This window comes from Leucopleurus acutus (genome assembly GCF_964270905.1).
Source record: "Leucopleurus acutus genome assembly, chromosome: 17".
Taxonomy (NCBI): Eukaryota; Metazoa; Chordata; class Mammalia; order Artiodactyla; family Delphinidae; genus Leucopleurus; species Leucopleurus acutus.
In genome coordinates, this window is record NC_139159.1 from 7901946 (window position 1) to 8174536 (window position 272591).

The 272591-nt window shown below is 46.5% G+C and overlaps 1 protein-coding gene and 1 long non-coding RNA gene across 6 annotated transcripts; both read left to right on the top strand.

Moving 5' to 3' along the window:
- Positions 1-1218: 1218 nt before the first annotated feature.
- On the top strand, positions 1219-121318 carry CHD7 (chromodomain helicase DNA binding protein 7). Of its 4 annotated transcripts, none has more exons than XM_082859060.1 (37): positions 1219-3022; positions 40217-40647; positions 54110-54251; positions 59248-59385; positions 60659-60724; positions 66807-66862; positions 73127-73241; positions 76448-76531; positions 77974-78111; positions 78194-78315; positions 78668-78911; positions 80120-80296; positions 84459-84602; positions 85808-86063; positions 91800-92010; positions 92667-92862; positions 93149-93316; positions 93529-93708; positions 96616-96726; positions 96813-97018; positions 99371-99570; positions 99746-99905; positions 104153-104242; positions 104709-104812; positions 106147-106276; positions 106729-106801; positions 106961-107018; positions 107711-107939; positions 108163-108371; positions 108450-109115; positions 109874-110034; positions 112194-112421; positions 112650-113093; positions 116117-116338; positions 117616-117756; positions 117975-118079; positions 119378-121316. In XM_082859060.1, exons 1-37 carry the CDS (start codon positions 1328-1330, stop codon positions 120320-120322), a joined length of 9045 nt encoding a protein of 3014 aa, XP_082715186.1. In that variant the 5' UTR covers positions 1219-1327; the 3' UTR covers positions 120323-121316. The 4 variants fall into 4 exon arrangements, with proteins under 4 accessions (XP_082715186.1, XP_082715187.1, XP_082715185.1 ...); XM_082859061.1 differs by having other exon boundaries at positions 109877-110034; XM_082859059.1 differs by having other exon boundaries at positions 108163-109115.
- Positions 121319-142715: 21397 nt separating this feature from the next.
- On the top strand, positions 142716-256061 carry LOC309974131. 2 transcript variants are annotated; one of them, XR_014326859.1, is made up of 4 exons: positions 142716-143333; positions 230229-230342; positions 254264-254342; positions 255204-256061. It is a non-coding gene; the product is annotated as an uncharacterized lncRNA (long non-coding RNA). The 2 variants fall into 2 exon arrangements; XR_014326860.1 differs by lacking the exon at positions 142716-143333 and adding an exon at positions 211292-211470.
- Positions 256062-272591: the final 16530 nt, after the last annotated feature.

Below are 272591 nucleotides of genomic sequence, written 5' to 3' on the forward strand. Positions count from 1 at the left end.
GAAACATTCTTTAAGTTGGTTATTTTCATCTGACACGGAAGCTGTTAGCAAGTGTTTGCATAAAGCGCAGAGCAGTAGTTAGTCTACACGGTGTGCTGTAAACAGGGGATGCCTACGGGCAGGCCTGCCCACCTTTCCGCCTACCTGCTCCGGTCTGCCTTGTCCCAGAAGAGGTCAAGGCGAGGGTGAGGGCTGCATGGACATTTTGAACTTCATTCTGTTAAAAGTTTCAGTTTTGACCAGTTTGGGGGAAATGTTTCTGTCTCTGCTGATGAGAATGGTCATCGTCTAGAAACTGTGCATCCAGCTAGAGTTTGTCCGCGTGGTCGCATGGCTCCTGGTCCATCCCCAGAGCCCAGGGCCCTCGGGTGGATGAGGGACCCGTGATGGGACTTGCTCTGGCAGGGGGGAGGGGGGGCGGGCGGGCGGGCGTGTGTTGCTGGAGAACGAAAGCCTGGCGTGTTCCTGCCGTCAGATGGACGTAAGGAAATGATGAGTTACCGCTCTGCTCGCCAGCGTGCCTGCCAGCATCCTTGCCTCCGCCGCTTTCTCCTTCGACGCCTCTGTTTGCCGTTCTGTAGTTGGTTGTATGTGGGCCGTAAATATCCAATTTGTACGAAATGACTGATTTTGGTATTTGTATAATCCTCTAGTCAATTTAACTAAGTTGAGCTTTTCACAGCCCTCGGTGCTCTGGCTGCTCATCTGATTACACCGCTCAGGGGAATAAGGTTAAGGGCGGGCTGTTGGTAACCAGAGCATTTCCAGGGCTTTCGTGCAGCAGATGGGCTGCTTGGCGACATTCATACATCTGCTGGCCTGCTGTGGCAGCTGCTGCCGCTTCATGTTGTGTTCTTTTGTTCTGTTCCATCCAAGAATGGAACGTGAGGAAGTGGAGTGAATGGATTAATTTAAGGTTAAGGTTAGTGTTTTGCTTGCTTTCTAAGTAACCGATCATAATAATGCTTCTGGTAGAAGCTAATGAGTTTCTCTTAAAGTGAACTAGATTTATAAAATACAGCTCAGTGAGGGGGCTAGATCAGTATTGTCGATGGAGACCAAATTCACATGCGTACAATGCCGGCAGTTTTTATCATTTGTTCCTAATTCTTTGTTTTCTTCCTCCCTCTTTCCCACCTCCCGCTCCCCTTCTAGGACCTCTATCCAGATTTGCCTGACACTGCAGGGTCCAAGAGAATTAGAGAAATATGGAGTGACATGAAGAAGATTAGTCAAGGATTATAGGCTCTGAGGACAAACCCTCAGTGAAGTGAAGCACAGACAAGCTCCCGAGCGCTGGTCTGGAGGAGCCGTGTGTTGGGAGAAGATGGCGGATCCAGGAATGATGAGTCTTTTCGGCGAGGACGGGAATATTTTCAGCGAAGGCCTCGAAAGCCTGGGAGAATGTGGTTACCCTGAAAATCCCGTGAATCCCATGGGTCAACAGATGCCGATAGACCAAGGCTTTGCCTCCTTACAGCCGTCCCTCCACCATCCCTCCGCGAATCAGAATCAAACCAAGTTGACCCACTTCGATCACTATAATCAGTACGAGCAGCAAAAGATGCATCTGATGGACCAGCCGAACAGAATGATGAGCAATGCCCCTGGGAACGGACTGGCGTCTCCCCACTCGCAGTACCACACCCCGCCCGTCCCCCAGGTCCCCCACGGGGCTGGTGGTGGCGGTGGTGGCGGCGGCGGCGGTGGCAGCGGCGGCGGCGGCGGCGGCCAGATGGGTGTCTACCCCGGCCTGCCGAACGAGCGGCACGGGGGGCAGTCTTTCGTGGACGGCGGCTCCATGTGGGCTCCCCGGGCCGTGCAGGTGCCGGACCAGATCCGAGCCCCCTACCAGCCGCCACCGCCACAGCCCCAGGCGGCCCCGTCGGGGCCCCCCGCGCAGGGTCACCCTCCGCACCTGCAGCAGCTGGGCGGCTACCTGGCGCGCGGGGACTTCTCCATGCAGCAGCACGGGCAGCCGCAGCCGAGGATGGGCCAGTTTCCCCCGGGCCAGGAGGGCCTCGGTCAGGGAAGCCCCTTCATCGCCGGCCCCGGCCACCTGTCGCACGTGCCCCCGCAGAGCCCTGGGGTGGCGCCGAGCCTGCGCCACGCGGTGCAGCCCTTCCACCACCATCCCCCCGCCGCTCTCCACGGGGAGCCCGTAGCCCACAGCCCCCGGTTCTCCCCCAACCCTCCCCCGCAAGGGGCCGTGAGGCCGCAGACCCTCACCTTTAGTTCTCGGAGCCAGACCGTCCCCTCACCTACTATAAACAACTCAGGGCAGTATTCTCGCTATCCTTACAGTAACCTAAATCAGGGATTAGTTAACAATACAGGGATGAATCAGAATCTAGGCCTTACAAATAATACTCCAATGAACCAGTCCGTCCCAAGATACCCCAACGCTGTAGGATTCCCATCGAACAGTGGCCAAGGACTCATGCACCAGCAGCCTATCCACCCCAGCGGCTCCCTTAACCAAATGAACACGCAAACTATGCACCCTTCGCAGCCTCAGGGAACTTACGCCTCTCCGCCTCCCATGTCACCCATGAAAGCAATGAGTAACCCGGCGGGCACCCCTCCTCCGCAAGTCCGGCCCGGAAGTGCCGGGATCCCGATGGAAGTCGGCAGTTACCCAAATATGCCTCACCCGCAGCCGTCTCACCAGCCCCCTGGCGCCATGGGGATCGGACAGAGGAACATGGGCCCCAGGAACATGCAACCGTCCCGTCCGTTTATGGGCATGTCCCCGGCGCCGAGGGAGCTGGCCGGGCACCTGAGAGCCAACGGTTGTCCCGGCGTCGGCCTCACAGACCCGCAGGCGATCCAGGACCGGCTGCTCCCTGGCCAGCAGCACCCCGGGCAGCCGCCGGCCTTCCAGCAGTTGCCAAGCTGCCCTCCGCTGCAGCCCCATCCGGGCCTGCACCACCAGGCTTCGCCCCCGCCCTCGCACCACCAGCCTTGGGCACAGCTCCACCCCTCGCCCCAGAGCGCCCCGCAGAAAGTGCCTGTGCCGCAGGTAAGGGGGCGTGGCCCTGCCCGCCCTGCCGCGTGGGGCGCACGCGCAGGGCTCCCTCTCAGCCTCGCCAGACGTTGCTTCGTCCCGAGGTCCTTGAGTTCTGCCGTGTAAGCTGCTCAGCATCTCACTTGTTTTCTGTTTCTCTCTCTCCCTCTCTCTCTCTCTTATTTTATTTTATTTATTTTTTTTACTCTCTCACTGTTGGCTTGTGTATTTATTCACGTTTTCAAAAAGTCGTGACTCCTCCCGTCCCAGGGGTTGTGCTGGAGCTGAGGGTGCGTAGAAAACAGCCTGGGTCCTGCCTGCAAGGAGCTCTGTTCTCACTGCCAGCAGTGAGACGGACATTGGATCTAAACTGTTTTTTCCTTCCCTTTATTCTTCTATGCTGTGCTCGCTCTCTCCCTCCCTCCCGCTCTCTCTTTCTCTCTCTTTGATTTAAAAACACACAGAAACTTGGTTTCTAGCAACGTTTTATATTTTTGTGATGGTTCCTCCCACCTCTTTTAGAAAATGATTATTTTTCCCTTGGGAAGCTACAAAATATGTTCTTCTGTAATACTTATTGGACCAGTTGTTGAATGTTAGTGTTAACTTGCACACTGTAGAAAATCACAGTAAATGATAGGCCACACAAAGCGGTCTCGAGAGATCTGGATACCTAGTACTAAAAGCAGAAGTCTTCCTTTTCGTATGCTGGGATTTTATCCGACAGAATTTATAAGCAGACAGATTTAGGTTTTAAGCTCTAGTACTCCCGTACACATCTTTCCATTATAAATGTTGGCGTTTGTGCTCTAGCTCTAGGAAAAATAATGTCTGTCTAGATTATTCAGAGTGCTATTCAGAAATATGCACTGATCTTCCACTACGATTGCAACCCTGTACGTGGATGGCACAGTGTGATCTTTAGAGCTGTAAGGCACAATGCTTGTTCTTAATGAACCTGTAATCAATTTGGGGAAACATGACCAATACGTGAAAGTATAAAGTATAGTAAAAGACCATACATGGTTATGTGACAGGTGTTCAGAGAGAGGCAGCACCTGGGGTACTTGGAATCTGGCTAGGACGTAGCCAGGGATGTGAACCGAGGATGGCATTTCAGGTTAGGGGATGGTTCCTTAGAGGGGGCACGGGACGATGAATTCGCTGCAGGGCAGGGCCAGGTGGTAGAGGTCTGATCTTCTGTTGTAAAGGATTTGGACTTCATTGGGGAGCCAGTGATATCAAACTAGACAGTGCGCGGGTATAGCCAGGGAACCAGAAGACGAACTGTGAGCCTGTGGTCCAGGCCTGTGAGGACAGTTTGGTCCGGGGACCAGGGATTGGGGAATGGGAACAGAAGGGAATGAAACTATGTGCAAGTAAAAGGGTCGGGTCAGGAAACAAAGCCCTCTGGGGCATCCCGGGTGGAGAGGCATTTAGATTGGAGATCAGAAGCTTCAGGCCTGGTGGGACTGGGGAAGTGGAGGCCAGGAAAGTCTCCTGGGGACCTCAGGACACAGGACTCGTTGGGGTTTCGGGAAGGCTGCCCTCACAGGTCCGGCAGACTTGGAGATTCTCAGGAGGAGCCCCGAGGTCAGCGGGGACCACGTGGGCCTTAGCCACCGGGCCTGCGCTGCCCGGGAGAGAGCCGCTTCCCTCCTGGGGAGCCTCATCTGCAGTGATGGGAGCGGGCTCCTGAGACTGTGGACAGCGTGGAGGGGGATGGGAAAGGGCGTCTTACCAGCTGCTGGGGCCTCGGCCCACCTGGATGGCTCCTAGGGCAGAAATGAACATGACTTAGTTTCCAGGGATTATTCTTTTCTTGCTCCTTGGGAGTTTCTTACTAAACATGGGATCTTTTCAGAGCAGTGGTCCTCAGACTTCTGCTGGTCCCAGCATCTTCTCTCCTCCCTGGAGGACAAGCACAGTTTGAAGGAGACCCCCTGTGACTATAATCCCATCCTTGGTTGGAAATCGTTGGTCTCCTCCAGCGTTTCTTAGTTTTAAGAGCACAGATTTCTCAACGGGTGTTTCAGAGGACGAGTGTGAGTAGGCGGACTCTGGGTCCTTGAGCGCTGGGGGACACCAAGTGTATTTCCCTTTTTCTCCAGCTCCATTTTCTCGAGCGTGCCATCATAGGCACACGTGGAATGGTTTAAGGGGTGCAAACAAGTACACTTGAGGTATCTTTATAAGTTCAGTTGCATGTTTTAAACGTTTCTCACGGTATTTGCTTTCTTATTTCTGCTCACCTTTGCATCCGCTTCAGCTTTTGAAGCACTCAGTTCTGCACATCATACTAGGGAGGTATAAAGTCTTGAGAAGAGCACAGACTTTGAAATCAGCAAAGTGTTTGAAGTCCAGGTCTGCTGCTTACTAGCTTGGTGGCTTCAGGCAGCTTGACCTCTCTGAACCTCAGATTCGTCATCAGTACAACAGGAAAAATAGTACCCATCTCAAAAGGGGTTGAGATTAATTAGGGTAATATACTCACATCAAGTGAGTGTGATCTCTAGCCGGTGGTGCATACTTAAGTGTGAATTCTCCTCTAGGTTTTGGTTTCTGATCTCCTGCAATGCGAACCTTACTTTATAATTCATGTCATTTCAGATGTACTAAATACAATGTAAAATTACTTTTATTTTTAAGGAACAGGTTGCATATTATGAAATATAGCCTTAGTTGTGACACATGAAATTTGACTTGTGGAAATATTACCCGCCTTTTTGCCCATGTTGCTGGGTGTGGTGAGGATAATGAGGTAGGTTCAAAATGCTGTTACAGAATCCTAAACACCTCGCTCTCCCTGGGACTGACTCACGTTCTACTCTAGCAAATAATCTATTATTATTGTTTTGCTTTAGAACTACTAAAATTATTTTGCATTTCATGTATGACCGGATGGTGGTTTGAAACCATGCTGTGCAGCAGGGAAATCACCAGATTAAGTTGAAATATTGATGTAATTTGCTGAATTATCACATTCAGAGAGGCTTATTGACTCTTTTGGTTTTGGTTTTGTTTTTTTGTTTTTTTTTTTTTTTGCGGTACGTGGGCCTCTCACTGTTGTGGCCTCTCCCGTTGCGGAGCGCAGGCTCAGCGGCCATGGCTCAGGGGCCCAGCCGCTCCGCGGCATGTGGGATCTTCCCGGACTGGGGCATGAACCCGTATCCCCTGCATCGGCAGGCAGACTCTCAACCACTGCGCCACCAGGGAAGCCCGCTTGTTGACTTTTTTATCTTGAGTTATTACTTTGAAAAAAAATAGAAGTTATGCTTTTTAGATGTTTCATGGGTAACGAACAGATATTTTCTAAATTCTATCGCATGTTAAAGTATCTTTGAAGATAAGTTTAACTTTATATTAAAGAGTCAGCAAAGAAAAATATTAGAACTGAGGCCAGAGTTCATCAGGCCACATGTTCATTGTCTGGACACAGTCTTTAATGGAAGCTCCAGACGAGCCTGATGATTTGATAAAAATTTACAAGGAAGGAGAAAACCTAGCTTCTGTGTCAACAGCCGATTAGGATAGTGGTTCTCCTTTTCATTTTCAGACCTGTTTTTCTATCTATCTATCCATCCATCCATCATTAAATAATTTATTATATTTTAATTTTTTCTTCCAGTTTTCCTGAGATACAGTCGACGTATAGCCCTGTATAAAGTGTATAAGGGCCACAGCATAATGATTTGATTTACCTACATCATGAAGTGATTGTCACAATAACTTTAGTGAACACCCATCATCTAAGCACAAAAGGAAAGAAATAGAAAAAAACATTGCTTGTGATGAGGACTTTTAGGATCTCCTCTCTTAACAGCTTCTGTCTGTAACATACAGCAGTGTTCCTTATACTTACGACGCTGCATGCTCCACCCCTGGTACTTACTTATCTTACAACTGGAAGTCTGTCCCTTTTGACCACCTTCCTCCAGTTCGCCCTCCGCCAGCCCCTGCCTCTGGTAATCACAGATCTCATCTCTTTTTCTGTGAATTTTTTGTTTGTATTTGAAGTATAATGGACCTACAACACTGTGTTAGTTCCTGTTACACAACACAGTGCTTTGATATTTCTATACCTTTTAAACTGGTCACCACAGTGAGTCTAGTTACGATATGTCACCATACAAAGATATTACATAATTGTGGACTCTATTCCCCACACTGTACATTTCACACCTGTGACTCATTTGTCTCGTAACTGAAAGTTTGTACCTCTTAACCTCCCTCACCTATTTCTCTTCCCCTCAACCCCCTCCCCTCCAGCAGACACCTGTTTGTTTTCTGTATCTGTGACCCTGTTTCTGTTTAGTTATGTTTGTTCACTTGTTTTGCTTTTCCAGGTCCCACATGTAAGTGGAGTCATACAGCGTTTGTCTTTCTCTGCATCTCAGACCCTTTTATGCTCCTAAAAATTACTGGTGACTCCAAAGATCCTTTGTTTATGTGGACTTTATGTGTTGGTATTTGTTGTCTTAGAAATTTAAACTGAGGACAGTTTGAAATATTTGTTACTCATTTTTAAAATCAGTAAAAATAATAAACCATTATGCGTTAACGTACATCACATTTTTAACCGAAAAGCAGCTGTTTTCTAAGACAACAGAACATTAACGGCGTTGTTTTACGTTTTCCGAAGTGTTGGATTCTAATAGCCACTTCTGCGTGCAGTCTGCAGGAGCCTCTGGCCAAGCCCGTGCACGCCTGGAGAGAAGGCGAGTGAGAGGCGGAGAACATCTCAGGGTCCTTATGAAAAGCGGTCCTGACCTCGCAGGTCCCGCACCCTGAGAGCCACCGGTGTGGGGGCAGGAGCGTAGGTCTCAGAGCCTGCAGTTCCTGAGCCAGAGAATCAGCAGCTGATTTCTCACCCCACGACCTCGGGCAGGTTCCTTAACCTGAGGGCCCTGGCTGCATTCTCTCCAAAATGAGGGAAGATACACCTTCCTGGTTAGAGCCATAGAGAGATTAGCAATGACGTCTCTCAGAATTTAACATGGTGACAGACACGCGGTGGGCACTCACAAATGATCCGTTATTATCGGGCAGATGTTTACAGTTGCTTGTCGCAGAGTTTAGGAAATAATCTCAAGCACTTGTTCCAGTGTTAAGTATGGTCAGAGTTGTTGCACTTCCTTCCCTTGGCTTCTGGGAGCAGTTAGCAGACCTTGAGGCTTCACCTTCTGCTCCCTGGGAGAGAGGAAGGGCCGGTCGGGGCGGAGGTGGTGCAGGAAGCCCCTGGAAGGCGCAACACGGAGGTGAGCTCGCGTGCTTGGGGGCAGCGCCTGGTCCAGCGTGGGCGGGCGTGCCGGGGCAGGCGACAGCTCTGCTGAGCTGTGGAGCGTCAGTTGAGCTGAGAGGAGGACGCACAAGGGTGGAGGAGGAGAGAGTTTAAGGCTTGGCAACCGTGAGGGTGAAGAGAGTGCGCCTGTGTCCCTGGCACGTGGGGCTGGGGCCTCGGGGACCCCTCTGCAGGATGCTCCTACCAGGCCCCGGGTCCACGGGTGCACTGGGAGGACGTGGCGGGAGCTGGCACCGTCCTCGGCAGCAGGAAGCGAGCAGAGAACGGAGCCAGGTGGACGCCAGCAAGGACCACCTGGAAGGAGAGCTCAGCACATCGTTTTGTTTGTTTGAAGAGCTTGTCTGAGGAAGACTGGTTACGTGGGTTGTCCTTCGAGTTTCCAAGGGAGTTTCTGAGTTTCTGAATAACTCATCCTGCTTTTAGGTCTACACAGGTGTAGGCAGATTCACAGATTACGCTCACAGACGGGCAGATCCTGGTGGGATTTTTAGGATCTGCAATATGTGTCCTTGGATTAAGTGTATGTTGGGTGTATTTATGTGTGCTCCCCTCATTAATTTGGTCCTGACATACAGTCATGGTGAAGCAGGACAGAGCAGAAAGCATTTTCAAAGGACCACTAAGACTGAGGTGGTGGATAGTAATTTCTGTGCCCTAATTTTCCCCTGGAGATTAAAATAAAACAGAACCAGAAGAATCAGTGGTGCAGCTTCTCCAGTCCTCTGTCTTTCCGTGATGTGTTACGAATATCGTAAAAAAATAGCCTTTCTGGGAAACCTTTTCCCGGTAAACCTCAAGTAGAGAAATCCTCTCGGTTCACCCGGTAAATACAGAATTGCAGATACGAGCAGAGTAACTGCAACTACTAAATACACTTTTATGGAAAAAATAGGCACGCATCTTATGCCTCATTTATGCAAACTGTGCTCAGAAGTAGAGGAAAGGGCCTTTTGAATCGTATCTCTCTGAATACTACTCTGGACAGACTTATACTTTCACACCCCTAAAGACGTCTGGTGGAGATGGGGAAACGGATCATCTCTGAAGAAAACCCAGTTTGGACCTAAGTGGCTCCCAGGGGCTGTGGTGAGTGTGCCCACGTTCAGGGACAGGCACCCATGGTTAGACCTGCTTGGAGCAGCTGCCCTGCAGCACTGTTAGAGGGAACCCTGCTCTCCCACGTGCCGGCCTTCAGGACATCGTGGGTTAAGGCCGCCTGCCCCTGCCCGATTGCTCTCGACTTCCCTGGTCCATGAGGCGCTCCCAGAGCCTCCTGTTGTTCACGAAGACTGAAGATGTCTCTTCTGACCACCTCTGTTCGTATATATTACCGCTCAGTGAGCACTGCCCGGCATTTCCCTCGAGCATAGCTGGCTTATCCAGAGGGCAGCGTTTCGGTGGGTTAAAATGGAAAACGCCAAGTGTAGACTTAGAGCAGAGAAAAGCAGTCTACTCCATCTGTCCTTTCACCCCACAGTCTGAAGGCATGAAATGAGCCGAATACTAAATGTTAGCGTCGCGTCTTAGTGGCTTTTATTTTGTAAAAGGGTATTGCTTCCTGTGACTGTCAAAAAATGTTGTAGGTAATGAGAAGTTCGTCTTTAAATTTACTTTCAAAGCCTGCATGTTAACCATCTGCTAGGTGTCCCAAGTAGCCAGTGGGTTTTCTTAACTTTTAAGAAGCCACTTTTAGATACTGCTTTTTAATCTTGTAACTTGTTTGCCTTCATTCAGCTCCATTAAAGAAACATTTATCGAGTGCCTGTTATGTGCTGTGCACTGTGTTAAGGACAGAGATTGGCGGTGTGCTGGAAGCTGGGGAGGAGGTCAAGGCCTTCACTGAGATGGACAGGGAATTTTGTTATTTAGGTATGACCTGACCTTCATTTCTTTGTCTACCTACTATGTTGTAGACCAGTGCTGTCCAACTGAAATGTAATGGGAGCAGTGAATGCAAGGCACATGTGTTGCTTTAAATTTTCTAGTAGCCACATTAAAAAAAAAAGAAACCACGCATTAGTATCGTATATTTAATTAACCAAATATATCCAGGATATTCCACCACATAATCAGAATAAAAAGACATTTTACACAGCTGTTTGAGATCCGGTGTGTACTTACAGGCAGAGCCCTTCTGCATTTGTATCTGCATAAGGCAAGCCAGTAGCCCCATGCGGCTGGTGGCTGCCATATTGGACAGTGCAGAGCTACACTCTTTCCATGGCCGTTGCTTCTCATTCTTTTGGAAAACAAGTCAGAGTGTAAGCAAGACTAATGCACATATAAATAAATTTAAAATTGTTTAATGACAACAGTCAACCTCCAGCACAGGTGTTAGCACCCTCATTGTAAGGTTGGAAACTTAGTAGCATTTTTTAATATATGAACAATACATGTATTGTTGGAGGGGTGTGTGTGTGTGTGTGTGTGTGTGTGTATAGTGTCAGTATCAGTTCCTGAAAAGATAGATTATCAAAGTGAAATTTCATTTGTTTAGATTTCAAAGAAGGCTGTCTTTCTATTTTCTTGTGGGGAAAAAAATAACATTTTTCTCAGAAAGGTGGATTATAGCCATTTAGTTTCAAGTGGTTTTTGGATACTTTTAGTAGTTATTCACACACACACACACACACACACACACACACACACACACACACACACACACACACACACACACACACACCCCAGCTCAACCTTTCTTTGCCCCTCTGTCTCTGATGCTTGTTTCTTTATGAGACTGGTCCTCCAAGGATGAGGGAGAAAGCCTTTATTTTCACTTACACATGCACTGCTACGTGCCCCTGCCGGCCCCCTCCACTCTTTTTCCTTTCACCTGTTTATTCTCTGCTGCCTTTTCTTCTTCGTTTTATCAGTTGTTCAGAAAGGCAGTCTCTGGCACTGCAGAGCGATAATTGGCCGGGAGAGGAGAATTGGGAAAAGGCTCAGGGGGACAGTTAAGGGAAAAGCATCGCTGGACCTAACTTGGAGAATTTATCTTAATCTTGCTATCTAATAGTAGTCTCCATTCTCTGTAGTTACAGCTGTCAGTCTGTAGATAATCTCTAAGTAACCACGGGGAGATGGCCTTCATTCTTCCTTTGTTACTGAATACAGCTCTTTATCAGCGAAGGAAGTCAGTAGCAAACTTCTACTTGTGCTTTTTTTTTTCTTTTCTTTTTTTTTTTTTTTTTTTGCAGTACGCGGGCCTCTCACCGTTGTGGCCTCTCCCGTTGCGGAGCACAGGCTCCGGACGCGCAGGCTCAGCGGCCATGGCTCAGGGGCCCAGCCGCTCCGCGGCATGTGGGATCTTCCCGGACCGGGGCACGAACCCGTATCCCCTGCATCGGCAGGCGGACTCTCAATCACTGCGCCACCAGGGAAGCCCTACTTGTGCTTTTGCCTTGCAAAACCTTCGTAGGTGATGATGTGTCACCACGAGTGAGGTTTCAATTTTTCTTCACTTAGTGTAAAAAACATAGACCTTCTAGGGGCTGGGCCATGACACTGGGTCAGGGTACTAGTGGAGAACTTAAACGAAGTTGGGAAAAGGCCAAGAAATTGGCACCATTTTAAAAAGTCAACATAGATACAGAGGCGCTTGTGATTCTGCTTGCTTGTGTCCTGGTCTGGATTGAATGATGAGAGCGATGGTCTGGGAAGACTGGGTGGGATTTCCTTAATTCTTCATTTAATGATTGAATCAAAATCAGCACCCAGGAAGTTATTTGAAGGAAACACGCCATTTTGATGCCCATTCGTGAAGAGCATGGTATTTCTCATCTGCTTTATAGCGTTTCTGGTCTGTTCTCTGCTGCCTTCTGTGTTTAGTTTAACTCCAGATAATTCTGTACCACAGATCTCAGGAGAATTCTTAGACTTGAACGCTAACTGGGTGAAAGTAAAAACAGTTGTTTTAAGTTGTGAGTAAAGAGGTCTTAATCTCAAGAGCATTTTTGCTTTGTTTGTTTGCTTTGGCTGTGGGCGTAAAGAGTTGGAGAATGTCGAAGGCAGTGCAAGTGGTGATGTTGGAAAAACCTGGTTAAGAGTTTCTCCAATGATGTTAACTTGTGCTCTCCTGCCTTGTCATGGGCTGGCTGGACAGGTGTGCAGCCTTAGCATAAGAATCCCACCCTCGCCCTTTGGTGGGCTGTGAAGTCCCTGCCTCTTGTTTATCGTAGGGGGTCAGGAGCATCTCAGGGTGGACTTCCCTGAGATGCTAGTGAATAGGCAAGGACTTTCAGATCATCCTTTTTCCAAAACTTTAATAAAGTTAAATTTCTGGATGTACTTTTAAATGAAGGGACATGGGAACCCTCTTGCACTGTTGGTGGGAATGTAAATTGATACAGCCACTATGGAGAACAGTATGGAGGTTACTTAAAAAACGAAAAATAGAATTACCATCTGACTCAGCAGTCCCACCACTGGGCATATACCCAGAGAAAACCATAATTCAAAAAGACACATGCACCCTAATGTTCATTGCAGCACTATTTACAATAGCCAGGTCATGGAAGCAACCTAAATGCCCATCGACAGACAAATGGATAAAGAAGATGTGGTACATATATACAATGGAATATTACTCAGCCATAAAAAGGAACGAAATTGGGTCATTTGTAGAGATGTGGTTGGATCTAAAGACTGTTGTACAGAGTGAAGTAACTCAGAAAGAGAAAAACAAATACCGTATATTAACGCATATATGTGGAATCCAGACAAATGGTACAGATGCACTGGTTTGCAGGGCAGAAATAGAGACACAGATGTAGAGAACAAACATATGGACACTAAGGCGGGAGAGCTGGGGGGGGCAGGGTGGTGGTGGGATGAATTGGGAGATTGGGATTGACATATGGACACTAATATGTATAAAGTAGATGACTAATAAGAACCTGCTATATAAATAAATAAAATAAATGAAGGGGCAGTATATAAACTTAAAGTTCTCTTTTTTTTAATATTTATTTTATTTTACTTATTTATTTGGTTGCAACGGATCTTAATTGCGGCAGGTGGGCTCCTTAGTTGTGGCATGTGAACTCTTAGTTGCGGCATGCATGTGAGACCTAGTTCCCTGACCAGGGATTGAACCCAGGCCCCCTGCATTGGGAGTGTGGAGTCTTAGCCACTGTGCCACCAGGGAAGTCCTAGACTTAGAGTTCTTACTGAATATGGTAATACTTGAAATTAGGGTTCAATTTTTAGGTTACGCCTCTAGATAGACTCTTATAGTCTGAACATTCTCTTTAACTTAGAAAAACATCATATACAATTGTGGGATTATTCAGAGTTGTGATGTGTTTGTTTTCACTGTTAATGTTGGAAACACCTCAAAATGTCAGCATGAAGCGATGGTCGAACTTTAATACCACCATGGAAGTGGCTAGAAATAGACAGTGGGAACTTATGGAGAATTTACCTTAACCTTGGCATTTCGCTGTTACTCTCCCTTCTCTGGAGTTGCAGCTGTAAATCTCCAGGTGACCTGTGAGTAGCCATGGAACGCCGTGGCACTGGGGCAGTGACCTAGCGTGATGCGCTAGCGTTGCTTTAACTCGGCCCACTCACTACTAAGCTAACTCCGCTTCTGGCGGCTCTAACACTGCAAGGACATTTTCACAAAGGAAAGCTGATGAAACACATGGAGGCACACCATGGATTAAAGGAGATAAGTGAGAGTTCTTCAGGGAAAAAGTTGATGATTTGGTGAAAAGTTAGGTAGTATTTTATTTTTACAGTTCTCTGAATATCTGATATCCTTTTCACTTCAACCTTCGTCCCCCAAACTCTGGGGATGTTAACGGAGCATCCCCATCCTTCACGCTGGGGTCAGAGGCCACAGTGGCTCGTGTGCTCAGTGCCTTCAATCACTCAACTTCTGACTCAGCCAGGCGTCCCTCTTACTTTGAAACGATGGTAGAAGACTTAGCTAAAGGCAGGAAATATTCCAGGGTCTGATTTTGGAAAAGGTCTAGTCCTTAGAGTCGAGTTTAAAGCTCACAGCTTTAGTTTTTGCAAGGAAGTTAAAAAATCAATATTTTCATATAAGTAAGGTCTCTAAGCTAGGGTGTCATTGGTGAAGGGAAAAAAAAAGGAAGAAACTAGTCACCTATAGAGTAAAAATGAGCCAGATTATAAGATCGGTTTTGACGTTTCCCTCGTTGCAGACTTGAGTGGAAATCCTTTCAATGCTGTGCTGCGTTAGATGCTAGCATAATAATTCATATTAAATATAAATATAGTTCCAAGAATAAGGGAATGGGAAGAGGTGTCCATTTACTTGTTTCATTTAGAGTTTCTCTCCTCATAGTTTAGACGCCTCACGCCTGCTCTTGGGTCCAGTGGCCTCACTGGGCTCTGTGTGTCCCTGCTGGCAGGAGGTAGCTGAGGGGACACAGGCGCGTGCAGAGCCGTGGAGACCATGGGTTTTAGGGCACAGGAACTGCATTGGAGTCTCGCTCTTCCAGTGTTTTGCTTGGCAAAAATTTTGACTTGGTAAAAAAATTGGATACGTCCCTAAACCTTAGTTTGCTGAGGATAATAATTGTACCAATTGCACAAGATTCTTACAAGGATTAAAGGAGGTGAAGTTTGGCTGTGAAGTTTTAGCACAGTGCAGGACACTCAGTGAGTCCTCAGGGAGTCTTAACTGTTTTATTATAACTTTTGTAAATGTGGTTGTTGAAATGAGCTCTTGGAATTTTTCTCCCCTTTTCTATTCTTCATCATAAAATAGAAAAACTTGCCCTTGTTGTGTAAAATAGAACATCATTACCTCAGCGCCCTAAAAACTGATGTATCAGATTCTCCATTGGGCAAACAAATTCATAATAGTTTTAAGGGGCGGGGGCAAAAATTGCTATCATGCTGCTGTATTCCTTTTTAATTGAATCTCTAGGAAATGGGGTACTATAGATAAAATACTAATTTCTTTCTCAGTGTTTAATTTCTTCCCAATTTTGACCAAGGTGAAAACCATCTCTTCAGCGTTTAGCAACTTGAGGCTGCAGGGGTGAAGCCAGCATCCTGTTTTGTATTGCGAGGGAAGTTGGCTGGCGTTCCCTCCAGCATCCAAGAGGTTAACCCGCGAACTCTGTTTACACCTATATATAGTCAGTCTTGACTTGGTTAAATATAAATCTAAAGTTACAGCTGTTAACCACAAATGCAGCGATCCACTTCATCCGGTCGTCCTGGCTGGCATCGTGCTGTGTCTTCACCGTGGGTTCTCACACACCTTGAGCTGAAACTGCAGTGTTGGATTTGTTTGGTGAGCAGGTTCCTGGGGAAGTAGCACTGCCCGCAGTTCTGAACTCACTTGGTGTGTGAGGGTCGTACCACTTTATTGTTTCCGTTCCTAATCTTTTTTTTTTTTTTCTTTAAAAAGTGACTTCACGTTTTAAAGTGAGACAGTCAAAAAAGAAAATAGTTTGTTGTAGTTGGATTTAGTAGCTAAATTTTAAAACCATTGCCAAAGAAGAGGTGATTGACATTTTTGAGTATGTGAGGTCTACAGCTTTGGAAACGATTTTTATGCAACTCATAACACTGTTGCCCCTCTTTGAAGTTTGCTGCTTGGAGCTCTGGCGCTTTAGAGCTGGCAGAGGCTGGAGCCTGAGTGTTGTTCTGTAGGAAAGGTCACAGTTGCGTCTTTGCTCCTGTTTGCAGATGAGGGACGGGGCCCGTTGGCTTATCCTCTTCAAACTTTATGTACCGTGGGTTTTTGCGTTTTATAACAATATTGGTTGAAAAGCGAGATCAGAAAGAAGTAAGTGGAAAACCTCTTGTTGTCTAATGTCCAGATATAATGTGTTTCTCAAATACCATGTGTGGGGTTTGTACATACTACTTTTTTGAACCGCAGTCTACAATCTGTGTGTAAAATGAAGCGCTCCCTTCACATTATGGAAATACTAGAGAGTGGCTACAATCCAGGCCTGTCATATACTTTCATTTAATTCAATGTTTAGGGGGGAAAAAAACGCCTCTAAATATACTTAGCTGTGTACTGAAGTTTGTCAGAAAGTATCTAGTGTTTTCCAAATTATTTTTTTAAAGAAAGTTTGCCATGTTTTTGGATGTCACACAGTAATGTGCTTGTAGGAAGTGTATAGCCTAGTGCTGTCTGTGAACTTGCTGTGATGGTGAGAATGGTCCTTGTTTGCTCTGTCTGGTATGGAAGCCACCAGCCACATGGGGCTCCTGAGCATCTGAAATGAGGCGAGTGAGACTGAGGAATTGAAATTTTAATTTAATTTAATTGTAGTTAATTTAAGTTTAAATAGCCATATGTGGCTAGTGACATGCATGTTGGACAGCTCAGTGTGTATAACCAAATAAGACAAATTATTTAAATCACAGGAATATAAGATGTAACAAGTAGACCTAGAAAAAGACAGTGTTTTGTTGAGTGCGTAGCCAGTGTAAGCTTTGTATTTCTACCGTTATTCTCTCACCTCTTAACCGCGTGGGCCCTGCTAGATAGTGAGAGGATATAGTGAATCATCCACACGTGGTAGAGAGGATATAGTGACTGATCCACACGTGGTAATGCCGACACAGTTCACCTCATTATTTCTGGAGTAAATCTTTGCTGGGTACCAGCCAATTGTCGCTTAACACAGCGCACTCTCTTTAGTAATGTGAAGAGAGTGTCTTGTTTGAAAATATAAGTGATCTTTCAGAAAGTCGTTGTTTAAGTTTCTTTCCCAAAGTCATCCCGGTCACAAATACTTCATATAAAACGTTTGATAGTACTCGGTTTCGTAAGTTGAAAAGCTGTTATTACAGGTGATAAAATCAATTTTTTTCTCCTCGAAAAAGATTTTTCACAATTTGATATTAAATTCGGTCTCCTCATTCCTGGAAGAAAAAATTTCAAAACGCTTTCTTCAGTGGGTGCCAACCGTTTCCTGCCCATTGGCCTCCCAGGCTGTACTTTGCACATCTCCAGGTCGGCGTGGGTACCTGTGTGGATCTCTCGATCAGAAGGTGCTTGGCCTTCATTTGGCATTAAAGACAAGCAGAGAAACTTTAGTTGTTATAAGATGTTATTTTAGGGTGAATTAGTCCTATATTAAGATTGATATTGTTGTTCCCAAATTTTCTAATGTATGATTAGTGGCAGAGGGTAAATGGAATTAATAGAAATTTAGGTTATAGTCCTTAGCCGATATTTTTCCAAAAAGGATTTGAGACATTTTGACAAAAGTGTGCGTGTGCATGCGTGCGTGTGTGTGTGAGTGAAATAGAAACAGGAAATCGGGTTCTGAAATGGAGAGCGAGGAAATATGCTAATTGCGGCCCTGGCTGCTGGGCTGAGTGCCCTGGTGAGTTTGCAGAGGGAAGCAGGGAGGATGTATCTTTCTCTTCATCAGAAAGAAGGAAACTTTTTTTCCCCCCCTCAGGGATATTTTTTTTTTCCTGGCATGAAATCCTAAGAGAAATTGTGCTTGGTGTATTTTATATGTAGGAGGTGTCGACAGGCATCACAAATACTTTTCTTGACAAGAGTAGTTTTACAACACATGTAGAAATAGTTTTGGGTTTTTTGTTTGTTTTTCATCTGCTAGTTCCTTCCTTGACCCTGGATGATACTGTCCAAGGGAGTGTAGCACTCAGGGCTACGAGGCGAAAGCTGTCCTGTGCGGGCTGCCTTGACCTGGCCCAGGTGATGTATCCCAGAGAGCCTGCTCGGTGAAGTCTGTGGGCTGAGGACGTCCGAGGTGACGGGTTGCACGTCGTAGGCAATCTCCCCGAGACTTCTGGTCTATTAATTAGGTCATGGATAGGCTCTTGACAGAAGATAATTTGACAGTTCCTTAGGTCATCAAGAGTCTAAATTATTGTGAGTATATTTAATGCCACTGAATTATTCACTTTAAAATGGTTAATTTTATATCTGTGAATCTCAACTCAATTAAAAAAAAAAGAGTCTAAAATACTAATTTTGTATATTACTGGTGGAGAGCCAGAACCCTGTTCTTTGGAAACTAGATTATCGGGTTATCGGGTGAACGTTCCGTTTTGAAAGTTGGGTTCCCAGTAGGCATGGTCACGTGGATGGAAATCTCTCACCTGCTGTTGGCATTTGGGGCCGTAAAAATGCTTGTGGGTAAAATCCAGGATTTCCTCTAGAAACAAAGTCAGTCCTTTATTAAGCAGTTGATCAAGACCCCAGAGCGGCTCTGCCTTGTGAATTTTCTGGAGGATGGAAGTGTCTTCTGCACTGTCCATTCCGGTAGCCTGTAGCCACGTGTGGTTATGAACATTTGAACTGTGGCTGGTGAGACTGAGCAACTAAATTTTAAATTTTATTTAATTTTAAGCAATTTAAATGCCACCTGTGGCTGGTGACTCCTGTATCCAACAGCACAATTCTAGAGTCATAATCGATAGAGCAGAGGTATTCAGTGTTTTTTGGTCCCCTAAAAGAATTTTGAAACAAAAAAACTTAAAAAATTTTATTTTTCAGTTCAAACAAATACGTTAATTTGTGTCGGTCTGCATGACCGTCACCACTAAACAGGCATTTGCCCCCTGGCACTGCCCCCTTTTGATATTTCTCACTTAAACTCTTTGCTGCTGAGGAGACTTCTCCTTGGGAGCTGACACTGAGCAGAAAACCTGAATAAAGTAAAGGGAGCAAGTCTTGTAAACATCTGGCGGAAGAGGGTATAGCCTGTGCAAAGGCCCTGAGGCAAGAATGTGCTTGGGATGTTTGAGGGGCACAAAGAGACCAGTGTGTTTGGAGTGGAGGGAGGGAGAGGGTGAGGGAGTGATAGGCGCTTCGGTTAGGAGAGTGAAAGGGGGTCAGATCAGGTAGGGTGTTGTGGGCTATGGTAAGGAGTTTGAATTTTACTGTGAGTGAGATGGAAAGCTATCGCAGGGTTTTGAGCCTGAGAGTGGCACCATGTGTTGTGTATTTTAGCAGGCTCACTCTGCTCTATGAGGACTAGATAGGAGGGCATATGTGGTCCCACAAGGGCACTGTTGATCGGGCAGGATGCAGTGGTGGCCTGGACTAGGGGCTGGTAGTAGAAAGTGACAGTTTTGCTGACAGATTGGAAATGGGGTTTGAGAGAGAGCCCTCGAGCTTTTGACTCGAGCAGTCGGGAGATCTGGAGATGGCTTTGGTTTGGACATGTTAATTTGGAGATGCTTCTAGACTCCAGTGGAGGTTTCAGATAGGTAGTCGGATATGGAAATTTGGGGAGGAGTTTAAGAGTGACCATTGCATAGGTGGTATATGCTGCCAGGCCTCGACGAGGTCATTTAGAGCAGATGGTTAGAAGAGAAGAGTGAGGCTAGGGCTCTTGTGCAGCCCATTGTTAATACTCTAGACTAGAGCAGGGGATCCGGGAAGGTACAATGAGAAGGAGAGACCACCGCCAGGTGCACGTCCTGGATTCCAGGCGGGGAGAGGGTTGCCAGGAGGGAGCCACGCATGGTGTCAAATGCTCTTCACTGTGAGGTCCAGTGAGACGAGGACTGAATCTTACCAGTTTTCAGTCTGAAAGGTCAACCCTTGTCATTATCCTTATATACTTCTCGCCAACATTGCTCTTGTTTTTAGTTGTTAAATTTTAGCAGAATTCTGCATTTGAGGTAGCGGTTCACCTGGAGATGGTTGTAACAGCACTTGGCAGCTACCACGTACCAGGCTGCGTTGGCTCCTGAGGTACAAAGGTGAATAAGAGAGGCCCTTGTGAACTTCCCAGACTTGTCATCTTAAGAGAGAAGGTATGTAAAAATTTTAGTTCAACACTTGCCATGATAAATAGGCGGAGATCGATGGAGCGCCGCAGAGGAGCTAACGATAGGTGACTCACAGGGAGGTGGTGCTGAGAGCGGCATCAGAACCAGGACTCACCTGACATTCAGTCGCTACTCACCTTCCTCCAGCCGGTGCCAGCTTTACACTGTAAAAAATAACCAGTCTTAACGTTTATGAAGATATTTACGGGAGGATGTCCACTTGAAAAACAAAATCACTGTACTTCCCAGGTGCCAGTAGGAATCTTTGCGTATTGCTTGTCCCACTTTCCTACCATGTGCTGTCACTAAAATAAAAAGAAGAATGAACCCGTGTGTGTGTGTGTGTGTGTGTGTGTGTGTGTGTGTGTGTGTGTGTTGGGGGCTAGGGGGTGTCCTTGTGGTGTTGCTTGAATTGACTGACAAGATAAGCATTTCTTCTAAATCTCACGTTTCATCTTTACAATGAAAGTGAAGTTTGCAGTCCACTCAGATGTGTCATGTTTGCTTAGCTATTTGATCATTTAACTCCCCCTTCACCCCAAGCCCTTAAGCAAAAATTCTGATGCTTAAGGAAGATGTGCTTTGGGGGTTACTTTGAATCCCTGTTGGCTGCTTTGGGGAAATGCTTAAGCTGGTGGTTTTGTAACATTTCTACTCCATAACCTTGTAATCAGAAATTTCCTTAACGTCTAGGTGTATGTCTCCGTTGGATAAAATTAGTACAATCTTCAGAAGCCCTTAGGCAGGGCCACTAGAATTCCTCACGAGGACTGGGTTTCCTACTGGTCAAGACGGGAGGTTCTGGCTGGCGCACCGGACAGGGAGTGAGCGCTGCAGGGCCCCCTCCTCTTACATCAGGGAGCCATGCGAGGGGCCCATCTCCCCGGTTTTTGGTTTGTCCTTCGCCAGGCTTCTGGGTCGGCCTGTCTCATGGCTTCACAGACCCTGCCGGCTCTTTAGAAAAGCTCCTTCTGCAACCACAGATGAGCAAAGCCCTGTCTTCCTCTACCTACTGCCCTTTCTCTCCCCCTCAGGCACAGTGAACTGATTCTAGTTCCTCCAGACGTTGTCACCCCAGAACTCCTGGTTCAGAACATTCGCCTGTAGTGTAGAGATCACTTGCTCTGTAATGTCTTTTCTCACCCCACCTATTGTGGGGTCCGGGCTGCCCCTCTGTGTCCATAGCAGCTGTGCGATCACTCATCTTGGGAGTGGGCGCAGCGTGGAAGAGCAGTGTCCTGGTTCCATCACTTACGAGCTGTGTGACCTCGGGCGAACTGCATAGCTTCTCTGGGCCTCAGTTTTCTCATCTCTACAGTAGGAATCATACTAGTACCTGTCTGATACTGTCGTTAGGAGGATTAAGCGGGATCATACACGTGGTTTGCTTAGAATTGTGCCCGGCGCATGGTTTGCTGTCTGTAAGTGACTACTGCTGTTAATGCCTCATTATTATATCATAACTACTCCTGTGACTCTATTTTTGCTAGAGTATTTGACAGGGTATTTTCTCTGTCGCCCCCCGCTGTGTTCTAAGTTAGGTGAGGGCTCCTGTCCATCACCTTCTGTGTCGTATTCCCAGTGCAGGGCACGTCCAATGTGCGACACCGCACGGCAGAGCCTGGGAGAGAGGAGGCCCTGTAGGGGGGAAGGGGGTGTGGGGAGAATGGTATTGAGGGACCCCCCCCCTGCTGGAGGAGGTGCCTTCTGGGCTGAGTTGCCCCTGCTGGTGGAAGGCAGCCAGATCGGAGGGTCACGGGGCCAGCCGCCTGGAGGACTCTGGGGAGGGTGGGCGGGGAAGACAGACGACAGGGGGAGGCCAGCAAAGAAACTGAGGGCTGCCCTGGGCAGTGCTGTCCCCTGGGAACCGGATGTGAGCCCCAGGTGTGGAGTAAAATCGCCTCGTTGTCACATTAAAAAAGCAAAAAGAAGCAGTGGAGTTCATTTAGATATATTTAATGTAATGTACTATATCCAAAGTATGGTTTCAGCATATAATAATTGAATATCCTTTCAACAAACAGTATCTAATACAAAAATATTAACGGGATAGTTCACACGTTTTCCCCTAATTCTTTGAGCTCTGGTGTGATTTACACTTGGAGCCCCTCTTAGGTCAGGCCTGCCACATTTCCAGTGCCCTGAGGCCACGCGTGTCTGGTGGCCGCCGCCTTGGACGTCACAGGCCTTGGGAAAAGGTGGGCGGGAGGTATCGGGTCTGGAACGAAGACAGCGGCAGTGTGTGTAGGGGTCGGGGAGGGAGAATCGGGCCACCACGTTGCTCGCTTGCTTAACCAGGCAAGTGGTGGCCTCACAGGTAGGTGGACGACATCAGCAAAAAGAGCACAAGGTCTTTGGGTGTTTGTTTCAGCAGTAGAGGGGCAGGAGGTAAGATGGTGAGTGAGGTTCTGGAGTTTGAGGTCCACGTAGGTCATCAGGCTTCATGGTGACGGAGCCTAGTCTAGGGTCTTTATGACCTTGGGGCCTGGGAACCGGGACTAGAGCTCCTTAAACCCAGCGCAGACCCCTGGGCCATCCATCCCTCCAGCAGGCTCCAGGCCTCTCTTCTTGGGCTTCAGCGGAAGACAGATGATCTTCCCCCCACCCTCTTGAGAGATGGGCTGTGGTCAGAGCAAAAAAGAGAAGCAAGCGGGGCTTCCCTGGTGGCGCAGTGGTTGAGAGTCCGCCTGCCGATGCAGGGGACACGGGTTCGTGCCCCGGTCCGGGAGGATCCCACATGCCGCGGAGCGGCTGGGCCCATGAGCCATGGCCGCTGAGCCTGTGCGTCCGGAGCCTGTGCCCCGCAACGGGAGAGGCCACAACAGTGAGAGGCCCGCGTACCGCAAAAAAAAAAAAAAAAAAAAAAAAAAAAAAATTTACATACAGGGAAATTAAAAGCCATCTTAGATAAAAATGTATGATCATTGTAGTTGGGAAACTGCAGGAAAATGTCCGTACCTTTTTATTTTTGGAGGTCAGGTTCTGAGAACTCTTCCTAGATGTCTTCCCCAGGAGCGCTTTTGTTGGGAATGAGATAAGGGATGGTAATCAGTTCATAGCAGAGGGACAACGTTTGGTGCCTGTCAGGCCTTATTTAAGGATATTTAAAGATGAGGTGAGAACCTCACCCATCTGTCCACCCATCCGTTCATTCTCCATTTATTCATCGGTCGGCAGTTTTGAGCATTTATAACGTGCCAGTCGCTATGTGAGGTCGTGGAGATATATAAAAGAAGCTATTCTCCCCTTTAAAAAATTCCAGTTAAACAGTGATGTAACTGCAATGAAAAGAGAGAAGTGCAGACTTGTATGGGAGTAGATACACAGCTTAGCTATTTGCAGGGCCAGGAAGAAAGATGATACGTGAGTCAGGGAAAGAGGAATAATGAAGAAGTTTGTGCAGACAAAAGGCAGAATATGGTTCTTTCAATGGACAGCAAATGTTTCAACATTGCCTTGGACCGGTCAGTAAAATGTGTGCCCACTTACGTATGCATTTATTAGTTCCACAACGGCTTAAGGCACCCTTCTGGGCACCTTGGGGGTACAGCTGCTGCAAGGATGCAAGGAGCTCCCAAAGGGTGTGCACGTGATCAGGACAGAGGCTGGAGGTGTGACATCTGTTTTAACGTTTGGAGGAGACTTGGGGAGGGTTTGCTATTCAGTCGGTAAATACTAGGCCTACGGTATGCATCAGCTCTTGCTTTAGGTGTTGGAGAGAGAGAAGACAGACAGACACATATTCTTGTATCTGTATGCTCCTGTATGCAGTTGACCCTTGAACAACTCTGCACAGTCGAAAATCGGAGTATGAGTTACAGTTGGTCCTCCATGTGTCCATGGTTCATCTGTATCCACAGTCCTGCACCTGCAGGTTCAGCCAGCCTCGACTGTAGTATCATCGCATTTGCTGTTGGAAAAAAGTCCTTGTTCAAGGGTCACCTGTACCTATGAAAACAGTCTTTCAGAGGCTTATAGTCCCGGGGTCTAGAAGGATCTAATGGTAAAGAGCCAAGTGCTGTGGTGTTACTAGCCTGGCGAGACTGTTTGACTGTACCTGGAGGGATCAGGGAAGGCCTCAGGAAGAGGTTACGTCTGGGTTGAGTTTTGAGGATGGAGTAGGATTTAACTGGGAGGAGAGAGTAGCAACAGGCATTCCAGGCCGGGGAGTGACTTGTCCACAGGCACAAGCTGGGAAAGAGCAAAGTACCTGGGTGTGACCGCAGCTGTTGGCCTGGGGGGGGCGGTGTGTGTGGTGGGGAGAGGTGGACCCAGGGCTGGGAGGGGGCGGGGGGAGGGCCCTGACCAGCCATCCCCAGCGGCTCCATTTTAGATGTAATTGATGGGGAATCACCGACAAATGGTCCAAAGAAAAGCAGCAGAGGCGCTTTGTGTTTTAGAATGGTCTCCACTATGATTCAGGTAGTCCAGTGAAGAAGGCGAGCCTAGCGGGAGAAGGATGGGCACGGAGAGGAGAATGGGGCCGGAGGAGAGGCAGGTCTTAGCCACCGGTGGGCTGTGGCTAGTGAGGGTGAGGGGGAAACAAGAGTGGGTGACCGGGAATCATGGCGACTTTAACCAAGGTGGGAGAGCAAGGCTGTTGGCAGAGGAGAGTGATTCTGGTTTTCGGCTGACCCTGTGGTGCTGGGGCAACATCCAGGCTCAGCGCACTGAGCATCCGGGCCTGCTGGACTGTGTCACGTGGAGACTGGAGTCCTGGGGACGCCCAGACCTGGGGGAAACCACAGAGGAAGGAGGAGGGTCAGGAAAGTGCAGATGAGGGAAGAATGGTCAGAAACAAGGTACAAGAGGGAGTGATTATGTGGAAGCAAGGAGGTTTCCCCCCTTCAAGTTTGAGTTTTGAAAATTTTTGAATCTACAGAAAACTTCAAGGATTAACGCAATGAATACTTGTTTATCCTTTACCTGAAATCACCAGTTAACATTTTGTTATATTTGCGTTAATCTGTTGCCACCCCGGCCCTTTTGACGGAAGCAAGGGAGGTAGCCATGGAGAAACTTGGGTGAAGAGCTCTGAGGACAGAGACAGCCTGTGCAAAGGTCCTGAGGTGGAAGGGCTTTTGGCCTTTGTTGTTTGACAATAAGCAAGTGGTCAAAACAGTTGGAGTGGAAGGCCTCAATTTTTTGTTTTTGGTAGGATAATGCTGTTTATTAAAAATATTTTCAGGGAGAAGGAAGTCAGTGCATTTATGCAATGTTACATACACATCTGTAGTTTGAGGCCAGGGTGGGGCTGGGGGAGGATTGTAAGAGATGAGGTTAGGCAGGTGGCCAGAATCCATGTCATTTGAGGCCTTGTAGGCCATGCTGAGGACTTTTTTTTTTTTTTTTGCAGTACGCGGGCCTCTCACTGTTGTGGCCTCTCTCGTTGTTGTGGCCTCTCCGGACGCGCAGGCTCAGGACTTTTGATTTTACCGTGAATGAAATGAGAAGGTACTAGAGGTTTTGAATAGAGGTGTGACAGGGTCTGATTTACATGTTTGAAGGATCACTCGGCCTGTGTAGCACACAGACTGGGGCCGAGGGCAGACCTGGGAATCAGGGGTCAGCTATCGAGGCTGTGGCAGCGGTCCAGGCAGGCCTCCCGGTGTGTGGAGAGGGCATCAGAGGCCATTTCCTGTCTGCTGAAGGCGGAGCCAACAGGACTCCCATAGTGGATTGAAAGCGTTAGGTGAGACCAAGTGGAGAGTGGGGGTGACTCCACGCATCTGGCTACTGCTGCTGGCGGAGTGACAGTTCATGGGGCTGGAGTTTGGTAGAGAAATCAAGAGTTTGGTTTGGAATTCATTACGTGTGAGATGCCTCTTGGGGCGTGCAGGTTGCCGTGTCAGGTAGACAGTCGCATAGGGAAGCATGGAGCTCAGGGGAGGGGTCTGGGCTCTGGGAGGGACCCTGGGAGCCATCAGCCGTGGGTGGGCGGTATTTAGAGCAGTGGCACCCCGGAGGGAGGAAGCGTAGATCTGAGATCCAAATGTGAAGGCGCAGAGCACCTCAGGGGAGGTAGCGGAGAGGTTGAGGTCGGAGCGGGCAGGGCTGTGTCAGCTCCTGCGGACGGAGGGGCCAGGAGCAGCGAGGGAGGGAGGGGCCTGGGGTCCCCGCAAGGGGGAGGGCCGGCCGCCCTGGTGGAGTGTGAGTGTGAACTCTGTCTACCGGGAGGAAGGCAGCAAACGCTCACTCTGTGGAGGATTCTGTTCTAAAGGAGTGCAGAGACAGGTGACCGGCTGCAGGAGGATGTGGGCTCAGGAAAGGCCCCGTTGGTCGCTGAGAATCCGAGCGAGGGGCGGAGGGGGTCGAAGGTGGAGAGAAATGAGGTACCTTGGGAGGCTGTCGCTGTTTACATCATCCCGAGGCCGACTTCTGTAAATGACCGTTCTTAAAGCCTGTTGCTACCAGGCTGTCCCGTGGGGAGCCCACGCACGGCGGCGGGGCTGGTGTTGCGTGGCCCCCGGGTGACGGGCATCTGTGCTGCTGCGGCCCACACTGAGCTGTGTCGTGAGGAATTTGGGGTCCCCAGGAATTCCCGGTGCCTGCCTGCCTGCCTGAAGTCAACCGTGCCTCGCTCCAAAAGTCTCAGCGCACCTTTCAGGGCTGGGAGACGGTCCCTGTGCAGTGGCCCTCGTGTGCGCCTTCTCGGGGCCCCGGGGCTCCTGTGAGCGACGCTGCTTCCTGTCCCTCCTGCCCCACCTTTGTCCTTCCCCTTCCCTGTCACCTCCCCATGGTTTATGTGGTGTGGATCCATGACTTCAGGGGTTCACAAACATGAACGGATTTTTATACCTAAGTAGTCGTATTCGGCGCGTCCTGCGATGTTTAATAAATATTGTGACACATTATATTGAGCAGAGACTAAACTTACTGGGAGAAAACCTTGTAGAGGTTAGGTATCGATGAAATGAGATTATGGATTATTGCAATGCAGTTATAAAAGTTCTCCTTTTTAGAAATGGGAAAAGTAAATTGTATATTTTAAGATTTATATTTCTAATTCTGGTGTATCTCATTTAATTTGGGCTTTCTTTTGTAGATTTTCAAATCAGTTTTATTTATTTTTTTTGTGTTTAAGAAACTTCCTTAATAGTTCCCTCTGAAATTATCTTCGCTTCCCATTTCACTTCACAAATGCTCATTTCTTTTTGGACGTGTGGGCCGGTTATTTAAGCAGGGCTGAAGCCAGATCTATCTATCTATCTATCTGTTTTTGGCTGTGTTGGGTCTTCGTTGCTGCGCGCGGGCTTTCTCTAGTTGCGGCGAGCGGGGGGCTACTCTTCGTTGCGGTGCGCGGGCTTCTCATTGCAGTGGCTTCTCTTGTTGCGGAGCACGGGGTCTAGGCGTGCGGGCTTCAGTAGTTGAGGCTCGCAGGGGGCTCAGTAGTTGTGGCTCGCGGGCTCTAGAGCACAGGCTCAGTAGTTGTGGCGCACGGGCTTAGTTGCTCCGCGGCATGTGGGATCTTCCCAGACCAGGGCTCGAACCCGTGTCCCCTGCATCGGCAGACGGATTCTTAACCACTGCGCCACCAGGGAAGCCCTAAAGCCAGATCTTAGCAGTAGAGAATATCCAACTGTAGAGTCTTAGAGTTAGAAGGCTTTACAGATCAGCTCATCCACTTCATCTTTCAGACAGGAAGTTGAGGCATCCTGAGAAGAGCGTCTTCACACTTGATTGTTAAAGCCCCCCAGAGAAAATCCCCAAAGCCAGACCTAATAGCGAATCCTCTAGTCCATCCTCCTGTTCTTCCTTCAGCTGACTTACATCACAAGAGCTGCCAGGGGCTTCCCTGGTGGCGCAGTGGTTGAGAGTCCGCCTGCCGATGCAGGGGACACGGGTTTGTGCCCCGGTCCGGGAGGATCCCACATGCCGCGGAGCGGCTGGGCCCGTGGGCCATGGCCGCTGAGCCTGCGCATCCGGAACTTGTGCTCCGCAACGGGAGAGGCCGGGGAGAGGCCGCAGCAGTGAGAGGCCCGCGTACCGCAAAAAAAAAAAAAAAAAAAGAGCTGCCAGCACACAGAGGAACGTGCCCAGGTGAGTGCCCGGCTGACGCTGGCGTGCTGGGTGTGGGTGCAGACCCACTGCAGCCGCGAGAGGTCTCGACTGCCGTCAGGCGCCCTGGGCCAAGGCCGCTCCGTGCCTGGCCTCATCCCTGTTGGCTGGGTCCTTCCTGGTTGGAGGTAAATCCTTTCTGCATGTTGTTTCCTGTTTGTCAGCTCTTCCTGGGGTCGGGATGGTAACAGATAGAAACAGTTGTGAGATTGTCCCCAAGATAATTTCTGTTTCTAGTTCTGATTTGCTGTAATAGAAGCAAAAGAGAAAACCTTTAGGGTTCCTGAATTAGAGAAGTGTTTAATGTTGGACTGGATGTTAGATGATTATTAAATTTTGCAACTGGAGAGTTGATCATCCTAATACTTTTGAATAACAATGTTAAACCGCCATTGAAAACCTCCGCTCCTTTGTTTGCTGATGTCCGTACGTAAATATGGCTCAAACACACCATCTCATTGTGAATAAATACATTCTTATTCATCCCCCTAAATTACATTTTAAAAGGGAATATCAAAATACAAATATTTGGGCTTCCCTGGTGGCGCAGTGGTTGAGAGTCCGGCTGCTGATGCAGGGGACGCGGGTTCGTGCCCCGGTCTGGGAGGATCCCACATGCTGCGGAGCGGCTGGGCCCCTGAGCCATGGCCGCTGAGCCTGCGCGTCAGGAGCCTGTGCTCAGCAACGGGAGAGGCCACAACAGTGAGAGGCCCGCGTACGGCAAAAAACAAAACCAAAACCAAAAAATACAAATATTTATTATTTTAGGCATAAGTGATATTTTGTCAGAAGTCATCTGAAGTTACACATTTTCAAAAAAGTGATGAATTTTAAATATAAATAAGTTAAAATAGAAACAGATTACTCAAAATATACATCATTACATAACAGCGTCTTCAAATTGTTCAAATAGTTTCAGATAGACACAGGTATCTGAGGACCACGAAGAAGGCTGCTTGAATGGAGGGTGACATTAGGCGCGGGGTAAGTCACGCAGCGGTTTAAACTGAAACAGCTTAGTTCAGAGGGCACTGCTGTTTTATCACCATATTTAAAAATCTGTTCCTCCTTTACTCCCTCAGACTGAGCTCAGGGATATAATGGATCCCATTATAGGTAAAAGGTCTGTGACTCAGCCATCGAGCTACTCAAACTCTTGGCTGTTTTAATTGCCACCATTAAAGCTTTAGTACTTCTATCTCATAAAAATAGATATCATTGATGTAAAATGTGTGCCTGTCGAAGATACATGGGTACTTCTGCCCTGATGGTTAGCTAATCATCCTTTCGTGTTTGAAGTTAGGTTTTAGGCAGACGGGAACTTGACATAGATCACAAATTTGTTCGGATTTAGTCACTTAATTAAGAAGAGAATTCATGGAGTACGAAGGATAATATCCAGCTAGAATATCATATGAAAAGAAACTTGTTTTGGTTTGTATTTTAACTACATTTAATTGATGGAAGGACGGTGGATTTTTACCAAGCTCGTTCTTGAACCCCAGAGAATAATGATGTTTCTCTGATTCTAATGCTGCAACTTCAGCAATTCAAGGGAAATATACTAGTCACTCTTTCGTCCCTGTTAGGCACATCTGTGTAAACTTAAATGTGGTAATTGGCGGTGTTTCTCTGCCTATCTTCTGCAAAGGGGAAAATATCAAGGTGGGAAGGAAACTCCAAGAACAGAGTGGGAGCTGAATGTTAAAATGTGAAAAGCAACTTTGTTCTGGGCTTTCCCTCCAGTATGTGCCCCAGTCATGGTCATTCATTATTCATATCACCGTGCACAAACAAGATAAAATGTCTCTGGAAGAGATCTGAAATGAGTGCATCGCAAGGAAGTTTCACCTCCTTGCCGCTCTGTACACACTTATTCCTCCGTAGTACAAATAATAGCAAATAATTGGTGGGGCAGTTCATTAAGTTTTCTCTTCTGCAGTTGTAATTGTGGAATTGTATTCGGTTGAGAGAAAAAAAATCTGACTGGTAAAGGGTCTCAAATCTGAACCAGTTCTAAAACTAAAACCTACCCACACAAAGCATTTGTGAGCTGATATACATAACCAGGCTTCTATTCTTGCCCAGCTGTGTAGATTCAATTATAATAATTTTCTCAGTTGCATAACATTGCTGTTTGTTTATTACTGCATTATTAGTCAGTGAATGAACCTCCCTCTTTTTGACCCCTCAGCAGTGTTTATAAAATACTTAATTGCTTTGGTATCTTCTGTTTCATGTGTAATTCCAGCTGGAAGGAGTCATGGGGACACAATCCCCTTTAAGTGTTAAACTGACTGTTTCTAAGGTGCAATAAATTTTCTGTTAAAATACATTATCAGGGACCTTTGATGTCGCTTGTAGCGCAGTTTCTTTTCCTTTTCTTCTTTGTCCCTTCCTTCCTTCCTTCCTCCCTTCCTTCCTTCCTTCCTTTCTTTCCTTTTTACTGGAAGGAAGTGATTTTCTTTTAAAATCTTCTGCCTGTGATGGTTTCAATGCTAGTTAACTGTCTCACAGTGTCAGGCTCCAGCCTGCCTGTAACAGCTACACCCTTTATGTCATCCGGGTTCTTCCTGTCGGAGAGGGTCCCACCTCTGTCCAGCTGTTGCCTTGCACCCAGCTCTCAGTGTCATCACGTCTTCCTCCTCTTTGAAGACACTGCGGCAGGAATGGGTGAGCCGTGTAACAGCTGAGATGTGGGCTCTGCAGACAGGTGGCCTGGGTTGAGTCCTGACTCTTACAACCAGCTTTTTGTGACTTTGGACAAATGCGTAACCTCTTTGTGAGCCTGGAACAGTGCCTGGCACAGAAGGGCTCAGTGTGACCCTCAGCAGAGCAGCATCGCAAAGGGATAAGGAAGTCCTGCTGTGCTGTCCGTCCTCCTGCGGACAGAGACATGTCTAGCATGGAAGGGGGATCCTGGATGGAAAGAAAAGACTGGAAAAAATTCCTTTTTGAGTGGCAGAGGATTTTAAGATATGCACTGTTTATTGCTGCATAACGAATTGCCACAGATTTCGTGGCTTGAAACAACATTGCCTTCTTATCCCTCACATCCGGGAGTCAGGATTTGAGCGCAGCTTAGCTGGCCCCTCCGCTTGGGGTCTCTCCAGGCTACAGTCAGGTGTCAGCACTGCGTTCACATCCGGAGCCCTGGCTGGGCAGCGATCAGCTTCCGGGTCCACTGAGGTTGTGGGCAGAATTTATCCCGGGCGGCTGTGAGACTTGGGGGCTCAGCCTGCGCTGCCTGTTGCCTGGGGCTGCCCTTGACCCCTGGAGGCTGCCCTTGGCTCCTGACCATGGGGGCTGCCTCCTAGCAGGCAACAGGGAGTGTCTGGCCCTCAAGGGGGGCCCACACCCTCTTCACAAGCCCCCTGATTAAGTCAGGCCCACCGACGGTAGTCTCCCCTTTGAGTAACTCAGAACCAACTGACTTGGGCCCCTTAACCACACCTGCGAGACCCTCTCAGCTTTGCCATGTTCTGCTGGCTTGCAGCACAGGTGCCTCCACAGCCAGGATGTGGAGGTCATGGGGTCGCCTTAGAATTTGGCCTCCTACAAGATGTGAATGAGTTTTTTTTATAGGACCAAAGTAGTCCATCATTAAGCATTTATTGCCAACTAGATTTGCTATACTCAAAGGCTCTGAATCCTGGAGAACTTGCCGAGTGTAAATTAGCTTTATCGCCAAGCTCTTTATAAATGGATTTTTTTTTCCCCTGAAAGATTGTTCTATTCCCATTTCTACACAAACCCTTGGGATTGTTCAGTGTTAGGTAAAAAGGCACATTTTCCTTTCAGTCTATTGAGGTTTGACTTTCTAAATTCATAGGAATAGCATCCGTAAGTTACCTTTATTTTTATTTATTTATTTTTAACATCTTTATTGGCGTATAATTGCTTTACAATGGTGTGTTAGTTTCTGCTTTATAGTAAGTTACCTTTAACGTTGACCTTTTTTAGGCCAGTGCAAACTTGGAATAAATTGCTTCTCCAGAGCCAAACTCCATACAGTTCACCTTTCTTTTTTTTTTTTGCTGTACGCGGCCTCTCACTGTTGTGGCCTCTCCCGTTGCGGAGCACAGGCTCCGGACGCGCAGGCCCAGCGGCCATGGCTCACGGGCCCAGCCGCTCCGCGGCACGTGGGATCCTCCCAGACCGGGGCACGAACCCGCGTCCCCTGCATCGGCAGGCGGACTCTCAACCACTGCGCCACCAGGGAAGCCCCAGTTCACCTTTCTGACTTGAGGATCAAACTTACAATTTAGGTACACCAGTGATAGCTAAAAACAATGGAAGTGTACGGTTTAAAAGAAAAAGATTGAATTGAACGAAATGATTTTTAGTACGTAAATTTGGTCTTTGTCCTTAGTGCCTTGAATAGGATTTATTTATGTTAAAACACGTCGACCAGCCCAGAAGCCCTGCTGTCTTGTGTTTTTGCCGAGTTTTATCCCTGGTAAGCTGGGTGGCTTCACCTCTGGGTATCTGCTGCTAAAGTCCAGCCTCCAGACACTCCTTTGAGGACAGTATGGACCTTAGAGAGAACCTGAAATAAGGAAGAGAAACGCCCGCGAACTGGGATTGGTTCTCTAGACCCTCATTCCCTGCTATTTGTGGAGTGGAGCCTATTAAGGGTAGGGCACCATATGCACCATGGTGATGGAAGAAAAAATGAGGGACGGGAGAGCCAATACCGTTGACTCTGCTGAGGACCCTGAGCACGTACGTTTATCTTTTCTGTTTTTACTTCTAGCAGGCAATGTCTGGTAAAAGACAACACTAGATGATTTACCGCCTTTAGGAACCAAGACATTCAGAGCAAGAGGGTGAAAGTATGACTGTCTCGGATTCCCCTAGCGGGCTCAGAGTTTTGGTTTGCTTATTGTAAGTCAGAGGCACCATGATGCCACAGTTGCAGGCCCTGTTTCTTCTTGGGGGGCTGCTGTTGGAGGAGAATGGGTGGGTGGCCCTGCTGCCTGCAGGGCCTGCTCCCCTGTGTGCGGTCCAGGACGCCTAGGAAGTTACTCATCGTCCCAGCGAGTGGCTTTGAATTGTGTCGAGTTTCTGCTGGTTTGTTTCTCCCCGGCCCAGCGGAGTGATGCTCCTCTCGGCCCCTCTGCGTTTCCCTTTCTTCTATTAAAAGTACTGTGGGATGGGAGACTCTCAAGGTCAGGGGCTTGGTCTGATGACTCGCATACACTTTCTGGAAAACTAACACATGTTAAAACGACATTCAACTCTTGTCCAAACAATTAAGCTACTTTTCCCAGGCCCTTGTGGAGAAACATCAAAAAGACCAAAACAAAAAACAAATTTCAGAACTTTAACATCACTTCAATTCTGTGCCCTTGGGGTGTGTGTGTGTGTGTGTGTGTGTGTGTGTGTGTGTGTGTGTATGTGTGTGTGTGTATGTGTGTGGCAGACAAACGTTATTTCACTGCATGGTTTTTAAGTGCAAGCCTGTTACTTGGCCTGGTGCTTTTTCTGAGAAGTAGAATTGACCTGTTACCCAACTGGAATGGTGGCCACAGAGCCGCACCCTTGGGCCAGCACCTCCTGAGCCTGGTGGCACAGACACAGTGGGCGGCGGCGAGAGTGAGGGGCGGCGGCCAGGCGCCCTCTTCTCCTCCACTGAGAGGGAGTCCGCGCCACTTAGAGCTTCTCAGACACCTAGGAAGGAGGTTTGCATTGCTGGAGCCTCACCGCTGGGCTGTTCTGGTCCAGCTGACCATAGAAACACCTCAGCATGGTGTGTCACACGTTACAGAGGCCATGGGACCCTTCCTGTGGCGTAGTTCCACCCTGAAGACTGGAAGGTGGTCAGTATTCAATATGTGATGGGAAGCCATTTAACATTAAATTTAACGTGACCAGTTGGTTCAGTATTCTCATTATTTTGGACTCCAGTGATTCAAAATGCATTTATAACGTAGATGCTGTCACAGTGGCTCACGTTAATTTGTAGCTGTTAAAGATTCTGTGCATGTGGCAGATCTGTTCTAAGGACAGAATGTAAGCAGAAAACCAAAGGTTCAGAAATGCCTTCAGATGATTTTTAGACGAGATACTTCACAGTAATTAAAAATTTTTTTTTCAATTCTAAAATTTAATGATTCTTCTGAGGGACCCACTAAGATAAGTTATATTTCAAAGTTCATTTTATTTAACTTAGTAATTATCATCACTGCATATATATTATAATGGAAACTGTACAAGTCAGAAGATTACATGATTATCCTAATATTCCTGTTTTATTCCTACATCTGAGCATAATTGAGTGAGCTGTTTCAGTGCCTTTATATAAAATTGTATTTATTCGTAGAGTCATATACTATCTTTTGAACCGTTTGATAACCGCTGCTTTGAGGCCGGCGCGTGCCGTCTCTCTTGTTCTCTCTCACACTCTCATGTCCCTGCCACGGAGGTGACGGATTAACTGTATCAGTGTAATCCAGAGTGTATTTTTTTTTTTTTTTTTTTGCGGTACACGGGCCTCTTCCGTTGCGGAGCACAGGCTCCAGACGCGCAGGCTCAGCGGCCATGGCTCACGGGCCCAGCCGCTCCGCGGCACGTGGGATCTTCCCGGACCCGTGTCCCCTGCATCGGCAGGCAGACTCTCAGCCACTGTGCCACCAGGGAAGCCCCAGAGTGTATTTTGAAGAGCATTTTTATTCAAGATATTCTTGGAGAAAGAATGTCTTTTTCCTGTATGGCACACTGTGTCCTGTTCCCCCTCAGAGCGTAGTAAGGGCTTGGAGAGCTTTACAGTAAAGAAAAATGCTTAACTTTGTTTAACCCAGAATTCTCAACACTCCCGTGACCCGAGTCTTCTTTTCTTGGAACGCGTCTTAAAATCCTAAACTTAGAAAATGTTGTTCTATACTTTCTGCCTTCTCAAATCATATGACCAACAAGCGTGATGTTGTTCATCTTTGTGTCTGTGTCCGTAAAAGTATTCACTCAATATTTTTTTTCCTAGAAATTGTCTTTAAAAACGAGCTGAATAAAACTAACTGATAGATGAAAGGCTTGAACTTGAAGGCCCTGACTCTGATACCAAATTTAGTCAAGCAGAAAATATTCTAATCCTTGATTCTTTTCTTAAGATTATTTCTGTACATATTATTTTGTATCAAAGAATCAAAATTAAAAGTTATTTCAGTTGACCATTCAAACTAATATCTGTTCTTCTTGATCTCCTCCCCACAAAGAAGGTTTTAAAAGCCGCTTGTGATGCATTTTTGTGCCTTCTGTCACCCCATCCTGGACGTGGTCTGTTGCTTGGGCTGGTCCCTTGGGGAAGGAGCCCCTGGCCAGCATGTGTCTCCCCTTCAGTCCCAGCCTGGCTGCCTTTTTCCCAAGAACCCTCCTTGGCATCAGCCTGGGTTAGGCGCTCTGTTCTCCCCCGGCAGGTACCAGGGCTGCTTGGTTTACTGGTACGTCCTCAGCTGTCTGTTGGATGAATAAATGAATTGGGCACCGAGTATGACCGAGTGCTCTTCTTTTTATCAGTGTCACTGACAAGAAAAAGCTGTGAAAATCTCAGTGGGACTTGCTGAACATGGGCCGAATGATCTTTTGAACCTGGTTTGGCTGGAGATTGAGCTTCAGGGCTCATATTGGAATTCCTTTTGAGAAGAGCGCGGAGGGACTGAGAACCTGTGGGATACTGGAAGAGTAAATAGAAGTGAAGAAGGCCGGTAGTAGGAATGTGTCTCCAAAGCGATTTAAAAAAAAAAAAAAACCCAAAAACTGAATTGTACTTTTCAGTCTTAAATGCCTACTTAATATTTGTATTTTTACAAGCCACTTAAATCCTAGTGTAGCGTTTTAAGATTGTACTCGTTGTCCCGTGGGTCGTAGTTGGCCTGCCGCGTCTCCCCCAGAACCTGCGTTTCTCTGAGCTCGCAAGTGCCTGTCTCCCTTCGGCCTGATTTGTGGGGCGGGGCGTGCGTGTCTCCTGGAAGGGCCATGTTGCTCTCCTCCAGTTGGTAGTATCTTCTCCTTATTATAAAGTAGTGTTTTGATTTTAGACGTGTTCGTGTCACCCAGTAAGTAGAATGTTTGCCCAGAGACGTCCTATATTACAGAATGGTGCAGCTTTGCAGAGATTGTCCATACTGGAGACGTTGCACACTGTTTGCTCATTCATGGTGCTTGACGCTGAAAGCACGTTGAGGCTTCAAGCCTATAATTAAGACAAAATATGGTTAAATAAGATAGCCTTTAAAGTCAGAAAATGCTGGGTAATGTTGGAGGGAAAACACAGTGGAGATGGATGAAAAGTGTCTTCTTACCCATTGTATTTATGTTGTTCTGATGAAGGCTCCCGAGCGTTTTGGGTCATGTTTGCTTAAAGGTAACAGAGGGGTTGGCCTCGCCTCCCCGGCCCCTCTCCTTTGGTTAAATTTACATCCTGTCTACTCTGCTGTTTTATGTGAGGGAACTTGTTTATGTGTTTGTCTAATTTATATGTTACGAAAAGTGAAGTTAAGGCTAAAAACGACTATCTTTAGTTTATGGTAATTTTTTGGACAACACGCACCTTGGATCGTTTTAATTTATTGTTCAACTGTCCGTCATTCTGTTTCAGTTTCAGAAGTCCACGTGTAGTCCTTGTATATTCCATAATGCTCCAAAAGGCATATGGAATTATGATAGCAAATATGTCAAGCAGGAAGTTCTAAAGGGTGTATTTAAAAATACCTTTGGTATCTAACATTCTCTGCTTTGGCCCTAGTAAATGAGAGGTTTGAGGAATGCCCTATACGGTGATATCAGATGTTAATGGCATTGATTACCTGTCAGGCAGTGGGAATTGATGGGAAAATGTCCGCTGTAAAATTAAATAGCATTAGAGAAGACTGTACCATGCGCGGGGCGTTGGGAGGGGAACGGCGGGCCTGGGAGACTTTGTCAGGGTATTACTGTGAGCTCCAGGTTTTTTCCCCACATGATTAAGGCAGGCCATCTGTTCTTTGTTAAATGTTTACAAAAACAGCTTTTCTCTAAAAGATTTAAGGAGATGTGGGCCTGGTAAACACTATAATATTTCCGAGCACCTTTCCACCCTATTTCAAACAGTACCAAAACATAATTCTGCCGCGTATCAAACAGGACGACTATCTTTTTTGTATTTGGTCTTTACATTTTTTTCCTTCTTATGGAAGATTAAATTTTTAAGGGATACTAATTTATGGCTTCATGTATTACTGAAAGGAGCGTCCAGAATGATTTGTGTGCTCACGTGCAGATAAATTTTCAGTCGTCTGGTATCACGTGTTACACGCTTTTTCTGATTCACAAATGTGGACCAGGTATCTCTCATCAGAGGCTGGCGTTTGGTTACCGGAGTTAATGCCATGCAGATTAAAGAAAGGTACACATGCAGGAAAATGGTACAGATGAACTGGTTTGCAGGGCAGAAGTAGAGACACAGATGTAGAGAACAAACGTATGGACACCAAGGGGGGAAAATGGCGGGTGGTGGTGGTGGTGGTGGTGGGATGAATTGGGAGATTGGGATTGACATGTATACACTGATGTATATAAAATAGATAACTACTGAGAACCTGCTGTATAAAAAAATAAATAAAATAAAATTCAAAAATTAAAACAAGAAAAGGAAAGGTACACATACCTGGAATTAATTCACCATTCTAAGCTGTAAGCATTGTTTACTGGTAGACTTTCCTCTTTCCTTCCCTTTCCAGGAAAATGTTTTTTCTTCCATCTCCTGAGAAATAGCTTGTCCCGAATAAGTTTGACCTCTGTGTCTCTTATGAAAAGAATTGGCTTTTTCCTTTTTCCTTACATTAGGAGATAATATGTAACAATTAATTCTACTTCAGTAACTTAGGTATAGTAAAACCGTTAAATCAGATCCCATTATTTCTCAGCGAGTATAATTTGGAGAGCTCCTTGGTTGATGTTTGTTAAGCGTGTTTGTGAGGGAAAAACTGGGGGCAGGTGAGTGGCTTTTTTCAGGATCTGGTCGGTTGTGTTACCGCTGGATGGACACTGCATCCACGTGTTCATTCTCACTCCTCTGCCCTGGCTTCTCTCCCCTCCTGTCTGTCCTTACTCTCCTTCAGCATCTTTCTCTCTCAGCTCTGACCAAGAAAGGGCAATGTGTATTTTAAGATTTTCTCATACCGTAGGATTTTGGAAGAGACTTTGGAAATCATCTAAACCAAACGCTTCATTCTGCAGATGAAGAAGAAGTGAAACGATTTTCCCCAGGTTACAAAGCTCATGGCAGGGCCCGGGCTAGAATTTTCTCTCTCAGCTCACGGTTCTGGGCTCATTCCCTTACACTGGTGCAGATGGAGAACTGAACGTAGGTTTCTTCAGTAACCATAGTAGGTTTTATTGGGAACAGGAAAACCAGTTTCTTTTCTGGCAGTGATTTCTTTTTTTAAACGTTTCTTTGGGTCACTGAGCACTTTGGAAATAAAGTGAAGCCTGCGGCACCTTTCCTAGGAGGACGCCCGTGTGTGAGGTTTTAGGAGCCGGACAGAGTCAGAAGAGCACTGGATTTAGGAAACCTAGATTCAGATGTCACCTCTGTCCCCCATGGTGTGGCCTTGGGTAGCCACGTGGCCTCCTCAAATTTTACTTCTTTTCTGAAAAATGGGGGTAAATTATCACATTTTGGTGTGGGGTTCGGGTGCACAAACTCCTGCAAGCACCTTGCTTAGTGTGTAACATGAAGTAGATGCTCAGTGGATGTGAGTTGTACCGGAATCTGATTTGTATCCCTTTGTGGGTGGTGAGTAGCAACTCCTGGGCGCCTCAGCAGACCTGGGCCTGGGCTTTCCTGTGGCTCCTCTTTCGGGGGTCATGTGTGAGGGGCCCGGTTCTCAGTTCTGTCACTTGCATCCGTAACTCCTTGGGTGCGTTCTTCATCTTAGCAAGTCTGTGTCTGCATGGAGCTCTCCGGGCTGGCGTGGGGATCGGATGGGGTCCGGGCGTAAAGTGCTTGCTGAGCACATGCCCAGCACATGGTGAGACTGTTGCGTACACGCTCGTGGCTGTTGCTGTTTATATTACAGTTACTATTTCGTGTCTGGAGAAGCATATGAAAAAGGCAGATACAACGTTTTCAAGTATTGCGTTGAAATGTAAAGGCTCATTAGATGTCATAGTTTACAGTGGAGACATATGGTCCCCTACCCCTGCCCTGATTTGTATCATGACCACTCAGCGTCCCATCCCAGGTGTTGGTATTCTCCACCATATTTAAGACCATTTCTGGGTATGGTCTTAGTGGATGCTGAAAATCTCCTGCAAGGCATGTCAAATTGACTATGTGGGGGCGCTCTCTCGCTCTCTCGCTCTCTCTCGCTCTCTCTCGCTCTCTCTCGCTCTCTCTCGCTCTCTCTCGCTCTCTCGCTCTCTCTCGCTCTCTCTCGCTCTCTCTCTCAGTGAGATTTGGAAATGTAAAGCCTTAATAACTTAAAAAAAACATTGTCTGCATTTTCTATCAGTATGAGAAATCTAACCAACCCAGAGTCGTTAAGCTTGTATATGTGCTTTTAATTTGACATTTGAATGTCATTTAAATCAGAAATGACCTGTACTGTGTAAGATTTATGTGTTTACGCTCGGATTTCAAACTTTCATGGTATCTGATTCTTACAATGCCCAGTACACTTGTTCTTTTTAAAAGTGACTTGATTATATATCTTTAATTGGAGCTCCCGTTCCTGCATGGGGAAAATTCCGCTTGAATTCCATCTGTGTGTCTTAGCTTTTGCTGCTGTTTTGTTCTTCACCATTTCCTACATGGGTGCTGAGAACATGGAAAGTGTCTTCAGCTGAATGAGAAATTTTCTTCCACCTGAACAGAAGTTTTTACTGTATTACTAAATTGCCCTCTTTATTTATTTAAAAGCTTTCCTGTTGAAGAAACCTATTTTTTTTCTGGATGAGAGAAAATGATAGGTTTCACAAATGCGTAGTTGGTTAAGTTTGCTACCTTGAGTGTAGTGTAAGTTTCAGAGGCATCAGCCACTTAACTTTCAGTTCCTTTCTTCACTACGAAGAACGATAAACTAACTTCAATTCCTATTTGTGTCTCTTAGCATTCTCCATCGGAGCCCTTTCTAGAGAAACCAGTGCCGGATATGACTCAGGTTAGTGGACCGAACGCTCAGCTAGTGAACAGTGATGATTACCTGCTGTCCGTAGAACAGCAGCCGCAGCAGAAGAAGAAGAAAAAGAAAAACAACCACATTGTTGCAGAGGATCCCAGTAAAAGTTTCGGTAAAGATGACTTCCCTGGTGGGGTTGATAACCAAGAACTAAACAGGAACTCACTGGATGGGTCCCAAGAAGAGAAAAAGAAAAAGAAAAGGCCGAAGGCAAAAAAAGATCCCAAGGAACCGAAAGAACCCAAGGAGAAGAAAGAGCCCAAGGAACCCAAGACCCCGAAAGCCCCTAAGATTCCCAAAGAGCCAAAGGAAAAGAAAGCAAAAACTGCCACGCCAAAACCCAAATCCAGCAAAAAGTCAAGGTAGGCCGTGGGCAGAAACCACCACCACCACACACAGTAGAGACACGAGCACAGCAGTCACAGCCTGTGGAACGGGGGTGGGGACACGGGGTGGGCGCGGGACGCTCTGACACGTGTCCTCATGGCTGAGCTGCTTTTTCTCGTACCCGAACTGAAAAGTTAAGGTGTTTATGCGTTCTGAGATTTAGGACTCAGTCATTATGAACCGTTGATGTGGTTGGTAGATTCTTTAGAAACGTTACTGGATAAAAACTGTTTATTATTTTAAAATCACTTTCTTGTCGTTTTGTGAAAGCCTGTCATTTAACAAACAGAACCAAGTTACCAGCAGAATCATTTGTGAGCTTAGACCACCAGCCTCATTTTCAGCGACAGTGCCAAACTGGGTAAGAAGGATTATAGAAGGCAAGGCGAGTCACTGCATTTCGCTAGGCTTTTCAGTCCTGCTTCCCAGAAGTTGAAACGGGAGATTGCATTCTCTCCACTTGGCAGGCGGAGTAAGCCTTCCAGGGGCAGCGTTGGAATCCTAGTGGGCAACGTGGGAGAAATCAAATAGCAGTTACCCATTAGATATGCACTGGAGAGTAGCATGAATTTTAGGTCCTAGGAAGTAGCCGCCTCCACATCGTGCTTCCCCTCTGGTACTTCCCCACCAGCTCTCTGACCCCCCAGGAGGCATATTTATTCAGTAAGAAAAGCTGAGAGGAGAAGACATTGAAGACTAATTTTTTTCATTTGTACCGAACATTTCTTACAACTGTTCTGAACCAGTTCCAAACATCTGAATCTGTTTTTCAGAATGTGGCTCATGTTAGAAAATATAGTTTCCAGATGGAAGTATGGTCAGACTTGGTTACTCTGAACCTGTTTGCGGACGCAGGAGAAAACACGCTCCACCGCTTCCCGCCACGAGCGAATGCCCGCTTGTGCAGGGCGCGTGGCATTCCACCCCGAGACTGACATGCTCCACGCGGGCTTTGCGAGCTCGCCGGCCTGGCAGCCCTGGGCTTGTGAGCTTGCTTGTGTGTCAGGAGCGGGTACACAAAGAAGGGTGGTTTCTGTAACTAGAAAGATGCCGCAAAGTGAGAGAACAAACTTGGATTTTCAGCTTCCTGCTAAAAATATCTAAACAACCCAATACATTATTCTGTAGTGTTCTGCAAGTTTGAATCATAGACATTAACAAAACTTTTGTCACCAGTACTTTTTATGGTACCCAGATAACTGAATTACAGTTGGCCCTCCACAAAGGCCTTGAGCATCTGCAGATTTGGGTATCCGCCGGGGTCCTAGAACCGATTCCTTGCAGGTACTGAGGGACCACCGTATATTCAGTAACTCAGTCTTATAGGTAACTTAATATTTGCATTCACTTATAGTGTCCTTTGATGCCTCAGTATGTGGTCTCTTAATTGAAAGCCATTATGTTTTTCTCCCTATGAACACTCCTCTAACCTCAGAGTTTATTATAAATTCTATTTTCATTTACTTAAGCAATACTTTATTAAGGACTTACTGTTTGTAGGTACTGTGTTAAGTCTTAGGGATGTGAGGCCAGAGGACAGTGAGACTTTCAGTCTGATTTATGAGGGGGTTTTAAAAAATACATAGTTGCTTAAGTCTGAATATTGCGCTTTTAGTAGGAGGAAGCATGTGCTTTATTTCTCCTAAGGAGAAAGAAATCAAAGCAAAATCTTAAAAGAATGTATTTTTTCTAAAACAAACTTACAATGTAAGAGTGTGTGTTCTAAAGAAGGTTTCTGGAACTCAGAACATATATCAGCAAAACTAACTGTAGCCTCAAAATACATCTGTCTTAAGTTTTTATCTTAAGTTTTTGAATTTATTACCAAATGGTAAAAATTGATATAAAAAACCCCACTGTATCTTGGATACTTGTCGTAAATTTCCAAATATATTCTTTCAAGCTCTGGGTCTACCTCAGACTGACCCTATCTTTATTTTTTTCTTTTCTTTTTTTATAAATTTATTTACTTTTTAATTTTTGGCTGCGTTGGGTCTTCGTTGCTGCGCATGGGCTTTTCTCTAGTTGCGGCGAGCGGGGGCTACTCTTCGTTGTGGTGTGCCGGCCTCTCATTGCGGTGGCTTCTCTTGCTGCAGAGCACGGGCTCTAGGCACGCGGGCTTCACTAGTTGTGGCACGCGGGCTTCAGTAGTTGTGGCTTATGGGCTCTGGAGCACAGGCTCAGTAGTTGTGGCGCACGGGCTCAGTTGCTCCGCGGCATGTGGGATCTTCCCGGACCGGGGCTCAAACCCATGTCCCCTGCGTCGGCAGGCGGACTCGCAACCACTGCGCCACCAGGGAAGCCCGTCTAGTACTTTTTTTCTCTTTATTTTTGCTTTTGACTAGTAGTCTCAGTTGATGGCTGCTGTAGGTGACAGTCATTTTTCCCCGAGTGGTGTGAAAGTAATTGAGGGGAACCCTTCTTTAGAGCTTGGAGAAGTGCAAGTGGGAAGGGGGTGCGTCCAGGAGGGTCACTGAGGGCATTTGCAGCACCTCTGCTGGCCCTGGCGACTTGCCCTTGGAGGGCCACTTGCTGATTTAGGATGAAGTGGGGTGAGGACGATGCCTGAGAGGTTTTCCTGTCGTTGATGTTCAGATGGGGGTGGCTGTCCAAGAATATGGTAACTGAATAGAGATTGTCATTGAATTAACCAGCCAACCCATTATTGTGTTGAGCTACAGTGTTTCAGGTGGTCAGGGGAATGGAGTATCTCAAGTTGTGGTCTCGTTGTTCCTCTAAGTCTGGAAGGAAAAAGCATCCCTGAAGCAAGGATAAGTAGATTGCACACAGCTACATGTAAATTCTGAATAGCATAGCAGAATAATTATGTAAATTGAATATGCAGTCATGAAGGTAATAGGAGGTTTGGGTTATGTCAGTGCTGGGGCTGAATTGCCGGAGCAGGTTGCTTTAGGCGCTGGAATACTGCAGTGGCAATTTTGTTTTGCAAAACGTTATGTGATACCAGTTATTTCCATCCTTGAATAAGTTAACTTGATGAATTTGTTTATACAGAAAATAATTCTCCTACAGAGGGCTGAAGCAGAGGGGATAAACAGAAATGGAAGGAAACATTTACTGTAGAACTACTCCCATCTTTCTTGTTTGGCCCTCTATGCCTTATCACTGGTGAGATTCTCCTAACAAACGTGCTGCCCTTTGAGCGGCTGGTGACGGCAGTGACCCGCTGGGGGTCTGCATGATGTCCACACAGGAGAGAGCTGGTTTTGCGTCATTCACATACTGTCATAAATGACATGAGAAAGGTGGCTGTCATTGGTGGGGCTGAGTTTCTTTGTGTGCCTTCACCGTGTCCTTCTCACTACCTGTCATCCCTGAAAGCCACTGAGGCTTGAATTTGTGGCCATTCCCAGCACACTGGCCCTTTGGGCAACCAAGATATAATTGGGTCTGTCTTGCCTCTGCAGGAGAACCTAAAAGAATCTGCCCAGAAGCTGTTATATAGAATGGTAGTGAAACAGAAAAAGGTGTCAGCATTTCAGAAAGAGACATTTATTTATTTGTTTGTTTGTTTATTTTTGGCTGCCTTGGGTCTTGGTTGCTGCGCGCGGGCTTTCTCTAGTTGTGGTGAGCAGGGGCTACTCTTCGTTGCGGTGCGCAGGCTCAGTAGTTGTGGCGCACGGGTTTAGCTGCTCCGCGGCCATGTGGGATCTTCCTGGACCAGGGCTCGAACCCGTGTCCCTTGCGTTGGCAGGCAGATTCTTAACCACTGCACCACCAGGGAAGTCCCCAAAAAGAGACATTTAAAATCTTGGTGAAAAAAATGGACCACATGCCTCTTTTCTAATTAGGACCATATCTTTCTTCCCCTCTTCCCATTTTACATTAAGTATATATTTTTCTACCTGTCTAGTGCTTTCCCCAGGTGTCTTTATAGCTTTTAAATATTGACGGTTAATATTGAAAATAAAGGCTAAGACAGTTGTGGCCTGGAGAGGATGCCATTTTGCATATGGAAGGATTCACGGAGCTGGAATATGAGGACTCGTGGTCTTCTCTTCAATGCGTTTTCTGTTGTGTATGCTTGGGCCTTGTGAAATGAGAGAGAATTTGGAGGAAGTGCTTCCTTTGAATGACTCTTGGAGGATTTAGTGGTCCATTTAGCTATATAAAGATTCTTTGAATGTACATAAAGAAGGGAACTTAGCCAAAGGTTGTGACTTGACTACTGAAGCTTCATTTAAATGAAGCCGTGGAGATTTGCTTCTAATGCAGTTTCTAGGAACTCATCTGGTCCTTGCCCCCCTCTCCACCCCCAGTATTAAAGTTAATAAGAAGCTAAAATGCTACTTCTCAATTAAGAGTGAAGATATATATTTTTTAAACTGTGAAACACCACTCTTACTTCAAAAGACATATAAAGTACCCAAAACACGTTAAGTGTATTCTTTGCATACCACACTGTCCTTAATATTTATGTTGCTACTTTCTTCTGAGGAACTTAGTTAACTTTTCAGATATTGTTTTCTCAATCAGGATCTAAAAGAGTAGCAGCATTTACCTGAGAAATATTTTTATTCAGCCAGCAAGCCCAATAGTGGTGTATTTTAAGTAACTAATACATATTTTCTAATGTGCTCTTATATATGTAAAATTTCTTGGACACACAAGCAAACCGTTAAACTTGTTTTGCTAATGAGTACAGAAAACCTAGATAGTCAGGTATCTCCCCATCAGGTAATAAAGTAAATGAAACCAGCAGCTTTTCTTCTTCTATTTTCTTGTTCTTTCTTTTATTCACGTGCCGTGACTTAGCTTTGACCCAAGACATTGGATAGTTGAACAGACTGAATTAGGTATTTTGGATACTGTACCAGCAGAAGAGAGTGTAGGTTTCTTTGGCATGTGGTTACAAAGGACTTTTGAGCCCTTTAGGTGTTGGCGAGGAACAAGGAAGACGTGTCCGTGAGCCTCAGGCGTCTGCCCACCGGCCTGCCCTGTCCGCTCCTGGTCACTACGTCCAAGCTCCGGGCCAGGGGTGCAACCAGGTGCCCCCTTCCCCTTCCTAAGATTGCTTTCTCTTTGACAAAGGCGCCGGGCCGTGAGGTCTTCTTAATCCCCGTGGGGATTCCTTTCCTTCGAGAAAGGAAGGATAACCATCTCAGAGACTTCCTTGTACATGTAAAAGGCCAGTGACAGGCCACCTTGTGACCCTTCCTCTATCTGATTTGTCTTAAATCAGGATGAGCAGTGAGGGAGCTGTCAGCCGCCTTCAGTTCAGACCCTGCCGTCTCTGATAGCCCGTGATTCCCTTTACGCTCCCTGGCGGGGACGGATGCCCAACGTCACTGACCCTAAACAGCAAGTTCTGCTGACTCATGCTCTGTGCCGGATGCAGGAATGGGCCACAGTGGGCCTGGTGGGAATTTGTTCCTGCCCGTCCAGGGAGCTGCAGTGGACTTCAGAGCGGTGGCCTGCTGGCCTTGTGGTTGTGTGGGAGAGGTGAGGTAGGTCCCACTGCACCCGTCGGAGGAGAGGTGAGAAGTGAGGAGGCCCTGGGCAGCAGGAGGATGTTAAAGGGGCATTTTTCTGGAGACACCTTCCTTTGAAGTCTTCTTAAGTGGAATTTTAGGGTGTCACACGTGTTGCCGTAGGAGATGTGTTGGGGGTGTCAGAGTCGGAAGATAAAGAGCAGAAGGCGTCACAGGCTGATTTTTTAAATTATCGTTAAAAATGTCTGTGGATATGAATGTGCTTTTGAAAAGTATGAAGTTCTGTGCGGATGCAAAGCTTGTCACGTGGTACATAAAGATCTTTTTGCTAGTTGTCTTCTGCCCAGACAGAGCCCCCTGTGGGGTGTTGGATGCAAAGCCACTGTGAGAGCATCAGTCACGTGAGAGGCCGGCCTTTGCTTCACCCACCTTTCCGTGGATGTCCGTGTGAGTGAGCTCTAAAATGTTAAACAGGGAGCTGGAGCGTTCAAATTAAGAAAAAAGACACTGTGAGACTTCCCTGGCGGTCCAGCGGTTAAGACTCCGCGCTTCCACTGTAGGGGGCACAGGTTCGATCCCTAGTCGGGGAACTAAGATCCCACAAGCCGAGTGCTGTGGCGAAAGAAAGAAAAAAGACACTGTTCTCTCTCTCTCGCTCTCTCTTAATTTTAGAAAGGCAACACCCTTGAACTTCCATTAGATTACTAATTTTATGTGTAGCCCGATTCCTGTAGGAATGATGTAACTTCATGCTTCTTCTGTTGGGGTAGGTGGTGAGGTTTTCTCCTCGTAGGCCTTGCCATTTGCTCTGCCTAATTCTCCTCCTACATACCTCATACCTCACCTGATTAAACCGAGGGTGGGCTGCACGTCTCACCGGTTGTCATAGCCACCTTGGCGGATCAGAGAAGATACTTATGAATCCAGGAAGTGGGCTTCTGGCTGCTAACGCTGTCCTCACTCTCCCCGTCCTGGGTCTTGGGAACGCTGGGCGTGAGTAAGGCTGGCGTCTTAGGACTTGGCACAGACAGCCAAGTATTGGCCCTTGGAAGAATATCCCATAGTAGAAGGGCACTGAAAGGCATGCTTTCTGCACAGGTCGTGTGATGTCTGATTTGCCCGATCCTTTCTGCCGTGTTGCAGTGCCAGGTGGTGCTGCAGAGCTGGGGGGCTAATGTTGATGTTTGTTGAGCTTCTGGGATCGGATAACACATCAGCTCACCAGACTTTGCTTCCATCTTACTTCTGGTGGATCTTAATTCGTCCATAAAACTCAATAACCTTTAGATTTTCAATGATAATTCGTGACTTTGTGATTTCTTTTTCCCCCATCTACAGTATATTCAACATTAAAAATGCGTTTAGCTCTTTCAGGAGAACTTTCTACTGTACTTTCTCTTTCAATTTTTTAAAACATTCCTCTTTATAAAATGGTCAACTGGAGCTTTCCTCAGGACAGGGTTCTGATGTTATTGGAAGGCCACCCAGGGATGAGCTGGAGTAACAGAGGCGTTCACCAGGGAAGGTTTCCAAGGCCTGGAGGGTCCCCCAAAAGGCCAGGCCAGTGCTGGACGCATAGTACTTCTCCACGAGGAGGTGAGACCTTCAGGCCGGTCCCAGGACGGAGACAGGGGCTCTGGAGCCGGGCAGGTTCTGGCCCAGTCCTGGGACGGCTGCTTCCTGGGCCGAGTGTGTAACCTCTTTGTCCCTGTTTCCTTATCCTTGCACAGTTTGATTGTAAGATGTGAAGGCGAGGCCTGTTGAGTTTGAAATACACATTTTAAATGAAAGCAAGTTGGGTTTCTGTATCTTTCCTAACTTTGCTATTCCCTTCCTAGAAATTTAGCACAATTAATGTACTTCAGGAGTACTTGATCATGTAAGAGCTACCTAAGGTAACAATTTAAATTATTTGTCTTCGAGGCAGAGAACTTAAAAACTTGATTGATAATTTGTCTTTGCAGCTTGTTGTTCAGAAGTAAAATAGAGCCCCCTCCCCTAACCCCCTCTCTCCTCCACTTCCCAGCTCTCCTTCTTTCTCTTTCTCAAGCAGAAGCGTAGGGTGAAGAATTTGTGGGTGGCAGTTAGGAGTCGGGGGCCGGCTCAGCACCCGAGGGCTGACTGCCTGGGCGGACGGGGGCTCCTGTCCCCCGATCCTGCCCAGATGCTCTCTGCCTTGCGTGGCCTTGTAGGGAGTCTCAAGCATTCGGACCGTCTGCTGACCGCTGCTGGGCCCTTGGCCTAGGGAGCTCCAAGGGCCTTCGTGTGAAGGTGCTGTTGACTTCTGCGTTTCTTGTCTGTCGTGCAGAATTTGTCTTGACTCTTATTTCATTAGTTTATTCTGTCACCTGCATTTTATCACATCCCAGTTTAGCTGTTCAATAAAACTGTCTTAGGACTTTTAACATTTTTATTTTATTTTGTTGGGTTATTTTACTCCATGATGTATCACATTTTATATAGCCTTCATTGATCCTTTTAAACTTTTAGTTCTTGATCTTGTCGCTTTTTTAGTTTGCCTCTTTATCTTTTAATTTTCTTTTTCCTTGTTTAAAAACTTAGAGGAAAATCTGAAGTTGAGAGGCCAGACGCTTTTCTCCTACCAGCCTTGAGACCTCGACCCTAGCGGCTCATGTATTTTATCATACGTGATCTTTCTGAATCACGACAAGCCATACACTTCCTGTGCCACAGACATCCCTCACTTCTCATCCATGACATTCAGTTTTTTATTAAAAGGCCTTTATGTATGTAAAATATAAGGCTATGTTTCAATACTCTCTGCTCTTCTAAAAGATGGTGTGTGACACGTCGGCTTGATTTCCTGAAAACGGACCTGTTTGATCTTCACGAGCCTCCAGGTTGATCTTCCCCGGTGTGAGGGGGCCCGTCACTGACGTGTCCTGTCTCGAGGGTCTGTGTGGTGGAGAATCCTCGCTGCCCCCGCTCCGCCCAACCCCGCCACTGTCCACACAGCTTCACCCGCTGACTCCACTCCTCTCCTTATGTTTGGCTCCACGATACGGTTCCTCTTCAAACTGTCTTTCCTTCGAGGACTTAGACCCTTAGGCTGGTGCTTACCCATGTTTCCCTGCGCGCTGTAATAAATCAGGGCAGCTAGCTGGCTTTCCAGTAAGTTCTAGCCCTTCGCATAGAGTCGTGTTTAAAAAACCTGTACTCGTTTCTCACCGAAAAGACTTCATTATTTACATGCTCTATCTTAGCTTGGATTTATGTGTCCAGCCCCACTTCAGGTGCTGTCACTGGGCCCACCGTCGTGGACTCGTACAGCCATACACTGAATATGTCCTTCCAGAGGGATGACTCCCTCCATGTGGATTCCTCCTCTCTGAACCCAGCATTTGTTTCTTGGAGTTTTCATCAGGGTGGTGTAGGTTTTGATCACTTGGGGTTGGGGGAGGCAACCACAGAACTTTAGAGCTCGGTCTGGCAGGGTGACCTAAGTGTCACTTAGCCATGGGCCCTGAGAATATCCCGCTGCCCGCCACTGGGACCTCCCTCTCATGGTGAAACGTGACATGTAAGTAAAGCTGGTGGAGGGATGGTGGCCCTACGGTGGCCAGCAGCATCCCCAGAAAGATATAACCCTTTCCAAGAGTACAACGGCCTGCCTAGCTTCACGAGGGGGTGGCCCTGCATCTTGGCCTCACCAGTAATGGTGGGCGATAGGGTCAGTAATGGTGGGCGATAAGGGTCAGGAGATGAAAGAACTCTGTGAGTCCGGAGGGGAGGTATACAGATGTACGGGGTTTGAAAACTTGCTAGGTTTCACTCTACTTTGGTAGTAGTTTAGCCCCATTTTACTGAGCTTCGTAAAGGTAGAATCTGCGTGGGGTTTTCGTAAATGAGTTAAGGAGAAGAGCGCTGTAGCTGCACGTAGTCAGGGCTGTGTATGTGTTTGTTGATTTCACGGTTACTTGTACTGTTTAATTGGTCAGCTGAAGTTTATAAGTAGCCCACCTGACCAGGTACAAGGAATACAGAGATAAATAAGACACATTTCCTTCTTGAGCTAACAGGATAGTTGGAGAAAGACATATACACACACACAGCTGGCGCTTTGGTTTTACTGCATTGCGGTAATGTTACCACCCAGTACTGTGTGTTTTAAACATCCCTTGTGTGGGGGTACATCACGTGGCATGCAGAGAGTGTGCGATCTTACTAATCCAGACTTCGGTGGCCAGAAAATGGTTCTCTGACTGAGTGATGTCCAGCTGAGCCTTGCAGATGAGTGCGCGAGGGGCAGTGGAGGGAGGAGAGATGCGCGTACGCTTCTGGGAGCGGTCCTGTATATCTGCAGGGTGGAGGGTGGAGAGTTTGGGGTGTGGGAAAAGTAGAAAAATAAAGTTCATGTTGCCGATGATTAAAAACCGCGCACTGAGAATCAGACGTCAGTACACGTGGGGCTGCGGCTTTGGGCGGAATGATTCGGTCGGGTCTGTGTGTGAGCGGGGCCGCTCTGCTGGTGCCTGGAGCTGGGTTCGCAGGGCATGTTCGGGCGTCAGGACTGAGCCACAGAGCTCGGGGACGCGGCGGGCAGGGCCGGTCCAGGGGGCGCGTGGAGGCAGCCGGGGCTTCTCCGGGCCACGGCCAGTCGGGGCTGGACCCCGCACAGCTGGCTCTTCTGGCCGTCCTGGCTGGCGGGGCGTCGGGCCGGGGCCAGCCCTGCAGCTGTTGGCCGCGCCCTGAGGTTCTGGATTCGCGCCAGGCAGTCCGTGGCCTCGTCCCGGACCTCGTAGTGTCGGGTTGAGGGGTGGTCCTTGTGAATAAGTACCGCTTCCTTCTCCCCAACCGGAAGAGCTGCCCTCTTCGTGCGTTCAGGCTTCCCAGATTCTAGCTGGGGAGAGGAATGTGTACGGCCGTGTTTTGGCTCAGACATTGCGAAAGACCAGCCTTGAACCTTACAGATTTGGGTCGCGGCTGTGGCCGTGGGATTACGTGTCCTCTCGCCAGCAGTCTGATGGCGGGTGGCCCTGCCCCTGGCTGGTGACGGGGACGAGGCGGGGAGGCCGTTGTGACGGTCGGGGTGGGACATGATACGCGTCTGAACTAAAGCAGGGGCCAGGGGTATAGAGGCGAGTGGCCTCTGGGCGGGTGTTGAGACTGTTGATAAAGGCTGTTCCTTCTCTTCACGTGGCCTAGGTGATGTGGTCACGACGCAGAGGGTCCCGTCCCTAAGTCTCCGCAGTTGATTCCGCCCGTGGGTCTGAGCCGCAGTCAGAGAACAGCTCCCGGTCGAGTGTGCCAGGTGCTTGGAAAGGTCGAATCTTGGAGCAAAATGTAATTACTCACCTCATTTTATGGATGAGAAAACTGAGACTCAGGGAAAAGAAATGACGTATCCAGAGTCACGGACAGACAGGTTATAAATGACAGAGTTGGAGCTTGAACTGAGGGCTGTCTGAAATCAGTGCTCCTCGTTGGCTAAAAAAAGAAAAAAATTCTGTCTTTAGCTCTTTTGGGGCAAAGCAGTTTTAATATAACAGTTGAAAATCCAAATGAGCTTATTGCAAAATAGTGGCAAAGGCAATCTGATGTAAATAACTTCATCTTGTCTGTGATTGTAATGTTTTGGGGTGAACAATGAAGACTTTGTAGCTTTTTTGACCACTTGGTGTGTTTTTGATTTGTACGTTGATGTCACGAGAAGATGTTAGCAAGGAAATGCTTAGATGTCTCGGGGCAGCATGAATAGCTCAAGGTCCACTGAGTTTAGAAATCCTCCAGTCATCAGAACTGGGGTGGTTGCTTCCCTTGGCTACAGGCATTTTGTCCGGGCATTTGGAGAGGTCCTGTCTGACTTTGCACGTTCTTGGAGGTTCCACAGAGTGCATCCTTGGGACAGACGGAACATCATTAGCACGTCTCTCCTCCAGCAGATTGACGTCTCCTCAGACCTGGGCTCTGGCGGGCTCCGAGGTAGTAAGCCTTTTTCTCCCGTAGGACAGTTTACCCCTGGTGCAGGAACCCCACTAAATTAAATTGTGTCCTTCACTGTGGCGTGGAGAGGGCACTGGGGAAGGACCTGCTGCCAGCTTTCTTTACCTGGCAGTGGTTCAGCTCCGTGACAGGCCTACCTCTGATTTAAACAAATTTGAGAAATATGTAAAGTTTTGGAAGCAGTTTTGCACTGATTTGATAAAAGAAACCACAAAACACTGCAGCGCAGGTGTTGAGAATGTTTGAAAGCTGATTGAGGGAAGCAGATGGCTTTAGTCAGTGGCATCCAGCCAAAAGAGCAGGTGCTGGTCATGTGACCGCTGGTTACCAGGGTAATCTGATTGCTCTTGGCGTGCAGATGAAAGGAAAGGGGCCCAGCGTTCAGCTGTAGTATTGTATAATTTGTGGCAGTTAGAGCGGAAATAAATGCTGGAAATGGAGCCTCATAGTAGGGGAGACTTCTGTCCATGTGTAGCGTAAACACTAGGACAGTTGGATGAAGAACTGTTGTATGGATTTTTTTTTTTAATTTAAAAAATATTATGCTTTCCGTGGATCTTTTGGGGGCTTAAAGTTTTTAGGACACTCCTTTTATTTATTTATTTATTTTTTTGTAAATTACAAAGAACTCTTTAAACCTAACTGCTGCTTTGCTGTAATCTGAATTGTCGTAAGTTTTTTCCTTATGTGGCCATTTACTAGGCTCAGATATTAACAGAACAAAATAAAAACAAGCTCTGAGTATTTGAAAATGACTAGTTTATCAAATATTGTATTTATTCATTACAAAAATGCCTTTTAGGTGTGTAATTATACTAAGTACTTTTGAAACATTTTACATGACATGCTTTACTTAAATAAAAGCATATTGGTATCTTGGCCTCTTTTCCTTTTGTAGTTGTTGGGATTGAAAAAAAATACTGTTTAGTGCATTCTGACAGCATACTTTTCTAGGAATTTACAAACTTAAATAAACTTTTCAAAGCTTTTCGAAATGTATCTTTTCAAAATTCATTAGAATTTTAGGCTTTCTTGAAATAGTAAAAATAATTATTACTGAGGTTGGATTATTTGAAATGTTGGATAGTAAATGGTAATAATCAATATTAGAAAACCCTTGGGGCTGGGTTTTGGAAATTGGTATGGAAGGCAGCACCAAGTGTGCATTCTAAAAGAATGGCAAATAAAGGTTCTAAAGGTGATAGTACACTTAAATTAAAAAAATTTTTTCTTACAGTTCATTCTTGTCTTTTGACTTATGTAACATTCAAATCCTATTAACATTTGATGGAAATATACTATGGAACGCGCACTTGAATTGCTGGGGTCACTTTGCTATATTTCTGTGTTTTGGAGACCCAGCTTTTGAAAAAAAGGCCATCGTGACTACCTCAAAAAAAAGAAGTCTAGCACCAAAATCAAGCTGATTTTTACTTAAGGATACAGCGTTAAATAAATTTATGTAGAAGAGGAAGTGCTATGTATCTTGTTATGTTTTAAAAGGTTATAAATTGGATAAAAATGTATCTGAATGTTATAAAAGAGGACACCTAGTAGTACTGGTCAAGAAAAGGACTTAAACAGGAGTATTTAAAACTATCTGCAAGAGACACAGAAGAAATGATCATTATGTTCTAGTTTTCCCTGACAGTTTTAAAAACCATCTTCTGGTACCTTAAAAAGTTGATAGCAAAATGATTTCTTAATCCAGTTTTTCATTATGGCTTGGTGTATTGGCAGGGATCGTGCATTGTCTAGATGAACAAATGTATTCTGTGTGGTTTTAGGAGTTTTTGCATGCAGTTTTTCATTAGGTCAGATATCTTCTGAAGGTCATCAGTATGGGGTTTTGCTGTAAAAACTTAATTGAGAGTACTATTTAACTCTCGATGGCCCACGTGAATTGATTTATCAATTGTTATCGATACTTTAGGGATATTGATGTGGGAAATATAAGGCATGGGGCGTACGAAAAACCTTGTTAAAAAGTGAACACTAAGTGATCCACTTTGAATTCTAGTAATAAGAAACCTGATTCAGAAGCAAGTGCTTTGAAGAAAAAGGCCAACAAGGGGAAAACAGAAGGTTCTGAGAATTCAGACTTAGACAAAACACCCCCATCATCTCCTCCTCCTGAAGAAGACGAGGACCCAGGTGTTCAGGTAATACCATTATTCCGATCCCGAGCTGTGGTTGTTTAGCGTGGGTAACTTTAGCTGCATATCGAGTGCACTGGACCTCCCTGGCTTTGTTACGGAGCTGCCGTAGAGATGGCTTTATTGTCGCCTGGAACATTATATCCATCGTGATGAGAGCTGGGGGGCCGACCCAGAGTTAAACTCCTGACTTCTTGGTTTTGCCATCTTTGACTTTGTGATAAATAAAACTGAGACTCTTCATTTATTTCTGTACATGTATCTTTTGATGTTTATGTTAGTGTTAAAATAGTCTTAATATGTTGGTTCATTTAAAGCTTCACCCACATTTCTGATTTTCTGCTAAGTTTGGTTCCTTGTCAATTCTTTTATTTTGCAGAACAGAAAGTCCCAGTGTAATCTGTAGCTCGTCTTCAGGTTTCTGACATCTGACGGTCAGAGTCGAGATGTATTTGTGTAACACTAAAGTTTCTGAACAAGTTAGTGACTTTCTGGACAGCAGCCCCACACAATTTTCCAGTGTTAGAGTCTCCTGGCTTTCGGAGACTTTTATAGGAATCAGTCAAAAAAAACTGGCCCTGAAATAAACATCAGGAACTTAGGTTCTTGTGCGTAAAGTACACTGCCTTCGCTGATTGGACAGTAAGTAAGGGACCCCTACACGTGACCGTTAAACATTATTTCCTTGTTACGTTCCCTGGAAGCATGCCAGCTTGGTCCTCTGGGATGGCTGGGAATGTGGCTTCTGTGAATGACATCTAAGTTACCAAGGAGCAGTTACTGAGGATCCTGCTAGAAAAGCAAGCAGCCCCTGGAAGCGGGTTTGACCTTTTCTTATGGTTTGGTGCACTCTCAGTACTTCTCCCTGTACCTACTGATTTGCTTAAAAGTTAGAAACAAAGTGCTTGCAATATACAGCTCTGTGCTAAAGAATTTCAGATAGATTTTGTGTGTGTGGGTTTAACTAGAACTCCCTGATATCTATAACTTCACAGAACGACGTAACCTTAGAGGACCTGAAAGGGCGGGGGTGGGGGGTGGGTGGGGGGAGAGAGAGAGTGTGTGTGTGTGTGTAAATGAATGTGTTTCAGTTTGGTTTGGTTCTATAACTAACATAGTGATAAACTCTGGCAGTTAGAGTTAATCTTGTAATTTCCTCTAACTTTCCATATCAGTGAAAAGATATTGGGAAGGTAAGTAGCTATCTTTTAAAAAATTGTTTAGGGGGTTTTAAACTAAAGTATTTTTAATTATTTTGAATTTATTCCTTATGCCCACAGGTGTTTTTTTTTCCCCCTGAATTGCTTTTGCTTAAACTAAGACCTTTGTGCAGTAGTATTTGGACAATACTAAGAAGACTGTCACACAAGTCGAGAAAATTCTATTGTTCTTTCACAAACACTGCTGTTTTTTACAAGTCTGTTTGCATTAACACAGACTCAAATGGACTTTATGAAATACTAGTGGTGTTTTTTTTTCCTTCTGCATTTCAGTTATAGAAAAATGCTAATCAATGCAAATGGACATCCGTGCGTCCTTTCTGATTGGCTGGTGCTGAACTGTCACGGGTCAGACAGCTAATATCAGTAAACACACAGGTCCATGTTTCTCAGTGTCTCTTCTGTATCACAGCAACACAGGAAGTGACGCTGACTGCTTGTTTGTTGTATTTCTTCCTGTAGCACACGCGTAAAGGGCTTAAAGTTCCTGAGTTTTATGATCAACTTGTTTAAACTTTACTAAATGCCATGTCTTTTTTTTTCTTTTTCTTTTAACAAACTGAAAAGTTTGTGTCACAAAGTACTACAACAGTGAGATTGTGGTAACACATTTAAATTTGTTCTTCAGCATACCTGTTTTAACTATATGAAACTTTTCTAAAACAATCCAAGTTTAACAAGTTGACCTGTTATTGTAGTGTTAATTCAAAAGTTTTGAGCTTTCAATGCAGTTGGTTTAAATGCAGTTCTTATATTTTATTTTGATTTCCCCAAATGTTTCAAATAACAATAGTTTTAACAGACCATAAAAAGCCTATTATGTGATAAATAATTTTATTTTATGTTTGGAAATTGGGAAAGGAACCTTGATATCCAAAATAAATGAACTTAAGATCAATTATTATTTAGAAGGCAGAGAAGCCATATAACATTTAAAACTTTCAGAAGGTTGAGTTCTAATTGTATTTTGGGGTTTCTTTTACTCTTTTGAAGTGACCTTGTATCCACTATTACTAACCCTATCACTGTTGCATAGATTTATAACACAAAGTTGATATGAGGGGAAACTTCCGTTATAAACATTATATTCACCAATATGCACATTTCTATTAGAAAAATAAACAGAAGTCTCTGTTTTTATCGTACTGGAACATTTCTTTAATATCAGAGTGGGATTTAGTGTAAAGTAGGTTTGTCTTAGCCTCTGTCCAAGCTTAGACTCTGTCCAAGGATGTTTAGTTACTTGTGCTGGAAGAATACTAGGGCAGTGTGGCCCCAACCATGGAAACCTGATGAAACATCACAGTTGTGTCATTAGTAGCCCATTCTCCTTACAGTAATGACAGAAAGGTGAAACTGTAGATTCATCCATTTCCATTTAGCTAAATTGATAATATCAAAAGAAATACAGATACTATACTAAATTTCACCAAATTAAAATGTTGTTCCTGATAATAGGCTTTTATATCTTAAAGAAACTGACAGCCAGAAGCAGGCAATGCTGAAGTGAGCAGAAGAGGCGGAGCTATTCCAGATCAGCTTTGGGAAAAGAGGAGGGAAGCCACATGACGTAGCCCGGCTTCGGAGCCTCATTGCTTTCTGATTTTCCCTTGGAAAGGTGGAGCTAGTTACTGATGACTGTAATCCTACTAATTGCGTTTGGCATTAACATGTCCCTTTAAGTGCGCTATTTTAAGTGCTTTCAATGAATTCTCGTAGGAGATCTTCACAGTATACTGATGAGGCAGCTACTATCATTACCCCTAGTCTACAGACCAGGAAGCTGAGGTCCCTAAAGGAACTCGTCCAGGGTCACGCAGTGAGAGCCTGGCCTCATTCTAACGTGGGCACTCAGCTCCTGGACCCCCGAGGTCAAACTGCCCCTGGTGACGTGGGGCAAGATGGACGGTGGTAGGACCCCCTCTGGCCTGGGTGTCACCTCCACGTGGAACTGGTTATTCTGTGCGGGGCTGGAGAGGAGAGAAGGGTCAGAGGTGGAGCCTTTGGCCCACATCACCGCTCCCTCTCGTCTGAGCCGCTAGGAAGTCTGTTAATAAGATGTCCCCTCCCAGCTCCCAGATACCTCCCGGCAGAGGGGTACATCGTGCCTCTGCAGCCCTGGCTGTAGGGCTGAGTTCACAGCCTCGAATGACCCATCTGACGGTCCTGTTATACACAGTCGTAATGTGAGCTGTCTCACATCCCCTTTGAGAGCAGGGCGAACACAAACTTCATACAGTAAAATTGAGTGGTTCCCATTCTTTGAGACATGGCACGGGGGCTTGTTGGTCCTGACTTGTGCCCCGTAGGTGCCATGCCCGTCCCTCCTGAGGTCTGCACGGCAGGGTGATTTGCCTCTCTCTGCCCTACTATCCCAACTTTAAAATTCGAAAGGCTCTTCAGAAGAGTTTGTTTCATAATTCTTAGAGAACAGTTAGTATCAGTGTCACTTTTCTCAGTCTTCTTTTTATTTCTTCCATGTGCTTTGCCAGCTCACCCATGAGTTGTAATTGAACAGGGTTTTAAAATTTACACGTGTCATTTTAGAGTTATCTGAGATGTCATCACATACACATATTAATGAGAAGGTTATTTCTGTCTGTTTTTAATTAACTGACAAAACTATTTCTATATCGAAAAGGTCAAGCCATCTAGAATTGTTTTGAACAAAAAGTACAAAATCCTTTTTTCTGCTCCATTCATTTCACTCTCCAGAATTAATAGCTATTAACAGTTTGTTGTGTCTTTTCAGATTTTTTCTGTTATTGAAAACATACCCGTATACATTCATTTTTTAGCAAATATTCACTGAGTGTAGGGAAGTAAACAGGATTTACAGTATGTTTCTCTGGAGGAGTTTATATATTTATCGCCCACGCATACAAATAGATACACAAGGTTTTTTTGTAATCTTAGAATTATAAGCTAGCTATTGTTACTTGACTTGCTTTTCTTTTTACTTAACCATTTATCTGCTAGATGTTACCCAGATGCGTCATGTAGCTTAGTAGACGTGCGCTTGCTGGGAAGGGGGATGGGCGTGTTTTACGTTTTGACCACACTGTCCTGCAAAGGTGTACTGCGTTCTCTTTTGACCACTGGGTGGGAGAGGGCCCATTTTGCCGATAATCCTATTAATACTAGCTAGTAACAGTCCTTCACATTTTCATCAGTGCAGTAAAAAAATTTTTTTTAATTCCTTTTCCTAGTCACTCATTATAAATTCAGCTCTTTAAAAATGTTCAGACTCTTTCTTTCAGGACCAAGATGAAAATACAAACTTTCTATTTAACTGGGTCTCTGAGAGAGTTTTAGAACCTTGGATACTACTGTAACAATAGTTATCTAGAACTTTATTATTCACAAATTATCTTCTCATGCCTTCACTTTTTTTGACTTTTTCTTGTGGGGAAAATTTTTAAAACATACAAAACTAGAATAGTATAACGAACCCCTACATATCCATCACCCAGCTTCAGTATTGCCTTCACGTTTGAGCACCTCACCGGCTGAACGAGGAGGAAGATGTATCGTTACTTCCATGTCCCAGTTAAAGGTCACGTACCCGGGAGTGGCAGGGCCATCGCTGGCCGAGGCGCCTGGCTTCAGATTGCCCCCATTTCCATTATATTTGTTGCCACTGTGATATCTTCTGTGATTTGCAGGGTTAAAGTCACCAGCTTTTCTTTACGATTATTATTATTTTATAAATGTACCGTGCCATTCTGAGAAGGGGGAGAGCAGCAGCTTTCTAAACCCAGGCTGTTGGGTTTTCGTTTTAGAAGAGACGGTCCAGCAGGCAGGTGAAGAGAAAGCGGTACACCGAGGACTTGGAGTTCAAGATCTCCGACGAGGAGGCCGATGACGCAGACGCTGCTGGGAGAGACTCGCCCTCCACAACCTCGCAGTCGGAGCCGCAGGTGAGTGGCCTGTGCAGTTCTCGTGTGCATTTCAAAAGGTGGGCTGGAGGGCTTCCCTGGTGGCGCAGTGGTTGAGAGTCCGCCTGCCGATACGGGGGACGCGGGTTCGTGCCCCGGTCCGGGAAGATCCCACATGCCGCGGAGTGGCTGGGCCCGTGAGCCATGGCCGCTGAGCCTGCGCGTCCGGAGCGTGTGCTCCGCAACGGGAGAGACCACCACAGTGAGAGGCCCGCGTACCACCAAAAAAAAAAAAAAAAAAAAATCAAAAGATGGGCTGGAAATTTTATAGCTGGAATCTGAGAAGTTCAGTAGAAGCGTCGGACTTTGAGCTGGGAACATTCATCTCGTGTTGATGAACACGCTATGGGAAATTAGTCCTTTAGGAGTGTCTTTTAAAAAGCCCCGTTCACTGGGATTTATTTTTGTACAAGCCTGTGATATGTAATTTGACACAATTTTGGAGAATTAATGGTCTTTGTTGAGGATGAGGCAGACCTAGGATGCAAGGAGGCTGAATTTACCTCTGAGAGTTCAGTGCCGTAGCTTCTGGGACTTTAATACACCACTCAAGCTTGTCTCCTGCTGCTTGGCACTGTAAGAGCCCCTTTATGAAATTATTGCCTTGTAGTACCCAGCAGGGCCTACTTTATTCTCTGTGCCATGTAAGTGATGGATAAAAGAGTTTGTATAAAGTATGGGTAGTAATGGAGGATTGATTATTGTGAAGATCTTCCCCCCACACACACAAAAGCCCTCTTCTTACTGTTACTGTGCTTTAGTTAACGAACTGGTAACCCATTGAAAAATATATTAAATACAGTTTTGTATTTTATTTGGTAATTTGCGCTCTGTTGTTATATAGCGTTTTATGTGACCTCCATAGATAAAAAGCTGCCTACAATAACAGAATGATGAGTATATTAACCCCATGGGTCCAGACGAGGAAAAGTTATGTTTTTGCTGTCACGCAGAGATCATTTTCTCTTAGCAGCTGGAATTTCTGAACGCTCCTTGGCTTTAGGGACCCATGCTAGTCCACACAATTAAACCACATAATCATGAAGTAATAAACACAGCTCTTCCTTTTGCCTTTCTGCGAGGGAGATTTTTGTTCTTTTCAGTCATATTCCCCACTGGTGATCGTACCCAGTGATTTAAAGGGTATGAACTTAAAGGGTATGGAAGGAGGTGCAAAAGGGAATGATTTCTTGCTTTTACAGCTTAGAATGAAATACTTTCTGTTTGGATTCATTCATTCCACTTTATGTTTTAGGAATCTGTTGATGCAGACGGTCCAGTGGTAGAAAAAATTATGAGTAGTCGTTCAGTAAAAAAACAGGTAAGCACCGTGTAGAGCTATCAAAACCTGTGGTGTGTGTGTGACTCTTAAATTATTTTTTGCTTTATAATTTCCTTTAAAAATTTCACTGTTGGGCTTCCCTGGTGGTGCAGTGGTTGAGAGTCTGCCTGCCGATGCAGGGTTCGTGCCCCGGTCTGGGAAGATCCCACATGCCGTGGAGCGGCTGGGCCCGTGAGCCATGGCCACTGAGCCTGCGTGTCCGGAGCCTGTGCTCTGCAACGGGAGAGGCCACAATAGTGAGAGGCCCGCGTACCACCAAAAAAAAAAAAAAAAAAAAAATTCACTGTTGAAAATGAAACTTCTGGTGATGTTTCTAATCCTGTCTGATTTATTAGTCCAATATCAATCTTTGGGATGTTCAGCCCAAAATGAAATTACAATGTAGCAAACAATCAGTGCTTTATTACCCCATTTAGAGTAGGCAAGAACTCAAACGTCTCAAAAGAAATATATTAGGACTCCTAGAGTTGTAGGCTGCCTTTTTCATAAATATTATTTCCGAAAAATCATGACCATGAATCTATCTCTCATCTCTCTTAGGGAGGTCCCTACCCCAGCCCCCCACCCCCCGGAAGATCTCTTTATCATGTTAGCAAGTAGGTGTTTTCTCATACTTTTCATATGCAATTGAAATATTAGTATTCTTTTGTTAGTGCAGAAGTGAAATACAGAACTATTTTCAGTGTAATTTTTGAAGATAATGTGACTTATCCTTCCAAATTATTCGGAATTGGCATGCTGATCCGCGAAGCTAAGCCCTAAGTACCTGTCACTAGCCTGGTGCCCATGTCACTGAGGGGCACATACACGCTGTGACAACAAATTCCAGGAACACTGCATCTTCTTTTACTGATGGAGACTCCCCATTTCATCCCACCCTTCTTGCCCAGTTTGAGAAAACACTTTACTTTGAAGAAGCACATAGGCATCCAGATGCATTTACATATTCCAGCAAACCGTGTTTGGTGTCTCTAGAAAATGGTCTCCTTTAGACATAGGTGTCTGTCTTCTAGCTTGAATCATTGTCAAAGGCAGAGTTGTTACTTTTTATTGCTTTCAAGGTGTGTGGAAGACAACCTCATTGTTTTGACATGTAAAATAAGCTTTTTTTTTTTTTTTAAAGATGTAAAGTGTATACAAAGTGTAATTTCCAGGGAGAGAGATGAGGAATGTAGGAATTATGAGATTTAAAGTGAGCTTCTGGGTTTATCAAACAGGAAACGTTTACTATTCAGATACTATCTAGAGATCCTTGAAAATGGTATTGCACCAGCCGTAAACTTCTCTTTACCTTTGCTCCAATACTCTCTGCTTTTGTATTGTTTTATTCAAAGTATAGATTTTTATCAGAAGATAAAACTCTGGTTCAAACAAAAATAATCAAGAACAACATGTCAAGATATTTTCATAATGAGTGTAGGTAGTGGGAGTGTATGGGGTGTCTATCTGGTAGCTCTTTGAACCTGAGGATTTCCTCTCTGATGAACATAAAATCTCAACCAAATTTCCCACCCGTTAAAGCAGAAATGAGCACTGTTTAACTAATTGGAAAGGTTGCATTTTTGTCCTTCTAGTGACTCTAGAACTGTTAACTTGTGATTTGTAGGTATATGGCAAAATTTGAATGCTTGGTGTACTTTAAAGAACAATCCCCTTCAGCGAATTGAAGTGGCTTGTTTGAATAAATAGCACGTGGTTTGGATGGGATATAATAATTTTCATTCAACCGATAGTGCTTCAGCAGGCATACCCAGCAGGTTTGGGGGTTGCAAATTATAATTAGCTCTGTTATTCAGAGCTGCTTAGACTACGCATGATGTAGGGCATCACTTTTTCTTTCTGTTTTGCCCACTGGAGGGCATTTTTTGTTTTTTCTTTCCAACCCTTTAAAGATAGGTACCCACAGTTGAGGAGTAGGTACTGCTGCCACTTACAGATGACCAGGCTTATCTTAACACAGGAGATTAAAAATCACTGTAACTGTACTTGAGGGTGGAGTATTTGTTGAGTAGGTGAATTTTAGGATGGAGAAAATTAATGGGAAATTTCCTCTGGTAGGAGAGAGATGCCTTGAGGTATGATTTAAAATAAGAAGGAGGTGTGGAGCCCATTGAGTCGCTTGTAGATTAGTGGCATTTCATAAAGGGCCATAGAAAACCATTAGAAGGTTGTAAACATTAGCAGGTGCTAACTTTTTAAACTGCTCAGGTTCTCCAAATAGTTACTTTAGTTATCAGCTTCAGTAATATTGGAGGAAAGTGTAGCAGATAGAAGCAAAAGGAAATTTGAGATTTTCCCCCGGATTCTAGCTATGCCTGCTGGTCTGTTTCCTATTACCATGAATAATGGAAGACATGGCTGTGAGAAGGTGCCTTTGTCTCCCACTGGCAGCACTGTGGAAACTGGTTAAGGGCTCAGAGCCTCCCCAACATGGTGCCGACACATAGTGGGGACAGTTAACGGGTTTTGCAATCAGCTGACCTCATCACTGTAGCCTGAGAATCATCAGCCTTTATGGTGGAGTCGTGCAAACTCACAGAACTCATCCGGCAGAACCTCCCTAACTCCGCACCTCGTGTTACATAGGGATGGCTCAGGCACTTATGTTGTTCTAAACCCAAATCAGTGTGCGTGAGACCCAGTGCAAGGGACATAGGTGGTACTTGTATTTGAATTTCGAGGTAGATTTAAGAATGGACTTTTGGATTGTATAAAGGTTAATTTTCTTCTTTTCCACATTTGGTCATCATGTAGCCCCTTCTGCTTTGAGCCATCTGTCTTTGGGGGAAAACAGTTCAAATCCTTTTTGCACCAGAAGGTCAAAAATAGTTTTGAAAGTGGATTCTGTAGTATTATGTCCTATTTTCTTCCTGAATGAACTATGATTTGGCATCTCTGGTAGAATATACAGCAGGTTGGGCCAGAAGTAGGAATGGATTCATACCTTTGCTTTATTGTTACCTTTATCAAGGCGCTTTCTCATTCTTTTGTGCATTGTTTAACAAAATTTCTGCCTTTTCACACTACAGTTTAGCTTTGTTTCCCCAGTGTGACTGCTTAATTTAGTAATAGGATGCTTGGGAAAGGTCATTCATTCTTTCAGGCCAACAGGATTATCATTTGCTGAACGGCTGTTTTAGAATCCGGGTGACCAGAAGAGTTGATTTAGTGCCTGGTCAAGGTTTCTGTTTCATGTGAACAGTGGAACAAGTATGGTTCAATATGTTTGGAACTTTCAATTTCATGTGAATAGTAAGGATTTTGACAGACTGCTTTAGGAGTCTAATGAATGAAAAGATACACACGTTTCTCAAAACTAGTCTATCGAGCACATAAAATTACTTTAGAGGACTCTCAAATTTAACGGTAACTGTCCTAGAAATAAATTTGAGTGGTGTGTGTGTGTGTGTGTGTGTGTGTGTGTGCGCGCGCGCGTGCACGCGCGCACACACACACCTGCAGAAATAGTGCCTTGACTCAGTTATGCATCGGATATGCCCATTATGGAAAGGCTTCGGAACACTGGGGCATGGGAGGAAGAGGCTGGGGCTGTTTTCAACTGTCAAGAGAGTCTGGTCAGACCGACTGCCGTTTAGTGCGTAATTAGAATGATGCCCCTGAGAGCTTGTGAATGCACACACTTTTGTTAATTGTTTTGCCCTAAGTAAAGCAGAAGAGGCCAGCGTGATAATATTTATAAGGGGATGAAATGAAGGGCAAAACAGCTCTATTACAGCTCTCTACTTACAGCTCTGGGGTCAAGAAGCTGATCCAGTATGTGTGGTCAGTTAAACAAAGCGCAGGGTTCTAATTTGGGACATCCAGGAGAAATAGGTCCTGGGACAGTTCTCTACAAGCTCCAGGTGCTGCTAAATGAGGTCTCAGAACCTGATCACCTCCTCCCAGACAGCCTGAGGCTCTCTTGTTGAGATCTCCGCAGCACACCCCCGGAGGCATAGCTGATCGTGATGAGAAAATGGGTGTTCACGAGAGTCAGGGACAGACAGCTGATGGCGTTAAGAGTCGGAACTTTCTGGAGCAGAATCGAGACAGAATGAAAACTGCCCCTTTGTTCAAGAGTTGATCTGTGTGCTTTGAGGCCCACTTAGAAGTTACAGACAGTGAGGCCACTTAGAACGAGATGGAAAGGGGACAGTACGGGAGGAAAGATCCGGAAGAAGGAAATCAGGAGATAACAGAACATAGAAAGGATAAAGCGTGTCTTTTTACTACCTCAAAGGTAAGTAATTTTGAAAAACTCTTTCAGAACTGAAAGAAATATAGTTAACATCAAAAAAGCAAAACCAGTAGACCAGACGTTTGAATTCCACTCGAGGTTTGAATTTCCTGATATGCTATGAGAAGCATCGCGAGATCTAGGCTCACCCTGGTTCCCCATTCTCCTCGGCTGACCACAGTCTTATCTCTGCCTTTCTACTGTGATCTCCAGTTCTGTGCAGAGATAATGTGTCTTGAAATTGTTGCTGAAATGCGGGAGTGGGACGGGGTAATGTTAAGGGCTAGAAAAATGTCAGGCGAGTTCGGGGTGGATTGTTGCTTGAATCGACCAGAATTTACCTCTACAGTGATTGCAGGTTTATATCCCTGCTCTTGAGGGTACCCAGCAAACATTTCTTTTCAGCTTGGACACCTGAAAGTCTGGGACATGCCACAACACTGTAAAGCAACTATACTCCAATAAAAAATAATGAAAAAAAAGAAAATCTGGGGATACAGATGGTTTTCTGAACACGTGGATTTAAGAAGCTGCTTTAGGGTGATGACCGTTTATAGATCCATGAGGGCAGGATCAGATATCAATGGGTTTCGACCCCTCTCCTGAATATCCTGTCTTCTTACTGGTGATCTCCAGGCAGATGGAAAAACTGCTTAAAATTTAGGTTTAACTGATACGTGGGAGAGTTTTGAAGAAAAGTCTTAAGTTCACAGTCTTCGACAGTAGTTCGAAGATTGGGGATGGAGGCTGATCCTAGGCTCTTTGAGCAGATCTGGTGCCAGGCTGTCACCCAGTGAGAAGTCTCTGCTCCTTTGTTCGCCCTCTGCTGTGTTCTGACTTGCCTTAATTTTCTTTGCGGCACCTCTGAGGCAGTTTAGCAGCCAAATGTGACCCTCAAGGCAGGTACTCTTGTAAGAGTGTAAAAGCAATCTCTAGACATCTGTAAGTGGTGTTGATTTTTTTACATCCCTGATTTATCTGATCAAATGTTCCAAAAGAACATTACATATTACAACTTGTTTAACAGCCTACAACCAAGAGGAAAAAAAATATTGAAAGAGATGCTTAAAATATTATATGTGCAGTATCCTCTGCAGACATTACAATAGGCAGGATCAGGGGAGACGTTCGAGATAATCTCGCCACTGCACCCTTGACTTGCTGATGGGTCACGATTTTAACCTCACCTCGGTGTCGTAGTTGGAGTGTTAATTTTATTTGGCTTGCTATGCGTATGTGACATCTTGTCTGAGAGATTTTAATTGTACCATTGAGTCAAACTGAAACTGTGAATAGCGATGCCCTGAATTTACAGCCTCGGAACAAGGTTTAGTTTTAGATGGTTTCTTGTTTAGCGTTATTAACTATATGGAGGAATAAATGTCTTTTAAATATTTTAAAACATTACAAAACCCACCATGTAAAGTTGCCATGAGGCGGCCAAAAATAATCCATATGGCATTCAGGAGAGCAGTGGCTAATTGGCTGCTGCCTGAGAAAATGGTACACTTGACGTCTACTTAGCACTGTGGGTTTGGCAGAAAGCCATGTTTGGGGTCAGGCTGTTGTGAATGAAGCTGCATGTGGTTAGGGACGAGCTAAAGCCATGCACGTCTGAGGAGCCGGAGCCCATCGGGTAGCGCGCATGGTCCGCCCTCATCCCTCTGGCCTCCCAGCAGCTCACCACATGCTCATCCTTCCAGGAGCGAGCGCCCTGTGCCGCTTCCGCGATGCCTGTTTGTGCCCACACGGGAGTAAATCATTACTTTGGAACATTCTAGTAGATGGTTTCAAGTGCATGCCTGAAATTTTCCTCTGTTGCAGAAGGAATCTGGAGAAGAGGTAGAAGTTGAGGAGTTCTACGTGAAATACAAAAACTTGTAAGTACATTGTGATTTCTTTTCTTTTCCATGGAGGAATATATTTTCAATGTACCAAATTTTAAAAGGTAATCAGGAAGTTTTTTAAAAAAAAATTGGCACCGGGGAAATTCTGGTGTGGTTTATTCAGTGCCATCTAGGCCGTTGCCCACTAACTTTTCCATCTTTGATAGTTTATGAACTTTATTTTTCTGCAAAATGTGTAATTGGTGTACAGGCTGACTAGCTTTTGTGTATAACCAAGAAGTTCTTTTTAGAGGGGATGAAAGCTCATAGAGTAACAGAAAAGTGAGGAAAGTATTGTCATACCTGCCTGACTCTGAGAATGAATTTTGCTCCGCGGGGCTCCCTGCCTTCACATTTCATTGGGATGCTTGGCACCCGAGATGAGAACTCTGCTCTCAGGCAGAGGCTCTAGGAAATCGTGACATCACTCATGTTCTGAAATGCAGTGAGCTATGATTTTGTTGCTCCGTTTTCATTTCTGATTTTTGTCTAGTGAATTTGAATTGCACAACTCTTAAGAAAGCTGCATGAGAAACCACCGTGAGTTGTTCTGGTTGTAGATGGAAGCTGGATACTAGGGCCAGGCACGCTCTGACGAGGCAACCTCATTGGAAGCATCAATAGTCATCCTGCTGAGGAGGACAAATAACAATCACAGAACAAGGACACAAATATTTATCGATAACATAAAAGTTAAATGTACTGTAAACTTTTTAAAGGTACTTTAAGCTTTTTGAGGCAAGGAACTCAAGTACCATATTAATAAATTCTAGGGTTAAAGAGAGGCTTTGGGGAGCTGTCAGAACAGCTTAAGAAAATTTACCCTACCCTCGAAAATAAAAGCATCAGGCCTCGTGGTTTCTGTCATTCCCCCCTGTTGCAGTTGGCACTGTGTTAATTAACAGATGCATTTCTGACGTTTGCGGGCAAAACCTTTTACCAGGTAAAAAGATGAAGGAGCCTCTTACCAGTGTTATTGTAAGAATTCAGTGAAATGAAAAATGCTCAGCAAACATTAGATGCTGTCATCGTTCTGTACTCAGAGCACTATGAGTTTACACATGTGCAAGTTATGCACATGGCATGGTTTCAGACAGTCTTATAAGGAGAGTGGAAAGACCAGATAAGGAGGAGAAAACAAAGTAAGCCGGAGAGACAGAGAGTTCTCTGGCCGGATGATCAAATCACACTCAAAGCACAGAAGTTTAAGTATCGATTGCCAGGAAGTGGCACCACGAGACAGGCACCCGTCCCGGTCAGCGTGTGGCTGTGGGAGGTGAGGCGCTCGGTCTGTGGGAACCATCTCAAGTCGCCTGCGCACAGCCCCAGAGCTGGGCCCGGGCTCCCTGCCCAGGTGCCACTGCCGCCAGCCAGGGGAGGCGAGCCACCTGTCTGCCATCGGTCACGTGAGATGAGGCAAAGCAGTGCTCAGAAGTAGCTTTCCTCTCTGATGTTATCGAGATCTAAGGGAAGTTAACGCTTCCATAAAATTAAAAGTTTTTCTTAACCTTTCATTTTGACATGATTTGAGATTTACAGAAAAATTGCAAAAACAGTGCAAAGAATTCCTGGTTTTCTTCTTATAATAAAAAAGTATCTTGTGGAAAGATGCTTTGAGACTATTACGCATGACAGTCGCTAAGTGGTGATTTAACGATTCCACTGTTCCTCTGAATTTACTGGTCGGGCTTCTGCTGTTAGGAAGAGCTTTACCTTCTTACCTATCTGCTTATTTATAGCTGTGTGGACTTGCGGAGTCTTCTTTCATTCAGTGCGTCATAGTTCCTTACCGTCGTACCGTTACTTACTTTGCTCACATTATCCCAGATCTGGCCGATGGGAGCCCCTGCAGGCTGTCTCCTCCCTTCCTTTTGTCTTGTCCCCATCCTTCTTTGAGCTCTTCCTTACTTTCTGGCACCAGAGGATGTTCCTAACCCATTTGCAACTTCCCTATTTAAGTCCTGGAACCGATCGTTTCTCTAAGGAGCCTTGGTTGTTTTTTACTGGAGAAGGGCATTTAGAAACCAAGATTTGGGTACTAGGTGTGCTCATTGCTGCTGGGGGGTCATTGCTTCCAGACCTCTCAGTGGATGGGGCTAGGAAGGGCATGCACGTGCACGTGTATATATGATATGTATGTATGTATGACATATATACCTACATATGTTTCACACACATATATGTTTGTTATATATACACACATGCACGTCTGTCTACCTACCTCCCTACCAACAAGGAAAACCAGTGCCTTTATAGTGATACTTCCAGTTTTATTTCAGTACCACAGGGTTCATTCTGTTCTTTCCCCTTCCAATATCAATAACTCCATTCTTTCGACTATGAGAAACCTGGCTCCTGTTTTCCATAATATATTTTCTTATTTGTTAACCCTAGGGTGTATAGGAAGTGCTTTCAGAATTACTAGACCATATTTCTGTGAAAAAGAAGCCTGCTAACTAGCGTTCACTCAGTATTTGTTAGGAGTTCTTCTGTCTTTAGCCTGATGCTGTAGAGGCTGAATGCTTTTTCCAGTGTTTCCTCAGGTTAGTTCTCCTCCCCGACCCCCTTCAGTGCAATGGTATTGGCTACTCAGTTCGGTTCATTAGCTTCTGTGTTTGGATTCCATTGTAGGCCGCCCCCACCCCCATCCTTGTTGATTTTCTTTTCTTTTTGCTTTTTTCCAAGTTCATGAAATATTAACACGGTTCAGTAGTCAGAACTGTACGCAAAATGATGCCCAAAGAGGAGACGCCGTCCTCCCTTCCTTTCCACCTCATTCCTAACTTACCTTTTCATTAATCCCAGATTTATCCTTCCTATAAGTTTTGGCATGAATGTGCAGATAGATACTATTATTTCCCCTTCTTCCTTAAACACAAAGGAATAGCATCAGTACACATTTGCACTTTGCTGTTTTCACAATACTACGTATGCTAAGTTATTCAACATCAGTTCATAGCGTCTTCCTCATTCTTTGTTACGACTGCCTAGTACTCCTTTGCATGGCTGTGTCATAACTTATCCAGCCAGTCTCCTGGGTATGCCGGCATGTAAATGGCTTCTCATATTTCACAGTCACAGATAATGCTGCAATATATATTCTCATGCCTGTGTATTTGCGAATTGTTGGAGGCATAGCTTCAGGGTGAATTTTTAGAATAGGGATTGCTAGATCAAAAGGCATACATAAATGTAGTTCTGTTAGACATTGCAGAATTCCCTTCCAGAAGTGTTGTGTCAGTTTGCATTCCTACCAGCAATGTAGGAGAGCACCTGTTTCCCCACAACCTTTCCAGTGTGGTGTGGTGTGTTTTTTTGTTGTTCTGTTTTTTGTTATTTTTACTTTTTGTGGGAAGTCGTATTTCAGTGTGGTTTTAATTAGCATTTTCTTTTATTGTGAGTGATTTAGAACATCTTTTCATAAAGGTAACGACCACTTTTGTATCTTGTTCTGTCAATTATGTGTTCCTATCTCTTGCCCATTTTTCTATTGTGCTTCCCTCCGTTTTTAACAGTTCTTTATATATGTGGGATATTAGTCCTTAATCTGCGTTATATGTTGCAGCTATCTTCTCCCAGTTTCCGTTGTCATTTGGCTTTATTTATTGTTGGTTATAGCATTGTAAGTTTTAAAAAGTGTTTTGTATATTGAGATTTATTAATCTTTCCTTTTATAGGATCTGACTTTTGAATCATAGTTTGAAAGCCTTTTCCTACCCCCTGGTTAAAGAGGAATTTGCCATGTTTTCCTCTAGTACTTGAATGGTTTCATTTTCTCTGTTTATTAGGTGCTTGATCCTGGTGTTTACTCTTGTATATGGGGTAAAGCATGACTCTCATTTTTTTACTGTTTTCCAAATATTGTTGTTCCAGCACCATTATTAAAAAGCCCATCTTTGCCCGGGTGATTTGAGATGCAATCTTTATCATGAACTGAAGATACATATTTATTGTGTCCATATCTGTTACTTATTCTCATCCTTTGCTCTGTCTCTTCACGAGTCAGTAGCACACTATTTTACTTGTAGAGGATTTATAGTGTATTTTAATATCGGATTTATCTAGTTTCTCCTAAGATGTTTCCTTTTTAGTGTTTTCCTGGATGTTTTGCGTGTCTATTTTTATATAGAAATCTAGCATTCACTTGTCTAACTCCATTAAAATGGTTGTTTATATTTTTATTTACATTGTGTTAAATCACAAATTTATGATGTTGAGTCATGCTATCTAAAAACAAGGATGTCTTTCCAGTTGGTTCAACTTGATTTTCGTATCTTTTAGGAGGGTTTTAAATGCTTCCTCATGCAAGTTGCACACACTTCTTGTTAAATATATTACTAAGGATTTTGTCTTTGTTGATACCGTAAAAGAGGTTTTTCCCTAATGCGATTTCCTCTAAGTGGCTGTTATTTGTGTGAATGGAGACATTTGACTTCTGTCTGTTAATTTTATATCCTGCTGCATAACGGAATTATTTTATTTTATTATTCGAATTAGTTTCCTAATTGATTCTCTAGGGTTTTCCAGTTATGCAGTCATGGCATCTGCAAATAAAGATAGTTTTACTTCTTGTTTTCCAATTATCACTCCTCTTGTTGTCTTCTCTCATGTAATAGCATTGGCTAATGCCTGGAATATGATATTGAATAGTAGTGGAGATACGGGCACCCTTGCCTTGTTTCTGATCCTAGAGCAAAAAGCCTGTGGTTTTTCTCCATTGAGTTAAAGCAGAGCCACTGCCAGAAAGTTTCAGCCCAGTTTACAAGAGGGAGAGCAGGGCTGGACCCAGCTGCTCAAGTGCCTGTGTCTCCCTTGTGGTCACCCTGGCAGTGCTTTACGGCAGGTTCACCTCAGCCGAGACGAGGGTGCTGACTGCACACATGCCTTTTTCTGTCCAATAATTAGGAGACTAGACTAGGTGATTTTTATAATATTTGGTTTCGGTTATAGCAGTATTGCAAATTATTTATTGAAAATTTGGAAATTACAAGTTGAAAGTAGAAGACAGAATACTTGCAGTCTTACCACCCACAATGATCATTACTAACATTTTGATGCATTTTCGTCTAGTCTGTTTTCTCTCTCTCTCTCTCTCCCTCTGTGCGCAGGGTTTCTATCAATTCATATCTGTACAAGGTATATGTATTTTAAAGTCCTTATCTCCCTTGGTCAATTGTAGAAGGACTAAATCAATCCTACCTATGGAAATGCATATTAGACGTTACATAAATACAAATGATGTGATATTTACTGTCAGAAGCCTTTTCCATATCGTTAATTATTTTTTGAGAGATTTTATAGTGGCTGCATAATTTCTAAGTGTAGTGGTACCTTGATTGTGAAAGCACCTCATTTCTTTTTAATGTCATCACCAGAAAGAGAAAACAAGAGACAGTCGAGGCCATGGAGGGGGGTGGGGGGGTGGCAGAGAGAGGATGATAGTACAGAAGAATATTGAAATACCAAACGAAAGAATGTCAGAGGTACCATAAAACAGTAACTATATACCAGTGAGTCTTGGGGATGGACAAGGAAGGGTGGGGAGTATTCAAGTTCAGGTCAGAGAAGACACAGCAAATGCTCAGCACAGGCCTGTGGCAGGTCTGAACGGGAGGAGACTAGCCAGTGCACGGAAGAGGGTAGACAGTAGGGAGTGAAAGATTCACAAGGGACCCCAAGGGGCATCAGTCCTCTCAGAGCTGGGAGACTGGAACTGACCGGGAGCTGGTTGGGGACAAGGGAGTTCCGGAGCTGGTGGTGGCCCTTTGCTGCCCAGCAGCTGTAGAAGGAGGGAGTTAGGTTTACCTTTGCTCTTTTAAATTTGAATTCTTTTACCTTGACAAAAACCTTTTATTTCTCAATTAATGATAAAAGGCTCAAAACAAATTCATAATTAAGGCCACCCTGTAGTGCTAATTGTTTTGTATTGAAGTGTAATCCATTCACTTATGAAAACAGCTTGTTACTAGGTCATTTCCTTTTCTTTTCTTTTCTTTTTTTTTTTTAATGGGAAGTGGGTAAGAGAACTGCAGGCCCAGGACAGAAGGGAAATTTTAGGCATTATTATTGATTTTCTTTTCTTATTCTCAAACATTAGTAGTTATATTGAATGTGGCTTGGCAACCTCTGTGAGTAATTAAACAGGTTATTATGTTAATTATCTGTTTAGTTCATTTTGGGGGGGAATGATAATGAATATGTATAATAAAAGATTAATTATCTTCTACCTGTTTCAAGGATATTATTTTGTTCTTCTAGCTCTTATCTTCATTGTCAATGGGCATCTGTAGAAGATCTGGAAAAAGATAAGAGAATCCAGCAAAAGATTAAACGATTTAAGGCAAAGCAGGGCCAGAACAAATTCCTTTCAGAGGTATGGAAAACCTGGTTAATTTTCTAAAGTATTTACATTTTTAAAGTGTTCTGCATTTTGAATTTTAGGTCAGTATATTATTAAGAAAAACTAGTTTGCCTCATTTGGTGCTGTTACTTGCATATTGGTAACTGGTTATTGCTAAAATAATTTGTAAACAGGAAATTTCTCATTCTTCCTGTTGCTTAGTTCTAGAAGATACTGGTCCTTATGATATTATGTGGAAATATGATGGTACGATTAAGTCTTGTAATGAAAATACAGTTAGTAGACAGTGAAAAAAGTAAGTAGACTAAAGTCCTATTAAGATTTTAGCAGGGTAAAAACGCTACAGTGAGTATTAAGTATAAGTTCTAGGATATAAAAGTTTCTTTCTGTTGGGGGAGGTGTGTGACAAATTTCTTCTGTTCAAGTCAGTGCCTAATTACAGAGAGTTTTCACTGAACTCCTTTTCACAGGTTACGCGCTGTGGTACAGGAGTTGATATAATATTCTGATACCTTTGCCTGCCCCCCTTTATCCTAGGTTATCAATCATGATGAGAAGGTACCCATACCTAGGGCAGGGAAGAAGTCCTGCATGTTTTACGAAGTGCCGGGTTCCCCTCCAGTGTAGTCAATTACATGGACAAAATGCCCTCACAGAGCGCTTCCTGGGGTCCCTGGGCTTGCGACCACCAATTTGCTTTCACTTTACAGCCTGAAGCAGATAAAAGAGAAACCTTCACATTGAAAGACTAAATTGGCTGATTTATTAGTTTTCCTCTCCATAAGGGAATTAACAGAATGCAAACTGTAAAGAAGTGTGAAATTTGATGGAAAATAATACCTGCTTCACGACCAACTTCACACACACCGACCCCTTGTTGGAGATGGGGGAACGGGGGACCGAAGAAAGTTCCGTAGTTTTATGTCATAGAGTCAATCCTTATACCCTCAGGTGACAGGTCTGGGTTCTCCACGCCCCCAAAGGCGTTATTGTAAGATCTGCACTGGATGGGAAATGAGGTGGAGGGGATTCCGCTAGACAGATGTGCCCGTGTCACCGAGCACCAGCCTCCTTGCCTGCAGTGGTCAGCACCAAGGGGTGCAGGTGCTTGGATGAGACTCACTCCCTCGTGTCCTGGGGAGTATGTAGGTGATTCTTTCTTTGAAAGGACAGGTTCTGAGAAAATACTAGGAAGTTCTGTTTTTCATGCCCCTTAATGAAACTAAAGTTAAATGTTCGTGATATTGGGCAAGTTGAAATCCTTAGCTTCCTCCTAGAAAGAGACACTGTACGTTCTACTGATGTTTTTGTGCATCCGTGTTAGGAAAAGGAAAGAGTACCGTGGTTACCCCCACCCTGCTCCTTAAATCATGGTTCTGCTCATTAAATTTATTTGTGCTTCTTGGAGTCGGATGCCCTTCAGGGACGTGGGCCCGGCCCGAGGTGTGTAGTCTACCTTTTTGAGTCTGTCTCTGGGAATCACCTGTACCAAGGCTGAAATACATTAGCTTGCTGGTAACTTGGCAACTAGAGATCTCAAGTTTTGTCCTGAATGGAAGTAGCATAAACTTGAGTCTGAAAAGGTGATCTGAAGGTTAACAGAGAAGGATACCGATTCTCTTCCCCTCTTTCTTTCTTACATACACACACGCACCCCCCGACCCCCACCCTCTGCTCACCACACACACTGTTTGTCATGTCCCGTAGATGGTCCTGGCTTCAGGTACCCCAGGGTTCTGCTTCTTTGGGATTTTTAGTTATGACCACCTTTGCATTCTCTGTTTCACCTTAGGCTTCCTTTTAAGTCACTGCAACTAAAATCTCTACTCAAAAAGATTATCAGAACTGGACATTATGTCACACGCATGGTGGCATAGATGGCTCGCTTGAAGGATAAACGTGTTTAGGAGTCAAGTTAAGGATTTTATGTCAGTAATGAAAGATTCTGTTTAAGAGCAAGTTGTCTTAGAGCGTTTATCAGAAGAGCCTAGTTTATGGGAAGTTCTAGTGCTTATACTTTATATGAATAATACATAGATATTGTGTACCTAAGTCTAGAAGCTTTGACAAAGCCAGTGCATTTAATATATGAACATTTTAAATTAACGGAACATTTCAAAGGTTTTTTTGCCTTCGTCGTGAACTCTGTGTAAAGGCCTGAGGCAGTTGAAACACATTCTGGTATTTCTGGCTTTTGTTTTATAATTCACAGTTCAAAGCATCCAGACTGGGTGCTGTAAGTGGGCCCAGTGGCCCAGGGAATGTTTGTTATCCTCAAGCCAACTGTGACCAAACGGCCCTTCAACCTGCAACTCAGGGGATACAAAGAGTATCTAAGTGGCTTGTAATATGTCTTTGCCAAGCATTTGAATGAAGTTATATTACTGATAAATTAATCTCTAGAAACACATAATAATGTGTCCTTTCTAACTTGTCTGACTCTGAGTATGGCTTAGTCTGTAACTTCCTTTTGAGCCGCGTTCTGTTCTTTTACATGAGATAACTTTGCAGGCACGCAGCCTTACTTTAGTTTTGTAAAGATTGTTAATATATTGGCTAAAGAACCCAAGTTTTTCAGCCTCATTTCTTTATCCTTAAGAGTTTTAGCCAAATGCTCTATGTTCAGTACAAATAAATCATTAGAACACTTAGATGAACGCCAAGACTGTGTTCAAATGAGGTACTAATACTGATTGGCAAAGACGACCAACCATCATAAGCTCTGTTCACACCAAAATATGGAATTCACTGGTCTCAGCGTTTTTAGCTTTTGAATAACTTTCTGCAAATGATGCTCTGAGGCATCAGACAACTCCAATACTTATGAGACTCCAACAGCACTGACTGTGCATGGCTCTGAGTCTTCATTGCAAGCTGTGGTTTCAAGAATGTCAAATGCATTGTGTGCCACAAGCCTTTTGGATGGCTCATTAGTGAATTATAATTTCACACTTCATTTAAAATATTCTTAAACATTTTCTCACAGTGAAAAGGTTTCACACAGTAATTAAAAGACCCAGTTAACAAAGTCTGAGAAGTCTGATTTCCTCATGGGGAGTGATTTTGCTAAATTGTAGCATTTCAATTAATATAATAGAACTTGCCGAATATAAATTTTGTATTGCCGTGACCCAAAATATTATTGCCTGATGAAGAGTGAAATAGTGCCTACTCTGAGGAGTTAAATAAACATTCTAACTTTTTTTCCTTTGGTGTAGATTGAAGATGAGCTTTTTAATCCAGATTACGTGGAGGTTGACCGGATAATGGACTTTGCACGTAGCACAGATGACCGGGGAGAGGTAACAGAAGATCATTTGTATTAGAAGCCAGTGACTCAGAGAGCTTATGTGTACTTATGGAGAATGATGGTGGACTCCTAGATCTGGTTCTGGTCGGGGCCTTGGGTTATGACACGCTTGCTCTAAACTTAACTGAAATTTATTGACTTACTATTAGTTTTAGGACTTTAATAATCACTGTAAATGTGTTGTTTTGTTTAGTCTGAGAGCTTTTTAAAAGAAATCAGTTTTCAGTGTGAAGCAAATAGACTTTTTGCATGGTTCCAGATACGATCAATAAAGGATTCAATGTATTTTGGTATAAATCTATTACGTAGCATGAATTTCCCTTATAAACTAAGAGTGCTCTTATAGCAGAATGCAGTGCAAAGATATTTAACATTGGACGTCCTTAGTGAAGCTGACGGACCTCATTTAATGTGGTGCACAGAAGATACTATAAAATCTTTCTCTTTATGAGATCCCAGTCTAGGCATGCCCAGGTTGCTTTGCAGAACCCTACGAGGCTGTTAAGGACAGTCGGTAGGGCATAAGAGTAAAGACAAGTCTAGTGACTTCTGAGCATTGTGTCTTAGTAAGTCTATGCCCACCCGCCATGAGGTATGTCATTCCTAGCTTCTTCCTGTAAATTAAACTTTGTAAAGGTTTGTATCTTGCTTGTCTAGTGAGTCTGCAGTGAACTCCCATTTTACTCCAAACTCTGTATCACGAGGTCCACGATGTTTCAGAGATCGTGTCTGTGACATGATGTTTACCTTTCTCGTTTTGCTAAGTTGTACTTTAAAAAAATTTTTTTTTTCCCATCGTATATTTACCTAGTACAGCAAATGTCTGTAACATCACAACCAGGTCAGTGTACCTCGGTCCTGAGATGAAGATCAACAAACCAAAATATTTTCAAGAAGAAAGACAAAGGAAGTCCTATTGATCTGCGTTATCCAAACTGTTTTGCTCTGCAGTCTTTCTAGAGCTCAAACACATTATTTTAAAGTGATAGCGTGCAAATAGTATCTCTTTAAGAAGAAGGCAGAAATCCTAATAAATTGAAGTCTGTTTCTCCTTCCTTAAGAAAGTAGCCAGTTAGGCAAATATGTAAACACACCAAGATGGGTTACCGCGTAAGTCTGAATCAGACGCCCGATGATTTGCACAGATAAGAATAAGGCTCAGGTTCGGCTTTGTTATTTGCTAGCTGTGTCTGTGTACTTTTTTGGCTTTTGAACATGACTTACCAGTGGCTTAGATAAAAGTCAGTTTGTTCTGATAATATTCAGTAATATTCCTTCCGGTTTAGACTTGAGACTCTGTAACTAAGGACTCCTCGTTCAGTGGTCATAGCTCTAAAACTTCTCCCAGCTCCATCTCACTGTGTCTGGGGTAGTGTCTGTCGGTAAGTGCAGTAGAGCATGAACCCAACTGTGCTGTGTTTAAACCCGGCCCAGCCCGTGACTCACTACCTGGTGAAGTGGTGCTCACTGCCTTATGAAGACAGCACGTGGGAGCTGAGGCAGGACATAGACCAAGCCAAGATTGAAGAGTTTGAGAAGCTGCTGTCCCGGGAGCCGGAAACAGAGCGCGTGGTAAGGAGGGCGAGTGGCGGTGGCTTTAATGTATGCGGTCTCTGAGAAACCACTAATGGGACTTTTACTATATTTGAAACAGGAGCGACCTCCTGCTGATGACTGGAAGAAATCGGAGAGTTCCAGGGAGTATAAAAACAATAACAAACTCAGGGAATACCAGTTGGAGGGAGTAAACTGGCTACTTTTCAATTGGTACAACATGTACGTAAAATGTGGGGTTTTTTCACTTAAAAAAAAAAAAAGCCTACAGTAGCTCTTTTGTCGTTATCTAAAGTATTGATCAAATATAGCTTAACATTTTAACTCGCTAATAGAAATTATTTTTAAAAAAAAGCAAACACTGGAAGTATGCTTAATATCTGTTTACTTAACACATATTAATATAGAGATTGCTGGACGTGTGTAGCAATAATTTTTATGTCTTAGAGCATTTTGTTTGAAACTGTATTTTGTTGTATGTAAGGGAACATCTAAGGCATGCATTTATGAGTATGAAAACACTGTCTTGTATGTATACTTACTAAAGTTTCCTTGTTTTATTTCCCTCCCAAAGGCGAAACTGCATTTTAGCAGATGAAATGGGTTTGGGAAAAACTATCCAGTCCATTACATTTCTCTATGAGATATATTTGAAAGGAATCCATGGCCCTTTTTTAGTAATTGCCCCATTGTCCACAATCCCCAACTGGGAAAGGGAATTCCGGACCTGGACAGAGTTGAACGTGGTTGTGTATCATGGGAGTCAAGCTAGTCGTCGGACCATTCAGTTGTATGAAATGTACTTCAAAGATCCCCAGGTAAAGCATCACAGGCGGGCGGTCCTTGGGCTTATAGACATTTGAAGGCGTTGGATGTTAAAATGGTCTCAGACCTTTGGCAGGGGAGGTCTAGATTTTGCAGACAAGAGAATTTTGCTTTAGATTTCTTACCCAATTTGTGTTTGTCTTATAATTCCACATCTTTTGCTTGCAGCTCTTTATTTTTATAGCCTTGGTCATTCTAATTATTAGAATGAATGAAATTTCGTTTTACCTTGGATGACTGCTAAACATCATTTAATGTGTTGATATGCTAATTTGGTTTATTTTGCAAGCCCTAGAAGAAAGCGAAACAGAAAATGGAGTTTTTTAATGTGAATGGAAAGAATATTGTGTTATTTATTGTTGCTAGAAGTGAAAAATATTAGGTATGTGGTATTAACTGGTACATTGAATGAAATATACCCAAAGGGGAGAATTTATACTTTGGCTCTTAGTAGCAACTGCTATGATTTTTAACTAATTTTAGTTACCTGTCTGCAATTATCCTATGATATTGACAGTGAAGCATTATAAATGACAAAGAAAGAAGAATAAATAGTATATGTGAAAATAGTTTTAAGCAATAGGTAGTAAATGGAAGTCCTATAGCTGGAAATAGGGCAGGGTTTTGTTGTCTGTGTTTGTTTAGCTTGAGTGTCAAATCTGCCCTACAATTAAATACTTAAAGGAGAAAAAACCTAAAATCTATTTTGGTGTTGATCTTTAGATTTGGGAAATTGCTATAAGTTCTGTCCTGAGTTGAGTGTTCTTTTCGTGTTAGCACGTTAAAAGTAAAAAGCAAGTTACAAAAGTTTAGATACATAAATAATTTTAAAAAGTAAAAGCGGTTTAAAAAAGTTGTCTTAGTACATAGTCTCTTTGGCCTTTCACCTTTTGGAGTCTGTAGGATGTAACTAGAATGGGCACACTTAGTGACTCTTCACTGCGTGTGATCTGTAAGGAAATTGGGTTGGAAATTTTACTAACAATTTTCAGACTTCCTTGAAAAAGGTAAGGTTTTAAAACTCTGTTGTACCATAAGAGCTTAAAACCTCCAAAACACCTTGAAAACAAAGTATAAGTGTTACCTGGAATAAAGATGTCCCCAAGGGGATCAATACATATATTTTACTGCTGTTTATTCATCCTTAAAGTTATTAATGTAACCTTTAATGCTAAGTAATAATCCAGAGTTGTTCTTGTAGGGTCGAGTGATAAAGGGGTCCTATAAGTTTCATGCCATCATCACTACGTTTGAGATGATTCTGACCGATTGTCCTGAGCTGCGGAATATTCCCTGGCGCTGCGTGGTCATTGATGAAGCCCACAGGCTGAAGAATCGGAACTGCAAGCTGTTGGAGGGACTCAAGCTGATGGACTTGGTCAGTGGTCATGTTGGCGATTCCCTTGACCCTGGATAGAATTGTCACTGACTCAGTATTCCCGTTGCTCTGAATCTGAATGATACCTTTGAAGGGTGTTTGCAAAACCAGTCAAACGCTGTGATGTATGCTCCTGCGCTTCCAGTGACTTAAAAGTCGCTGCTGTCTTCCTGATTCTCACGCTGTTGGCTGGTGTCTTTGCACGGTTGTATCACAGCAGAGGATAGTCATGGTATTTTTCACTGAAATGAGTTTCCAGTATTTGCTTTTCCCTTTTGTGTTTGTAAATACTGCCATTTCATAAGCTGTTGGGCCAAATGTTAGCTCCGCGATGATCATCCAGTTATATTCCAGGGCTCGTAGGTTTTGGCGTCCAGGGGGCAGGAGGACTTGTAGGTGCAAGTTCTCAGTAAGTTGAACGGATATCTGGAATTGGTTCAGTTCATGCAGACACTTAGAAGTTTGGGGCATTGCAAGACCTTGCGTTTGATCTGGAATTGTAGACATGTCTATCCCATACTCTTCCAGCTTCCTAAGGGGGATAGCCAGGGCTTCTTGATTAGATTTTTCTAGATTTTTTTTCAGTAGGAGTATCATAGGAAAACATATTGTAGAAGTGGTGGAATTTGACTGATTTTCCTTTCCACACTGCTGTATGATTTTCTAGCAGAAATTACTACATGACTCAGTCAGCCTCAGGTTTCTTTTCTCTCTGTAGGTTACAAGGTGGGTTTTGATCACTTGTTTTTATTTTTAATGTACATTTAAGAAGCAAAGATATTGTTATTTAGCATGTCTTGGATGTTTTGATGAACTTTTCAAAAATACAGAAAGATTTTTAAAATCCCTTTAGTGTTGACTTCTATAGATTAATTTGATCTCTTGTCAATCGAGAGTTTGAGATGGAAAGGAATATGCTGTATGTTCACGGCTTGTAAATTTCTTACTGAAGACTGGTACCACCGAAAAGAACACTTAAATGCTTTCTGTTGCAGCTGGTTCTTTGAAGCAGCTTCTTTTATTCCTAAATTAAGGGGATTGGATTAGCCAGCTATTCTTTTAATTAACAACAAACAAAAATCTAGTTTTGTTTAAAGGAAAAGGTCTGACTGAATTATCCTATTTAAGATGGGATTTCCCATCCTTAAGACCCTTCTCAGAGCAGTTTTGTATTATTTGGTGTTCAGTCCACAGAACGAATTAGAACACTTGTAAATGGTGAACAGTCTTGAAGACATGAATAACTATGCATGTGGAAAAGAGAAACTCTGTGGCTGTATTTGGTCTCTCTAGGTGACATTTTAGTCTTACATTGAAGTAAACCTATTAATGTTTAGGTGAACATTGATTCTCATGAAATATCTAACTGCGTCTTCTGAGTAGGGACCCGTCTTCACAGTGGTCCATATAAGACACAGTTATGGCACTGTCTCCTGAAGGCTTAGATAGTCATCTCAGTTTATTTCAGTTGTTTTCTGTTATTAGTGTCTGTGCTCCCAGGTAGTAGGTTCTTAACGGCAAAACAGCCCTTCATTGGTGAGCACAGTTCGTTTAACTGTCAACATCAAACAACCTAATTGTCGCTGGGAGATTTCAAAGGATTTTCTGTTGTTTATAGTAACACTTCATTGATAGATTAGAATTTGCTACCCAGATACTTTTTCTGTTACATATTGCAGTGTTCTCTAACCATTTTCACATAATGGCACATATAGAAAATGATATTTGTATATCATACTGGGGTAAGCTGAGAAGGCTGGCCACTACTGCAGGTGACGGGCCCTGGGGTCCTGACTGTCACAGCCGTGCCGGCTGCCCCAAGGACTTGGCGTACCTGTAACTCATTTATGTCTCACCATGGGAAGCTCTGATTAACAGATGAACAAAATCATTCTTTTTTCTGATGATCAAGAATCTTTACTTTCACAAGAATTGTTTTCTAAATGGAACACATTATTATTGTTCAGAGTTAGAATATAATTATATTTGTCCAGTTCTGAAGAGCTCATTGCCTGGTCTTTAAGTCCTTACTTAAAATATCCATCATGAGAACTTACACACTGGCCACTTTTTGTTCATCTTTTCTGGAATAAGGCACGGTGCAAATAGCAAATAATAACTATATCCAGCTGTGGAGCAGGTCACAGGGAACTGCTGTTACCTGCACTAGACGCAGTTATGATGGAGGTGATTCGGGTTGTCTTTAAGTGCGTTCTGAGAAAGGGAGGACCAGTGAATGTTTTCAGCTCTGCCATCGCAAAGGAAATTCTTGTGAAGATGCTGGGATGAGGGGCATTTACGGTCCCCACTGTCCTCCACGGGAGCCCTGGAAGCAGGGCCATCTCCTTGTCCCTTCTTGACAAGGAGGGGACTCTCTGGAGGTGGCAGTAGTTCTTCGTGGATTCTGTTATCTCATCTTTCATTGTCAGGAGGCCTCACACACATTAAAGACTCTGCTGAAATGAAATCAAATGGACGCCACTCCATCAGAGCTAAAAAGAATGGTAACGTTTTCAAGCCAAAAGCCTAGCTGCTGACATAGTTGAGCTTGGAGATGATAAGCTTGGTAGCCCGTCTCTCACGTGACATTCTGTGACACCTGTATATTAATTGTATGTTACATAATAGTTACTTTCAAAGGGAAACCTGGTTTTTTTGGCTACCCATGCAGCCTTACCAAAGGGTCATATGTGTAATCATTCAGTGAAACTGGGTTTAAACAGCCCTTGAGGGGAAGCAGCATAAAAAAGTTCTTTCCCCCCCCCTCCCCCAATAAGTCAATTTTGAAATTAATAACTTAAAAGGCTTTTTCTGAAGCACTGATATTTGGTTAGCGGCTCAGCATTTCACTTGGTCACAAAGTATATAAAAAAGACCAGGAGGCAATCTATAGTACCCACACAGCTCTCCCACAGCAATAACTGTTTTCCTGACTCTGTGACAATACTTTAAACAATCCTCGGACGAAGTAGTTTGGACTTGACTATGTCAGGGGCCGTGGCCCAGGTTGCTCGCCAGCGCGGTTATGCGCCAGAAGATCCTGAATTGACTTGCAAGCCTCTTACTCTTCATGAATTTAATGAGTTGGAAGATGATGACGGTCTGTGTATCTTCCTGAATCAGAGACCCCTTATTCAGAAGGGAGCAAAGGAAGAATAAAAGCAAATTGAACTGCTTCACCTCGCTTTCAAAGTACTCCATTGACAGATAAGACACGGTAGGTACTGAGAAAAAGAGCATGCCCTTAGGTGTATCACCATCCAGGGTTTACTGAGCACATACTCTCCGCTCGGCAACCAGGCCTCATCGGACTTCCAGTTGAGTCAGAATATTGCTTTTGAACCTCCTAGAAGGTGTAGCCACTTTTGGAAATAGCTTTAGTAACTGGACTGTGTACCAGATGGCCAAAGTAGAAAATAACAAGGCCCTTCAGATTAATAAATTCACCGTCGTTAAGACTGGTCACCATGTCGGATACGTGGAAGTATGAGGACAAGGGTACAAATGCATAAGGAAAGCTGGAGAAAGGGCTCGTAAACAGGAAGAATTGCCTTAAAGAAATACGTACCTTGGTTCAAGGAGACAAAGTTAGAAATAGCATCTATTTTAAAAAAAAACAAAGAAGTGATTGTGGTATTTAAAACCAAGCTGACCTCTTTGCTAGTTTGAAATGTTTGCAGAAAAAAATAGTTTTTCATGTGCTGTTGCCTGTGGAAGACCTTCTTTTGTCTCTGAAGTGAGTCATGCAGGAAGTAGATGGGGAGGGGAGAGCCCTGTTGGTGTGGAGAGCAGAGAGAAGCATGCGAGCTTTGTCTGAGCCTAGGGATTTGAGGAAAAGGCTTAAACTTTGGTGGGGAGAGAAGCCTCAGGATGTAGGGGACCTGCGAAGCCGCAGCACCAGAATGTTTCCTGGGACCTAAAAATCCCAGGAAAAAACAACATGGCAAGACACGTTTACGGGGTCCGGGAGTCTGTCTGAAGCAGAGACCACATTTCTCGCATCTCCGCCTTCGGCTCTAACTCCTGTATTTTATGCAGGGTGGGTGCTGGATTTCAGCGTTCCTGAGTGGAAGTCGGAAAATGCCTGTGTCGAGAGAGGCTCTGGTGTTAAGAGATGCGCTCTGTTATGATTTGCTCAGTTGCTCTCCTCGCACCCCTGTAGGAACACAAAGTGCTGCTGACAGGGACCCCGCTCCAGAACACCGTGGAAGAGCTCTTCAGCTTGCTTCACTTCCTGGAACCAGGTCGATTCCCTTCGGAAACCACCTTTATGCAAGAATTCGGTGATCTGAAAACCGAAGAACAGGTACTCACCAAGCCTCCTTTGTATCTCAGTCACGTAATTGAAGATTAACCCCCGAAAGGGCAGAGCGTTAAGATTCAACCATTTAAAAATGTAAATTATATCCATCCCCCCCGCCCCCAGCCAACCTCAGTAGACCGGTGAGCTTTACACCCCCTTTCCTTGGACATTCTGAGTCTTCGTTAAGGTGATGTTCTGATTGGTTTGTTTGTCCCTTTGCCCTCCGGAAGGGCTGTCGAGATTCATAGAGAGGTTCCGTAACTGTTCGTGTACTTTTCAGCCGCCGTGCTATTGAGTTTGGTGGTTTTGCCATGTATGCTTTTGGGTGTAGTGTCAGAAGCTGCTGAAATTTGTCGAGCCGTTTCCCTCCTGGAGTTCTGAGGTTCTAGTCTTATTTCTTACTTGGTCACATTGCTTACTTTTCTTGAGTCTGCATATGTTCATTTGGAAATATGGGCCCTAACTACCTTGCAGGATTAGAAATAAATATGGTGTTGCATATGAAAAGTGGTCGGTTATTTCATACATCGTGAGAGTTATGTTGGTGTTGGTTATTAGGCTGTATTTGAGATAAACACGGAGATACGCTTGAAATCTTGGTCTTCGTGTGCCCCCTCCCCTAACTTACTGTCTAAAACCTCTTAGCTTAGTTCAAAGTAGAGTCTGTTTTGTTTTGTTTTGCTTTTCTTAAAATAAGAGCTGTCGGGCGTGCAGTATCCTATTGCTAGTCAACAGAAAAGAACAGAGAGGGACGTCCCTGCACGCTCATTGGTGCAGGGACCGGACAGCTCCTTGGCTTCCTCACGCTTTCTATCAGCTCTTTCTAGAAAGGAAGAGAATTGAAGTGTGGCACTCCCATGACATTGTCTCTTCCTTCCTCATCATCACAAAGGCTTAAGACACACAGAAGGGAAAACTAACAGAATAAGTGGGGTTCTTTTCTGCTGTGTTGTACCGTTCAAGTCTCCTGGCTGTTCAGGACTCCTGGGCAAGCGAAGTAGCCCATCGGAAATTGGCCACGCAACCTTTATGCGCTTCTGTTATGACATCTGTAATGTAAGATCAGTGCTTCCATACCCTTCCTGGGCTTTGACAAATGAAAATGAATGGTAAATAAATACGAGAATCGTGGTTTTTCATGTTATTAGTATATGTTATACCATGCAAGCAAGTCATGATACCGGTATTTACTTGAGGTCCTTTTTTAGGTGCAAAAACTCCAGGCTATTCTAAAGCCAATGATGTTGAGACGTCTCAAAGAGGACGTGGAAAAGAACTTGGCCCCCAAGGAAGAAACGATCATCGAAGTCGAGCTAACAAACATTCAGAAGAAATATTACCGAGCCATCCTTGAGAAGAATTTTACGTTTCTTTCCAAAGGCGGTGGTCAAGCTAACGTACCCAACCTTTTAAACACTATGATGGAATTACGGAAGTGCTGCAATCATCCCTACCTTATTAACGGTAAGCTGCCCGCCTGGCACCTTGTTTCAGTAATTGTCCAAACCCCAGAAATCCTTTTCTCCCTCCAGACTGATGATTTTACGGTTCATAATCATCCCAGTGTGGGCTTCATCATCTTCCTATTCTTCACAAAGCCTCCTTGTCTGTAGCCGAGGGTGCAGATCTGTTGTCCCCGCCGATCCCTGAAGCAGGACGTCCACTCACCTTTCCTGTGTCTGCATCTCACCCCTTGAAGGGAGGTGTTGCTGCTTGGTGGCTAGAAGTCATCAAACATGGTAACAGTTAAAGAGAAATTAGCCCCTGATTGAGGTTTCCCTGCTCTGTATGTGTGTGTGTTTAGGTCAGAGAAGTTAAAGAGCAGCTTTGGGGTGAGAGGCAGCTGTCAGCTGTCTCAAGACTTTGATGGGAGAAAAGTTCTTGCAGTCTTGAGGCCTCTAGCATCCTTTCTCTAAGAGTGAGAGGTTATCTCGAGTGTTGATAATAGTTGGTTCCTGGTGCTGACGGATGCTTCATGGTCTTCCTGTTTTCTTAACTAAATTGATAGTGTTATGAACTGATATGAGTAAAAACCTGTATCGTACCCTTCCAAAAATCATTAGAGGAACAAAGCTTTCATGCCTGTGATGTGTAAGATACTCTGGGGAATACAAGAACCTTCAGTTGGTGAGGGATTGAGATTAGGAAAGCTGCTAGAAAGCGATGGCATTGAGACACGGATTTTGCCACTCAGGGTTAGAAAAAGAAAGGGCATTTAGGCTGATGTAATCACATGAACAAAGAGAATGAGGCAAGAGAACAAAGGGGGAACCTGCCCAAAGTATAAAGGACGCATAAGAAACGGTGGGACAGTGAACCTTAGGCACAGGGGGACCTTGTGGGAAGCCCAGATGCTAGCTCGTGGAATTTGGGTGAAGCTTGGAAATGATTAGAGATGTGATGCAGGATGATTGATGTGGCAACACGGTATGAAATGGACGGGAGTAGGGAAAGACATACAAGCAGAGAGCCCCGCTAGGAGGCGACTGCTGTAGTCCAGGCCGGAGTTAATATGGGTTAAAGAAAAGTGATGGCCAGCTAAATCAGGGTGCTTGTGTGCAATTATAATTGGCCAGCAATTCAGTTAGGTTCCTTTCCAGGGGAGAAGGAACAAAGCCAGGTTTGTCATTATCACACTCCATGAGGTTCAAGCACAGCTAAATTCGTCGTCTCTCCCCGTTGCGTAGCTACACACGTACCGACCACCTCACATCCAGAAGTTGCAGTTACTAAACGACAGAGTAGTCCCCACCTGGGACTGTCTCGACGCAGCACACGAGGTCGTGGCTGTGGTGTGACATGAGTGGATGTCTTGTTCAAACTTTGCGCTCGTAGCTTGGTCTTTAAAGAGCGTATCACGTGTGATCATTGCCTCTTTAATGCTGCCAGCCTGCTAATTGCCATGTGTTTAAGAGCCTGTGAGGCCACTGTGGCAAGTGTCACCAGCCTGGTCCTGAGCTGGGGAGATGGAGTTGGGGCTGAAGGTGGTTGATGGTATGAGTAAAACTCTGGTGCATGGACACACGCACGTGAGAGAGACACACACGTTTTCATTTAATGTCTCTAAAAATAAAAATAAAAAAATGAGGCACGGTAGCTTCCAAGGGGAAAGAAAAGGCACTAACAAAAGCTGAAATGCTGTAGCAGGACATGTGGGAAAGGAATGTCTCCCCAGTGGCTGGTAGAAATCCACCCTAGTCCCATCAGTTTACCTTGTCGGTTTACATGCTAATCACGTGCCTTGAGCACTCTGAAGGGGGCAGCCCACCCCAAACCACCGCCCGGAGGTCCCCTCCCTGGCTGACAGCTCTCCAGGGTCGTCCTGTGTCGTTCCCTGTTGGCAGAGGTCTTGAGGACTTCCCAGGTGTGGATCCGTGCCTGTTGTTCTGATTGGTCACACCTCGAGGTCAGCTTTTCTGTCCTGACAGCAAGTTACAAGGTATCTGTTAAGCAGGCATCCTTACATGCCTTCGCGTTGGGAAATTATAGTAAAAAAAAAATACACACATGGACGCACCGGGTGTTACAGCTGCCCAGATGACCTATGTAAAGGTTGTGTTTCAGAGGTTGACCCAGGGCCAGGACTGTCTGTTCTCATCCACAACCTGGAGAAGGAAGGACAGAAGTACTGACCCAATGCCAGCTCCATGCTCATTTATCGAGCAGTTACAGGAGGCTTTCAGTTTTGAAAATTAAACTGACATTTGGGTTGGTTGTGAAAGAGCAAAGTAGCCCCGGTCAAATGAAAGTTCAGTTCAACAAAGCACAACATTTCTGTGATCGTGGACAAGAGAAGCAACTGTTTGTGTAGGTTGAGAGCGATAACATCAGCAAAGCGGAAAAAACATTAGAAGTGATCGTAGAACACAAACTGTACATAAATGAGAAATGTTTCTAATATGTACTGAGACTTTTAAGAGCATCGAACAGTGTTAGGCGACCATAATAAACGCTTGGTAAGTGTTGCTAGTTGTTTGTCTTGCTAAAAGTTGAGCAGGTAACTGTATGTTACCGTATGTGAGAGTGAAAATGATGTTGAAGACTTGGTAGGGGCCCCGATGTTTCAGGGCGACTTACGCATCCTCTGTTGGTGGTGGGGCGAGGGTGGTGGAGAGCCGTGAGCAGAAAGAAGACAAGACTGAGCTCACGTGATGGAATGAATTTCAGAGAGAAAATGGTAATCTGCAAAATAGTTTCTTGGGCTTCCCTGGAGGCTCAGTGGTTAAGAATCCGCCTGCCAATGCAGGGGACACGGGTTCAAGCCCTGGTTCGGGAAGATCCCACATGCCACGGAGCAACTAAGCCCGTGGGCCACAACTACTGAGCCCGCGAGCCACAACTACTGAAGTCCGCGCGCCTAGAGCCCGTGCTCCGCAACAAGAGAAGCCACCGCAATGAGAAGCCCGCGCACCGCAACGAGAGTAGCCCCTGCTCGCTGCTGCTAGAGAAAGCCAGCACGCAGCAATGAAGACCCATAAATAAATAAATTAAATAAATAAGTAAAATTTAAAAAGAAAAGAATTTCTTGTTTGTTTGCGGCTAATATAGCCAGGTGACATTGCAGCTCCTGCCCTCACAGTGACCATCTGTTTAAGGGAACAGACTTCCACACTTCTTCAAGTTACCTCTGACACACACACACACACACACACACACACACACACACACACACTTTTAAATGTAAATGCAGGACTTTAGGGCAGTGCCAACGGTGTATTTGGGCTTATCATAACCTATTTCCAGTTAATTTTCTGATTTGATATTTACAGATCTAGCATCAAGGTAAATCTTTAACTGGTGAACTTGAAAATTCGGCCTTGTAATGACTCAGAAGGGAGGTGCTGCCTTCCTCCCCAGCTCCTTCCCTGCCCTCTTGTCTTCAGCTCTTCTGGGCATCATACAGTGCTACAGGAACCACCTAGGAAATATGTCTGCTGATATGATATTTCTAAATGAAGTGTTCTTAGCGTCCACTGGCTGCCACTCTAAGAACCTAAATTCACAGCAAAGAGCTGAATTGATTAATTCAGGAGGAACTTCTGTCAGATAAGAAAGAGTGTATTTTAATTCTGGCCACTTTTGATGGCATGAGAAATCATTGGTAGTATTGAAAAAGCAGGCAAGTTATTTTTGTCATATAAATAAATTTAAAGTGAAAAAACTAAATTTCTCTACTAATTCGACTGAACTTATATTTTCAAATTTTTTACTAAAGTAACTCAAACATGTTTATTTTGTCAAAACGATTATTTCATTTTTAAAAGCTATTCACCGACCATTAGCTTAAGCTAAAATGCTGTATTTTGATTATGGACTGTAATCCTAATATGAGCAAAAAATAACTGCCCAGACATTATGAGTGAAATCTATTTCTGACTTGCAGAGCTTTTAGTATATTATCCAACAAGAAAAAACTTTTTGAAAAGACCTAATGTAATATATGGATGTAAATCTGTTTCTCCTGTCTCCTGAGGGTCTTCTTGTCCTGAATCCAGAACCTAGATTTCTAAATTTCTTGCCTTGAAAAACATTATTCAACTTGACGCAAGAGTATTTATTCCAGAATATTCTTTATTCCAGAATATTCCTGCCGATTCTCTTAAACAGCATTTTGGTTTTTACCTTTTCCTAGTAAAACTTTTGCCATTTGTTTCACTTAGATTAACATCCTGAACATTAGCGTTTTATTCATGTGGAAGGGGGAGGGAGAGACCACAGTTTGGACCCAGCCGGCATTTTCTGCCAGGCCCTTCCTGAGAAGTAGCGATGCACTTTGCGCGGACCTCAGTGCCCGGTCCAGGCATTAGTGACTTTAATCTGGTCTCAGTAAGATCCTTTGTTGATTAATAATGAACAAGCTGTGTTTCAGTGTGTGACCGTGTCATGACTTAACTTGCCCAAGTGCCCTGAAAACGGGAATGGAGGGCACTTCTGCCCCACCCACTGCTGTGTGCCACCGTTCTGTCCTCACGGCTCTGGTGGCCCACCTCACGTGACCTTTACACCCTGTGAGGGGCCCGTATCCCCATCCTGTGCATAGTTCGTTCACGTTTAAAACCAGTGGTAAGAAGAGTAGTTTAAAGTTCCTGGTACGGTTTAAGGCTGAGGACAAATCCCATTAGATGGTTTTGTTTGTATTTTCCAAAGGATAGGTGACCACCCCTCTGTCTCCAGGGGAGAGGGGCTGGCTGAGCACAGCTGCTGGCCCTGACTGACATCCCCCACCCCCACCCCCGGCCAGTGCGGCCGAACCCCTGCCGCCTAATTCTAGTTAAGCCACCTAAGCGGCTGCAGGCAGCTCAGCCTGCTGCTCCCTGAGCCAGCACGTCTGGGGTCAGGGGAGGAGGTGGAAGGGCTTCCATCCCTGGGAAGGTGCCTCTCTCTCCAGGCTTCTCTCTGATGCACCCAGGTCTTGGAGCAAAGCAGAGGTCTCTTGTGGGGCGATGAGAAAAAGAGGGTTAGGTATAGAAGTCTTTCATGAAACAGAGGTCAGTTTTTATTTTTTTAAAGCTTTGGGTAATTCAGGGTAGAATTTTTGCACCTTAGGAACTCACCAGTTGAGAATGAACGTGGAGGGAGCTGCAGAGACCGCAGTAAAGATAAGCTCAGGCACCCTGAGAAATCCCTAAAATGACCCTGGAAAATGGGCTTCCTGTTGTCGCAGCCCTTTTGGCTGCACTAATGTGCAGTTGGATACACAGACGTCTGCCCTTGCACCGTAACTGTTAGAACCCTGTTCCCTTGTCTCTTCGTTTCAGAACAGATTCTGTTATTTGTGTTTATATTCAGCTAGTAAACAGTTCTTCCCTTCTTTAGCATTTCAGGTTCCAGGTTTTCTGTAGGTATCTGGCCCTTGGCTTGTTTCTGCCACTTCTGGCGTGACAGTCTGTTGTTGAAATTCAGTTTCTACAGAGAGCAAACATTTGTTTGTTGGAAAATGTGGGGGGTTTTTTTCCCCCCACAAACGCCTAAATGTGCTGCGCTTAAAACTTTGATCCCTTCTGTACTTCCACGGTTCTGTGTAGACCCTCCTTGGAGCCCGTGGACGGATGTGTGTTCATAAACACGAGTGAGGCCTCCCGGCCCTTACGGTTCGCAGTGGGTTTCGAAAGCAGGTTCACTGTTCTTACTACTAAAAACAGTATTCCATACCGTAACAGAATATTACAGCGTTCCCATTATGCTCTCCAATCTCTGCAGGTGCTGAAGAGAAGATTTTGGAAGAGTTTAAAGAAACACACAATGCCGACTCTCCAGATTTTCAGCTCCAGGCGATGATCCAGGCTGCTGGGAAGCTCGTGCTGATTGACAAGCTGCTGCCGAAGCTGAAGGCCGGCGGCCACAGGGTGCTCATCTTCTCCCAGATGGTGCGCTGCCTGGACATCCTGGAAGACTACCTCATTCAGAGACGGTGAGGGCCGCGCACCGGGCTGGCGAGCTGGGGTCAGAAGACGGGGCTCCACGCACTTTGCCTCCAAGTGGCGTCGGGGGGGAGTTGGTTTTTTTTTTTATATAATTTTTTTGGCTACACGGCACGGCATGCGGGATCTTAGCCCCCTGACCAGGGATCGAACCTGTGCCTCCTGCAGTGGAAGCTCGGAGTCTTAGCCACTGGACCGCCAGGGAAGTCCCTTGAAGTGGCGTTTGTAGTAAAGGGGATGGAGTAGGGGACATGTGTCACACCTCTTTTTAAAAGCTGTAGATGGGCATGACGGCTATTCCATGCGACACGTGCTTTTGTGGGCAGTTCTGCTTTCCACTTCTTTCCTTTGGCTAGGCGAGAACAGTTCTTACCGAAAATTGAAATTGTTTGTTGTTTCACTGTTGGAGGTGTCAGCCCTTTTCAGACACTGGAGAGGAAGTAGCAGGAACTTTAATCTTTGGGGCATTCGACCAGTTGTATGAAAAACTACAACAACACCTATTTGCTCTGAAATTACTTCTGATAAATGACACCATCCTGTTAATATATATCCCATATTATAGTACTTTCTTTAAAACACCAAAAAAGGAAAAGCGTGTTTTGGCCGTTCATCAGGCCTCCTTGTTAACACTGACATTTTCTAGGTACCCGTACGAAAGGATCGACGGCCGGGTCAGAGGGAACCTCCGCCAGGCAGCTATCGACAGGTTCTCCAAACCTGACTCTGATAGGTTTGTTTTCCTCCTGTGTACAAGGGCAGGAGGTTTAGGCATTAATCTTACTGCTGCTGATACCTGCATCATCTTTGATTCCGACTGGAATCCCCAAAATGATCTCCAGGTAAACATGCAAGAAAATCTCCCCGATGCCTCCCTCTCCCACTTTTGAAAGTCGTTCTGCTATGTCAGACCGATAAATTAAAATCGTGTAGTCGCTCAGGCAGTGTCCCGTGATTGGGGCAAATGAACCAACTAGTAATCAATTTACTAATAATGTGACAGTAATTTCTTAGTGTGTTAACCCTCTTCTGTTAAACTGCACCCCTGTTTATTGGAACAGATGCTCTTATAACTGACAGTCGAGTCTTTTCTTTCTTTGGTAGCCATTCATTTCCTTTTTCTTCCAGGCTCAGGCTAGATGTCACAGAATAGGACAGAGCAAATCTGTGAAAATCTACAGGCTGATTACAAGGAATTCTTACGAGAGGGAGATGTTCGACAAAGCTAGCTTGAAGCTCGGTCTGGATAAAGCTGTCCTGCAGTCCATGAGCGGAAGAGAAAACGCTCCCAACGGGGTAAAGCGCGCTGCCCACACCGTGCATTCACTCTCGCTCCATTATTTAGCTTATACTGAGAAATTTTCCGGCATCTGATTATCTTTTGGCCTCGATATTTTAAGCATATCTTGTCGCACTTTCCTTTCTTGTCATTAGGGTTTACCCTCTTTGAGAAAGGTGAATCATTTGTTCAGTCTACAGACAATTCTAAAAATATTTCTCTAAAACAGGTACAGCAGCTTTCCAAGAAAGAAATAGAGGATCTTCTCCGGAAAGGGGCCTATGGTGCCCTCATGGATGAGGAGGACGAAGGGTCTAAATTCTGCGAAGAAGATATCGACCAGATTCTCCTCCGGCGAACCCACACCATCACCATCGAGTCTGAGGGAAAGGGTTCCACGTTTGCTAAGGTGCGGATCGATCCCGAGCGGCGGGTGTTCTGCGGCAGCGGCACTGAGTTTGTGTCACACGTTCCCAGGAAGCACACATGATGTCTGCTTTATGTTGCACGTTACGAGATTAGTGATTAACTCCCGCTCGATGGAACCCCCGATGCACGAAGCACTCGTCGTGTTTTGGGTTCTCTTCTCTGTAGCGGGTCTCGGGGTCACCCTCACCTTGTCCCGGCCACGCTTCCCGCCTCGCCAGGCTCGTCCTTTACCTGTGTTCCGGCCCCGCCCTCTCTGCTTCTTGAGCCTCTGCTCCGTCACCCTCTCCCCCCTTTCCTGTGATCCTGACCCCTGACAGCCTTCAGACCAGTCAGCTCGCCCCTATCTGAAGAAGACCCCATCTGCTTTCCGCTCTGGCTACAAGCCCGCAGCTCTTCTTCCCCAGCGAAGAGCCACGCACGCGTTATCTACGCAGCTCTCTCCCCTGCCTCCCTCTCTGCTAATTTCCCACCTGCCAGCTTCCACCCCTCCCTCACCTCTCCACTCCATCCCCTCCACCCAGGACCCCTTCTGAGGCTTCCCCCATCCACACCCAGGCCCAATGCCACGCTTTCATTTTTAACAACTCTATTGAAATGGAATTTACTTACCGCAGAATTCCCCTACTTTAAGTGTACCGTTGAGTGCATTTCCCGTATTCACAGACTTGTACAAGTATCCCCACATCTAAGTTTAGAACGTCTCCGTCACCCCAGTAACAATCCCCCCACCCCGCCTCCCGTCCCCTCCCCCTCGGAGTCCTGGCAACCCTTCAACTGCTTTCTGTCTCTCGAGGTTTGCCTGCTCCGGACATCTCATATAAGTGGAATCATACAACGTGTGGTCTTCTGTGCCTGGCCTCGCTCACTCAGCGTGTTTTTGAGGTTCATCCATGTTGCAGCACGTGTCAGACATTCCTTTTTGTTGCTGAACAATATCCCATTCTATGGTTATACCTCGTTTACCACTTGATAATGGACATTGACTGTTGATCCATTCACTAGCGGATAATGAAATTTGGATTGTTTCCGTTCTTTGGTTATTATGAATACTGTTGTTACAGACATCTGTGAACAAGTTTTTTGTGGACATATGTTTTCATTTCTCTTGCATATATACCGGGAATGGCATTACTGGGTCGTATGTTAACTCTGTGTTTAATCCTTTGAGGAACTGCCAGACTGTTCTCTAAAGTGACTGTGCCATTTTCCCTTCCTACTAGCAGTGTTTAGGGTTCGAATCTCTCTGCATCCTCACCAGCGCTTTTCGTTGTCTGACCTTTTGATTACCGTCCTGTTACTGGGTGTGAAGTGGTAGCCCACTCTGGTCCGATCTGCGTTTCTCTGCTGCTGTTTAGCCTCTATTCGTCTTCTTATTGGCTATATATATATATATATAATCTTTGGAGAAATGTCTATTCAAATCTTTTGAACAACTCTGAACTCTTTTGAGGGAGTTGTCTTTTTTATTGAACTTTAAGAATTCCAGATAAAAGTTTCTCATCAGATAATACAATTTGCAAATATTTCCCCTAGTCTTTTCCTAATGGTGTTTAATTTTAAGAAGCCCACCCATTTTCTCTTTTATTGTTTGTGCTTTTGGTTCATTGTTTAACCTTAAGTCACAGAGATTTGCTCCTGTGTTTTCTTCTAAGAGTTTTATAGTTTTCACTCTTAACTTTATGTCTCTGATCCCTGTTGAGTGAATTTTTGTGTGTGATGTGAGACAGAGGTCCAGCTCCCTCCTTTTGCCTGTAGATATCCAGTTACTTCAGCTACTTCAGTTGTCCCAGCTACTCCAGTCTTGAAAGGCTCTCCTCCTCTGGGCTCTGTGACCCAACACCTTCTCGCTCACATCTTTCAGCCTCTTTCAGGTTCTTTCCTCCATCCTCACAGGCACCTCAGATTCAGTAGGTACCAAAGCAGATTAGTCATCCCTGTCCCTCCACCCTCTGTTTGCACGCGTGTGCATGTACACACACACACACACACACGCCCCTGTTTTTTCACCTGAGCCACACCTTTCAGATGCCAGAGTTGGGTGCTGAGGTTTTCCTGGCTTCCTCGTCCTTCAGGCTTCACATCCACTCAGATTCCAACTCCTTTAATTTTACCTCTTAAAGACTGCCTTCTAGACTGTATCCTTTTCTTCATTTCTGCCGGTCTTCACTGTTCCTCCCTAAACTATGGCCGCAGCCTGTCCTCTTTGTTCTGCCCTCCCTGCTCCAGGACACCGCTGTGGTCCCTCTGGCAGGTGACTTTGGATATGGTCGCATACCTCTTGAGATTATTCCCATCTTCAAAGAGTTCCCCACTACCTCAGGATGGAGTTCAGACTCTGTTAACAGGACATGCAAGGCCCTGCTTGACCCGGCTTCTGCCTCCCCACCAGCTTGACCTTGGGCTACACTCCCCTGACCGCCCAAATCCCCAGCCGTACGACGTGATCACCTTTCTTCTCTGTGCCTTTGCACATGCCCCGCCCTGAACGTTTCCACATGCTTTCCTGTTCTGTGGGCTTTTAACACTCTGGTCCAGGCACCGTGTTCTGGAGGGCCTGTTCTCTCCTCCCAGCAGTGCCCTCCCCGTACCCGCACCCAACCTGAGCCTGGTTAGGGCTCCTCTCTGTATATCGGCTACACCTGTACGTACCTTTGTTGCCTGTCATTTACTATGCTGTGCTGTCATCTTTTCTTCTATCATCTTTTATCAACCCCTGGACAGTGAGCTGCCTGAGGGACAGTCCTTCATCCCAGTCCCATGGGCCACAGCCTCTGGCTCACGGTAGAAGGATGGGTCCATGTTCGAGTGAATGAATATGTGAAAACTGCTTTGCATTTTGCCACTGAGAAAAGCATCTCAAAGTAATGCGCGCGTTTTTCCCTTTTAGGCCAGTTTCGTTGCATCTGGAAACAGGACAGATATTTCCTTGGATGATCCAAATTTCTGGCAAAAGTGGGCTAAGAAGGCGGAATTGGATATCGATGCCTTAAATGGGAGGGTGAGTGAGAGGCCCCTTCACAGTCTGCCTGATCTCCCCCAGGGGTTGCTTTTTCAGAAGTTTCCAATGTATCTGCTGTCTTTCAGAACAACCTGGTTATTGACACTCCAAGAGTGAGGAAGCAAACCAGGCTGTACAGTGCAGTGAAGGAGGATGAGCTGATGGAATTTTCAGACCTGGAGAGCGATTCTGAAGAGAAGCCCAGCACGAAGCCACGGCGGCCGCAGGACAGGTCCCAGGGCTATGCCAGGAGCGAGTGCTTCCGAGTAGAGAAGAACCTGCTCGTCTATGGGTGAGTCAGGCTCATGTGAGAGATGGACTTTCATTCGAAAAATAGTTAGAATTCCAGGTGGCGGAGGAAAACCCTATTTGTGTTTGGATTTCTGTGACTCCCCGTAGCAAATGCCTTTGACGCAACCCGGGCAGGCCTGGGGCCTCTTGGTTAAAGAGCTGAAAGCTGTGCAGATCCTCACGGATTCGAAGGGGGTTTGCCCCTTAAGGAATTGTGTCACATCCACATTGACTTGCTAATCATTAATAACTCAGAGCAAAGTCTCAGAATAACAACCTCTTTTCCTAGTGTACCTTCACATAAAGTTTACCACTATGGTAATCTTTCATTATTTTTCCATTATAAAAACTTGTTAAAGGCAATCATCTCAACTTGTATAGCTCTCCCAAGTCATCTGAAACATAAATGGCGGTCATTTCAACTCTCTGAATGGGTCGTGTTTCTCCTGCTGGACCACAAGATCCACATCTGACCCATGTCTGACCCTCCGGCGCCCACACAGGGCTCTGAAAGGCAGGTGCTCGGTGCGCATCTGGATTCGTAAATACGCCTGCTCTGGCACATGGCAGGACTGCCGGCGAATGCCGCTCCAGTGAAAAAGCTGCCGCCAAAACGATATTTCTGTATATCTGGCGACATCTGCTCTGTGATTTTTTTTCTTCCGATGGCTCATCATTAGTTTCCGAAGAAACACAAACATCCTGCCAGCGTGGCAGACAGGGCTCCTACCTGGCCCTTGTCTGTCTCGTGGGTCCTTTCCGCGGGCACCCCGGGCTGCTGAGGCTTCTTCTCCTGCCGTGTGCGCTGCTCCCTCTGTTTCCACATGCAGCCCTGCCCGCCCACCATCTCCTGCCCTTGACCTCTGAGCAGGCATCACCTCAGCACCTGCCCCAGAGGGTCTCCCTGCACTTGCTGTCACACTCGGCATGTCAGGTGATAGCCTCTCCTGCTGGAGCCCTGGTGAAGGGCTCCGCGAGGACCAGGGCTCCCTCTTCGTGTCCTCGGGGCAGAGTGCGGGGCCCGTAGGCACGGTGAGTGCTGGGTCAGTGGCTGCTTATGCAGTAAAGGAGGTTCCGCTGCAGCCGGTCCTGTGTCTCGGCAGCTGGGTCACCTCTCATCGTCATCTCTGCAAGCCGGGCATTCTTTCCTGGCCACCCCTAGCTACCGAGCCCTTTGCTGCTTCCCCTGCTTCCATGTTTCACCCTGATGATCAAAGTTGAGAATGTTGCTGCTCACTTTAGAAACGGGACAGTAGTAACTGCTGAAGCTGAGCAGTATGCTTAGGACATCTGTCTTTCAGTAACGCCCTTCCCGCCTCCCATGGGCATCAGGTGTGTTGGACACCTACCACCTGCAGGGCACTGTGCTAGGACAGGGCCGTGAGCAGGTGGTTACGGCGCCCCCCCCCCCTCCACCCCGGGGGCAGGTGGGCAGGCAGGTGAACCAGCAGAAAGGGCAGTAAACTGGTAAAGCTGCACAGGTGCTCACATGCCAGTGGGGCAGAGGCACGTCCTCTCTAAGATGCAGCTCGGGGCTGTCTGCCCACTGTGGGGGGTGGGGAATCAAAGGAGGCGCGTGAATGGATATCATGAATTAGCTGGGGTAAGAGGGAGTGTGGGACGTCGTCAGGCAGGGAGGAGGAGACAGTTCCCAGCAGAAAGAGCCGTGTGTCCGAAGGCGATTTGAGGAACTGGGGAAACTTCTCTGAAGCTGGGAGGACCAGGCGGGGCAGAGGCGGGGCCGCGGGGTGAACTGTGCCCCTCGCGTGGAGGCTGGTTCCTGCCCTGAGCGCCTGGAACCCGGGGAGGGCACGCTCACGCAGCCCTGTGCACTGCACGCAGCTCACTGTGCACTGCACGCGTAGGTCTGTCCACGGTCCTCTCTCCCCCCGTTTCACACAAGGACCTAGGAGCGCTCTTATACTTGGCACCTGGCACCCCTGTCTCAAAGGGAGACCTTTCATGGCCTCTCATTAATTATCAGGGCGTCCCTTGGAGGTGAATAGATGCAGCTGCACCTTTAGCCGCGTGCATCCCTGATTTGGGGGTAGTCATTCCCGTCACCTTCCATCTCAAACGGTGGGTCAGCTTCGGAAAGTACGAACCATGCCCACGTGAAGTGGAGCAGGGGGTTTCCAGGTCTCAGCTGGGAAGGGCTGTGTCAGCCTCTGCCCGGCGGCGCAGTGAACACGCGGCCGGGTGGTAACGGCACCCTGGATTGCCTCACGATAACCTGATGTCATATGTCGCTAGTTTTGACCCAGGCTCTCCTAACACTGCCACGTGACCATGAAACCAAAGCCGCACGTCTAAACCCAGAGGCACCGTCTGCATGTGAATGTTTGCTTTGCAGCTGGGGGCGCTGGACAGACATCCTTTCCCATGGCCGCTACAAGCGTCCGCTCAGCGAGCAGGACGTGGAAACCATCTGCAGGACTATCCTCGTGTACTGCCTCAACCACTACCGGGGGGACGAGAACATCAAGAGCTTCATCTGGGATCTGATCACGCCCACGGCCGATGGCCAGACGCGAGCCCTGGTCAACCATTCCGGTGGGTCGGCGTCGCGCCTCGTGCGGTGGGGTCCCAGGGAGCTGTCGGGGGCGCTCGGGACGTGTCCCAGACCCCGTGTGTCCCTGCCTTGCACGGAGATTCCTGACCCCGACGCCATAACCAGGGTCGTGGAGAGCTTCTGTTGCTATGGTTATCATGACTGCTCTGCTTATAGGTTTATCAGCCCCGGTGCCCAGGGGGCGGAAGGGCAAAAAGGTGAAAGCCCAGAGCTCGCATCCAGTGGTGCAGGACGCTGACTGGCTGGCCGGCTGCAACCCAGATGCCCTGTTCCAGGAGGACAGCTACAAGAAGCACCTGAAGCACCACTGCAACAAGTACGTCAGGGAGGGCGGTCGTGGGGAGCTGGCGACCCTTCTTCTTCTTAAACATGCATGTGTTTAAGTAGATGTATATGCTAGATATATATCAGTGAGGCTATTATACCATGTTTACTATGTTGGTACAACTTTACTGTTTTTCTTGAAACGTGATGCCAGGTCACGTGGCAGCCTGCCTTCAGGCAACTGGTTTTTGTTTTTTTGGGTGGTAAAAGATGCATGACACCGTGTTACTATTTTAACTGTTTGTAAGTGAACAACTCACTGGGAATGATCATACTCAGATTGCTGTGTCCTCATCACCACTGTCTATACCCAAAATCTTTTTGTTGACCTTAATACGAACTCTGTACCTATTAAATGATTTCTCCCCCCGAAGCCCCTGGCAACCACACCATTCTACCTTCTGTCTCTGTGAATTTGCCTATTCTAGGTACCTCATAAGTGGAATCATACAGTGTTTGCCTTGCCGTCTCTGGTTTACTTACTTAGCCCAGTGTTTTCAGGGTTCATCCGTGTTGTAGCTTGTGCCAGATTTTCGTTCCTTTTCATGGCTGAGCCGTATTCCGTGGTACGTATAGACCGCATTTGTTTATCCGTCCATCCACCCATCAGTGGGCACTTGGGTTGGCTGATACCTTTTGACTGTTGTGAATGATGCTGCTGTGGACGTTGTGGATAACTAAGTTTTCACCGACGTGTATTAGAGGATTATGGTTAACTTTCTGTGATCCCGCCTTCAACTGACTGCTTTCAGTCGAGCAACGGCGGAGCTCACGTGGTATTTTTTGCTTCATGATGCCTCAGTTACTGGGTCCTTTCGTCTTACCTCTGAGCTTAGAATCATATTCCTTATCTTTACTTCCAGAACCTGATTATATATAATTGAAGGACACTAGGTCTGAATTCCTTTCCTCGCTTGGAGCTCTGTGAGCTGCCGACACATTACACCAGCGCCCACATGTGTTGCTTCCTTCCGTCCTCTGAGCGTGCATGTGCGGTATCCGGGCTCAGGCAGCGCTACCGCTGCACAGCTCTCCCCTTCCTGGCTTTGGGCGACCTGGGGCAAGCTCCTTGACCTCTCAAAGACCCACTTTCTGTATTCATCAAATAGAGCTTAAATAAATGTCTATCTCTCTTAGACATCGGAGCAGCAAACGTCTGAGCACCTAATACTGGCAGCACGCCAAGCGCTTCCTAGGGGTTATGTGTTCTGAGTTGTCTAAGATAAGTCGTGCTCTTTCATCCCCATTTACCTGGCAAGGAGACCAAGTCTCGGGTGCTTAAGGTCCCTCAGCTAGTTAAGGGGCAGCGAGCACCTTCGCTTCCGAGCAGCCCTGCCCATCTCGGAACCCTGCCTCCCCTCAGGGTTGTCGAAAACCTCAGTGAAATAATTCCTGGAGAACATCTGCTGCTCCTGGGTCGCACTGACTTGTGGTTCTCGTCCCTTTTTAAATGCAGTGGTGCCTTCAGGGACTCGCTTTGATCATCATTGCTGGATTTTGACCGACAAAATTTTTCCCTTCTGAGTCTTCAAAACCATTACCTCAAACCCTTCTGGCACCTCAGAAACTGCTGTTACTGCCATAGCATGATGGTTCTCCCTAAAGTCCTGCCCTGCCTAGAGCTATTAGAAAACTTCTGTTTCTTTGTGGTTTATGTGAACTTGGGGTCCATAACCTTCCGAACTCTGGATTCAGACAAACTGTAAGTGAAGGGGTTTAGTGTGGGAACAACGACTCCTCTTCCCGGACCCCAGTGTCATGGTGGCGGTTTTTAATTCCCCACTTTGATGTCAGTAACAGACTTCTCTGCAGGGTACGCGGCCCAGTTAGTATGTGAGATGTAACTAGCGTTCTTCACATCTTCCCCTGGGTCTCAGGAGAAGAACCGGCAGTGCCTCTTCCATCTCCTCTCGGGGATGAGCAGTCAGAGAGAAAATGAGACCCAAATTGAGGGACCTCCTGGAAAACAGCTGGCCAGTCCTCTTCAAAAGTTTCAAGAGACAGGGCTTCCCTGCTGGCGCAGTGGTTGAGAGTCCGCCTGCCGATGCAGGGCACACGGGTTCGTGCCCCGGTCCGGGAAGATCCCACATGCCGCGGAGTGGCTGGGCCCGTGAACCATGGCCGCTGAGCCTGTGCATCTGGAGCCTGTGCTCCGCAGCGGGAGAGGCCACAGCGGTGAGAGGCCTGCGTACCGCAAAAAAAAAAAAAAGAAAGTTTCAAGAGACAAAGACAGGAACTGTCTCAAGTTGAAGGAGACAAAAAGGGGGTAGGACAGTTCAGTGCACACGTGCTCCCGGCCTTGATGCTGGTCCAGAAAACGGGCACCAGTGGGATAGCCGCTGAAATGAGAATGAGGTCTGGGGACTTGTTAGGAGTCCTGTCTGTCTGACTCACCACGTGCAGGCTCCTTAGGGTCAGAGGCCACCTCCCATCACCCCGTTATCCTGCCAGGCCACTCAGCTTGCCAGTGCATTGGTTTGAATGTTTTCCTCTAGAAGAAAGGTGACATTCACAGTTCATTCGTAAAAGTCTCCACAAAACTAAAATTCCTCACGCGGTAGAAAACCTTGTCTTCTACCGAAGGGAGAGAAACCGTCAGGATCACTGCTGCCGCACCGAGTTTTGGTGAATAAGAGGATCCAGCTAAAGGTGGAGGGCGTCCCCTTGCCAAGCATCCTCTGTAAGATGTGGTGTGCAGGTCCTTCTTGTGCAGCCGTGGGGACCTGCACTGTCACTTCTCTTCTGCTGGTTCAGTACGGCACAGCCAATGTTTAATCTTATCAAAAGAAAGAAATCTTAAAAAACAAAAACGAATTATCCAGAAAGGCCGCTTACTTTGGAGTGCATTCAGGTATTTACAGCCTCACGCTTTGCCCGCTAAGAACCCAGGTTGGCCAGAAGCAGCCTGTTGGTGGAGAGGAAGGCAGGTCACGGAGTATCTGTGTATGATTGGGAGTGGCCTATCGTGGTGAAGCTGCCCCTAGTTGTCATTTTGATATTTTCAATGACAAATGCCACGTCCCTAGAGACATTAGGAAGTGATGGAGTCAGAAGGCCTAATTCTGAGTGGTCCATGCTCAAGGTGACCCTGTGACCTTGGATATGTCACTTGTCCTCTGTTGGCCTCAGTTTTCATGTTTGTGAAAATGGAAATTGTGACTTGCTCCACTTTGTCATAGAGTTATTGTAAGGATCAAATGAGCTAGTCAGGTTAGTCAGTGTGATACATGGGTTGTAAAGTGTTCTGCTGCAAGTATATGATGGGATTATCCAGCTAGGGCAGTAGCACTTGGTGTTATCTACTCATGGCCAAGGAGGTAGTCTTCAGATATGAGTCCTGAATGCACAGTGGGGGCTGTCCAGCAGGAGATGCTAGACTTGGAGTAGAGAGGCCTTGGGGATTTACCAGGTGGGCATTACTGAAAGAGTTAGGTGTACGCCATTGAGGAAATCCAAGTGAGATCAAAAATCTGGTTCCTAGAATTCCATGAGTTTTTAAAAACTGATTCCTTGAAGATGACTAGGAACTTCAGTGAACTGGACACATTTTAATCTCCTTTGTGATGTTCTAGTATTACTTGTTAAGCTATAACTTAGGCTTCCAGGTAATATAAGCCAGAAGGAATAAAAAACGGTTACTGTTCCTTAAGGGGGAAACGTAAGGACCCACTGCCACCACCATCTTCCTTTCTCGGAAGCAGAGTTGTATAATCTGAAAAACCTGACGTTCCATATTGAGGGTTTATGGTAAGGTAGTAAAACCAGATTTTATATCTCGTTTATTCCTACAACTTCTGATGTGCTTCCAAAAATGGTATTAAGGCAGCAGCTGAGGAAGTTTTACGAGATAATGAAGCAGAACAGTTACTGAAAGCCATCTGCTCCGTTGTTTACAAACTCGCTTCGATACTTCAGAGGCAGCGGTGGGCTACGTGTCTAAACTTCACAAGCTGCACTAGGTAGACTCCACGAAGTGTGCCCGGGCCGGGCTGAGCTCCGGCCCTCTCTGTGCAGGGGGAGCGGTTGCCAGGCAGGCCTGCTGGAAGCTAGCAGAAAGCACCACACAGAGGTGATTATGTGCCACCATCTGTCACGCTTCAAGCCTACCATACAGCATGGCTAATCAGCCTTGGCAGGATGATGGATGAACAGCAGCAGCTGCCAGGAGCCGCTGTTGGCAAACAGTCCCGAAGTTAAGAACTTCTCCCCCCCCGCCCCCGCCCCCGTCTTCCTCTCCAGGGTCCTGCTGCGTGTCCGCATGCTGTACTACCTGAGACAAGAAGTGATAGGAGACCAGGCGGAGAAGATCCTAGAGGGCGCCGACTCAAGGTTGGTGTGAGCCCACGTTCACCCCGTTCCCCTCGGCGATGAGCCGGGCGGTCAGAACAGAGCGCGGGGCGCGCCTCGAACCTCCGTCAGCCGTCAGTGGCGCCTCTCCCTTTTTGCATCTCAAGAGCAGTTGTTTGCCCTACCAGCCTGGGGACGTGATGAGAATCGGGAAAAGCCTGTTCGTATGTATGTGTGGATGTACGAAAAGGTGTGAACTAAACGACCGGTGTTCCGAGCTGACCTTTAAAAAATGGGGCCCTGCGTGGTAAAGTTCACCTCTGGTCCTGCTAGGACGTACGTGGCCGACTTCTGCCCTTTCTTTTAACCTTAGCTCACGCCGCCCCCAGCCCCACCTCACGATGCTCAGGTGCTTGTGGGAAGGGGGCGCGGGTTGCGTTCGTCCCTTGGCGTTCTTTTTTAATACTGGGATTTGTTTTAAATATCACGTAAACGGTTGTCTTTGTAGTGAAGCTGATGTGTGGATACCTGAGCCTTTCCACGCGGAAGTCCCCACAGATTGGTGGGATAAGGAAGCTGATAAGTCCCTCCTGATTGGAGTGTTCAAGCACGGTAAGGGGCGTCTCTGTTGGACCACATCTTGACCGTGTGGCTTTGTCTTTATTTAGAGCTCTTTGCATTCTCTTTCCAAAGTCATAATATTAATGAGGATAGTTCCAGAGGACTCTTGGCGTCTACCATTTCCTGTACTAAAAATCTAATATGAACTGTAAATATCAGATGCTGTTTTTGAATGTTTGTTGAGTATTTGAGAAGAAAACATTTCTTTCTTGGCTGTAAATAAAACCCAAGCCATATTTGTTTTAATAATAGCCAAGTTGTCCTATAGCTGTCCCTAAACTTTGCTTCCAGCATGGCTCCCCTTGCGGGCTCTGCCAGCCCGTGTCAAAGTGGACGGTGGGCTTAACCTCTGCTATTAATCTGTACAAGTGCCTCCTGGGCTTTGTTCCAAGCAATATTTCACAAATGTCAGTGCCGAGAACTCGTGGCTCCCCTGAGTGGGATGCAGCCTTGTTAACTTTGAAAGGCTGGGGATGCAGAACTGGCATGATATATACAGTGAACGATTCCTGATTATAATCCCGAGTCTCTGGAGGTCGTGGAGGTATTCTCAGCAGCCCAGCCTGACTAAAGGGGAGAATGATGGCTTATAAAACCTTTCATGATTACAGTTTGGCTTGCGGCTCTAGAGCAGTTAGGAGCGGGGTGTGGTGGTACACATCCTAATTGAATTGTGCTGTTCTGCCTCTGTACCACAGCCGTGTTTTGTGAGCTCAGCCTAAAAATCATCTTCCCGCAGTGCACTGCTGGGATCTGCCATCTTCCATCTAGTCAACTTGGGCAGTCAAAAAGCAAATTGCAGTCTGAAAACCATAGAGGGAACCGTGTCATCTTACTGACACGCATCATCCTAAACCTAATAAGACAGGTTCGCTGGCCTGACGTAGACAGGGATGTTTCAGCCGGCGGTGCACGTTCCTGCAGGACTGAAGCCGTTCCCGGGAAGGTGGGGTGGACCCCTGCAGAGGTCACAGAAGAACACTACGAAGCCTTTTAATGCCAAGCAAAATTAGATCCTGGGGACGGTCGGGTCAGACACCTTCCCAGGCACCTTGCAGTTATTCTGAACCCGTTTTTCCGTTAGTATTTGCAGTCGTTCTGATAACATCCCTGAAATGTAACCTGGCCCCCTCCTCCCCCTCCAAATCTGCCCGGGGATAAGTGTTTCGTAGAATAGGCTACTGCAGCCTGGTTCGTTTAAAGCCAACATAAAATGATCATCTCAGTCGAGAACCACGGGTGGGGTGGCCGTGCTCGTGATTCTGTGAGTGACGGGCCTTCGTTGTTTCCGTGTGTGTCCTCTGTGGGCCGGTGGGACGGCACAGGGTACGAGAAGTACAATTCCATGCGAGCTGACCCCGCGCTGTGCTTCCTGGAACGAGTTGGTATGCCCGATGCCAAGGCCATCGCTGCCGAGCAGAGAGGAACAGACATGCTAGCAGATGGCGGTGATGGGTAAGAAGGACATTTTAAAATTTTAATAAACTTTATGTCAGTGTCACATCTACTGGCAGGGTTCAGTTCTTACACGGCACTGTGCATTACATTGCATCTGATTTGGACTTAAGTGATGTTTACCAGTGTAGTCTGTTTATATATCATAATGACTATTTAAACACAATATATGATCTAGATAATCTGCAACTTGTCTGTCTTTTCCAAATGATGACAACCCCCCGCCCCCCAACGCGCGCGCGCACACACACACACAACACACACACACACACACAGACACACACACAGACACCCTACCCCTCATGGCTGCACGCTTTGAATACCGACAGAGTCGCTTTGGATGTCAGACTCAGAATTCAAAGTAGCATCAGGCGGGTTGTTACTCTTTCCCAGGCTCCCTTCAGTCTCTTGCTAATCAGTGTGATTTAAACATTTTTTTAAATTTTATATAGGGGAGAATTTGATAGAGAAGATGAAGACCCAGAATATAAACCAACCAGAACGCCGTTCAAGGATGAAATAGATGTAAGAACTTGAGTACATTGACTTTTACGGCACCAGTAAAATATTGTATGCTCATATAAGGCTTGTTAAACTTTATAGATAACGGCCTTTTCTTTAAAAGATAAAAGCAAAATAAAACCCCAAATTAAAATAATTTCTCTTTCTCGCTTTGCTTTTGAGGAATTTGCAAATTCTCCTCCAGAAGATAAGGAAGAACCCATGGAAATACGCGGCCCAGGTATGACTCCCTGAAAGCCGGGGGCAGCAGGGCTGAAGAGTGGGGTGCAGGCCTTGCCTTGCGGCTGGACTGCTGCCGCTTCACCACGGCGGTGTCTTCAAGTGCCGCTTCATCTATGCTGACTCACCTCTTTTGTGAAGAATTCTAATGCCTGTTTATTCTCGGTTTTTCATTCTGTTGAATTGCTTTGATAAAATAACTATTTTTTGGATTAAGATAATTTACATATTTATGTTTCAAATCAGGTGGTGAAAACTTTTAAGCATCTTTAGAAATACAGCTCTTAAAAACAGGGCATTTGTTAAGTATCTGCCAGTTTATTGAGACACTACTACCCTTTATTCCTAATGTAAGATCATTGGCTAACAATCATGTGATTGTTTTTTACGTTCAAGATTATCACATTACAGGAGAGCACCCTTATCACGTAGTCTGTGGCACAAAGTATGTTTCTTTATGTAGGATTGACGTATGACCTTGGTTTTTTCCCCCTAAGGAGCTGAGAAAGAAATGGTTTACAAGTTCCACACTAACATCACTCCTTATTTATATTTTAAAAACGAGAGCACTACGATGCCCTTTCCCATGCTGCCATTTGAATGTTAGCGAGTCATCTCGTTTTGCTGGGGGAAACCTCTGTGTATGGCGAGGTTATGGCTACACATTCAGAAATCTTCTCTTCAATTCCCCAGGCAAGCACAGCGAGGGCAGCGCTGAGTTAGGCCAGCTGTACTGGCCCAATACCTCGACCCTGACCACCCGTCTGCGCAGGCTCATTACCGCCTATCAGCGCAGCTATAAAAGGCAGCAGATGAGGCAGGAGGCCCTGATGAAGACCGACCGGCGGAGACGGCGGCCCCGGGAGGAAGTGCGGGCCCTGGAAGCTGAAAGGGAGGCTATAATATCGGAGAAACGGCAGAAGTGAGTTTCCGAGGGTTTACCAGCGCCTGGTACCTTGCCTACTCCTCTGTTCTGCACCCGCGGGAGGCAGACATCGCAGGCAAGATAACCGCCGTCAAAGCGCCCCCCCCCCCCGAAAGCTACAAGCCCTGTGAATTAAGTTCAGGGCAAACGAGGAAAAGCAGTAATAAACGTGAAGCCTTTTTACGCAGCCCAAGTCCGGCTAACGCCTCCTTTCTGACAGGTGGACGAGACGGGAAGAGGCGGACTTTTACCGCGTGGTGTCCACGTTTGGGGTTATTTTTGACCCGGCGAAACAGCAGTTCGACTGGAACCAATTCCGAGCCTTTGCCAGGCTTGACAAGAAGTCCGATGAGAGTCTGGAGAAGTACTTCAGCTGCTTCGTGGCCATGTGCCGGCGGGTGTGTCGCGTGCCCACCAAGCCAGATGGCGGTAGGTTCGCCGGGCACGGAACAGCGGGGCGGGGGAGGGGCGGGCGCCCTCGGGTGACACGCGCTCCCCCTGCCGCAGAGCCGCCCGACCTGCCCTCGGCGATCGAGCCCATCACGGAGGAGCGCGCCTCGCGCACCCTGTACCGCATCGAGCTGCTGCGGAAGATCCGCGAGCAGGTGCTGCGCCACCCGCAGCTGGCCGAGCGGCTCCGGCTCTGCCAGCCCAGCCTGGACCTGCCCGAGTGGTGGGAGTGCGGCAGGCACGACCGGGACCTGCTGGTGGGCGCCGCCAAGCACGGGGTCAGCCGCACGGACTACCACATCCTCAACGACCCCGAGCTCTCCTTCCTGGACGCGCACAAAACCTTCGCCCAGACCCGAGGGGCGGCCGGCGCCCCGGCCCTGAGCGCGCTGGCCCTGGGCTTTGGCCAGACGCCCGCCTCCGCCGCCACCGCCGTCCCCACCGCTGCCCCGGGCCAGGAGGAGAAGGCGGGAGGGGCGGAGGCCAAGGCCGGGGAGGCGGGGGAGGCCGAGGCAGAGGAGGAGGAGGCCGAGGGCGGCGGGAAGGACCGGAAGCAGGACCGCGAGGCCGAGGCCGAGCCCGGCGCTGGGAAGAGCGATCCGAGAGGGGCGGAGGTCGGTGCGGACATGGGGCCCAAGTCCATTTCAGAAAAGGGTTCCGAGGAGGACGAAGAGGAAAAGCTGGAGGACGATGACAAGTCGGAAGAGTCTTCCCAGCCCGAAGGTAACTCCTGGCCCTTCAGGCCTCTCCTGACTCCATCCCCGCAGGTGTCTTCCTGTCATGTGACCGGTGCTCTTTTTTTTTCCCGGTCGTTTTAAAGGTAATGAGCGTACATTTCTTTCTGTGAAGGAATAGTGTCAGGTTGTGCCTAGATGTACGTTTTGCTCTGATATGATGTGTAAGCATGCTATTTCGAACGACTTAACTTCCCAGGAGGGTTTTACAGATACTAACAATTTTAAAACAAATGATGCTTTATTTTTCATTCCGAAGTAAAGGGTGGGAGTAGAATCTGGGAAGAACCAGTTTTCTTCCTAAGTCCCAGGTAGGTTGCCGTACCTGCCACGAAGGAAAAATGAAGCGCCGCGTTGTACTCTTCTGCCGGAGCTGCGGCTCGGAACTGTGGCCAACGCATTAGTCCTTTTCCTGGTGGAGGAACAGAGGCTCTGCTGGGTCAGAGGCTTGGCTGTCGATTCAGCCGCCTGTGAGACTTGTTCGCAGGATGCCTGACGACTAGTGAGACGTAACGTCCCTAAGCCTCTACTTCCTCATCTGTAAAACAGGAATGACACCAGCTACGTGAAAGGGCCCTTGCAAGCTTTAAGCGACAAGACTTGTAACGTGCCTGATACCATTGTAGCCGCAGTAGGTACTCGATAAAATGGAGCTCATCAGCATTCAGATATTAAATCATGTCTTTTCTACACTCCCTTTTCAGCAATATGCTGGTTGTGAGCGATGCACATTAACTCATTTCTCAGCAGGAACTGTCTCGAGAGGGAAGAATTTTGATGAAGAGAGCAATGCTTCCATGAGCACTGCTAGGGATGAGACCCGAGACGGATTCTACATGGAGGATGGAGATCCGTCCGTAGCTCAGCTCCTTCATGAAAGAACGTTTGCCTTCTCATTTTGGCCTAAGGTCGGTGGGGTTTTGTTGTTGTTGTTTTGGTGACCAAAAAAGAATAGGGTGGAGGAAATCATTCTAGCTTGATTTTTCAACTAATTTTAAGGTAAACTCTGACACAGCGTATGAAGATTGTAGATTTTTCTTGTGTTTTTAAAAGAATGATCTGGGAAAGCCCAAAGAAAAAATTCTGTGGGATAACTTTTTTAATAGGATAGGAAAGGTGCCAGGAAGCAAAGCGAATAAGAAAAAAGAACTGTTCGTAAGGATCTTTGCTTCCTCGCGGTGTGTTAGATTATTTGTCTAGTACCGTCTATGGATTATTGTTTCAAAAGACTGACCCATCTGACGAAATAAAATGTGTGAATCTTTTTTAAAAAGAATTTTTTATTGTGGTAAAAAACACATACCATGAAATTTACAATCTTGACTGTTTTTAAGTGTGTAGTTGGGTAGAGTTAAATATTTTCAGGTTGTTGTAAAAGAGACCCCCAGGACTTTTTTTATCTTGCAGGACTGAAACTCCTTCCCCGTAGATCAACTCCCCTGCCCCACTGCCCCTAGACAACTACTATTCTACTTTCTGTTTCTGTGAACTTGACTACTTCAGCTCAGATACCTCTTATAAGTGGAATCCTACAGTACTAGTTCTTTTATGACTGGTTTATTTCACTTAGTGTAATGTCCTCAAGGTCCATCTGTGTCAAAGCATGTAACAGGATTTCCGTCTGTTTTAAGGCTGAATAATATTCTATCGTGTGTATATACCACGTTTTCTTTATCCATTCATTCACCATTGGGACCTTTGGGTACCTTCCTCCTCTTGGCTTATTATGGTGCTACTGTAAATGTGAATGGACTAATGTCTCTTTGAGACCCTGCTTTCATTTCTTTTGGAAACATACCCATAAGTGGTATTGCTGGATCATGTGATGGTTCTATTTTTAATTTTGGGGGGAACCTCTGTACTGTTTTCCATAGCCATTGTACCATTTTGTAATCCCAACAGCAATGCCCGATGGAACCTGTGTGTACTTTAAAACTGTGTGTTTTGGGTGTTTTTTAAATCCTGAAACAGAACTTTCAGATTTAAGACAACTTCATACATTTGGAACCCTGTAATCTTCTGAACTGGGGAGAGGGTGGGCGTTGACCCATTTGCTCGAATACGTTATGAGTTAATTCCAAATGTAGTTATCTATAACCCAAAAGCAAAGTGGAAATTACTTTTTTGGCTAACTGGCATAATTTTATAATAAATCCCTATGTAATTTGGGCCTGTTTCTCAGCGTGGAGAGATAATCATCCTAATCACCATAACAGGGCTGTCTGGTTTAAAACAAACAACACAGAAAAGGCTTCCTTCGACTCCTCCCCAGGCTGCTCTCCCATAGTATTAACTGTGGAAGAAACAATGTGAAATTTTTAACTGAAGAGTGTACTATCGGAGACATTTTTTTTTTCCTCTGTATGCTCCCTTATTTCCCCTGTTTTGCTAGTCTGCCTTATTGAGTTGAGAAGGCAGCTGCCCAGGTAAGCCGAAAGGTCTACAGTGGCAGGCTTTTAATCTATGGAAACTGGGTCTGAGAGCTGTAATTAGACATTTTTAAAGGACACGCTTCAATGAAACTTGAAGTGATAATAGGTGGGAGATGCAAATTGACGCTCATTAGGTGTTCCTAGGTTGGTGCCCATTCGTAATGCTGAACTTTATTAATAGTGACGCTAATGATGTCCCACTTCCTGGGACAGGCTGCAGTCCAGCCTGGGGACTGAAGCACCAGAGCGTCGAGAAGCTGACTGCAGGCTTCCATTGTCACCTGCTGACGTGCACCAACAATCTTTAGCCTACACAACAGTTACTCGTAAAACATGGGGACATTTTAGAGGTGGTGGTTATGTAACATTCTCTCGTTTGTGTGATTCATTGTTCGTAATTGAAAAATGCTGAGTCTTCTGGGTTGCGGTCACCTTCAGGCCTCACACCAGAGTAAAGTGGTTCTGGTGGGTCTGGTTTATTGCCACGCTTGTTTGCTCTTTGTTTACTTTTGCTTTTCGCTCGCCCGTCTGCTTTGAAGCCTTCTCTGCTCTTCAGTGTCTCAGTGGATGTATTTATCCCGTAATTTTCACCAGGTCTTTGTTACAGTTTCATGTGACTTCTCTTCCCCCTCCAGGATCGAGTAATGATAAACCGATTAGACAACATCTGTGAAGCAGTGTTGAAAGGCAAATGGCCGGTAAATAGGCGCCAGGTGTTTGATTTCCAGGGCCTCATCCCCGGCTACACGCCCCCCACTGCCGACAGCCCCCTACAGAAGAGGAGCCTGGCCGAGCTCTCCATGGTGGGCCAGGCGAGCATCAGTGGCAGCGAGGACCTCACCGCTTCCCCTCAGTTGTCCAAGGTCAGTTAGAGCGCTTTGCTGGTGCCGCTTAAAGATGAGCTCCCTTGACTCCGTTTGGAAGCTCGTGTTCACTGGTCCTGCTGAGAGCTAAGGAGGCGGCTGTTGCCTCAGCTCCGTTCAGCAGCCTGGGATGTTTAATTCCTTAAGCTTCCCGTTCCCGCTTTCCGCGAGCCGGCCCGTGCAGCAGGTGCAGTTTTGGCTCACTCTTGTGTTGGGATTTCTCAACAGGAAGACGCCCTCAACCTCTCCGTCCCTCGCCAGAGGAGGAGGAGGAGGAGGAAGATCGAAATTGAGGCCGAAAGAGCTGCTAAGCGGCGAAACCTCATGGAGATGGTTGCCCAGCTGCGGGGGAATCAGGTGGTCTCGGAAAACGGACAGGAGAAAGTTGTCGATTTATCAAAGGCCTCGAGAGAGGCAGCAAGCTCTACCTCAAATTTTTCATCTCTTACTTCAAAGTTTATCTTGCCTAATGTCTCGGCGCCCATGTCTGATGCCTTTAAGACTCAAATGGAGCTGCTCCAGGCAGGCCTGTCCCGCACGCCCGCCAGGCATCTGCTCAACGGCTCCCTCGTGGACGGAGAGCCTCCCATGAAGAGGAGGCGGGGAAGGAGGAAAAACGTGGAGGGCCTCGACCTGCTGTTCATGAGCCACAAACGGACGTCATTGAGTGCAGTAAGTCCAGGGGCTGGCTTCCCCCGCGTGCCCGCGCCGGCGGCCCGGGTCCCGGCTCTGCTGCCCACTCCGGGGCACGCGCCCCTCGGTGACGCGGCGCGGAAGCCGGCCCCTTCCGCTAAAGAAGCAGTCGCGATGGACAGAGTCGTGGTTCTGAGCCGGAAAGCTGTGTTGAGCGTTGACGCAGATCACTCGGCCTGAACCACGGGTAGCTTGAGGATTTATTCTGCCCAAGATTCTAATATAGTGATCACTCTCGGAAGACTAGCCCAAAACAAAAACACGTTCTTCTGAGCCTGTAATCGTTAGCTCCGAGTCCTCGAGGTGGAAGAAGCTTCTGCTGTTAAAAGCATCCACCTGTTTGGGGCCTGGCGTTCATTAGATTCGTTCAGTTTCAGACTTAAGATTTTTGTTCGCATGCAAAGCTAGTGATTGCAAATTCTCTTGCCTCCAGAAGCAGATATTTTAAAAATCTCAACTGAATTGAGACCTGTGCTAGTTTAGGTTTGCAAGAAATATGTGTGTCAGTGGATTTTGTCATTTTCTTCTTCAATTCAAAGGAAATGAGTGCAGTGTAATCAAAATAACTCTCTTCCTTAATCCGCTTCAACCACTCACCTAAAAAAGTGCCGCCCAACTAACGATGAGGTTTTTTTACCCCAGAGAACCCGATTACACGAAGTCTTTTTAAAGCACTGAAATTGGTACAAGGTACTCTAAGCCTTTGGATTTGAAACCCGAATCAGCACAGAGGTGCTGGAGCTCCTGCCCAAGGAGATGGGATGCCGGCGCCCGGCCCATCCCCTGGGCGGCGGGACACAGTTTGGGAAACACCGAGGGGAGACATTTGTCTCAATATGTTTTTCCTTATTTCATTCCTATTATTAGTTCCCCATTTTTTATTTCTTGAATTTAGAGGAAACTTAGTAAAAGAGTAGGGAAGGCGTGGTCAAGTTAGAGTCTCGAAGTGACAAAATAGCCTTCACTGAAACTTGCCCCCTAGTGGGGTCTGATTAAACCAGAAGCATCCGGGTGGTTAAAAGGTAATTTTCAAAACTCATTACAAATGTACCAGTGGTAGTAATGGTCATTTTTGTCGATCATCTGACTACTTCTAGAATCTTGAAAAATACACCTCACAGTGGATCAGCTGTGATCGTTTTTTCCCTAAGTTAAAACGCCATTTCTAGGTGTGTGGTCCCCAAAGTGGCATCGCCAGCCATTAGCTTCCTGCTGGGAACCACCCTGATGCTTTGATAGGTTTTGTTCACTGAACAAACATCAACAAATCGGGGAGTTTCTGCAGCTCACACACGGGCGGCTTCATTTACTGTCTTTCAATTTGAATCTCACGTTTGTCTGGGGACCCAGCGTCAGGGATTAACAGTCAGCGCGACCAAGTGCTCCTTCCCATTGTAGTTATACACCCTATATTAAACTTACGGCTGACCTTATTCATTCACATATTTTAAGCTGTCCCTAGGAATTTGTTTTTTTCCCTTAGCAGTGTGGCTCAAAACTCCTAACAGATGTTAAGAGAATGTATTTTAATTTCTTTTTTTTAACTCTTAACTGTTGGAATTTGGGGATTCCTCACTTGGTATTATAGAGGGTTATGTGCGTGCACATAAGATACAAGGAGAATGCTGATTGGTCTGTAAATAAACTGAGTAGTGAAGAGGTATAGAGGTCGGCGAGGTTACTTGTGTGGAACGAGACAGATCCCAAAATCTTGTGTTGTGTTAGCATTCAGACTGGAGACCACTGTGCAGCCGTGAAAAGTAAGTAAGTTGTGAGAGCCAACCCCGCCCTGCGCCAGGCGTGGGGATGCGAAGAATAAAGGCCCGATGGGTGCTTGCACCAGAGAACTCAGTGTATAAGATGGGTGACAGATAAATAACAACATATCACTGTTGTGAGAAGTCCCTGGGGTACTTTGAAAACCCAAAGGAAGAATGGGACTGGAGGAGGTGGATGTGGAGAGAAACAGATGGGGAAGTTTCCCTGGAGTTGGTCATACCTTGGTGAAAGTTTGAAGGTTGTATGGGGGTAAGTCATTTGAAAAGAGGGGGCGGGGAGAGCATGTGCAAAGGGACTGAGGCCAGAGAGAGCCTGTCGTGTCTGGTGAACTGAAAGTTACTGGCCAGGGAATTTGGTGAGGAGGCAGCTTTGGCAGAGATGACCTTGGCGACAAGGTAGGCTGCAAATCACGGAGGGCTGTGATCGCTATGCTAAAGAACTTGGATTTTATCCTGAAGGTGATGCGGGTTCACTTATCAAAATAGCTTAAACAGGGGAGTGATGTAACATGATTTTTGAGCAGAGTGGAGGTTGGATTAAAGAAGGGTGGAACTAGAATCAGGTGGACCGTTTAGGAGTAATGCAGTGATACAGGTGGTCAGTGACGGAGACCTGAACCGAAGCGGGAACAGTAGGGATGGACAGATGGGCCTCACTGAAGATGTCTGCAGGTTGAAATAACGGAGTTTGAGGACCAGTGGCTGGGCGATGGTAGAGTCTCAACTCTAACTCAACTCCAGTTAGCATTGATCTTTCCAGTGTTGCCACACACGCTTAATCTGAACTATTGTACTACTGACAAAAGTGTGCTGATCACAGAGTGCCACAAAGCTAGTATAAACTGGCTTTGGGAACATTCCTTTAATTATAATTTCTTTAATGATGCTATCCAGGGATCCCCAGAAGAGATTGAGAGGCTGCCTTTCATACATATCGGGCGCAGGCTCCACTGCCTGTGTCATGCTCCTAGCGGCTTGCTTAAGATCTCAGACATGGAGCGGTGATGGACTGTGAATTTTCTCCCCCATTACTAATGCTACAGTGTGAAGAATGATACACATCTCCTCATTTAATAGCTGTTCCCAAACTGCCGTTGTTTCAAGTAACTTTTTTCCCTTTATGATCAGAGATCCATTATGCTAGGCTGGCGTCTCCTCGGGCTAGGATGTTGTCAGGATCTCTCTCTTCATGTGAGAATTCCGACCATTGTCAACTTTCTGCAGGAGGATGCTGAGGTGACCAAAGCTTTTGAAGAAGATATAGAGACCCCACCTACAAGAAACATTCCTTCTCCTGGACAGCTGGACCCAGACACGCGGATCCCTGTCATAAATCTCGAAGATGGGACTCGGCTGGTGGGGGAAGAAGCTCCTAAAAATAAGGACTTAGTCGAGTGGCTGAAGCTGCATCCCGCCTACACTGTTGATATGCCAAGTTACGTACCAGTGAGTATCACAGAGTGTAGAGTTGGGAGGATTCTTCCTCAGTCAGTCCATTTCCTTCTCCCGTGCGACGGAGAAGCCCCTGGTCCCGCTGCCTTTCACTGGACTGTCTCGTCATCTGGGGCGTTTCCCAGCTTCTGTCATTGTATATTCTACATTAGAGAGACTAGCTTCAGGCCTGTTGTGCGTGAAGGGCAGCCTTGTACTTACTTGAAGATGCCTAGTGTGCGTTTCCTTGCTCTTTCCTTCTCCCACCAAATAGATGTGGGTTTTTTTCTGTTACTCTTCGCATGGCGTGGTTCCCAGGGGGGACTCGTTATTGGGAAGACGCTCCCCAACGTGCTCTAATTGGTCTCTGGACTGGGTCTGCCCAGCACAGAATATTAGGGCGCTGTTACTGCAGAGCTCCGAGCCGCTAACACAGCCCAAGACCTTTCAGCTTCTTTCTCAAACAACTAACACTCACGCCGTTTATTAAACATGGGACAGGACCTCCAGATGATTTCTCACTTAAACTGCTTGCGAGCTAGTTGTGCAGATGTCTTACGTCCTATAACTTACGTGACTGAATTTTTTTTTTTTTTTTTTTTTTTTGCGGTTCGTGGGCCTCTCACTGCTGTGGCCTCTCCCGTTGCGGGGCACGGGCTCCGGACGCGCAGGCTCAGTGGCCATGGCTCACGGGCGCAGCCGCTCCGCGGCACGTGGGATCTTCCCGGACCGGGGCACGAACCCGCGTCCCCTGCATCGGCAGGCGGACTCTCAGCCACTGCGCCGCCAGGGAAGCCCTGAATTTTTGAAAACTTAAGCGTAGGAGTTTACATTTTATCTTGTTGAGTTCCTGCCACTCAGAATGCACCCTCCTGCAAAGGCTCTTTTATCCCTTGGGTTGTTTCTCCTCATGTACAGTCGCGTGTCGTAGATGTGAGATCACCTCTGTATCCACTCAGGTCTCTGAGTAGAGATCAGCAGAGGTACCAGAGAAAGTTTCCTTTTCAAATACCATGACTTGGTTGAACATTTGAAGAAAAGATTTTAAGCAGGTTATTGAGAGATAAAAGGAAAAGCATGTTCTCCGCTTCTAAGTTTGTTCCTTAAGTAAAGGAAAAAGAGAATAGTCTTTCCTTTCAAAGGAAACTATGGTTTCTAATAATTAAAATGATTCTTGAAACTTCCATAGTAATTGAAAATGGCTTGACTGTTCTGTTTGTCATTTATATAGGAAAGAATAAGTACTAAGTACAATTTTACTAAATATGTTTTTTGTTCTTGTTTTTTTGCAGAAGAATGCAGATGTGCTGTTTTCCTCATTTCAGAAACCGAAACAGAAACGACACAGATGTCGAAACCCTAATAAATTGGATATAAACACTTTGACAGGAGAAGAAAGGGTGCCTGTTGTCAATAAACGAAATGGGAAGAAGGTAAACATTGGGAAAGGGAATTGATCTCTATGTGATTTCTTCTCCCAGAAAGAAGTGTTTTATTCTGACATCTTTTATAGGGGAAAAGAATCATGTTTCTTCCAGAATACATGTATATTTATATGATCTGTGTATGTATATGTGTAGATATACAGACGGGAGGGGGAGAGGGAAGACTTTGTCTGTTTCTAAATCATTTTCCAAACGCCTCTCCCTAGATGGGTGGAGCTATGGCGCCTCCGATGAAGGATCTACCCCGGTGGCTGGAAGAAAACCCCGAGTTTGCAGTTGCCCCAGACTGGACCGATATAGTCAAGCAGTCTGTAAGTACAGACTCCACCTTTCTGTCCAGAAAGGTATCTGTACAAAACTGTTTTCCTGAATTTTTCTTTATTTTCTGTGGGCCATTAATTATTCAATGATAACTTATTCTTGGCTTAAAAGAGTTGACATAATGCATCATTTTCATACATCATTAATACATCATCATTCCTTGTATCAATATGTCATTAATCCACCAAGGTGGATTAATTTGACAGCTCTGATTTAAAGGGATTGTATAGAAATATACATTCACAGTCTTAGAGGCAGACTTGCTCCAGGGAGGAATGCCCCAGGTAAACGTGGCTAACAGCACCTGTGGAATGGAATTTATGGTGGTTGAGATCCTTAAGATTAACTGTGATTTCTGATTTTAAAATAAACAAATGAAAAAATACAGCAGTTCTGCCTAAGCATTAATTTCACTGTTTCTTTTTTAAATTAATGTGTTTAAACGTCTTGATTTTTTTTTTTTTTTTTGTCTGTCTGTTTATTTTTCTTTTGGTATACAGTTCTATCAGTCTTCACACATGGATGGTTTCTTGACCGGCCACCATAATCAGAATACAGACAGTTCTGTGACTCGCCCAAATTCCTTTGTATTATTCTCTGTCCCCACCCCTAGCCCAGGGCAACCGCTCGCTGATCTGTTCTCCATCCCTAGAGGTTTTGTCTTTTTGAGGATGTCACCTAAACAGAAGCATAAATTACGTACCCTTTTTGAGACGGCTTCCTTCACTCCTCATACTGAGATTCATCCAAGTGGTTACATGTGTCACAGGTTTCGCTGCTGATCAGGCTCCTGTGTGTGGATGTACCCCTGGGTGTGGTTACCCATCACCCATGGAAGGACATCTGGGCTATTTTCAGACTTTGACAATTATGAGTAGAACTGCTATAAACATTCATGTACAGGTTTTTGTGTGAACATGAGTTTTTGTTTCTCCAGGGTAGATACTAAAATATAACTTTAATTAAATTTTCCATCGTTTTCCACTTCCTTCTGATGTGCTGTTTCTCGAGTTAGCTATGGATGCAGATATCTTGACACTTACCTCACCGATAGAGTAGCCTTTAACATTTTTTTCTGCAATTCAGCATAATTCGGTGAGCTGTGTAATGCTAAAAAAGAGAAGTTTTGCTTTCCGAGGTCTGATCCTTGAGCTTCTAGAATGGAAATAATTGCATGTGTATTTCCATTACGAATGTCAGTGTTCAGTCCATCACAGAGGCCCGCGTGGAAATGAGGTTTTCTTCCGAAGCGTTTGATAGCCCCTGTTTGCCTCTCCCTTCCTTTCAGGGTTTCGTTCCTGAGTCGATGTTTGACCGTCTTCTCACCGGACCCGTGGTGCGGGGAGAAGGGGCGAGCCGGCGGGGACGGAGGCCCAAAAGTGAAATCGCCCGCGCCGCCGCCGCCGCCGCCGTGGCCTCCACGTCGGGCATCAACCCCCTGCTGGTGAACAGCCTGTTCGCTGGGATGGACCTGACGAGCCTGCAGAGCCTCCAGAACCTCCAGTCTCTGCAGCTGGCCGGCCTCATGGGCTTCCCTCCGGGACTGGCCACGGCCACAGCCGCTGCCGCCGCCGCCGGAGGAGACACCAAGAACCCGGCCGCCGTGCTGCCCCTGGTGCTGCCGGGCGTGGCCGGCCTGCCCAGCATGTTCGGGCTGGGCGGGCTGCTCAACACCCCGCTGTCCGCCGCCGCCGCCGCAGCCGCAGCTGCTGCCGCCGGCAACACCGCGGCCGGCCCCGCGGAGCCGGAAGACGGCGCGTGCAAAGCGGAGGAGAAGGGCAACGAGAACGAGGACGAGAACAAGGACTCGGAGAAAAGCACAGACGCCGTTCCGGGCCCGGACTCTGCGAATGGATCTGTTGGTGCTGCTACTGCCCCGGCCGGCCTGCCCTCCAACCCGCTCGCCTTCAACCCCTTCCTCCTGTCCACCATGGCCCCGGGCCTCTTCTACCCGTCCATGTTTCTACCTCCGGGACTGGGGGGATTGACGCTGCCGGGCTTCCCCGCCTTGGCGGGACTGCAGAACGCCGTGGGCTCCGGCGACGACAAGGCTCCCGACAAGGCCGAGGGGGGCGCCTTTCAGGAAGAGGAGACCCTCGAGGGCAGCGACGCCGAGGAGAGCCTGGACAAGACGGCGGAGTCCTCAGTCTTAGAAGACGAGATAGCACAGGGCGAAGAGCTAGACTCACTCGACGGGGGGGACGAAATAGAAAACAATGAAAATGATGGATAACCAGTACCAGTTTTCAGTTAAAGTGTTTAAAACTTTTGACAAGTGGTAGTCCTACTGTTTACACTCACAGTTAATGTTCATACCTAGTTTTATAAGCTGTTCTGTAACATAGTGTAGCAAAAGAAAAAAAAAGTCCAAGTCATGTTATACAGGTGTGTCAAAAGGTATCTTGGTCATTAAGTATTGTGCAGTGCATTATTTATTATCCCTAGGAGAGATGAAATTTGAGAGATGATCGTGTCTTTTTAAGGAAACTTACATAATGCTCTGCTTTTTTTTTTTTCTTTTCCTTTGGTACCATTGGTATTATAATAAAGAGCAATTTGTAACCAAGTGGCACGAATGAAAGGAAGTGCTGCTCAAAGGAAGTATGAAGTTATATATTTAATTTTTTAATTTTAATTTTTTTGCTGTGAAGGTCAAGATGAAATTTACCATACATATCATCCTTGCTCATTTGTTTCCCTTTTTGACTACACGGGGGTTCCCGCACTTGCGCATCACACACATCCACACACTCTGACAATCTCCACCTTAGTGTGAACGTCTCTGTCCCGAGGCGCAGCAATAATAAGGCAGCTGTTGAATGTGAAGGGTCCCTTTGGAAATTAACCTACTGGGAGGGTTCTTGCCAGACAGAACTGCAGTTCCATTGTCTCGTGGTCTTGTAATGCACTGGTATAAACAAAATAAATAGATGAATAAATAAAGAGTGAGAGAAGAGAGAATCAGGTACCTTTTTTAAATTAAAGGACTTCGTTACTTTAGCCACAAGCTAAAACAGCATTACCTCAGCTCTAAACTAGCCTTGAAGTTTACAGACATGACTTTGTAAATGTATTGTTTTTCTTTGTTGTGATGTCCTTTTATTTTTTTTCCTTTGAAAACTGCTATCATGTAAGATAAAATGTAAATTGCTGCCAACTGTAGTAATGATGCTTTTAATAAAAGTGACCCATGATATGCAGAGATGTAAGTATAGAATGTAGTAGCGTAGGGGAACTGGTTTCACTCTATTTTTTGTATTCGCAATAGATGCAAATACAGCATTCTGGCCTTTGTACAGTTTCTTGATATATCCTCCTATACCAGATTAGCTGTTGGTAATACGCTCAACTGATTGTCTTCCGCCTAGACTGGAAGAAAAACCTCACATTACCTTGACATAATTCCACTCCAGATATCTCAACAGAACCACACGCAGAAACCTCCCATTACTCCCTCAAAAGGTCACCCGAGGCCGAGACTACTTAAAAAACGTGTGCAGCGTCTGATAATGTGGTACACCGAGGAACAAAGGGTCAAAAGAAAAATGAGGCTTTAATAGGCACAATATCTGGGTCATTTATCCTCGGTTAATGGGTAGAAAAACACAATGCCGTGGTGTCAGCAAGGGACGCGAAGGCACTCTGGTGTCCTGAGGGCCCGGGCTCGGTGCCAGCGTCACGGAGCCCCACGTAGAACGAGCAGGGACCCGCTGCAGCAAGCGCAGGCGAGCGCGAGGACGCGCACGCACGCACGCAATGCAGGTACGTGCACGCACGCACGCATTGCAGCTACGCGCACGTGCAGCTACGCGCACGTGCAGCTACGCGCACGTGCAGCTACGCGCACGTGCAGCTACGCGCACGTGCAGCTACGCGCACGTGCAGCTACGCGCACGTACGGGCTGGGAGCCGCTGGTTCGGGCACTCCTTCATGACCTCTGATGTTCAAGGTAAGCTAGAATTTGAGATGCTCTGTTTTCACCTTGTAATGTCACCTGACCAAACATAAAGCCCCGTGTCCCTGCAGTTAAAAAGGAGGGGAAGAGACGGTGAGGGTGGTCTGTGGTGGCTCCCTGCGTACCGCCCCCGGGACGCGCCCAGCCCGTCCCCCGCCCGACGTGGCACGAGACAGGCTGTCCGAGTCCCTTTTAGTTAACGAGGTTCCGTGAATTAGCATCGCAAGATGAAAATATACCCATGATGATTCTGGAAAAAGAGCTCCGTGAAGCCTCCACCTTAGACGCCCCGTGGTGGCTTCACCTGTCACGTCACCGTGACTCTTTCTTGAAGAGCGCCTGGGTAGTGCGCGGGCAGGAAAGTGCCTTTTGTAAATCAACTATACTTCAATAAAAACAATAATAAAATTAAATTTAAAAAGAATTTTTTTAAAAGAATAGCTTCGGGAGCAGAATTCTTCAAACGTGGAAAATAAGACTAGACTTCCACAAAGTATAAAGAACTTAAATATTTAAATAACTGAAAGACTTTTTAAGCCTTAAAATAGGACCTTAGGTAGGGAGAATATGTTTCATAAAGTGAGTCTTAAAGGGGCTTCTTCTGAAATTCTTTATAGCGTTGGAAGTTTTCCTATGACACTCTGTAAATAGAGCACACGATGTGACTCTGTCCCTGTTAAAGGAAGATGCTGAGAACAATGACGATCTTCAAAGCAGAGGCATCAATTGCTTGTGGCCAGAAGGAACCCTGACATGATAGGTAGGTCAGCAGCTGGCCCTGAGTCATCTGGGATTTACCTGTGAAGGTGGCCTTGAAGTCATGCAAGTTTCCAAACGCAAAAAATGCGTTTGTTTGGTTTTTTTTTTTCCTAATGGAATTAATTCTCGACGTGAGATCTCGAATTTGCCTAAGTAAGAAATATTTTAAATTCAGTCTGATTCTTCATAACCGGTGTTCGTCACGTGCTTGTATAAATTAAGCACTGAGGTGCTCAGTGCTTTCCATGGCGTTTCTGTTTCACCGTCACTTCTCTTCTGTGAGGGAAGTGCTGCTTTCCAGGAGGAAACGGAGACTTGGAGACTTTAAGTAACTGGCTAGCAGTAAGTACAGGAGCTGGATCTGAACCCAGGCAGTCTAACATTAGAGCTTCCTTACAGTTTCTTGAAATACTGCACTCTGGTCTCTGAAATAAAATAGTTATTTAGTGATGATTTGAAGTGTCTAGGGCTTTTGTATTTTTACGTTTCCCCCCCCGCCCTTACCCCTCCGTAAGGGACCTTAAATCTAAGATTGGGGATTAAGAGGCAGTCTATACGAAGCAGAACCTGGAAGAAGAGTGTGATCTCTGACCAGGCAAACTTGAGTCCCAGTTACCTCATTTAAATTTGGATTTATCTTGCCCCATGAGTGTTTCTATTTTATGAAGAAGTCAAGTCTTTGGAAAGGATTAATTTAAGCCTCAGAGCTAGCAAATAGCAAACCTGGTATTTCAACTCAGATTGATCTAACTTCTGGGGTATTTCAACCCTAGGCACTTAAATCACTGCGCTGGGGTGATTTAACATTCATCAACAAACATTTACTGGGTGCTATGTGCTAGGTACTGTTTTAGCGGCAAGAATATAGCGAAAACCAAAAATAGACTAGGGCCTTGCTGTCATTGGGCTTATATGCTAATAGGAAGAGACAGGTGATACACAGATACAAATACAATTTTTGTAGATGGAGGAATACTATTAAATAAGGTGATGGGGTGCTCAGGTCTGTGGAGGGGACAACTCTGCTTACACCTGAGTGATGAGAAGCAGTGACCAGACAGAGCTGGTTGGAGAATGTTCCAGGCAAATGGAAGAGCCAGTGCAAAGGTCCTGTGTTGACAGTGAGCTTGGAGGAAGCAGGGGCAGGGAGCCTGTTTGCCTAGAAGATTTGGGGGCTAGGGACCAAACCGGTGCTGGTGGAGGATTTGGATTTCTTTTCTAAGTGCCGTAGAAAGTTCCTTGGAAGGTTTTATGCAGAGAAGTGATATCATATTCATGTTTCTAAAAAAATAATCACTATGGCTGCAATGTGAAAAAAATGGCTTGTAAGGAGGAATCAGGAGCCCCATTTAGGAGACTGTTGCAGCAGCCTTGGATCAAGGCAGTAGGTAGCAATGGAGATGAAAGGCAGTAAATGGATTTGGGCTATGTTTTAAAGAAATAGAGCCTCCAATTTACATTAAGTGAATAATTGGAATTAACTTTTCAGGATTAGCCCAAAGGTAAAACCAACAGATGAAGAACATACACTTTTTTTTTTTTAATTCCATGATTAGTGTTAATAGAAAAGGTGGTAGGAACAGAAATCTTTCCATCCATGCCCTGTTACAAAGTTATCTTTCCAGTTCAATGAAAATTATTTGTTAATTATCTTTGGGAAGAGTTTTCAGCAATTATTTCTAACAGGTAGCGGAGGTAAGAAGGTGTGTGCATCGTTGAAGTGATGGCGTGTGCAGTGAACATCAGTGCGCCTCCAGAGCCATCAGTAAATTTAAATTAGGAAGCAAAACAATGTAAATGACCTCTACTAACAAGCATTTAAAAGTTAGAATATACCTTATTCATTCAACTTGGCTCTCTAATGAGCAATTTTATGTATTTTCTTAGCACAGGTAAGATTTACCATCGTTTTATAGACATTTTATAGTAAAGTAAACTACATTTGGCAAAATAGATGTGTAAATTACCATCCGGAATATTTAATCTAACGTAAGACTCCTTCAGTGAAAGTATTTCATCCTTGAATTTTTTGTTGGGAGACTCACCTAATTTGGAGATTTTTTTTCTTGTAGGAGTTAGAATGGTGATTTTCAAAGTAGTTTGAGCTATATAAATCATTTCTATGTCTAAGGTTTTTGCTGAACTTCCCTAATGCTGTAGACCAAAACTAAAAAACTCCCTGTGTATGTGTGTTGGCAACGTAGGTCCACCGTCCTAATGGGCCTGTTGGTCTGTAGATCTTATTTTGGATCTACCAATGTAGAGTTGATTTTTAATTTGCATCTCCTTGATGAATGTTTACCATGTAATTTAAATGAAATTGAAGAATAGGGTAATGACAATTAAAATTTCAAATATTTTTTCATCTGACATCTTTAGCTCCAGAACGGTTGACTCTTATCATTTGTGTAGCTCCTAAACTGGTTGAAATTTTCGTCGATTGAACAAAGATGGCAGAACCCATCTCCAAACACAATACAGACATGTTATTTAAGTGTCGTGCTGTCTCCCAGTATGTTTCTTCCTGTGAACCTTTCTCACTTGCGAGGTCTCTACTGGGCTCCAAGATAAATCTGTCATGGTGAATCTGAGTTACAGCTGAAGGACAGCATAATAGATTTATTTCTAAGGTATAATAAGGAGAAACACTAAGTCAAAATATTGTTTAGGAATCACTTAAGACTCTACTCTGGGTGGTTTCCTCCATCGTCCCTTGCCCGCCTCTGCATTTTGATCTGAAAATTACAGGAATTTTGATTGATTTCAAAATTACAAATGAGAGGAACCTGATTCTTTTCCGTGACTCAAGCCAGGTACTGCAGTAGCTTCACATCCTTTGCAACCCCAAACCATCTCCTAACTGTCAGCTGCAGTTAACGCGACTTCAACTTGGATGTAGGCTGGGTGACTGAAACCTAAGCGGGTTGTAAATGTAATAGTTTGGGGAGCACACATCACGTCTTGGAACGGAAAATTCATCCTGTTCAACATGTTTCACCATGTTTCCTTGGGAGTCAGGAGGCTCTTAACACTTTAGAATTCAGCATTTGTGTTTGGTAATAGGCACTTGTGAGTTAACCCACAGCACAGCCTGGCGAGTTAGCTCAGAGTTCTTGCCACCAGCCGTTTACCTGGTGAGGCAGGATCTCTTGCCCAAGTCTGAGTGCTGAGTGCTGGCGACAACTAGTATTTAGACTCCTCCAGTGTAAGCCGTGTCCAGCAGTGGGCTGTCTGTGTGAAGTATAAACCTGCCATTCTTGTTAATTCAAGTCCGCGAGCTTAAACAAAAACTCCCAACCTAAACTAGAATAAGCTACACACTCTCCTAATAACAGCTTGATCTGGAGAACAAGCCAGAAGGTTGCAGTCTCTCATGCTGCAAGACCAAAGTACCCCAGGACAGGATGACTGAAAGATGTTCAAGTTAAAGAAAAAAAAAAAAAGTGTATACAGTTACGAGCTTGCTTTATTCACATCCATGCTGATTTTATGATAGAACCTGCGCAACTGATAGTCTTAAATGTCTTTGCACATTCTTGAAGCTTATTCCTTAGAATTTTTGGATAGTGAATCGCGTATCTGAATGGCCCTAGCAGGCAGCCCCAGCTAAGTCTGGGACTTGAAGTCCCTGCAGGGATGGGACACGGCCTTGGCAGCCTCCACCCCTACAGAGCTTTTCTGGGCAGTTGTGGCTCTCAGGACGGATTTGCATATCTGTAGCTGCAGAGCTCCTGTTCTCTCACGAGGCTGGAAGCCCTGCGAGGCGCCTCTGGGATCCTTTCCATCTGATTGTAAGTGTCCCTTGAAAATGAGAGCAGCCACCGTGTCTGACTGCGGAGGCATTGTTCTTGCTGGACGAAGCTGGCCTGCTTCTCAGCCGCTGGGTTTCTGCTGCCTCAGCCTGGCCTGCTCTGGGGAGCCGCTGGACTGACTCAGTGGCCTGAAGGGTTACATGAAACCGTTTAAAATTCTCCCTTTCCCCCTCACTCTCCAAAACGTAAAACTTACAAACAAACCCCGAACCCCCTTTTCTTTCGAGCCTCATCTTGTGCAGAGCCTGTGTGTTCTGAGAGGAAACAGAGAGAGTAACACAGCAATGGCAACTCAAGGACAAGGGGCTCAGCTCTGCCCCTCAGCCTCCAGACGGCTCTTGAGAAAAAAAACACCATTGGCCATCAGGACAGCCTGCGGGGGGGAGGGCAGGATGCAATTAAAGCTGAAAGTGTCCCTTTACGTTTCAACCAGAAAGCTGTCCATTGCTAGGAGATTCTCGGGTATCAAATGTTTATTACCATTAAAACCCTCCTGTGGGGGACAGTCACAGCGAAAACCCAAATACCGTTTGTAATGTCAGAGAAACAAAAGATTTTGTGTTTATGTTGTTGTTGTTGTTGTTTTATTTTTGGCTGTGTTGGGTCTTCGTTTCTGTGCGAGGGCTTTCTCCAGTTGTGGTGAGCGGGGGCCACTCTTCATCGCGGTGCGCGGGCCTCTCACTATCGTGGCCTCTCTTGTTGCGGAGCACAGGCTCCAGACGTGCAGGCTCAGTAGTTGTGTCTCACAGGCTCAGTAGTTGTGGTTCACAGGCCTAGTTGCTCCGCGGCATGTGGGATCTTCCCGGACCAGAGCTCGAACCTGTGCCCCCTGCATTGGCAGGCAGATTCTCAACCACTGCACCACCAGGGAAGCCCCTGTTGTTCTCTTTAATGTGGTTTGGGAGCACTACAGCTCTGACCTGTGAAAGGTGAGAGGGGACTGGGCGACCAAGGTGGAAAATAGACGCAGGAAGAAAAGCAGTTTTGCAAATCATCTGGTGTTCCTCCTTGAATTTGGAGCTCAAATGACTAAATGGCCAAAAACTCATCTCCAGTCCACACGTTCCCAACATGCTTGAACTTACTTCTCTGTGTACGTCCGTGTGCATCAGACAGCGCATGATTTTACCTTGCAGGTGGTATATAGCATTAAAGCACTGGGAAGAGGGAGAGCTGGTCGCAGCGCTCCCGTTGTCTAAAATGCTGCTGACGTGGCACATGTATCCTCATGGGTGACGGGAGTCTGGTGCCTCTCCCTGCCCTCAAGGAAACACAGAAATCCACCATAACTGGAGGGTTTAGGCAGACTTAACGGTTTTAATAGCCATTCCAGGTACACAATATCCTGGCCAGTTGATTGTCAGCTGTGTGTAAATGTATTGAATACTTCAGGAGGGCCTGAGCCCACAGATCCTGGAGGAGGGGGGGACAACGATGGGTTGTCCTCGGCTCCAGGTAATTTTAGCTCCCTGCCCCTGACACCCTCATTTCCAGAACACCAGCAGCTTGAACTGATCTCGATTAACTCGAAGGCGAGGCCATCTGGGCTTCTGAATCATTGCCACCACCACCACCACCACCACCCCAAAAAAAAGTTTAGAAATGTCAGTTGCACGGCTCACACGTCAGCCCCTCCTGCGTGAACGTGGTCGTGATGCCTCTTTTCTTGTTGGTGCACCAGCGGTGATCTGACAATGACGGCGGCGGGGCCGAGGACAGGATCCCCGCGGCCCGTGCCCACAGCCGATTTCCTCCTGGACCTGGACGCCCTTGCTTGGTGGATTCAGGCAGCCATTCTGTGCTCCGGGCTTCCTACAAGAAGCCTCTTCTCTCAAGGACAAACGTCATGGAGTCTTTCTGTGTACGAAGGACACTTTTGTTCAAGCTCACTAGGGAGAGGGAATAATAGGCATCATTCCTGTTCTTAAGCAGCCACCATCAGTTGGCAAATATTTAATGTGCAGCTAGAGGGTGTGCCGGGGGGGCGACGCGGGACAAAGGGCGTAGTCAGGCTCCTTGCTCTCTGGGCCCTTCGCGTGTTGCTGACGCAGTGCGTGTAAATAGCATATACCTGCCTGCGATTTCGAGATTTCAGAGCACGAATGCAGGCGTTATCTCAGCTGATAGAACTTTGAAACCGCAAGTTAGTTGTGAGTTTAGAGATGGAAGATATTAAGGCTCAGCCATCCCAGAGTAGCATGCAGGCAGGTGTTTGGACTGTAAACCCAGAGATCCTTCTACCACGTTATGACAGCCGGCAGGCAACTCCACTATGCACAGCGGGGCAGCCCTGCACGGCCAGAGTTCCGTTCTCCTCTGAGCCTCACCGCTGTCATTTGTAAACTTGGAATAAAAATAAAAATAACACCAAACATGCCTTCCTTGTAGTGTTGTGGGAAGATTAGAAATTGTGACTGTGCAAAGTCCTTAGCGCCTGGCACTGAATTGACACGCGGTAAAGGATGACTTTAAAATCATCCTGAAACTAACACAGCATTGTAAGGCGGTTATACTCCAGTAAAAAAAAGTCTTAACAAAAGTAAATGAAACCATCCTCATCTATCGAGTTAGCCAAGCAGCGTAGGAGGTGCAGTTGAAAAGCACTGAGGGAGGGGCTGGGTGACGGCTCTGCAAGGAAGGTCCCACAGAAATGAGGCTGATGCCCGTCCTGAGAACGCTGGCGGGCAAGAGCAATGCAGAGCCTGGAGGAGGGAGTCTGGGCGGCGGCGAGGCTTCCAGGGCGCTGGCTCTCAAACACCAGAGAGAAATACGAGTGGCACTGGGACCTGGTACATATTCACATTTGGATATGAATTTTTTTCAAAACTTCATACGGTATAACATATCCTAACTTCCTCTAATGCACTCTTCTCTGTTGTATCCTATTCCATTAAAAAAACAAATGTTCACGCCCCTCTAAATTGATTTTAGGATACAATAATGGATGGTTATTGGAAAATTATTTGAATAAATTGAAATTTCAATTATTTCAATAAATTGAAATCTATAATTGCCTGCTTTGGGGAAAACTGTGCTTTAAAACAAGGACTTTTAACTTGGGCCCGTGGGTGGGCTTTGTGGGAGGGACGTGAAGGTGACCTCAGATATCCTGGAGTTGGATGCACAATTGTGTGTGTGCATTTTTCTGGGAAGAGTGTCCCTAAGTTTCATCTGGTTTTCAAAGCATCTGACTCCCTCTTTGAGAGGGTGGTGAGAAAGAGAACCAGAAAATTAAGTTTGCGTTGACTGGGAATTGCTTTTAATGCCACTTAGAAATGGAGAACCGATGAAAGACCAGTCCCTGAAGAGGAAAACCCAGTTCACAGTTAAACTGAGCGTCCTCCACGCGTCTCCTGGATAGAGGATGCCTCTCTCCATTGTGTAACAGCCAGCGGTCATGACTGCCCCCCTTTTCAACTGCACCAAGCCGGGATGGAAAGGGCACCCACCGCATAGGCCCGTTTTGAAGACTGGATGAGGTAATGCACATAGAACAGTGAGCAGGACGGGCACAAGGTAAACAGGGCCACAATGCCAGCCATTGTGCACACGGGCCCTGCGCGACGGCGGCGCCACGGGAAGGCTGTCCCATTGTGTCTGCCCCATTCTTGTATGAGTGTGTGTGTTCGTTTTTAGTAGAATGAATTATTTCCCTCATTCATTAGGATCGAGGCTGATAGATAGAAATTCAGGGCAATCAAATATATGTCTGGGCCTGGCCGCACGGTCCTCGTACAAAGCCAGAGGATAGAAACGACTCCTTTCCTCCCTCGCTGGCTTCTGGAAGCTGGCCCCAGGGCCGGAATGGCATGCCTGCCAGGCTACCCCGGGTTCCTGGGCGTCCATGTGCCTTGCTTGCCAGATGGCAGACAACACCCAGGACCTGTACTCGGGCGCCTACTCACCCTTCCATATAAAAATCAAATCAGAAGAAAACAAAACAGAACCGAGAGAGTTGCCCTCCACTTTCCATCCTTATGAAGGAGAATGTGAGTTGAGAAGGAAGATGCCTCTGTGTGTGCGTTGCTTGCCTGTGGGGGAGGCTGGATTTCTGCCTTCTTATCTGCGAAGCCCACCACATTGTCTGCTGTCACGCGACTCAGTCATGACGCCTGGCTCCACACAGCAGCGGCTCTGCTGCACACAGCAGTAGGCAGTGCGGCAGCTCAGGCTGTGCTGGACACAGATGGACCGTGAGGTCAGGTCCTGCTCCCAGGAGGGGCTGAAATGCAGGCAAACAAGTCCTCTGCCAGAACCAGCTCTTCTTTTCTGGAGCTTGGCTTAAAAGGACACAGAGACAAAAGGTTTCTCTGGTTTTAACAGCTCATACCTGGTAACGAATGAAGATGTATATACCTACAAGAATTAGGCCTATTTGTTTTATTTATTTTTTTATAAATTTGTTTATTTTTGGCTGCGTTGCGTCTTCGTTGCTGCGCGCAGGCTTTCTCTAGTTGTGGCGAGCGGGGGCTCCTCTGTTGCGGTGCGCGGGCTTCTCATTGCGCTGGCTTATCTTGTTGCGGAGCACGGGCTCTAGGCACGCGGGCTTCAGTAGTTGTGGCACGTGGGCTCAGTAGTTGTGGCTCATGGGCTCTAGAGGGCAGGCTCAATAGTTGTGGCACGCGGGCTCAGTAGTTGTGGCACACGGGCTTAGTTGCTTCACGGCGTGTGGGATCTTCCTGGACCAGGGCTCGAACCCGTGTTCCCTGCATTGGCAGGCGGACTCTTAACCACTGCACCACCAGGGAAGCCCTAGGCCTATTTGTTTTAAATCAGGTGTTTTCCACTGGGAGAAGGCATGCTGTGCTATAGGCTGACTTGAGTTCCCGCCACACAGTTGATACGCTGAAGCCCTGACCGCCCCCCCTCCCCCGCCAGTGATTCAGCATGTGACTGTATTTGGAGACAGGGTCTTTCAAGAGGTAATTAAGATAAAATAAGGTCCTATCAGTTGGCCCTAATCCAGTGTGGCTGGTATCCTTATAGAAAGGAGAGATCAGGACACAGACCAAGGGAAGACCATGTGAAGACACGGAGAGAAGACGACCGTCCACAAGCCAGGGAGAGAGGCCTCAGAAGGAACTAACACTGCGGACGTCTTGATCTTGGTCTTCTGGCCTCTAGAACAGTGAGAGAATAAATTTGTTGTTTCGGCCACCCCATTCGTGGTACTTTGTTACAGCGGCCCCAGCAAACTGACACCCTGTGTGCTTTACGAATTCATATAGTAACAGGTTACAAGTCTGGCCAGACACATGAGAAAAGGAAAAAATAAGAAACCATCACAGTAAAGAAGTAAAAAGCAGTAAAAAGCAGTGGCGAGGAATACGGACTTGGGTTGGAGTGAGTCTGCTTGAGTCTTACTCAGCCAATTACAAGTCCATGCCCAGGGCAAGCTGCTCTACCTCGCTGGGGCTGTTTGCTTAAATGTGATGGTGATGGTGGTGGTGGTGGTGGTAGTGCCCACTTCACAAGCCTGCCGGAAGGATTCAGCCGTTTGCCATGTGTCCAGCACTTAGCACTGAACCTGTACCTAGACGTACTATCTGAGTGATTATTTTGTTACTATTGCAAACCTGACACTCGGCTCCAGGTCTGGAACCTCCTCCTTCCCAGATGTGTGACCTTGAGGAGGTCACCGCCCCCTGGGGATACTTCATCTACACAGTGAAGGCCCGGGCGACACTTGAGGACTCTTTCAGCACTAATGTTTTATTATTCCAATAAATGTTGATATGAACCGTTCTGCAGGAGCAGTGAAAAAGCTTAGCGAGTTGAGAGAAGCATAACAATTTGGGGGGTTTCTATACTCTGTGTGTTCATGGTTGAGAAACCGAAGTAAATGGGGTGCCTTTAAGGAATGACCTTCCAAATGATTCCCTTAAAAAAAAATCTGTACCCTTGGATTCTGTAGGCATTAACACAGAAAGGAGGGGGGAAAAAAACTTCTACTTTGAAGCAGTGCAAAGTGACTGCAGTAAATCTGTTTGGGTATCATCGTGTTTGACTTTAAGAAAATGGCTGAGCTATGGACAAGGTAATTCAAGAAGATATAAATGGCTGCATTATAATAAGCAGACACCTATTTTAAGCATGATCTATGTTTTTGAGAAAATTCATTACAATGAGTCTTACAATACCAACCTCTTCAATGAATTTTTCATGTCTGCATACCAAGACGTATAAAAAACGATCGTAATCATGTACCTTTGGGGCAATGCTGAGCGCCAGCTGTTTCGGGGATGATTTATAGGTTGCCACGCTCAAGGTTAATAATAAGGCGAAACAGGTTACAGTGTGCAATGTATTTATGTCAGGTTAGAAGTTCAGTTAGTGGAGATAGCATGTTATAAGGAAGCACACACTTTTAATTATTTCTAACCACCCTCCCCCTACCTCATTTCTCTGCAATAAACTAAAAATAAATGATGTTTTACATAGGGAACCCTTTCTGCCAAGTGTATCTTCTGGTTACTGTTGGCCTTATTTAAAGGGAAACGACCACTAGGAGTTATTAGCTGTACATAGGAAAACACAGCCTGAAGGTACTTAAACATCTGTGCAATGGGCCCACGAAAAGGGTATGATGGAGTTTTGTAAACATCAAGGTAATTACGCCCTTTGGAATGGCAGCGTTTTGCTGCTGGCAGGATTTCTAGCAGGATTTTCAGGGATGTGACACATACCAGCCACAAGTCCACATCCAGAAGCACTAAAATGTGACTTGTGTCCCTTTGGACACAAAATTCTTGCATCCGTTTCATAAAAATCTCAAAAATATTCCCATTTTGAATTGAGACAAAAATTTATCTTCGCCTAGGACACTTTTTTTTTATAATAAATACTGAGAAAAAAATTTTTTCTGCAGAGGGTTGAGTTCATTGTGTTCCTCATTAATCGTCATTGGTCTATAAAAGTCTCTCTCTTCTTTCATTTCTTTTTTTATTCTCTTTTACCCCAGTTCTGGTCTCTCAGCTCCCACTCACCTAGGAGACACTTTCTAATGTGTTTATCACAGATATATGCTTTAGTTTTGCTTATATGTTTTTCAAAATGTGTGTTGTTTTGCGTGCACACATATATTTAATTATGTAAATGGTAGTTTGTGTATCTCATTCTACTTTTTAATCTTGTGAGTTTATCTTATTTTTAACAGCTTTATTGAGATATCATTGGCAGACGTTATACTGAACATGTTGAGATAAGTTTGGACACCTGTGAAACCATCACCAAAATCCAGATAACGACAGGTCCAGCATCCCTCAGGTTCCCTCTTGTTTCTTTGTAACCCCTCTATTCCTGCCCCTTCCCACCCGTCATCTCCAGGCAACCACTGATCTGCTTTCTATCACTATAGATTAGCTTGCATTTTCTAGAATTTTCTATAAATGGGATTCTATGGTGTGTACTCTTCTTTTTTTTTGTCTGCCCTCTTTTGCAAAGCATGACTGTTTTTTTGTGTTTTTGCGGTACGCGGGCCTCTCACTGCTGTGGCCTCTCGCGTTGCGGAGCATAGGCTCCGGACGCGCAGGCTCAGCGGCCATGGCTCACGGGCCTAGCCGCTCCGCGGCCTGTGGGATCTTCCCGGACCGGGGCACGAACCCGTATCCCCTGCATCGGCAGGCGGACTCTCAACCACTGCGCCACCAGGGAATCCCAGCATGACTGTTTTTGAGATTCATTCGTGTTGTGTGTATCAGTAGTTCATTTCTTCCTGTGGTAGCGTAAGTAGTATTCCATTATATGGATGTATCAATCTATGTACCTAGTCACCTGCTGATGGCCATTTTGGTTTTTTCCAATTTCTGGCTGTTACAAGTAAAGCTGCTATGAGTTTTTTAATAGAGAGACACTTCTGTTACTTTTGGATAAATGCATAGAAATAGAACACCTGTATTACGTGGTAGGTATAAGTAACTTTTTATAACTGCCAAACTTCTTTCCAGAGCAGTTGCAGTGTTTCATTTTCCGGCCAGAAGTGTTCCAGTTCCTCCACACACTTTGCCAACACTTGGTGTAGACAGTCCTCTTGATTTTAGACATTCTAATAGGTGCATAGTAGTGTATCATGATGGTTTTAATTTGCATTTCCCTAGTGACTAATGATATTAAGGACCATTTATGTGCTTATTTGCCATCTGTGTATTTCCTTTGCAGCGGTGTCTGTTCACATCTTCTGCCCGTTTGTGGAGGAGGTTGTTTGTTTTCTTCTTATTGAGTTTTGAAAGTTATTTTTATAATCTGGATACACTTGTATAATTTGTGAATATGTTCTGGTCTGTGGCTTTTTTTTCATTCTCTTAATAGAGCCTTTGGAAGAGCAGAAATGTTTAGTTTGGACGAAGTTCAGTGTATCAATTTGTTTCCCTTCTGGGTCATGCTTTTGGGGTTGTATATGGACTCTATATTCTGTCCCATTAATCTGTTTGTCTACCTTGATGCCAAAACCACACTGTCTTGATTACTGTAGCTCTATAATAATTCTTGAAGTCAAGTAATCTAAGTCCTCCAACTTAATTCTTCTTTTTCAAAGTTGTTTTAGCTATTCTAGTTCCTTTGTATTTCCATATCAATTTTAGTATTCACTTGTCAATTTTTAGGAAAAAAAAAAAAAAAAGCCTGCTGGGAATTTGATTAGGGTTGCATTGAGTCTACCAACCAATCTGAGCAGAAAGGCATCTAAATGGTATTGAATTTTCCAATCCATGATCATGATATTTTTTAAAAACCCTTTTTTCTTAACATTGAAAATTTAAGCTTAATTTATGTTCCTATGTGTATAGTTACTGCATTGCTTCTAACTCTTGCTTAATTTCAGCAAGAGTATTAGTTTCCTATGACAGCTGTAACAAGTTACGCACACCTAAAGGCTTATAACATCCCCAAGGTATTCTCTTACGGTTCTGGAGGTCAGAAGTCTGAAGTCAGTTTCACTGGGCTAAGGTCAAGGCGTTGGCCACCCTGGTCCCTTCTGGAGCCTGTTTCGCTGCCTTTTTTTCAGATTCTAAGGGCTGCTTGTATCCTCTGGCTGTGGTCCTTCCTCTGTCTTCAGAGTGCATCACTCCAGCCTCTGCTTTGTCCTCGCATCTCTCTCTCTCATTCTGACCCTCCTGCCTTCCTCTTACAAGGATGTTGTGATCACATCAGGCCCACCCAGATAACCCAGAGTAATCTCCTCACCTCGAGATCCTTAACTTCATCACATCTGCAAAGTAATAGTCACAGGTTCCAGGGATTGGGACAGGGACACCTTTGGGAGCATCATCCAGCTTCCACGTGCCACGTGCATCCACCGCATCGTAGGTACACACTCTCCCAGTGACGGACGCCAGGTTGGCCCCTACTCTCCATCACTCCAGAGAACGCTGCAGAGAGCATCTGCATCCATGTCTTCGTGTGGACTTCCATGCAAACTTCCTTACGATGTGCACTCAGAAATGAGGTTGCAGGGTCACCGATGCGTGCCTGCACTCACTGTGCCTGAGCAGTGATGGGCTGCTCCCCAGAAGTGCTGCACCAGTCTACCCTCCACCAGCCCAGAACCAAGGTTGCCCTACCTCCACATCCGCCCCAGCCTGTGCCATTGTCTATCTTTCTAACTGTTGCCAGATGTAAATTTACGTCCTGTGGTTTTATTTTCATTTCTCTATTTACGAATGAGTTTGAGCATCTCTTCGTGTTTATTAGCGTTTTTGGTTTCATTTTGTAAATTGCCTGTTTAGCTTCTTTGCCTATTTTTCTATTGGGATTGCTTTTTTTTCTGGTGAATTTAATTTTACTTAGAAAGTCAGTCTCCAAACCTATATTAGAAAGATCTTATCCTAGGCTTTCTTGACTTGGTAGTTTTACTTTTCACATTGAGAATTTTATCTATCCGGATGTCATCTTTGTAAGTGCTATTATGTAAGAGTGCAGTGGTACGTTTCTCCTTAGAGTGAACCAGTTTCCCCATTACCAGCTACTAAAAATTCTGTACTCTCTCCATTGGTTTATAGTGCCACCATGATCATATATTAACTTCGTGTGTGTGTGTGTGTGTGTGTGTGTGTGTGATATTCCATTAGCCTCTTTGTTCTTGTACCAATATCACATTTTCCCCCCCTGTGGCTTTATAATATACTTTATTATCTAGTGTGGAAAATCCTCTCTCTATTACTTTCAGGATGGATTTAGATGTTTTATTCTTCCATATACATGTTAATATAAGTTTAAGTTCCTCAAAAATTCAATTTCTAGTCATGATCATGATTGCATTGCAATCACGGGTTAATTTTAGAGACACTGACACAAACTATTAAATCATCCAGGAGCGCGGACCGTTTCCCTGTTGTTTTTCAGGTCATCTTCTATGTTCCTCCTCAAATTTAGTTTTCTCCACAAAAGACTTCAGGATTCTTAGACACTTCATAGATTTTGTTGCTATTATGAATGAAGGATTTTATTTTATTTTTCATTAAAATTTCTAGTTGGTTGGTTTCCGCTATTTAGTAGGTTGATCGCACTGACTAAACCTGGCGAAGCTCTTGGTTAGTTCTAACGGTTGGTTGTTGATTCGTTCAGCACCGCCGCCCCAGGTGGGTGATCCTGTTATCTGCAAACAATGCCAACTTATCACTCTAAAAAACATTTCCCTCCAGAATCCTATGAAAGCTTCCTTGCCTAAATCAGGGAGTCCTCTTGCACGACATCTCTCCTTTTCTTATTTAGTCTAATAACATTTGAAGGATACTTAACGACCACTCTCCTACTGTCATTTCAGTGTACCTGTGAGCAACACAAGAATGGAAGAGTTGTCATTTACAAAGACGTAATTACTCAACATTATTAAATATACACTGCCTGCTGGCCTTTCTCTTTAGGATTCTTTGTTTAGTCAACACTTTAAAATTTAGTTAAGAAATAAAACGAGAAGACTAAAATTCAGAAAACTTTCAGAACTAAAGATGAAACACCGTAATGACATCCCATCCCCATTAATTATCCCTCTTTCAACCTTCTGGGGATTACTAAATCTTTTCCTTGCTTTTCAAGTTTTTTGTTTAATATAGTCAGTAGACTACTCAAATCTAACCTGTTCTATAAAGGTTGGGTCAGTTTTTCCGAATCAATTTCACATTCTATTTTTTACAGGGAACAAATAACTTGGAACATTTTTTTACACTCCACACATCTAGGAAGTGTGTGGTATCGTGGTTTATACTTGCATGGTTGTCCCAAAGTTGTTCTAAGTATTTGTTATGTCTTAGCTCATTTGAAAGTTCTGATTCCTTTGACTGAAATATTTGAGGGGAACTTGTCATTAGGTCCGGTGCTGGGAATGAATTTCTATTTTATGCAACACCTATCTAACACTCCATTGCGAGACATACCCCAGAGACAGGAGTTCCAGGAGAAGTGTAGCCTGTGACCCTTCCCCTAACATCCTGAGCTTGCCGAGCTGGATCCAACTGGAGGAAATCATGCCCAAGCCTCTCAAGTTACAGATGAGGAAACTGTCTCCAGTCCCCACAACGAGAGGCGGGTATCTACACCCAGGTGCACGAACTCTCACCCCAGGACTCCTTCCAGCAGCGCCCCAAATGGTCCACCTTGTACCTTATACAAGTGGTTACCGCGGACAACACAGAGGGAGAAGGAAAGGGCAGATATATCCTAAATAATAACTAACACTCTATAATTTTAGGTAATTTTCTTTAAGATTCATATCAATAACAGACACAGATAATGATAGTTAACATCATGACTCCTTGCTATATGCATTTTATGCAAATTATCTCATTTAATCCCTACAAAAGCCCTAAGATACAGGTGCTTTAATTGTCATTTCTTTTTTTTTTTTTTCTTTTTTGCGGTACGCGGGCCTCTCACTGTTGTGGCCTCTCCCGTTGCGGAGCACAGGCTCCGGACGCACAGGCTCAGCGGCCATGGCTTACGGGCCCAGCCGCCCTGCGGCATGTGGGATCTTCCCGGACCGGGGCACAAACCCGCGTCCCCTGCATCGGCAGGCGGACTCACAACCACTGCGCCACCAGGGAAGCCCGTCATTTCTATTTTATAGATGAGAAAACAGGACAGTAACGTCATGTAACTTGCCTAAGATGCCACAACTGGAAAGTGGCAGAGCAAGGACTTGAATTAAGGAATCATAAGTCTGTGTGCTTAACCATTACCCTACAGTGGGCAGTTTTCTTACCTCCACTTTACAGCTATGGACCTGAGGTCCAGCCCACTGTGGCAGAGTTCTTAGTTACAGCTCACAGCAACCGATTTTGGCTCGTTTAAGTAGGAAGAGAAAACTTATCAAAACGCATGACTCCAGGTTCCAAGAACACTGCATCCAGAGGCTCTCCAGGGAGCTTCCTGGAGCCTATCCATTGCCCCCTCTGTCCCACTGTGGAGCAGTAACTCCATTTCCTCTTTATAAGCAGATTGATTACTTCAGCCCCAATCCCTAACACCCCCATCACCCCCCCCCCCCACACACACACACACTTTTTTTTTTTGTCTCTTCATCCAATGGAGGAGGGTCATAAAACGTCCAGGTGTGAGTCTCAGCTTCAAGTACAGTGGAACCAGTGCTGCCCCACCTGGAGGAAGCATGCTCTCCTTGTTTATTAAGACCTCTAAACAAAGCCCAGCGCTGTGGGATCAGAAAACAGAATGGTTCCAAGTGATCATGAGGTCATACCATTCCCACAATCCACCGTATTCACAGGTGGAAGCACCACGTGTTGATTGCTGGCTCAACACATTCTGTGTACCCTAAATCATTAGGTTGAATGGCCTAAACGCACCATTTTTGTAGGTCAAAAATGGTCGTGTAATGGCAAGACCATTTGGTTCAATTTAAGGGCAAGATTTCTTTTTTCTACTTTTCCTGTCACTAGAACTAAGTCTTCAGTAGGTTATTCTGCTGCTCTATAAGGGCATCTGCTTCTGAGAAATGGGCTACAGGGTAAAATCAGTGAGTCTCACGGACACCAGCCCATTGTCTGTCTTCTTTCCCTCAGAAGTAAGTGCTTTGGCGAGACGTAATTGTGTGTGAATGTGAGATACCATCATTAATCATTAATAAGATACCATCATTAATAAGACATCCAGGGCTTCCCTGGTGGCGCAGTGGTTGAGAGTCCGCCTGCCGATGCAGGGGACGCGGGTTCATGCCCCGGTCCGGGAGGATCCCACATGCCGCGGAGCGGCTGGGCCCGTGAGCCATGGCCGCTGAGCCTGCGCGTCCAGAGCCTGTGCTCCGCAACGGGAGAGGCCACAACAGTGAGAGGCCCGCGTACCGCAAAAAAAAAAAAAATAATAAATAAATAAAAAATAAGACACCCATAAGACTGTGCAGGTCATGGAGGAAGAAGCATGGTAGGAAGAAAGGCAGATGCACTCCAAATCCAGAATCAGTGTTTATCCCAGTAAGGATGAATCGCTACCTCTTTAGTTATGGAAAAGATCCAGCGTAATTAACCAGCCACCAGGAAGCTGGCTGCTCCTCCTGGGGATGGTACTGTATTGACACTCAGGGTTAGTCACTGCTGCTGACAAGCTGGGTACTCAGCCAGGTGAGGACATGCCCGTGTTTTTGAGCCCTTGCTTAGCTTCGCTGGCACCCTTAATGGCCACTTACTTCATGAACCTATCGCGTGAGCCCAGATGTTGACTGATAAAATAGGTCATCACATCCACCTTAGTAAAGAAAGCCTCCTCCATCGCAGGGGACTTTTGGTGAGTATTTACATGGCACTCTCTGTGCCTGTTCTTAGAGGCCAGTCCATATTCTTTCCCTAACCTGGTCACCAGCTCTTAAATTTTACTCTTTCCCATTTCCTTACCATATGGCTAAACAATTAACCACTGCCTGTATAGACTGCTCAGCTCCAGTCTCCTTCCAGGTGAGATAGGGGATGAAAAAAAGTCAAAGTTATAGTGACTGGGAAGATTTCTTAGCCATCCTTCAAGGCCACCCCTGAGTCGGTGTAACTCTTCAGCACTCTATCTCTGGCTGACAGCAGCATATAGTGAGGAGAATTCTCCAGGAGGCCCAGGTGCAGGTTGAGGGAAGGGTCATCATACAGGAGGAGGGTTCAGACCGGGAGCGTGAGTCATCTGCTCATACAGTTTCCTTGTGCCTTCGGGATCTGTTCAGCCTGAATGATGGGTGCGTCTGGGAATGCCTGAGTTTATGGCCAGGAGGATGAGATAAAACCCACTTCATGATGTGCCTTTCAGGTTTACCTGGTGTTCTAGGCTGAGATTTTTCAACACCCGTCAGAGTCCAGTAGCAATGCCTATTTCTCAGAAGAAAAATCATTCCTGCCAAACGACTGTGGCTCTGCTTCTCAAACCTGGAGGCCTCTGCCGTGAGACAAGGTGGAGCCTGGCTGAGTAGACCAGTGTGATGCCTTCTGGGAAAGAGAGATGATCAGTGGCCCTTTGGCACAGAGCCTTGGAGCCTGGTGGTGAAGTGTACTGCTGGCCGACCAGGCAAAACAAAACTTCGGATGTTCTCTACCTATTGAAGTAGAGAAAAAAAGCATTGTTTTTTTGTTTTTGTTTTTAGATTATTACCCGCATAGAAAGTACCAGAGGCTCTGTTGACCTATTTCAGTAGAGAGAGACCACTCCTGGAAGAGTAGTGGCAATTAGAACAACCACTTTATTAACCTTATGATAATCCACTGTCATTCATTCTCCAAAACCTGTCTATCTGCAGCATCGCCCTGAGGTCTGTAACCACTTCTGGTTCCATTTCCTTTACCCATGATCGTCCTCAGTCAGAAGCAACAGAAACTGACTCTGGCTGATGTATGTACTTTACAACCCCCTACATCTTTGGTGAAAGAACTTATCTCTGCAGTTCTCCCAGAGATAAAGCATAGTTTGGGATTTACTGTTTACCAGGGCAGTCGGTATGCTTCAGGGATTTCCATCCAGTTCATTGACCATAGTAGCCTTTGCTCCTTGTCTAAGAAAGAGCCAAAGTGAGGATTCTATGAATTGTTGAGATGACACACTTAGTAAAGGGTGGGGTGGGGGAGGGGGACGGGGGCGGGGAGCGGGTAGGATAAAATTTTACTGAATCTCCTGGGAGAGGACTTTGGTCAAAGGTCAAAACACTATTTCTTACCTCACTCTCCCAAATCTCCCTCTCTGACTGGAGGACTAGAGTGGTGTTCCGGGTCTCCAGAAGTGGGTGTTTTCTAAGACCGCCAGCAGCCCAGCCTATAGAAAATGGCAACCCTAGTGCCATACAAATACACTGGCCTTCACTTAACCCACACGTTTCTCATTGCTCTGACAAAGGGAGTGTTTTCTTGGGGCCTTCTTTGGAGACACGGTACATTTGGGGGCATATATTCCACTTATTCACTTACGATAAATCTGCTTGTAACAGTCCTGTCCCTCCAAACTTGAAGTCTTTGGATTGATTTTTTCAACTACATCAACTAATTTTGGGTATCGCCGTCTCATTCAGCAGGGACTCTCGATGAGTCAGACTTCAGTTGACTAAACAAATAAATAACTGAAACTGTTCCCAGCTGCCTGAGCTAACTCAGTGAACCCAGACTCTCATCTATCAACTAAATTCAGTTTGATCTACAAATATGTACGTATCTCCTTGGTGTGGATCTTTGTGGAAGGTTCACAGGGGGCCAGAGGATTCTAGTGGATCCTCTCCAGATCCCCATTTCAACTCCCAGGCTTTTACTCTTTCCTGATCAATGCCCTAAATTTTGCATAAAATACCTACTAAGGCTGTGAATTCAACTGGCAACGGAGTTCTTCGGCCTTCAGGACCCAGCTTTGAGTCTCGCTGTTGTCTCCCTCAGGCTTATCTGCAAGAAATGAGTTCATCTTAACTGTCATACAAGTCCCATGTTTTTCTGACTATGCTTTGTGCCAAGAGCTTACATATTTGAGCTCCACCCTTAGATCTTTAGTTCCCTGTGGCCTTTGTACCATCGTTGGCAGGAGTCACCTGTCCCCCTGAAGCCTGCCCTGAATGGGCACTTAATTCGGAGGACCACAGGTCACGAATAACCATTTTGCCACCATGCATTGGACCTGACAGAATCAGATTCTTACCTGAACTTTTTTTCTGCTATCTGCCCCAACGCGGTCTGATAACCAATCCCAGATTTCCCTCATTACCTCAAGGTCTGTTTCCTATAACCACCTCTGGTTCCAATTTCTCCATCCGTGAGCATTCTTAGAGGTAAGCAGCAGAAACTTACTGGGGTTGATTTAAGCAGAAAAGAAACTCATTAAAAAAGATATTGGGAATCCCAGAGAATCTAGCGGGGTGAGAGAAGGCATAACACCACCAGATTACATCACAGGATCTATCAAATGAAAACCCTGTGGCTCTCATCTCCTAGTACCATCTGTCATGGCTCCCACCCCTGACACCACTGGGCACAGTCATGAGACAGAAGAACCAGCACTGTTGGATCTGCTTTCTCAGGAATGTCACTTGCTACAATTGTCCCTGTGCCAGAGAGCAGTCTGTACCTCCTGATATGAGACACCACGGAGGATACGTTACCTCTGAAGATTCCTTCCCAGTGATGCGGGACCTCAGTCTAGTCATGAGGAGACATCAGGCAGAGCCAGATTGAGGACCATTCTACAAAATAACTGACCAGCACTCTTCAAAAATGTCAAGGTCGTGGAGGACAAGAAAAGACTGAGGAACTGCCACCAATCGGAGGAGGTAAGGAGATGTGACAAATGCAGCATGGGATGCTGGACAGGGTCGCTGAACAGAAAAAGGACATCAGTGAAAAAACTGGTGAAATCCAAATAAAATCTGCAATTTAGCTAGTAGAATTACACTGCCATTGGTTTCTCAGTTTTGATCATTGTATTATGATTATGTAAGGTGTTAACATGAGGAAGCTGTATGAGGAGCATACAGGAGCTCTCTATTATTTTGGCAACTCACCTGTAGGCCATCTAAAATCATCTCCACGTCAAAAGTTAAAACCAAAAAACAAACAATATTATGCCCTGTAATCAATGGCATGTTTGAATGGAGGGAAAATGCTCTGTTTTCTCCTCTTTAGCTGCTGTTTCCCTGAGTTATTACATCAGGGTTACTAGACACCAGGGATCAGCAGAGAGAGGAGGAAGTTGGCAGGGGTTGGGAGGGAGGGAGAAGTGGGCAAGAGTGGGTGGGGAAACCCCATGACAAACTCGTGGGGAAGGTATTTTTAAGCAGACATTTGAGATGCCTTAAATTCTGCCAAAAAATGACTATTGGTTTATGGGACTGGCATTGGAGGTCATGATTTATCAATCTGGGATTAGGAGGAAGAATACTCCTTGGAAAATAGTAACCAGTCTTGGGCACCCAAGCTAGTGTCTTCTTATTATTTTTTTAAATAAATTTATTAATTTGTTTTTGGCTGCACTGGGTCTTTGTTGCTGCACGCCGGCTTTCTCTAGTTGCGGTGAGCGGGGGATACTCTTCGTTGCAGTGCGCGGGCTTCTCAGTGCGGTGGCTTCTCTTGTTGCGGAGCACAGGCTCTAGGTGCAGGGGCTTCAGTAGTTGTGGCACACGGGCTCAGTAGTTGTGGCTCGCGGGCTCTAGAGCGCAGGCTCAGTAGTTGTGGTGCACGGGCTTAGTTGCTCCGTGGCACGTGGGATCTTCCAGGACCAGGGCTCGAACCTATGTCCCCTGCATGGTCAGGCGGATTCTTAACCACTGGGCCACCAGGGAAGTCCCTAGTCTCTTATTTAGAAACAATTTTCCTTCTAATGACAGCTCTGGTCCAAAAGAAATTTCAGTGATGGTGGAAATGTTCTGTATCTGTGCTGTCCTGTCCTATACTGTTGCCACTAGCCACGTGTGGCCATGGAACACTTGAAATGTGGCTCATGTAATGGAGGAACTCGTTTCCAGGTAGACAGCCATGGCGACTAATGGCTCCCGTGTTGGATGGGGCAGCTCTAGTAACGAACTAGCTTAAGTCTTTTTTTTCGGTTGATCATGATATGGCTCAATACAGGCAAAGAGATATAGTTTTAAAGATGTGTTTGTATGTGTGTAATCAACTACCGGAACCCTGAAGACATACTGAGATAAGGACTAGCTGAATGAACAGTTTTACAATTGGTAAATTGCTAAATCATGGAATTTCATAGCTAGAAGAGACCTTAGAGCTTGTCTGTTCCAACAGCCTCATCTTACTGCTGACAAAGGTGGAGACCACAGGGATCTATGTGACTTTTCTGGGATCAAGGGTGAGATAAGGGCAAAGGCAGGATCAGAACCAGGTCCCCCCAGACCCGTCTGGGGCTGTGCACGCTTGCAGGCAGCCTCACACACCTAGAACTAAAGATGACATTTGCCACCGATTCACGCTAAAGCTGCCTCCACACCAGTGAGCTATGGGTGCCCCACTCCACTCCACTCCTCCCTTCCCACCTTGCCCCTCCCCAGCCCCTACTGTTGAGCCTCATCAAAATATCCCAAATGGGATGTTTGAAGAACAATTTATTGTTAAAAAAAAGTGTCAAAGCCACTGTCTTTCAGCCACATGGGCTGTCTTCTGGCCCCCAGGGAGGAGGAGAACTAACTAATAAATCCTCCAGAGGATCCAGAATCAGGGACACCAGAGAGCTCTCTCATGAATTGCTTCTCCGTTACAGTTTGAATATCTACACAGTGGAGGACTCTAAATAAGATGAGGGAGAGCCTAATTCATTTTATAAACATCGCTTGAAATCTCTTCATGTACCTGAGCCACAAAATTAATTCTGACTATGATGAAATGGAAAAAAAAAAGTCATTTAAAACTGTAATGAATATTACCAGAGCTACTTTCATAACCAGTTTACTTTCCAAAGATGAGTAGAGGATTTCTTGAATCTCAAGCCTTACGAAAAGGCAGAAGATGGCAAACCACAATACATTGGGTAATTCAGCAGAAAATGCGGAAGATGTATGTGAGAGTCTCATTGTCAAGGATGTCTCTTTGTCCTAAAATGACCAACACAGTTTAAGTCCCCTGTTGGGGCAAACATTGGGAAAACCACCCTCAAGTGGAAACATGAAATTGCAAAGATAAGTAACGTCTTCTCAACAAGTTTGTGTGTGACAGAGTCTGGTATGGAGATATTCCAGATGTTTTTTTTTTTTTTTTCTGGTGTGAATTTGGGGGTTTTGAGAGGCCCGTTTCTTACAACTTTGCTTTTGGAATGTAAAGACCGAAGCTTCCACCTGATCATCAAGGGAGACCATTCTGAGAACTTTCACGCTCTATGCGACCTCATTTGAGTAAGAGCCCACTTTGGTGAAGTTCCAAATTCACTTACTGACATTGAATGTTTCTTTCTTTTGTCCAAGGTCTTTCCTAAGTGGGACCTGAAGCCTATGGCAACTGACAAATCTAGTGTGTGGATTAATTTCTGCTGACTGTAAACGCACACGAGATCAAAGTGACATGCCCAGCGTCCTCTCCAGCCTCGGGATGCCCAGAGGAGGATGGCACTCTGTCAGTAATCTATACCACAGGCGCTGCATGGATAGTGAAGGATGGGGGAGAAGATGCTATAGCAGCAACTAATATTTACCGAACATTTTCTATGTGCTGGGCACTTTTCAACCATTATCTCTTACAGTCCTTTGAGATAGATAGTAGTATTATCATCTTCATTGATGAGGGAATTGAGGCAAAAAGAAGTAACTTGCTCCAGGGCAGAAAGCAACCAGGTGATGGTCAACGTATGACTCTATCAATAGATTTATCTGGCTCAGACCCTGAACGCTTAACCCTTCTATTAGTCTGCTCTCTTTTGAAGGAAAGAGGAGTAGAGAGAGACCCAGAACCAATAGTTAATGGGGTCCCCTGCCTTGTGACAGATTGTTTCTGATCTTGGTTCTACTCACCACCTCACCCCCTAATCTCCCAGGTGGCAGGGGTGGTGGTGGAAAGTTGATGGAATATTTGCCTTCCATGACTCTCACTCCTTAGTCCATGCTCCTTCCTTCCACCCCCATCCCCTGCCCCTACTCTCTGGTCTCAGTGTTTCTAGGTCCTTCTGTGTCCTCTCAAATTGCATCAAGTCTCCGTTCCATCTTGGTCCAGTGTATAAAGTGAGTGCTAACTGAATCAGGTTTCCTCCTTTAAGGTTATTGTAGCCCTCTGAGGACAGGAGGCCTTTACTGCCCGCCGCGTGTCTTGGTGGTGGGCATTGTGGCTGCACTGCTTTCCCCCGGGGAAGGGCTCCCACCGAAGCGCTCGCTCTGTGAGGTCAGTGTCAGGGAGGAAATGGGCATCCATGATTACAGCTTTCTTGGGAAAGCCAAACCTTTGCGTTGCTAACCTCTGACCCTGGGAAGTATCCAAGAACAATTTTGTTTTAGTTTTCTTCCAGTTTTATCGAGATATAATTGACATGCAGCCCCGTGTAAGTTTAAGGTGTACAGCGTAATGATTTAACTTACATACATCATGAAAGATTGACCACAGTAGGTTTAGGGAACATCCATCATCTCAGATAGATACAACATGGAAGAAATAGGAAAAAACATGCTTTTCTCCCTTGTGATGAGAGCTCTTGGGATCGACTGTCTTAGCAACTTTCATCTGTAACCTACAGCCGTGCTCGTTATCTTCATCATGTTGTGCCTTCCATCGCTAGAACTTATCTTATGACTGGGGGTCTGTACCTTTTGACGGCCTTCATCCAGTGTTCCCTCCCCCACCTCTGGTAACCACAAACCTGATCTCTTTTCCTATGAGTTTGTTTCTTTGTTTTTTTTTTTTTGCGGTACGCGGGCCTCTCGCTGTTGTGGCCTCTCCCGTTGTGGAGCACAGGCTCCGGACGCGCAGGCTCAGCAGCCATGGCTCACGGGCCCAGCCGCTCCGCGGCATGTGGGATCCTCCCGGACCGGGACACGAACCCGTGTCCCCTGCATCGGCAGGCGGACTCTCAACCACCGCGCCACCAGGGAAGCCCCTCTTCGTTTGTTTTTGAAGTGTACTTGACCTGCAACACCACGTTACTTCCTGGTGCACAACATAGTGATCCAATATTTCTCTGCATTTCGAAACGAGCCCCATGATAAGTCTAGCTGTTATGTCACCATACAAAGATATTATATAATTACTGACTAATTCCCCATACTGTACATTTCATACCCATACTCATTTATTTTGTAACTGAAAGTTTGTACCTCTTAATATCCCTTACCACCTTCTCTCCTACACTCACCTCCCCGCCTCCCGCCCCTGGCAATCACCTGTTTGTTGTCTGTATCTATGACTCTGTTTCTGTTTAGCTATGTTTTTTTTCATTTGCTTTTTTTTTTTAGATTCCACATATAAGTGAAATCATACAGTATTTGTCTTTCTCTGTCTGACTTATTTCACTTAGCATAATACCCTCTAGGTCCATCCATGTTGGGCACAAATGGCAGGATTTCATTCTTTTTTATGGCTGAGGAATATTCCATTTTATATACGTGTATATATATATATATATATACACATATACGTACACACATATATGTATACCACATCATCTATTGATGGGCACTTAGGCTGTATCCATATCTTGGCTGTTGTAAATAATGCTGCAATAAAAATAGGGTTGCAGATATCTTTTCCAATTAGTGTTTTCTTTTTCTTTGGATAAATACCCAGGAGTGAAATTACGGGATCATATGATAGTACTGTTTTTAATTTTTTGAGGAATCTCCATACTGTTTTCCAAGGACTATTTTAGAATTACCACAGAGTTTACTTTCCAGAAATGCCCCCTCCAGCTCTAGGCGCGTGCTGGGGAAAGAGAATCTAAACGTCAGAGTGTTTTCCAGGTAGATTGACCTGGCAGCTGGTATTTGGGTGCTGATCTACATAGTATGTTATTGGATGGTGATAACTTAGCCGGGAACAGACCGTAATATCAGAGCATAATTGCCACATGCATATTTGCCTTAGTGGATTTGGCAATAAAGGTCAAAAAGAAAAAAAAAAGGTGGTGTGGGGAGTGCAGAATAACAGTATGACAGTGCAGGCAGTGTTGTCTGTCCACTCAATGAGCTACACCCCTCGCAGGCTGAGATGGGCGTCAGAAGTCTGTCCTTCTCCTAGGGGGCCTCAGCTGCCACACACCTTTGTGGCCTGATCTCTGTCACTCTGGCATTTAAAGAGATGGATTCTCCACAAGTGCTCACATGTAAACACTGAGGAAGCAATGATCTGTCCAGAAGTGAGGAGAATCTGGACGTATTGGACCTTGGAGAAATTCTCTCCAATGTGGCAGCTTCGTAAGGGACTTTCAAGGGTCCTTTTGAAAATTTGTGACTTTGCCCTGAGAGTCAGAGATGGGGTCCCACTGGCTGATAAGCGTGTGTCATGTCCTGGTAATGATAACTATCACCGGCTAAGAAGCCACTGTGTTCTGAGCTTCTTTCTTTCAGCAAGTATGGTGTTAGGTTTATATGGTACATACTAGAGAGAATGAGGGCCGGTCGTTCCAAGCTGGCCCAGCTATGCCACTGTCCCCTGAAGCAAGCGCCTGGCCCCATCACGGTGCCTCCTTCTGTGTCAGAGAGAGGTAGGCCTCACCTTCATGGCCCAGGCTTTCCCCCTCGACCACTTGGGTCTGCCTTTCTCTGGGCTGACTTCGCATTGGGGCCGACATCCTCCTTATGGTGGCTCGGGGCAAGGTTAGCTTCACAACCGCAGCAAAAAGAACTTCTCTTTGCAGCTTCAGTAATACTTCTGGAAGCCAGTTCCGTTGGCTTCGCTCACCTGTTTTGGGTCACAGGCCCATTCTCACACCAGTCCCTGCAGCCAGGTGAATGGGATGCTCTGACTGGCCAGTCCTGGAGCTGGAGCTGGAGCTGGAGCTGGGGTTGGGGTGCATCCGCTCCCTGAAAACAAAGCCCCGGAACGGGGGTTGGGGAGGTGCCCCAGGGATGGTCATGCCCCTGCCGCGTGAAGAAAGGACAAGGGATGCTCGCCGCAAGCACAGCCCAGGCCAGCGCCTCCTGTGCGCCTCTGCTGTCACTACCGCTGGCCTCCCTCCCCCTCCTCCCTTCTGCCTCCCGGACTCCCATGACTCATGGCCTTGCAGCCTTCCAGCTTTCCCGCCTTCATGCCTCCTGCTTACGTCCTTCTCTGATTCCCTTTCCATCCCTTCTCACTCCCCTGTAGCTGCGTCTCCTTTAACAGCTCACACTGCAGTTCCCTGAAAGGTACCTGCTTGGGTTTGTAAGCATCTGGTCCAGAGCGTCTGTATGAAGCAGTGTGGTCATGTCAGGACACCTCACAGCCACCAACCAGCCTATAGCTCGTTTCCTTCAGGTCAGACCCCTTTCCCTGGAGTAATCAGCCAGGATGATAGAGCTGTGCTGTGTCGTAGATCAAGGGACCTATGGAGACGGTACAGTCTGGGTTTTTTTTTTTTTTTTTTTTAATGTGGGATCCTCCCAGCCTGGGGCACGAACCCGTGTCCCCTGCATCGGCAGGCAGACTCTCAACCACTGCACCACCAGGGAAGCCCCAGTCTGGCTTTTTTGCTCGGCACAGCGATCAGCAATCTTTGTGGTCTAATTATGTTCAGTATTTTCTCCCACCATTATTTCTAGTATACGCTGTACAAACCTAAAACGACATTGGCTGAAAGAAAGATCTTTGTAGAGAGAGTGTTTTTTTGGTTTTTTTTTTTTTGGGAAACCCTAGGTGATACCACTAGAGTATATGTGGCTAAATGGAAACTGGAAACCTAGCACCTCAATGACTAAAGGAAAATGGGTTTGATAAGAAAAGGTGAAAGAGGTTGAGAGGGGCTAAAAGGTGATGTTTCTAGGAAAATAAAGGTTAAAAAAGACATCGCTCAGCTATTCCACATGTACAGGGAGCGCAGAGCTTGGTGGACAGGTTTCAAGAGCAGCAAGAAACCACCTTATTAAACCAGAGTTGCCGTCCTGAGCAAAGTTTGTAAAAGCGTGTTCTTAGATGAGGTGACGGAGTCAGGGGGGTTAGAGTTTAGAGCTTTATAGTTTGAGTTCTACAATACAATAGAAATGGGAAGCCCAGTACTTCTCTGATGTTATTTTAGTAAAAGAGCCTTCATGCTTTCTACCGTTCTCTCTTCCTCCCACCCCACTGTAATTCCTAGTGGGCCAGAGCCAGAGGGAGGCACAAGCCCCAGTTTAAGGAGGCCCTCCCTCTCCCTCTCAGCCGCCAGCCCTGCACTTGCATGCACTTGCCGGACAGAAGTGCCTTCTTAAATTTTGTGCCCTGGGCTCCTGCCTGTCTTAGAAGAGTCCTGGCCCTCTTCAAGGAAGTATGGTGGTTTCATTTTCCTAAAAGCAATTTTTTTGGTGGTTTCGATGAGATTAGTCACTGTATCCTGCTCTTTCCGACCCAGGTTAGCATCCTCAAACTAAACAATGCAGAATTTTGTTTGTAAGCGTGTGAGATAAAGAAGGTAAAAGCGCAGGCCCTACTTCGTGTAGGAAAAGAAGCTTGGCTTCATGTCGGCTCACGTTTTTTTGTTAATTCCTGTGGACGATCAAAACACCTCCTCTCCTGGCTGGATCCATCCTCAGGGCTGCTAGGTGACCGCTCCGAGCATGTTCACACCGGTAATCTGTTTCCTGTGGTCCAAGCACATCCCCAGACAGCTCATGTTCACCTGTCTTATTAATAATTGGCTGCAACCTTTTCAATTTTCCCCTCTAATAGGCTCGCAGAATTGTGTTACTTATCACGTTATGAGCTCAATTCTTCTAGAGTTTTACATTATTCCTCTAATGCCTTCAAGTAAATTGAAGGACCACCTGAGTAACCTGAGGCTGATGAGGAAGGCTTTGAGGCCAGCACGGACCCACCTACATACGGGGCCAGGATGTTCCCTGGAAACCTGGCTTAATTGTCTCTAGGCTGCTCCGCAGAAACACATCATGTGTGGCTTTCCTCCAGCAGTGAAAAAAAAAAAAAAAAAATCCCTGTGAACAAGTAAGTGTTTCCCCCAGAAAACAGTGAGACTGCATTATTACCCCTCATTTTCTCACTGAGTGGCACCATATTCATTCATTTATTCATTCATTCACTCTTCTACTTCCTGAGAGGCCTTACCTTCTGAGTTGAGCATACCTCATAATTGTAAGCATGATTCCTTCTCATTTTCTAGGAACATATTCCAGCCTTCTTGCCTCACTAGAAATAGTTATGTCCATTCAGGAAGATTCTTCTTCACACGTTTATTCCCGGAGGGAAAATCCCTAGAAACTCTGACTTTGGGGTGTCTATTTTCAAGATTGTTGAAAAATAACTGCTTTTCGATTAATAGTTGTGAATCGTGTGAAAAGTATCAAATGTCGGGATTGCAGCTGTGGGCTGAGGTGTTGTGAAGAGATGGGGCACTTTCCCTCTCAGGGTTTCTCCAGGCCCTGGGGTTTTGCCACAGTTAGGGAGTTGCTGGATGCGTCACCAGGGGGCTAGCTGGCTGGGAGGCTGGGTTCCCAGGGGGCACTGCCTGGCGAAGTCCCCAGTCTGGTCCCAGGCTTCTCAGGTCAAGAAATGATTAGTTAGGTCACCTGGAGTGGTTGGCTTGGAACTGCTTCTCGCTTAACCAAAACCCACAGGAAACTGACATGTCAGCCCTAAGTCCAGCTAATTCATATGTGATGCAAAATCTACCAACCACATGGTCAAGAATACCTACAACACGAGGCCGCCGACGTCTGTCCTTCTTGCCTCCATCTCTGGGGTCAGGAGTCTGTCCCAGAGTGCATAGTATTACTCATCAGTCAAGTCATCCTCTTCCCCCTTTCCCTCGACAATTCTGGGGAGACAGTGACAATTTCTGGATCTAAAAATCCCCGTGCTGATCATTTCAAGTTGAGACTGGGTCCCTTCATTCCCTCACTGTGATGGGCCCAAGGTCTTCTTTGGTGACTCCATGTTACCTTCCTGAGAATGTGGGTTCGTCCCTCCGTGACACCAGGCCTCTTAATTTTCTGCAAGCCGCACATTCACTGGCTACCCCTGAGAGCCTGTCATTTCTACAGACAGCTGATCATACCTCATACACCAAGGTTCCCCATGTCACAGAAGGCCTTCCTGAAGGGCTGAATGAGCCCCGATGTTGCTTTCATGAAAAGACAATTTTCACATCCAACACACAAGAGAAATCGCTGATGAAACCAGAGCAAACGGAAGGTTCACTCTGCCTGCCTCAGCTAACTTCAGCGTCGTTTAAGTATAACAGCAAATGCACGTTACACAGAAGCTCAAGATTCGAAAACTCCCCCCTCAACACACGCACGCACGCATGCACGCACGCACACACGCACACGCACACACACACACAAAGTGAACCAGTGAAACCAAAATTGTGTACTAAAAGACACAAAAAGAGTGCATATAATCTCTCTCGCCTGTTTTCACGATCAAGTTTGGATGTTACAAAATGCTCCTAAAAATCTCAATTTGGTCTGAATATTTATATTTTAAAACCCCATCTGATAGCAAGTTAGATGATGTCTCACTTATGCTCTAAGTAACGTGCCGAAATGCACATCAATGCCGGTCTGTGTGGGTAGGTTTTTCTTGTTAAAACTCTGACAACAGGCAGAGATGATTGATAATAAGACCAACTCTAGGTTGTTTCTCTGCATCCCACCTTCTCATCCCCTCCCCCTGCAAGTACAGGTCGGCTTTCTTTCACAAACATGAAGACTCAAAGTAAAAAAAAAAACAGCACTGGTTAGTCAGAACGCTCTCCTCACTGGAAAACCACCATTGGAGGGGCCAGGAAATGACAATTTTCAGCCTCCTGTGGTACGTGAATTATAAACCATACACAGTGTCATGTGAAACCAGGGAAATTCATATATTTCAGGAAAATCTCTCCCTCCCCCTGGGCTTGTGTTTTGTTCCATGTGAATCGAATTCCTGTATTTTCCTGTGGAGCATCTATGGTTCCTGCCGGAAGGAAACAGAAAACTTCAGTTCTCTGAAGGGAAGCTACTGCGTGTGCAGCTACGGGGCTTTGCTGGAACCCGGCCGCACTTCCTCAGTAGGACTTGCAGGTTTATCTCAGCTGTGAAAGCAACAGAAAGACTAAGGACATTTTCCTCATTACAGAAAAGCTGTTTGCTTACTGTCTGGAGAAACAGCAAATCCTTAATTGTAAAGGCACTCCAGCAATTTAGGGATAAGTCAGCCCCTCCTCTTTTTGAATTTTGCCTTTCTCTTGGGTGAGGGCTTCTTCTGATTTATGCAAAGATTTAGAAGTACAGTTGTCCCTCGGTATCCAAGGGGGATTGATCACAGGGTATCTGCAGATCTTCAAGTCCTTTATATAAAATGGCACACACACATGCACATCCTCCTTTAAACTTTAAATCATCTCTAGATTAGTTATAATATCTAATACAATGTAAATGCTATGTAAATAGTTTCCTGCATGGAACAAATTCAAGTTTTGCTTTTGGGGACTTTCTGGAATTCTTTTTTTCCCCTAATATTTTTGATTTGAGGTTGGTTGAACCTGAGGACGCAGAACCCGCACATAGGGAGGGCCGACTGTACTAGAAGAATAGGTCACTGGGTTTGTGGCTACATCTGGCTCCTACTATTGTGAAATAAAACCACGTTCTGCTGGTTTCCTTAGGTAAGAGCAGAAATGACTGGATGGAATGCCCGTCAGCCCGTGCTATTTGAAGAGACACGGTCTGAATCCTCAAATACTTTGAAACCTTAAAAAAAAGTCAGAAATAGTAGGAAACATTGCATCTGAAGCCACAGAATACTTAATGTTAACCTGTATGGCTGGAATAAGTGTGCAAGATGATGTATTCATCTTTGATGATGTATTTGGAAATAGCACCCTTCTGTAAATTCAAATTGTTCAGAGTCCCTTTTCCATAGAATCCAGTGTGGTCTTAACATTTCTTCATGATCACGTGTGTTTGTCATTTTGTTTTTGGCTTCAGTCAAAGCTAGCGACCTGAAACAGTCATTGCCCCATTTCAGCTGCAGGACTTCTGGCAAGTTAGTCAACACCCCTGTGCCTCAGCTTCTTCATTTATAAAGTGAGGGTAATAATAGTATCCTCCTGTGAGAGTGCTTCTCTGTCGATTAAGTTAACGAATACCACTGCGTGTCCCCAAAACGCCAGGTGTGGAGGATGCATCAGAGAGCAACACGGAGTGTGTGTCCCTGTCCTTCTGGCTTTTGTTGCTCCGGGAGGGAAATGAACAAGTAAGCAAACAAAAAATAAGCAATTTTACATGATGTTAAGTGTTATGAAGGAAAATAGGGTGATTTGATTGGTTTGAAGGAAGGTCTCCATGAGGTGGAGGCATTTAAATTGAAGAATGAACAAAATTAGCCAGGCAAAGGCTGGATATTTCAGGCAGAAGGAGAAGCATGTGCAAAGGCCCTGAGGTGCAAGAGTCTTTGAAGGCTGAAGAAACGGAACACTGGACTCTTGGTTGGAGAACAGTGCTGTGGGCTGCGAGGGGAAATAGGCAACAGGCAGGTCCAGGTGGTGCCGGCTTGTGGGCCAAGGGAAGCAGTTGGAGCTCAGTTCCTGAGCACTTTGGGAGGCCACTGGAAGACTTCACTTAAGAGCAGCACTTGACCTCATTTACATTTTACAAAGAGCTCTCTCGCTACTGCTGTGTGGAGTGGAGACTGGGAAGGGAGTGGAAGTCAGGGTTTTCTTTGTAAGGATTAAATGAGATAATGAATGTTTAGCAGTTGGTGCAATACTTGACACATAACAACTGCCCAGTTTACATGATTGCTGTTATTCATTACTATCAGTATTAATAGTAATAATGCTTCAGTTTGGCATCATAATCTGATGCTATAATTCAACATGTACACCTGAAATGAAATGTCTTCTCTGATTTCAGTCACCACAACGTCAAAAAAAGTTAGCTCAGGAGTTGGGCGGTGAGTTTACTAGCCTAGCTGGGTCTCGAACGTAAAGCCGATTTTGATCCCTAAACAGTTTACTATTGTCCATATAATGAGTTGCATGTGTTGAGGGCAAACTTTTTTTTTTTATAAATTTATTTATTTATATTTTATTTTGGCTGCGTTGGGTCTTCGCCGCTGTGGCGAGCAGGAGCTACTCTTTTTTTTTTTAATTAATTAATTAATTTATATTTTATTTTTGGCTGCGTTGGGTCTTTGTTTCTGTGCGAGGGCTTTCTCCAGTTGTGGCGAGCGGGGGCCACTCTTCATCGCGGTACGTGGGCCTCTCACTATCGTGGCCTCTCTTGTTGCGGAGCACAGGCTCCAGACGCGCAGGCTCAGTACTTGTGGCTCACGGGCCTAGCTGCTCCGCGGCATGTGGGATCTTCCCAGACCAGGGCTCGAACCCGCGTCCCCTGCATTGGCAGGCAGATTCTCAACCACTGTGCCACCAGGGAAGCCCGAAGGCAAACTTTTTATGAAGGAAGTTTGTAAAACATTTTTCACTAATTAAATTACTATACCAACCTATAAAAGAAGACACTCCTTGAAAACAGTTGGTTTTCCAGAAACCCTAACATTAACTTCTGTGAGGTGTACTTCTGACCCGAACCAGGACATGTTTGGAGAGGATGTCTTTGGAGAACGAGCATTTCTGTGCTAGAGCTCAAGCTTTGAGAAAGGGTCTTTGATGGCTACAGAAAATCAGAATATACGTTCTCATTCTGCCTGCTGTCTGGTGGGCTTTTAGCTCCTACTGCCATCTCCTCCCCTTCCCGGCAGTGCGACAGGACTGCTGGGCGCTGAGTAACTCCGTGTACCCCCCAGGGCTTCTCTAAGCCTCAGTTTTCTCATCTGTCAAGTGGTGGCGATAAGTGCTTCCAGAGTGTCTGACACAGGAAAAGAGCTCAGCAATTAGCCGTCGAGGTGATTCTTGTTATTTGAAGACCAAAGTGCCCACTCCCCCTTATTTGACCTATTTAATTCCAGGTAAAAAGGATAGTTCTGGCATTCCAGGTGGAACTGCTTCGGTTATCAGAACATTTTAGAGTGATGACCTTTGACATTTTATCTCTGACCCTAATTTGACCTTTGAGCTAGGAGGAGAGCTGGAAAGAAGCCCCCGGGGAACTGGTTCCAGCTGTCGAATATAGAGTCACACACTGGCAGCTTTGCGAGAGGTGGTGGCCTCCAAACCCTGCTGGAAATTACACGTGTAAACTGGGAGTTTCATAAGCCGAGGGGTCTGGGGTTTCCAGTCCCCCGTGCTCCCTTTTTCTAACTGTTAATAATTACCTTTGCGGTGCTCTAATGCTCAATAACGATGCTGCGAACGCACGCGGCATTCTCAGGCACAGGTGCCAGCTGGTACCTCGCCGGGCAGCTGACCGCCTGGGCGCTCTCAGGCGAGTTCCCCCGGGCCCAGCCCCTGCCGGCCCGAGCCAAACAAAGGCAGCCCGACCTTCCCCCGTCCACCCCGCCCTCCTCGCGCGGCCTTAAGGAGGCCCGGTCCCTCCTCCCAGCCCTCTCCCCTCCCCCGCCCCTCTTTCGCCCTTCCCCTCGCTGCCCTCCCTCCCACTGGTGGTTTCTTCCTGCAGCAGAAATCCAGGAAGCCGTCCCCCACGTTTCCTCTCCGCACAGTTTTCTCCAGGGCCTAACTCACACCCGACTCGGCTTGATCTGGAGTTCCCTTTTCTCTGCCCCAGGAGAGCCCCCAGCTCTGCCATTCATTTCTGGGAGTAGGGGCTTGCTAGAGAAGGTTGCCTATGTTTGAGTCTCATGGTTGACCTTTCATCGTCATCATCAAAAAAAACAACTTACTGAAGACAAATTACCGAAGAACAAATGTGAGGCTTCTCTCTCCCTCCCTCCTTCCTTCTCTCTCTCTCTCTCTCACTCTCACACACACACACACACACACACACACAAGCCCCTTTACACATTCGTCAGTAGAGCAGCCTTCCGCAGGCAACATCTGCAGGATGAGTCGTTTTTCGGTGACTTTAATCTCCTCATTCACTGTGTCTGCGGTGCGGGTTGCAGTGCTGAAAGGCTGTAACAGCAGGCCGATTTGGCACACAAACAAATTTAAATGTGAACCGGGGGGTGGGCTTGCCCACCTTATGAAGAGTGGTTGAAATGCTGCCAAAAAACAAAACAAAAACAAAACAATAGGTGGGGTTGGTGAGGGTTGGGGGACCCGGCTCGCAGTTCCTACGCAGGGCGGAGGCTCCTTTAATCCTGCCAGCCCGGAGGCTGCCGGGGTCACGGCACAGCTGCCCCGCAGGAAGGCCGAAGGGCGAGCAGGGGCGCACGCGGCCTGGCGGCGGGGCGCTGGGCGCGGCGCGGGCCCAGGGGCCGGGGCTCTGCGCCCACCGAGGCCCAGCCGCCGCCGCCGCCGCCGCGGGCGCTGGAGGAAGGCCGGGCCAGATGGGCGTCCCGCGCGTGACGCCGGCCTCCCGGCCCCGCACCTGCCCCGTGCGCCCCTGCGGTCCCCCGGCCCGGCCCGCGCTCCGGGGGTCCCGGCGAACAAAGGCGAGCCTGGCCTCGGCCGGCTCGGGGGGCTCCTTCCCCCCAGGGCCCCGCGGGGCATCGCAGGCCCCGGCGACCCGCGCGCCCGGACCACGGTGTCGCCCGCGCCCGGCGGGTCCCTGGAGACGGACCGCGCGGTGACAGGCCTGAGGCGGCTCGAGGGATCCATAATTTATGATGTTGCTCTTACCAATCCGGTTTGGGGTTTCACAAGCGTTGCCTGTTTTCTTTCCCATTTGTTGCTTCCGTCCGTCCTTTCCGAGAAAATGCCTCCCCCCTCCCCTCCCCAAGACAGTAGTTACCTTACAGACTTAATGTGATAAGAAAGCGAAAAGTGAGTGTCTCCCTGAGGGATTGCTCAGAGGGGGTGAGAGGGACGCAGGTAAGGGGCGGGGCTGAAGAAGACGGCTGAGTCCACCGCGCACCTTCGACTACTCTTATCCCAACTATGTAGGAAAAAACCTTATTTCCAGAGAGGTGGGGTGAGGCGTTTGTGCTGAGAGGCAGTGAGAACAGATGCTTTCCCTCCCCGACCACCAATCATTTTCCTCATTTATAACCATACCTTTTCGCCTTGATTTTTTTTTTAGCACTGCAGGCCTGCAGAAAATGATGTGGGGTGGCAGGAAGGGAAGGGGTTAATTGCTCCCTCCCTGCACCCGGACCAGGCTGATCCCTGATCCTGCGGGGGGCCAGCAGTACAGCAAAGCAACCTCAGGTGCTCCTAACTTAGGATACATTGGGGGAGCCTTTGGCAAAGGATGCGTCTGTCCTGAAAATTCCTTAAATTGCTGTAGTGATTGGGGAAAGATGTATGGATTTTATCACATTTTAAGTGCAACAAATGAGTAAAAGATAGGGACAACAAAGGACCCCAAACTAAGTTGGGAGACGTCCTTTTTCTTTCTTGAAAAGAAATTTATTCTGGGTCCCTTCTTTTCCTCATTTGGACTCAGTGTGGCTAAAGTGGACTTGGGACCAGAGAGCAGCTGTTGCCAATGCTTTTGCTGAGGCTGGAGCCTGCAAAGACTTGAGTGAGAGGAAGTCTGAGCAGGTCAGATCCACCCGTCTGGATTGCCGCACATGCCCAGAGGCCCCAAGCCCAGGGCTGCTCCCATCCCTTCCGCGACTGAGGAAGGAACGGGCCTAGGAGGAGCTGTAAGCTCCAGAGCCTGCAGATGGCTGGGTCATTTTGCGGTTTACGAACAACCAAGTCAGGTTGAAGCCACAGTCACTGTGGTTCCAGGCAACCACGATTAGTCACACACAGTGAGTGACCCAGTTACGGCACACCCTCTTTTAAAAGGACATCAGTCCACGTCTTGCTAGCTTGATTGCAGAAACAGTCCGTGGATACAAGGAGGATGAAGACTGCAAGGGATGGGGAATTGAAACCTAGGGTGTAGGTTCCTCCTACAGGCCAGGAGTTGGGTTTTCTGAAAAGCAGCAGATCTGGGGTGTGACTTTTAGGGCAAGTAGAATTTCACTGAACTTTGACGAGAGAGTGCTTTCCAGGTCCGGTATGGCCTTCTGTGAAGGGAGGCAGGGAGAGAAAAGTGCCTCCGAGTTAGCTCCTGAGTACTGACTTGCCTTATAGGTTCCTGACCACCTGTCAGATGAAGGTGGGGAGACAGGAAGAGGAAGAAAAGCCCTGCATACGGAGGCTTGTGTGGGGTTTTGCTTTTTAAAAATAGCATTTCTTTTTACCACAACGGCATAGGAACTTGTAAACACAAATCCCCGACAGCAGTAAACAAATTAGTCTAAGTTCTTCCATCTGAAAAGTAAATAGAGCAAGTGTCTCTCTGTCTCTGTCTCTCCTCTCTCTCGCTCTTTTTTTTTTTTACAAAGGGAAAATGCAAAACAAAAATTCCCCCTCCTCCTAAAGGCTTGGTGAGTGTCCAGGAACAAACAGTCTTTTATTCGAATGGTCTCCAAAAGTTCATAAGCAAAAAACAGTGTCCGATGTCTGGTTACCCACAATACAGTCTCTGGCTGCATAGTGAAGCTTTTCTGTCCTGAACTTGTGATCTGCTATCAGAGTCCTTTAATTTCTCTGAACAGAAGGCTCTTTGGGAGAAGAAAGCTTGGGGCTGGGGAGCAACGTTGGAGTCAGTCTTTTTTTTCCGTTTGCTCTTTTCTTCCAGTCAGCGAGTAGTGCTCGAATTCTGTTGATCTTCCCCAGCATCTTAGTGAGCTGAGGGCCAGGGAAGGGTTAAACCAGGCCACAGGCAGGTTTCCCTGCTGCCCTATTTTCCCCGGGGTGGAGCAGCTGGCCCAGCACCACCTAGGAACTCTTCATAAAAAGGCGCCGCCCTACTCCTGATGCCCTTTATCTCCTTGGGAGATTTTCCTTTTACAGCGCGTTTCATACCAACTTCAGTGATGACTGTCTTTTTTAAAGTCATAGGTTCCCTTTAACCAAGGGGAGTTTACAGATGTTCCCGACATTCCGAATGTAGTATCTGATGAGATGAAAGAGGCAAAGGAGGAGGGAGAAGATGGACCATCCTTTTGAGGGATGGGCAAAAATAATTATTTGTAGCTAAGTTGTAATTGCTTAGAAACAAATCATTTGTAACATTTGGCCACTTGTTGTGGGTGGAAGCTTCAGTTAAGTGAATTCAGTTTGATATCCTTTCACTGAGCAGCCTTGATCCCAGCCAGGTGCTTTCCTAGGTGCCGAGGATACAGAAGGGCAAGGCAGGCCGAGGCCATGCTCTCGCGGAACTTACATCCTATGGGGGAGCGAGAGCTAACAGGTAAATTTTTAAATGACTTTTGGCTAGGGATGAGAGCTTTGAAAATAATACCACCGGACAGAGAGACGGCCTCTCTGAGGAGCTGATATTTGAGCTGAGATCAAGACACAAAAGGGAGGCAGCCATGGTGCCACTTGGGAGAAACAGCCCAGGCAGAGAGATGCAGGAAGTCTGGGAGGAGCTGCTTCAGTCGCAGAGACAGGGAAGGCGCAGGTCACAGGGCTGGGGAGAAGCAGGGGGTGGGGGGCGCAGAGGCCCAGGGTTCCTTCACTTGCCGCGTGCACAACTCCAGGGGGCGCTGTCCTGACCTGCAGCCTGCCTGTAACCGGCGTCTGCCCTGAGTCACTTCCACAGGCAAACCAGCAGGCCTGCTGAGCTCAGACGATGCCTCTTTACCTGCAAATCTTCTTTGCTTTGCCTTGAAAGCCGGCAATATTGATTGAAAGCAGAAGACACAGCTGTTGCAGAGCAAAAATCCATTGTCTGCAGTGGGGGGGAGGTGTCAGAGGGTACATCTTGAGGAGTTGGCCAACTGGTGGGGACGGGCTTGGGTTACGCAGTTCTGAGGGGAGAGACCCATGACCCGTGTACCAGGACCAGTGTTTCCCCTCGGGAGAGACTCGTGCCGCCAGAAGCAGCCCCCTCAGACCTGGGTGTGGGCCTCCTGTCTCAGGTGCCTGCCATCCAGCCCCCCAGGTCTGCTTCCCACTTCTTCCAGAGGCCTGGGGTGTCCCTCCTCACTCACAGGTCTGTCCCAGCAGCCAAGGGTAGATTTGGTTCTTTTCTCCCATGAAAGCATCAAGTCACCTCTGAGTTCCCTGGAAAAACGGCCCATCTCTTTCCTTCCTTTCCTGCTTTTCTCATTCCTAAATTTAGATTTCTGAATGGTGGGCAAGGCTTTTCCAGTTCTTGGGTGGAATGTGGAGGAGAGGAAGAGATAAAAGAATATTAAGTGAGGCAGCAGGAGGCCCCCAGCTGAGGAGTGAGGCAGGACAGCCCCTCTGCCTCACTCCTAGGGCTCTCAATTCACTTGGAAGCAAACTCGGAGGCTCCTACAATTGACTTTTTCCTTTTTTATGGTCACCTCCCTCCCTCACCCCCAGCCGCTGGCCTCAGGCAAGTCCCTCTCAGGGCCTCCACCTCGCTCCTGGGTTGTAGGGCCTTTTGCCACCAGGGCTCTGGCAAGTGGATGAGCTGTTCCCCGTCTCTGCCCTCACTGGCTCCGTGGCCATTGGAAAGCACCCATCCTGGCAACCCTGGGGCTGCATTTCCAGTAGGGGAGGGGGAGAGGCAGCAGCCAGCCCAGCAGACACCGGCCACTGTCTCAGCGCTGTGGCCCTTTCTCAAACCTCTCTGATTCCCTCCCTGTCCTAGCCTCACTTAATCAGAAGAGTGTCTAGACTTCTGTCTCTTTCAGCTTCAATGCCCATGCACAATAGAGACTTCTGTTTTGTTCTGTCAAGTGACTTAGCGTCACAGAACACCGGCATGTCCTCTGTTCCATAGTTCCCTTCCTCTTTCAAGATCCAGCTCTGGGTTCCATGACGATGGGTTTGAATCTTACCTCTGCCTTTTTCTGTCCACCTGACCCTGGTGAGTTGTGTGATTGCCCGGCGTCTCAGCTCACTTGTAAAATGAGGATCATGATGGCACCCCTCCCAGAGAGCTGCTGCAAGAATTACACGAGCCCATCGGTGAGGACCTCCTTGGAACATGCCTGGCCCGTGGCCGGGGCTCAGATACATGACGAGCACCGAAGGTCGCAAACAACTCCTTCTTAAAGCCTCTCCTCCCTTGGCTTTGTTGCCTCGCACTACGTTTGGGATGCCTCTGACCTCGGCCTGCTCTGGCTCCTTGAAGTCCTTCTCCCAGTCTCCCCTGGTCGTCTTGATGTCACCTGGGGAGTACCTGCTGGCCCTGTATTTGTCTCACACTGTTGAATCTCCCGCATCCATCCTGCACCTACCGACTCTACACTGGTCGCCTCCGAATTGGCATCCCCAGCCCTCTCTGCAGATGACTTCCTGTGACTCCAAGTTCCACTTGGACTGCTTGTGGCATCACAAACCCAATCTACCTAAAACCCAAGTGACCACCTTCCCTCTCTGACAGAAATCCTCTCCCAGCCTCGGGATGTATGACCCCACCCTTGGAACCATGCTGGTTCCACCTTCTCCTGAACACCCTTCCTCCCGGCTGCGGTCTACTTCTCTGAGGCTCTGGGCCTGAGGAATCTTCACCCACAGTGACCCCACCTGATAATCTCTCTTATTTCCTTTCCAAGACCACCACACATATCTAGCTCTTGAGCGCGTCGTGTCTGTGATGTTTTGGTTGCTACCTCCCTGCCCCCAGCCTCCAAGCTCTCCTGTCTGATCTATCCTTCCATAGACTGTTTGGTCCCCAAGGCAGCCTGTGGGAGAGAAAGAACAGTCTGATCTGTTACATCAGCCGTCTCTGTGCGAGGACTCAGTTTCCTCATCCAAATGATATGCTCCTGCACACGTGTAGTGGAGATGTTTTGGTTTATGTCCACCGTAAGTTTGATGTTAGGAGGAGAGACTTCTGGAGAGGGCTGTGAGGTTGATTTGCATGAAGATCCAAGAGAGTCCTGGGTACGGACTCACCATAAGGGCAAAGAGAGTCAAATTGTAATCAGAGGAATGAGACTATAATCTACAGCCTAGTGCAAAAAGGCAGGAGAAATTTCAGGTGCGTTAATACTCGTAACAGTAATCATTATTATTAATGTTCTTCTCTGGCCTCATCTTGCACCTTCCCTTTCAGGACTTGTATCAGATCCTTAAAAGGTGTAAGCTATAACAAAAATGAGTAGAAGGGCTGGTTCACTAAAATATCTAACACTATGTTGTTATGAACCTAATCCATTCATTCCTCCAGTCCTTCCTAAGCGTGCACTGTGGGTTCAGCATTGGGGATACACCTGCATGGAGCTTACAGACAAGCAGGGGAGACAGATAATACAAATGAGGAACGACCAAGAAGGTTGGTAAGTGGTCAGAGTGGTCAGAAGGTCTCAGGACCACATATTGGGCTGCCTTCGCCTTGAGTTTAGAGTCAAATGAGGCTTTGTGGAGGACATGGAGTCTAAGCTGAGACGCCACAGGAGAGTCAGAGTCAGCCAGGTAGAGGAAGAGTTCTGTGCAAAGGGGAACGGGGTGCACGAAAGTCCCTCAGGCAGAGAAGCACAGCATTTTTGAGGAACTGAAAGAGGTTCAGCCTGGGCAGAGCGTGGGCGGGATGCTGAGAGGCAGGACAGGAGAGGGTGCACGGCCAGGGCATCGTAGGCTGAGCTCAGGAGTTTTGATTTTACCCTACAAGGGAAAGGAAAGCCACGAGAGTGTTTTAAATGCTCGTGTGTGTGTGTGTGTGTGTGTGTGTGTGTGTGAGAGAGAGCGTGCACGCGACCGCGCGCAACAGTCAGACTTCAGCATTAGACGTATGGGTATAGGACATTGCTGCAGATACCAGCAGGCGATGGAGCCTGGACTAGGGCAGGGCAGTGGAGGGACAGAGAAATGGGTGGATCTGAGAGATATTTGAGAGGACTGGGTAGCAGGGTGAATACAGGAGGCGAAGGAGAGGGGAAGGTCGAGCTAACGCCTAGGTTTCTACTTGAACAACTGGGAGCGTCTGGGAACACATGGGGAAATGCAGGAGGGAAGTGGATGTGTTTGCTTGTGTGCATGCTGGGTTTGAGATCCCTGAGAGACGTCCACAGGGACCTGAGACTGGGGACGCTGGTCATCGCTGGCAAATTGAGACAATCATTTGGATAATTTGTGTGTTTATTTCTGTTGTAGTCTGAGACCTTTTGGTTGTAAGGAAAGAAATTTAGTCAAGCTAGCTCAAATAAAACGTGGAACTGTTAGCATACAACGAGCTTCCTGGGGCGCGTTGCTCACGGGACAGCTGTGAGGATGGGCATAGCTCTTCTGGGCAGCACAGGGCGGCGTGGCCACTGGTGCCTTCGTTTCTGCCTCGCTTCCCACTGGCGGACCAGCCTTCTCCACTCATCTGAGAGGCCTCCGTTCTCCACATCTGTGCTCTCGATGGAGCTGACGCCTGCTCTTGCCCCACAGGCCAGCATCTGAGCTGAAAAGCTTATTATCGTTACACTTTACCGTAATTTATACATCTCTTCTATTCAGATTCTTGAGAAGAGGGGATCTGATTGGCACTAAGAAGTTAGTGGCACGGTGGCTTTGGGTCAGGTGACCATCCTTGGTGCAGGCAGTGACAGCAACGTGAGTGTGTGTGAATCCTGATTGGCGTCTCACTCTGATTTCCTCTGTTTGGCCCAGAACAGGTCGCAGATGGGGCAGTGTTTAGTTAGAACCATATTTATTTCTACCAAGTTACAAATATACTCCAGGCAAGAGCTATGTCCATTCAACTGTACTCTGAGATGTTAGATTTAAAGCAGGGCTAATGAGGCCAAGCCCGAGGTTTCATCCTCACAAGAGTCAATTAGCCTTACTAACTACTGTGGCCACCAATTTCACCCCACTCTTGGTTTCCCACCTTGAAAATGAATGGCAGGGGTCACCAGGGAGAATCCATTACTGGACAGCCAACCTAAAGGATTCTTTTTTGAACCATTAGATGAACTTGGCAGGGGGTAATGCTTAATAGGCACAATTAGAATATTTCATGTTGGACAACTGTTGGATTCTAGAATGAAAGTTCCAGATCCAGCTAGAATAAAACCAGTCCAGATCCATCTCTCTTCAAGGACGGTACGTGAAAAACATCTCTCTAGTTTCAGATGAAATGGCAGTCAGCAGCTTCAAACAATGACGGAAACCAGAGCATTCCTTCAGCAGGTTCTTTTGCTTTAACACCACCCCACCGGTTATTAGAGTCAGTAATTCTGAGAAAAGTAAAGTGTAGTTACTGGTTGGAGAAATTTGAAAATATGCCCATCAACCTGTTTACCTGAGGTCATCTGAGAGCAGACACACAAATTTCAAAAATTCCATTTGAGAATACCGCATCCTGCAATTGGGGAATGTTCTACAGTGACGCTAAGTATACGTCACTGGACGTCTGCATGGAGTTTTACCAGCCTTACCTCTACCGTGATGCACTTTCTGTGCACGGCCTGTGCTTTCTTTTCAAGATGACTTGTACACATAGCCGCACTCCCTGCGACTCCATGGAGAAGAAGCAGGCTGTCGAGAAATTCATGCGTGGGCTCTGGTGACCTCTTCCCCCCTGGTGACAGGAGTTTGTGCCATGTTGATATGACACCCCGCCCTTTGTGTTTCAGTTGTAAGCCTGGAGAGGGCAGGGATCTTAGTTCTTCTGTGTGATGGCTTTTCATCCACACTCACACGTCTGCCACGTGGGCTTAGTCACACAGGAGAGGAGAAGATTTCAACCACCAAAGCTCTTGGGCTGCTTTTGTAGCATCTGAATTTTTTTCCTCCAAAGGCTTCTTTTCTCCTCTTTGTAAGCCAACCACACCGTCTGCGCTCAGAGCTTGTGTTGGAGGCCTGTTCGAGCTGCTGTTCGATATCGTGCTTGCTTGTTACCGCACCGCTGGCATCAAATGTCCTTGCTGATTTGTTCCCGATTGGTCCAACCTGGGACAGGATTGGCTTCGTAGATGGGACATCTTGTGGTTTGAAATAGGAGATTTGTTTTAACAAACTGCTTGTAACCATCATCTGTCCCGGGGAACGAAGCAAAGGCAAGTTGTGAATTTCTTCTTGGTGGCCTCTCTGGGGGCTCTTCTCACTTCTCCTGGTGTCCCCTGCCTAGCATTCTCTTGCCTCTTTCTCCCACTGCCTGCAAACAAAAACCCCCAAACAATACTCACTGAACTCTCAAATCATTCCCTGGGCCCCTGAGTCCGACAGAACTGTGTCATTCTGGCTGCTGATGGAGTGGAGGGTGTTGGAAAAAAGTACCATTGTGCAAGTTAAGGAAAGGGTCAGAGAACTGAAAAGATGGCAGCTGTATTAAAGGGCTGTTCTGGGTTGGGATTCTCCTTTTAAGCTATCCAAAGGCATAAATTAAGGACCACAAACTAGAAGATGTGGCAAATGAACAGAATACTAGGGTTGTTGTTTTTTTAAGTGAAATTCCACTGTTTCCCAGGAATTCCAACATGAAGCATTACATATTTTTCATGTCAGCTCTGTTCCCAGCCACCTTTGTTTCCCAGCCTGCATGCGTGCCTCCCCTTAACAGCTGGACACATCACCATTCCATTTTTCTATTGGTTGTGACTGAAGTAGCTTGAGGTCAATTATTTCCCCAGCAATTGACAAAGAATCTTGACGAAGAGGAAAGTGACATTGTCCCTTGAACAACACTGCCCCCTCCTCCCCCTGCCCTCCCGGTTGAGCGGCAGGCAGACTCTTTTTGCAAGGAGCCCAGCGGGGCAGTGGCAGTGGGGTCTGTGGAAGTGCGTGGGTAACATATGGCAAGTGGAGAAAATATTTATATTCATGGGGAAAGAGCAGGGGAAGATCCAAAGAAGGTCACTGCACAGAGATTTCAAGCGGGAGACGCACAGACTTGATATTCTGTCTGTAGCTGGACACAACAGAGAATTGAACGAGTTTTGTTTTGTTGCTTTCCTTGCCACCTTTGCTCCCCTTAACAATCTGCATTGTTGGCAATTTGAAAAAGGGAATATCCCTCGCCCGTGAAGCTCCAAGAAAGTATCACACTGGACCTTCCCAGGGCCCTGGTACCCCCCCCCCCCCCCCCGCCTCCTCTCCCCCTGCCTCTGCCCCCAAGACCAGAATTCAAAGCCAACTTTCGCTGGTCCTATGCCTCGGGCCTGTCGAAGTTTCTTCCCTCGTTTTGATTGGGAGGCCGGCACAAAGTGGGCATTTGGGCAGATGATTCTCGGCGGAAGATATAATTAATCGGTGTTAGACTGCGCTCTGATGAGACACCGGAAACCTCTAGTGTCCTCTCCAGGGCTCTCCAGCCGGCGTTTTGCGCCACAGCTTCCTTAAGAGAGGTAAAGGGCTGACTGCTAGGCCCGCAGTGGAAACACTTTTGCAGCCCGAAGCGCCACCTTCCACCGCGGGCGGTGGCGCGGGTGTAGCGGGGAGCGGTGGCCGTCTGAGCGCCCGGGCTGGGGGATGGGGCCGGGCGCACACGCTCCGCGGGTTGCGGCGACCGACCGACACGCGGACCGACGGGCACACGTGCGCATCTTGCCGCGCCCGCCTTCCCGCCCGCGTTCAGCACCCTAGGGGCGGCGCGCAGACTTGCGTGGAGAGTCGAAGACCGCGAGGGGCTCAATTCCCATCTCGCCGTCGCACGTGTGCCCCCTCCCCCGGCGTGCAGGAAGGTGTGAACCGGGAGCTCCACTGCTCGGAACTCTGGTTTGGTCTGGGGGCTTCTTGCTCTCCACTCCCCCCCTCCCGAGTTCCAGTTCCTGGCGGGGGAGGGGTGGTGGCGGTGAGATGGGGTACAGGTGCGCCTGCGTCCTGGCTGGGGCGAGGTCCCCCTAGGGTGCCCTAGTGAAGCTGCCCGTAAACAGCGGCCCGCGGCACCGAGGCCAAGCTTAATGGATTCTTGCAGATAAAAGAGCCCGGCTACCTTTCTTTCCCATAATGGCCCCTGAGGCTAACAGCTTAAAGAGGAAACCCTGGGATTGTTTTACAGCACGTGGGGGGGAGGGGGGCCGGCTGGCCAGGAGGGGAAGGTGGCCCCGGCCTGTTAACCCTTTCCCTCCCGCGGCCACTCAGGCCTCCCCGGCCTCGCCCGTGCTCCCAGCAGCAGAAACAGGAGGGAGGAGAGGATGCTGCTGGAGGGGGCGGCCCCGTGACCCGGCCCCGGCTTCCGCCACTCCCTTCTCGGTCTTCTTTCTAAAGAACTTCCTAAAGGGAGAACGGAGATCAAGGGGCTGCAGTTTTGAGAGGCAGGCCAGGGGAACGTTTCTTGGGAGCTCCGGCTGACCCCCAGGATCAGTGGGTGGCAGTTTCTCTGGGCCCCGGACTCCTGTAGGGTGACCCCTGGAAGGCGTCTCCTCGCCCGGCATCTCGCCCCGCTGCGGGGGGCTGGGGTGAGGGCTGTTCCTGGGCCCCTTTGGAGACCCAGTTCTTCAGGTGTGAGTGCTGTGTACCCGGCCTGGGCGTCTCTTACAGGAAGTTTACATTTGCAAACTGCGGAGGGAGGGGAGGGAGAGAGGGGTAGTCGCATCTGCTTCCTGGCTTTTAGTTCTGGCTCCAGGAAAAGATCAAAACAATAGTTAAATGGCAATTGAAGACAAGTGATGTAAGAAATAAACAACTCAACAACAAAAATGCCCATAGGGCTGGTTTTTTTTTTAAAGCCTTTATTATGGAAATAATTGCACAAACACTGAGGGAGAAAGAAAATAGTATAAGGCAGCGGGTCTCAAATTCGAGCAAGCGTCAGAATCGGGGGCAGCAGCCTTGGGGGGTTTGGTGGAAACTCCAGAATGCCGGGCCCCCCCCGAGGTTTTTATTTAGTAGATCTGGGGGTCTCCTGCAGTCGCCTGAGAATTTGCAAGTTTCCAGGTGATTCTGCTGCTGGTCTCCAAAGGGCGCTATGAGAGCCACGGGTATAGTAAACTCCCTTGTAACCCTCACCCAGCTTCAGTATGTAAACTGTATAGCATTTTGCCCATCAGGTTTCTTCCCTTCCCTTCCCCATCTTTCAGGGGGCTGGAGACTTTTATTTTATTTTATTATTTTATTTCATTTATTTTTTGGCTGTGCCATGTGGCATGCGGGAGCTTAGTTCCCCAACCAGGGATCGAACCCGTGCCCCCTGCATCGGGAGTGCGGAGTCTTAACCACAGGAACGCTAGGGAAGTCCCCTGGAGACTTTTTAAAGCAAATCCCAGACATCATGTCATTTCACCCATATGGATGATTTTTAATTCGGTAGTTACTCCAGCCAAGGGTAGTAAACACTCTGAGAGTTACTTGGAAAAGCCTTTAGGTGATTCCAGGAAGTTCAACCTCCCTTCTTGTCATTTCGCCCTGGGGCCTACTCCAGGGCCTCTCTGTAAAACCCATGCCTGCATCTTGGTTCTGAGACCACCCTTCAGGAGTTCCTTGCCAGCAAAAGTTGTCAGGTTCCCGGAACGCTGCTGGATTTTTCCAGCAAGCTGGCCTGGTCTGGGGTGTCACCTGGTCCCCAGCTCTCAGTTTCGGGTGATTATCCCGTCTGTCCTCATGTGCTCCCCTGCCCATCATTTACCCTTGTTAGGTGTTTTCCTAACAAGGCACCTTCCCCCAGGACCAGGCTCTGAACCTCAGGGGGTTGAGGTGGTACCCATAACAGTGCAGGGCCACGATGATTTTTTTTTTTTTTTGCGGTACGTGGGCCTCTCGCTGCCGTGGCCTCTCCCGTTGCGGAGCACAGGCTCCGGACGCGCAGGCTCAGCGGCCATGGCTCACGGGCCCAGCCGCTCCGCGGCATGGGGGATCTTCCCGGACCGGGGCACGAACCCGCGTCCCCTGCATCGGCAGGCGGACTCTCAACCACTGCGCCACCAGGGAAGCCCCACGATGATATTTTGAATCCGTTGCCTCCTCCCTTAAGAATCCTGGGCTCATCCCCCAAGGGAAGCCACTATGTCTGCCGCTTCTTATAATCACTGGTGTTGGACAGGGGGAGATTCTAGCCTGAAGTTTCTGGAAATGTCCATCATTGAAGCCCAGTGTAACCTCCCTTCATTGGTGGGTCCTGTACAGTCGGGCTGTGCAGATTGGTTTTGTTCAGAGGTGCTGAGCTCCCCCTTATGTTCCACCTGGCTCATTCTCAATGTGAAGCTTCTCGACCCCCTCTAGGCCACTCCGAGAGAACCCCCCAATTTAGGATCCCTCCTCCCCCACCACGACTTTCTTACCCCCAGCGCCTGGCAGTCCTACCCGATTGCTCCTACCGGATCGCAGCCCTGAGGGCTTCCTTAAGCTGTTCGCAAAGTTCACTCTCTTACATGTTGGTTGTTCTTTCTTTTTCTCTTCTCCTGACTCTCCAGGAGGCTGTATGAATTTTTCCTTTCTCCATCTGCTGCTAAAGAAAGCCCCAGGGATGGAGGAGGCTTCTCCACCCCAAGCGCTGTTTCTGTTTTCATTTTGCCTTATCTTCCTATGTTTTTCTTCTTTTGCCCGCCTGGAATCAGCTGTCACTTTTCTGTTGTCTCCCGGGTCCTTCAACTTGCCTTTGGTTTTCTAGCCTTTCTCAAAGAAAATGCGAACAGCATGTGTTTGCTCCCCTTTGGGTCCTGTTGTGCCTCGTTTTGTCTGGTCGTCCATCTCCCAGGCCGCAGCTGATGTAGCAGTTTTAGCCGTTCTCCCAGGAAGGGAGGCCTGGTGCTGGGGCAGGATTTGAGATCCAGTACTGGTTCTGCCTTTTAATAGCTTGTATTGCTGGGTTCAACTTCGGAACTTCAGTTGCCTTATTCATTCATTCATTCATTCATTCAATAGACATGAATGAGCCTGCACTGTGTGCTGAGTGCTGTGCTGGGGGCTGGGGATACAGCTGTGAACAGAACAGACATGGCCCTGCCCTAATGGAGCTTTTATAATACATGATTATATAGAGATTATATATTTGAGTCGGGGAGACCGACATTAAATAGGAGACGTAAGTAAACTAGCATGTTAGAGAGTGATAAAGTCGTACGGTGAAAAAGCAAAGCAGGAAGAGGCACCAGAAATGTTCCAGGAGGGACTGGTGTGGATATTTCAGGGAGCGTGGCCAGGAGAGGCTTCGCTGAGAAGCTGGCATAAACCGAGGCCTGAAGGAAGGCGGGTCATCTGCAGAATGGGGGCATGAATATTTCACCGACTCGTGAGGAGTAGGTGGGGTGATGTGTGTGGAACGCATTGCCCACAGAGACAGAGCCCTTGCCTTTGTCCGGTCAATGCCTTCTCCTAAAATTGCGGTCCTTAAAACCTACTCTGAACAAGTCCAAGGTTAGAGCCCCTTTGATGGCTTTGGTGACCGTCTCCCCTGTTAGCTACTTCCTTAGGGCAGCGCTGGCCCAGAGCGGCGCCTCTGTGGGAAGCCTGGCTAGTCCCTTCATCAGTTCCCTGCAAAAAAATGACATCCCTGGGGAGGCTGGAGAAAGCACCCAAGGGCAGGGCCACACGGGTGTCACTCTCTCCCTTAGCTTTCGTGGCCTCGGTGACAACGCAAAGGAAGTGATAATGCAGAGGCTGATCTTTAAGGAGAGGAGGTGACAGTAGTCATGGGAGAGTTCCCCATGAGAAAGAAGACGAACCGTCTGGTTGAGGCAAAAGCTGAACCTGGGTTGTAACTGCAGCGTCGGTACTGATGCTCCTTCAGGCTGCTGTGCCTTTTAGCAATTTCTTGGTGCCGTTCCTGGTCGTTTGATAGACGAGACATTCTCAGGGATGTGCGGGCCCCGTCCTCTTCTGTGCATAATAGGTGCTTTTCTGCACCTCGATGTCTAACGTTTATTCACTCTTCCTACCCCGTGAGGTCATCCGGGTGCTGGGCTGCAGCTGTTTTCAGAAACTCATGCAGTTGGTGCAGAGATAACTGTGTCCCTTTTGACCTTCACTGTCTCTTTAGAATGTTGCAGGAATGAGGAAAGGGTAGATTGTTTACCGATTCAACTCTCGGTGGTTCCCAGTTACACCGACTCAAAACTGCAGGGCCATGCGGCCTGCTCCCCTGAAGAAAAACAGCCCAACCCTCTCTGTTCTCTTTGGTGGTGGTGTTTATAGCGGTACTGGTGACAACGTAAACGGGTCTCTGTGTGGCTGCCATTGCCACGATCAGGTCTGGACAGGAGAAGCTGACGCTTTCCACCCCAAAGCAAACAGTAGTGCTGCTGGGAAGCCGGCCACACAGGCCAAGGGAGCTGCTCTCCCTGCCGCTGGTGAGTCACTGGAGGTTTGATCGGGGGTCTGAGCCCGGGAGAAGGCTTCCCGCTCACAGCCACTCGGAAGGCACTGCGGGCACGCGGCGTATGGGGGCTGTCTCTCGTCTCCCTTTTGGCAGAATGAACAGACTGTTCACCAGACCTTCTCGGAAAGGACTGGAGAGGCAGGCCAGGATAGAGGGAGATCTCCCACCCAACCCCTTGTGCTGGGCTCACTCTCAAAGCACCTATGTGAGTGGAGCTGGTTGGCAGGAAGGGAGAAGCAGCTGGGGGAGAGGATGTGGTTACTTTGCAAGACCCTGTTCTGCTCCAGGATCAAAACAAAACAAATTGTTGCAAAACACACTCATGTTACAATGTAACAGACCTGTAGCTATTAAAATAGTGTGTGTGTGTGTGTCTGTGTGTGTGTGTGTGTTTTCCTGGGTTTTATTATGTGGACCTTGTGGTCAATGACCATTTAGTGTGATCAGTAGTTTACCAAGAAAGAGTCATATCTCATTGTATTGCTTTGTTAGGGCTGTTAGAACAAATCACCACAGTCTCGGGGGCTTAAACGACAGACATTTATTTTCTCACAGTTCTGGAGGCTGGAAGTTTGAGATCAAGATGTCTGCAGTGTTGGTTCCTTCTGAGGGCTCCCTCCTTTGTCTGCAGATGGCCGTCTTCTCCCTGTGTCCTCATCCGGTCTTCCCTCTGTGCGTGTCTGTCCAAATCGCCTCTTCTTATAAAGTCACCCACCATTAGATCCCAACCTAATGACCTCGTTTAAAACTTAATTACCTCTTTGGGAATTGACATATATACACTACTGTGTATAAAATAGATAACTAATGAGAACCTACTGTATAGCACAGGGGACTCCACTCAGTGCTCTGTGGTGACCTCAATGGGAAGGAAATCCAAAAAAGAGGGGATATATATATAGGTATAGCTGATTCACTTTGCTGTACAGCAGAAACTAACACAATATTGTAAAGGAACTATACTCCAATATGAAGTAATTTAAAAAAAACGTAATTACCTCTTTTAAAAACTCTTCTTCAAATATACTCAGTTTTCTGAGGTATTGGGAATTAGTACTTCAGCATATGACTTGTGGAGGACACAAGAGTCATCATGACACAGAACAGGGCCTTGGAGTTTAGAAAGTATAAGGGCTTAACCATAAAAAAAAAAAATCAAATGTACTAATAAGGTTTTTTGTCCAGAAAAAACAGCTAAAACATTTTAGTGTTTTCCAGAACCAGTTATGCTGCAAGGCTTAAAACACTTAACTATAAACCTAAGCGACCTTTGTTAGGACAATAGGATTAGAGGTAATTAACTTTGTCTCCATTTCATAAATTTTATTGTTGTTATATATTACCTTTCTCATTAAAAATTATAAATGCAAAATGAGTGGCGACATGGCACATATATCACCCTTGGAAAGCACCTATTTCAATGTCTCCTGTTTGGAGCAAGGAAGCTTGGGCACAGAGAGGGAGCCGCTGCCAACTTCCCAGCGCGCACGGTCCAAAGGCCTGCACGCAGGTAAAGCTTTGCACCGAGGTAGCTGGGCGGTTCTGAGATTTCCGCAGGCCCACGGAAGTGGACTGGAGGTATTAACTGAGCCTCTGATCCTGAGTTGGGGCTTTTGCTTCGTTTTCAGAGAATACTTTCCTTTGTTTGTGTTTCTGATAAATCTTGAAACCAGTGTCGGCTCTTCCTCAGCACCCGCGCTCCCCAGATGAGACAGGCCGGGTCTCATCGGCCTCCTCGTCTCCGCCCACGACACCCACGCAAATAGGAGCCCAGACGGGTGAGCCCTAGAGTCCTTCCAGATTCTTCTCAACGGAGGACTCGATTCCCTTCTCTGTAAGAACAGCGTGCAAGCATCCCATCGGGGTGTAGCTTGTTTCAACAGGAGGCAGGCGCGCGTCCAGAGAGACCGGGAGCGGGGCCTCAGCCTCGCTGCGGGGGACAGAGCTTCTCGGAGCCCCCGGGAAAGCCTGTCCGCCGGCCCCCTGGCAGGAAGCACGCGTCAGAGCACATTTATCAGGGGCTGCGCAGCACTCTGTAATCCAGACCCTGGGGATCTGATGTGAGGAAACACTTTAGATCCCTCCCACGTCCCCTGAAGGCCGAGAAGCGACTTCATAAGTCGACTGCTTCCTTCTTGCAGTGAAAATTAGGATGCACGGATGTCATTTACAGGTTCCAGGAAGGATACAGTATTGTCTGATATGTGAGAAGGCGGGCGTGTGACCGGAGGAGGATGGTTTATTTCTCAGTGACGTGAGATCCCTCGCTGTTCCTTGCTGGCGTGGCAGCACTCGCCATCTGCTCCGGGATGCTCTGGGTGTGTGTGCGCCCGGCGTCGCCTGGCAGAACCCACATCCTCTGCCTGTGCATCTTCCCCTCCCAGGCGTGCCCCTTTCCCCTCTCGCCCTCGCTGCTGCTCCTGACACACTGTGGGAACGAGGTTCGTCCTTTCTCTCTGAACACAGGTCTCAAGAGTTTTCCTGCTCTGGATTTGGGGTAGCATGCTTAGTCACCAATACATTTCCTTGGTGATTTTAAAAAATGGTGATAGAGTTTACACCGCATAAAACCTACCATTTTAAAGTGCACAGTTCAGGGGCATTAAGTACATTCACAGTGTCAGGCAACCGGCTGCACAACGCATCACCAGGACTTCCCCATCATCCCAAACAGAAGGTCTGTGCCCGGTAAACAGTCACTCCCCACCCTCCCTTCCCTCCAGCCCGAGCTAATCTCGATTCTATTTTCTGCATTTGTGAACGTGCCTATTCTAGGTACCTCACATACATGGAATCATACAGTATTTGTCTGGCTTATTTCACTTAGCAGAGTGTCCAAGATTCATTCATGTTGTAGCATATATTCAAACGACGTTCCTTTTTAAGGCTGAAAAATGTGCCTTTATATATATTATATACACACACGTATATCACATTTTGTTTAAGCATTTCTCTGTTGGTGGGTATTTGGCTTGCCTCCGTCTTTCTGGCTATTGTGGATAATGCTGCTAACATTACTATAAAACGTCTGAGTCCCTTCTTTCAGTCCTTTTGGGTTTATACGTAGCAGTGGGTTTGCTGGATGACATGGTCATTCTATGTTTAACTTCCGGAGGAACCGTCAACCCCAAATCTCTAAGCATCGTGCCACTGTGTACTTATTTGTAAAAGCAGGACCACTGCCTCTTAGGGACCGGACCTCAGAGGTCATCCTGTCTACTTCCTTTGACCATGGGGCTGAATGGCCCAGGGGTTCCGTGCTCCCCAGGGCCAACCAGGCAGAGTTGAATTCCAGTTCTGATACTTGCTAGATCTGTAATGTTGGGTGAGTAACTTAAGCACTCTAAGCAACAGTTTCTAATGAGGACAATGCTCTCTACTTTTGCGGGCTGTTGTGAGAAAATAAATAAGACAACATGGTAAAATGCTTGGCATAGACCCAGTGATGGGCAGCTTCTTGATGAGTGGTAGATGTCATCGTCACTGTGACCGTGTTTACAAGACTGAGAGACCCAGGGAAGATAACAGTCTTCTGGTTGCTTCTTGCCACGGCTGGTTCTAAATTTCTGTATACATGGCTCTCTTGATATGTCCATACATTACAGTATAGTGTAAGTTGAAATCCTCCTGTGAACCTTGTTCATCTCCCCTCCCCTGCACTGCTCATGGCTGTGGTTGGTTGACGATTCTGATCCAGCTCGAATATTCCAGGAAGCAGGGTGACTTGGCATCATCCCGCTCTGCTATTTATGCACCGGGTGACCTCAAGCAGGTCACTGAATCTGGCTGCTCCTCGAGTTCCCTCATAATATGGGGCATCACATCGAGCGTTCAGGGCTGTGGTTAGACCCGTGGAAAACATTTACGTAAAGTCCCAGCGCTGAGGCACTCAATGAAGAACAATTTCCGTAGTTCATGCAAACAAAGACACTGATTGTCAGATGGGCAATTTAACTACTACACAAAGCTAAGGTGCCGTGGACTGTAAAATGCATCTCCATTTCCCAGATGTTGAATGTGAGGGAAATGTGCATCATAGGACTGATGAAATATGGTAACTGCCGTTCGGTGAGTCCCTAAGTAAAAGGTCATAAAGGAAAAAAAGGAAGAAAAAAACACAAACCAGAAGCTCAGAAAAACCTCACCTTTTGGAAGAGGAACAAAGGGACTGGAGTCGTTCTGCTTTCCCTGTGATTAATTTGGGACTCACACCTGGATCATGCTCAAGGAACTCAAGGAGAAAAAACGCCGTTGGACATGCAGGCTCAGCTCTGGCACACAGAGTGGGAGAAGGAATGCTTTGGGGGGAAAATGCTCTCCCTTTTTCCGTTGTATGAGATGGAAGCAGTGTCCCTGACCTGTGGCCGCGGCTAGTGGCCGGTGGTCTGGGTGGGGAGAAGAGTCACCTTGGACTCCACAGGTTGACCAGGTCCAGCTCCCTTCCCCTCCCTCCCCCTGGGTTTCTTACACAATGGATCCGTCTCACGGTGCCAACTGTAGGCGAGTGACTCACTTCTGAGCCTCTGAAACACCAACTTGTTGGGTCTTGATGGAACTTCAGAGATGACCTCAACAGTGGCCTCGCCTCCGAAACGCTCACGTTCCCACAGCTGGGCGTGGCTGCGGCCGCAGCAGAACCCAGGACTTCTGAATCGCTCTCCCGTGTGCACACTGGCTCTCAGAGTTTTACAGACAAGGTGGAGCGTCTGTTAGAGGTTGAGCAGGGTCGCGGGTGACGTTCTGCAGATCGCCTGGACCCGCAGCCCACTGGGTTCACCAGGGTTTTACTTCTTTGGTAGAAGCTAAACTTTAATAGACGGTTAAGTCTCTACTTCATTCCTCAAGACCCTCACTCACACGAAGAAAACGCTCGCTGAGCATTTGCTACATTTCGGGCCCAGTTCTAGGCACCTTTACCTTGAGGAAGGTCCCATCACTATCCCCGTTTTATAGATGTTGGTCAAGCCCTGGAGTCCTCCGCCCAGTGTTATGCAGCAGGTTTGAACTCTGACTTTGGAGACTGAATTCTCAACCCAGTGCTTTAGGGCCTCCCTTGACTGACGTTGCCTCCTCCTCAGAGCAAATCGAAGCCATCAGATGGGAAGACGCTCAGTTTCCCTCCACGGAACTCACAAACATCCCTACATCTGCACCGTCTTCCTTGCTGGTGCGCGTCTGCTCGTGCTTCTCCGCAGCCACTTGTCCCCTGTGCGCTCGGGGTCCCTCCCTGGCCTGCCTCCTTAAGGACTTCACTCCATGACCATTCTCTTCCACCTTTACTTTCAGCCTCTCGTCATTCACGGACTCCTTTCCTCACTTAAGTATCTCCCGTGGGAAGAAAGAAGTGTGGTGCCCTGGCCCCTTGCTCCCTCCCCTCCCCTCCCCACCCCACAGGTCCCTATGGCTCCCCACTCACTGCATGGTCCCACCTGGCCTCACCATCCCTTTGCATTCCGGCTCCACCACCAGCACCCGTTTACAGGAGGTCTGTCCAAGGTCACAGTGGCCTCCGTGCTGCGAAATCTGGCAGGATCCCCTTAGTCCTTACCTCCTTGACCCATCTGAGCATCTGACAGCGCTTCCCACTCCTTTTTTGTAGAAATGCTTCCTTTGGCTTCTCTGGTACATCTCCAAAGTAGACTTTGTTTTGGGGCTACTTACCTTCTGATCCTCCACCTTTGGAAAAAGAACCCCCTCTTTTCCTCTTGGAAGATCCCCTGTCTTCCCGTGGGGCTGTCTGTGGAAAGGCTGGTCTCCCTCAGCGACCCCACCACCTGCCCCGAGCTGCTCAAACAGCTGGTTAGGAGTGAAGCCTTGTCTCCTGCCCCTTGTTTCCACGTGGAGGGGTTTTCACAAGTAGCGGTTCCTGAAGTGTGGCCCCTGGACCAGGGGTATCAGCATCCCTTGGGAACATGTTAAGAATGCAGGTTCTCATTCCCCACCCCAGACTCACTGAATCAGAAACTCTGGGTGGGACGCGGCAATCTGTGTTTTATAATCTCTCCAAACGATTCTGACACACGTTAAAATTTGAGAACTAGCGTAACACCCCTGTTTTTTGTTGTTTATTCTTGTTCTGTTTTAGGTTAGGTTTGTTGGAGTTTAATTTACATGCAGTAGTAGTCACTCTTTTTACACACACAGTTCGAGAAATTAAAAAAAAAAAACAAAAACGTATCTAGTCATGTAATCACTATCATTAACAAGGTATTGAATACTTCCATCACCCCAGAAAGTTCCCTTATCCCCCTCTGTATTTAATCCCTCCCTCCACCCCCTGCACCTGGCAACAAGTGATCTTATTTTTGTTCCTATAATTTTGCCATTTTCAGAGCATCACGTAGATGAAATCCTACTCGCTTCTTTCACTTAGTGCAATGCCTGTGAGATTTTTCCACCTTGTTGTGTGCTAACAGCGGCATGGTCTTTTTAATTGCTGAATAGTATCCATTGTGCAGATACTAGAGTTTGTGCAGTCATTCACCAGTTGATGGGACATTTGGATGGTCTCCAGTTTCTGGTGACTATGAGTAAAACTTCTATAAACATTCATGTACAGATCTTCATGTGGACGTACATTTTCCTTTCTCTTGGCTAAATATTTGGGAGTGGGATTGCTGGGTCATGTGGTAAAAGTTCATTTAGCTGCATAAGAAACAGTCTTCCAATGTGGCTGTACTATTCTGCACTCTCATCGGTAATGGACGATTCTTCCAGTTGCTCTATGTCCTCATCAGCACTTGGTTTTGTCAGGTTTCTAAATTTTAGCCATTCTGATAGGTCTGTGCTTGAATTTCTTTTTCCTTTTCCATTATTCCCTGCTGGACGGGGAGATGGACAGGTGGGTGGAGAGGTGAATTATCTGACAGGTGAGTTTGGGAGAGGGCCTGCGAGATTCAGCTCCCTTCTCTCCTATGCCCGAGAGAAGGTGCACGTTGATGTGCGTGGCTGGCCTGGCTGCGCAGGCAGTGGTCCCAGGCTCTGCCCCTGCTGGGACATCTCCCACTGGTCCAGTTTTGCCTACGCCTGGTGGTAACTTTTTTCTTAGGTGCAATATTAGAAAAGCCCATTTTTTGCCAAACACCTGAGTCACGTCTCTATCCTCCCCATGCCGCGGTCCCCCCAACTCCCCAGCTTTAAATCTGACACGGGGATTCTATTTGTCTGGCTCTTGCATTCATCTCTCAATTGATTCTAAATTTGGAGGGGGAACTCATCGCCCTGGACCCTGTAATTGGTTCAGGCTTGGCAAGTGATGGCAGAAAAACTGTTCTGTGGAGATTAACATCAGTCAGGATCTGCCTGGAGCTCTCTTTGCCATGGAGTCAGTAGAGTGTGTCTGAGAATAAAGCCAACACAGGGGAAGCTGCGCTGAGAGACAGAGAGAGAAAGGAAGGGGTGGAAGGGAGGAGGGAGAGAGAGAGAGAGAGAGAGAGAGAGAGAGAGAGAGAGAGAGAGAAGTGATGACATTGCCTCTGTCCCCTCAGGTGTGCCTGAAATATGTCCCACGTTCTACCCCTCATCGTTTTAGTTACGGTGAACTGGTAAATCCCATGGTTAAGTCAGTTTGCGTTCAGTTTCTGTTCCTCAGAACAGGAAGAGTCAATTTGGCGTAAGAGGGAGGACAGAGAACATGGTCTCTGGGGGCAGCCACCTGAGTCAGAACCCTTGTTCTGCAGTGTGACCTTGGGCAAGCTCCTTCTTCTGTCTGTACCTCAGTTGCCTCATCTGTAATATAAGGGTACTAACGTGATAATGCCTCATACAGGGTTGTAAGAATTAAATGGATTAATACTTGCTATCCACTTAGAACAGTACCCGGCACGTGGTAAGTTCTTCATAAATGTTAGCTGCGATTCATACGGCCATATTCTTAGTTTTTGTCCTGCCGTGCTGGGCACCCTTTCTCAGAACCCTTTGAGACCCCTGCTCATCTACTTATCATCTGCATTGGTGGAGCCTCAAGTTTCTGTCCTGGACTTTCTCCTTGTCACTGCACACTCTGCCATGGCTTTGGCTACTATCTATACGTTAACAATTGCCAAATGTGTATCTCCAGGCTTGACCTCGGTCTCGTGGTCCAGATCCAAACATCCAAGTGCTTGTTCTCTGTCTCCAGTTAGATACTGTGTTATTTTCCGATTAGTGCCTTCAACTGACACACATTTATCATCTCGTGGTTTTCATGGGCCAGGAGTCCAGGCATGGCTTAACTGGGTCCTTTACTCAGGGTCTTACAAGGCTGAAATCAAAGTGTTGGTTGGGCTGTGATCTCATCTGGAGGCTTAGCTGAGGGAAGAATCTGGTTCCAGGCTCACTTAGGTGTTGGCAGAATTACTTTCCATGGGGGCCCCCAGCCTCAGTGTCTACAGCCTGTTCCTCAGCACCTGGGCTTTCCCAACATGGCGGCTCATTGCGTCAAGCCCACGGGACAGTCTCCAGTTCCGGATGGCTGAGCGAGAGTCTTCTGTAACATAACGTAATGTAGTCACAGCAGTGATGTCCCATCCCCTTTGCCATAGTCTGTCGGCTGGAAGGAAGTCACAGGTCCTGCCCACACTCAAGGAGAAGGGGTCACCCAAGGGCATGAACTCCAGGAGTTGGATCGTGGGTCACCGTAGGGTCTGAGCGCCAGACGTTTCATAAGCATCGTCAGCATGGCCACACCGACACATCATCTCCTGACCACCCTGCGCTTCCTCCATCTTCCCGGAGGTAGGAAAGGGTGCCACTCTTCACACCACAGGCCGAGAAGTCCTCCTTGACCCCTTCTCCTAACAGCCTCTCAGACAATCAGCCGTCAAGCCCTATTGATTTGCCTCCTAAATGCCACTTGATTCCTTCATGCTCTCCGGTGTCTCACTACAGCTGTCTTCTGCTGCCAAGGTTCTTCTCTTTCCACCGGAGTCAGAGCAATGCGTCCGAAGTGCAATTCTGGTCACATTACACCCCACTTAAAACCCTTTAATAACTTCCCATTGACCTGAGGATGAGACCCAGATTCCTTAACGGGCCCATCAGACCCGTTGTCATCTGGCTTCCCCCCCTCTCCAGCTTCTCTCCCTTCTGACCTTGGCGCTGTCTGTCCCTTTCACCTGGAACCCTTCATCCTTCCCTCTGCCGTTAACTCTTCTCATGCGGCAGGACTCAGCTTCTGTGCCATGTCCTTTGGGAGGCCTTTCCTGCTCAACTCTGGTCCCTCCCCGGCCCCCGCTTACTTTCCATGTTCATACCCTGGACTCCCGTGTCCGCGACACTCCACACACAACGTGGGTGCTTCTTGATCGCTTGTCCTTATTCTCCTCTGAACTGTAAGCTCCGTGAGGCTGGGGGACAACCTCTGAAAGCTGGTACCATGCTTTCAACACTGTGGGCCCTCAGATAATTGTCAAGGGCATCAAATGATAGATGAAGACTTGGATCTCAGCTTACCCTTAAAAATATTCCCACCTTCCCTCATGGTGACATCCCGCTTTCCCTCTCGATGGGCTCTGTTCCAGTTGGCAGACCATTTGAAATCACAAGTAATATATTAATAGAGGCACCTTTGTTTTGGGTCATATTTCTTTCCTATTACGGCCAGTCCAGCCCCAAGACATTTCCTTGCCGCTGACATACTCCAGTGACATGAGTGCTGGGATGTCACCTATTTCCTCCTTATGTGATTTTTGTCCTTTAGCTATGTAATTGGAATTTTGTAAAAAGAGCTGACCAACTGCAGTACATACAGTCCTGTGAGCTCACTGGGAACTGGCCCCTGCATCCACGCTGTGGAAGGGCCCACACCTGCTCCTGGGACACTCCAGGAGATGCTCTCACCCACGGAGAACACGAGGAGCAGTTGTTCCCCGGGCCCACTTCGGAGGGACAGCCGAGGCTGGGCCTGAGCCAGCCAGGCTCCTGTTCCTGGGCACCGGGCTATTTTCACACAATAGGCGATTGAGCTTAATTGACAGGTGTGAAGTGCGTCCTTTCTCACCATCTCTGTTCACTTCTGCCTGAATGGGTGAGGCACACTCTCCTGGGAGCCCAGTTAGCATGTCATGGGGGGTGTGTGTGTGTGAGTGAGAGAGACAGAGAGAGAGAGAGAGAGAAAGAGAAAGCAGAAGCAAAACTCAAACAGGGAAAGAGAGGTGGAGAGAGAGAAGCTCAGAGAGACAGAGAAATAGAAGGAAACAAGGAAAAAGAGAAGCAGAGAGCTGGAAGTAGAGAGCTGGGTGGCTAAGAGGGCTTGGGAGTGTGTGCAGGCGGCACCGCTGGGGGCCTTTTAGTTGGGTTAAGTGCGCACAAATGGAAACCAGGATGGTGTAGAGTGTCAGGCCCATCTGGAGGCGCATGTGTGAAGCCAGGGCAAAGTGAGCATCTGCGTGGCCATTAGTTTCTTCCTAATGGGCTGGATTCTCGCAGGGCGGTGGGCTGGGGGCACATTAGACCAGGAGACCGTCTCCCTGGCAGGAGGCTTCACTTCCAGCCCCGGTCGGCTCTCTCGTACACACACGAGGCTGCGGAGATGCTAGAGTGCCCACCACGCCATTATACCGGGCTTACGATGTGAGGGCCTGTTCTGTGTGGAGGGAAATCATTCTTTTGAAGGTTTAGAAGTGGTTCTAGCACACAGAGATCCTGGAAGCCAAGCGAAGCCGTTTGGAACCATCCATTGGCTTCAGAGCCCCACCGAGAGGGGCAGGGCGCCATTCCTCCTGTTCTTCACGTATTAACTAACTTAATCCTCACAGCACCCTTAAGGGGTGATGCTTTCACTGCTCCATTGTACAGATGGAGATAGAAGACACAGGGGAAATAACCAGCTTGCCCAACGCCACACTCCTGGGAAGTGGTGGAGCTGGACTTTGAACCCAGGATTTCTGGTTCCAGAATCAGTGCTTTTAACCACTATCCTGCTAATCAGATTCAGCTTTCAAACTATGTTCAGTTCTTTTTTTTTTTTTTTTTGTCGCCAGAGTCCTGTCCAGAGGAGAGAAGGGGCAGTAGAGTGTAGTGGGAGAACTGAGACATTTGTAGCTCTGAGTTTTCCTGACGACCTCTCTAAGCTTCAGGTAGGGCTAGTGACGACGTGCCTGGACTCTGGAGCCGGACCAGCCCCAGCTCTGCCACTTCTCAGCTGGGTGCCCTTGGCCTTTACTGAGCCAACATAGGCCACAGGCTCTTCCTCTGTAAAATGAGGACAAAAATAGGGCTGTCCTCATGGGGTTGTGAGGGTTCAACAAAGTCATGTATTTGACATGCCTGGCCTGAAGTAAGCTCTCAATAAGTATTACCCATTATTATCTTTCAAATGATGGTCCTTCCTATTTTGTATCCTTATTGCAGGGATAAAATGAGATAATAAATGTGAAAGTGCTTTGTACAATTTTCTGCACTGTTGCAGAGTTAGATATTATTATTGTTGTTAAACACTGAGTGAGTATGAGGCCCATGGAAGGCATGTGGATGAATACTTCAACAGATAGTCAGCAAGACATGGAGACCACCATGGAGGGACTGGAGGGAGGGGCTGGGGGACGAGGGGCAGGCAAGTGACTGTGATACCAGATACAGTATGGGAAGTCCCACGAGAGAATTCCAGCACCGAACTCTGGGGTCCAGTAGGCAGAGGGATAGGAAAAAGCTTAATTAAAACACCAATTTTTGAAAAGGATGTGAAATCCGTTCATTCAATGCCTATGGAGTCTTTACCCCTAGCCACGTCATTGGGTGCTGGGGATACAGTGATGACTACGACATAGTCAAGGTATCCAGGAAATGATCCTTGGCATGAGTTTTCAACTAGAATTGGTTGGGAAGGGCATTTCCAGAGGAGGAAATAGGGTGAGCAGAGACAGAGAGGTAAAGAGATGGAAGCGAGCTTTGTGACGCTCCCAGGAGTCATCTGTGGCCGCCATGGATTTTGTAGAGTAATGCAGGTGAATCCAGAAAAGACGTTTGGGGCCGTATTTGGGCAGGTTTGAATTAATGACAGTGTGTAATTAATTTGAAAGGCAATGGAGGAGCCATCTAAGGGCAGCAATAGGATTGCAGCCGCATAAAGGCCACCCTCAAGTACAAATTCGCATCAGCACCCCTTATGTTTGCTAGTTTAGAGATTACATCCTAAATATAGACGATAGCATATCCCAGAAAAGACGAACCCAAAACTTTTTCAGGGCATGAACATGTGTATTCAAAGTCCTTGAGGGTGATTCGAAGTCAACTTCAATAAACAAGCCATTCTTTTAACTTTTCACAGATTTACTGTGGTGCACACACACACACACACACACACTCACGCAGATTAGTAGACTACACTGTAAAGTCGGCTCTGTATTTGGGTGTATTTACGTGTGTCATTTTCTCTTTCAACTCCAAAATTTAATGTGTCAGTATATAACATTCAAGAATAAACGTATATGGCAGGGTAATTGTTCAAGAATTAAAATATATGCCAACAGAACATCGGCAGGCTTCATTTCGTGACATTTGGGGCTCCTTTCTTTGCAGTGTTTCTTTGTGGTAAAAGAGGTAGATTAAAGATCATTGCAAATCAAAGCGATGCTTTCAGCTTTTGAAATGAACGCTAGCTTGTCTTTTCCCACTTTTCGCACATTTGCTTGGATGTCAACCGAGTTCTGAATTCTTTTAAGAGTAATGTTTTATACAAAATTAGGAACACCCGGGTGCCACAAAATTGCTTTGCCCCTCTCTCCTTCACCTCACACCCCCTCTGCCCTTTCCTTCACCCCCTCTAGAGCCTGGTTCTACCAGAAGATTTCACAGGAGCTTAAAGAGGTGGAATCAGAGCCTTAAAAACAAACCAGTAGCCGCCAAACAGAACCTGCAAGTAGAAGCTGACCCCCCCCCCCCCCCCCCCCCCCCCCCCCCCGCCCACTGACCCTCCCATGCGATGTTCTGTGTTTGACTGCAATCCTGCTGACGGTCGGTTGGAGAAATGTGTTTTCAGATGTTCCCCAGTGAAATGCCTGAAGTATCTCCTGGCGGGACCCAGGTGGTCAGGTGTGATTCTCCTAGGGTAAAAGATCTGTTGGCTTGGGCAGGGTTAAAAGGCCTCCGTGAGAGAGCCTCCGGCAGTGTGGGAGGATGGAAACCCTACTCGCTCCTTCAACTTCATTTATGGGTAGTCACGCTGGTGCAGGGGTGCGTTTGATTCCGATTGGCTGCCAGCTGCCAGACACCATTCAGGTTTGCAGCCATCTCTGCTGGCAGTGGGTTACTAACCACAACTGTCACGGCCTTGGAAAGAAACAAAACCCCAGGGCAGGGCAGGGCCTTGGTTGGGTCTGTGTTTTGTTGTCTGTTATTTTTAATTCCAGATTAATAGCATAGATCAAGCCCACAGTTAAATCACACATCTGCCTGGGGGTTGGGTAGTGATTCGCAATATGTTTTTATTCATTTTTGCTTTAATTATGGCCCATACTTCTTTTGAATCGCTCCCAAGTAACAGGTGGTTTTCTGACCGTAATAAATGCTAAGTGCTGCTGAGGATAAGGCAGTTAGGCATTGTTTGCCTAGCTGTGGTTACACCTAGGCCCCAGGCAGCCTCTGAATGAGCAGCCTGCAACAGATTGGAATTCCTAGGGGACTTCACTTAACCCTTAGTTCTCCCAAGCTTGTTTTCAATGCACTGTGGGGTGAGGGCTCCCCAGTACACCCAGCAGCGCTGCAGATGTACTTTTTGTATCCTGGGAGGTAGCGGGAGGGTTCAAGACAGGTCAAAAAGTTAATATGTCAATGTTCTGAAGGCTGATGGGAGTAAGAACTTGGTGTGATATTAAAGATGATTTGAATTTAGATTTTTTTTTTTAGAATAAAAGCATTCTTTTATATATCTGCAATAGATGATAACAATTAAATAAGTCACACATGAATCATAGAAATTAGAGCAAGGGCAAAGACCTATTAGATCATCGAGCCAATTCCCCAGCTGACACAGAATTATTCCCCACAGTATTTTCAGGAGAACTTTGTACAGTCTCTTTTGAAAGAGTTGAGCAATTGGGGCCTTCAATTATTTCCTTGGGGAGACACTTTCCCTTATAAAAGGCCGCAGTGTTTTTCTCCTTAGCCTGATTCAAGCTAAAAAAAAAGTGTCTCTGTTACATGCAAAATCGTCTGCACAATGAGACTGATCAGAGGTAGAAATTATGCCCAAGTCTTCCAGAAAACTGTGCATATACTTGGCATTCTTCTGTGTCCTCTCATTTCTGGGTTTTATGCTGGAATTTGCGTACCCCGCGGGGAGCAGCACAGAAGTATCCTTTGGAAGCCTCCATGTTTCCAGTATCACCGTCACAAACCCGTCAGAGGTGACGTGGAACCCCCGCCTTAGTCTGAAACAAGAGGAAAAGATGTTTTTGAATAAATCTGTTCAGACCGTCCATGTTTCCAGTGTAAAGAGTACTCCATCATCCAGGAAAGAGCCACTGCTCAGAATTCCTCTCTCTCTGGAACAAACTGGTGTTGTCTTCCAGGGCTGTTTGTACTGGAGAGGTACGATTGTGTGCACACGTGGCCTGGGGCTGCAGGGCAGGCACCCGGCACCAGATTCTCTGTGATCCCAGGCTGGGAGCCGCTGACCCAGCACCAGCAGAGCAGCACCCACGAAGCTGCCCACTGAGTGGCCGTGGTTTGTGTCCCAGGGCCCTTAGAGGGCAGCGTTCAGTCTAAGATTTTGTGTTTGGAGAGTTATAAACACGAAAAGGGAGACATTGCATAGATTTCCAGAAGCTGGGATGCTGCGATTTGAATGGCTCTCCTGTCCCCTTCCCCTTACCTTGCATTAGAGTCAGCCAACGGGCTAGGAAATGGGGAACAAAGGATCCAGCTTCCCGCCCTGAAAAACCTATGGACTGCCGACAGGTGACCCGGATTAATCTCCAAGCCCTGAAGAAAGGGTATGAAAGAGGCAGGGCAGGGGAGGCCATGGGCACAGGGAGGGCACCCGAGCAAGCCTGGAGGCAGGAAAGAGTTCCTGGGGAAGCTGAACTTACAGGACAGATGTGGGGAAAGTTGGGGGGCGGGGGGGAGATGCAAACAGGCAGAGAAGAGCAGAGGCGCTGGGGGGTGGGGAGCGGGGCAGCCTGTTGTGGGGTGCCTGCTGCCACGCCAGCTTCACGTTTCTACCCGGGCCTGTGGTCCTCATTCTGCAGAGGAGGGCGCTATGGTCCAGAGAAGCCAGGTGCCTCTTCCAAGGTCACATAGCCCAGAGGCAGAGCTAGGATGCTCACCTGCTGACCGTGCGGGCTCAGGAAGGCAGGGCAGCTGGAGTACAGATTCGGGGTGGGCAGATTTGCAGCCTCCTATGGGGAGCAGGTGGCCATAGGAGCTGCAGCCCTGGGAGCGCCAAAGGTGGCCAGGACCTTTTGGTGTCCGCCTGGAAGGGGCAGAGGCAAGGAGAGAAGAAAGAGGTTCTTGCGGAGTTTGTCAGCTCCTGTTATTACTCAGACTGACTCACGTCGAGGCAGAACAAGTCCCTTCTGCAGACCGGCCACCCTGACCAGGGCTGAGTCAGCGGGGCTGGTGGCAGCCACACTGAGCCTGTGGCCGTGGCCAAAGCGAACGTGTAGCTTTGTGGCGGTGGCCTTCCGACAGGCATGTGATACATGGGGAAGCCGTGGGGAGCCATCCCGACTCAGATCTGGGGGGAGGAGGAGAAAAGACGAAGAAGCCGCAGCAGCAGCTGGAGAGGTGTAGGTGTGTCATCAAGTGCGGGGGTCCTTCTGCTGGAGCGACCCTCCCGGCCTCTTCCTCGTGCTTCCTCTGCCCTTCCTCAGTCCGGGTGAGGGCATGTTTGGGTCTGATTGTTGAGGTTGTGAGAAGCGAGTGTGGCATCTTAGCCCTTCTCCTCTCTCAGAGATTTGCCAGCTCACAAATATTATGGGTTCCAGGAGCTGCGAAGCTGGGTCTGCTGCTTGCTGTGTGCTTGATGTAACTCAGGGGGTATGACAAGGCAGTGGTTTGGGCTGTCTTTTGGTCCAGATGTGGTGTTCCATTAGGAAGAGCCAATAGTGGCCATATCTAAACTGTGGTATCGACTACAGTCTTCTTGTAATAAAGTTGCCATGTTGAACAACTGTGTCTACTTTGCATTGATTCTGAGCTCAAAGATGGAGCAAAGAGCCGTGATGATCATTGCTATAACATTATAAATTCAATATTAGCTTCTGAGACATTGATCAAGTGACGACTAGGATTGGAGCTGGGGGGAATTGCTTACTGAGAATAAGATAGACACATTAGATTATAAATTAGAAACCAGGACAAGCTCGGTTGTCCAACAGTAAGATTTTGGTTAACTAAATTACAGCATATCAATACAATAAAACATGACATTAAAAATGATTATATGTGGGCTTCCCTGGTGGCGCAGTGGTTGAGAATCCGCCTGCCGATGCAGGGGACACGGGTTCGTGCCCCGGTCCGGGAGGATCCCACGTGCCGTGGAGCGGCTGGGCCCGTGAGCCATGGCCGCTGAGCCTGCGCGTCCGGAGCCTGTGCTCCACAACAGGAGAGGCCGCAACAGTGAGAGGCCTGCGTACCGCCAAAAAAAAAAAAAAAAAAAAAAAGATTATATGTGTATGTAGGGTGTCATATATATTCACACTCTATTAGAGGCCAAAGCAGATTATAAAACAGTATAATTGTGTTTTTGGTTGAAACATGCACGCCCAAGAAAAAATCTGGAAAAATATAACCTAGAATATTAATAGATAATTTCTGGGAGAGGGATTATGTGAAATTTTTTTCTAATTTGTTATGTTAATTTTTTCCTAAAATGGATATGGAGTTCTTGAGTAACTAAAGAAAGTGGAAGATTGTAGACATCTTGTCATACAAAAGAGAAGGTATGGCAGAAGGAAACAGTACTGGGTCTAGAACAGGAAAGAACTGGTTTTGAATCCCAGCTTTGCTCCTACTGGCGAGGTGGCCTTGGCACTTGGGTCTTTTGTTTCTTAGTCTGACTGCTGTGGGCTCACAGCAATGCACAGTGACACAGGCTGTCATCAGGTGGGGCCCTGAAGGTCGACAGGTGCTGATGTGTGAACGGGGCTTGGTCCCCACAGCTTTGCAGGCTAAAAATCTTGATTCTGTTATCACGCAAGAGTAGATCAGTGATTGACTTCCACTAACCAGTTTCATAAATGACTCATGTATATGTTAACTCCATTTTTATTTGACTTGATAGACGTAGAGTGAGCTGGCAAGAGGCAGGAGTCTTGAGTTCTCAATTTGATGTAGTTTTTCCATGCAGGCAACTTCCTAGGAAGCCAGACTATAATAAAAACCTTGCTGGGTGAGCATAGAGTCTTTTATTTGTTCAACAAACAATTTCTAATTACCTAAGATGCTCTAGGCTTTGGGCTAGATGCTGCAGAGGCAGTAGTGACCAAATTGACAGTTTCTTAGTGGGTATAATATTAGAATATTAATAACTGTATAGGTTAGTGTTTAGGGGCTTTGGAGTCAGATGGTCCAAGATTCCAACTCATCCACTTACTTACTACATAGCCTTGGGAAAGCCACTTACCCTCTCTGAACTTCATATTTTTTCTACCACTAAAGTAGAAATAACACCCACCACACTCATAGTCTTGTTCTGAGTATTATGTTAAATAATGTACATGAGGTGCGAAGCACAATGTCTGGCACATAGCCTTGCTTGACAAGTGGTGTTATAGCAGCTATTGATACACAATTTTAGCTCAGTGCATCGTTTTGCAACAGGCCCTACCAGGTCTGCTAACCCAGGGCCTTTGTCAGGCTAACCTCACAAGTCAGTACTTGCCTGGGAACATCTGGCTTTCATTTTCTTGACTTTTTTCCTTTGAAACACCCACTGACCTTTCTGATTATTACATTTTTTCTTTAAATATGTTAATACTATCAATTAGGCCAGGGGTTGGCAAACACTTTCTGTAAAGAATCTGATGACAAATATTTTGGGCAAAAGGAAAAAGGAGCTAAAGCTACAGGAGGAGGTGAGGCACATGTATCAAGTGGGGGTGGGGGGGACCCTTGTTGCTACACAGGCATTATTTCCTCTGAAGTAACAGTCCCAGCCACTTTCCTTGCACTTTACTCAGCCCTTACGCTGTTATCTCTGTTGCAACCACTGAGCTCTGCCATGATGGGAGAGAAGAAGCCGTAGACTAGATGTAAATGAACAAGCATGGCTGTGTGCCAATAAAATTGTATGGATACTGACATTTGAGTTTCATCTAGTTTTCACTTGTCACGAAATGTTTTCCTTTCCTTCTTTCTTTTTTTCCTTCAATCATTAAAAAACGTAAAAATCAATCAGGAAGTAGGCTGGATTTGGTTAGGGTGCTGCCCTAACTTTTCATTTGAAGGGCTCTTACTCCTATCTTGAGAAGTAAATTTGGCTCCACAAAGCACTTGAGAGAAATGTATACTTTACTGAAGATATTGTGGGAATACAGGAAGAAGAATTCACAATCCATCCCACACCGCAAAAACATAATAAAACATCTATTAGACATTCCTTCTAACTCCCACAAAGTGTTGCTGTTTTTGCCAGCTTTCTTGTCTCCGTTTCTTCTCTTGCCTCAAAATCCTCTCTGCTTTCCTCAACACCCCCATTTCTACTAAGATCAGGTCTCAGTGTTGATGGTAGTTTCCAAGCACAACCTCTGGGGAAAAGGGAGATCAAGAAATGACATTTACTGAGCACTCCTGTGACAGGCACCGTGCACTGCAATTCAGCTCAGAATTTCTTGTTCTGTTCCAGAGCATCCTTTTAGGAACATTTTGTTCTTTTAGATGTTCATCCTTTAGAAGTTTCTTTGATAAGAATCTATTAATGGTAAAGTGTCTCAGATTTTGTTTTGCCAAAATGTTTTTATTTTCATATCATTTTTGAAAGATAATATTTCTGAGAACACAATTCTAGATTGACAGTTATTTTCTTTCAGCCTCTGGAGATGTGGTTCCACTGTCTTCTGGCTTCATTGTTTCTGCTGGAAGTTCGCTGTCAGACCACAGTCATTCTTTGTTAGGTGATCTGTTTTTCCTTTCTTGTTGTTTTCAAGATTTTCTCTTTGGCTTTGCTGTTTTACAGTTTCACAGGATGTGCCAAACGTGTGTGATAATTTAAAGAATTTTTACTCTCCCTGGGATATATTATGCTTCCTGTCTCTGCAGATCCATGTCTTTCATTAGTTCTGGCATTTTCTTAGCTATTAGTTCTTCAAACAGGGTCTCTCTCTCTCTCTCTCTCTTTCATTCTTTCTGTTCTCTCTTGTGTAACTCTGTTTGGCTGTATATTAAAACTTCTCATTTATTCCTCCCTTTCTCTTTCTGTTTTCTATTTTGTTTTTTTGTGCTGCATTCTGAATGATTCCTTCATATCTGTCTTCAGTTCACTAATCTTCTCTTCATCCATGTTTATTTTGTTGATTCACCTATTCATTAGTGTATACAAACACACCCATACACATATATGTATGAATGTATCTATCTCATTATAATTATTATATGTAATATATGTATAGTTTTAATTATGTATTGTTCTATTTTTATTTCCATAAGTTCTATTTGGTTCTTTGTCAGATCTGTTTGGTCACTTTGGTGGTACCCTTTTCAAAACTTGTTCATTTTTCTATCTTTCATTTCTTTTAACATTTCACGTGTAGTTATTTTTATGTCCTATATCTGATAATTCTAATATTTGAAGTTCTTGGGAGTTTAAATCATGCTTGTTATTTCTGTCGATTCTTACTTATGATGGTAGTTACCTTGTGGTTTGGTAAATTTTTTCTCTTTTCAAAAACTTATATGTAATCAAACTTAAACTGTGGGAATCCTCATGTGACTGAGTTAGGAAGGCTTTGCGTTGGAGAGGATTTGCATTTCTCTCTGCCAAGTGTTGTCAAACTGGGACCACTTTATTTTTTTGTTTGGGGTTTTCAAAGTTAGGTGGGTAGCAAAAATTTGAATCTGAGGTTCATATGAAGCAGGTTCATAGTTACAAATCCCCAAGGGAGATCATCATTATTATTTTAAAATTTTTATTATGATCACTATTATTAATAACATTGTTGTGGTGAAAACAGGAAGATTTACCTCTGACTTGTTTTGCCAGCAGGTGTGTTTTTCTAGCCCACCCTTTTCCTGGAGAGTAAGCCCCTTTGAAGGTTCAAGCTTTAATGACTCTCGGGTTCCTCGCCCAACTTTGTATAGGTCCAAAGACCCCATTTCCCTGAACAACCATTAAGGGCTTTCTTAAAGGATCAGAGTAAATATTTTAAAAGCTTGCAGGCCATATAGTCTCTGCTGCAACTACTCAGCTCTGCTGTTGTAGCACAGAAGCAGCCATGGGCGATACATAAATGAATGGGCATGGCCATCTGCCAGTAAAATTTATTTACAAAAACAGGTGGTTGGCCCATGTGCTATGGTTTGTTAATCCCTGCTGTAGAATCCTGGCATTGGCGTTTGTTTCCCGAGCAGCCCCGGCTCCTGAGTTTTCTTACTTTTTTTGCTCATGGCTTATTTTGTTTTGCTTTATCTCACTTTATGTTTCTGGGCATTTCCCTTATTAATCAACTCATTTAATATTGCAGTCTCTGTGCTTCACAGTGAAAGAACATTTGAAGTATCCAGTCTTCTGTATTTCTAATAGCAGAACTTAACAAGTTCTCTCTCTCTTTTAGCTTACATACCATTTCAATTAGGCAAAGCCTGGTAAATTAGCTAAAGGACAATCATCTATTTTTCCTTAAGCATCTCCCTCAGTCCTTTAGCATCTTGTACCAATTTATAGCTCCTCTTCCATATGAGAGCTTTTCGTCACAGGTTAGCAAGATTTCAGAAGAGATATCCTAAGAGACTGACCCCTCTTCTGTCGTGTCAGAGGATAGAGTAGAAGAAATTTGGCTATTCAGTATGAATGTGGCCTTCTGAAATCTCTTTCAGCCTGTTTTCCTGGGCTTCTCCTACACTTCTCTCACTGCTTAGGGGCTAGGGTTTACAGGTAGAAAAGACAGAAAAAACTCCTGCTCTCTTGGGCCCGACATTTTAATGGGGAAGAAAAGAAAATAAGTCAGTGAATAAAACTAGAAAATATCAGGAAATGAGAGTGCTATGTTGAAAATAAAAGAAGTTGTTTTACTAGCGAGTGACTGGGAGGTTGTTTTTGTCTGTTTATTTTTTTGACGGTGTGGTAGCAGAGGGATGCTCGGTGAGGAGGGCAACATTTGAAGCTGACTTAAATCAGATAAAGGACCGAGTTTTGTAAGGATCTGAGGTAGGGGAGGGAGCATTAAACACAGAGCAAGAGCCAGGGCAGAGACTGTAAAATAGGGACCTTTCTGGTATTTTCGGCAGTCAGAGAGAATGCTAGTGTGGCTGCGACAGAGTAGTGCAAGACTGGGACAAGAAAGTCTCCAAGAGAAAAATGGGAATCTGAGAAACAGTGGAACGAACCCAGGGGCATAATGCAGAAGAGTCCCGGATGGCAGCTGCGCGGCGGTCTTAGAAAGCAGCTGGCCCAGATGAGTGTCGGGCAGCGGGGGCCCAATAAAGAAGGCCTTTAATACGGCAGGCACTCACATCACACACATTATGTGATTAAGAACCGGGAAGATTCTCCTGGCAAGACGGGTGCCTGTGTCTTCCGTGAATCCGAAAAGAGAAAGATAATAGAAATTGTGAGAAAGATATGTATTATATATGTGTGTATATGTATATATATATATAATTTTCTTTATTCATCTATTGAGAGACAAGTTGCTTCCGTATCTTGGCTATTGTAAATAATCCTGCAGTGAACATGGGGTGCAGATATCTTTTTGAATTAGTGTTTTCGTTTTCTTCAGGTAAACGCTCAGAAGTGAAATTGTTGGATCATAGAGTAGTTCTATTTGAGGCACCTTTTTGAGGCACCTCCATACTGTTCTCCACAGTGTCTGCACCAATTTACATTCCCACCAACAGTGCATGGCAGTTCCCTTTCTCCACATCTGCCTTTGATCTTGACGTGGGGCACACTCTCCTCTGGGCAGTATGAGCTGAGTGACAGACAGTCCAATGGCTGCACTGACTTTTCTACGAGCACAATCACATCGCTCGATGCTGCAGTGGGTGATATTTGTACAGTAACAGTAGTATAATTGATGTCGTTTTGAAATTTAGAGTTAACCTAAATTGACAAAGCAAGAAGGACCCAAACATAGTTAAAGACAGAAGGTAAATATAAACCTTGATGCCGTAGGAGGGTGCATGGCAGCTGACCAAAGCTGGGGTCACGATGGACTCTCCTCCGTACGCTCATTTCCTGGTCTTAACATAGCACGTTTGAGGGGTGAGGGTGGAAGGAGAATTTAAATTTAAAATTATTTTGTGTGCTTTAAAACTTTAAAAACTGCCTGCCTGTATTATTTTTAGAACCTTATATTAGAAAGGGTTATCCTTCAGTCCTTTTATTCCACAATATTTATGGAACATTGCCTACATTTCAAATGCCACGTACTGTGGAACAAGTGGAGAACAAGACAATAAAATGTCCCTGCCCTCATGTAGCTTCTATTCCAGTGGGGGAGGATGGGCCTTTCTACAAGAACCCAAAAGAGCCAAGGTAAAGAAATGGGGTGTCAGTAACATCTCGGCCACGCTCGCCAGCTCCCCAGGTTCAGTTGCTGTGTGCGTATCGACGGCTCCTCGCTCTGTATCTTCAGACGAGATCTTGGTCCTGAGCTTGCAATCTGTGTGTCTACGTGCCTAGTGAGCACCTCTAAACCTGATCTTCCTCCACAACTTGCAGCTCCATCAGAAGACATCTTCCCCCCCTTCCTCCATCCTTCCCTGCACTCACGCACACACCTCCCCGTGGCCGGTCAGTTACCAAGCTCTGCTGATTCTGCTTCCTGTGCAGAAGTCACCTCCCTCCTACGCCCACGGCTCCCTCTCAGACCTGGCCATCATTTCTCACTTGGATTATCCCAACACGCCCTTCACTGCTCTCCAATCCATATTCCACACTGCGGCCAGGGCAGCATTTCAAGGAAACAGATCTGATCATCTCATTAATCTGTCTATAGTCTTTCAATGACTTCCCATGGCCCTTAGGAAAAAGTTCAGATTCTTTAGTATGGCTTGCCAAGTCCTTCTCTCTCTTTCACGTATGTGCGCGCACGCGCGCGCGCGCGCACACACACACACACACACACACACAGGCCTATACATTTGCTGCTTTTTCTTTCCAGAATGTTCTCTCCATCACCTAGCTCTCTTCTCCCAGGGTCTTCCCACCCTTCCTGTGAGCCCAGCTGCTTGTGCTGCTGGCAGGGCACCAACCTCACGCTTGGCTCTGAGGCTCTTCCTGTCCTGGTGTCCCAGTGACTGTCTGGCGTAGAGCGATTATGCAGTGCAGGCTCTGGGGTCCCACCCCTTGGTTCAAATCCTGACTCTACCACTTCCTTGGGCAAGTTACTTAACTTCTCTTAAGCTGTGTGAGCATCTGTAAGATGGGCATCACAGTGAATTTACCTCCCAGGTTGTTGTAAGATGTGTGATCTGTCCCACAGTGCATCTTGGCTGCCACCGTGAATTTTATTGGTACTCACAGGTCTGGCCCCAGCTCAGTGAGGCTCTCAGGGATGTCTTCCGTGACGTGCCCTCTGTTTTCCTGCACCCCACATTTCCCCTCCCTGCACGCATTCCTCTTTATTGCCATCACTCGTGGATACCGCTAGTGTAATAGCAGGAATTGTCTGCCGGCGTGGGAGCTTCGTCCGTGTGGAGACCAAACCTTTGGTCCTGCCACACTCCCAGGGTTCAGTGGAGAGCTCGGTACACGGTCGGGCTCCGTAAAAAAGGAATAAATGCAGAACTGGGGTAGATGCGGAATTTAGTTCATCTGACTTGACCTTGGAAAGAACTTTCTGACCTTGAGAGTCAAGGGGCCCTGAAACACCTGAGCAGCACAGCTCCACATCTGGAAATGCATTCTGTCCTTCCATAGAAGAGCTTAGAAATGTATTTCTTTATTGGCTTTTACAAAAATACTTGTTTTCCAGCCACGTTTCTAACTTTGAGATGATTAGGAGGTGCCCAAATGCTGGGGCCACCTCTCCTGGCCGAGGGCAGAGAGGTTTAGAGCTGGGCTTGCAGAGACCACGCCCCCTCAGACCCCTGTGCCTCTTTGCCTTGGGTGTCCTCTTTTAAGAGGCAGTATTATTCATTCAGCGCCCCCACCATGCACACGTGTCGCAGGACCAGGCAGCGCTCCTCCCTCGAGGATGCTGCTCTGCCCTGAGGCTGGGGGACCAGTGTTCAAGGCGGGTGTGACACAAGCTCAGGCAGCGATTTGGCTCCTTTAAGAGCTCTGACAAGCTCCATGAGTCCGGCAGCTCCCACCGCTTGGCAGGGCAGCCAGCAGCAGAGCCAGCTGTCGTGGGCCCCGCGGGGACCTCACTGTGTTTACGTGAATGGTCACGTGGTAACCTCTCCCAGCTCGCGGGCGGCTGCCTAGTTACCTCATCTGCAGCCCAGTGACCTCATGCACATAAAATGTGGCCAATGCGAGACAGGAGCAGGACGGCCCAGCCTCTCCCTCGGAGCCCAGGAGAAGCTCAGGAAATCAGCTGGAGAGCTGTCCACTCAGTAATCCCTCCCATCCAGGAGCCGATTCCTAAGTCAAGTGGACGTGGCTTCCAGCGGGTAGGGCTGGGAGGTGCCTGTGCAGAAATGTCCACGCCCACCCTGGGAGCTGCTCCCCTCAGGGGATTTGCATCTCCCCTCCTCCACCCCAGGAAGGACCCTGACCTCAGGCCAGGCAGAGCCACCACCACTCCGCCTCCTGCCAGACCCCAGCCCTGAAGCGCTTTGAAGAAGTTGAGGCACAAACAGGATGAGAAATACACCGCGAAAGCAGAGAAGGGCCGAGTTCTCTTGACTTACGGGTGGAAGCATCACTAGATAATGTGGGGTTTTTTTTATTGTTTATCACTTTCTTTGAATTATATTTGCTCTCCCCCTCCAAAAAATATTGCATGTGATGACTAAGAATATAAAATAAATTACCTTTGCCATAGGCTGCTGGGTTTATTAGCCCCTTTCAAGCTCTTCACAATGTAAAGGACAGGCTGACCTAGAGTGAGCTTCCTCCAGTCACCTCCCTCTCCTGCTAGCTCGGTAACAGGAGCTCTGCTATTTGTGCATTTCACAGCTTAACCCTTTGGGTTACCCAGAGCTCTGCATCCTTTCTGGGCTTGCTTTTGGGAGAGCGTCCGGCTTTGGGTTGGCACTCTAAATTTTAAGGCAGCTGATTTATGTTATCCATATCGTGTGTATATTAAAAAGAAATAATAAAACAGATTAAAAAACAAGCCTAGGAAGTAAAAATGGAAGAAACAACACAAAAGTTCAATAGCTTCAGAGGTCAAGAATTTGTTTGGATGAGGTCTGCACAATGAAGGTCTTGCCAAGGGGAGCAGTTTACTCATTTTAAAGAGTAAATGTCAATAAACATACAGAGCCATTGCCCCCACCCCATTACATGGAGATCAGCTAGCCATATAGGAGCCATTGCACGTTTTCTTTAAATGCCTGACCAAACCAGTTATTAAAGGTGAGATCTAAGTCTTCCGGGGTGGAGCAAACCCTTGGCTGTAATGATCAAAGGAGCAGAGGTCATAGTTTTGATGGGGTGTTTGCTATTTACTTGCAGTCAGGCACTTGACGTATTCTTCCTTATTAGCAAGCTTGGAGCCGCCCTGGAGAGTGTGCAAATCATTCCCCCCAAATCTGGATTCCACAACACTCCCCCTCCACGCAGATGAATGCCCCAGCAAGCAAACTGCACCCTTTCCCACCCCCAGCCTGTCCAGAGTCACCGAGGCTGCTGGCAAATGGGTTTTCAGAGCAAGGTAAGCACCACGGAGAACCGGAGGCTGTATATTTAAACAGTCACGGCCCGTGTGTGTCTCTGCGTCTTCTGCCCGGTCTCAGCAAGATGGTGTCCTGTGTGCATTTTACATATCAATGGCAGAGGAGCCTGTCTCCAGATGGCTGTACCTATTTCAAAGCCACCTTTTTATGCAGAGGGAAGACTGTGTGACCTCCCTCCAAGTAAATGTGTTTTGTAAGCCCTGGGAATGACTGCTTTAAAAAATGGTCCTGGGCTATATTTCACGTCCAGTCCAACGTGTGGTGTGTGCACAGCTGTTCCGGACTGGCATGTGAGAGCATATTAAAAGGAAGATTACCATTTCCCATTTTTTTCCCCCTTCTGAAGGCTCGATATGCATATATGAAACTTGTGGGAAAAAAAAAAATAGGCATAATGAAACAAGGAAGCTGGGTCTCCAGGCACTCGGCGGGGCACATCTGGAGTTTGTAGCATTCTAGAGATAGTTGCTTATTCCCAGGAGCCGCCACCGGGGTGGGAATGGGAGCCCGGTCTCCATGGTAGCCTCCCTATCGCTCCGCGCCAGGTGTGAGCGTGTGTTATTTCTTGGAAAGGCTGTTCTCTGAGGGAGTGGGGAGGGGAGAGGACCAGAGAGGAGAGGAAGGAGAAAACAGAAGGGAGGTAATTAGGCGCCCCCTTGCCCAGCGGAGCGAGCTCAGAAGCGGGTATTGGGAGGGCGCTGGCGGAGTCAGATGGTGCGCAGCGCCTTCTCCGCGCCCGCCAGCTCCTGGCTTGTTTCTATGGGGATGAGACCAGGGAGGAGAGGCCCTGGGGTCAGCAGAGACGCACAGATAACAACGCCAAGCAGGAGGGGCTGGGAAGGCCCTGGCTACTTGCCTCCTAGGCAGTGTGATATTGGTCTTGAACTGACACCCTGAATTCTTGCTGGTATTTTTCCCAGTTAAGAAATCCGAAGTGTTTCAAACCTCGTTGGCTGTTATGCAGGAAAGGGCTTCCTGGGGTAGCATTTTTACTGGGCAGGAGAAAGTGGGGAGTTAGGAGCTGTAGGGACCTGCGTTACAATAAGAGACCAATCAGGACCGAGTCTGGGACATTTTCCCAGGAAGAGAGTTCGTTATAGTTTCATGAGATTCATGGATTTTTTTTTTTTTTTTTTTGAGCTGCAGGACTGTGAGGTTTGCAAATGCCCCGTGTAAAACAATGCCCCCCAGGGGAGAGCCAGGGACAGGAAGTGTGAGGTCCAGCTCGAGGCCACCCTAAAACAGGCTGTAAGCAGCAGCTGCTTCTGTTGTGCGTGCCAAGTGCTGCCTGTTAGTTGAGGTCTCCTAACTCCTCGTTTCTTTCTCTTAAACCAGATGTGACCAACAGGAGTTTTGTCAGTTCCTAGGTGGATCCCAGATGGTGGGAATCAGGGGAAGGAAGCTGAGGGGCACACGCAGGGGTGCGGGGGCCCAGGCAGGAGAGGGCTGTCTGCCCTTTCTTGGGTGCTTGGTCTTTCTCCGTCTCCACATCTGATCTGCTGTCCTGCCGCCCAGCTCTCTGGATGCAGCAGCTGAGGCCAAGTGGGGAAGTGACGCCTGGCGTGTCTGATCTTCAAGCTCAAGTGCGGGCACGTGGGGGGCGCAGGGCACACTTGTGGAGGGTAGATGACGGCTGAAGAGGTCTCAGAGGGGCCGCGATTAGGGAGCCCCAGGTGGAAGGCAGGACGAGGGTAAACAAAAGGACTCCACGCCGCTGGGACCCTGCAGACCGTGGGAGATGAAACACAAGGGCGCGGGTGGGAAAAGACAGAGTCCATTTCGCTCAGCCACACCTGGCACAGGGGTTCATCAGTCCCCAGGCTGGTAGGGAGGAGCTGTCAACTTCAGAGCCCTAGTCCTTCTAGTTAATTGTGTGTGTGTGTGTTTACCCTTTAAGAAACTGTGGGTTACAGAACCTTTTGAGCTACGAATCAAAAGCGCTGTGTGAAATAAGTTGACCCCTAAGGAGCACAGGTGAGTCAGCAGCACGGAATGGGGAGATCAGGGGAGCAGAGGTCTCCCAGAGCTCATCCTCGACCCTACATTAAGGCCCTGTGGCCCAGGAAAAGACCCACAAGAGCAGCCTCCGTCTTTCTGTCCTCTCCTTTTCGTGGAGGTGCTGAGAGTCACTGTTATCTCCTGAGGTGCTCAGCTGTCCCACTGTGTCTGACAGCTCTTTCTGTGTTACACAGCAGTGAGTTCTCATCTACAACTGGTAGAAGTGAGGTGGGTGTAGCCATTCTGGACAGCAATTAAAAAATTGTATATTATATATTTTATATGCCATGCCATGGCCATCCCAACGTACGCCAGAGAAACTGTTGCGTACATCCATATGGAAACGCACAGGGGTGAGGGTACTCCTCATAGCATTACTTCGGGTCCCAGAGAGCTGGAGGTGACATAAGTCTCCATAAGTTGGGGAATGGATAGGTGAGATGTAGCAGAAGTGGTAAGCACCGTGCAGCAATGAAGCAACAGATAAACATAGTTCCTTAGAAAGAGTGTTGAATGGGAAAGGAAGATGTAGAACGGGATCTTTAGCAAGATATCATTTTAATAGAGTTAGGAAAAGCATACACACACTAACAACACTCTATCTTTAAGATACGTATGTTTCCAAGGGCAAATTCCTAACACTTTAGATGGGTGTCTATCAGGTGGGGAGAGAGGAAGGAAACAGGTCATGGGGTCAAGGATACAGGGAAAAAATTGAAATAAAATTAAAGAAGGGAGGGGGTTTTATATTGACTAATTATAATAATGTGCCATGAAATGAAGAAACAATGAACTGAGCCCTGTACCTGGTTCCTATGCATAAAAATTCTCTCTCTCTCATCCATCCACCTACCTATCTAATACCATCGTTTCTGTGATAAGAGCTACTGTAGAAATGCATGAATGCATATATAATATCCTCAACAATCAATCATCAAACACTCTTTAAACCGATACTATATGCTGAGTACCGAGGGGCCTGCGGAAGTATATGGGATTGTCCTTGTTCTTTTCATGCAGCTTGGAATTAACAGTGTACAATTCAAAACAGTTTATAATTAAGGCCCAAACTCTGTGAGACATACCACATGAGTTGCATGAGATTGGGAAAAAAAACAGAAAAAGATTGTTGGTGAGGACAGTAGAAGTCAGGAAAAATTAATGTGGAAAGAAGCTCCGTCCTGGGCCATGAAGGATGGTGGGCTTGGCTTGGAGGAGGGGAGGTGGTCTTGGCGCTGCCCTTGGAGCTGCCAGGCCTCGCAGATGGGCAGGTTTGAGATGTGGAGAAAGTGCATGCCTCCCCTGTGGCCTGGGCGGCACTCACTCCCTGAAAGCTCTGCTGTTCTGTGTAACCTCTTAGGAGCCTGCTCTGGGCGTGGGCACTTGAGTAAGAGTGCGATTTGGGATTTGGCCAGGAGGATACATCTGCCACCTCTGAGCTCCCTTTCACTTTATTTTCCTCCTAAACTAGGGGCTGCCTCCCCTGCTTTCTCCTTCCATAAAGCAATGAGAAAGGGGCACATTTTAAAGTGACAGTCCTACACTGGCAGCATCACATAGAAAATTCTCACTCCGCACACCTTCCCAAGATCATTTTTCAAGATCTTTTAAAAAATCAAAATCATATATGCATGAGTTGAAAGAATCAGCCAGTCCCCTGAGGTTTGTTAGAAAAAACACAAAACACAAGACCCCAGGAGTCCCAAGCCCCTTCCCGCTCCGTTTCTCGTTACTCAGGGGCAGTTACTTGGAGCTACGGTGAGTGAGTCCTTCTGTATCTATTTCTGTGTTTCTATTCAGTAGGATTATGTTGCTTCTTCTTAATTTTTCAGTTTTAGGCATTTGAGATTTAGCTTTCTTTCCTCTTCCTCCTTTGACACGATGAACATTTCCCATCCCCACCTTCCCAGTGGAGTTCATATTATGATTCTGATTAAATGAATATTCAGAGTATGTTACTCAAAGCTGAGCCATGTCGTAACTACAATGATTCTTCCTTTTCCACGTAACTTTTTGATCACTCTGGATTTAACTCTCCAATACAATAGCAACTAGCCACATGGAACTTTTGAGTGCTTGAAATGTGGCTACTGTGACCAAGGAATTAATTTTTAATATTAAAATGCTATAATAGTAATAATTATTATTATTTAATTATTAATTCGTTTACATCTAAATTGAAAACGGATGGCTTTTGGAAAAAAATTAAGTATGTATGGAGCACTTTTGGTATGTGAATCACTTTTTCAACTGCAGATTTAATGAAAACTAAATACAGCCGAAATCAAGTATTTCTGAGAAATTTCAGTGTGCAAACTGAGATGAGCTATAAATGCAAAATACATACTGGACCTCAAAGATTTAATATGAAAAAGATATAAAAAGCTCAATAGAGAAGGACAGATGCCGCATGCTCACACATATATGGAATCTAAGAAAAAAAAATGTCATGAGAACCTAGGGGTAAGACGGGAATAAAGACACAGACCTACTGGAGAACGGACTTGAGGATACAGGGAGGGGGAAGGGTGAGCTGTGACAAAGCGAGAGAGAGGCATGGACATACATACACTACCAAACGTAAGGTAGAGAGCTAGTGGGAAGCAGCCGCATAGCACAGGGAGATCAGCTGGGTGCTTTGTGACCGCCTGGAGGGGTGGGATAGGGAGGGTGGGAGGGGGGGGAGACGCAAGAGGGAAGAGATATGGGAACATATGTACATGTATAACTGATTCACTTTGTTATAAAGCAGAAACTAACACACCATTGTAAAGCAATTATACCCCAATAAAGATGTTTAAAAAAATCTCAATAATTTTATATTGATTTTATGTTGAAATAAGGTTTTGGATAAATTGGATTAAATAAAATATACTATTGAAATTAATTTCAGCTCTTTCTTTTTTTAATATGATTTTGCTAAAAAATGTAAAATTACATATGGGACTCTTGAGGGTGCTGCTCTGAATTGTAATTGTTTTGTTTGTTTATTTATTTGGTTTTCCATGCATTTGTCAATCCCTGATTCTATGCCAGTGTTTTAGATGTCTCTTGAGATAAGCATTCACAAAGGACATCCTGTGTCTTACTCTTCTGGGGGAGTCTGTCCGGGAGTCCTCTGACGAGCTCTTGTGCCGAGTGGCTACTGTCATTCGGAGGTCCCCCTTCACTAACGGCCTGGGAAGTCCCTTTATTGTTCTACTGTGTTGAAGCCGAGCCCTGCAACTCATATCTTCTTCCTCCTTGGTTCATTCCTTTGTTTTATGGAACACACTCTCCCACAGTTTCCTAAGAAAAACTGTAGGAGGAGGTTAATTTTTCATTTGTCTGAAAATGTCTTCCTTCTACACACGCCTTTGACTCATAGTTTGTCTGGGTAGATGAGTCCAGTATGGAGATCATTTTAGAAGGCATTGCACCGTTGTCTTTTAGCTCTCTGTGTTGCTTTTGAGAAATTCTAAGTCATTCAATTTCTTATCATTTGTGCGTGACATTTCTCTCAATCTCTCTTTCAATCCTCTCTCTCTCTCCTTGCAGAATCTTCTTTTTCTCACTACTGCTGTGATGTTTCATGGTAACGTGACTTGGTGGGGGTCATACCCTTCAATATGGGGAAATTCTCTTGAGTTACTTCATGGGTGATTTCCTCCTCTCCATTTTCTCTGTTCTTTCTCTCCGGAACTCTTTGTTATTTGGATAAACAGACGATTGTTGGTCTGTCTGAGTCCTCTAATGTTCATGTCTTTTTATTTTCCAAAACCCACCTGTTTCTGTAAGGCACTGCAGGCTGCTCTTGGCTGTCTCTGCCTGTTATCTGTTGCCGTTTCACGACTACCTCAAAACTTTGTGGCTTGGAATAACCATTTTATTTTGCCCGCGATACTTAGGGTGAGGAGTAGCTCGGCTGGGTGGTGTGTCTCTGGTCACGCGGCCTCGGCTGGCGCAGCGTGGATGGAGGGTCCACTTATATGCTGGCTTCTACTCCTGTGGCATGGCGGCCCGGCCCCGCCACCATGGTATCTCACTCTCCAGGGCCTTTCTGTGGCTTGGGCTTTTCACAGTGTGGTGGTCTCAGGGCGGTCGTACCTTTTACGTGACTGATGACTTCCAACTGGCAAGAAGCAAAAGCTGCTAGGCCAGTGGGGAGCTGTGCCCAGCGCTGGCACAGCATCGCTTCCCGCACATTCTACCGCTCGGAAGTTTTAGTCTGTCTGCCACCCATGACCGCTTCAAGGATGTGAAGAAAGAGACTCCTCCTCCTGGAAGAAGAAGTCCACATTGCAAATGAATATGGGAGTTGGGAGATTTGCCATCTTTGGAAAATTCACAACTACCCAGCTTGAAGCTGATTAAAAAAGAAAAATTTGGGACTTCCCTGGTGGCGCAGTGGTTAAGAATCCGCCTAACAATGCGGGGGACATGGGTTCAATCCCTGGTCCAGGAAGATCCCACATGCCACGGAGCAACGAAGCCTGTGTGCCGCAACTACTGAGCATGCGTGCCACAACTACTGAGCCTGCGTGCCACAACTACTGAAGCCCGTGCACCTAGAGCCCGTGCTGCACAACAAGAGAGGCCACCGCAATGAAAAGCCTGCACACCGCAACGAAGTGTAGCCCCCTCTGGCCGCAGCTAGAGAAAGCCCGCACGCAGCAATGAAGATCCAACACAGCCAAAAGTAAATAAATAATTTTTTTAAGAAAGAAAAATTCTAGTGAGCATGATTTTCACTGATAGGAATATTTATCAATTGTTTCCTCTTTATAGCTATTCTCCGTAATGTCCTTCCAACATTGTTGAAAACATAAATGGAAGATTGTGTTAAACTTATCCCCTGCTTTGGAATAAGTTTATTTCATAGATAAACATTTGCTCTGAGTCTTCAAAAATGTCTTCTTTCTCTTTTCACATGCTCCATGATTTTTATTGTATTCTATTTTTTTGATTTGTTTTTCCCTTTGGAAGGAGATCTATATTTATTCATTTTGGAGATTTGAAATGGTTTTGTCAGCAATTGTACTGGTTCTTTTTCTCTTACTCCCAAAGGGGGAATTTTAAATTTATTTGGTAGTTTTATTTTCCTTGCTTGGGGACTCTATTCAGCTGGGAAAAGTTGGTAGCAAACTACTGAGAAGGCATCTTTGCCTCAGGAAGTCACTGCTTTTTCAAACAGCTTCTTTGAAGCTTCTTGTGTTGGAGGTGTGGATGAGGGTCCCTCCTTCCCCAGGTGCCTCCTGGGCGGCCAGCAGTTCCGTGTCAGGCACTGGTGTTGTTGGCCAAACTGCTCTCATTTTCTACCCACCAACTGTCCCACAGTCCCATCTGCTTCCAGATCAAGTTTGAGAATTTCCCAGGTCTTTGAGGGGGAATTTTATCCACTTGCTTCCCACCTGGCTTTTCTTTGTCAGTGTTGAATAGTGCTTGTCAGTATTTGGTGCGACATTTTCACCTGCACCAAATCATGCCAACTTCTTCAAAGTTTCTAGCCCCTTGATACCATTCTTCTTCTTCTTTTTTTAAAATTAATTAATTAATTTTATTTATTTATTTTTGGCTGCGTTGGATCTTCGTTTCTGTGCATGAGTTTTCTCTAGTTGCAGCGAGCGGGGACTGCTCTTCGTTGCAGTGCCCGGGCTTCTCATTGCAGTGGCTTCTCTTGTTGAGGAGCATGGGCTCTAGGTGCGCGGGCTTCAGTAGTTGTGGCACGCAGGCTCAGTAGTTGTGTCGCACGGACTTAGTTGCTCCGCGGCATGTGGGATCTTCCCGGACCAGGGCTCAAACCCGTGTCCCCTGCACTGGCAGGCAGACTCCTAACCACTGCCCTACCAGGGAAGCCCCATTCTTCTTTATTTTACATTAATGTCTTACACTTTTCTCCCTGCTTAGCATAATTCTGTGATCTTTTAGTGAGATTTAGGAAGGGAGGGGGCATTAAGCATGTTGGCTCAAATTGCCATCTGCAAGTCTTATTGGTCAGTTTGTTCTTGGTTTTCGTCAGCCAGGTTTGCAGAGATGCGCTCCAAAGATTGGATTATGCTTGGAAGAGTGAATATTTTCTTTTCTAGGGTTAAGAAGAGATCTTTTTTTTTTTTTTAACATCTTTATTGGGGTATAATTGCTTTACAATGGTGTGTTAGTTTCTGCTCTATAACAAAGTGAATCAGTTATACATATACATATGTTCCCATATCTCCTCCCTCTTGCGTCTCCCTCCCTCCCACCCCGAAGAGATCTTGTCTGTCTCTTGATACATTGAGATGTTATTCTCAACCCTGCACTTTAAGATCACCTGGCAGGGGTGGGGAGGGCTTTGACAAAATGCTGGTGTCCAGGCCACACCTCCAGAAGTTATGATTTGATTGGCCTGGGATGGGGTCAGTCATCAGCTTTCATAAAAGCTCCCTAGGTAGTTTTGGTACTCAGAGTGCTGAGAACAATCGCTCTTAAAATAATGGGTGGGTGCATGTCCTAGGTCTGTGAGTGCCTTTGGAATAAGGAAAAAGGAGGAAAAGGAAATAGAAATAGAAAAGGAAATAGCAGAAAGGAAGACACGATAGAGCTGAGGAAAAACAGTGGGATTTAGTGCTGATTGCCGGCTCCACAACTGAATGTCTGTGTAACCTCACGTTGCCTCTTTGGGGCCTCATTTCATTCTTTATAAAAGAGCAGTAATGACACCTACCTTGTGGCATTGATGCAAGAGAAATTGCATGTCTGTGAAAGCACATGTTTGTTATTATTATTTTTTTAAAAGGAAAGAAAGAGAGAAAATGTCATGTTAGAAAAGGGAGAGAAATGACATGAAAGAAAGTAAAAATCATAAGGTTGAGAATAATGATATGCCTTTTGTCGGCTACCTGACCTTGGCATGAATTTAATCAGTTATTTTTTCATGGTGAGAAACTGCAGGGGACAATCCAGGAAGGGGGTCCCAAGGGGCCTTAATCTGGGCCTCAGATCTTTGCATGCTTCCTTAGCTCTAGGGGCAGTGACAATTCCAGTGATCGACTCACAGATTTCACTCTCATTAAACGTAATTCAGAGTTCCTGCCTATCCTCATATTGCCTGTGATTCATATTTCCTGCAGTGTAAACTCAGGATCGGTGAGCAGGTGGTGCAAGTCCTGAAAAAAATCTTGCAATCTTTTTTATAAAGTTTGTACAAAGACCTCCTGTTTTACTAAAGGCAAAAGAGATTCCTAGCAGGAAGCATCCATTAGCCTCTGTACTTTGCCTTCTGAGGTTGAGTCCGTAAATAACACATTCATAGATTTAATTACTATGTGCTGAGTACTATTAGACTTTGTGAGAAAACAAGGATCCTGCTGCTTCTTTCCCTTCCTCTTTGTAGTGAGTTGAACTATGCACCCCTAAAATATATATCCAAATCCTAACCCTAGTGGGGTATTTTCTCTGACACCAACAAATTCTCTAATTCTAAACACCAAAACTGGGTGTTCAACAATTCAGTTCAATTCTGACGCTAATTGCCCGGCATTAGTACAGACCCCACAGGTTAAGGGCCTGGACCCACCAGAAGCTAGAAAGGGTGAGGAGGGATTTGGAGTATTTGGAGGGAGCACCGTTCTAATGACACCTTGACTTTGGACTTCTGGTCTCCAGAACTGTGAGAGAACAAATGTTTTTGTTTTGAGCCACCAAGTTTGTGGTAACTTGTTATAGCAGCCCGAGGAAAGGAATACACCCTTTATTATACCCCTCTCCTTCTTCTCCTTCTTCACCTTAATCATAATGTTTAAGAAATTATTCTTGTTCTCAAAAGAGATCTAATTATGCTGAAGTAAAGGACACCTATCCCAGTGGAAGTTAAATGGTATGCAAGTTAAGTGACCAAATAGGACCACAAGATGGGGATGCCACAAGACACCAGGTGACCAAGAGCTAAGAGTGCATACAATAAGTACAGGGAGGGCAGGGACTTTTTTGGGCTCAGAGTCAATGTTTCTCTTGATTAAACTTTCCTTGATCCTGAGAACAAGCTTTCTTCATGCTCTGGAAGATGTACCTCATTTAGCAACATCACTTTGGTCTCTCAATTCTGACCCTCCTGCTAGACTCTTCTAGGTCTAAGGTTTTTTTCAGGTCATGTTTCCAGCGTGTTTTATACGTGCCTGCCTCCTAAAGTGAGTTTTAGAATGTATGTGACTTAAAGATGGCAGATAAAAATCACTGGGTTGTTTAATCTCTTCTGAGAGACCATGAGAAAGTTAAGACCCACATTTATGAAATGTTTTTTCATGTTTGGAAAAAACGTGTACTTTGAATTTTAAATTAATAATTATTTTCTCTTTTTTCTAAGTAAGAATCAGTCAGTCACTACTGGGTGACTTCACGGGGAGAAAGCAGAGTAGAAAGCTCCAGGAATATACCCATCCACCAAAACAGTGACTGAGCTGGCAGGAACTGTCAGCCCTTCCATGTGTTGAAGCGGCTTTTGAGGGGATTTAAAGAGACAGGACCCATTTTTTTTTTCTCCCCTGCAGCTCTTCTGGGAGGCAGACATTTAAGGAAATCTGGCTGCAGAGATAACAGAAACATGAGGGACCACACAAAGCAAGGAACACACCTGTTGCTAAAATAGTTTGGAAAAGTTCAACAAGCAAGATTCAGCAATCCCTGAGGTGTGGGAGAACTAGATCTCTAGAGTTGAGTTAACACACTTCTCAGAATATCCAGTTCTCAACAATAATAACAAAAATACGAAATATACAAGGAAACAGGAAAACATGACCCATTCACAAGAAAAAAAGAATTTGACAGAAATCAGTCCTGAGGAATTCCAGGCATTTGAATTATTAGACGGAGATGTTAAATCTGTGTTAAATATGTTCAGTGGGCTAAAAGAAACCATGGGCAAAGAACTAAAGGAAATCAAGAGAACAATACATGAACATTGTTGGTATGAGAATACCAGCAAAGAGATAGAAATTATAAAAAGGAACCAAAAAATTCCGGAGGTGAAAAGTATAATAACCAAAATGAAAAACTTACTAGAGGGGTTAAATGTCAGATCTGAGCAGGCAATAAATCGAAGATAAGACAACTGGAATTATCCAGGCTGAAGAACAGAAAGAAAAAGGAGTGAAGAAAAATGAACAAGAGCATGAGGGATGCGAGGGATATCATCAAACATACTCACGTACACATTATAAGAGTCCTAGAAGTAGGAGAGAGAGAGGAAGGGGGAGAGAGTGAGAAAGGGGAAGAAAAAAATTTTGAGTAAGTAATGGCCAGAAACTTCCCAAATCTGGAAGTACATGAATATACATGTCCAAGAATCTCAATGAACTCCATGCAGGATAAACTCAAAGAGATTCACACCAAGACACATTATGGTCAAACTGTCAAAACTCACAAAGAGAGGATTTTGAAAGCAGCAAGAGAGAAGTAACTCACGATGTTCAAGGGATCCTCAATAAGATTAACAGCTGGTTTCTCTTCGAAAAGCATAGAGGCCAAAGGCAATGGGATAACATATTTAAAGGCCTGAAGGGAAAAAAAAGGTCAAGAATTCTATATCTGGCAAAACTATCTTTCAAGACTGAAGGAGAAATTAAGACATTTCCAGATAAACAAAAGCCAAGGGAGTTCATTAGCAATAGACTTGCTGTAAAATAAATGTTAAAAGGAGTCCTTTAGGCTCAGATGAAAGGCCGGTAGACTGTAAATCTCACCCATAAGAAAAAATAAGGAACATTGGTAAAGATAGCTACATAGTTAAATATAAAATCTAGTATCTGGATTTAAAAGTGCATAATACTGCACTTTGGTAATGATTTGTAACTTCTCTCTTTTTCCCATATGACTTAATAGGAAAATTCATACAACAATGATTATAAGTCTATGCTAACGGGCACACAATGTGCAAAGATATAATCTGTGACAATAACAATATAAAGGGGGAGAGATGGAGACGTATAGGTGTGGAATGTTTGATACTATGGAAAATAAGTTGGTATTATTCGAACCAGGTTGTTATAAATTTAAGATGTTAATTGTAACCCCCCAGGTAACCACCAAGAAAATAACTATAGAAAAACAAAAACAAAAACACAGAGAAGACAAGAAGAGGGAATCAAAATGATATACTACAAAATCGAGTCCTACCAAAACGTTCTATACTTTCTGAGTACCTTGCAATGGTTTTTGTTTATGGGTTCTTACAACCCAGGCTGTGTGAGAGGAATCGGTAACATACTCAACCCTTTGATAGTTTGGAGCACTTAGCTGTGAGGTAGTGTGCTGATCCAGTTCTACCAGGCCAAGCTAAGACCTTGGGTCAAAGAAGGAGTGTAATAGCGTGGAGAAAACGCCAGGCCAGAAGACAGTAGCAGTGGGTCCTAGCTCCCTGGGTTCTTTGCTGCCAACCAGCCATGTGACATTGGACAGCTGTCAGCTTTCTTAGCTGTAAAGGGAGGGTGTTGAACTAGATAATTCAAAGGTCTCTCCAGCCCGCCTATGGGCACCAGGGTCTGTGCACAGTCTCCCACTGACAGCGCATGCCCTCTGAATTGAAGAGCACGGTGTAACAGAGACCTCTTTCTACCCGTTTCCAGGACAGATGCTCATTCTGTGAGGCTAAATTTAAGAGGGATGAAAGTGTCATGTGGCTGGAAGGGACCTTGCAAAGTGAGTCAGTGCAAGAACAACGACATCTGCAGCAATACTGATGCCGTCTGTCTGTGCAGAGTTTTGGAATTATCCTCAGAGGCAGCGCGCCCGGCGTGACTTTGAGACTGTGAGTCAGGTAAGACAGACATCCGGTTCAGCTAAGTGGATATTTATATATTTTAAATGTAAATCATTTTTTAAAAAATTTTATTTATTTATTTTTGGCTGTGTTGGGTCTTCATTTCTGTGCGAGGGCTTTCTCTAGTTGCGGCGAGCGGGGGCCATTCTTCATCGCCGTGCACGGGCCTCTCTTGTTGCGGAGCACAGGCTCCAGACGCGCAGGCTCAGTAGTTGTGGCTCCCGGGCCTAGTTGCTCCGCGGCATGTGGGATCTTCCCAGACCAGGGCTCGAACCCGTGTCCCCTGCATTGGCAGGCAGATTCTCAACCACTGCGCCACCAGGGAAGCCCCAGATAAGTGGATATTGATTGAGGGTCCTCTGTGTGCCAGGCCATGTGCTCAAAGCTTCACACAGGGAATGAAGAGTGAGTCCTGCCTTTAAGGAGCCCACGTAGGACATCAGGCCCGGTTGAAGAAACCGGCACTTGGAGAGGTCAGGTTTTGTGAATGAAATCACATGAGTTAAAGAGGCATAACTGGGGCAGGGAGACAGAGAAGGGGATCAGGCTGCTGCTGGATCTGCCAGGCACCATTTTCATGATGTTCAGAAGAGGCGGCTCTAGAACTCCTTTTGGATAAACTCTGGGCTGGCGCACCTGACCGCAGGGATTTTGTTCTCATCGGTAGCCTGAACAGCTCAAGTCAAAGTTAACACTTCCTTCCTCTTGTTCTATTTAATTGAAAAACACACAGTCCCTGCCCTTTTTCACTTCTGGTCAGTGGCATAAGTTCCTCATTCAGCACTTTGCAGAGCACACAAATACAGCCCCCTCTGGGCAGGACAAGGTGGAGGAGGGAAAAGCAGAACTGCCAACCTGGGCCCCGTGAGAGCTCAGGGCCCAAGAACCACACACGTTCTAGTAGCAAGGCTTGCAAAGCTTGTACTTTCTTCATCTGGAGGTGAGGAAACAGGCCTGTTTCTTCTCCTAGGCCATGGTAAACACTTAATTTTTTTAAAAAGTCTTGCTGTCTCTTTAACCATCACATGAACTCTTATCTAATTATTGCAGTGGGCTTTGCATGGACATCTATTTTAACTTGCTACCAATTTTGTCACATTTTTGAAATCATTTTATGTCCCTTCCTCAAGGACAGAATTGTATGGTCAATAAAGAATTAAGCGTAGGGACGATAGCAGACTGAATTGTGGCCCCCAAAATATCAGGACCTAATCCTTGGAACCTGTAAATGTTACCTTATTTGGAAAAAGAGCCTTTGAAGATGTGACTCAGTCAAAGAACTTGAGATGGGGAGAGTTTCCAGGATTATCCAGTTGGGCCCTCAAGGCCATCAAAACTGTACTTATAAGAGAGAGGCAGAGGGAGATCGCACACACAGAAGAGGAGAAGGCGACGTGAATATGGAGGCAAAGATTGCAGTGATGCAGCCACAAGCAAAAGAATGCTAGTGGCCCCTAGAAGCTGGAAGAGGCAAGGCAAGGTTTCTCCACTGGAGCCTCTGGAGCGGGCATGGCCCCAGGACACCTTGATTTCTGCCCAGTGAGACTGAGGTTGAACTTCTAGTCTCCAGAACTATAGGACCATAAATTTCTGTTGTTTGAAGCCACCAAAGTTGTAATTTGTTACAGTAGCCACAGGAAACTAACACAGAGACCAAAAAAAAAAGCTTAGGCCTCTGTTGTTAGAGCAGTCTAGCAAAGCGTATAGAATCCCTTCTCAGGAGAATGGATTCAGATCATAAAATAAAACACGTAAGACGGTGCAGAAAGCCAAATATATTGACACACTGTTGTTAGAACATAAGAAAACAACTTTGCACAGCTTTGAGCACAGTAATCAAGATGACACATTTCAAATATAGCCAAGCTAGAGCTGATCTCATTTCTGTAAAACACCACTGTGACGGCCACTGTGGTTCAGCTTGAATCACACACGGCATCGTGGACTGGCCTGCGGGGGAGAAAGGTTGAGTTCACGTGTGATCTACTGGGGGGTCGAATACCCACTGCTGTTTTGAAGTGGTGAGGAAAGTAAGGGGTTCCAAGATACCGACAGTAGCTGTAATGTAATCATGGAAGTGTCTGGTGCGCTCTGGTGACTCAGTCCCAGGGATCGCTAGGCACTGTGGTTTGTTGCCTACTTTTGCAATCAGAGGAAATACTGAATTTCAGACGGTGAAGCTCAGGCTCAGAGGGAGAAGAAGCAGGAAGGGCAGCCTGAACAGCCACAGTGGGTGTGGAGTTGGGGCCTGGGGAGGCCAAGGAGGGCCGGCCAGGCCTTTTTAGGGGTGCCAGCCTGTGCAGGAGCTGGACCTCTCACTCGGGCGCCCAGAGAGGCAGCAGGCGTGGCTAATTGGACAAGCTGTCGGGTCGACTATGAAATATGATGGATTAACAGCCGAGGCTGGCGCTGTGACCTGCTTTCAGACTCTTATTTAGAAGTTATATTGCTGGATGCTTCCTATAATTTGTGATGATGTTGATTGTGATAAATCGTGGGTTTCTGGCAGACTCCCCCGGCCTGCTCCAATGGCTGAACAGAGAAAATGTGTAATTCTGTGGGAACATTCATGCCACGAATGAAAGCGAGGATCTGCCTGTAACAACAGAATGCTCAGTCAGTGAACAAAGTAATTAAATCGAGCTAATTAAATCACAATAAAAATAATTTTAATTTAATTAATTTCTCTGCACTGATTGAACATTATGTTGCAAGCAGGAGGCTTTCTGAACACTAATAGAATTTAGGGGCTGGGGCACCGAAGTTGTGGTCACTGGTGTGGTATGTGGGTCACTGTTGAGGGAATGAAATTAAACACGTTTAATGAGATGCTGAAATGTTGCCTGAGCCACAAATAGAAAATGCTTTTGGAATTAAGATAATGGGGTCTTTTCCTCTCCCAGTTAGGTTTCTGTACTAACCGGGGCCATACATTTGGTAATCATTTTTAAGGGTCTAGATAAATTAGATGGTGCACAATTGCTTTACTTGTTGGAGCTGGTGGGAAACCTCAGTAGTGCAGAAGTACCAGGGACACTTACCTGTTGTCACCCCTCTCCCCAAGTCCCTGGTAGCTAAGAAAGACTCTAGAAGCATTTGAACTGGAATCCTGTGGGGTCCTCAGTCAAGGATTAAACAGGTGGCAATGGGTTTTTAACAGCAGCATGAAAGATTTAGGTGAGGCACATAGAAGGACTTTCTATCTGCCAATAACCAGTTACTTCTTGAAAACCAGAACCACGGATCCCTCCCATCCCTCATCCCCTTATCCCCAGTGCTAAGCAGAGAGAGCCTCAGCCTAGCTGGTACTCCAGTATTTATTATGAAATTAAATTATTGAGTTCTCGAGGAATTTCTTTCCTCAGCACCTGAAAATCAGGATGGATACTCTTCTTCTGGGGTTGCTTAGACATTGTTCAGTTTATGAACAGGAGGATGCCACACAAGGCGACCTCTCAAGGTCACCTCCCCAAGACTGATTTTGTCATGGAAGCAACCCTGGAATTCTGAGTATGTGTTAGCAGGCGCTCAAGTAACTGCCAACTGTGACTTTCCAGGAGTCCTATGCTTTGGATTCCAATATTATTTATCATGCACGTTATTTTAATTAATATTTTGTGTGCGTGCCAACACGTGAACCAGACCTCATTATGACTCTTCGGGGCACTGCATTGTTTGCTGAGTGGAACTGTTTTCGGGATGCAGCTGGCTTCCGTCCCCAGCAGCCAGGAGGGCAAAAAGGGCAGCAAAAGCCTCTGCTGCCACCACAGTGTGAGCCTGGGTCCTAGATGCTCATCAGCAAGGAGCTCTTTCTCCATCCAAAGGAGGGGGGTGTGGAGATGCCCCTTGGGAGGGCTCTGGGCCCTGAATGAGGTACCAAAGGGGGAAGGATGCGGGAATCAGCGGTGTCTGCATGCTGCAACCAGCCTCGGGAGCCAGGGGTGTTCATGTGCCTTTGAAGAGAGAATTGGCACCTTTTCTGTTGTCTGTTGTTCTGTAATTGTGCAAACAGTGTGAAATCCAGGCTAGCACAACGCCCAAGAGCTCCAGCTGGCCATTCAGCTCAGCTCGAACAATGACGGAAGACCCCCTGCTCCCCCAAACGTCTGCCCGTAGGACGTGTGGGCAGGTGCCCTTCTTCCCGGCAGAGCTGTCCCCGAGATTAGCACCTGACATTTTCCAGGAGATGTTTGTTGTTCCGAAAGGAGAGCTTCCAGCTCGGCCTGCATCCCTGCCAATCCTTTCCCCACCTCCACTGGTTTCAGTCCCACCTCCACTGTGACCCCTCCCCTTCCCAGCGCTTCCTGGGTGCCTCCCTCCCTCCCTCCCTCTCTCCCTCACAGGTGCAAACGGCCATCTTCACCAGCAGGAAGGGACTGACGGTGCAGATGGTGCAGGTGGACTCCTCCCTCTTTCTAGAATATCTTTCCTTTTCTAGTACCTGATCTCAGAAAGATGCTACCCACCAACGTGAAGCTTCATGTCCCAGTTTTGCTAATGAGAATTAAAACCCTCAGATTGGCTTTAACCCCTTTCCCTCACTCTCATAGACTCCTAAGATCTAGTTCTATTCATCTCATATTATGCTTCAAATAATACCATCTAACCTTCCTTTGAGGTCAAAGAGGTACCCAGCAATTTCCTAAGCTCTTATCCGCACCTTTAGTTCTCACAGAAACTCTCTCACGTAGGTGCTATTTGGATTTCCTTCTTATAGATGGGGAAATGGTAGCTTGTAGAAGTTCAATAACTTACCCCCCATCACATCTAGTAAGTAGCAAAGCTGCTATTGGAATCAAGGTCCTTCTCTTTTCAAAATCCCTCCTCTTAACCGTCAGCTGCCATGGAAATGAATCCACGAGTGAGGTATATTGTTTCCCTGTCCTCCTCCTTTCCTGCCCAGCACACAGCTGCTGAGAATACACAAGTCATTTGTCTGCGCCCAACTCCACGATCTTCCCCCAAATCCTCTTTCCCAGCTCGGAAGGCTCTTTTACTGAACGAAGATCTTGGACCAACTAAGAATGTTAAGACATTTTTTTTTTTTCTCTTGTAAATTAACTAACACTTGCATCTGTATTGGTCCAAGGATTCTGTCACAGGAAGAAGTCTCTTTAAAGGATTTGACTCTCAGACCCTAAGGTGTCCTGCACGCGGGTCTTGAAAGCCGGCTCAGGTTCTGCACATGCCCGGCGGCCGTGGGGCTCAGCGGGGCTGGACCTGGTTTCCTAGATGACTGTCCCACGCCAGCCGCGGGCCCTGGACCAGCCCGTTCAGCTCCATCTACCCACCTGGAGAGTTCCTCCTTGATCTGCCTCTCTTTGATCTCTCTCTCTCTTTCCCCGTTTGTTTTCTCTCTTTTTCTCTCCAAATCGACTTTGTCAACTCTCACTCCCGTTCGTGTGCCAGCCCCTCACTTCCTGTCATCGTGACTGTGCCGTTGGCGCCGTTCTCCGTTGTGGCCTCTGCCTGCTTCGTGATTCTCTGCTGAGAACGAATAATAACAGAAAATCCAAGAAGAGGGAATATTTACCAGTTCTGAAATGGCTTGAATTAATGAAATAATGTTCGGGGCCATTTAGGTTGACCTGGTGTAATTGTAGTTTGCAAAGTAGAAGAGTAGCTCATGCAGGGATAGCATTTTGTGCTGTCTTACTTTCAGGTTTTTGTTAATCCAGTAGGTTTGTTGGAATTAGAGGGCTGCTGTGAGAAAAAAAAAGAAGAAGAAGAAGCCTAAGCAACCTGCTGGCTTGAGAACAGCCTTGTCAGACTAACAGGTAGCTGCACGTTTAGCCTTTATCCAGCACACAATCAGGGCAATCTCCAGGGCCTGTAGAAAGAGTATTGAACTGTCGACACAGGACATTTTTGTTGAACGTAGTCCTTTTGATTTCATCTTCCCAGGCTAATGTAATAAAAACAGACATTAGGGAATGCATTCATCTCAGTTTGATAGGGACCATCGTGAATCCCCAGCAACGTGTTCAGTCATAAAGGTTATCCAACTGCTGGAAGTGACCGGAAAGATGATTGTAGATCCAGAGGTTGTGAGCACCTCCCCAGATGGGGGCGGGTAACTGTCCCTGGAGCGGGCCCATGTGAGACAGAGCAGAGACACGCTCTTGCTACTAGGAGGATATTTAACTTCTCAAACATTTCAAATTTCATCCACAAGCCCATTTTCTCTAATTAGCAAAACTTCGAGGGGTTATCTCAAAGGAAGAAGAAAGGAAAACAAAGTGGCAGAATCTTGAACTTATTTTTCCTGAGCCAATGGTCATTTCTATGGAAACAGAAATGGAGGCAGGAAGCGGCGCTGGTCAGAGGCCTGGTTCCTGTCGGCTTCTCGGACTTTCCATATGCTCAGATTCCATACTCTGACTCTGCAAGTTTCTGACCTCAATGGCGACCAAGTGCAAAGCACAGAGCTTCGTGTAACTTGAGAATTCAGGAGTTTTCTCCCAAACAAGAAGCTCACAGAAGTTGGGCTGATTCCGGCATTTGAGAGCATTCAAACTTACTGAACCTAATTTCTTTAACTGATTGTAGCGTTCCAAGTTTGCTGTGACACGGTAAACATTACTCCCAATATTTATTTGTGTGGTTGCTATGGTGATCTTTTCCATGCGCTCGCTGAAGGCCACTGAAAAGGACTGCTTATCCTCCATTAATTTTGGTCTGCCTTGAGTTTATAGGTAGCGTGTTGCTGGGTGTTTGAGAACAGGTGAGTAACTGCGGATTGAATTTGAAATGTAGTGTATAAATATAATTCCTCAAACTAAATAAAGCATGACCTGAAATTTCTTTGAGATTGAAGAGGCTTATGTCTCATTGTTCTAATAATCACTGTTGAATTCATTGTATTTTATCCTTTTTGTTTACTTGTGTATTCACTCAGCAAGCTGTCGCTGAGCGCTCACTGTGAACTGGGATTCAGGCAGCAGATTCTGGGAGCTTACACACAAAGGACACAGTCCCTGCCCTCAGGCCGGTTACAGTCCAGAAGTGCTTCCAAGACCAGGGGGATGGTTACAATGTAGTATGATAAACACCAAGATAGGGAGATGCCCAGGGTACAGTAGGAGCCAGGAGGAAGCCAGAGATCCAGCCGTGTGTGTACACGCGTGTGCTCATGGTGTTTGGAAAGGCATAGTTTAAAAGTAGACTTCCTCCTAAATGGGAAGGAAATCCAAAAAAGAGGGGATATATGTATACGTATAGCTGATTCACTTTGCTGTACAGCAGAAACTAACGCAACATTGTAAAGCAACTACACTCCAATTAAAAAAAAAAAAAGTAGCCTTCCTGGTGATGATGTCTAAAACAAATCTGGAAGGATAATAGGACTTGAGATAATGTAAGGGAAAGGGATTACATTCTAGATAAGAGCAAATGGCATTCCAAGAGCTACACGTTACTTTGTTAATGAGTGCTACCCTTCCTTAGGGTTGTGGTGATGGATGAGTCTGGAGAAATTGGCAGTGCTGTTGTGTTTAATTCCAAGGTGTTTATTTGTTGAAGGAAGGGAGGGAAGGAGGGAGGGAGGGAAGAAGGAAGGAAGGAAAGAAGGAAGGAAGGGAGGAAGGAAGAAATGACAATAGGAGTATTAAAGAATAAAAAAGGACCTAAGCCTCACACTGGTCAGAATGGCCATCATCAAGAAATCTATAAACAGTAAATGCTGGAGAGGGTGTGGAGAAAAGGGAACCCCCTTGCACTGTTGGTGGGAATGTAAATTGATACAGCCACTATGGAGAACAGTATGGAGGTTCCTTAAAAAACTAAAAATAGGGCTTCCCTGGTGGCGCAGCGGTTGAGTGTCCGCCTGCCGATGCAGGGGACACGGGTTCGTGCCCCGGTCCGGGAGGATCCCACATGCCGCGGAGCGGCTGGGTCCGTGAGCCATGGCCGCTGAGCCTGCGCGTCCGGAGCCTGTGCTCCGCAACGGGAGAGGCCACAGCAGTGAGAGGCCCGCGTACCACACACACACACGCAAAAAAACCTAAAAATAGAACTACCATATGACCCAGCAATCCCACTACTGGGCATATACCCTGAGAAAACCATAATTCAAAAAAGAGTCATGAACTACAATGCTCACTGCAGCACTATTTACAATAGCCAGGACATGGAAGCAACGTGAGTATCCATTGACAGATGAATGGATAAAGAAGATGTGGCACATATATACAATGGAATATTACTCAGGCATAAAAAGAAACGAAATTGAGTTATTTGTAGTGAAGTGAATGGACCTAGAGTCTGTCGTACAGAGTGAAGTAAGTCAGAAAGAGAAAAACAAATACCATATGCTAACACATATATATGGAATCTAAAAAAAAAATAAATGGTACTGATGAACCTAGGGGCAGACCAGGAATAAAGTTGCAGACGTAGAGAATGGACTTGAGGACACGGGGAGGGGGAGGGGTAAGCTGGGACGAAGTGAGGGAGTGGCATGGACACATATACACACTACCAAATGTAAAATAGCTAGCTAGTGGGAAGCAGCCGCATAGCACAAGATCAGCTCGGTGCTTTGTGACCACCTAGAGGGATGGGATAGGGAGGGTGGGAGGGAGACGCAAGAGGGAGGGGATATGGGGATATATGTATATGTATAGCTGATTCACTTTGTTATAAAGCAGCAACTAACACACCATTGTAAAGCAATTATACTCCAATAAAGATGTTTAAAACAAAAAACTAATGTTTATTTTCTGCTTATGCCTGGTGATTTTCGTTGTCTATTATGTCTTCTAATGTTTAACCTCTGAACCAAGTTTCCTCATTTATGAAAAAGAGATGTCCCTCCACCATCGGGAAGTCGTGAGGGTCAGATGAGATGCGGATATAAGGTGCTGAGCACGGTCCCCGGCACATTACTGCTGCTCAATAGAAGTGGTTATTATGATGATGAGCGTGGAGGATGGGCTGCAAGGTGTGGGATCCGAAACAGTAAAGACGCTGTGAGAAATGATGGCAGCCTGAGATGGGGTGGAGAGACAGCAACTGATGTGAAAGATACTTGGGGAGGCAGAATCAGCAGGGCTAGTGGCTGATGATGTGCCGTGGTGAGAGAGAGAGGAGAGTCAGCAGCTTCTAGGCTGCTCCTGCCCAGGAGCATGGGGGTCCCTCCACTGAGGTGGATACGGAGGGAGCCGCGGGCAGTGTTCATGACGTGAAAGACCATACAATACCCAAACCCAAATGGTCTGTAGAGCTTGTTTTCAAAACTAGACTCAAATCGGGAGCGAGTGAAGCAGTGCGTGTGCTAGCGGTGCGTGTGCTAGCAGTGCGTGTGCTAGACATCTCAGTGGGGGTGGATTTGCAGCAGTTCCTCCCAGATGACCCTCCCGCAGGCCATGTGACCACCTGCACCTCCTACTCAGAGACACTGGGCCTGTGTCTCTCCAGCTCCCTGGCCACCTGTAAGAGTCAAGCCTCTCTCTACCTTCTCCCATCAGCCCAGGTTTATCACCTTGTCACGTGATCTGTGATGCTGGTGACCTTTGATCCTCCCTACACACCAGATCCAGCGTCATTTCATATAAACCTGTTGCTGGGGAGAAGGAAGTTCGGGGTCCTGCTTCTTTGTGTTCTAGCCAGAGCAATAAAATATATTCCCAATACTAATGCCACAATTTAAATTTATTATCTTGGTGCCTTACAGTATCCATAGCGATAAAATCTATTCCCAAGAGTATCATTACAATTTCCAGCCACTTAAGGAATTATTTTTGTCTACATTTTAAAGCCACAGCAATAAAATTTAATACCAACAATAATACTACAACTTTGCATGCCCTTAAAATTTGTCATAAATGATTATTGTGAGGAGATTGTCAGAAAACATGTAAATGTTTCCAGGGGAAGCAGACTTTTCCGTTTGTCTCATGGTGAGGCCCAGATTCTTCACAGAGCGTCAAGAAGCATCCTCCTTCCCGATTAGCCAGCAGTCTGGTTGAGCATATCTCCCAAGTTTTTCTTGAATCATCCCACTTCTCTGTCCTCGCACCCCTGGAGCTATGTGCCACCGCTGTCATGTAGGGAACCCTTCTCTCCTGCCTGGGGGACAGCGTGGCCTTTCACTGTCCACTCTCCCACCTCCCATCAGTTCTCCTCACAGCAACCTGGATTACATTTTCCAAACACAAATCTTGCCAGTTTCCAGGAAAAGATGGGGGACAGAAAATAAGTTATATGACCACAAAGAAGCAATCGGCCAAATGCAGAATGCGGGGCACTGAGCAGGACAGATGACCTGGTTTCTCTAACAAATCAATGGCATGCAAGAGAGAGAAGAGGGAAGAGAGGGGATTGTGATGGAATCAAAGAGGTGTAAGAACTGTCAACACAGTGACCAAGTGTTATCTGTGGGCTGAGCGTGACTCCTGATTTCAACAAGCCAAGTGTATACAGACCTTCTGGAGAAAATCAGGGAAATCTGACCGCGGCGTGGATATTAGCTGAAGAGCTACTCTTAATTTTGCCTGCACACCCTTCTGTTCGCGAAGCGAAGGCTCTATCGGTTAGAGGTGAATTCTCGGGTATTTACAGAGGAAGTGACATGATGTCTTTGTTTTAAAATACTTCAGCCCTCTCCTTCCCCAGAGCGGATGGGTGGTGTGCATAGATGAGAATCAAGCTCGTCAAAATGTTGGTAACTGTTGAAGCTGGGGCATGGCGGAGTGGGTTCATCATGTATTCTGTCTACCTTTGTGACTCTCAGGAAAGTAGCCTAAGTAAAAGTAAAAATTCAAGTGAATAGGCCAGATGAAGCTTTTGTTTTTTTCAATAGTAACTGATTTATTTGACAAAGATACTCTTTCCTCACCTACTTCAATTCAACAGATTTTTTTTAACGAACGCCTACCTCATACAAAATTGAATAAGACTCAGCTTCTGCCTCTCAGAACCATCTGGTCAGAGAGGAGAAACTTACATTTGTGAAAAGATAACTGATACTAATACTAATATTAACACTCGTACTCATACTCATACTAACACTAAGAGCTAAATCGACAATATGCAAAACAGTCAAGAGCTATCACAGAAAAATTCAAGGTACAGAACACAGCGCATGGTATGCTACTTCTTTTTTATTTTTTTATTTTTTTTGCGGTACGCGAGCCTCTCCCTGTTGTGGCCTCTCCCGTTGCGGAGTACAGGCTCCGGACGCGCAGGCCCAGCGGCCATGGCTCACGGGCCCAGCCGCTCCACGGCATGTGGGATCCTCCCGGACCGGGGCACGAACCCGTGTCCCCTGCATCGACAGGCGGGCTCTCAACCACTGCGCCACCAGGGAAGCCCTATTTTTTGAATATGTAAGGAGAAAAATAAGAATTGCTAGTTTTATTTGATTATAAGTGAGTATAGAAAAAGTCAGGAAGGACACATAAGAGACTATAAAAAATCGATACCTGTTTAGGAGAGAAGCAAATGAGGGACGAGGGAGGAGTTTTTACTGAACACCTTCTCATGCTTTCTGGTGTTTGAAAACATGTGAAGGTATTATTGCATATCAAAAATTTTAAATAAAAAGTAAAATAAGCTCTCAGCTCCTCCTCCATATCAGACTAAGTTTTTCCTCTATTAAAAACCCTTTTTTGGGGGGGCTTTCCTGGTGGCGCAGTGTTGAGAGTCCGCCTGCTGATGCAGGGGACGCAGGTTCGTGCCCCGGTCCGGGAAGATCCCACATGCCGCGGAGCGGCTGGGCCCATGAGCCATGGCCGCTGAGCCTGCGCGTCCGGTGCCTGTGCTCCGCAACGGGAGAGGCCACAACAGTGAGAGGCCCGCATACCACACACAAAAAACAAACAAACAAACAAACAAAAAAAACCCTTTGGGAATTCCCTGGCGGTCCAGTGCTCAGGACTCGGTGCTTTCACTGCCGAGGTCTGGGTTCAATCCCTGACCGGGGAACTAAGATCCTTCAAGCCGCACAGCGTGGCCAAAGAAGAAGAAGAAGAAAAAAAGTTAAGCAAACAAACAAAGAAAACTTTGTGTGGTCCTGTTATCCTTGGTATATAGTGCATAGTCCTTGTGGTGGCTTCTCAGGATGGGCACAATGTGGCTTCTGCATCCTCTCACCTCATTCATGCCCGTCACACGATTGTGCAGGCTCCCAGCTCAGCCAAGCCTGCTCTGATGCGAAAAGCCAACGAGCTCTTTGTTCTGCCTGGTTCATCCTCGCTCCCGCCTGGCCTCACCAAGCCCTGACCATTCAGGTTTCCCTGAGATGCCACATTCTCGGGCAGCTCATTCGGTAACTTGCTTTAGTCCCTTATGTCTCTATTTTGGTAAGGAAATGCGTCTAATTTGTAAGTAATTGTCTGCTTTCATCTTTGATACTCACCTGTAAACTCTACGAGAGCCAACTAGTCTCATTGTCTCCTGTGTTCCATCACCTATGTCCAAGCCTCCTGTCTAGTGGGAGTTGAATATAGAATATTTAATTTCAGGGGCCACAGTTGTAGAAAATGAAGACACGGTCAGCTTGCATGTGTATGATGTGTAGCGTGCAAGAGAAGATAGCATTTCTGTGAGAAAGGAAGATGGAGAGAAAGTGCTAGAAGGAGCAGACAAGGAGTGGCATAAAACAGCACCACAAGAAGTGACCCAAAGAATACTTTCGGAAGCAGAGGTCTTCTTTGAATCAACGTAATGGAGGGCACCCGAAAGAGGAAAGCTATGGGGAAAAATGGAAGTCCTGAGCTCATGGGACGCAGTGGGGATCACCTGGTGTGACACACGTGGAGCCCTGGGGAGGGACCTGCCCATGAAGCTGCTCAGGGCTTCACTCCTCCGAGCGGCAGGAGACAGGCCAGCCTCACTGCAGCCCCTCATGGGCCTCCACGTCAATGATTTCTCTAGAGCTGCCCAGGGTGGGCAGTTATGGGTTTAATCCCTGGGTTCACTCCGTAGGACGGGACGTTCTTGCCCAGTGTCTTCTTGTCTTCCTGTCTTCAGGAGCTGGAAACTGCACTGTCTGTTCAAGGCTCCTGAGTTGAGGACAGAGGATGCCTTTTCATGCCTGCTTTTCCCCCTCACAATTCTGATTCTGAGCAAGTTACTTTCTATCACTGAGCTTTTATATCCTCGCTTCTGTTCTGAGTGTATAGGCTGTTGAGAAGGTGCCCTCGTCTGCTCGGGCTGCAGAATACCACAGACTGGGGGCGGAAACAACAGAAACCTGTTCTCTCACAGTTCTGAAGGCTGGAGGTCTGAGATCAAGGTGTCTGCAGGGTTGGTTTCTCCTGAGGCCTCTCTCCCTGGCTTGTGGGTGGCCGTCTTCTCCCTGTGTCTAAACATAGTCGTTCCTTGATCTGTACCCTGATCTCTTCTTATAAGGACACCAGTCAGATTGGATTAGGATCTACAACCTTATTTTACCTTAACTACCTCTTTAATGACCCAGTCTCCAAATAGAGTCCCATTTTGAGGAACTGGGGGTTAGGACTTCAACACATGAATTTTTGGGGGGTGGGGGGCACAGTTCAGCCCATAACAGAAAGCTAAATGAAAACCTGTATATTAAAACTTGGATAAAGCAGGCACTTGATCAGTGCTGGTTCAATCTGTTGACATTTTCAGAATGGCTGTTGTCAAAAAGAACACAAATAACAAATGCTGGCAAGGATGTGGAGTAAAGGGAACCTTGTGCACTGCTGGTGGGACTGTAAATTGGTGCAGCTACTGTGGAAAATAGTACAGAGGTTTCTCAGAAAATGAAAAAACGAAAAATGGAACTACCATATGACCCAGCAATTCCACTCCTGGATATATCTGAAAATAACAAAAACACTAATTTGAAAAGATACATAGACCCCAATGTTCATGACAGCATTATTTACAATTGCCAAGATATGGAAGCAACCTAAACGTCCATCAACAGATAAATGGATAAAGAAGATGTGGTATTTATATACATATATAATGGAATAGTACTCGGCCATAAAAAAGAACAAAATTTTGCCATCTGCAGCAACATGGACGGACTTGGAGGGCGTTATGCTAAGTGAAATAAGACAGAGAAAGACAAATACTGTATGATATCACGTATATGTGGAATCTAAAAAATACAACAAACCAGTGAGTGTAACAAAAAAGAAGCAGACTCACAGATATAGAGAACATACTAGGAGTTACCAGTGGGGAGAGGGAAGGGGGAGGGGCAAGATAGGGGTGGGGATTAAGAGGTGCAAACTATTAGGTATAAAATAAGCTACAAGGATGTATTGTACAACACGAGGAATATGAGTATTTCATAATAACTATGAATGGAGTATAATCTTTAAAAATTGTGAATCACTATATTGGACATCTGTAACATATAATATTGTACAGCAACTATATTTCAATATAGAAAAGAAAAAAATGTGTTGCTGCGTGTTGCTGCCCTGTATTTCGCTGGGATAACCTATGGTCCATGAGCGGGTATTACTGCAGCTCTGACTGGGCTGAACTGGCCATCAGACTCTGTTTCCTTCTGTTTCCCGCCCAGCTCCCTCACATCCCACGCCTGCTGTACCACCACTGGCAAGGGGCAAATGAGGGCAGAGCTGAGAACTTTTTGGCTGAATCAAAAATGGACTTGGTGAGTCTCCTCCGACCACATATTGTTAGGGGTTTCAGGACATCGTCCAACTGTTCTCTTACTGGTCACATGCCCTGTGTCACTGGAGCACAGGTTCACAATTGTCATCTTAGGAACGAAGGAAAATCTGTCCTGAGCCGATGGGGTTGCTTGCGATATCTTCACAAAATAGCCTTTCGGTGTTTCTTCAGTTAACACAAAAGGAAGTAAAGAGCACCAGTAACAACCACTGAAAATATAAAGAAAAAGGGAGAGAGCGCTACTTGGTTCCGAAGATGAGAAAAGTGAAAAGGTCTTTTGAAAATTCTGTCTCTGTCCCCGCCTCTGTCCCAGGTCAGAGCAGCAGCAGCTCTGGCTCTGGGCCTTTCCTCTTGCTTTTCTCTCTTCCTGGTCCCACGTTCCTGCATCCTGCAAATGCCATCACCAGTTATGGATTCCTCTGAGTGGTGCTCTGGTGGTTCTCGGTCACTCAAAATGTCCCTCCGGCCAGGGTTCATGGCTGCGGGCAAGGCCTGCCGGTTGGCACCCCCGCTTCTTCTGAGGAGAAGCAGGCAGAGGCTTTCAAGCCCATGGGCTGTTTGTCTGCAACCTTTGACTCTCGAAGGCCCCTTCGTTCTGCCGTCCTCTGCTCTTCTGTTTAACGGCAATTGTAAGTGTTCAAGGGGCAACCACGGAGGCGAGCGGCCTCAGCTAATGGGGCTAAATGACGAAATAAAGGTAGACATTTTCTCTCTCGTGCACAGCCCTGTCTATTCCAAGAGCATAAATAATGAATTTGAGGGGAAAAAAAATGAAGCATGAAACCTAAATGGAGGTTTGAAGGAAAGAAAATTTTAATTCTAGATTTTGGGGAAACAATTTCTGGTTGCAATTTTGAATACTCTTGATGGATGGAGTTGGCGGACGGTGACCACAGCTGCAGCGTAGAGAGGTCAGATGGCTTGCCAGGAAAGAGTGAAAACTCAGGGAACTGTAATGACGAGAAGCCCTCAAAGAGCTTTCAGGGAGCAGACAGACATGCTGGGAATCCTGGGAGCCACTGCAGTTAACATCTAGAAACAATCGTGGGACATCCTTGCCTAAAATACAGACCGACAGTGCAGTAGTACACTCTCAGTGTCTAGAGCCTGGGCTCACAACAAGCAAACAATCTGTGTAGCATATAAATGTATGCAAATATGTATACATTTGATATATTTATATATTTAAATAAATAAATAAATATATATATATACACACACATACGTATACAGTGTACGTGTATTAAATCTGTGCTGGTTAGAATAAAATCAAATGGGGAGGAGGGTGGCAGATCCCAAGTTTTTCTAGTCTCCATCCGAGCTGGGAAAGGACCAGGTTCCTGTCGTGCCTTGCCTGGCCCAGCCGCTCTCTTCCTTCTGTGTAAACTGTGCCACGAAGGAAAGGGGAGGCTGTCACCTTACTCAAGCTGCTACCAAGCTCTCTCTTCTTCAGCTGAAAAGAGCCTAAGATTTTTTTCTTTTAAATAGTATAGGATCACTTTAAATAGCCAGGTGGTCATGGTCAAAAGATGTTCTAATATTTATGCAGAGTTCATGGAAAGGAGCTCACAGCACTCTCAGGATTCTTACCAACCCTCAGGTGTTGCTGGGTGAGTGTGTGTGTGTGTGTGTGTGTGTGTGTGTGTGTAGGATGGCGGGAAGGTTGGGAAGGCGATGGAAGGAAGGCATGATCTTCTTTTAAAACAAGCTGATAGGGAATTCCCTGGTGGTCCAGTGGTTAGGACTCGGTGCTTTCACTGCCAAGGGCTCGGGTTCGGTCCCTGATCAGGGAACTAAGATCCCACAAGCCGCGCAGCTTGGCCAAAAACCCAAACCCAAACCCAAACCAAAAAACAAGCTGAGGCGATGAGCATTTGTGCTTTTGCATTGTTTCCAGTAAGAAAGAATCCATAGAGTGCAGGGGTCCCCAACCCCTGGGCCTCGGACCAGTACTTGTGCACGGCTGTTAGGAATGGGCCAGCACAGAGGGAGGTGAGTGGCAGGCTACGAGCGAAGCTTCCTCTGCCGCTCCCCATTGCTCCCCATTGCTCCCCATCGCCTGCACCATTCCCCCGCCCAACCCTGCCGTCTGTTGAAAAATTGCCTTACACAAAACCGGTCCCTGGCGCCAAAACGGTTGGGGACCGCTGATATAGTGGACTCCTCGTTGAGTGCTCTGTCAGGGAGGACAAAGACAGGAGGGGGAAGGGGGCTGGTCTCTTTTGCTGGCCGTGCTGAGGCCTTAGTTGGCAAGGATTTGAGAGGACAGGCGGAGAGGTGCTATTTCACGCCAGGAGGGCTGGCTGGCTGGTCCCCACCCACTCCCTACCTGCTTCCCACCCATCCTGGTGTCAACTTCAAGCTGGAACACCCTCAGCCTTGTTCAGTGAGCTTATTTGACTTTGATTCCGTAGCTGCAGTGCAATACCAGGATACCCAACCGAAGTGCCACGTGATGTGAGAGCTTGCCCTCGTGGCGCTGGCCCCTGGGGTGTAGGACGGGGAGGGGGCGTCACTTCTTCTCTGTGGCTTTTCGGGCCTGCCTGGTCTGGCTGCTGTCACTCTGGGTGGCACAGGAGATGGATCAAGGGACAAAAAGAACTGCTGCCAGGCTTGAGGTGTCGCAGGAATTCTATTTACTGTCCCTGCATTTCTGTCTGGGTCTGATCCTGGTCTTGGAGGGGAGTCAGTAAACATGACCCCAGAAGTCTTGGCGTGAAAAGAAAAAACCCACAACAAAGCAGACTTTTTTTTTTTTGGACAGACTTTCCCTTTACCTGAAGTACAGGTTTGTTGACTGTCAGGCAGTGCAGCTCGCACAGGTAGTCAGTCCCTTGTGTGGCCGGAGAATCTGCCATCTGGGTCTTCCTTTTCTGTCAGCCCTCACCCTGGTATCTGTTTGCTCCCAGAGTGTCCTACAAATCACAATAAGCGTGAAAAAAACACAGATGAGCCCCCAAGGTGCTACAGCCTAAGGTGATTGGGAACACAGGGGACAGTCCTGCCATCCAGCGGCCAGTATCCTGGGGTTTGATGGGTGTTTGTGAGATGGAGGTGACAGGACAGCGGGAGGGTGGAGAGCAGGTGGGGGACAGCCAGTGGCAGCATTTCAGAGCAAGATCCTGCTCTAAAGAGCTTGTAGCCAAGCTTGTAGCTTGTAGCTTGTGGGCTCTGGGATGAGCCGGGACCTCTGGCTGACCTGTCTATTTCAGCTCAGTGTGTGAGGCTGTTGGCCGGCAGTTACTGTGCAAGAGGAACCTGGGGCAGAGGACGAAGAGGAGAGGAAGCCACGTGGGTGAAGCCGAGCTAAGCAGAGAACGGATGAGAGGTGGGAGAGGCCCGAAATCAGAAATGAGAGTGCAGGAGAGCGGCAACGAGGAAGTGAGAACGTGGGGTTCTGCAGAGAGGCGTTGTGATTTGGGGGCGGAAGACCTGGGTCTCACCTCTGCCCTTTGTGAGCTGGGAGCCTTAGGAAAGGGATTTACCCTCTCTGAGCCTCCATTTTACCCTCTTGAAAGTAGAGCCGATAACCTCCGTCCTCTCTCCTTCATAAGGATGGGGTGAGAATTAAATGAAAACATGAAGACCTTGTAAGACAAAACTCATGCTAACGCCCTCCTTGGCCAACCATTGGTTGGTTCAACAAATTTGGTTAAAGAAAGAAAGACACAGGGGAGTACAAAACAGAACATAGAGAGAAGCTGATTAATCAAAAGAAGCAGGAGGGAGCCAGGTGGAGAATTAAGAAAGAACCAGATGGTGATGGTGTTGGCAGAGACACCAGACTCACTTGAAGATGCAGAAAGAGTGATGGGGTCCAATGGATGAGCAGTGATACCCGTGCTTAAGAGCTCAGTGTCAGCCCAGCGAGTGAGAGACAGGGCCCGGAGAAGGGGGAGCAGGGGAGAACCCCCACGGTGGAGACGGCGAGAGAAAGTCAAACAACACTTGGTCTTAGGAAGCCTAAAGGCAGAGGCAGGAGGTCGCACACCGATGGGCAGACAGATGAAGTCATCTCGGGTGGGGTACAGATGACAGTGAGGCAGAATGATGCAGGTTACCTTAGTTGAAATTTAGGGTAGATGAGATCTTTATCCAAAATGGTAATCTAAGAAAGGGACGTCTTTTTTTTTCAGGAGAGAAAGCCTTCACTGATTTGCTCTGAATCCAATTATTTGGTCCAAACTGGAAGATGAATCACGTGTAAGAGAGTCTAGAGAAGGAGAGTCCCGCGTCCAACTCAAGAGGAGGTGGGTCAAGCTTCTGTGATTCAGTGTCATGAGAGGTACAGGAAGAGGCTCTGGAAGGAGGTGACAGCAATGTTTCGCCTTCCAGGAAGGGGGCCAGTGAAAATGGGATGCTTGTAGTCGATTTAAGGGGTAAAAGTTGAGAGGCACAGGACAACCGGGGTCGAGACGGCTTCTCTGAGAGGCCCTTTTGTTCCCAGGCAAGACGTTGCCGCTGCTGGGTTCAAGGGGGGTGGGAGGGATGATGGATTGCCAATGAACATATGAAGAATGAGGCAGAGCAGCATGAAAGCATTTGTTTGGGCTTTATAGATTTTCTAATAAAAATGTCAAGGTTTTTTCACACCATTTCGAAAATGTCATCAAATGCAAAACAGTTCTCCTTATGCCAGTGATAAAGGCTGCATTTCCAATGGTAAATTCCAGCCCGAGATGCAATAACAAAGTTTCTCAGGTTGCCTCCAAGTCAAACCAGGGGTCAGGGTCGGTCCAGGACCCTTCGGGGTGACCCTTCACAGTAACTGACCCCTCCCAATACAGCCCAGAACTTTCCTGACTGTGAAGTACTGGGGGAGTAAGGCTCAGTGTTAGCCCGGCGGGAACATCCCTGAGAACAGGGAGTCTACTCGTGAGCCATGTTTGGAGAGTAAAGTATGTATCTCTGAGCCTCTGACTCAGGATTTGTCTGCGGTAGCCGTTAGAGAACCTCTCCGTGGATTTTCTTGTCTCTAGACTCTCCTTGCAACCTGCCTCACACACTTCCTCAAAGTCCTTCTTCTTATTAATTGTTATTATTTTAATGCATCTTTAATCAGGTAGCAGCCCAGCTCAAAGACCTTCAATGGCTCCTCCTTGCCTTTTTTTGTCTTCATTTTTCATAACATTTTAACGTAACCCAAGAAATCCAAGATATTATCGTTACAAAGTATGATCCACATCAGAATAAGGAATAAGATGTTTTATATCCTATGTTTGTACTGAGCTTCAAATCCAGTGTGTGTTGCATAGTTACAGCCCGTCTCAATTTTAAAGTTAAATTTTATCAGTTATACTTCATCTTGCGTTTAGCTCTCGTAAGATTACATTTATAAGAGAAGATTCACAAACCAAGTTGTCCAAACATACCTTAAACATTGCCAATAACTGAATAGAACATCAGGTTTTAGAGTTGACTTTACACTAGTTAAATTTGAATCAAATTTTAAAAATCTCATTCTCATTGCAGAGTACCATCCCACCGTAGGGCTGGACCATTCACTCCCCTTTGTCTTTCATATTAAGTGCAAACTCTTTTGACTGGTATTCTACCCCCTAATTCCTTTGCAGCCTTATCTTCTGCAATTCCTGGGCCTGGACCTCATACTCCAGCCAAACTCATCCAGCCTCTGTCCCCACCTTTCACATTTCCTGTTCTCCACTGCAGGGCCTTTGTCACCCCCTTCATCCAGGGCATTTTCCCTTCACACCGTCTTTGCCTATTAAGATCCTGTTGCTCCTTCCGGATTTATTTCGGAAGTCACTTCTTCCATGAAGTCTTCCCTGATTTTCTGAACTGTGATTCTGTCAACGGTTATTTCTCCTTCCTTTTTATCCTTCAAAGCACATCGGTGCCTCCAATGAATCCACTTTGACCTGTATTCTAGTCTAATCCGAGATGCTCATCTCCTTGAAATTGAAGTAGAAGCGGCCTCACACACTTTCCAGCCCCCTACACTCCATCAGCTGCACTAAAGCTTGCTCAGGTTGCCTCCTTGTGGGCCACCAGGATTAGGGAAGAGTGAAAGCTTTCCATTTAGAGTCAATTTTCTTTTGGGGTTCATCTCTGTTAAGTTGACTTGCTAAAAGGACCATACGTGGAAAAAAGAAAAGAAAAGCAGGGAGAGCAGCTGGGTTTTGACCTTGGTCTGGTCTAGCACATCAGATCTGCTGCCCCACATTTGACTTTGGTAGACGTCTCTTTCCTGGGCCCAGAGGCAGAGGCCAGGAAGGGACTTGCAAATATGCTGTCTTCCGTCCCTGGCGGGTTCTCTGCAGCTCAGAGGAAAACACTTAAAGGACAAAAAAAGAGAGGGGGTTTCTGAAGGGACTCTGTTTCACGTGTGGGACTTCTCGGGGGGCTTCTAGTGGACCAGGACTCTAGGGGGTCCTGGTGCAAACACTTCCTCTTGGATCCTCTGAGCGTGAGGGATTTTAAACACCGGAAGGGCTTACTTCCATGATCCAGGCAAACACCGGAATTACAGTCTTTGACTTAAAAAAATGTATGGATCTGGGGAGTGGCCAGCAGGAAGGCAGTAAGTTCTATATGTACTGTCTGGAAGGCATAGGGGTCAGCTCAACAGGCCTGCCACCTCCTGCATCCCAGGAGCGATGGAGTGTTGGTGGTTGGATCAGCGACGTCTAGGCAAGAGTTTTGCAGTGTGCAGGAGGAAAACTTGGAGAAGCGTAATAAGGCAGCTCCCGGACAGGATTCCCAGGGGGCAGGAAGCCACTGCTAGGATAACTGACGGTAGCTTAGTCTGTTAGTCCAGAATTTGATGGTCTAGTCCTAGATCGACCAGTGTTTTATGGTAGAATCCTGAACATGTCCACCTCATGCCCGAGTTCTCCATATGTAGATGGGATAGTTGCCTGACATTTCTGGCAACCTGGCCAAACATTATGACTGATTTAGCTTCGAGCTTGAAAGCCTTGCACCCCCTTCCTCCCTCCCCCCTCCTCCCTCCCTCCCTCCCTCCCTCTCTTCCTTCTTTCCTTCCTTCCACAGATATTTATTAAATGCCTGCCAATGACCGGGAGGATACAGCAGGGATCAAAATAGTCAAACTTCCTAACACATGCTAGCAACAACTAGACAAGAAAAAAAAATTTTTTTTTAATAATAAAAATATAAAATACTTATTTTATATATATAATAATTATTGGGTATTGGTATATAATACTTATTGGGTAGTGATAAATGCTCCAAAGAAAGATAAATGCTCCAAAGATAAATAAAGATGGGTGAAGGGACAGAGAGTTCTATTTGGGACTGAACAATGTAAAGAAGATTCATCTGTGGGGTGGCATTTAGGCAGAGCCCTGGAGGAGACTCGGGTGTCATTGGGGGAAGCGCAGTGGGACCTGCAGAGGGAAGATTTGAGTCAGGCACTGTGCTGCCAGCTGTGTGACCCTGGGCAAGATGATAACTTCTGTGAACCTTGTTTCCAAGGTTTAAAATAAAGCTAATGACGCCTACGGGAGATTAAAATGCCAGGAGGCCTGGAAAGGCTTGGCCTGCAGTACAAACTGGACCAGGGTGCATGCTGTCAGGCTAGCAGCCTGCAGCCCGGGTGAGCAGATTGCTAATCACCCCACTCTTCCTCAGGACCAAGTCAACCCTCAGTCTCTCTGGGCCTCTTTCTCAATCAATACAAACGGGAAACAACCGTTGGCCCCTCCTCAAAAGAATGCAAAAGGGCAGGTGAGGTAGCAAATGCAAAAATGCTTTGAACCAGCTCTTCGGATAAAGGTCTGCAGAGAATCAGAGCACGTGGGAGAGGCCGGCCCTCACCCCGCGGGACTTGGCGGCAAGGACTCCAGCACCAGGACGGGTCCTTTAAAAACGTGGGGTTTAGACCGAGACGGAGGGAGACAGATTTGCTAGCACAAGAGAGAGCTGGGAAGAGAGCCAGTCCCGGGGCGGAGGCGCAGCAGAAGGGCGGCTCCGGATGGCCGCCAGGAAGCAACAAAGCGGCAACACAAACAGGAAGCAGGACCGCTGGTGACAGGATGGGGCCCTGCAAGAGCCGGGAAGAGCCCGGAGAGGCGGCGGGGCCGCCGGGATGCTGGGGGAGCAGGCGGCCTAGGGCAGGAAGGGGGTGCCTCTCCGCGCGGGGAATCCCAAGTGAAATTGACGTCTCCATCTAAGTACGGAATAATGCACCCTCTTACACTTTTCTTAAAAATGCAACAGAAAGCTGCCTACTCTGCAACTCTCTTCCCGCCACCTCTGTCGGGAAAGGGTTTTTCTGCTTCCCTTTTACCCACTTACGTATCCACCTCCTCTTTAGTGAAATAGCATCGCACCCGGGGCCTGCCACTACCCTCTGCTGATTTCAGAGGCTCGGGGGAACCAGAGCCTACCTTATTATTGGGAACCTGCCGGTAGGGGCATCTAGCAGATGATTGACTCCCAATGAGAACAGGATCTGCGTCTAGAATAATATGAGTAGATTGCAGATTGATTCATGGGACCAAGCACGGAGCAGCCCAAACTCCATTCTTTCTTCCGTTCCATCTCCGACCTCCTGTCAGTCTCAAAATTGATAGAACAGCCTGAAGCCATTGAACAGAGTTATGTGGGCAATCACCTTTCTAATTCTTGAATCTAGGTGCCAATATGTCAAGAGGACCCAGGCGAGGGGACAACAGGGTGGCTTTATTTAACATGATGACAAGCAAACGCTTGAATAGCAAGGAGCTCATGAGCTTTGCAGCAGCAGGAAAAAAAAAAAAAAAAAGGAAAAAAAGGCCCCTGCATGGATGCCTGCCTGCACTCCAGTAGCCCTGCACGGTGCAAAAAAGAGATTGCTAACAAAAAGGTTATTCAGCGGCTCCCCGAACAAATCCAAAGGTAACAAGTATGGATGGAGCAGATGTCAGGAGACTGAGCGCTATTTTGGAAAACTGCCGAGATATTTAGAAACAGCGCTTTCTTATTAACCCAAGCATAATGCTGAAGGTCCTTTAAGATAAAACTTCCCAGAGGCCACCTGTATTTGACATGGCGATAGGATGAATGCCTGAGTGTCCACTGATACTGGAAATGCTTTTAAGAACCAGCCTCAACTGATGGTTCTGGCACAAACAAATCACGAACTAATTTATGTATTCCTGCAGCTGCATCCCGGCCGAGGCGCGCAGGCCGATTCACAGCTGACTGGCGCTGCCTCATTCTTTGCAGATTTGGCATTTAACTGTAATTAAGATTTATTGTTCACTAGCTTGCAGGTCAGGGCGAGCATGACAGTATGGGTAACTTTTCTGTTTACTAGTAAAATGTCTGGTAGGAGGAAGCCTCAAACCTTCCAAGCAGAACTTGACGGAAATAAATAGCACCTCTTCACTCCAGGACTGGCGCATGACCGATTTTAATCAGACACGAGGGTTCTCTTTAAAGGAGGGCAGGGAGACATCAGAAAGAGCTAGTGAACTGTACTGTTGCTTTTGCCCCAGAAGGGGACGGGCCAGAAGCCAAATCAATTACTGCTGATCTTCTGGATTTGGGGAAGGGATTGTATGCTTGGTGTGGGAGGGAGGCGCGGATGGAGACCTCGATGCCGACAAAGGTTCTGCAGAGGCTGGGACCTGTGAGTCTTCACGGCCCCTCCTTGCCGCCGAGAGCAGCATCATTCCTCATCTCTCTCCGCTCTCAAGGATGCCCTTGGACCAAATCAGATGGCCGGAGGGGGAGGGAGGCAGGGGTTCAGCAGTCAGCGGCCGCTCACCTGCTTTTACAGTCTGTCTGCTGAGGTCCTGTGCAGGTGACCCACGACACAGTGGGTGTGAATGAACAAACGGTCTGTAAGCAGACAGATGAAGAAGGACATCTCATCCCTCCTGGTTGATTAGAAGGCAGAAATGCTGAAGCATAATGTCCTTCAATTTTCTAGCATCTATAATTTATTATCTATTATTGTTTGTCCTCCTTGGGGTCTTTTTGTCAGTGCCTACGTGAAATAAAACATTACTCACACGAACCAGAGATTTAGACCCTGATCTTGTTCTGTTTCTCTTGTTTCCTGACAGAGGACGGGAAAGGAAGAAAAATCCTCTGCTCTACGGTAGCACTGTTGACTCCAGAATATAATTTTATATGATCTTGTAAACTTATCTCTTTGTATCTCACCCTAAACTGTACATCATTCAAACTGTGGCTTACAAAAATGCACACAACACTTCAGGAAAAAATTAAGGGTAAATGAGTGAAAAAGTGTGTGATTCCTGGCATTTTCTTGTTTCACGTTGTCTATTAATATTTGAGCTACCAGTTCATGGAAGTTAGAGAGGGTTAGTTGTGGTCTGCAGTGACCCAATACTTCCCCGATTGCCTTAATTAGAGCACATTTGTTTTCCTCTTGACCAGAAAAGGATCTCAAGATTCTAAGAAGTATAAGAGATCTTTTGTTTTGACATTAAGAGGAGGCTGTAAAAGCAAGCATCTTTCCCAAAGGTAAAAGGGGGAAAAGGGTGTGAGATTCATTTTAACGGTGGAGAGAGACAAAATCTGAAAAAGGACTTAAAAGAAAGCTTCCTAAACATTTTACCAACCGAAGGTGTTTTATAGTCCTAGATACCAGATTTCTAGTCTTGTGGAATTCAGTTCAATTACAGCGACGCTGAATCACAGAAGAGGAAAATACAATTGCAGGAGGGTAGATCCGAATATTTAGATCCACTTGTTAGTGGTGTTTTAACCATTTAAAGGAAAGCCAGACCTCCGTTTCCCTGAAGTCACCATCATTCGTTTGATTTTCAGATCTTGCCAGTTTAAGTCAGCATTACTGTATCCCAGGGACACTGAGACAGGCACAGAGAGGTTCGAGAAGTCTCAACTTGACCATAAATGCGAGCCTAGTGTACCAAGCCCCAGGACTCTGGTCCTCGGTGATGCCCTGCAAGGTGATCTCAGAGAACACAAATGTCGCTCCACAGTGTCCCGAGTTGCTGATCTAAGCAAAGCATGTTGATAAACTCGGGCTCCGGCTTCTCTGGATGCAGACGGGCACAGAAAAGGACGTGGAGGATGCTGCAGCCATTTAGTGGACAGGACGCTGTAGAGCCCGCTGCTGTTCAGTCCAGACAACGGGAGGGGGAGAGAGGGAGCCGCCGTGGCTCCAAACAGGTGGGCAGCTGGAGGAGAGTCGCTCTGCTCTCAGCTGGGGGCGGTTTGCGGAGGAAGGGAGGTCTCAGGAGCTGGTAGAATGATTTCAGGAGACAGCTTGACGAGATGGGACAGGGCAGGATTCCAGGCTCAGGGACTCCTGCCCTGGACGAAGGAAATCTTGAAGGAGGGAAGATGCTTAGCTGAAGGGGCAGTGGGAAAAATTCCAAAGAAGGAAAAGGAGGACTTAGCAGAGCTGCTTAGATTCTCAGCGTGTAGGAGATCCTCACCCACTCAACACAATCACTGTTTCCCCATCTTTGCTGAAAACGTAATTACGTTGTTACATTGCTCGGGCATTTATGCTTTGTTTTTTAAGAATAATACTGTGCCCACATAGGTCGCCTCATTCTTAATGGAATGTTAAAGAATGAGACATGATTCATCAAAGAATGCCCGGAATAGAGAGAAAATGGATCAGAACCCAGGGAAAATAACTCCATTGTTTGAAAATTTAAAAAATGTGTTTGGGGGGGGCGCCCACGGAATAATTCTTATTTCCTGAGACACTAAGCATTGGGAATTTCCTTTTACAAGGAGGAGAATAAGCAATATCTTCAAGGAAGGAACATAGAGCCGTCAGAGATTTTAGGGCGCTTTAAATAGATACTGTGGAATTATCCCTTAAAAATGCTGTAGGAATGTGGACGCCTACCAATAGTGTGTGAGACTGGCTATTTCCCAATGTCCTGCCCAGGAGTAGAAGTTATCAGTACTTATGACATCATAGGCCAAGAGCTGGTGTCGTGTTTTATCCTGACCTTCTCTGATCGTGAGGACGAGTTCTATCCTAAATCAAAATCACCATCTAGACCGAAATCTCTCTCATCTGTCTTGACCACTTGTAACTCTTCTGTGAATTGCCTGTTCAATCCCTTTGCCCATTTTTCTCCTGGGTTCTTTGTCATTTATTATTTTGCAGAAGTTCTTTGCATATTAGGGACACAAGATTCGTGCAAGAGAATGCTCACACCATTGTACCCTGGGCTGCATTCAGTAGAACTACCTTTCTTTTTAAATTTTTATTTTATATTGAAATAGAGTTGATTAACAATGTTGTGTTAGTTTCAGGTGTACAGCAAAGTGATTCCATTATACATGTACATGTATCTATTCTTTTTCAAATTCTTTTCTCATTTAGGTTATTGAGTATTGAGCAGAGCTCCCTGTGCCCTATAGTAGGTCCTTGTTGGTTATCTATTTTAAATATAGCAGTGTGTACATGTCAGTCCCAAACTCCCAGTCTGGCCCTCCCCCCAACCTTCCCCCCAGTAACTGTAAATTTGTTCTTTAAGTCTGTGAGTCCAGAACTGCTTTGCTTTCTTTTTTTTTACTAAATTTTATTTATTTATTTTTGGCTGTGTTGGATCTTTGTTGCTGCACGTGGGCTTTCTCCAGTTGCGGTGAGCGGGGGCTACTCTTCGTTGCAGTGCATGGGCCTCTCACTGCAGCAGCCTCTCCTGCTGCGGAGCACAGGCTCCAGGCGCGTGGGCTTCAGCAGTTGCGGTGCGTGGGCTCAGTAGCTGTGGCTCGTGGGCTCTAGAGCACAGGCTCAGTAGTTGTGGCGCACAGGCCTGGTTGCTCCGCAGCACGTGGGATCTTCCCGGACCAGGGAATGAACCCGCGTCCCCTGCATTGGCAGGTGGATTCTTAACCACTGTGCCACCAGGGAAGCCCCTGGAACTCCTTTCTTAATTTGCCAATTTAACAGTCTAAAAAGGCCATTTCAATGTTTGTGTCTATATTTGTTTGCTTATTAATGAGATTAAACATTTTTCATATGTTTATTAGAAATTTATATTTCTTCTGCAAATATCCCCTTGCCCATTTTTGGGGGGGAGGTGCTGACAGTGTTTTTCTTACTGGTGTGTAGGATATGAACCCAGGGCCTATTATTTGTGGTAAATAATTTGTCATTCAAATTTTAGGTACTTAGGTGTCCATGAGCTTTGTTCGCAGGGGGACTTCTGGCTCTGTGGACTGACTGGGGAGAAGGTGTATGTTTCAGCACTGGCTGTATTCTCCTTAAATTTGCAAATCAAACACAATTCACCATCCTGACGATTAATTTCCTTTTGAAGAACACCCAGTCTGGTCTATATAAGAAATGGTATTTCTTCTTGTAATGTGGCTTTGACCATGTACCACATAACATAGTAACTCTGGCCTTCTTGTGCGAAAGGTTACATTTGCTTGTATTTATTACCATTGAGCTGATGAATTACAACGCCTCTGCCTTCTCCTCTGTCCACAGGAGCTGGGGGCTAGGGCAGGGTGGGCAGAGAGTAGGGATCGGCAGGTAGAAAGCAGAATAACCCCCTGCGGGGAAGGCAGGGAAGAGGCGTGAACTTGGCCTCGGATGCCGTCAGCATCTTGTTCCCTTTGTCACTGCCTCTTGCTGACTTCTGACTTCTGTCCTCGTCTCATTCTCTCCCTTGGTTGGTTGGCCTTCTTCATGTGTCAGACAACATCTTGAACTTTTAGCCCCTGGAAAGAGGGAGACTCTGTTCTCTTTTCATTGCATCCTGCAGAAAGCACTCTCTTGAGGGCCCAGTTTGGGTCAGGAGGAGGGATGTGCCAGGTAAAGTAGAGGATGTCCAAGCAGATGAGAATTTCAGAGAAACAGCTCATTATTTTTTAGTTATAAGTATCTCCCCAAAGTTGCATGGGCTATACTTATACTACAGAGTTATTAATTGATTATCTAAGATTCAAGTTTAACAGGACATCCTGTATCTTTATTTGCCGAGTTTGGCAACTCTAGTCAGGAGTCTGCTTCTGGAACAGTCAGCTCAGAGCCAGGGAGCTGGGGCTCTGTCCACCCTCACGTCGGTTACCAGTGTCCAGTGGGCATGTCCTCGCTGCTACCCACTTGCCAGTGGTGGGGTGTGGTGTTCCCTAGACAACCCAGTGGGTGTCTGCCACACCCACCCTACCTCGACCGGCTGTCTCTCTGTGCAGCTGGCCTTTCTGCCAGCTCCCTCCCGTGACTCTGACTGCCTGACCGCACCCCTACTCACTAGCACTGTGCTCTGTCATTCGCTGTCACTGTGAACCCTCTCGGTCTCTGGTCCCCATGATGTGATGTAAGCCACATGAAGAGCAGGGTCTGTGTGTGTGTAGGGGGGGCTTCTTTAACGCCCCCTGACATTTCCTTATGGTGCCAATGCACACCTGGTTGTAATGAGTTCAGCCCAAGGTCCCTGAATCTGGGACATCATTTTCCTGCCATCCCCGTCCCCGGGACACCAACCTTACAGGAGACCCAGCACTTCTCCCCGGAGGCCACGTCTCAGCACTTACAACCTGCTCACAAGGACGCGTGTGTGCTTGCCCTTTCTGCTTCTCCAGCTGTGGCCTGTGCGGACACACACTTAGCTTTGGCACTTTCCATCCCAGACAGGTCACCACCAAGCCTCACGCGCATGCAGGGGCTCAGCCCTAGATGTGGGTAGCTAGTGTGTCGAGGTGACCCCACCAGCATGAGAATCCTGTCAGGACCATCAGAGACAGGCATGAGCTCATCCAGGGAAGCTGGACCCAGGATGCTCCAGGGTGGCCTGTTAACAGATGCTCCCACAGGGCGAGGTATCCAGGCCCCCTCCCCCATGCTCTCCTCCACTCCCCGCGGCTAGCTCGAGCGGACTCTCCCTCGCTTCCCTTCCTTTGCAAGAGCACTTACTATATATTGGGCACCTCGCGTACTTTTTCTTTTCATTTTAACAACCCCACAGTATAGCCATTTGTGTTTAAAAGCGAAGCCATTAGGAAATGAGAAACATTAAGGAAGCCCGGCCAGGGTGCCGGCAGTGGGCTTTGACCCCAGGTCTTCGGGCGGCAAAGTCTGCATGTGGAAGCACCGTGGGGTGCCAGCCCTCCGCGGATGCAGGGCAGGTAGAGGGGTGGGTGGGGAGGGCAGAGCTTCGGGGTCGGTGTCCTGGGCAGGACTGCGTGGCCCGACTTGGCACCGCCTGTGCTGCCTCTTCCCATCCACGCCAGCACACCCCCCAGTCCGGCAAGTCACCACCTGTCTTCACGCTGTCCTTTGTTTTCCATTCATTACGCTGTAGGTTCACTGCCGCATGCCCACATCCAGGGAGGCATCTTGACTTTGCAAACCAAACATGTCCCGCTTGCTCCGGAAGACGGGTCGTCTGGAGAGGTTGCCTGCAGGCTGCCGCGCTCCTCGCGGCTCAGGGCTCTTGGCAACTGCGGTCCCAGAGGTAGCACTCCCTGCCGGGGAGGAACCTCGGCCTCTCCCTGACCTCCGTCTTCTTTTCCCTCGCCGTCTGTCTTGGAATCCCTCTCCCATTTGCATCGAGGGTCTTGTCCTGCCGACCTCAGGACGCCCCCACCCTGGGCAGGGAGAAAGCAGCGTGGCTTGGAGGAGGCAGGGGACAGACAGGCAGTGCAGGGTGGGCCGTGTTGCCGCCTCAGGCCTCCCTCGTCCCAGCCTGAGCCTCCCCGGAATCACCGAAGGCCGTAGGCTGGCAACCTTCCTCAGCTCCAGTGGCCAGTTACATCAGCCAATAAATACAGGTGGAAAGAGCAGAGGTTCCTTCCTGGCCCCTTTCTAGAACCTTCCTTGAACCACACGATTCCAATCCGCAGCTGCAGCTGGGAGTGTGTTTCAGGGACTTCATTTCAGACAACAGCCCCTCCTTGCTCAGCTCCAAACTGCATTCTGCATCTCTCTCTCTCTCTCTCTCTCTCTCTCTGGGTCCCTCGGTCATCCTCTTTCCAGGCTTCAAAAAGGGGAAGGGTTTGGGAAGCAAATCCAAACTCTGATTTTGTGTAGGGAGAAGGCTTTCACATGAAGAAATAAAAGAATATGCATTAATAGCTCAGAAAACAATGGTAATATTTAATTAACCTTTGGAATGGCTTCTCTGCAAATCTGCACGTGTCAGCTCATCTTCCGAACAGAGGGACTGTGTGTACCTCTGCCAAAATCAACATGCTGGGTCCGTGCTTTTCTTCTGTGGGGATTTCACAAGGGGGTGGGGTGGGGAGTAAGATGCCCCCTGCCCCTCCCCCCCCAATCCGTTGTTTTACTTTAAAAATTCATGCGATCCAGCTGCCCTCGTCAGGGCTGGATGTGGCCTGCGGTGCTGCACAGCTGAGGACCCCAAGTCACAGCCTGGCTCTCTCTCCTGTCATTGCAGCAGACAGGCCGCGGGCTCCTAGGGGAGTGCGGGTCAGGTCTGATGACAGCAGAAATCAACTCCTCGCACTTGGGGCTCTCAAGCATCGTGCATGTCCACAGGACAAAGGGAATTCAACTCATCTGCAAGTGTCAACGCTCTGGCTTTTTTAGTGATCTTTTTTCTTTTAAAGGTGGTGTGCCCCTCTCATGGTGTGACATGAGGCATCATGTCATCCAGGGAGCACTGGGGTTGGCTCATTAAAATATCACCTGCTTGAAGTAAATCGGTGTGGATGGGATTGTTTAAGGTATTCCCCTCGTGGAGCTGGTGTGTCAGGCTGAGCACACTTGTTACTCCCATCACGGGCTAAATGGAAACACCTCCTTTCTTGCTCTGCACCCCATACCTGCTTTAATGAGCAGGTCTCACAATGTAATTAGAAGCCTGGGTTGATGGGTGGTAACTAATATATTTCATTTTCCGTTATCAACAGCAGTAGCAGAAAGAATTGGGAAGGGGGATATTTTGCTCTTTGGGACTTCCAGAAATTAAAGAGTGTGCACATCAAGAAAATGGATGTGGAACAGTTGATTTGTATCCATCAATGAAGCAATAAGATGCATTTTGAAATGTTAAAAAGATTGCTATAACTTATTTAAAAAAAAAAACGGCTTTTGCTGTTGCTTTTATTTGTTTTGAACCATCAAGGAAAAAAGTTTGGGGATTTTAAGAAACATGGCAAATCTGCCCAGCTTTGGGTAGAAAGGTTCAAAGCCTATGAAGACTTGATCAAGGTGGAAGATACACAGGTGATCAGATGAAGCAATTATTTGATTGCTAAGCTCTCTCCTTTCCTGATTGGAAGGACATAGCACAGTTGGGTACAACAATTGCAAAATGAGCTTATCTCTGTCACTCTAGCAAGATCGAAAGATGTAGGGATCAAGAAATTAGGCTTGACTATTTACAAGAGCCAAGACATGGAAGCAACCTAAATGTCCGTCAACAGATGAATGGATAAAGAAGACGTGGCACATATATACAGTGGAATATTACTCAGCCGTAAAAAGTGAAATAATACCATTTGCAGCAACACGGATGGACCTGGAGATCATCATACTAAGTGAAGCAAGTCAGATAGAGAAAGGCAAATACCATATGATATCACGTGTGGGATCTAAAATATGATACAAATGAACTTACTTACAAAACAGAAACAGACTCACAGACATAAAAAACAAACTTATGGTCACCAAAGGGGAAAGGGGGGGAGGAATAAATCGGGAATTTGGGATTAACAGATACACACTACTATATATAAAACAGAAAAACAACAAGGACCTACTGTATAGCCCAGGGAATGGTATTCAATATCTTGTGATAACCTATAATGGAAAAGAATCTGAAAAAGAATATATATATATTCTTTGCTGTACACCAGCACACTTTGCTGTATACCAGAAACTAGCACAACGTTGTAAATCAACTATACATCAATAAAAAAATAAAATAAAAACACAAATCGTAGAATACTAAAAAATAAAACAAGAAATTATGTTTGAATGTGTGAGATCTTCCCTGAGATGATGAGGACAGTGCCTTTCCAGAAGAAAAAGTAGCTCATCAGTGAGGGTCCCGCGTGGAGCAAGATGTGACCATCAGTGACTCACCTCACACAGCAAAAGGATGAGAGCATCTCAGTGACCATAATGAGCCAGAAGTGTTACAAATATCACATCTTCTGGTAACAATTGCTGGGTCAAGAGCCAAGGACTTTTTAGTCCCTAAAAGCGTGGAAGGTAATAGGAAGTAAGCTTTCCTGGAGGTAAAAAGAAAATTCACAGTTTGTTTACCAGCCTACACTTAGAGACTGCTTAGCGTATTCACGCTTGTTCTCAGCACGTTACATGCCTTATCTCATTCGATCCACGTAACAAACCTATGAGGTATTTACTGGTGTTAGCCTGACTTTACAGGTGGGGCCTCTGAGGCACAGAAGGGTTAAGAAACTTGCCCAGGGTCACACAGGAGCTACTGATCTGAGTAACAGTTGAAGAGCCGAGTTGAAGAGGAAGGTATCCATTATATCCACTGGTCTATATTTTTTAAACGGCTTTCTCTGTTCTATCTTGTCTTCATTGTGTTTAGTAATCGGCCTCGGCTGCTCAGCCTGACTTTCACAGACTCTGGTAGTGCTGAGTGTCTCCAATGTCAGGCTCTTCTGAGAAGCCAGCCCCACTCCTGCATCCACCCCAGGATGTGAGGCAGAAACAGGACAGATCTCAGATTTCGGGGAGAGCATATCCCACTCAGGGACAAAACCCAGCCAAACTGAGAAATGAGAGTGAGGAGGGCAAGGGGTTCTGTGTGTGTGTGTAATCTCCCCTCCCCTCCCCTCCCCTCCCCTGCCCCTGACAAGGGAAGCTCAGGGAGGCAGGATGGCAAACCAACAGGGACACTTACTGGTAGACAAATGAGCACAGCTGCCATACTGGACTTTCACCATGTGGCCCAGTGCTCCATCAACCACTTTAGTCTGCAGACTTGAGTGCATGTAAGTAACTTCAGTAGTCCTGAGAACTGGGAAGGACCTTAACACAGGACCTGGGAGAAGGACCTGATTTCTAGCCTGGGCATGTTTCAGCCATCCAGAGTTCACACACAATATGGCGAGCCAGGTAATTTCTCAATGAGGAATAGCACATGGATGTAATACTATGGGGTCCTGCAACCCAAAGTGTCTTATGTATGGGCCACGAACGCAAAGTGGCCTCATTCGTCTCTCAGGAGGTTGATTTGGGGCCAGGGAGTAGCCTCTTCACCAAGGGCTCTTTCTGACGTTGAAAACCAGAGGCCACGAAAGGGCAATGTGAATAGCAAAGTCATCGGTGACTGCGGATGGTGGAACTCACCACCACACCAAGGGAATTCTTTGGTGTCCCAGGTATTGAAGCCTGTTAATTCCCCGAGCTGCTAAACGATCACATTTAGTGATTAGCACTCTTGGGAAATCTAAGTTGACTCCCAAGACGTGGAGGAAGAAAACTGTATGTGCATACAGAACAGTGGAGACTCTATGTGTGTGTGTGTGTATGTGCGTGTGTGCACGCGCGCACGCATTTGTGCAGGCAAGTGGTGAGAAGCTGAGGGTTTGAGCAGTTTTCCGAGATTCCCCAGAATATGGAAGGCTTGTGATGCATATGCGAGAGCTGACAAGTACACCAGAAGGTGAGGAAATGGCTGGAAGCAACGCTAATGCCACTCCATCTGGAAAGAGGGATACTGTTTAGTACGTCTGGAAAGCATTATTTCTGCAAATAGCTCAACCTCTATCAACTTTCAGGCAGGGATCCCGATCTGCTGCCAAAGTGAGATCTCCCTGACGGCTCTGTGGTGGGAGCAGCTGAGCGAATGAATGGACAGCAGAAAGCAGGAACTCTGCGGAGATGGCGGCCGTGAAGGTACCACACGGCAAGCACCTGCCTCTCTCCAAAAGCACAGCCGGGGCTTCACATCACATTAGGCCAGGGCTGTGCTCGGGGAGGGCTGAGCCTGGTGGGATTTCTGGGCTCAGCAGCCATCTCCCACAATTTCTCACCATTTCTGGGCTCAGAAAAGCCCCCAGTGTAGTTAGCCAAATGGCTTTCCTGCATTGATTTTGATACCCCTGGGTATCTTGGAGGAAATTAAGTCCATGTGTTTCTGATTCCGTTGCCATTAGCACATGAAAACGCTGTTTTGTGAGACTTATGGGATGCCGTGGGTGCCTTCGCACGGTGCTGCTAAATGCCGTAAAACCGTCTAGCCAGACACGAAGGTGCAAGAAGCCGGGTGCGTTCTGTTGCCGCCATTTCCCTGCCTCTCCAGAAGGCAATGTGTTTTTGCATCCTTTCTGAGTGTAGCACAACACGTTTTCTCATGCCTGTTAACCATCTATCATCTCCAATTTGAATGAAGCCTTATTTGTGTGGATGATGAGAAATTGAACTTAACCACTAAGAGCTGGACAGGATTCCTACTAAAGCAGCCACCAAGACCAGTACTGGTCTCCAAGTCCATGGGCAGAAAGGCCCGCTCAGGCTCTGGTCTGCAACCCTGAAAAGCAGTAAGTATGTGCTGGTGGGGAAAAAGTGGGAGAGTCCTGGTCTGCAAGCACGAGAGAAGGGCCCTGTGGCTTTCCGTCTCTGAACTTCCTCCATGATAATCATCTGGTCAAATGCCATGGGTTTAGGGCCCTCTCTAGGCCTGGCATTCTGTGATTAAAAACTGGCCCCTGTTTGCCCTTAGTTATCATATTCATTGCATGATTGCATGTATTAAATCCTTAGTGTGTTCAATTCAATATTGAGGACACAATGATGAAAAGCATGCTTTTGCCTTTGGAGGGAGGAGAAAGGGGCGGGGACTAATTTGTCGAGCACTGGCTATGAGTCAGACCTAGCACTAGGGGCTTTATTTGCCAATCTCATGTGATCTTCACAAGAATACTCTAAAGCAGGCATTATTGGCCCTATTTTGTAGATGGAATTGCAGGAAGGATGAGGAAGATTAGATAATTCGCTCAAGGACACAGTTTGTAAATGGAGGAGTTGGGAGATACAGTCTCTTATCTCTGACACCAAAGCTCTTGTTATTTTCTCTCCTCCTTACTGTTTCTTGCAGTTTAATGTGATCAATGTTAATACTGTGATCAGATGTATAAAATGTAATATTTTATACCTGGAATCACAGAGGAGGGAGTCCCTAATTCCATTGAGGAAGTAATAGGAGATTTCACTTGAGAAGATATTTGTGTTGGGTTTTGAAGGATGAGCAGGAGTTGGCCAAGTGGAGATGGAACACGGGTTGGGGAATGGCAGAGGGAATGGTGTGTGCAAAGATACAGGGTGAAAAGGAGAGCAAGGTGTTTCGGGTACTGAAAATATAACACTCAACTCATTTCTGCAACAATGATGAATGTTTAAACTACTGAAATGGTTCTGGTCATATTTCTCCTGTGGACCCACTTAAATCTTGAGTGTGCATTTTCTTATCAGAAAGATAAGACCTCCGGTCTTCTTCGACTTTCAGTCCAGGCTCATTACTTCACCTATTGGGCTAGGCAGGATGCCATCTTTGAGAGCAGATGACTTCTCTTCAAGTGCTGGGGTTGGCTTTGACTTGAGTCAGGCTTGACGAACTCTTGGTGCAGAAGGGGTTCCCTAAATTTTTCTCCACTTACGTTATCCTCAAAGATGCTTTGCTCTTCACTTGCAATGGAGAAAGTTGAAAGCACAGCTGGTGGCAATTTTGCTTTGAATTTGGAGGTTGTGGAGCAAACGGGAAATTTCACGCTGCAGCCGTGGGGGAGGTCCACCGAGCTTTAGTAACTTACACGGTGTGTCCACAACCTGCTTCCCATGAAATTGCCTATCAGCTCAGGGGAGCAACTGGAGAGTGGCCATTGAGCTGCTTGTCTAGAAGGCTCTCTGGATTTTATAACTAGGCTGACTCCAGCACTTCATCAAACCACATTCTCCTGTGCTTGGACAGGTCGAACTTGGCCTGTACCCCCTTCCCACAGTCCCTTTGCTTTCTGAAGCAGTGTAATCGGCGGTCCACGAAGAGTGGTCTGATCCCATCATAGGGATTTCAGGAAGTCTCTCAACGTCTGGCAAGGGGTGTGCTGTGCTCCTGACTGAACACACTTGCTCACCTTGATCTAGAATTTAGCCTGTGGCTGGCGTGCCGTTGGCGATGTGTCTGTGCTTCTAACAACGTCTAAACCGATCCTTTGGGTGCTGTTGTCAGCCAATTGTGAGAATCCAGCCCTCCATTTAGACCTGGGGGACCTACTTCTAGTCCAGAATCTTGCCCCAAAACATAAACTTCATCGTCTGTCAAGTGAAGAGTTCAGACTAGATAATTGCCGAGGGCCTGTCCAGCTCTCAAATGCCCCAAATTTCTCTTGTTCTAGCTGTGCCAGAGGTTGAGAACCACTGCTTACTCTCAAGGACAGGCTCACTCTCCCAGTATCATTCTGAAGCCAGTTACAGGTCCCACAGCCCCATTCTGCCTTTCCCTCTTTGCTCCATTCAAACAGATCTTCATGTCCTTGGCTGTTTCTCAGACGGATACTTTCCCCAAACATATCCTCACCCACATGGACATGAAACTCTCCGGAACCGTCTCAGTGGTCCTCGCATAACCCTCCAGTTGCACCTTCCAACCAGAATGCCAGTGTGGGCTTGACTACACTGCAGCTGTGTGGCTGGCTGGGTGTGGACGGTCAGGTTCTGCCCTTCCAAACCTTCCTTTCGCGAGAGCTAAGACACATCGGGGAGCTTGCAGCCCGCTCTCTCCTCCAGTGGGCATCTTTGGGAGTATGGGCAGCAACTCCCATGTTTACAAACATGGCGGCTAACAACGACTGTCCTGGACCCATTCCCCTCCTGGCTTGTGCAGAGACAGACCGGTCAGGTGGTGTGGAAATGTTGTTGGCAGGAAGCATCACTCCCTCGATTTGGGAATGAAGGACCATAAATTGTGGCTGCCTTCCAAACTGCCAATAAATAAGTAAATATAGAGAGTGTTGACATTGGTCTGCCTGCCAAACTCCAGGTTGTTTCTGTCCTCATATTGTGGAGTTATTGAACAGGCTGTTGAGAAGTAGCCTCCGTTCTACTTGGAATCTCTCCTGTTGGAGACCTGTCAGTCGGCTTTCTGGTCCTTCTTGGAGAGTGAGGCAATCTGTCCAGCACGAGTTTATTCATAATGATGATCAGCAACGGGGTGAAATGGAGCCACTTCTAAGGATGAAATGTTGTCCACAGATACTTAAGCTATAGTTTGGAATAACCGCTGAGCTCCTGAGAGGGTGCTCGTTCAGCGTGCCGTGATCAGGAGAGATGGACTCAATTTCCTCTTGGTCCACAGACTCACAAGGGTTTTCACCTCTGCCTCCTGAGTTAGAGGATTTTGTGCACTGACTGAGTGTGAATTCAGACAAGATGGTGGCCGTGTTCCACGTAAGAAAGGCATTGAGAAGAAGTAGCTAGTTTACGTTCACATGCCTAGTGCTTCATGGGTACCTGTCACATGAGAGGCACTTAATTAGTATTTGTGGCAGCAGTGAGTTAATTTGGAGACGCACTGCTTCCTCTCTGCTGCGATCTACGCTCTCAGGCTGTTCCTGATTCTGAATTACTCCAGAGCTGTTCTTCCAGGATGTCTTAAAGCTTAAGAGTTGTTTCTTTCAGAGGCTTCTCTTGCTACCTACTCACGTCCAGCCTTCTCCTTTGGATCTTCGCCACCAGCATCCTGCAGGGCTCCCCATAAAGGCGGTTCTAGCCCACCCTGCACTCATCCTTTTCCTGTCCTGAAGCAAGGAAGGTCTCGAAAGTTTTCAAGGAAAAGGGAAAAAGGAAGGGGAAAGCAGTGAAACAATTTAAAAAGAAAAAAGAAGAGAAGGGAGAAAACACATGCCTACAAATCCCATGTACTTCCTCCCTTCTTTTTCTTTTTTAATTGTTTCACTGCTTCCCTGTTCCTTTTTCCCTTTTCCTTGAACGATTTCAAGACCCTCCCATGACAAACAACTCACAAAATCTAACTGAGGAACTGAGGAAAGAGAAGGCAAAGGAAAGAGAAAGCAAAGAGGAATGAATAGCACAATAACTTCTCTTTTCTTAACACCCAACGGGGTTTTCTCCCTTGCTGCCTGGTCTCCAGAGCAGAGCCTAGAGCCTTAAAGGGCCATGCACACTTCAATTTTCCACTATTGTTTTGACAGCTGAAGAGCAAAGGAATTAACCCTTTGAATCAAAGTCTTCTGTAGTTTGTTTGGTTACTGCTTTCCTTCAAAGTGTGATTTATCATCAGCCTATTAAGGTATGGTGTGAGGACACACACACACATATTGAATGTTACTGGGTTTTTGACTAGTTTAGAAATTACTGCATTCTTTTCACAGTCTCATGGCATCTGAGCTACCCAAAAGTTCCCATTAATGGTTTTGAGACAAGACTTTCAGGTAATTAGGGAGATTCTAGTTTCCAAGAAAGGCTCATCTCTTCAGAACCCCTGTTCCAAAGAATTGTGGATTATTGGTATGCAAAGCTCAAGGGACAGCCTTCAATTGGGAGCTGATATAGTTTATGGGCAGCTCATGCCACACCATAACAGTAAAGTTACATAAATGTGCCCCTTACCTGTTTCACATTTTAAAGAATATAATAAGCATGTTTGTGTCTATAAAGAGACGTAAGCCCCATGATTGTTGTTTTTTTTGTCCATTAGGGTCTTGAATATACTTGCACTATTTGTATTTTTAATGGTGCGAAAGTACCCAGAGGGTTAGTGGCAAAGGACGAGAGTTGTAAAAATGGAATAAATAAATAAATTTGAATTTAAAAAATCTGAGTTTAGTGATGTCTGACTTCCTCTATTCATGCCATCGCTACTCTTGTTGCTTTTTGATTTTTGTTTTGCTTCTTGACTGTTGTTGTTTTCCACCAAAGCTGTCATTTATCGTGAGAACAAGAGCAGCCATGTGTTGATTTTTCTGGATCCTTTTTGGACACTGTCCCAGTGCTAATGAAGGCCCTTCCAAAGTGCTAAAGCACTGGTGCCAAAATCAGTTATGCTGAAAACAATAGAGGAGAGGGGTACACAGACAGCGTGTGTATCCCCCCATGCATGTGTACACACCAGGAGATATGTATATATTTTGTGATTTTTGAAGTTGCCTTTATTTATTTATTTTTCACACTCGGAGATATTTGAACCGATACGTGTGTATGTGCACGCAGACACACATGCGTGTTTGTGTGCACAGAACGTGTGCGTTGGAGCCACACGGAGGGGAAGGCGGGGGCTGAACTTTTACCAAAGGACTTGTTTGCGTCTGCTTGCAGAAAATGTTCGTGGATCAAAAGATGAACAGAATCTCTAAGTTTTACGGTGTCCTCATTTGTGGGTTTAGAAAGCTATTAGAGATGCATGTTCACCAACTTAAAAAAAATTTAGACGTGAATGTAAATATTGTTGTAGATCTTATTTGTTTTATTAAGAGATGAGGATCCTACTTCGAGAAGCGCCTAGAAAGCCCTTAGCTTAGGCTCAGCTGCTGTGCTTATGTTGAGAAGGTCTCCAACACTGGCCTTGGAGTACTTCTGAGGTGGTGTATTGCCCGAAAAAGGGGGAGATTTTGTTACTGGGCTCTCTCTCCCCTCCATACATTTCCCCCTGCCTTTTTCCCAACGTGTAATTATTCTTTCCTCGATTTGTTTACAGGGCTTGGAGATGGGGACAGAGTTCTCTGGCGACCGTGCAACTGAGCAATCGCCCTAAGGAGGAGCCTTTAGAAGCTATAACCCCTAAACGCCCTGCCATGCATCATCACACTGCACAGTTACCCAAATTTAGTCAATTAAATTAAATAATCTCAAATTACTTGATTTCGGGGCTTTAAAAATTCATCTCTATGGTGCCCAGTAGTCAATTTCCTTTATTATTATTGTTCATCAAGTAGAATTTATGTTTTTGATGAATCAAAATCCTTGCTCGTTTCGCCGGCCCAAGCCGAGTAGGCTGTGTCGGAGGCTCGGTGCGCCATCTACCGGCCGGTTCGGGCACGACCGCCGTCTCCGGAGCTCCGGGAGCGGCGCCGAAGGCCGGTGTGGCCGCTTCGCACTCGGCACTGTAAACATCCTAGGCAGGACCGAGCTCTCAGCGAGTGTGTTAACTGCTCCCTTGGGCTTTGCCGTTGTGGGTCAACTTGAAGTCGCGGGGACAACCCAGGGAGATTTGCTGTCGAGGCCGGAGGAGGGTTTTCTGTTCCCGCTGCAAAGCCAGCACGGTCTGGTCTGCTAGCAGCTCTGCTGCTCCCATTCTTCTTTCTTAAAGGCCAGATGATCTAATCAAACTGCTGTTTACCCGGCTGATCTGGGAAGCCATTCCTTAATTACCAAACGCCAGTCTCTGCTCTTGCACGACACTGTTTAAAGAGAGCATCGATGCGCAGAGACGGTGACTGCCGATATGCCACGAGCACGATTTCCCAGATAAAGACAAGGCTGAATCTTGCCATGTGCGATGTTTTAAAAAGTATTTTATTCCCAGGGAAATTTTTTCCCTTCAACACTCTAAGACAGAGTTGAATTCTGACGTGGTCAGGGCAACTGCAAAGCATCCATTGTTTTAGAGGTTGGTTTAAACTGTGTTCAATGTAGTCATCCCGTTTAGCAAATAAACAACCATCAAGTGATAATTCTATGTGTTTTAGGAGGGAAATCCCTTCAAAGCAGCGTTAACATGTTCCTTACTTCAAACTTCTCTGACACCTTTGCTTAACATACGTTGCTTCACTAAAGTTCCGTAAGTGTGCCACTCACGTGCTTTCACAGTTTTTTAAGAACCTAGTAATCCACATGTCCCAATGAGGGTCCCGAGCAGAGGACTCAGAGTAGGTATTTATGTGCGAGCCTTCCAATTTGTCAGCCACCTCCTTTCCCAGGCAAATGGTTCAACATAGCAACAGATGGTGTTCTGGGCTTTTTTTTGCTGAGTTTGGGATGGTCTATTTTGTGCTTTCTCAGGGAGATTTTCACTGTTATTAATCAATTCAAATGAGATGCTAGAACCGCCTCTTAAAAGTTAAGTTCACCTCACCAAGCCCCACAGTTCAGAGAATGTTTTTCTCATCCTCCAAAGGAACTCTCCTTCCCTCTCCTTAAAAGGAAGCCTCTCTCCCTACAGCACCATTCCCCACAGTTTCCAAGCATTTTCTTCAGATGTTTGTACAGGAAAGAAGTGTAAGGAAGCAGTTGCCGGGTTGGGAACAAAAGCACATAATTTATAGTTCTTCTGCACGTGTGAAGTTACAGATCTCTGGAGATTGTGGGACCACTTTATTTTCCAGGCAAGCGTCAAAACTAAGTAACAGCCTTCATTTGGTTCAAGAAAAGCAGACGGAACGGTGCTAGTGGGTTTGTTACTGAGCTTGCATTAAATGCAGAAAATCCCATCCTTAAAGGACGCAGGGCCCGAGAGCCTCCCTCCTTGCTGCTCAGAAGAAAAATCAGACTCCTTGGTCGGGTCATTAACCTTCAAGGTGGAATCGCCTTTGCTTCATCTGATGACTGAAGGCAAACTCTCCTAAGCGTCTTGACCGTGCACTTCACGTTGTGTTGGCAGTATTACCAGGAGGATCCATTTGGGGACAGTTATGTCATGGTCCTGCTTTCGTGCAAGTTCCCCAAGGCTTCTCCAACCAGCCAGCACGCAGTCTGTGTGCCGTGGCCTGGAGTCACCCTCTTGCATCCTGGTCTACCTGCCTTAGCATTATGGCTTTCTAGCTCCCGTCTAATATAATCATTTGTTTCATGGATTTTTTCCTCTACTGAATATAAAGGAGTTGGCAAAGAAACACGGGTATGAATTAGCTCCCCCAAACTCAGTCTTTAATCTGTTTGGCTTATTCTTTTATGGAGAAAACCAGAAACAAAGTGTCTAAAGGTTGTGCTATCTGACACCAAAATCCCTGTAGGAAGGAGTTATGGGCTGAACTGTGTCCCCTCCAAATTCACGTGTTGAAATTCTAACCCCCTAGTACCTCAATATGTGGCCTTACTTGGAGACAGGGTCTGTACAGAGGTAATCAAGTTAAATGAGGTCATTAGGGCGGGCCCTCATCCAATATGGCTGGTGTCCTTATAAGAAGGGAGGATTAGGACACAGACACACACAGAGGGAAGACCACGTGAGGACACAGAAGATGGCCATTTACACACCAAGGGGAAAGGCGCTTCTCTCAAGGCCCCCAGAAGGAACTAATTCTGCTGACACCTTGATCTCATATTTCTCACCTCCAGAACTGTGAGACGATACATTTCTGCTGTTTCCTAGTCTATGATTCTTCGTGACGGCAACCCTTGCAAACTCACACAGAAGGTGAGAAAGTTAATGCAGCTGTCGGTATATTCTGGTATTCCAAGACGACTTCTCTTATTTTGAAGAGTGGGAGGCTTATCTTCCCTGTGGGGAAATTGGTGTGCCTTGGTGGTGATGGTGGTGGTGGTGGCGGTGGCGGTGGCGGTGGTGGTGATGGTGGTGGTGGCGGCGGTGGCGGCGGTGGTGGTGATGATGGTGGTGGTGGTGATGGTGGTGGTGATGGTGGTGGTGGGGAGTGTGTGTGTGTGTGTGTGTGCGTGTGTGTGCGTGGAGGGGGGTTGACAGTTCACTAAACGAGGCCTCAGGAGGTCTCCAGCCTGGCCCTGACCTAACCGCTGAATCCTGGGTAAAGCATACGTAGCACTGAAGTCTGTGCGGCATTACTGTCGTGTACACAGTGTGGTTACTAGTGGGTGTAGCTGTCTTCTATTTCGCTTCACACATCTGGACACAAAAAAATTTTCCACGCTGACAGATCAAGCACTTCAAAACATGGTGCTTTATGCATCTTTTTTGCAGACCCTTAATATGATTTTGAACAAAGTTAAGCTCTATGGAGCCGCAAACTGCATGCTAAGGTACCGTGGTCCCTCGGTATCCGAGGGGGTTGATTCCAGGACCCCTCATGGATGCCAGAATCTGAGGATGCCCAAATCCCTTATATAAAACGGCGTAGTGTTCAAATATAACCTGCGCACACCCTCCCGTATACGTTAAATCATCGCTAGGTTACTTGTAATACCTAATACAGTGTAAATGCTATGTAAATAGTTGACAGCACGGCAAATTCAAGTTTGGCTTTTTGGAATTTTCTGGAATTTTTTTTGAATACTTTCCATCTACTGTTGGTTGAATTTGCAGATGCAGGACCAGCGTATACAAATGGCTGACTGTCCTGATGTGCCCGTGTGTGGTGTCCAGACAGAAGGCTCAGGTGAGAGCTTTTGCTGGTGCTCTGAAAGGTGAGGCCTCTTCCATAAATACTACTTAGGGACTTGCCTGGTTCATGTTTTCAGTTTTTCATCGATGCAGCTGTTTTTCCCAGGGAGTACTTGGTCAGAGGCTTAGTTCTTTGCCGGACGCCGTGGGCGTTGAGTTTATCCTATACGGGCTTTGTAGTAACCTTCCAGAAGCTAACTTGGCTTGGTATCTGTAGAACACGATGAGCACAGCCACCACTCCGGTACACGTGTTGAATTCGGGTTAGTGTCAGTAGATATGAGGAAACAACTACAACTTTAGGCTGGATTTGGTTTTTCTTTTCATGTTAGTAAATAAACATTTCAAAACCAAGTCAGATCATGAGAATTCAATTTCACTCAAGAGTGTAGAGCATTTTTGGACATCCCTGGCGGTCCGGCGGTTAAGACTCTGCGCTTCCACTGCAGGGGGCGAGGGTTTGATCCCTGGTCGGGGAACTAAGATCCCGCATGACCAATGGTGCAGACAAAAAAAAAAAAAAGAGAGTGTAGAGCATTTTTATTTTTATTTTCTTTAGTGCACCTCACTACATAACATTGACTTATTAAAGACGTCCTGAAGTGTTTTTTTGTGGAAAAGTGGATACAACTCAAAATGGTTCTTAAAAGGGATGGGAAGGTAGTGGACAAGTGGAGCAAAGAAACACCTTTCAAGTGGGCTTTTACTAAAATTCAGGAGAGTCTTTTTTTTTAAATCAAGTATTGTTACTAGTGTCCCTTTAAGAACCTGTGAGGTTACTAATGGATACAGGTGATGGTGACAGCCTTAAATAAACCTCCAGTAATAAACGAATCTTGTGGAGTTTTTGTAAGATTACCACCATCCCATGCCTGGTCCAACAGGGCAAGGAATGCAGCAAGGAAATGAACGTGATCATATCCATCACACCGTCATGCCCACGGGCGAGACAATGTTTCAAGGAGACTCACACTGTCTCCCAATAAAAGCCAACAAGGCTGTGCGTTAATATGGATCTTGTACTTTACAAAAAACTATTCCCTTCCCTGCCTTACGTTGTGTTTTACACACACACGCACACACACAAACTATGGAATTAAAAAGGATTCAGTAGACATTAGGCATCTGCTCTAGGGGTTTGGAAATTGATTACTAAGCGGGGCTAATCAAATGTCAAAAGTTGGCGTGGAATGAATAAAATAGGTAAAATGAGTGTCTAACTCAAAATTCTATATGTGTGTCACCTTTGCTTTGGGTCCGTATCACCACATAAATTTATAGTTTGGCCCACTTAAAAATAACTCTCTTTTGCTGTTGAGATCTTTAAGGTCAAGTTCAAAAAGTGTCAGCACCACCATGATTTACCATTTTGTGTTTCTTTCCTGAATATTTTCTCTAGTGTTGTTGTGTTTGTCTCTCTGCGCGTTCCCATTTGCGCCAGAGAACTGATGGGCTGTGTGTTTAGAATATCCAGTGTCTGGTTGGAATATGACAAATACCTGCATGGTTGTCCATTTTTCACTTGGCATCAGCATGTTTGAGGTGATACACTAAATACGCTCATATGAAGTCATCTGACTTACAATATCGTTCCCCTCGAAGTCATCTGATTCTAACGTTCACATTCTAAAACACGATTTTGGTTAGCGGTGAATCAACCATTCTGTGATAAGCAATGAAGAGAATATTTTCGGGGTATAATAGAAAAGTATTGATGGCTAAGCACAAGATGACACCCTTAAAAACTATTTTTTTTTGGCTACGTTGGCTCTTCGTTGCGGTGCGCGGGCTTCTCATGGAGATGGCTTCCCTTGTTGCGGAGCACGGGCTCTAGGTGCATGGGCTTCAGTAGTTGTGGCAGGCAGGCTTCAGCAGTTGTGGCAGGCAGGCTTCAGTAGTTGTGGCTTGCGGGTTCTAGAGCGCAGGCTCAGTAGTTGTGACACACGGGCTTAGTTGCTCCGTGGCATGTGGGATCTTCCCGGACCAGGGCTCGAACCCGTGTCCCCTGAATGGGCAGGTGGATTCTTAACCACTGCGCCACCAGGGAAGCACCCCAAGGTGACATCTTTAAAGATTAAGATGTGGAGGTATTAATTGGACAAATCTGTTTGGCACGAGCAGATGTATAGATAGGGGAGCCGGGTGTTGGGAGAAGTCTGTGAACGCACGTATTTGAGAATAACTCGCACAATTCGTAAATAATCGTAGTTACAATAAAGGCTCTGCCAGTGGCTTAGGGATCCAAGAAATACGACTTATGTTAACATTTCACTTTAAGGATAGTTTGATTCATGCTGAATCATACAGTTATTCTTGTGAAAGTCCTGTACACATGACACTCCAAATTCATACCAAATGAATTTGTTCCCAGTGGGGTAATCACAGTCCACACCCACTAACTAGTGACGACACGGCATTTGGGAGTCCAGGCGTTAGAGTACTGAAGGTAGCAATTCCTGGCCACTCTGAGGTGTTAGGTCGTGTCAAGCCCAATTCTGGAGGTTCCCCGGCATTTCAACGTGAGTTTCCCGGGTTCCAGATTTCTCTGCTGGCCACTTTGCCTCTGCTGGGCCAGATATGCTGAGAGCCTTGGGTCGTGGTCCCTTGCTCCTCTAAGGGTGCTGGCTGCTCAAGGAATCTCCTAAGTAAACTGTTACCAGAGAAATGATGAGGAGCCGAAGCACATCACGAAGTCCTGTTTAACAGAGAACTTTCGAAGATTCCGGAACTGAGGGCTCCGTTCTTTGGTTGGTCTTTCTGATCCTCCCTTCCTGCTGCCTAAGCTCGTTGCATCCCGCAGCTTGCTCCGGCCTTCAGGGGGCTCCTGTAGCATCCTTCCCCTCTGCGTGGACTCACGCTGAGGCTCAGAGGCCTGGAGGGTCTTCCCCAAGAGCACACATCTGTGAACCCCCAGACCAGGTTCTCATTTCTGGCTGCCAGCAGGGCACCTTGACCAAACAGTGATCTGGAGTCAAATGGGGGGAAATGCAAAAGTGTCTATTATATCAGAGGCCCCATGTGATAGACGCTTCACAGGAGTTAATTTCCTTCCTAGAGGAAGGGCGCCTGCAGAGAGTTCTGGGCTTTCTAGGTCTGCTTACAAAACTCAGAATTGTTCCTGCTTTGCTAAAAACAAAGACCTGAGGCCCTTGGAGCTGGTCCTTCGTGCATTCATTTGATAATTCACCAGTTACTGAGAAGAACAAATACGAGGTCTGAATATCAAATAGGTTTACCCTTCTCCCAGCATCTAAGCAGAACCCTTTTTGAGAAGCTCAGAGAGTTTAAATTACTTTGCATGAGAAGAAACCAGGAGTTGAGAAGACCTCCAGAGAAAGGCAGGTGAGAGGGCAAGGAACTTGGGGCAGCTGCGCCGAGAATGGAACTTTCTGGGGAGAGACTCTTGCTGTGCGCTGTGATGTAAACCCCTCACCCCGGCCACTGCCACTTCGTCAAGGAATCTTGACTAAAGACTTGCATCATTGTTCAATGCTTTTGGAGGCAGTGTGGCTTTGAATATGATTCTACAGAGAGCTTGATCTCAGGGTAACCTAGCTTCGTATGGTCCACCTTTAATGAAGCTTTTTTATTTCCTAACAAGCACTGTGTTAGGATCTAAGGATAAAGAGTGACTAAGACCCCATATCTCCTTCACATTTGGGGTCACGGGAGAGGGGGCACCCTGGACTTCCATAATTAGCTATTTAATGAATGTCGATTTCTCTCACCAGACTGTAGCTTTACGAAGCCAAGACCCAGATCTGTTGTGTTCCCAACACCTGGAGGATAGTCCATGCTCAATATTTGTTAAATGCAGGAGGGCTGTATTCGTGTTCTAGGGCTGCTGTAAAAACCCCACAAACTAGGTGGTTTAAAACAACAGGACTGGGGCTTCCCTGGTGGCGCAGTGGTTGAGAGTCCGCCTGCCGATGCAGGGGACGCGGGTTCGTGCCCCGGTCCGGGAAGATTCCCACGTGCCGCAGAGCGGCTGGGCCCGTGAGCCATGGCCGCTGGCCTGAGCGTCCGGAGCCTGTGCTCCGCAATGGGAGAGGCCACAACAGTTAGAGGCCCGTGTACCGCGAAAAAAACCAAAAACAAACACAACAGGACTTTATCGTCTCACAGCTCTGGAGGCTGTCAGCAGGGTTAGCTCCTGCTTGGGGGCACAGAGGGGGATTCTCTTCATCCCTGCACCGCCAGCGGCTGGCAGTGACCATCAGCCCTTGGTGTTCCTTGGATTACAGGGCAGCACTCCAGTCTCTGCTGCTGTGGTCACCTGGCTGTCCTCCTCCTTCCTCTGTCGTGTCACGTGGCTTTTCCTCCTCTGTGTGTGCCTGTCCCTGTGTCTCTTCTTATAAGGACGTCGGTCACAGTGGATTAAGGGCCCACCTGACTCCACCGTGGCTTCATCTTAACTTACATGTGGAAAGACTCTATTTTCCATTAAGGTCACTTCCACCTCTGCTAGGAGTTAGGACGTCAACCTATCTTCTTGGGGGGACAGAGCTCAACCCACGTGGTGAATAACAGTGTGTTTCTGAGATGAGTACTTGGGAGAATCATGACCTGGAACCTAGCGTAGACAAGGGTGATTTCCAAGACCCACAGCCGTTCTCTGAGAAGTGGTCAGGCGATGGGCTGGGAGACACCGAGGGCCCGTATCCCTCTCGGGTCCTCCCTGCTGCCCCCACTCCTCATTCGGACTCCCCGCCAGCCCTCACATGCTGCCCCTGGCTCTCCCTCCCTCTGTCCGGCCCCTCTCCTCTGTTACACCCACATGCATCCCTGCCCTGGCCCTTCCTTCCTGCCTCCGCTTCTGCTTCAACTCCTCCTCCAGATGTGTGGACTCCAAGGAGGGTGAAGAAGGGACAGGGGGCGCACCCCGCTCCCCAGTCCGGATGCGTGCCATGCAGATGGTTCCAGTGGCCATGAGCAGATGTCACCGGGTCTGGGGACCTTGCTCTGGCCTCTGCAGTCTGACCAGGAGACGACAGCAAATACGATCGCTCACACTTATTAAGCGCTTCACGTGAGCCAAAGGGTGTGCTGAACACTTTACGTGTAGCTTGATCCCCGAGTGGAGTAACTGGCTCGAGGTTACCTCACATGTTAGAGATAAGTTGGGACTTTAACCCGGCTTTATTTGCCACCAGCGTTTGAGTCCCCCACCTGGCGCCGGTGAGGGTGTGGTCTCCCCCTGAGTGTCTGGTTTACTGTGAGGCCCCTGCAGCTCCCAGGAAACTGGGTCAACGGTGGAGGGAGCACAGAGGGAGGGAGGCAGGGCAGGGAGAGCAGCCACTGGAACGTGAGTGGAAGTGAAACCTGTCACTTCTGGGCTGAGGTTTTGAAGAATCAGGGACGACTTTACCACTCTCTTTCCCCTCATCTGTCAGGAGATAGTGGAATCATGAGATGAACCCACCCAGCCCACAGGGAGCCCTTGTGTTGGGCTGTTACCTGGGTGAGAAATACATTTTGATTGTGTTAAGCCACAGAAATGTTGGTACTTATTCTTTCCCTTAACTAACATAGGGTGTAAAACAGGACAGAAGGTCCAGGGTGATTTTAGTTCCCATGCGGCTCAGCCAGTCTCACCGTCCAACTCCTACGAGCCACGTTAAGGTCCACGACAGTTTCCTGGGACAGAGGACACTCCGACACCGCTCCCCTGCATTGGAACGTGTGTTTGCATCTAAGGTCTCTTTGCCATAATCACAGAAACCACTGGAGAGCTCAGTGAATCTCTGGCTCAGCCTGGCCCCTGGGTGCCCCCGTGGGCTGCCCGCTTGGTGGCAGGTGGCCTGGGCCTGCCTGGGCAGCCCTGTGCCGATCTCACGAGACCCGCGGGTCTGCCTCCGTTCAGGATTTACTGCTAACAGGGCCATAGTCTCCTCCAAACATTTCATTCAGAAATAGTTTCGGCCTTAGAGTAGAAATGTTCCTCTCCCCAGAACTTAGATCATCTTGGGGAAGAAGGAAGTGACAAGGCACGGGCAGCAAACTATGAATTGACTAAGCATTTACCTGAAAGGGACTGAAAAGAAATCTCGAATTGACTGAATCATCATGAACTAGCAAGGCTACATTTTCCAACATCAGTGGGAAGGAGGAGCTTCAGAGGGAGTGAAGTTTAGTTTTGGAGAAGTGAAGGTCCTACATGTTTGCACAGTTAAGAGCTCTTTACACACTCACACTTATCCTCCCACAGATGTAGCCGCTGGGAGATGCTGGGCCAAGGCCTGGGCTCCTCTGGAAGACCTCGACGAAGCAACCTCGGGGCAGGATTCTGCCCAGGGATGGAGAAGGTGGCTGTCAACAAGACGCCCCTTTGTTTGTCCAATATTCATTGAGCACAATCTGTGTGCCAGGCGCCAGGCTTTCCAAGGTGCTGGGGAAGCCCCTCCCTAGAAGGACGGCTCCTCCACCCGCTAAAGTCCTCACATCCCTGAGCTGCACCCGCCTGAAGACTTCGGCCAGGTTGGCCGCCATGAAGGAGAGGTGCCGAGCAGTAGGGAGAGGCCAGTTTGGGGGTCAAGCTGCTGGGTCCAGATCTCAGCTGGGTTTGTAACTCTGGGCAAGTTACGAACCCTTAGGGCTTCTGCTTCTTCCTTTGTAAGAGGAAGATGCTAATAACGCCTACTTCGTTGTGGGGTTGCTGCGAAGATTAAATGAGATCCTTTATTTAAAGCTCCGGAATATGTTTGCTCCAAGTCTGTTAAGTTCTGAACAACCCAGTAGACGGTAGCTACCAGAGTGGATAGAAAGGAATTTTGGTGAGAGGAAGGACAGAAAGTTTCTTCAAGGAGAACAGAACTGTATGGAATGGCGGCCCTCAGGGGAAGACCGAAGGCCCGGGGAGGGTGGGCCGTGGGCCGCAGGGTCGCAGGAAGAGGATAGAAGATGCGCACCCTCTTTGCTTCTCTGGACCTGCTGCCCGGCGAGGCTCCCGGTCATCGGGACAAACACTGGGCGTTTGCTGGGCCCTTAGCACGGGCTTCTGGCGCCGTCTTCCTCACCCGGGGGCTACTCACCCACCTTCTGGATTCCCCTCCTCCATCCGTCTCCACGTCAGGTTCATCCAAAGCCAGATGCTGAAAGGGCCAATTCTGTGGTTCTTTCAGAGCGAAGAGGCACCAGAATAATTCAAAAGGTCCCAGATTCTCTCTGTGCCTTTAAAGAAAAATCCCCAGTTTCCGCCTTTGGGTTTCACACTGTTACTCCCTCATTATTCTGGGTTTGGAGTAGTAAACGAACACAGAACTGCACAGCAGAGGAAATAAACCAAACGAGTGACAAAGTTCCTGGCTATGGAGGAACTTGACGTCTAGCAGCGTGAGTGGCATCAATAATTCAGTGCAGAACAGGTCCAAGGTGATTAGCGGCTTTTGCTGATGAAACTCTTTGTGGGACGGGGGGGGGGGGGGGTTCAGGAGGAGCTAAAGCAAGAAAACACGAACTGGCGTCTGTTCTAAATGAAAGGAAGAAATGAGGGGAAAGATACAAAATGAAGATGTGATGACCGAGAAGACAGAAGACTGAAGGTCTTCTGGATTTGCATAGAAGGATTCAAGGAAACAAAGCAAAATAAAATAAGGGGGGAAATGCACTGGTGGGAGGTTTTAGTCTTCAGACAAAGATATTTGATCTTCACAGAGGTTCAGAGGCATCGTGTGTTCAGATTGGGGTGTGGGGAGCAGGTGTGCAGCCAGCCAGAAAGAGTTGGCCCGGAACGCAGAGCCTGGGCCTAGGGAGCACGTGTAGCATCGAGGGTGACATACTCTGCTGTCGGTAAGACCTTCTTCCCTCCCGAGACGTGAGACCATGACCTGGGGGGCGGGAAGGACATCAGGGTGACAGAAGAGGCAGGGGGCTGAGGCATGTGTTAAAACATTCCTGCCCCCGTGGTCTTCATCATTCGAGCACCTACTGGCGCTCTCTTTTCTCAGACCAAGTGGAAGCCAGAACACGGACAGGGGCTGCTGCCTCTCTAGGGCTTTGCTATCTTGCCTTCCACCACCGCCGTGTGTCAGAATCTCTTTCTGAAGCACTTCCTGTCACCCTCTGTGGGTCACACGTGTGCTGCAGCCCGACAATAAGACGGTGCTGGCCGAGCGCTGATGACCGTCAACGGATGTCAATGACCAATTAGTTCTTGGGGGGTCCAGGCACCCCCCCTCCAAGATTGCAGGCCTTTGGGCCGTAAAGAAAAACTGAATGAAGGGAGCTGGAGGATGGTTACCCTCTGCAGAAGCCCCTCCTCCATTTACGTGAGGTCTAGGAAGGGGGACCCCTGAGGAAGGGCTGAGAATAAGGGAAAGCCTACTTTTCCTTCTCCCAGTGCCTCTGGCTCTGAGGCCTCTTCTATCCTTAAGCAAAACTGCGGTGCAGTAGTCAACACGGGCCCCAGTGGGGAAACCTGACGGGACGTATTCCTTAACTGTGGCCTTGAAATGCTATCGAACAAAGTTTCTCCAAACGCAGCTGCTTGAAACAGCAACCCTTTATCAGGCCTTACAAGTCTGAGGGTCTGGGCTCCGGGCGGAAAGGCTTCCGGCCAGAGTGTCTCCTGTCCTCCTCCTGGGACAGTAGACCAGCCCTGGCCCGTCCTCCTGATGATGGCAGAATTGCAAGAGAGCCGCCACTCCCAAAACCTCTGCCTGCATGACGTCTGCTGTCACGGCATCGCCCAGAGCTAGTGGCATGGCTGAGCCCAGCGTGGAGACGAGGGAAGCACACCCCGCCCGGGGGGGAGGGGAATCGCATAGGGTGGGCAGCGGGGACTCCAGCTCCGCCGAAGAGGATGGTGATTCTACTGCTGTCTGTCACGTGCAACAGAAAGAGCTCCTGTCCTTTCTCCCTAATTTGGGAGGGACATCCCTGTCTCCAGGGTGTCAGTCACCCCCGGGGACTTTCTCCACCGGCCGCGATCTGAACAGCCTGAGGGCTTTCCGGCCGGAGAGCTCAGAGGAGACCCCTGCTGCACAGTGTAACCCCCGCTGCCGCTCAGCAAGGAGCTGTCTTAGGCTGGAGAAAGAGAGTCAGCTTTTCTGCTGCAAGTCGGCCTGGACCGACCTTGACAGAGGAACCCAGCCATAGAACCAACGGCCTTTCTGTTGGTGAGCAAGACAGACTGAAGTTTAAACTCAGAAGTAAACAGCAAGACCCTGCGCACACCACGGTCTCAGAGCCTCGGGCGGCTCAAGAGGTTGGCGACGCAGCCCTTCACCTGCTCCTCTGGCAGGTCAGCTCCACCAGGCCCTCTCTGTTATCCCCAAGTTCAAGTGCAGAGGTTAGAGCCAGGGTCACATCAGGTTTCACCTCGGGCCCACAGCTCAAGGGTCAGAAGCCTTGACTCAGAGCTGAGAAACCAGGAATGACCTTCCCACAGTCGGGATGCCCGAGAGTCGTTGGTTAAGAAGTTTTACCGATTCTCTGACCATCGCTCCCTCTTATGTCATCTTGGGAGCTGCTTCATCAACACTGTTGCCAGACAGGTGTAACTTTGAGTAAAACTTTCAGTGCGACTTTCTTCTACCCACGATTGTTCTCTGGGGAAGTTGTGTTAATGATTCCTGAAGGAACCCAGTACAGTGTTTGCAAAAAAAGAAGCAGAGGTCTTGGAAAAAGAGAGATAAATATAGGAGGTCCCCAAACTCAGGATACATCTGATAAACGTACAATAAGTACACAACTTGCCCTGAATTTCCAGATGTTTTAGGCAATAGACAGTCTACTTTTGCAGACTAGTAATTGGACCTAATGCTTTAAGTTTAGAGGTGCTTCGTCGGAAAAGGAGTCTGGAAGTTAAAGATGAGCACTGAGCATATTATTTGAAAATGTACATACGTATTTTTTTCAGAGTTGAACAATGGCTTCTTTTCTTTTTTTTTTACCACGAGGTACGCGGGCCTCTCACTGTTGTGGCCTCTCCCGTTGCGGAGCACAGGCTCCGGACGCGGCCACGGCTCACGGGCCCAGCCGCTCCGCAGCATGTGGGATCTTCCCGGACCGGGGCACGAACCCGTGTCCCCTGCATCGGCAGGTGGACTCTCAACCACTGTGCCACCAGGGAAGCCCTATTTTCTTTTTTTATTAAAGTATAATCAACATAAAACATTATATTAGTTTCAGGTGAACAATGTAATGATTCAGTATTTTTATATATTGCAAAATGATCACCATAAGTCTAGTTAACCTCTGTCACCATATGTAGTTACACAATATTTTTTCTCGTGATGAAATCTTTTAAGAGCCACTCTCTTAGCAACTTTCAAATATACAGTACAATATTATTAACTATAGTCATTAGCTGTACCATATATCCCCATGACTAATTTATTTTATAATTGGAAGTTTGTACCCTTGGCTGCCTTTCCCTGTTTCACCCAGCCTCTACCGCCCACCTCTGGAAACCACTATCTGTTCTTTGTATCTATGAGCCTGGGTGTGTGTTTGAAGATTCCACATACAAGTGAGATTATACAGTATTTGTCTTTCTCCGTCTGACTTATTTCACTCAACATAATGCCCTCAAAGTCCATCCATGTAGTCGCAAGTGTCAAGATGTCATTTTTTTTTTTTTTTTGTGGTATGCGAGCCTCTCACCGTTGTGGCCTCTCCCGTTGCGGAGCACAGGCTCCGGACGCGCAGGTTCAGCAGCCATGGCTCACGGGCCCAGCCGCTCCGCGGCATGTCGGATCTTCCCGGACCGGGGCACAAACCCATGTCCCCTGCATCGGCAGGCGGACTCTCAACAACTGCGCCACCAGGGAAGACCCAGATGTCATTTTTAATGGCTGAATAATATTCCGTTGTATATATACCACATCCTTTTTACCCTTTCATCTATTGATGAATACTTAGTTTGCTTCCATATCTTGGCTATTGTAGATAATGCTGCAGTGCACATGGGGGTACATACAGCTTTTTGTGAAAATGTATATTTTTTAAAAATTAGCAAGCAAATAGTATCAAGCGAAAAAGCAAACAAACAAAACCGCTGAAATTCTTGGTCTTTAGTCTTTTCTTTTGAGGAGATCAGCACGTTTCCTACCCTGACCTCACTAGGATGATGAAGTGGGTGGGGGAGGGGAAAGTCTGAAATTCCTTCTTCACCGAAGCTGCACTTTTCTTGAGAGCTCAAAAATCAGTGTTTCCGTCATTTCCTTCTTTTGTTTGCATTTTCCAGTCGGAAGTTCTATGTTTTTCGTTTTGTTTTTTTATTCTTTACAAAGTCAACTGATAAAATAAGGGCAAGACGCCCAAGAGTAATTTTATGATTTCTCAGCCCCACCACCGGGAGAGAGATTGCCGACACTTGGATCCTGAAGGATAGGTGTGCAACGGCCTGGGCCCCTGTGACCGGCCCCGGGGTCCGACCTCTCTTACTATTACTGAGAACTGGTCCGCATTGTCAGGGGCTGGCCAGAATTCTGAGAGGGGAAAAAGGAAGGTCTGTTCAGTGTAATCTCTAGGAGATGCAGGTGTCTGCCCAGACTAACTCAGATATCATTTCCCTAAGGCACAGGAAGCCCTCCTCAGACTTGTTTAAAGGATAAAGACCAGGCAGAAACCCCAGCAATGATGATAAATGACTTCTCAAGGAGAAGACCATCCCCTCCCTCAAATTCTTTTCTTTTTTTTTTTAAATTACTGTTTATAAATATTGTCTTTATGTATAAACTGGTTTAACTTGACATCAATCATAAAAACATTTATTAGAATAAATTCTAATTCAATGACACTTTTTTTTTTTTTTTTTTTTTTTTTTTTTGCGGTACGCGGGCCTCTCACTGTTGTGGCCTCTCCCGTTGCGGAGCACAGGCTCTGGACGCGCAGGCTCAGCGGCCATGGCTCACGGGCCCAGCCGCTCCGCGGCATGTGGGATCCTCCCGGACCGGGGCACGAACCCGTGTCCCCTGCATCGGCAGGCGGACTCTCAACCACTGCGCCGCCGGGGAAGCCCCAATGACACTTTTGAGTGCACCTGATAAAATTTTTTGCGGGTAGGTTGGTATCATCTAGACCCAGTATCACGGACTTTCTCGGACTTTCTTTGTAAGGCTCCTCCCTCTGTGATTCCCCCTCATTCCCGCCCCGCCTCTGCTCCTTCCACAGCACGCTGAGGTTGTGCTCCTGTGGCGGTGAAGCGTCTTCACGGAGGATATCGGTGATTAACCACTTTCAGTGTATTTCGTAAGGTCCCCCAGGAGCCGGTGAACCAGAGCAAAGGAGGATGGAAGGGCTTACGTTGTTCCCCTGCTTGCCTGGGAAGGGGAAAGGACGGCCAGAGGAAATGAGATCTTTTGGAACTCCAAAATGGGAATTTGAGAACAATGCAGCCTCCCGGAAACTGTGGAGTGTCTTAAGGGAAGTTATCCCCTGTTACAGGAAGAGTGAGCGAGGCGCTGGATGTTGTAGGATCCCTGGCCAGGCTCTCAGGGCAGCTGCAGGGGTCACCATCCTGGGAAACAAGAGACTTCGTTTGGCAAGACTCAGACTTGGACTGGAGGTGGGCTTGGGGTTCACAGAAGCCCCACTCTGAGGTGTTTGTATTAAAATGTGAGCATTAAATTAGACCAGGTAGCTGATTATGACTTGGCTTTTAAATTTTAAGAAGCTGAACTATAAGGTTCTTTCCTTTCCTGTCCCTTCTCCCTCCCTCCCGTCCCCCTTCCTTCCTATCTTCTTTCTTTAAGAGGAAGAGCTGGTAGAACTTTTGGTTCACGAGACGGGCTCTGGCTTGTACCCCGGCTCTGTCACTTTCTTGTCACGTGCTCTTAAGCAGGGTCCTTATCTCTCTCTGCTCCAATGATCTTTCCTGTAAAATGTGGCTGATAAAAAATGGCTGGGCTTCCCTGGTGGTGCAGTGGTTGGAAGTCCGCCTGCCGATGCGGGGGGCGCGGGTTTGTGCCCTGGTCCGGGAGGGTCCCACGTGCCGCGGAGCGGCTGGGCCCGTGAGCCATGGCCGCTGGGCCTGCGCGTCCGGAGCCTGTGCTCCACAACGGGAGAGGCCGCAGCGGTGAAAGGCCCGCGTACCGCAAAAAAAAAAAAAAAAAAAAAAAAAAAAAAAAAAATGGCTAACTTGTAAATGTTAAAATAAGGATTATAATTTTTTTTGAATCTTTGGGAATGAAACTCTTCTTTCAGAAAGAGTGTCATACAATTTCAAATTCTGCCTTTCTTATTTAAGATTCCCCTCAAATTTGATTATTTAAAAATATCTATCATTTATATACCTTTCATTAGAAAAGGGAATGAAGTGACTGGAGGACATAGGTGTCACAACTACCAAAATCTAGGATATGAATTCTAGTTTCTATAACATACTTTTGAACAACTTCTTTTATCATGGACATCCTTTTATTCGTCTCCCCACTTGTCTGTTCACCCTTGCATCCTATCGGACCTCCAGCAGCCGTACAATGAGTATTTCTAAGCTCCCGCCGAGTGTCCGACACTGAGCTTGACACTGGGCCTCTCCAGGTAGAAAAGGCAGGAGATGAAAGCCCCAGCAGAATCACAGCCAGAACACAAAACTTGCATTAATAGAGGGCCGACATTTTCAGTATTTTTAACATTTATACAAAATATGCCCTATACTGCCATAACACCAAAAACATGCATCTGAGTAGTAATAAACACTTAATATTTAAAAATATTTTAAAAATTTTATTTTTTATAATACCCATAACATAAAGTTTACCATCATAACCATTTCTATTTTTTTATTTTTATTTTTTAACATCTTTATTGGAGTATAACTGCTTTACAATGGTGTGTTAGTTTCTGCTTTATAACAAAGTGAATCAGTTATACATATACATATGTTCCCATATCTCTTCCCTCTTGCGTCTCCCTCCCTCCCACCCTCCCTATCCCACCCCTCTAGGTGGTCACAAAGCACCGAGCTGATCTCCCTGTGCTATGCGGCTGCTTCCCACTAGCTAGCTATTTTACGTTTGGTGGTGTATATATGTCCATGCCTCTCTCTCGCTTTGTCACAGCTCACCCTTCCCCCTCCCCATATCCTCAAGTCCGTTCTCTAGTAGGTCTGTGTCTTTATTCCTGTCTTACCCCTAGGTTCTTTATGACTTTTTTTTTTTCTTAGATTCCATATATATGTGTTAGCATGTGGTATTTGGTTTTCTCTTTCTGACTTACTTCACTCTGTATGACAGACTCTAGGTCCATCCACCTCACTACAAATAACTCAATTTCATTTCTTTTTATGGCTGAGTAATATTCCATTGTATATATGTGCCACATCTTCTTTATCCATTCACCTGATGATGGACACTTAGGTTGCTTCCATGTCCTGGCTATTGTAAATAGAGCTGCAATGAACATCTTGGTATATGACTCTTTTTGAATTATGGTTTTCTTAGGGTATATGCCCAGTAGTGGGATTGCTGGGTCGTATGGTAGTTCTATTTGTAGTTTTTTAAGGAACCTCCATACTGTTTTCCATAGTGGCTGTATCAATTTACATTCCCACCAGCAGTGCAAGAATGTTCCCTTTTCTCCACACCCTCTCCAGCATTTATTTTTTCTAGATTTTTTGATGATGGCCATTCTGACCGGTGTGAGATAATATCTCATTGTAGTATTGATTTGCATTTCCCTAATGATTAATGATGTTGAGCATTCTTTCACGTGTTTGTTGGCAATCTGTATATCTTCTTTGGAGAAATGTCTATTTAGGTCTTCTGCCCATTTTTGGATTGGGTTGTTTGTTTTTTTGATATTGAGCTGCATGAGCTGCTTGTGTATTTTGGAGGTTAATCCTTTGTCAGTTGCTATGTTTGCAGATGTTTTCTCCCATTCTGAGGGTTGTCTTTTGGTCTTGTTTATGGTTTCCTTTGCTGTGCAAAAGCTGTTAAGTTTCATTAGATCCCATTTGTTTATTTTTGTTTTAATTTCCATTTCTCTAGGATGTGGGTCAGAAAGGATCTTGCTGTGATTTATGTCATAGAGTGTTCTGCCTATGTTTTCCTCTAAGAGTAACCATTTTAAAATGTGCAATTTGCTGGCATTAACTACATGCAACCATGTAGTTTTTTGTGTAACCATAATTACCATCCATCTCCAGAACTTTTTCACCTTTCCCAAAGTGTAACTCTGTACCAGTTAAACATTAAATCCTCATTCCTCCCTGCCCCCAGCCCCTGGTAACCACCGTTTTACTTTCTGTCTCTATGAATGTGGCTACTCTAGGTGCCTCATATTAAGTAGAATTACACGGTCTTTGTCCTTTTGTGATTGGATTATTTCACTTAACATACTGTCTTTAAGATTCCTTCATGGTGCAGCCTGTGCCAACATGTCGTTCCCTTTCATGGTTGAATAATTTTCCACTGTACGTATAGACCATACTTGTCATCTGTCGACGGACACTTGGGTTGCTTCCATCTTTTGGCTATTGCGAACATTGCTACTAGGAACACGAGTGTACGTTAAACACTTAATATTTTGATACTAGTGATTATCTCTTCTAAACTTGATAGCAAACCAACTGCTTAATGGTAAATAACAGGTAATGAAATTTCAATTTCATAAAGGGAACTCATTTGCTCTTTCAACAAACATTCACTATCTTGGAGTGCTGGGTGCCGGGGGCTGCGTATTGGGTGTCCAGGGTGAACCCCACAGGCTGTTGTAGAGCCTCTGGTAACCTGAGGAGGCAGGTGGTAAACATATGAACATACCGGTCAGCATATAATTATTCTTTGTGATCAGCTCTGTGAAGGAAGTGATGTACTGAGAGCACGTTGATGGGTGACCTGGCTCAGGTGGGTGGTCAGGGAGGGGCTTTCCAACAAGGTGACATTTGTGTTGCAGTCTGAGGATGAGAAGCAGCCAGACCAGCACAGAGTGGGAGGGAAGAGACTCCTGGGTGAGGACACGGTGCAGGCAAGTTCTGGGCGAAACTCCTCAACTGATTTTCCAGCTCCCCGTTTGCAATCAGTTCTGGCTGTGTTTCCGGTTGTCCAGTGTGACTCAAGTTCCTGACATTCCAGCAGCTCAGTTTTGGTTTATGAACCAAGCATAAAACTATGGCTATTGACATGCTTGAGACTTTGGAACTGCAGCATCTCAGTGGTAGATAGAAGCATGACTATCCTTCTTCTCCAGGCTGCACACATCCCAGCCCTGTCTGAGGCCTTGGGGCCCCCGGGAGTCCCTAACAAGGATCTTTGCTTCCCATATGGAAGGCAGTGATAAGCAGGGTGAGGCTCTCAGGACCCTTTGGGAAGGAAAGTGTGAAGCATGACTCCTATAGAGCCCTTCCTGGATGAAAAGTGCTTTGAAAAACTATCCATTTTTTCCTTTTCATTTTATACTTTTGTTGACCTATAGTGGGAGAATTCTCAGATCAGGAGAGTTACTGTTGTGGAATGGATTGCGACAGAAGAAATCCTGGATTTCTTGGTGGCCAACATAAGGATTGGTGCTGATCAGTCCTTTAAGCAGCATTGGCAAGCATCTCAAGTCCACGTCAGCCTCCTCTGCCCTTGTGGTTGGTGTGTCGCTCCCCCGCTCAGGCCTGTGTATCAAAGCCACTTCCTCAGACCCACTTTATGGAGACGTGAGTGCTCAGCATGTATGAGTGGTGTTGGAGGTGGTCCTTTTGTGATGTGAAGTGACTCTGGACATGCACAAACACCTGTCTCTCTTAGATGACCCTGAGAGAGGGTCACGATCAAAGAACGTTTAAAAGCATTAAGCTGTTTTTGTTGTTATTGCTGTTACCTGTGTTATTTTTCATTACTGTGACCCCTTAGGGTACAGAAACATCTGTAGCTATATCAGTCTCGGAAACACTTCTGTTTTGGTCATTCGCTTTTCTCTTGATGTCATGCTAACTCGGTGCCCCCTGGTTGGAGGCTGGCTTGATTTGTTTGTTGAAGTATTCTATTCTTTTGTATGTTCAATGCAGTCTTTTCCAATTTTTTTGACCACAGTAAGAAATACATTTTGCTTCATCCAAAGCAACAGAACTTCACAAAACAATACTTATTCTTCCTACAAGAGATACAGTTTTGGGTTGAAACCTGCAATTTGAGAAACACTGCAGAATGAGGCCGTTGAGCCTTCTGTGGTTCATTTCTGGCCCACTGCATCCAAGTTCATCCCCAAAGGCTTGCAAGTTCCTTCAGTACAGGATGGTGGTTACTTTTCTCAGGACTCAGTCGATGGTGGTGTTTCCAATGGATAATGGTTGAATTAGGTGACTTAATCTCTCAGGTTTTGAATTCCTTGTACTTCCCAGATTGGCTTGAATCATATGAGAAAAAAGTTGTTTAGATG

What these genes read in the sequence shown, in the direction of transcription:
- CHD7 (XM_082859059.1), top strand. Translation starts at nt 1,328, where the DNA reads ATGGCGGATCCAGGAATGATGAGTCTTTTCGGCGAGGACGGGAATATT. An exon ending in CCTCGCAGTCGGAGCCGCAG is followed by an intron (nt 59,386 to 60,658) that starts GTGAGTGGCCTG and finishes TTTATGTTTTAG; the next exon opens with GAATCTGTTGATGCAGACGG. An exon ending in CTGAAGCACCACTGCAACAA is followed by an intron (nt 99,906 to 104,152) that starts GTACGTCAGGGA and finishes CTTCCTCTCCAG; the next exon opens with GGTCCTGCTGCGTGTCCGCA.